Raw genomic sequence first — 276,680 nt, 5'->3', positions numbered from 1 at the left:
GTAGGCTATACAATGTATCTAAAAATCAAAGAATCCTATTTTAGAGGTTGGGTTGGCCTCAGCCGCGTAGAACATCAAAAGTCACGTAGAATTTCCATCCATATTACCAATAATACTCCTGTCCATCCACCCAAAATTCTGTTCAACCAGGACTAGTCCTGGTTAACAGACGAATTCTTTCCAAGGACGAATCTTGGAAAAGAATTCCCTATTGTTCTTCTTGTTGTTGATGTTTAACAAGAACTAGGGAGTAGTTAAGATTATGTGGACAATTTGAGAACTGTTGAGAGCCAAGATTGGGCTCTAGGGTCAATGTCTTTGGAATTGAAGATCAAATTTTAGCAGCTATGGACTAAGGTAAGCTTAGTTTAAATTAAAATATACTGAGATCATTATATTTTCGTGGTATTTGTTTAATTATGATTTAGCTTTCCAAGCCACTTTATTTGTATTAAATCAGCTGAATTATAACTTGAGCTGCTTCAGGAATTTCGTTTTTGGAACCTGTAAAAATAAGCTTTCCAAATATTTACTTTATGAGAGGTGAGACATATTGGCAAAAACGAAAAAATATATTATAAAAAGTACGGCACTATAGACATAAAACAACAGGTAAATACATAATAATCACATGGATATTGAAAAAAATCGAGGTACTTAATTATGCCAAACCTGAGTACCCATATGGGAACCCATAAGATCCCAAACTTTGGCTTGGTCGTCTATTTGGTTGACTCCATGATGAGCTTTGGCCTGGCCTGCGCTGACCAGCCCATTGGTTCCATGAAAAAGGATATCCTTGCTGCCCCATAGGTGTTGATTCTTGGTTCCACCCGTTCATTTGGGGTTGAGAAAAGCTAGGTCGTGAGGGTTGTGATGGTGTTTGACTTGGCTTTTGATTCTCTTGTTCATAGTCTATTTGTTGAGGTCTAAAACTATTCCACCATTGTGGCCTCTGCGAAGGTCTTTGTTGTTGCATGGGAGTAGTGTTAGGCCGTGGTTTAGGTCTAGCCGGCTCTGGCTGTATAATGTAAATAAAATAGTCACATTCATCATCATCTTCTTCGAGATTAGGTCTCTGTGCTCTATAATATCCTTTATCTTTACTATCTTTCTTCCTCCCCGGCTTTTGTTTGCTACCTTTGGGTTTCTTCTTTCCATCATCATCTTCTTCTTTTTCTTCTTCTTCTGGTTCTTCACCTTTTTCATTTTCTTGGTCTTCACCTTCATCTTTCTCTTCTTTTTTCTTAGTCGGTTTCTTTCCACCTTTTCCTTTTCCACCGTCGCCCTCAGGTTCTCCGTCATTTTCCTCTTGAGTATCTTCTCCTTTACCATCTCCCTTTTTTCCCTTGTCGCCTTTCTTTTTTACTGGTTTTTTGTCCCCATCCTGATCATACTCATCTTCATATTTCCTTGATTCACCACTATCAGTTTTGCCCTCTTGACCATCATCAAATTTTTTCCTCTCCTCGAGTTCCTTTTTCTTTTGCTCAATGTCATCCCTCTCTTTTTTGTTTCTATCCTCTTCCTCATGTAGTTTTTCTTTTTGTTTTTCTAGCTCACGTTTTTCATCTTCAACTTTTTTCCTTTCATCTTTAATTTTTTTCTTTTCATCTTCGACTCTCTGTCGGTCTTCATCCAATCTTCTTCCTTCATCTTTATTAGAGTTGCCATCGACTTCATTTTGGTTGGTGCTCTGATCATCTTGCGGGCTTCTTATAAATCTTGCAGTTTTGCTATGTTGCAGTAACCCCAGCATGTCAACGCCATGACTCTCCTCATTATTTAAATATCTTTTTATTTTTGGTGCGCTAGTTCCTTCAATTTTTTTGGATTCAAAATGATAGTTTACTTCCCCTGAAACAGGATTTTCAGGGGAGGGAGTGATTTCTCTATGGATATCCACTTTTTCAGTGCTTGTACTTGTTTGAAAATTAGAGCGTTTATTTTTTAGAGCCTCTCTTTTGCTTTTTGAAGCAGATCTTTTCTTTTTTTGTTGAGGAGGCAGCGTGTTATATGTTTTCTTCACGCCAGGACCTCCAGGAGAAGGGCTGATTCCTCTATAAATAATATTTTTCTCGGTACTGCTACTTTTTTGTTCATCAAACCTTTTGCTCCTCCACCATTCATCAAACCGCTCTGTACTTGTGCTAGTTTGTACATCTGCCCTTCTTTTTTTAAAAGCATACCTTTTTATTTTTGGTGACGCTGTGACAGAAAGCTTTGATGATTCTGAGTGATAATGTTCTTCGCCAGTAATAGGGTTTCCAGGCGACGGGGTAATTGTTCTATGAATGTCTACTCTTTCTGTACTTGTACTCGTTTGGACATCTGCTCTTTTTACAATCGAAATTGCCAACGTTGAAAAAATGTAAATTGACAGTAGGAAGATCACCTTAAAAAGAAATGTAGGCAATCAGTAAAATAATGCTTTAAAATAACTGAGATTTTGATATCTGTCTTTTATTGGGATTAATTTAAAAAAGTTTCCACAAAGCAAGTTTTTCAAAGAAAAGTAACGAGCTCCATTAAGCCAAAAATGAACATAAGTAAATTCAAATGATCTTTCAAGCGTAAAACTACCACATCACCACCAATAAATAAATGAAACCCAAAATGAACATAAATTACAATAAATAACCCAGTCAAACTGAAAACGAACAAAAATTAACGTGAGTAGGGATGACAACCGCCATGCCTTCTCCAGACCCAAACATAATTTGCATTTTTTCTGAAAATAAAATAGATCTCAAATGTTTCACTTTTTTACTTTCATAAATAAAAAATACCTAAACTTTAAGGAATAAACATCAGAATATGTATATTAAACTGACAATCCACGGTCATTTGTTTTTGTTTTTTTCGGTAAAGTGCAAATTATGTTTAATCTGGAGAAGGCACGGGGGTTGTCAGCCCTACTCATGTTGATTTTTACTCGTTTCGAGTTTTAATTTGAAATCATATGAGATCAAATTTGTATCAACGTATAAATGGAAGCAAAAACCAACATAAATTCAAATAAACAATCAGATTAAACACAAAGATAGCAGAATATTGGTATAGATGAATAAATAAATCCTTAAATGAATGAAATAATCAAGTAAAGTTAAAACAAAGCGAAATTACCTCAAAAAAGAGTAGGACTAAAGCCCCCCTCTAAACCTTATAAAGGCTATTGTGTCATTTTCGTTTTATTGAAAACTATACAAGAAAAACGTACTTTCGTTTTGTTTTTTGCAAACTGTGCTTCGGAAAAATTGAGCTTTTTGGGCCAATCTGGCTAAACACGTTTTTTAAATTAGCTTTTTTTGGTCCAGGGACTGAAGACGAGTTTCAAACTGGCCAAGGCCAAAAAAATTCTCTCTGTTTTTGACCAAAAAAACAATAGGCTACATTCAAGTTTCACGCTAATCAGAAAAAAATTGTGCCAGAACCTTGTTTTCAAGCTAAAACTTGTTCTACATATTAGGGTCCGCTTGGTCAGGGCCTTATATATCAAGCTGTCCAGAGGCAAAAACTTTTTTTTATAATATTTTTCAGTGGGATTTCTTTTGCGGGTCCCCTTCAGGTTTGAATCCTTTTGAGGGGCCTATGTGCCTAAATATGTTTCTTTTTATATTAGTCCAGTGACTATTCTTTACAATTTTTAAATTGATCTGGTATACAAAAAAATTGGCCCATTTCTTAGCTTCCTAAAAGTGACCCCTAAATGTTTTGAACCAATCATCCACCCAAGACCAAACATGCCTCCAATTTCCCGCTATAAAACCTATTTGTAAGCATTTTACAATTCGTAGGATATACGACCCTCGTCCCAAGTGCTGTGAGGTCCCTACTATCCTCAGAAACTGAATAGTTGGACTTTTCAACTATTCTGAACAAACAGGCAATCTCGAAATTTCGATCCAATCTTATGAGGCTTGCAGACAGAGGCGGATGACCAAAAAAAAACTCAGATCAATCATTTTAACCAAAACATTAGTTCATATCTTGTATCATGAATCTGTGAAAAATGGTTCTAAAAAAGTCTAGAAAAAAGAAGCTACATTTATTGTGCGCCACAGATTCATGGAATACAATTGCTAGGCTTAAGTTGACTTATGACTCATCATGATTTTCATTATCATTATTCAATGTGTCCTACAAAGTTACATTACTATGTTTTAAAAATGCCTATCGCATAAGAACAATTGTAGGAGGGGAGAACAATTGCCTTTCCCCGCTTTCAAGGACTGGAAATCTACAAGAAGTTGATCTTTCTGTACAAAGGAAGCTTAAGTTTGATAAGTTTGAGACCATGTGGACTAGACATGATAATCGAATAATTAAATAATATGAAAAACAAAAACGGTTATAATTTTCCAAATAGTAAAAAATCAAAAAAGAGGCGCTCTCTGCAGAAAAGGAAAAAGTAGCTCAACTGAAAAAAAAACATAAAACGGACAAACATTTAGTTACGAATAGATTATTTGCATAGTCTTTGACATATCAGGTCGCCTATCTAGCTTTGGTTTGCCTGACCCGTTCAAATCATACCATGACTTGTGAAGTTTCTTTCTGTTTCTGGCTGTTTTGTTTTTCCTTTATATATTTTTTGTCTGTTTTTCATTTTTGTTTTGTTTTGAATTTTTTGTTTTTCCTTTATATATTGATTTGACAGAAACAATTTCGGAAAAAATGATTTTAAAAGAAAAATAAAGAGCCATATCAAACTTAGAACCATCAGAAATAAAATCCTAAAATAATTCAAACTAAAAGAACGATTTGATATTATAATTAAAGATTGAATAAAGCCGAAGACGAACATAATTAACATAAATGATCATACAAAACATAAGGCTAACAGAGAGTGATATAGATAAATAAACAAGTCTTGGAACGAATAGAAACAAAACTGAATATTTCAGTAAAACTTAAACTAACAAAATTATTTCAAGCTCGAGTTTAGCTACTGCCCCCTTAAAGTCTATATTGTGTCATTTTGAAAACTATTGTATTTTGCATAGTTTGCTTTATTTTTCAAAAAATAAACTCGACGACAAATAAAAATAAATGACTATCATTAAAAAGATGATTGGAAAGAACTAATGAAAATAACCTGAATATGTAATGCCATAATTCACTGGAAACTCTGCAATCAAAGACTTTCCAATTTAATTTTTTTCATTTTTCAAAATTAAAAATATAAAAAAGGTATAGTTTGTTAAAAATTGTATAATCTGACTTTAAAAAACTTCTTTTTCGAATTTACATTAATTTCTGTTCGTTTTTGATTGTCAAAGTTTGTTATTGGGTAATATAATTAATATTTCTCCAGTTTTCACGCTTTAGGCTTAAGAATTGAAACATTCGATTCTAATTTGCGCCTTTTGATTTATTTCAACATCCCCGTCAACATTCCGTGGAAGTTCCAACTAAAAGCCATTAGCCGTTGCAGAGATATATACCCCTTTCGACAAAGACGCCACATGTGCCAGCTTCACTATTCATTAGTGAAAGAGGGGTGCTGAGCACATTGGTTTGCTTAGAAATAGATTTTAAAAATGGGTAAAATTCTAGTTAATTGACTTCTTGCTATCTCAGAAAGGGTTTAGGTTAGGAAAATGAAACTTTCAGGGATGGGTCTACAAGCTAAAGTATGTACTGGGAAGGTATTTTAAAGTACCCACCTCCACTCCTTCTTCCTCTAGAGGGCCCTGAAATTTGCCTATATGACAGGTCTATACCTATTGAAATTTTGACAAAACAACATTTTACCTTAATTTTCAGTTACTAATTGCTTTTTCTCTGCCTTTAGTTCTGAGAATGCAATTCCTGTTATTTGAATATAATTTTGAGCCATATCAATGGTTTTTTTTTCAAAATTTAGGAAATGTATTTACATATCTTTAAAACCTTCTAAAATGGAATTGAGCAAAGTTATGAAGCTGAAAACATATTTGTTGTACTTCAATTAAGCAGAATATATATTTTGCAAAGTTTCACTATTATAACACACATATTTTAAAGGTCATCAAGGGTCAGGGCCCTCTAGAGGGAGAAGGAGTGGAGGTAGTTGCTTCAAAATACCTTCTCGGGACATACTTTAGCCGGTAGACCCATCCCTGAAAGTTTCATTTTCCTAACCTAAACCCTTTCTGAAATAGCTAGAAGTCAATTAACTAGAATTTTACCTAAAAATGTTTTTTGAATGATGAAATATAAGTTATTTGAATTTTTTTCTTTTTTTCTTTTGATGAGTATCTCTAAGGTATGATGAGAGAGAACATTTTGATTTTTTAGATGATTGATTAATCGGTCAAGAGTCAAAGGATTGCAGCCGTCTTTTACTAGGTGCTTTTTCGTCTTCCCTTGGCTTTTGTTTGGAATGGTTTTTATTTACAGCAGTTTATACATAAATTAGTAAGTCATTCAAATATCGCTTGGTTTTTAATCAGGGGTTAAAAAGGGGAGGGGTGCTTAAAAGTGTATTTTAGCGCCCAAACTTTTCTACTTTCTTTGTAAGTCACTCGGATTAATTTTTACAACATGCTCTCACAGAGCAGGGGAGGGGGTACCCTCAATGCACATATAATTTATGCAAAATTTCCAAAATCTTCACTACGTATGAATTTGTATACAATCTGCCTGTTCAGAGTCAAATAGGAGTAAGCAAGCATAAATTTCCATTTAGCTATAAGATTGAACTTCTGTTACTAAAAAATTTTTATGAGTGTCATGAAAACAGTCAACAACTGACTGTCGCTTATTGCATGTCGCAAACAACTGTTGCTTATTACAGATATTTTACTTGCCTATTGCCTTTCAGAACATTCTTCCCTTCGTCCACTGCCAAAGAATTTTTTTTAACCACCATTTTCATAGAAATTTAAAACTTTAGCTGAAAGGGCGAGGGTTGAAGAGGGTTAAGCCCCCCCCCTCATATACAGAATCATATGTATTCGTTTCAAGTTATTTTAAGATCGAAAAAAATATTTCATACTTTTAAGAATCTAAATGGAAAATCAATGTGCCAATTATTATGAGTATTACAAAAATCAAGTTGCAGTGGCAGAATTGTGCTGGTAGAAGTGGTAGAAAGTGCTTATCTATATATTAAGGGCAAACATTGTCCGTCCCAAATTAAACAACAGACCACGGGAAAAAGTTTAAACTGTAGCAGTTGGAAATTATTAGGTCGTGTCAATAATTTGGACTTTGCTTTGCAAAAATTGAGTGGGGATGAATTACCTTTAGTCCCATGTTAAATCAATATTCCATCCAAATTGACTGCATAATGTTAAATGGCGGAACTGACTAAATTTTTGAAGTAATCTGGCAGAAAATCTAAACATCCAAGGTCATGGCTTGACCATGATCCCACAAATTATAATAGAAGCGTTCGAAGAAGGGTTGCGTGTTTTGTCCTTGGATTGAAGTAGTAAATAAAGAGGATGTTCAAGTTCAAGCAAGTTCAAAGATTGAAAATTCAATAAACCTGCTATTATTGAATACACAAGGTTATTTTTATAACCAGTCGGATTGTTTTCGAAATATACGTGGTAATGAAATGAGGATTTTTCTCATTTTAGCAGTTTTTGTAAGTCTGTTTTTCTTTTTTTTTTTTTCAAAAGGAACATTGACAAAAACAAATGACAAACTCATTATACAGCTTTAGCTCTTTCAGTCTTTTATTTTTGGAAGGAGGAAGGGCTAATAAGGAGTAAAAACTGGGCTCTACCCTAGCCCTTGTGGCTGTTTTTTTTTAATCCTTTGTTATGCTGTTCATTCAATTTGGGGACATAGAAAAAAATTGTTTCCTAAAGAAAGCAAATTTTGGTTGAACGAAAAAACTTGAATTGAACAGAAATTATACTAACATAAAGAAAATACCCGGTATTCCAACTATCCTCGAATGTCTCGGGGTTTGACAGAAGTTCCTAAAAAGAAAATTGGGTTGTCCAAAACTCTCCCCCCCCCAGCAAAAAAATAGCTCACGAAAATTAATGTAATAGTCCTCTATTAATGAACATCAAGGTTCTGAAATGTTTGGCGCAGTCCAATTTTCTTTTTGGTAAATTTGGGGAAATCCCGATTCAAGTCGAGGATACTGGAGACATTGGGTCTGCCCTCCAGGGCCAGATAAATATCCTTAAATATTCCAGATAATCTTTCTCTCAATTCTACCTTATAAAACAGTAAATAACTTTAGCATAAAGAGGGGGACGTTGAGGAAGGAAAAAACTTGTTTTTTTATTTAATTTCTGAACGTTTTTGAATTAATGCATGTTTGATTTTGGCTCTCCGCAAATGAATAATTAAAACGAAATTTGCGTATTAATTTTTTTTTTTTGCTAAATGGCTTTCTCTTAGTTGCGATCACTACGTAACTTACAAATTAACTTACGTAACGAACTTCTATATTCGTATATTTTTATTATGTATATGAGGTTTTCCCCCTCGTAAATACCTCGCTCTTTACACTAAAGCCTTAATTTTGTCCCAATTCTTTAAGATTGGCCCCTGAATTACAAAGGCTGTAGAATAAATAGTTGAAATTACTAAAAAATACTTTAGCGTAAAGAGCGAGGTATTTAGAAAGAGATTAACACCCCCGTATGCGTAATAATCTCTGTTCATTTTAAGCTTTAATGCTGGTTCTTAGTTTCAGCGGGAAAAACTTTTTCATATTTATTTTTTTCATTTTTTTTAATAATACTAGAAAATCCTGCGCCCCGTTCATGGAATTTCTCTTCCCCTATAACAAATTCATCAAGGGGAAGATCCTCCCACGTGGCCCCCTCATCTTAACCTCCCCCCAACCAAAAAATCCCCCTGAAAAGGTCTCTACACTTCCAAATAGCCATTACTGTATGTAAACGCTGGTCAAAGTTTGTAACTTGCAGCCCCTCCCCATGGGACTGTGGGGGAGTAAGTCAGCCCCAAAGACATAGTTATTATGTTTTTCGACTATGCTTAACAAAATGGCTATCTCAAAGTACTGATCCGTTGACTTTGGGAAAAAAATGACCGTGGGAGGGGGCCTAGGTGCCCTCCAATTTTCGGTCACTTAAAAAGGGCATAAAATAGGGTTTTATGATACTCTGAATGCGATGGTGTGATTTTCGTTAAGATCGTATGGCTTTTGGGGGATGTTTTCTCCTGTTTTCCAAAACAAGGCAAATTTTCTCAGGCTTGTAACTTTTGATGAGTAAGACTAAATTTGATGAAATTTATATATTTAAAATCAGCATAAAAATCCAATTCTTTTGATGCATCTATTAGTATAAAAATTCCGTTTTTTAGAGTTTCGTTTACTATTGAGCCGGGTCGCTCCGTACTACAATTCATTACCACGAACCGTTTGATAAAGATACCTAAATTTTCACGTTTTCCAAGATTTTCGTTTTCCCTCTCCAATTCCCCCCAATGTCACCGGATGTGGTCGGGATTTTGAATAAGGGCTTGAAGCACAATATCCTTCTAACTATCAAATTTCATAAAGATCTGATCACTCGTTCGTAAGTTACAAATACCTTATTTTTTCTAATATTTCCGAATCACCCCTCCCCCAACTCCCCCAAAGAGAGCAGATATGGTCCGGTTATGTCAGCAACATATCTGGGACTTGTGCTTATTCTTCCCACCAAGTTTCATCCTGATCTCTCCACTCTAAGCCTTTTCCAAGATTTCCGGTTTTAATTTTTCCGAATTAACCATCCCCCCACTCCCCCCAATGGTCGAATCTGGGAAAATACTATTTCTATTTTAATCTGTCTAGTCCCTAACACGCCTGCCAAATTTCATCGTCCTAGCTTATCTGGAAGTGCCTAAACTAGCAAAACCGGGACCGACAGACCGACAGAATTTGTGATCGCTATACGTCACTTGGTTAATACCAAGTGCCATAAAAACCACCTGATATCAACAATAATCAAGATGGACTAAAACAATTGTGTTGATTAAAAGTGAAGACACAAGGGAAATAAATATTAAAACCGTTTTAGAAGCATTTACAGGACAAAAGTTTATATGTGCATTCATGTGCCCACATTTGCTGGTGTAAATTTCAAAAGGCTTCTTCATAATATCCAGGCGACACAGAAGCAAATTAAGGTAACCACAAAATGAGCACAAAAAAGAAGAGAAAAGGACAAAACCGTAAGCTCAAAATGAACAAACTGGACCATCAAATGAGACAAGATCCAGAAAAGGACCTGAGAAATGAACATGTACGACGGATCATAATGAACAAACTAGACCTTCAAAAGTGACAAGACCAATCCAAGCAGCTAAGGCAAAAGGCACTGAAAAATATCCGAAACAACGATAAACGAAAATAAAGATCAAAGATTTAGTTAGAATATTAGCGAAACTGACAATTAGAACAAGTCAGAAACGAAATCGAAGAGCATATAAATATGCAGTTAAAAGATAAGTGGCAGCAAGCTTCACAACGACACAAAAACATAAGTGAAGAACAAACAAAATATGCGGTTACAAGACATATGAAAATGAGGATCAGAACAAATCATAACAAAAATGAAAAACAGAGAAGTGTGTGGTTAGAAGATATAGAACCGCGAGAACAAAGAAATTTGCAGTTAGAAGATAATTGGCAGCGAGAATTATAAGCAACAGAACGTGTCAAAAATAAAAGGGAAAAACAAAGAATTGTATGGTTGACACGCTAAAAGAAGTACCATAAAGTGTCAAAATAACAGTGAAGAACAAAGAGCTGTGCTGTTAAATAAAGGCGAGAATCAGAACGAGTCAAAAATGAAAGTGTAGAAGAAAAAAAAAATCATAAGTTAGAAGAACAGCACCATCACACTCATCAATGCTAACTAACTGTGGCGTAAAACTCAGTAAAAATCTATAAAGATCCTGTAAACTACACAAGTTTTATTTATAAGTCATTGGAGCCCTTCAACCTTGTATGGATTCACTGTGGAGGTCCTCCATTACCCCGCAGTAAAAGTAGCCAACGAAGATGAGTTACTTGGGTACTGCTGCCTGCTTAGTTTAATTGAATTACTGCATCAACAATTTCCAAATGAATTTGTTTTGCCTGTTATAAGACATCACTTGCTCTCTAAAGAGCGGGGCATTGAGGAAGGAACAGCCCCTTTTATATACGGAGTAATTTCTGTTCGTTTTAAGTTTTAATATCGCTCCTTACTTTCAGTTAAAAAAAATTTTTTTATTTAATTCTTATAAGCATAAACAATGTCTTCTTAAGAAATAAAAAAAAGTTGAACAAATTTTCATCTCCAGTTCAGAATCACTATAAACTGCAAAATATTAATGGTGCCTGAACAATAATTTTAATGTTTTAATCCAAACTAGAAAAATGCCTGAAAACTTTAAAATTAATTGTTTTTATGGCACTCGATATTAACCAAGTGACATATAGCAATAGTAAATTCTGTCGGTCTGTTTGTCTATTTATCAAGAAGTTACTATTTATCACTATTTATCACTCAAATTTATCAACATGGTTTGATGAAACGAAAGCTTGGCTGCGCAACTTCAGATACTCCTCTCTGACATCTATATATATAATAGGCTATATAACTCCACTTCACTTCGCACGCCATAGGCTCTGGCTCGTGGACAAGCAAAAACCATCCTTTTTGCCCCCAGGCAAGAGTTCTGCGGAGCTTTCCAAAATATAATGTCATATTCATCAATCCGGCTTGAAGTCCACACTTCCCGTAAAAACCGCACACCTTACCAGTTTCCAGGAATAAGCTGAGATCGGCGGCATAGGAAAAAAAAAAACGGGACAAAACCAAAGTGTTGCTCTCGCAACACAAAAAGAAAAGACAGTGTAGTTTTCGTCATTTACCATGCGAAAAAAGTGGTTTTCCTTGTTGTTAAAGCCAAGGGACTAAGTTTCATGTATGGTGTTCACGTTCAGGACCACTCCGATGGTTTACTTTTTATTTTGATCCGATTTCTTTTCAAAATCTTGGTTATTATGGGCTGAGGTCCGTCCTTTACAATTAATCCGCAAAGCATAATCTGTTACCATCAGCTCCCAAAACCGAAGTAATCCTATTAGCCAACAGGCTATACGTAACGTCGTATCTTTCTAATCTCCCCATTGCTAGCATAGGCTGAACAACAGGCTCAGGGGGAGGAATTTTTGTAGCGGATATCTTAGCAAGAATTATATTCTGCATTTCATTGCACGCAGTTGTATGAGTATTATATGCTATCGTTTGTTGATCACTTGTGCTATGAAGGAAGTTGTCACCAGTAAAGACTATTCTTAAGCAGTGCCTCATGTAGATAGGGGTCTCTCCATCAACTGAAAATTTTTCTCGATCTAGAGGGTGAGGTAGATTTTCCATGGTTGGCTCTGAATCTGTCACAATATAATCTCTAAAATATCTGCCCAATTTGCCTTCTGGATCTTCAACATTTTTCTTGAAGTTTTCCAAGTATTCTTTTATGGTCATTTCGTATTCAGTTTCCGTAGCAAGGTTCTCGTCTACTAATTCCACTTCAACCTTCTTGTAAGGAAAACGGTTTTTGTCACCCATTCGAATAGGATTCACTTTTTTAGAGCGAATATAGTACTTTGAGTTAATATTTGTGCTACTTGGATTGAGAGATATATACATTCTATTAATCGATAGTGTAATGTTTCTGGCCAATCTGTCGTTTTTATGAGCATCAGACGCTCGGATTATTCTACTTGCATCAGCAACGAGCAAAGCTGCATAGCGAAAGGCGTGGAAAATAGGATCCCCCCTAGATCCTAACGGGCCATAAAGCATTGAGTGATGGAGCTTTACTTGGATTTTGCAAATTGGTGTGTTAGAACTAAATTTTCCAGGGGCTTCCTTATCAAACCTTTGCCTGCTTTCAGCATCACCAGTGGCATCTTCAGTCATGCCAAAATCAAAATCATTAAGATTGGACTGGCTAATCTGCATGCTAGTGGACTTAGTAATTGCAAGGTCATCAGAGGTGTCATTTCTGTAAACACGGCTATAATAATATGACGGAGTAATGTGAAATTCTTCTTCTTTTAGGTGGATTGACCCCATAATATCGCAGTCTTTACTAACATAGACATTAACCCAATTCGGCATTTGCTCATCCATGACAAATCCCTCATAAAAATTTTCTAGATAATCTGGCTCATATCGTATTTCCTTCTCATGCTTTGTGTCTAAATTGGTTTCAGAGTAAAGCAAAGTCGACCGAAATTTATCATCAAACAGCCGTTTATTTTTACTCAATTGGAGTTTATATTTATTGTTTATGTTGACAGTCACAGATCCATTACCAAAGATGCAATTCACATCTTTTCTTTTCAAAGGTACTGATTCAATTCTACCAAAATCAAAACCGTAGGGATCGCTAACGTTTTGGTAGCGTGGACCATTTCTTACGATTCTATTATATATTTCGGGGTCTATATCAGGTTCGGTCAAATTCACGTATTCAGTTTCATATTCTTTAATTCCGTAGTTACTTTTTGTTTTCAAGATTATATCTGATACACTTACTTTTTGTGAATGTAGTAGTAGATGTACAGCCCACGCTACTAAAGAAATAGCTACTATTGACCAAACTGTATTAAAGGTAATATGTACAATTCGATTTCTCAATAGTCTTCCATTCATGTTATTCAATCGCTAGTCCAATACAAAACAATGACTTTAATGACAGCAACACGACCTTGTTGATTAAAGCACGGATTTATAATTTTATATGTGGCTGAAACTATTATTTGGAAGACGACTATGACTGAGAGGTCTTATTAGTTTTTTTTTCGATTTATAAACTATTTACCGCATGTCTATAAACCACCGATTTTGTATTGCTTCATTTTCGTTCATCAGACATTTACTCCACACGTTTTGCTTTACCTGTTCGGATTCATTCTTCGTCTATGTAATTTTGCATGATGTCATAGATACCAAAAAAAAAAAAAAAAAAATTAGTGTCCAACTTCTTCTCGGTAATTATTTTTTTTTTTTCAATTACGCTGTTATATAATTCCGTAACAACCAGGCATGTTCCATTGTACATACCCTGTGAAATGTCTAAATTACCAATTAGCATAATTATCCTGTTATCTTTAGGTGGCAAATTACGGCAAATTCGTAAGGTGGCAAATCAACGATTTCAATTGAAGTGGAAAATTTTGGCGTCAATTCAATTCCTCCTTCTTGTTTATTCTTCCCATTGGCGAAAATAACCCTTCCCTTCATTTAATTACAATTTTGATTTGTGTTTTAGCCGTATTTTACGGTATGAAACATTTTCCTATGCAATTCAATGTGATTCGTTGTGCTTCATTTTTGTTGTCACTACCTCAGACATTTTTTTTCCATGCCTTTTGCTTTAGCTGTTTTGATTCATTCTTCATCTTAGATACTTGCATATGACGCCATAAACCAAAAAGGCTTCTTTTTAAGTCTTCATCCCTCCAACCTTTTTATCCTTCATAGACACTAAAATAACGTGCTCCTTCATTTCGTCGTAATTATGATTTGTCTTCTAACCGTAAATTTCGCTGTGCAATATTTTAGTGTGCAATTTAATGTGATTATTGCTGTCGTATATTCCATACCTTTTGATTTAGCTCTTTGGAATCACTTCGTTGCGCTTCGTTTTTGTTTCCACTTTAATTTGGTTCTCACTATCGATTGTTCCAAGCATTTTGGTCTTGGTGTTCGGAATCATTGGTCAAAAATCAGAATTCTAGTAACAATGTCATATTCAACCTTCTTTTTTATAAGATTCACCCCAAATCACCAGAGAACTCTACTACAAATTCTAATTTTCGGTTCGATGTCAACGGGTGTTATACCCGATTTTTTTTACAATCTGATCTGTGACTTTCTTTGTCTGTGGTATTGGACATTGGTACTTTTTGTTATAAGGGTTTTGGACAAAGCCCTTACACAAAAAAATTGCCCTTACAACTAGATGTTGGGGTGGCGCTTCGCGCCACCCCAACAGCTAGTATAAAATAACAGAAGTATCTTATGAAGAGCTGTTTCTCTGAGGTATGATTGCATATTTGACTGACCTCACTGCCTGATTTTTTATGGTTCGTCTTTTACTATTTCAGCGTTTTTCCTGTGCGTAGTATAGCCTATATATCGTGTTGTATGGACACAATATGCATAGTAAAATTAAAGATGCCTTTGAAATAGTCAAATTAAAGAAATCGGGTTATCCTATTTTTATCAAGACTCTTTCAAATATTATTTTAGCATCTCGTCATACAGGTAAGAAGATTATCTGAATTTACTAAATATGTTACTTACAAAAGGCACGAGATATACCATTTTCCTTCAAGACACAGTCTTCAAGCGTTTTTATAAAAGAAATAAAAAAGGTAAAAAACTAAAAAGAATAAAGCTAAAAAAAACTAAAAAAGCTACAAAAAAAGAAAACTAAAAAAGAAAAAAAAGAAAAAACTAAAAAACTAAAAAACAAAAAAAAATTAAAAAAAGAAAAAACTAAAAATAGAAAAACCTAAAAAGCAAAAAAAACTAAAAAATAAAAAAAGGTAACAAACTAAAAAGAAAAAAAGTTTAAAAAAAACTAAAAAAGCTACAAAACTAAAAAAGAAAAAACTAAAAAAGAAAAAAATTAAAGCATGTTTGTTTTTTTGTATGTTTGAGGGTTTGCATATGACGTCTGAAAAATAAAGAAGAAAATGAAAGAAAAAAACTAAAAATGAAAAAAACTAAAAAAAGAGAGAAAAACTAAAGAAAAATAAAAATGAAAAATAAAAAAAACAAAAAAAGAAAAAACTAAAAAAGAAAAAAACTAAGAAAAAGAAAAAGAATTAAAAAAGGTAAAAAACTAAAAAGAAAAAGCTAAAAAAAATAAAAAAGCTACAAAACTAAAAAAGAAAAACTAAAAAAGAAAAAAATTAAAAAAGAGGAAAAACTAAAAAACAGAAAAAACTAAAAAAAGAAAAAAACTAAAAAAGAAAAGAACCAAAAAAGAAAAAAACTAAAAAAAAGAAGAAAAAACTAAAAAGAAAACAAATTAATAAAAAGAAGAGGCTAAAAAAAAGAAAAAATAAAACAGAAAAAAACTAAGAAAAGAAAAAACTAAAAAAGGAACTATATCTATATATAAAAATAAGTTGTATGTATGCATGTTTGTTTGTTTGTGGGTTTGCATATGATGTCATTATAAGTATATACGGCTTTGTATATGACGTCATTATAAGATGACGCTACAGACCGGGACACCAAGACACAAATGACGACCGGGACACAGGGAATGTAAATGACGACCGGGACACTCAAAGAGAAATTAAAAGACCGGGACACTGGGACACAAATGACGACCGGGACACAGGGAATATAAATGACGACCGGGACACTCAAAGAGAAATTATAGACTGGGACACCGGGACACAAATGGCGACCGGAACACTGGGAATATAAATGACGACTGGGACACAGGGACAACTACAACGGGAACACCGGGGGCTAAGGGGGGGTTTATAAATGACGACGGGGACACAGGAATATTCGATCAGCAATCACCATCAAAAAAGCTCAAGGGCAATCATTAGAAAAATGGGGGCGCGAAGCGCCCCCACCAACTAGGTGTTGTATAGCACATAAGTTTCTTAGCAGCTTTTATATAATAAAGAACGAACCACAGGGAAATTGGCACAAGTTTTGCTCAAACATGACATCATACCCAATATAACATCATCTTGTATGCGAAGAATCATTTTATTTCAAATATATTATATTTAGTTGATAATAATAGGCACTAGATCATAACTAAGAACAATATTCTTAAAAAAGAATATCATTATACTTGAATTTACGGTCAAGTAGCCAGTGTGCATAAACATGGTATAAACATGGTATCGAACACAATCAGACATGGCGAATCATGATTAAACAAGCTTTTCAACTGAAAGTAGGGATCAATATCAAACCTCAAAACGAACAGAAATTATTACATATATGAAAGGGTTGCCTCCTCCTCAAGACCTCACTCTTTACACTAAATTTTTTTCATGGAATTTTAAAACGAATCTTATTATTCTAATCAAACGGCCATTGTGTTTCAGGAATTATTCTTGAAGAATTAGGACAAAAAGTCAAAACTTTAGCGTAAAGGGGAAACTCCTTTCATATACGTAATAATTTCTGTTCGTTTCAAGTTTTGATTTTGCTCCTTACTTTCTGCTTTACGTTCCTTCAGAAACTTTAATTTAATTTCTTATCGTTATTAAATAATACCGGAAAATCCGCTTCTCTTTGCATAAACAATGCCGGTACTTGTGAATCAAGTTTACAACGTGTACAACTCGAGAACAAACCGGTTCCTTCATTAGTTTCTTCGTCAGTTTAGAAACAAATTTGGGCTGTATATTTGCACATTAGGGGGGGGAGCAAAGTGCAGTGGGTCTGCATGCAAAATATGTTGTTACAATTAGTCTGCATATTATGAAGTAAGAATTGTTTTCTAACTTCAAACTGTTCAAATACTTTAGCCCCCCTCCCTATGTGCAAGTATATGTCCCAAATCGTATATTTCCCATCTATTCTATCACTTGTCTTTCTCTTGTCTTACGCTAAGGTGACAGTTCGATTTCGTATGACATAGAAACAGTAATGGTTAATATTAGCAGTACTTTTTTGTGAATTTCACTTTTTTTACGTAAGAAATAAGATATTGGACTGTAATTGTAATTTTAGGACAAAATTAGAATATTAAAATTTTCTAACAGCAGTAGTATTTTTACAAAAAATGTTCAACAAAAATGATGCAAAACAATTATTGGTAAATGGGCAGATGGATTGTTGTTAATGGGAATAACATGGCCCATGAAAATCCTTGGTGAAAGGTCTGTAAGTCATGAAGTATGTCCATTGTTTACGTATAGCATTTGTTATTGGGAAGTATACAGACACTTTTCCGAGGTGGGGGAGCGAATTTTCAGCTACGGGGATTTTCGACAGGGTGAATTCTCCGTGGGGAGAGAAGTTTCTAGAAGCAGAACTTTCCAGGGTAAATTTTACACTGCGGGGAATTTGCTAGAATTCCTATACGAAACTATTTTTATTTGTCTTACCGACTCAATTTTAGATGTGGAGATGTTGAGGGGAATCGGCCAGGGGAAGTTTTTACTGGGATGGAATTATATAGTGGCTTTCTGTATGTGGGGCGGATTTTTCATGCAATATATTTTCCAGAGGAAACTTTCTGGAGGAGCAACTTTCCGCTAGGAGATGGGTGATGGAGTGTTTTTTTTGCTGGAAAAATTCCAAGGAGGAGGGGATTACCGACATTATTTTTAAAACAATCAGAAATTAAAGTCTGTTTCAAATGACAGTACGCTAAGAAAAATTTCTCACCCGAGATCGTCCACAAAAAATTTTCTTTGTGGAATTTTCAGCTAGAATAGAATTGTTTGAAGCAATTGGAATCTTTTTAATTTAACAAACGTTTTCAGCAAAACAAGTTTGTTAAAGAAAAATAAAGAGCTACGTTAAGCCAAAAATGAGTATAAATAAACTCAAATAATTTTCTAAGCGTAAAACTACCACAAATCACCATGAAAAAATAAATTAAACCCAAAACGAAAAGAAATCACAATAAATAACCGAGTAAAACGCAAAACAAGCAAAAATTAACATGAGTAGGGCTGACAACCCCCACAACTCAAGACTAGAACATAATTTGTACTTGACTGGAAACAAAATAATGTTCTGGTCTTGAAAAGACATGGGGGTTACGAGCCCAATCCTTTTAATTTTTGCACGTTTTGAGTTTGACTAGACTATCTATTGTAATTTCTGTTCATTTTGGGTTTCAATTGTTCATTAATGGTGATTGTGGAAGTTCTACACTTGGAAGATAAGAAAAACTAACTCGTAGAATTTGACAACGCTTTCGTCTGTAAAAACGCAAACAATAATAATATGTTGGTTCTTAAGGGAAAAGGTTCCCAAATGCTTTCAAAAGAAAGCCAAACCTTCTTAAACTTTATGGCACCATATGTTTTTAGCTTAATTTTGATGATTTTTTGCCTACGTTCTTTGTACTTCTTTTTTTTAATTTGACACTTGCTACTGCAAAAAATCGCAGAAATTCATGCGGTATTTCGGTGTTTTTTTATGCGGTGTTTTATTAAAAGAATCTCTCTGTGTTACGTTTCAATACAACCAAAATAGTAAAATGTCGATAGCTACAAAATAGGACGTTACGAACCAATACAACCAGATTGGTTCCTCAGGTTGTTACCACATTAAATAAATGAATAATTTTTCAATATAATTCACATGATCTCCATGTCTCATCAGCCTCCAGTTTAGAATTACGGACAGGGTACTTTGTTTAAGAAAGCTTCTACCCGATTTTGACAGCATACTCAGATTCAGAATACCCCTTTAATTTTTCTAGATACTGTGTTGATTTGCGTAACAAATCTTCCCTTCACTTTAAAAATAGGAGTTTGTATTTGGGGCCTGAGTGACACTAACTGAATTATAAAAAAGTTGTGTGATATTTTTCTTCTTCTTATCTTGTGCATATTTAGGCTGGAAGCAATTATCAAAATATTAATAAATTTCATAAGAATAAATGACAGCCAAAAAAGGAAAATTTTCGCAGAATTTTAATGTTTTGTACTTTTAGGTTTTGAGTATACTCAGTGGCAGTTTGGGACTTCCATGCTTTGATCAGTTCCTCAAGTATCACTCAGTCGGTTGGAGACCAGATTGGAGCCCCCGGTTTCCTGTTCGGGATATTTGGCCTCCACAGAGAGGGCACAGACCTGGTCTCCTGTTTGAAAGGCCAACTCAGCGACCAATGATCCCTAAGCACCCGTTTCCCATGCTATCAGAGTATAAAAGCGAACATAGGGATAGAGTCATTGTGGTTCTCCCGCCATCTATTACAACAACTGTAAGACCGGTTGAAGAAAAACCGAAAATAATCGTTGTCCTCCCACCCGTGGCAAAAATATTGCCTACACCTTTTCCTTCAGTAAAGAGACAAGGAGGGCCTAAACCAAACCTTTCACCTAGAAAAGGGCCGAAAGTTGTCCAAACTTCAAAATCTGTAACTACAAAATCACCATTGCAATATAAATTTAGACAGCCAACAACAATTCAAAAAATATTTTCGTACCAAACCCAGAAACCCCCACCTTCCCCGAAGCCCTTTGACCCTTTTTCACTTTCGCCAAAAACGTTTACTTCCTCACCTCTAGCTCCAGCAACAGCGACTGTAACTCTAACAGATGATCTAACCATACAACCTGCATCAGCTACAGTTGAAACAGGGCTGACTACAACACTAAGTTTAGCTCCATCGTATCCCACATTTACTGAATTAGCCAAGGATGTAGCAGCTACGCCTGAGCCAGTAGAAATAGAACAGAGTGGTAATGGAGAGGACGTTGAAACCACCCTGCCTCCTTACCGTCTAGAATCCGATATTCCTGTCGTGATAATCGGTGGTGCCCCGGAGCCTGTTTTGGAAAATGTGCATCCAGTTTACTCTAACCCCAGTTTACGAGGGGTTAGCCCTGAGGTGCTTTAGACATCAGCGAAAGTTAAGAATCTGCGATACAGACATAACATGTTGATTAATCTACTTTATTTTCTTGGCAGTAAATTTGTGTACTTATCAGTTACATAATAGACACTATACAATTTCGACCGCGAATGATACGAGCATGACACAAGAAACTGGTCATGTATTTTTTTTTTATACCACACAATTAGCTTTAGTTTGGTTGCAAAATAAATCGTAGCTATTTTTTATTTAGGCATTTAGTTTGTATTTTGGTTTGCTTTGGTTTATGCAAACAAATTTGGGCTATATATTCACACTTTAGGGGGAGGTAAAGCATGGCATATATTAAATACAGCAATGCTTAGTTTACGTATTTAATATATACTATGATATACCCCCACCCCTCCTAATGTGCAAATATAGAGCCCAAATTTGTTTCTAAATTATTATATATTCACCAGACTTTGTTTCATTTCATTAGCATCAAATGAACTTCACTTTCTGAGTGTCTATTATATAACCGATAAGTACGAATTAATGTCAATTAATTTTTTTATTTTGAGTGCCTATTTTTACCTTGAGCCCATACGGGATCTTTCTGTTTCTTCTTTTGTTATGCACTAGTTTTGTTTTATTGACAAAGGTGACAGGAATCGATGGACGGTTTTGATACAATTTACTTGAAAAAAGAAGTTTTTCTGATAGAGTGAAACCTAAAGCAAGTAAAAATTATTGCTTTATATCATATTCAATATGTATCTATAAAACTAGTTCAAATAAATCAACTCATGGTATTTCCACATATTGTAGAAATTTGGAAAACTATGCGTTACTGAAAATATAAACTTAAATATAATTTTATAAATCTAATTTTTGTATAGTTGAAATATGAGGCAATTTAGGATGCTCTATGTGATTTGAAGTCAATTAATTGAGCATACGTTATAGATTTTGTTGACGAATCATTTTGTTGGCGAATCTGAATTGAATGTGTCTGGGAAGCATTAAAATTACAGATTAACTAAAAAAATCACATCACAGCTTTAAAATCTTCGCACTATATGCAGTAAGAGTAGGAAATCTGGAGTTTATATTATGGTTTTTTTATGGCACTTGGTATTTACCAAGTGACATATAGCAATCGGAAATTCTGTCGGTCTGTCGGTCCCGGTTTTGCTACTTTAGGCACTTCCAGGTGAGCTAGGACGATGAAATTTGGCAGACGTATCAGGGACCGGACCAGATTAAATTAGAAATAGTCGTTTTCCCGATTTGACCGTCTGGGGGGAGTGGGGGCCCGTTAATTCGGAAAAAAATAGAAAAATTGAAGTATTTTTAACTTACGAACGGTTGATCAGATATCATTGAAGTTTGGTGTTTGGAAGGATATCGTGTCTCAGAGCTGTTAATTTAAATCCCGACCGGATCTGATGACATTGGGGGGGAGTGGGGGGAACCTAAAATCTTGGAAAACACTTAGAGTGGAGGGATCGGGATGACACTTGGTGGGAAAAATAAGCACAAGTCCTAGATATATGATTGACATAACTGGAACGGATTCGCTCTCTTTGGGGTAGTTTGGGGGGGGGCTAATTCTGAAAAATTAGAAAAAATGAGGTTTTTTAAATTAGACATTGGGGGGAGTTGGGAGGGGGAAACCTAAAACTTGGAAAACACTTAGAGTGGAGGGATCGGGATGAAACTTGGTGGGAAAATAAGCACAAGTCCTATATACATGATTGACATAACCGGAACGGATCTGCTCTCTTTCGGGTAGTTGGGGAGAGGGGGGCTAATTCTGAAAAATTAGAAAAAATGAGGCATTTTTAACTTACGAGCGGGTGATCGGATCTCAATGAAATTTGATATTTAGAAGAATATCGTGTCTCAGAGCTCTTATCTTAAATCCCGGCCGGATCTGGTGACATTGGGGGAGGGGGTTTGGGAGGGGGAAACTAAAACTTGGAAAACACTTAGAGTGGAGGGATCGGGATGAAACTTGGTGGGAAAAATGAGCACAAGTACTAGATACATGATTGACATATCCAGAACGGATCCGCTCTCTTTGGGGTAGTTGGGAAGGGGGGGTTAATTCTGAAAAATTAGAAAAAAATGAGGTATTTTTAACTTTCGAACGGGTGATCGAATCTCAATGAAATTTGATATTTAGAAGGATATCGTGTCTCAGAGCTCTTATTTTAAATCCTGAACGGATCTAAGCCTTTTTTTCTTAGTAAGACGTTATATCAAGAACAGATAACTTATTAGTTCGAGCATCAATAACGTTGGTCAAATTACGACTTGTGCTCCGGCCGCCAAAAGCATGTCGACAATCATCCAAACATTGGAAAAATTGATACTAATGAGCCCTCCCAAAATGTGGAGGGTGGGAAGAATGTTTGAATAACACACTTCAGCTTTTTATTAAAAAACAATTAATTGTGTTATTTTTTTAATAAGTCGCAAGTTTTTCGAAATTCTACACATTTAGGGAAATATCATGAATGTTTATTTGAGCTAGTTCTGTAAATATGTGCTATATATGGCGCGAAGAAGTATTTTTTTCGTTTTTAGTTTCAACTTAGCTCTTCACTTCCATCAGAAAATCTTTGTTTTTAGAATTATTTTGGCTCCTTTTTAGCCTTTTTTTTAATATACGAAATAAACGGGAGAAAAAAAACTTTCAAATTTAGATCATCACACTAAAAAGGTCAACGTCAGTTTTTGTTATAAAAGGGTACTGATTATAGGTTTCACGTCCTACCTCCCTAGAACCTCTCAATAAAATATAAGGCATTGTGTCATATAGATCAGTTATAGTCAGAACCTCTGGAAAATCACAACACTTAGTTGGTGGGGGAGTTTCGCGCCCCCCAAGCCCCCCCGGGCGCGTAAGTCACTACGCGCCATTGTAGTTGTGTCTCTGTGTCCCACCTGTGATATATATATATATATATATATATATATATATATATATATATATATATATATATATATATATATATATATATATATATATATATATATATATATATATATATATATATATATATATATATGTTTTAACTACGTAAAACTTGCGAATATACAACATTCTTCGCTGTCCCATTTTCTGTGCATATAAATAGATTGTCAGGTTTACCGACTCTTGAACATGCAACATATAATCGTCCATGGGAAAAACAATCAGTATTCAGATCTATACCGCATTTTTCTAATGATTGCCCTTAAGCTTTGTTGATAGTGATTGCTAATCGAACATTTCCTGTGTCCCCGTCGTTATTTATATATCCCCCCTGTGCCCCCAGGCGTCCCCGTTGTAGTTGTGACCCTGTGTCCCGGTCGTCATTTATATTCCCTGTGTCCTGGTCGTCATTTGTGCCCCGGTGTCCCAGTCTGTAATTTCTCTTTGAGTGTCCCGGTCGTCATTTATATTCCCTGTGTCCCGGTCGTCATTTATATTCCCTGTGTCCCGGTCGTAATTTGTGTCTCTTTTTTTTAGTTTTTTTTTTGTTTTACTTTTTTTAGCTTTTTTTTCTTTTTTAGTTTTTTCTTTTTTTGTTTTTTATTTTGTTTTAGTTTTTCTCTTTTTTTGGTTTTTCTTTTTTAGTTTTTTATTTTTCTATTTTTTTAGTTTTTTCTTTTTTTTAGTTTTTTTAGTTTTTTTAGTTTTTTAGTCTTTTTTAGTTTTTTACCTTTTTTTTCTTTTTTAGTTTTCATTTTCTTCTTTATTTTTCAGACGTCGTATGCAAACCCTGAAACAAGCAAAAAAAATGCAAACCCTCAAATATACAAAAAAACAAACATGCATAATTTTTTTTCTTTTTTAGTTTTTTCTTTTTTAAGTTTTGTAGCTTTTTTAGTTTTTTAGCTTTTTTTTTCTTTTTAGTTTTTTACCTTTTTTAATTTTTTTCTTTTTTTAGTTTTTTAGCTTTTTAGTTTTTTTAGTCTTTTTTTTTAGAATTTTACCTTTTTTTTTAGTTTTCTTTTTCTTCTTTATTTTTCAGACGTCATATGCGGACAAACAACACATATACGCGGACAAACACAAAACATGGACAAACTTACAACTTATTTTTATATATATAGATTTGTGTACTTTACGTCATATTCAAACCTCACATCGGTGGTCAACGCTACGTTGACAAGGTGTATGCAGAGGCAATCTAACTGCCTATAGGCAATTAGCTCACCCAAACAAAGCTCACCACTGTTTTGCTTCAAGTCCGTTATTGTAGGAGTTTTACGGTTAGATGTTTCGCTTTAAATTTGAAGCGTTGGGCGATAATTTGATTAAACGATTTATCGATATTTCAACTTTCTATATCTGCTATATCGATTTCGATATCTCTGATCGTTTTTTTTGCTCAATTTAATTATCTCTTCATTTTACCAAAGCTCAGTAACAAAAATTGGTTTCTTGCTATCTTAACTATTAATTGCATTTATTGTATTAATTATAATTAATTGTAGATAATTTCTTAGACCCTACTGCTTTTCCATTTAGAACTGAAAGAAAAAACGAGTTTAAGTAATCAAGTAGTGAAATATAACGTACTAGAAACCCACAAAAAACAAAAAATAACAAAAAACAATAATTAACAGAAAATTTCAGAATATTGTTTAGAATGTGAATTTCATTTATTTGTTTGTCTTTTTTCTTCTCTTTATTTGTTGTATTGTTGTCTTTAATGATTTAAACTATTTTTGGTTTCTCTTTTTTTCCCGTTGATAAAGGCTCTCGGATGTGGAGCTGCATGTATGTTTTGTATATAATGTTTGTGTGTGTTTTCTTTTTGGTACCTTGTGTTCACTGCTTCATTAATTAAACCCCCTTTTATTTCTAAAATTTATATATTAATTATTTACCGTACTATTTACAGATTCATTTAAGGATCTGATCACGCTTATGTAGTGCAACCGAATTCACAAAAATGTTATGAAAATTGATCAAAAACATAGCAACGACAACAGTCAAACAGTTCGTGAATGTTACTTTTTTTAACTAATAATAACCTTATACTAACCTAAGTTTAATTTTTGGTCCAATTATTTAAAAATGACTAGTTAATCACAAAGGCTGTTTAATTAGAGTATCAAGTTAAAACGAAACTTTGGCGTAAAAGCTAGCCATTGAGGAGAGGTAATCCATCTTATATACGTAATATATCCGGTATAGGCCGTAACAGTTTCTGCGACAAGGATAGGCAATTCAAGCCCCGCCCCTCCCCACCCCAATCCTCCATTCAACAGTCTTCCAGATGCAAGTGACGCAACATTGCGATGTCGCAAAGGTAGGTATTTACGAACCTGGTGGTTATTACACAATATAGTCTAGGCTAGTAAATTTATGAATTTTAATTCTTTTAAAAATATTTCTAAGAGTAGGTCTAGGTTTTTCCAAGCTTCCAATATGGCATAAGTAGTCTGGAGTAAGAAGTAGACATATAAAAATGTATTGTAGAGAATAAAAATATACAAATTAAATAAAATATATACATAAATATAGTTTTCTTGTGAGAAATTTAGGAATACTGGAGGAGAACCCTGTAAAGAAAAAGAATGTTAATGATTTGTACAAATGCAATTAAGAGAGGTATTGCGGAAAAAGGGGGCTACATTCTATTTGGCAATTTTGGTAACTACATTCCAATGGTCGGTAAACAAAGGTGTTATTGAAAGCAGGGTTAGACATGTTTTGCAATTGATGACATTTCAGCATTCCAATAGGCCATTGGATTTTCCAATCAGAATTGTCAAAAGGAGGGCATTTCCCAATATTGCACAAATTTCACAATATTGCATAATCTTGAGCAAAAGCTATAAAAGGCAAGGGTTAAAGATTATAGCATCAGTTACAGTTTTGCTTACGATAAGAGAGTGTTCAGTGATTTATTATGGAAAGTGAAAATTTAAACAGTGGAAGTAGTCAGGGTTCTGGATTTTCATAACCACCAGCGAAAAAGATCAGAGTTTCAATTAATGGTAGTGACACACAAAACAGTGTTGACTCGCTAATCCAAAATTTTTTGGATTCTAACGAAGATGATCTCTTCTTACAAGTAGATTTAGATAAAACGGGTCCTTCTAATCAGTTTGGAAAGGCTCAGTTTGAATTGAATGGTAGCGACACACAAACCAGTGTTGACTCGCTAGTCCAAAATTTTTTAAATGATAACGACGATGATCTCTTCTTACTAGTAGATTTAGATCAACCGGGTCCTTCTAATCAGTTTGGAGGAGCTCAATTTGAATTGAAAGATCATGCCTTTCACAATTACTTAAGATCATATACCTTTAAATCCAATGTCACCTTTAAGACCCAAAGATCTGGCGAACTAGTCAATGTTTTGCGCCAAACTATCGGTGGAATAATACGGCAAATTCAAGAAGAAGAACGCACTAGCGCAAGAGCTCAACTGGCAGTTAATGCAATTTTTAGCCGGGAAGATGAAGAGGATAGGACTGTCCCTTTGCTTTCGTACATGGAACGTTTTAAAAGAGGTGGGGATATAGATACAGAAATTGACAAATGCATCACAAAAATCAATGAATCGGCGGAAAAGTATGCAGAAAATGGGAGTGGATTTTCACTTACAGGAATCCAGATTCTCGATATTCGTATTGCAAAATTTGACGGGGATTTTCCCATTCCCGTCGGCCGGAACGGACCTCCAGTTCCGCAAACCCTTGCTAGCAAAAAAGGAATTTTACAAATGCGGTTCGACCAAGGATTACAATGTTTCAAATGGTCGGTCTTGGCAGCGGGACATCAAGTTTTAAAAGACAATTCTAGTCAGTCTAATTTACTAGAGTTAAATAGGAATGGGCTAGAAGGAAGTCATGGAGAACCCGGTATTTTTCCAACCGTTACATTCAACTGTTTTGAGGGAAAATCGCCAATCAAAATCAACGATATCTCAAAATGGGAGCAAGAAAACGCCTCCGCCTCAGTAGGGATATGCGTATTACATTATAATGAACTAGAGAAAGCAATTTGTCCAATTCGTGCTCCATCTAATTCCAATGTAAAATATTATGCCTATTTACTGTACGGAGAGTTGGATAATGCAGACTACGCTCCTTTTTGGCCTATCGTAAATCTAAGTCGTTTACTATCTTCAAGAAAAACAGCGCGATTCTATTGCCCATACTGCCTGTCACCATCAAGGACTGAGGATAAATTAAAACACCATATCGAAGCCTGCTCTCCTCACGGTTTACAAACAGTATCTATGCCAAAGGGCGAAAAACCAATAATCGAATTTAAGGATTTCTATAATAAAATGCCATTTCAATATAGAATTTTCGCAGATTTCGAGTCAATCATCAAAAAAGTTGACGAACCTATTCGAAAAGGAATAATTTCAGAGCACAGGCCAGCAGCGTACGCACATACCGTCGTCAAATACGGTAAATTACTTGAGCAATACCGAGAAACCTATGTTCCAAATTGCCACATTGACGGCATGATATTACTCATTCAAGACGCACAGAACTGCTTAGACGAAATATATGATACTTGTCACGAGATGATAATTACTGAAAAAGATAGTCATAAATTTCAAGAGACTATTTGCGGTATATGTGAAAAACCCCTGATCGAAAAACCGAAAAAAGTAGGAGATAGAACAGTCAGACACCACTGCCATTATATTTAAGGACCGAATTTTGAATGTTTAGCTCACTCGACATGTAACACCGTTTTAAGACATAAGCGGTATATTCCGGTTGGGTTCCATAATTTAAGTTATGACATAAAACATGTTTTGGAAGCCCTTTCACAAATTGAAGGTTTTAATTTACAATACGAACCATTGGCTAAATCAAGCGAAAAATTTCTCACCTTAAAAATTAGCTGGTCCTGGAGCCTTGAAAATAACCAAGAACGCCGCTATTCAATTCTCTTCTTTGACACTTTTGCATTCCTGCCAAAATCCTTGGAAAATTTGATTGCTGTACAAAAGGCTTAAGATTCACAGTCTTTCCAAATCATACGACAGAAATTTTCAAATGATCATCAATACAATCTACTTAAACAAAAGGGTGTTTTCCCGTATAGTTATATTCCCTTTGTCCCGGTCATCATTTGTGTCCCGGCGCTTTGTTGATGGTGATTACTAATCGAACATTCCTTGTGTCCCGGTCGCTTTCTCTTCGAGTGTCCCGGTCGTCATTTATATTCCCTACTAGCTGTTGGGGTGGCGCTTCGTGCCCCCCCAAGCCCCCCAGCGCTCTTACCGACTCTTGAACATGCAACATATAATGGTCCATGGGAAAACAATCCGTATTCAGATCTATACCTCATGATTATAATGATTGCCCTTGAGCTTTGTTGATGGTGATTGTTAATCGACCATTCCCTGTGTCGCCGTCGTCATTTATATATTCCCCTGTGCCCCCCGGCGTCCCCGTTGTAGTTGTATCCCTGTGTCCAGGTCATCATTTATATTCCCTGTATCCCGGTCGTCATTTGTGTCCTGGTGTCCCAGTCTGTGATTTCTCTTTGAGTGTCCTGGGCGTCATTTATATTCCTTGTGTCCCGGTGTCCCGGTCGTCATTTGTGTCCCGGTGTCCCGGTCTGTATATACATTCGTTTTTGAATTGGTCTTTTTTTTAGTTTTTAGTTTTTTACCTTTTTTTTAGTTTTTTTAGTGATACCTCATGATTCTAATGATTGCCCTTGAGTTTTGTTGATGGTGATTGCTAATCGAACATTCCCTGTGTCCCCTTCGTCATTTATATATCCCCCTGTGCTCCCCGGCGTCCCCGTTGTAGTTGTGTCCCTGTGTCCCGTTCGTCATTTATATTCCCTGTGTCCCGGTCGTCATTTGTATTCCGGTGTCCCGGTTTGTATATGCATTCGTTTTTGAAATGGTATATGATGAAATAAATTTTTGCATTTTTCCCCTTTTTTCTTTTTAGTTTTTTTTTGGTTTTTACTTTTTTAAGTTTTTTTAGTTTTTTTCTTTTTTCTTTTTAGTTTTTTTTATTTTTATTTTTTTAGTTTGGTTTTTCTCGTTTATTTTTCTGTTTTTTTCCTGTTTTTCTTTTTTTTTAGTATTTTTAGTTTTTTAGCTTTTTTAGTTTTTATATTAGTTTTTAGTTTTTTTTCTTTCTAGTCTTTTTATGTAGTTTTTACCTTTTTTTTAGGTATTTTAGTTTTTTTTTTACTTATGTCCTGGTCGTAATTTATACTCCCTGTGTCCCGGTTGTCATTTGTGTCCCGGTGCTTTATTCATGGTGATTGCTAATCGAACATTCCTTGTGTCCCGGTAGCTTTCTCTTTGAGTGTCCCGGTCATCATTTATTTTTCCTATGTGCCGGTGTCCCCGTTGTCATTTGTGTCCCGATGTCTCGGTCTGTAATTTCGTCAGTCGACAAACATGACGTCAGTCGACACACAAACATGACGTCACTCGACAGACACACACAGACAACTTATTTATATATATATATATATATATATATATATATATATATATATATATATATATATATATATATATATATATATATATATATATATATATATATATATATATATATATATATATATATATATAGATAGATATATATAGATGTCCGGTGTCCCGGTCGTCATTTGTGTCCCGATGTCCCGGTCTGTAATTTCGTCAGTTGACAGAAATGACGTCAGTCGAATCACAAACATGACGTCACTCGACACACACACACAGACAACTTATTTTTATATATATAAACTAGCTGTTGGGGTGGCACTTCGCGCCACCCCAACACCTAGTTGGTGGGGACGCTCCGCGCCCCCCCCCCAATACCCCCCGCGCGCGTAAGTCGTTACGTGCCATATTGGTTACGCGCCATTGTAGTTGTGTCCCTGTGTCCCACCTGTGAATATAGATAGATATATAGATTTTTTTTAACTACGTAAAACTTGCGAATATACAACATTCTTGGCTGTCCCATTGTCTGTGCATATAAATAGATTGTCAGGTTTACCGACTCTTGAACATGCAACATATAATTGTCCATGGGAAAAACAATCTGTATTCAGATCTATACCTCATTATTCTAATGATTGCCCTTGAGCTTTGTTGATGGTGATTGCTAATCGAACATTCCCTGTGTCCCCAGCGTCATCTATATATCCCCCTGTGCCCCTCAGCGTCCCCGTTGTTGTTGTTTCCCTTTGTCCCGGTCGTCATTTGTGTCCCGGTGTCCCAGTCTGTAATTTCTCTTTGAGTGTCGCGGTTGTCATTTATATTCCCTGTGTCCCGGTCGTCATTTTTGTCCCGGTCGTCATTTGTGTTCCGGTGTCCCTGTCTGTAATTTCTCTTTGAGTGTCCTGGTCGTCATTTATATTCCCTGTGTCCCGGTCGTCATTTGTGTCCCGGTGCTTTGTTGATGGTGATTGCTAATCGAACATTCCTTGTGTCCCGGTCGCTTTCTCTTTGAGTGTCCCAGTCGTCATTTATATTCCCTATGTCCCGGTGTCCCGGTCGTCATTTGTGTCCCGATGTCCCGGTCTGTAATTTCGTCAGTCGACAAACATGACGTCAGTCGACACACAAACATGACGTCACTCGACACACACACAGACAACTTATTTTTATATATATAGATATCCCGGTGTCCCGGTCGTCATTTGTGTCCCGATGTCCCGATCTGTAATTTTGTCAGTCGACAAACATGACGTCACTCGACAGACAGCTTATTTATATATATATATATATATATATATATATATATATATATATATATATATATATATATATATATATATATATATATATATATATATATATATATATATTATATAATATTATGTTTTTGTATTCATTTTTACAAGTTAGAAAAATATTTCAGGAGAGAATAAAGAAGACCAAATCCAGGAATCAGGATTAAGGAATTAGTCCCCTCCCTCTCCCTCCAAAAATTTCTCCAACACAAAAAGACGTTTAAAGTATAAAACGTGTGAAATCCAACGTTTTATATATAAAAAGTTTTATGGTCAGGGGGAGTGGGATACGTGGGAGGATGTTACTATAGATGAATTTATCACGGGGAAGAGCATTTCCAAGAAGGGGGTGCTGGATTTTACAGCATTATTTAAAAAAAAAAACATTTTTTGTTACTTTTTAAGCAACCAAAAAAAATCGGAGGGAATCTAGGCCACCTCCCCCACCCTTTTGATCAAAATCGTCTGATCAAAAGTTCGAAAAACAAATTAGCCGTTTTATTTTTGAATTATTAATTAAATTATTAATTAGATTTATTTTTAATTATTTTTAAATTAGGTTTTAATTATTCATGGATGATGAGCTAAAATCAAAACCTGCATTAATTCAAATGTGTACAGAAATTAAATAAAAAATTTTTTTTTTTTTCACTGAAAGTAACGAAGGAGTGACATGAAAACTTAAAACTATAACTAAACAGAATTGATTCCGCATATGAAAAGGGCTATCCCCTCCTCAACGCCATGCTCTTTACGCTAAAGTTTCCTACTGTTTTAAATAGTAGAACTGTGACAAAGAGTCAAACTTTAGCGTAAGGAATGGGGGTGTTGAGGAGGGGACAGCCCCTTTCATATACGGAATCCAGAAAGCATGATGAAGGGATTAGACCCCTCCTCCCCCAAAAAACGTTTCTCCAACACGAAGACGTCTTAAAAATGCATAAACGTAGTTTTAATTTGTTTTTTAAGGTTTCTTTTTGCAACCCCTCCCCCCAGCAAGCCTTAAATGGCATGAAAATTAAAATAAACAAGCCCAAGTTTCTTTTTAGGCTATATAGATTACACAGGGACACAATTTTGTTTACCTAAAGCTCATTAACTTAGATAAAGCGCTTCGACTGAAAATTCAATAGACTTTAAATTGTAAATTTGAGATCCAATGACCTATTGGATATTGCATAGATAGATAGATAGATAAGTTTATTTCAAAAGCCCAAGGGCATCCGCTAAATCATAACCTTCTCGTTATCGAATATTTGAACACACTTCAAAACAAGAAAACATAACTTCAAATTCTTCTTTCCGGTCTTATCTTTCTGGTGAAGGGTTTATTATAATTTAAAACGAACATAAATTAGCCTATTACGTGAGGGAGTTTGCTACATATTGCTTTCTTTTTATGAATAGGGTAATAGGCCTAAGCGTTTCTGAAAGCGCTTAAACAGTGTTTCTATTTTTCGTTCGGGGGGGGGGATATTTCCCCCGGAAAATACCCCCATGGCTTAAAAACCGCAACCTTTAAGCTCTCAATAAAATTTTAATAGAGAAAATTTATGTGGGAGAATATTTTCATTGCGGGAGGGGAGGAATTTTCCGAAAATATTTGCTGCGCGTTGGGATCCCTTGTGATCTTAAAAAGGATCACAACTTAAGTGAAAACAGATCTTTCTTCAAATATAAGTATGCTAGAGGAGTCAGCTATTTTTTAGGTGGAATCGTAGCCTATGCAAAAAAATTCTGGAAGGAATCCACAACTAGAATTTTTATTATCTGAATGGTCCAATCAAAATTATGAAATAGCATCCTACTTTCTATGGCTGTAATGAGAGAAAGGTTAAGATGGCTAGGGCACGCTTTGCGGAAGAAGGATGGCAGATTACCGACGATTGTCCTTTTTGGCCAGCCGTCTAGGGCTAAACAGAAAGCTGGTCCTCCACGGTTGGGGTGGGAGGATTTCATAAAGAAAGCTAAATGAAATGGGAATTTTCTGGGAGAGTGTAAAGAGGGAAGCTTTGGATAGATTGGGATGGAAGAGGACTGAGCTTAGCCGTGTTGGCCTCAGGCGGCTTGGTGCTGCGGTAATTTGTTAGTAGTAGAAGTATCATTTTGTTCAGAATAGTTAAAAGGCCGAACAATTATACCTTTCGAGATACCACGATCCTCCTGGGAATAGGTCTAAGTTATAAAATTTACACGTTACTTACGTAGCCTAATGTAGGGAAGTATACATCCATTTTTTGAGTGGGAGAGATTTTCTGATAGTGAAATTCTTTACTGGAAGAATTTACCATGGGAGGTAAGTTTCTAGGGGGGTAAATTTCTTATGAGAAATTTTACACCAGGAGAATTTGCTGGAATTCTTATACGAAGTTTTACCTTAATACCACGATCCTCCTTGGAATAGGTCTAAGTTATAAGATTTGCCCGTTGCTTAAGTAGCCTATTATAGGGAAGTATACACACATTTTTTGAGTGGGGGAGATTTTCTGCTAGTAAAATTTTTCACGGGGAGAATTTCCAATGAGAGGGAAGTTTGTTAGGGGGTAAATTTTTCATGAGAAATTTAACACCAGAGGAATTTGCTAGAATTCTTATACGAAGTTTTACCGTAAAGAGCAAGGCAATGAGGGAGGGACAATCCCTTTCAGAGTTTCAGTTACTATTGACCCTGGTTGCTCATTACTACAGTTTGTTACCACAAACTGTTTGAGAATCTGTGTAAGATTGGGGAGGGGGGGCTCCAATCAATACAGTATGAACTATGATTCAACAAGAATCCAAAATTGTGGTTGGATTCATGAATAAAGCTGTAGGTTTCAGAGTTTACTTAAGATGAACAATTTTAACAAATCATTTTTTGTTTAGTTTTTATGGCACTTGGTATTCACCAAGTGACATATAGCAATCACAAATTCTGTTGGTCTGTCTGTCTGTTGGGTCCCAGTTTTGCTAGTTTAGGCACTTGCAGATAGGTTAGGACAATAAAATTTGGCAGGTATATCAGGGACCAGACCAGATTAAATTAGAAATAGTCATTTTCCCAATTTGACCATCTGGGTGGGGGAGTGGGGGGACGGTTTATTCAGGAAAGGGTATTCAGATCTTAATGAAATTTAATATTTAGAAGGATATCGTGTCGCAGACCTCTTATTTTAAATCCCAACCGGATCTGGTGACATTGGGGGGAGTTGGAGGGGGAAACCTAAAATCTTGGAAAATGCTTAGAGTGGAAGGATCTGGTTGAAACTTGGTGAGAAAAATAAGCACAAGTCCTAGATACGTGATTGACATAACCGGAACGGATCCGCTCTTTTTGGGGGAGTTGGGGGGAGGGTTAATTCTGAAATATTAAAAAAATGAGGTATTTTTAGCTTACAAAGGAGTTATCAGATCTTAATGAAATTTCATATTTAAAAGGACCTCGTAACTCAGATCTCTTATTTTAAATCCTGACCAGATCCAGTGTCATTGGGGTGAGTTGGGGTGAGGGGAACCAGAAATCATGGAAAAGGCTTAGAGTGGAGAGATCAGGATGAAACTTGGTGGGAAGAATAAGCACAAGTCCAAGATACGTGGCTGACATATCCGGACCGGATCCGCTCTCTTTGGGGGGGGGGGGGTAATTTGGAAAAATTAGAAAAATGAGATTTTTGTAACTTATTAACAGGTGATCAGATTTTATTCAAATTTGATATTTAGAAGGATCTTGTATTTCAGAGCTCTTATTCTAAATCCTGACTTAATCCGGTCACATTGGGGGGGAGTTGGAGGGGGAACTGGAAATTGTGAAAATTGAGGCATCTTTATCTTATGAATGGGTGATTGAATCTTGATGAAACTTGATATATAGAAAGATTTTATGTCTTAGATGCTCCATTTCTAATTCAGATCGGATCTGGGGACATTGGGGGTTGGACGGGGGAAAACAGAAATCTTGGAAACCAAAAATCTTGGAAAATGCTTAGAGTGGAGAGATCAAGACGAAAGTTGATGGGAAGAATATGTACAAGTTCTAGATACGTGATTGACATAATTGGAATAGAGCAGCTCTCTTTGGAGGAGTTGGGGGGGTGTGTGTGTTAATTTGGAAAAATTAGAAAATTTGAGGTGTTTTTAATCTAGGAACAGGTGACCGGATCTTAATGAAATTTAGATCCCGGAACATAGGGGTTTGGAGGGGCAAAACAGAAATCTTAGAAACCAGAAATCTTGGAAAATGCTTAGAATGGAGAGATCAGGACAAAACTTGATGGGAAGAATAAGCACAGGTTCTAGACATGTGATTAACGTAATTGAAATGGATCAGCTCTCTTTGGAGGAATTGGGGGAGGGGGGTGTTAATTTGGAAAAATTGGAAAAATTGAGGTATTTTTAACTTAGGAACAGGTGACCAGATCTTATTGAAATTTGATATTTAGAAGGAACTCAAGTTTCAGAGCTGTTGTTTTAAATCCTGACCAATTCTGGTGACATTGGGGGGAGTTGGAGAGGGAAACCAGAAATCTTGGAAAATGCTTAGAGTGGAGAGATTGGGATGGAACTTGGTGGGTAGAATATGCAAATGTCGTAGATATGTGATTGATATAACTGGACTAGATCCGCTGTCTTTGGGGGAGTTAGGGGGGATCCAGTGTTTTTTTTTAGTTTGGTGCTTCTGGATGTGCTAGGATGATAAAAATTTATAGGTGGGTCAGGGACCTGAACAAATTGACTTGATAAAGTCGTTTTCCCCGATTCGACCATCTGGGGGGCTGAAGGGTGAGGAAAATTTAGGAAAAATGAGGTTTTTGTAACTTATTAAGGGGTGATCATTCTAAATCCTGACCAGATCTGGTGACATTAGGGGGAGTTGCAGGGGGAACCGGAAATTATAAAAATTGAGGTATCTTTATCTTATGAATGGGTCATTGAATCTTAATGAAACTTGATATATAGAAAGATTGTATGTCTTAGATGCTGCATTTTCAATTCGAATCGGATCCGGGGACATAGGGCGTTGGAGGGGGGAAACAGAAATCTTGGAAAATGCTTAGAGTAGAGAGATCCAGACGAAACTTGATGGGAAGAATTATCACAAGTTCTAGATACTTGATTGACATAATTGGAATGGATCCGCTCTCTTTGGAGGAGTTGGGGGGATGTTAATTTGGAAAATTTTAGAAAAATTGAGGTATTTCCAACTTAGGAACAGGTGACCAGATCTTAATGAAATTTGATATTTAGAAGGAACTTGTGTCTCAGAGCTCTTATTTTAAATTTCCACCAGATCTGGTGACATTGGGGGGAGTTGGAAGGGAAAACCGGAAATCTTGGAAAATGCTTAGAGTGGAGAGAGTAGGATGAAACTTGGTGGGTAGAATAAGCAAATGTCGTAGATACGTAATTGACGTAACTGGACTGGACCCGCTCTCTTTGGGGGAGTTAGGGGGGACCCAGTGCTTTTTTCGAGTTTGGTGCTTCTGGATGTGCTAGGATGATGAAAATCGATAGGTGTGTCAGGGACCTGCAAAAATTGACTTGATACAGTTGTTTCCCCCGATTCAACCATCTGGGGGGCTGAAGGGGGAGGAAAATTTAGAAAAAATTTATTTTTTTTAACTTACGAGCTGGTGATTGGAATTTAATAAATTTTGATATTTAGAAGGACCTTGTGTTTCATAGCTCTTATTTTAAATCCCAACCGGCTTTAAGCCTCTGATTTTCCTTTAAAATCAATCTATTTAATCTTAGAATTTTGCTAGAGCTCATGCCATATGAGCTCTTGGCTCTTCCAGCCTTGTCACAAGTGCCATATGAGCTCTTAGCTCTTGTTGTATCTTAACTTGTTGAAATAGCAATAAAATCCCTATAAGTGATTAACTGTTCTGCAATGAAAAATAAAAAGTAATAGTCAAAGTTAAAGCAATTACAAATTTTCTAAGCTATGAACAGCTGCATTATATACCAGCTTTTGAAGTGTAATGTACCACTCATTTTGACTCTTTTTTATACCAAATTATTAAGGTTGATTGCTTATCTGAAAAATTTGAATATTCCCTGCACAATGTTTATGGAATTAGTTACTATAAATATCTAAGCTCATGAAAGGTCACTTAGTGTGCTGCTTGATTTTGCATTTTGACTGGGTTTTTTTATACCAAGTTATGAAGGTTGATTGCTTATCTGAAAAAAAAATTGAATATTCCCTACACAATGTTTGTGGAATTAGTTACTATAAACATTTAAGCTCATGAAAGCTCACTTAATGTGCTGCTTTCTTATATTGAATATTTCTTGTATTTTGATGACCAGGTATTGACTACTGCTAAAGATAGACCAACAGACTCTTATAATTACTATAATTTGACACAAACTGTTTAATAAACGTTTAAGCTCGTGAAAGCTCACTTAATGTGCTGCTTGATGCACATAGTATTACATCTGTTATCTTATATTGAATATTTCTTGTATTTTGATGACCAGGTATTGACTACTGCTAAAGATAGACCAACAGACTCTTATAATTACTATAATTTGACACAAACTGTTTAATAAACGTTTAAGCTCGTGAAAGCTCACTTAATGTGCTGCTTGATGCACATAGTATTACATCTGTTATCTTATATTGAATATTTCTTGTATTTTGATGACCAGGTATTGACTACTGCTAAAGATAGACCAACAGACTCTTATAATTACTATAATTTGACACAAACTGTTTAATAAACGTTTAAGCTCATGGAAGCTCACTTATTGTCCTATTTGATGGCTTGTCTGAACAATGTTTCATTGTTGAGTTTCCATATGTCGCAAGTTTAATGAATTTGTCAAGAATATTGTATTTTTTTTTTAGAAAGCCAGCTCTCTCTTCAGTTGTTCAAGCTTGAAAACGAACGTTAATTCCTAGGAATAAAGAGTTCAAGTTTGAAAAAACAGAAACTAAAGTGATTAAATAGTTGAGCTGTAACCTCCCTCAAAGGTTTGAGTGTTATTATTGATTTGCTTGACTCAGTAGGCTGGTGTTTAAAAAGATTATATTTGATCATCATTTTGCATATGTTTGAATGGAATCAATTTCAAAGGAAAAAAATGTCATGAATGTAAATATCCTTCAAAATAGTAAGTGATTTGACTGTCCATCATAAATGTATTTTGTTTTGATTTTTTTTTCTCATTAAGATGGATTTGTATTTTCATTCCTTTTTCAAAATTATAATAACAAGAAAAAAATCTTAATTGTTTTAGTCATAATGGGTGTTTGAGGGGGTAGCTACTCCACTCTTACATGTGGAAATCTCTATTTCTTATCTGTCAATCCACATCTCTGTTCTTTTTTCTATAAATATCAAGGGATTAAGGATCTATCTCAACCCCTCATAGCACCAAGAGCTTATTTCTTTATCTGTTGCTGTGTCTTTGTCATTTTTATTTTTTTTTCATTTTATTGTTTTTTGTTTTGTTTTTTACTTGTTTTTTTTTTTCTTCTTTTTTCCATGGGTTGTCACAGGAAACCCATGGCTATAGAAAATCTGAAGATGGCACACCTGATCAGAAGTTAAAATCTTTATTGCCCTTACTTTCAGTAATTATGGGGATTGTGCTGTAGGGAATTGCTGATTTATATAATTTGGTGCAGCAAAACAAATTTCGGTCCAGCTAGGGTCAAAATACTAAGGATTATACTTTCTGATATAGCCATTCGAATCAGAATGATTGAAAAAGTAAATAAATATCCTGCCAGTTTCACAAGTCATGCTGCTACATGGCGTCTTGTGGTCCTATAGCTGAAAAAATAATACACGATTGAAAGTCAAAATGATTATTCTAATGGAATACAAAAACTAATTTTGGAGCCAAAATCCCTGAGATACCTTCAATTTTGATATTAAAATCGAAGAAAAATGAAATGTAAAAAAAGGGCAAGTTTTCAAATGAAAATAAAGAGCCACATTGAAACTAAAAATTCACAGAAACTATCCAGAATATTAGCCCCCCCCCCCCCTGCTCAGCTCTCAGCATTTACCCTAACATTCGACTTTTAGACTAATGAGGAAGAAGAAATACCCTAATAGAAGAGCAATACAACAAAGATTTCATTTATATGATTTGTGCCTGAAGAATGGAAAAATTTGTTTCGAATAGCTGAGTTTATAGTTTAAGATCTTTGATAGGCAAATAGTAAAGAAAACCCCTGTAATTGTCAACTGCCTATTGTTGCAGTGAAAAATACTACAAGGTAATTATTAGTTGAACCTTAGAATAAAGAGAGCCAAGCCCATATACAGGATAACGTTTTATTAGTTAGACTTTTAATGTCCCCCTTCAATTTCGTTTGGAAAAACTAGCTGTTCTATTTAAAAAGAAATAAAAGCTTTCATAGTTTTTATGCAGGTTCAAAGTGTAAGAAGGAAAAGAACTCACTGGGAGGATCTTTTTGTTCAATTTCCCCTCAGGGGTCCTTTGGCCAGTCTTAGAGGTAGGCGAATATGCAGGACTTTATTATGGAGTTGGGAATAACTTTAGAAGACCCATCAAAAATGGGTAAAACTATGCAGAATATTTAAGAATTTATGGACAAACTGCACAAATATTAAGATTTTATGGTTGGGAGGGTTATGAACCATAATTGCCTTCCCCTCCTTGTGCAGATCCCTGCTTAGAGTAACTCATTATTCCCCTTTGTGTGAGAGTTAGGGTTTAAAAATTGCTAACAATAAAAAATAATTGCAAAACAAGTTGTGTTATTTTTTAATTACTTACATTACAGGTGGTCAGGAAGAACAAATGGAAACAGATGACCCAGTCGGTGGGTTTGGTGGCCTTGGAGAGTTCTCAAGTTTTGCACCTTCCTTTGGCTAGCAGTGTTCGAAACATTTTGTAGGTATGCATAAAACGGCGTAAAACTTAACATGAAAGTTAAAAGAATAAAACAGTTTGAAAACCCACCACAATATTGAGATAGTCTCTCAAATTTAACTAAGTCAGCATAAATAAGTGCTTAAAACCTTTAAGACGAAATAATTTAAGGCTTGAAAGACATCAAAAAGTGTTTTCTTTATATATTTATGATAACATTATGCCTCTTTGCTAAAGGTTTTGTGGGCTGCAAGAAAATATGAAATCAAAGAGAATTGGATTGTTTTTCATTTTAAACTGGGTTTTACTGAAATTAAAGCTGTAAGTGTAATAAATATTATCCTGCTATCCAACACTGTTGCCAGATTTTCTGTAATTGTGCCAGTCCAAATAGAGAAAATCTTGAGGCAAATTAGCTATAATTGGCATACTTTACTGTATTTCTAATTGACAATACTACTAGTTCCGTTGCTGAGGGGGCGCAAGGGGGCAGCCCCCCCCGCAATAACTTAGAAAAAAAACTATAATTTATTGAGTAGCTGTAAAAATGTTGCTCGTTTTAAGTGTAAAATGTGTTGTATACTTTGGACAGACGTTTTTTATGGCACTTGGTATTAACCAAGTGACATATAGCGATCGCAAATTCTGTTGGTCTGTCGGTCCCGGTTTTGCTACTTTAGGCACTTCCAGGTAAGCTAGGACGATGAAATTTGGCAGGCGTATCAGGGACCGGACCAGATGAGATTATAAATAGTTCTTTTTCCGATTTGACCATCTGAGGGGGGGAGTGGGGGGTCGGTTAATTCGGAAAAAAATAGAGAAAATGAAGTATTTTTGACTTACGAACGGGTGATGGGATCTTCATGAACTTTGATGTTTGGAAGGATATCGTGTCTCAAACCTTTTATTTTAAATCTCGACCAGATCCGGTGACATTGGGGAGAGTTGGTAGGGGGAACCTAAAATCTTGGAAAACGCTTAGAGTTGAGGGATCGGGATGAAACTTGGTGGGAAAAATACGCAGGAGTCCTAGATACGTGATTGACATAACCGACACGGATCTGCTCTGTTTGGGGGAGTTGGGGGGGAGGTTAATAATGAAAAATTAGAAAAATGAAGTATTTTTAACTTACGAAGAAGTGATCTGATCTTAATGAAATTTCATATTTAGAAGGACCTCGTAACTTAGATCACATACTTTAAATCCCGACCAGATCCAGAGTCATTAAGGGGGGGGGGGTGAACCAGAAATCTTGGAAAACGCTAAAGCGAGGAGATCAGGATGAAACTTGGTGGGAAAAATAAAAACAAGTCCAAGATACGTGACTGACATAACTGGAACGAGTCCGCTTTGGATCCGGTGACATATGGGGAGTTTGGGGGGACCTAAACTCTTGAAAAACACTTAGAGTGGAGAGATCGGGATGAAACTTGGTGGGGAAAATAAGCAGAAGTCCTAGATACGTGAATGACATAACCAGAACGGATCCGCTCTATTTGGGGGAGTAGGGGGGATTTAATGCCTTACATATTTTTGGAATGCTTGAGTGGACTCGATCATATACCTATCTTTATATAATTTACTTAGAACAATATTATGCAAGTAAGGCCCCAGGTGCTGATAGTATGATTAATGAGTTTCTTAAATATGGTGGCTCTGACGTTAGGAATAAGCTAATGAAGATTATGAACATGATTTTTGAAAAAGGGGAAGTACCCAATGATTTTAGGAAAACCTTAAGGAAACCACTGTATAAGAAAGGTGACAAGAGTGAGTGTCGTAATTATCGAGGCATTAGTCTGGTCTCTGTAGGTAGCAAATTACTGAGTAATATGATTCTTTTTAGACTGAGACGTACTGTAGACAAAGTTTTAAGGGAAGAACAATGCGGTTTTAGAAAAGGTAGAGGATGTGTCGACCATGTTTTCACTCTTAGGTTAATAATTGAGAAGTTCCTTCGTTGTCAAACACCTTTGGTCCTCAGTTTTATCGATTATGAGCAAGCTTTCGATTCTGTTGATAGAACAGCGTTAACAAAGGTCTTATCGTTATATGGTATACCCGAAAAATACATTAAAGTGATTTGCGCTATGTACGAGAATAATACTGCTGCGGTTAAGGTAGGAAATGAGGTTAGCAACTCGTTTTGTATTAAATCAGGAGTTAAGCAGGGTTGTGTTCTATCCTTCTTAATATGTATCATTTTGATGGACTTCGTCTTAAGGAGCACAGGAAAGACAATTGGAGACCATGGAATCAAATGGGGAGGAAGAATGCTCCTGTACTTAGATTATGCTGATGATTTAAGCATATTAGATGAAAGTGTGAGCAAAATGAATGAATTTTTAGAGGTTTTACGAGTTCAAGGTGCTAAAATAGGCTTGAAAATTAATGTTAAGAAGACTAAGTCACCAAGGCTAGGAATAAATGAAGATGAACAGGTGATATTAGGTAACGAAAAGATTGTTCAGGTTGGGAGCTTCAGTTACCTTGGTAGTATTATTAGTAAAGATGGTGGGAGCAGTGAAGATGTTAAAAGTAGAATAGCTAAGACTCAGGGTGTTTTTTCACAGTTAAAAAAAGTTTGGAAGAATATAAAGATAAGTCTACAAACCAAGATTAGAATATTGGAAGCTACAGTGATGACAGTGGTCAAATATGGCTCTGAAGCATGGGCAGTCCGAAAAGCAGATGAAAATTTACAAGATGTTTTCCAGAGAAAATGCCTACGGATTGTTCTGGGTACCCAGCTGACTGACCGTATTTCAAACAGTAGGTTGTACAAAAAGTGTGGTTCAATCCCGCTTTCTGGGGCTATAATGAAAGAAAGATTGAGATGGCTAGGCCACGTTCTACGGATGAAGGATGACAGATTAAAGAAGATTGTCCTTTTTCGCCAACCGTCTGGGGCTACACGGAAAGCAGGTCGTCCTTGTCTGGGTTGGGAGGATGTCATAAATAAAGATTTAAAGGAAATGGGAACTTCCTGGGAGGGTGTAAAGAGGGAGGCTTTAAATAGATTAGGTTGGAGGAGGAGCGTGCGTAGCTGTGTTGGCCTCAGGCGACTTGGTGCTACAATGAGTTATTAGTAGTAGTGGTATTAAAAGAATTGAACTTTGCCTGTGATTAAGTACTGAAAAGGAAATTCTCGTTAATTGGAAAAAAGTTAATCTTTGTACCTTTTGTACCTAGCTAAAATCTCTTAATAAGCTTGTTTTTCGCAGGGGATGTATACCTACACTTTTAGAAGAAATGTGGATAGAGAAAAATTGAACTAACATAAATAGTCAGTAGAAAACCTAGCAAAAATCCTAAGTGCGAATCATTTCTTTTCCTCGAGAAATTCAGATTTCTATTAGCCAGATCATCCCCTCATTTTCGACTCATTGCTTATCTCAGTTAAAATCATAGACGTACGTGTACAGGAATAATTGCGATCGGCCTAGTTACTTTTTCTTCGGGTTCTTCGGTTGATGGTAGCCTGTCGGATGGCACACTGGATACACAAGATAAAATGTGCATTACGGTTAAGTACAGACACACTTCGCGTGACAAGCTATGCATTGGAAATCTTAAAGGTTTATTGACCAATATTGAATCCAGTGAATAGAATTTTCGAAAAAAGCTAGTTTTAAACATTTGCGAATATTCAATGTACCAAAAATTGATGATTTTAGTGAAGAGTATTTAAACAAGTACAATATAAACAGGGGTTCGTTGTAGACCGATAAATTCAAAAACATTTTGAGGGAAGTCCAAAGTTTTTGCATGTCGATTGAATAGTACCCTACACTTTTCTCTTTGCCCAACAAATAATCTAAAAAAAAATATTAGATTACTCCTCCCAGAATTAAAATACCACCTACCCATAACGGATACAACAAGCAAATGTTCTTCTTCTCTATGTAGAATACCTCCTATTTCCTAAGGCAAATTCCCTTAAACTTTTTAATTGAACAGGCAGTGTTGAAAACTATATACAGATACTATCCCTATCGCCTATGAGAAGAAATCAGTCAAACTTTAAGTATAGCGGTTTGTTTTACTTATGGATTAAAATGACTATTTTACAGCTGCTACACAAGGTTGCCATCTATAGCACGAAAGTATTGTGACCAAATTGTGGCACTTTCGTGCAACATTTTTTTTTCTTTTTGTCTTGGACCAAATAATAAGGAGTTTGATAAAAGGTGAAGAGTAATTAAAAAGAAAGCACGGCCAACCTTTTTCCATGTGTGTTTAAAAAAATTGCTGCGAAGTTTGATATCACCAGACGTGGATGCTAAAAAGAAAAATCACTGGTTCTGCTAGAGGAAGATATTAGTCGTCAATGTGGGCGAAAACTAACGCCCCTGGAAAGAAAGTGCAAGTACTATAAGGTGTTGATCTGTGAGTTTCAATAGAAATCATTTTTGGTTTTGAGTTATAAGAGGTCTACACAGCACTACACATGTTTGTATATTGATACACATTTATAGGTTTAGGCTACTTTTCGAAATCTTTGGATAGTAAAAGAAATGAAAATGGGATTGCAACGAAGCTACTTGGATCTCTAGCAGCGGGAGCACAACATTCTTTCTATTTTCAAAAATATTACAGAGTTTTCATTTAACCTGGCGGGAATTCAAAATGAATTGTCACAAAGTCAAGCAAGATTATGATTTTAATCTCTATCCTTTAAAAGAAGTTAGTTAGCTAGAGCATTAAGTTGAAACTTTCAGGACATGCTAAGGGGGATTTTGAACCAATGAAAAAGTTTTTTCAAAGTCGCAGTTCAAAAGCTTGGTTTTCACGCATCGAGAAATCCGAGCTTTTGTTCGCTGCAAGCTCCTCAAATAATCAAAAACAAGTTGAGAAACGAGAAACCAGCAAAACCGCAGCTAATCCTTGCTATCACATTTGGCTATTCCTCTAGAACCTGTCGAAATGAATTTCTTAAAACAGCGCGTCCTAACGATTCGCTTTCTGGAAAAACAGGACAGAAAATTGGGAACTGAGATTACTACTACCGTGTCATCTTTCCGTTTCTGGGTCCAGAAAATCAGCAGATAAGAAAATGAAAAAATAGGATGGAAAACGGTAGTGCGGACTGCTTCTCTGGAAAAGTTGAGAGTTTGATCCCCCCCCCACTCGAAATTTTGTTCGAATCGTAAAACACAACAAATATGAATATAAACAAAAATTTTGATGCGTTTTGTCTGTAGCACCAAAAATTTCTATGTAGCAAGCAGATCTGGCCAAGTGTAGAGCACTCTATCAACTGTCATGAAGATTCATAGTATTTCAGACTTTATTTAACTTTATCGATTTGATGGCAGTATCAAGTGAATCCCTGCAGCTACGTGGCATGCTCAGAGGCCATTTTTTGGAGTTTATCAGGGGGAGGAGGGAGATGTTTGGTGAAATAAGTTATACATGCCAACATTTTGTTTAGGTTTTGATAACCTTAAAAATCTTATCTAAAAAATGGTTACTCTGTCCTAACTGTCTAGGTTGTCCACCTTCAAAAATCGCGTACACCATTTTGGGCAGTATGGTTTTTCTTGCCAATATTCGATAAATGACCAGAAATTGTTTTTTTTTTTTTTTTTTTTTTTTTTTTGTCAACTGGAAGTAAGGAGCGACATTAAGACTTACAACGAATAGAAATTATTACGAATATGAGGGGACTACCCACTGAAAAAAAATAAATAAAAAATCATTGCAGTGTTGCTTCTGCATTAAATTTAAATTAAAAACGGGCAAAGATCTATTTCATAAAACAAGGTTTTTTTGAGGGAAATAAAGAGTGAAGTTAAAACTTAAAATGGACAAAAATTATTGATGCTAAGTCTGTCTAACATATATAAATAAAACTAGAACAAATAAACCAAATAATCATATTTCCCTATGTTTGTAGGCCTATAGAAAATTAGTGCTTTATTGAAAACACAAAGAAATATAGGAGTTTTTGTACAGTAAAAGCAAACCGATTAAGGACACTTTTTACGGGTATTTTATACACACTAAAGTATTTTAGGATTGTTGCTTAATTTTTCCTTTTGTTTAATTTGGTATCACTTCTACACGATGGTTTAGTCCAATGATTGGCTCTCGTTTTTGTTCTGAAAAGGACATGTCATGATTAGTTTATTGTCAAGTTCAAAGTGAAACCATCTTGATAGTATTATGACTATAGAATAGCTTTAAAATTTGTATCATCTTTAAATATTCTGTTGTATTGAGAGAAATTACCAGACTTCCAGAGTTCATGTTAGGGCTTATTTGTTCTTCATTTTGAGTAATACTAAAGCGTATTTCTTACAATTTAAGATTGTTTATAACTCACTATTGGTATTATAGATGGTGAGACCAAAATGTTATCTGATAAATCAATGCAATATTTCTGTATGCTGTTCAGTGACTTTACTGTTATAAAAAAAGTATTTATTTTTATGCTTATGTTTTTAAGATGATTTTAATTGTATACTGAAAGTTACTGATGTCACAGCTGGTGTAAGACAATGAAAACCTTTATATGTTAGTTTGTTGTTGTCAGGCTACGTACTATTTTTTGACTAATAAATCAACATTCTTGTTATTAATGCTTGGTTTTGTATTTTCAGTAAAGCGTTAGTTTTCTATAATCCTACAAACATAGGGAATAACCAAATATGATTATTTGGCTTATTTCTACTAGTTTTATTGATATGTGTTGGACGGTGCATCAATTATGTTTGTTCGTTTAAGTTCACCTTCAATCTTTACCTCCCTCAAAAATCCTTGTTTTTTAAATTAAGATACTTCAGAAGTGACTCTTTGCTCTTCTTATTCTCTTCTTTCTGTGCCATTCCAGGCAATCCAAATATCCCTCTAGTTACACTACTGATACTAGTTACGCTACGGCCATGGAGGCTTTTGAGGGAGAATAAAGTATTGTAGTTCCATTTTGTAATTATTGGTGAATAAAACTCTGAACTCTGAATATTACCTGAATATTGATATTACCATTCAGATCGACTCCAGGTTTTCCCTTTCTTCTCTATCATCACTATTAAAACAGGTTTTATGAGGCTTATTTTTAATAGAGGGTATTGATAGAGGGTATTTGACTGAAGTAAGAAGAGTTGGGTGCATAGGCAGGGAGTATGACTCATGATGAGTAAGGAAGCTGTCAAGTCTTGTTTAGGCTGGGAAGGTATCATTAATAGAATTTTAGTCACGCATTTTATTATAAAAAATGCAGGGTATCAGTCATAGTCCTTTGTGCCCTTTTAGAACCTACTGATGGAGATAGTAGTGACTCAGATGAATTTTATTATGTATTTTACTGCCCAGGTCGCTAGAATTAGGGCTTGATTGCATCCTAGCCAAGATAAATTTAGTTTAGGAAAAGAAAGCAGTAATGGTTTCAGTCTGCTCCAATCATGTGGGTGCAACAATCTAATTATAAGCAATACAGTATTTGGTCATCAAATGGCTCATAAGTTAAAATGGCATTCATGTGATGGTAAGACAGTTGAACTTATTGATTTTGCTATTTTAAACCGAAGATTGGCAGGCTCGACATAGGGCATTTAGGAGTGCTGTTATTGATGTCAACAGTAAAGATCACCATCTAGTAGCGTCTAGGGCTAATTTAAAGCTTAAATTTCGGAAGGATAACTACCATCTTGGAAGTTATGACGTTTTTAGACTCCAGGAAGAGAATTTGATAAATGCTTTCCAGGAATAGTAGAATACTGGGTTGGGGAGTTTAAGATTTCGCAATGTAGAAGATGGATGGAACATATAAGGAGAATAGTTTGTGAAGTCACTGATTGTAACTAAGGGAAGAAGGTTTGAAACACCGTTAGAAATATAAAGAAAAAGCCTTATGTGTAATAAAGAGGGGGAAGGGTATTTTCAAGAATCATTTCACTGATAGATCCTTTGAAAATAATAGGAATGTAAAGAAAGTGGGGAAAGGATTAATATGTGAATTACGTAGATGTGAAGTGTTGGTCATGGATAAAATTGCCGAAAATCTGGATGACGCAGGTAGATCGTATAGATAGATAGATAGATAAGTGTATTTTAAAGCCAAATATACAGCCATGAACACAGTACAATAACGTAAACGAACGACACAAATAACATAAACTTTGATCAGTGATAATCATAAAACGCTTAAATGAAACACTGCATTAACCTAATATTAGTATTTAATACTTGAAAAAAAGATCATTGAAAAGAACGCTTAACACTCGGAAAAAGACATAAATAAAACATTACATTTACTTTATACTGAGATTTTTTTTATTTATTTGTTATTATTTTTTTTTATTTAATAAAATTTCCAGATGCCTTGCTACTCTACAAATAAACTGAGGCAACGTACTATTTGAGACACCAGCATGTATCAATTTCTTATTTCCAAATATATAATAATTCAACATTTTACCTGGTATATTAATAAATTGAGAGGGAATTGTCAATCTGGACTTGTTCCAGTTAAAGATAAAAACGGGAGCAAAATTAGTGAGAAGGCAAGAGTTGTAGATGATTGACAGAACATTTTAAGAATTTGCTAAGCCTTGATATAGTTACAGGAAAAGATATAGAAAAGAATGAAAAAATTTGTGATACTTTGGATGTGAAGGAAGATCTAATTTGTGAGGAAAATTGCTGACAGTAAATGAATTAAAAGAATTAAAAAACAATAGGGCCCCTGGGGTCGATTGTGTTGTAAGTGATTTTTTTTTAATGGTGGTTGTGAGGCTAGAGATTATTTATTGAAGATTATGAGTAGGATTTTGAAAAAAGGGGAGTACCCAGTGATTTTAGGAAAACTCTAGTTAAACCCCTCTGTAAGAAAGGTGACAAGGGTGAGTGCAATAATTAAAGAGGCATTAGCCTGGTTTCTCTAGGAAGCAAATTACTCAGTACGATGATAATTTTCAGACTTAAAGATGCTGTAAATAAAGTTTTAAGAGAAGAACAGGATGGCTTAGGAAGAACAGAGGATCCGTCGACCGAATTTTCACTCTTAGATTAATAATTGAGAAGTGCTTGGGTAATCAAACGCCTTCAGTCCTCAGTTTTACAGCTTTTGAGTACTTATTTGATTCAGCTGACAGAAGAGCTTCATCAAAGGCCTTTTACATGATATACCAGATAAATACAATAAAGTGATTAGTGTTATGCAAGAGATCAAAATTACTGCGGTTAAATTAGGAATTGAGGTTGTTTGCTGGTTTTGTATTAGATCAGCAGTTAAGCTGGGTTGCGTTCTATCCCTGATTATATGGACCAATGGACGGACTTTGGCCTAAGAAGCATAGCGAAGTCAATGGGAGAACACGGAATCAAATGGGGAAGTAATACTCTCGTACACTTAGATGATGTTGATGATTTAAGCATCCCATAGGAAAGTATTGCCAAAATGAGTGATCTCTTAGACGTTTTGTGAGTTCAGGATGAAAGAGTAGGTTCGAAAATTAATGTCAACAAGACTAAGTTGCTAAGACTAGGTATATGGAAATCTGAAGAGGTGATGTTCGTAATCGAGAATATTGAAAAAGTAGACAGCTTCACTTACCTAGGTGGTGCTATTAGTAAAGGCGGTGGATGCAGTGAAGATATTAAAAGTCGAATTGCCAAGGCCCAGGATGTTTTTTCACAGTTGAAAAAGTTAGGAAGAGTTAGAAGATTCTTACACCCGCTGGCAAGTTAAAAATTCCCTCCGCTTTCTTCCGTTTCGCAAAATACCTACTGAGGTATCAAATTTGAACACGCAGTTCAAAAATCATCAATAGTCTTCATATAGCAGATCCTACTATAGCTGCTGCTAAAATTATAGAAAAACACAACCATAAGATTTCAAAACATGCTTGGAACTAATTCCTTTTACACTGACATTAACATAGTTGTTATTTATTTTTTATGTGTTGGGCTCCGTCGTTTTATTTTTGTATGAAGAAGGTTTTCAATTAGTAATGATAAAAAGTCTGCGAAACTAGACTAGAATATTGGAAGCTACAGTGATGACAGTGGTCAAATGGTTTGGAAGCAGGGGTGCTCCAAGAAACGGAGGCAGATTTGCGAAATATGTTTTTCACTGTATACGGATTGTTTGGGTATCCAAATGACTGACTGTATCTCAAACAGTAAAATGTTCGAAAAGTGTCCTTTCTACGGCCAAAATCTAGGGCTTTAATAAGAGATAAAGTGAGACGGCTAAGAAAAGCTCTGTGGATGAATGAAGACAGATGCTAAGGTTTGTCTTTGTCGGCCAACGTCTAGTGCCAAGTGAAAAGAGGTCATTCCTGAATGGGTTGGGAAGATGTCGTGACGAAAGATTTAAAAGAAACGGAAACTTCTTGGGAGGGTGTAAATAGGGAGGCTTTGAATATATTGATATGCAGGAGAAACATGTGTAGCTGTGTTGGCCTCAGGCGGCGTGTTGCTGCTGTGGGTTATTAGTAGTATTGTACAATGTTTTTTAAGGAATACAATAATAGACGTTGCTAAAAAATAGTATCACTAAAAAAATGGGAATGCTTTCATGGCAATGCATTGTTATCCTCTTATTTAAAGGACAAAAAAGCGGGTGATTTTGAGCCAAGTCGGGTTACTCTTAGGATCGATCCAGAGTCGGACCGTTAATATTCTGACTTGAACTAAAGAAGTATTGCTTCGCTTTCATTAATACCTTCTTTTCATCTCTTCAAGAGTAAAAGTATTAAGGATTTGATAAACTTCAAACTTTTTATCCAAGCTAATCGGCCCAATGGCAGCACCAAGTGAATCACTCCAGCTGCGTGGCATGCTCAAAGGACACAATGGTTGGGTCACACAAATTGCCACTAACCCAAAGTTTCCTGACATGGTATTGTCTGCATCAAGAGGTAAGAGCTGAGGTCACTTCAGAATATGGTTGTTTTTGGGGTTATTTTGGTAGTAGTTTACCATCTATGACTTTGCCTTGACCTTTACCACAAATGTAGTGTAAAGAAAGAGTTTTAAGGGGTAAAATCCTGGTTAATCACAAAATGTTATTTCAGGTTGCCTGGCTGTGTTAAGTCCTTTTCTAGTTACTAAGAAATTTTTGAAATTCGTTTGGGAGCAGTAAAAAATAGTCTATTGCTTTAAATTCTCTTCAAAATACTTGGTCATGTTTTAGGCCTACTGGAGTTGTAGGCTAGCCTGTGAGTAAAATGTGATAAAGGTAAAGAAATAGTTAATGAAAATCAAATTTGTTTTCTTTTTTGGTAAAATTCTAGTTTAGTGACTTTTCTATCTTGTAAAGGGTTTGGGTTAGGAAAATGAAGCTTTCAAGGATAAGTCTACAGACTAAAGTATATCTTGGGAAGTTATTATAAAGTCCCCATCTTTACTCCTTCCTTTAGAGGGCCTTGAAATTTACCTACATAATTGTAGTGTTGTAATTGTAGAATTATAATAATTGTAGAATTGTAGTGTTACCTACATAAGCAGCTTGGAGCGATAATCCTTATATCGCTCCAAGCTGCAATTTAAGGTAAGGTAATGACAGGTCTATACCTATTGAAATTTTGACAAAACATTTTACCTTAATTTTCAGTTACCAGTTGCTTTTTCTATGCCTTTAGTTCTGAAAATGCAATTCCTGTTATTTGAGTTGAATTTTGAGCCATATCAATGTTTCTTCTTTAAAATTTAGGAAATGTATTTGCATATGTTTAAAACCTTATAAAATGGAATTGAGCAAAGTTATAAAGTTGAAAACAACTTTGTTGTACTTCATTCAAGCAGAAGATCTATTTTGCAAGGTTTTACTTTTGTAACATACATATTTTTAAAGTTTATCAAATTATTGATTAAATACATTTTGACCCATTAAAGGGTTCAAAACAGCACATAGTAGCCAAAGTTTAAAAACACATTCCTGAAAAGAACTGGCTTGTGAGAAATAATTATCATTTGCAGCTGATTCAGGAATGGTAATTATTATTTTCCTCAGTCTTATTGGTAAAATATTATCTTCAAAATACAGTTTTAGAATTTTTAGAGAAACCTCTCTATTTTAAGCTGGTTTTACTTTGACATCATTTTTAAGGGGTTTATTTTAATATAATTTGTTTTTCAGTAAACTGCAAATGATGCAGTAAGCTTTAGCCTTACAGTTAAGGGAGGGGGAAGGAGCAGGGTAAAATTCTAATTGAGTGGCTTCTTGCTATCTCAGAAAAGGGTTAGGCTAAGAAAATGAAACTTTCAGGGACAGGTCTACAGGCTAAAGTATATCCCAAGAAGGTATTATAAAGTAGGCTACTCACCTCCACTCCTCTCTCTAAAGAGCCCTGAAATTTGCCTACATGACAGGTCACCTATTAAAGTTTTGACAAAACATTTTACCTTGATTTTCAGTTACCAGTTGCTTTGTCTCTGCCTTTAGTTCTGAAAATGCAATTCCTGTTATTTGAGTAGTATTCTGAGCCATATCAATGCTTTTTTTTTCAAAATTTAGGAAATGTACTTGCATGTCTTTAAAACCTTATAAATTAGGATTGAGCAAAGTTGTGAAGCTGAAAACAGTTTTGTTGTACTTAATTTAAGCAGAATATCTATTTTCCAGGATTTCACTTTTATAACACACATATTTTGAAGGTCATCAAAGGTCAGGGCCCTCTAGAGGGAGAAGGAGTGGAGGTGGGTACTTTAATACCTTCCCAGGATATACTTTAGCCTGTAGACCCATCCCCAAAAGTTTCATTTTCCTAGCTTAACCCCTTTCTGAGATAGCAATAAGTCACTCAACTAGAATTTTACCTAAGATTTATTTATTCATTTATGTTATGATCTGTTGTATATTTATTTGATATGGTTGTTTATTTGATTTATATTTAACTTATTTGGTACTTATGCCTAATAGCCACCACACTCAAGTTCTGTTGAGAAGTGAAGTTAGGTTACTGCTAATGAAGTAAAACAAAATCTTATGAAAATATAATACTTTATCAACAAAATTATGAAAACTACAAATTCAAAATCAAAGCTACAAGTTGTCAAAGTTGGAAGTATTGCACTTGCAGGTGCTATCAGTCTCATTTGCTGCTGCAATAGTAGCAGCCATGAAAGTATTGCAGATGCACCTTTTTGAGAACTTTTATACCTATAGTTTCTGTTGATGTAGCTTATCCTGAAATCATTCCTCAAAATTCCCACACTTTTTAGATACACTCAGGATCAAATATTACCCCCTTTCCCAATAATAAATCCTGTATGTAAATACACAAACTGCATAATTTACATTCCTTTGCCCTGGGAGTTGTGAAGACATTGCATTTCCAGCAATATAGCTATATGACTTTGTGACTATTTCAAAGAACATGGCTTTTTACAATCATTATGTGTGTTAAGGGAAGCATCCAAAGGGCAAGAAGTTGGGTGCCCTTTGTTTCTTTTTCAATGTACCTATAAGTTTCAACTTGCTACCCTTAGCTGTTCCTTAATTAAAAATTTACCCTAAAATTCTTGGCCTTTTGGAGACTCAAGATCAAACATATCCCCTTTTTCCCAATAACCAACCTTGTATATAAACAATGGGCAACTTATTTAACTTACAACATGTGCCCCAGGGATTGTTGGGGACAATGTCATCCCTGGAGGTATAGTTATTTGACTTTTGGAGTATTTTGAACAAGATGGCTTCCAAAATTTTATCAGATAGCTTTGTAGGGTGGGCAGCTAAAAAGGGAAGGCAGCTAATCCTCAATGATATTACTGATACATCTTTTTGATAAGCAGGATGTATATAGCATATTCAGATTTAGTTTAACATGCCCTTCAGCATCCCCTGAAGTTTGTTCCTAATACCCTTAGCCTTTTCAGACACACCCAGAATATACATCCCTTTTCAATTTGCACTTCTTGTCCTGGAGGCTGTAGGGGGGTATTGCATTTCTTGAGGCATAAGTTACTTGAGCTCTGGACTGTTTTGAACAAAATCGTTTTTTCAAAATCTTGATCATTGATTAGGGAAGGGAGCACTTAAAAAGGGTAAGCTTCATTAGCTTTTCAACACCTCCTGAAATTTTCAACATAATTCATCAGCCATTCCTTAGAATTTGATGGTATGTGCCTCTGACAACTAGCATTCACTTTGGACTTTATTTTGTTTGGCTTTCTTCTTGAAAGCTGTGAAGGGTTATGTCATCCCTGTAGGTATAGTTTTTGGAGCTTTTGACTATTTTGAACATAATGTCCATTTCTAAATTTTATTCAAATGTTTTTGAGGGAGGGGTTGGTGGCCATCCAACCCCTTCAACATCCCCCTCAACATGTAATGAAAGTTTCAACTTACCCTCAGCCATCCTTAAAATACTGCAGATTCTCCTGGTAAATATGGATGCATGTAGTGCCTTTTGATTTGGCATAAAATACCCATCAACAGTCTCCAAACTTTCACCTTTATACCCTTAGCCTTTTTGGATGCACACAGAATCAGATATTTCCCCTTTTCTTTACAATAAATCCTGCATGTAAACAATGGTTAAATTGCATAATTTACAATCCTCACCTGGGGATATAGGGGGATTAGACCTTCTGACTAGTTAGAATAAAATGACAATTACAGAATTTCAATCAGTGAAATAAGGACAAGGAGACTGGTTGCCCTCCAATCTCTCTTAAAGATCTCCTTTCTTACCTTGAACGTTTCATCTTAATACCCTCAGTTGTTCCTTAGATTTTGCTGATACTCTCTTTTTCACAACCAGCAAGTACATTGTATATTTTTGTTGGGTTCGGTATTCCCTCTCAGCATTTCCCTAATACCCTAAGGAACTCAGGAGACCTGAGATGAAACCTCTCCTCTTTTCCCAATAAAATTATTGTATGTTAACAAAAGGCAACTTGCATAATTAATAGTCAATTGCCCTGGAGGTTTGAGGGGATTTCAATCCTTGAGGCATAGTTATTTGGCCCTTCTGCTTTTTTGAACAAAATGGCTACCTCAAAATTTTGATCTGATGCATTTGGTGGAAATGGGTAGGGTAAGAGGGAGGTGTTTGCCCTTCAATCACTTTTGACTCTGCAAAAGTGTTAAAACTTTGGCTCTCTGATTGAATGAGCTCCAATCCTCTTGCAACCACCTCTTTCCTATAGACCTTACATGTTAATAGGAAAATACTCTTTCCTATAGACCTTACAATAAGCAACTTGCATAACTTAGAGCCCTTGTTTTGGGGATTGGAGGGTATTTCAAATCTGAAAGCACAGTTATTTGATCTTCAGACCATTTTAAACAAAATGGCTACTGCAAAATTTTGATCAGATGCATTTGGGGGGAAAAGGCATGGGACTGGTTGACCTCCAATCACCTTTCACTCTTAAATTAAAGAGCCAGAACTTGATTTCTAATCAAATGAGCTGCCTCCAAAGTTTATAAGACCACATCTTCCATAGAAAACCTTATATGTTATCAATGGACTGCTTGCATAACTTCTGCCCTTCTGGCTTGAGGAGGGGGGGGGAACTCGGGAGTATATCTATTTGACTGTTGGAATGTTTTGGACAAAATAGTTATCTAAAAATTTTATCTGATGCATTTGGGGAAATTGGCATGGGAGGGGGGGGGCTGTTGCCCTTCGGTCAATTTTGACTGCAAATGGGTTGCACTCAAATCTCCTTTCACTCTTAAATTAGGGAACTAGAACTTAGATATCCAATCAAAGGAGCTGCCTCCAAAGTTTATAAGACCACACCTTCCATAAAAACCTTATATGTTAACAGTGGGCAGCTTGCATAACTTCGGCTCTGCAGGATTGGGGGGGGGCAAACTCAGGAGAATAGTTATTTGACCGCTCAACTGTTTAGGACAAAATAGCTATCTCAAAATTTTGATTGGTTGCACTTGGCGAGATAGGGTGCATGGGGGCGGGGCTGGTTGCCAAAAGGAACTAGAACTTTTGACTTCCAATTGAATGAGCTCCCTCCAGAGGTTATTCTACCACCCCTTCCATAAAAACTGTATCTGTTAACCATGAGCAACTTGCATAATTTTCAGCCCTTGTTGGGTGGGGTTTTGTTAACCCATGAGGCATAGTGATTTTCTCATTTGGTAACTTTAGACAAAATATCCATCTTAAAATTTTGATCAGATGTATTGGGGGGGGGGAGGACAGATTGAAAATCTTTTTTTGAAATAGACTAAAAAGTAGAAAACGGCATTCTTAAGAAACTATTAATATAAGTGAAAGCAACAGATGCCAAGTGGATTGGGCTTCAGACAGCATGTATATCAAATTAATGTAAGCTGTAAATGCATTAATGAAAAAGCTCGTGAGTAGAAAGAACAAGCTAAAAAGATTACATATTTGAGAAGGTTGTTTGCTTTCTCTTGATAGTGAAATAAACAGTCTAATTTTTAATATACACCTTAATAGTCATGAGAGAGACTTTTAGACAGCTCTACAATTCCATTTTGAAGCAAGTCTAGAATTACTGTGCCATCTCTGCTGATTAACATTTTTGCAGTTTGATATACACCTTATTGGTTAAGGGAGAGACTTGTAAACTGCTATGGCAATTTTGTTTTTTGAATCGAGTCTAGAGTTACTATGCCATCTCTACTGGTGACATGGTGCTATCAGCCTCGGAGATTATAAGATGTAGCCATTTACCCTGTTTTCCCCTGAGAGTGAGCAAAGCAGTCACCAGGCTTCAAACAATAAATTCTTTGACATTTCAGCATCTAATTCTTAATATGCACCTTATCAAACAGTTCGTGGTAACGAACTGTAGTAAGGAGCGATCCGGCTCAATAGTAACCAAAACTCTAAAAAATTGAATTTTGATATAAATAGCTACATCAAAAGAATCGCATTTTAATGCTGATTTTAAATATATAAGTTTCATCAAGTTTAGTCTTAGCCATCAAAAGTTGCGAGCCTGAGAAAATTTGCCTTATTTAGGAAAATAGGGGGAAACACCCCCTAAAAGTCGTAGGATCTTAACGAAAATGACACCATCAGATTCAGCATATCAGAGAACCCTACTGTAGAAGTTTCAAGCTCCTATCTACAAAAATGTGGAATTTTGCATTTTTTGCCAGAAGACAAATCACGGGTGCGTGTTTATTTGTTTGTTTGTTGTTTTTTTCAGGGGTCATCGTATCGACCAAGTGGTCCTAGAATGTCGCAAGAGGGCTCATTCTAACGGAAATGAAAAGTTCTAGTGCCCTTTTTAAGTGACCAAAAAAATTGGAGGGCATCTAGGCCCCCTCCCACGCTCATTTTTTTCCCAAAGTCAACGGATCAAAATTTTGAGATAGCCATTTTGTTTGGCATAGTCGAAAATCTTAATAACTATGTTTTTGGGGATGACTTACTCCCCCACAGTCCCTGGGGGAGGGGTTGCAAGTTACAAACTTCAACCAGTGTTTACATATAATAATGGTTATTGGGAAGTGTACAGACGTTGTCAGGGGGATTTTTTTGGTTTTGGGGTTAGGGTTGAGGGAGGGGGCTATGTGGGAGGATCTTTCCTTGGATAAATATGCCATGGGGGAAAAAATTCAATGAAAAGGGCGCAGGATTTTCTAGCATTACTGTAAAAAAAAAAAAAACAATGAAAAAATAAACATGAAAACGTTTTTTCAAATGAAAGTAAGGAATAGCATTGAAATTTAAAACAAAAAGAGATTATTACGCATATGAAGGGTTCTAAAAATACTTTAGCATAAAGAGCGAGGTATTTAGGAGGAGATAAATACCTCGCTCTTTATGCTAAAATATTTTTAGTGATTTCAACTATTTATTCTACGGCCTATTTGATTCAGGGGTCATTCTTAAAGAATTGGAACAAAACATACGATTTAGTGTAAAGAGCGAGGTATTAACGAGGGTACAAACCCCCTCGTACACATAAAAATATAAGAATATAAAAGTTTGTTACGTAAGTTAATTCTTAAGTTACGTATATTTTTTACTAATAAAAACGTTCGTTGAATATTAAAAGTTCTAGTAGCCTTTTTAAGTAACCGAAAAATTGGAGGGCAGCTAGGCCTCCTTCCCCACCCCTTATTTCTCAATATCGTCTGATCAAAACTAAGAGAAAGCCATTTAGCCAAAAAAAAATTAATATACTAATTTCATTTCAATAATTTATGTGCGGAGAGCCAAAATCAAACATGCATTAATTCAAAAACGTTCAGAAATTAAATTAAAAAAACTAGTTTTTTTAACTGAAAGTAAGGAGCGACATTAAAACTTAAAACGAACAGAAATTACTCCGTATACGAAATGGGTTGTCCCCTCCGCAGTCCCACGCTCTTTACGCTAAAGTTTTTAGTTGTTTTAAAAAGTAGAATTGTGGCAAAGAGTCAAACTTTAGCGTAAAGAGCGAGGGACTGCGGAGGGGACAACCCATTTCATATACGGAGTAATTTCTGTTCGTTTTAAGTTTTAATGTCGCTCCTTACTTTCAGTTAAAAAAACTAGTTTTTTTTATTTAATTGGTGAATTGAGAGACTTGTAGACTGTACTAGTAATTTTATTTTTGAAGCTAGTTTGGAGTTACTATGCCACCTCTGCTGATGACATAGTGCAACCAGCCTTGGGGATTATAAGATGTAGTCATTTATGCTGCTTTATCCTGATAAAGCAATAAGCAGTCACAAGGCTTCAAACAATACATTTATTTGACATTTCTGTGATTTTTTATGTACACCTTATTGGTTAAGGGGGAGACTTGTAGACTGCACCAGCAATTTCGTTCTGAAACGAGTCTAGAGTTACTATGCCATCTCTACTGATGACATGGTGCTATCAGCCTCGGAGATTATAAGATGTAGCCATATACCCTGCTTTCTCCTGAAAGTGAGCAAAGCAGTCACCAGGCTTCAAACAATAAACTCTGACATTTCAGCAGTCTAACTTTTTAATATGCACCTTATAGGTTAATGGAGAGACTTGTAGACCTCACTAGTAATTCCATTTTGAAGCTAGGTTGGAGTTACTATGCCATCTCTGCTGATGACATAGTGCAACCAGCCTTGGGGATTAGAAGATGTAGTCATTTACACTGCTTTCACCTGATACAGCGATAAGTAGTCATCAGGCTTCAAACAATAAATTTTTTGACATTTCTGCAATTTTTGATATATACCTTATTGGTTAAGGGAGAGACCTGTACACTGCACTAGCAATTTAGTTTTTGAATCGAATCTATAATTACTACGTCATTTCTACTGATGATATAGTGCTATCAGCCTCAGGGATTTACCCTTCTTTGTCCTGATAAGTGAGATTAGCAATCACCAGGCTTCAAATGATAAATTTTTTGACGTTTCAGCAGTTTTAATTGTTAATCTACACCTTATTGGTTAAGGGAGAGACTTGTATGCACTTGCAATTCGATTTTTTAAGCAAGACCCTAGTTACTATGTCATCGCTTCTGAAGGCATAGTGCTATCAGCCTCGGAAATAGTAAGATGTTGACATTTACACTTCTTTTTCCTAGTTATGAGATGGTTTAAACAATAAATTCTTTGACATTTCAGTAACCTAATTTTTTATATACAACTTATTGGTTAAGGGAAAGACTTTTAGGCTGCACTAGCAATTCCATTTTTGGAGCGTCTAGAGTTACTATGTCATCTCTGCTGATGACATACGGCTACCAGCCTCAGAGACTTCAAGGTGTAGGCATTTACACTGCTTTCTCTTGATAGCAAGATAAGTGATCACCAAGCTTCAAGCAGTGAGATAAGTGATCACCAGACTTCAAGCAAGTTTTCTATAATATCTCTGTTTACTATATTAACGTGCACTTTTTTAGGTAGGCAGAGGCTTAAAGACTGCATTAGGAATTCCGCTTTTGAAGCGAGTCTTGAGTTACTGTTCCATCTCTACTGATGACATAGTGCTATTAGCATTGGAGATTATAAAATGTAGCCATTTACCCTGCTTTCTCCTGATAGTGAGTGAAGCAGTCACCAGGCTTCTAACAATAAATTCTTTGACGTTTCAGCAGTGTAATCTTAGTATGCACCTTATTCGTTAATCGAGAGATTTCTAGACTGCACTTCTTTTCTACAGCAATTCCATTTTTGAAGCCAGTCTGGAATTACTATGTCATCTTACTGATGATATAGTGCTATCAGTCCTGGAGATTACAAAACAAGACGTATCCATTTACACTGTTTTCTTTTGATAGTGAGATAAGTGGTCACCAGGCTTCAAACAAGTTTCCTATAATATTTCAATTTATCATATTATATCATGCACTTAATAGGTAAGTTGAGACTTATAGACTGGACTAGGAATTCCACCTTTGAAACGAGTCTTGAGTTACTGTGCCATCTCTACTGATGACTTAGTGCTATCAGCCTCGGAGATTATAAGATGTAGCCATTTACCCTGCTTTCTCCTGATAATGAGATAAGCAGTCACCAGGCTTCAAACAATAAATTCTTTGACATTTCAGCAGTCTTAATTTTTAATATGCACCGTTTTTGAAGTGAGTTTTAAGTTACTATTCCGTCTCTAGTGGTGACAGTGCTATCTGCCTCGGAGATTACAAGGTGTAGTCGTTTACACTGCTTTCTCTTGATAATGAGATAACTGGTCACCATGCTTCGAACAATAAATTATTTGACATTTCACCAGGCTAATTTTTAATGTATGCTTTAATGGTTAAGGGAGAGACTGGTAGAATGCATTAGCAATTCCATTTTGAAGCGAGTGCAGAGTTACTATGCCGTCTCTACTGATGGCATAGTGCTATCAGCCTCGGAGATTAAAAGGTGTAGCCATTTACACTGCTTTCTCTTGATATTGAGATTAGTGGTCACCAGGCTTCAAACAATAAAGGCTTTAGTATTTCAGCAGTCTAGTTTTTAATATACACGTTAATGGCTAAGAGAAAGAGTTGTAGAGTGCACTAGCAATTCCAGTTTTGAAGCGAGTCTAGAATTACTATTCCATATCTGCTGACGACACAGAGCTATCAGCTTAAGATTACAAGAACATGAATAAAGTTTTTTACTCCTGTAGTGGACTTTTTTTGTACACAAACCCATTCTCAATATTACATATTGCCCTTTAAAAAAAAATAGAAAAAAGATAAAACATGGTTTTTGTTCAGGCTCTGAAAATATCTTGTGAAATTTTATATGTATAATATATATATATATATATATATATATATATATGCTTATTATTATTTTTTTTGCAGACAAGACCCTTATAGTGTGGAAGCTAACTCGTGACGAACAAAGCTATGGCGTTGCTCAGAAGCGTCTCTATGGTCATGGTCACTTTGTATCTGATGTTACTCTTTCATCAGATGGACATTTTGCTTTATCAGGGTCATGGGACAAAACCCTGAGGCTTTGGGACTTGTCCACTGGAAAATCAACAAGAACTTTTGAAGATCACACTAAGGTTTACTTTTTGAAAAGAGTTGCAAGCTTTTTTTTTTATATTTTTTTATTATCCATGAAGATAAGGATTATTATTATTCTTTTAAATGAGAAATTCGGGTAAGTAAAAACCTGATTTTCCTAGTTGTTATTATTTATTAATAGTTTGAAGCTGCCCTATCAAATGCTGCAGTAATTTGTTGGAAGGATGGGGGTAAATACGCCATCTCATCTAAACCAAATGATTTTGGACAAATGAGACTAATTACGATTTCAATAGTCATATTTCTATAAATCGAAAATAACGATAGTTATAATTTTATGAAGAGAGCTGAGAGCCCCCCTCTTCTTTTAGGAAAGATCTTGTGGTTGAAATTTACCCTTCTCCGCGGCCCTTACACACACTGTGTGCAGCTGCGATTGTAATTTCCGTTTATTACTGTCATACTGTTCCCATATCTCCTTTGTGCTTTAAATAATTGATTATTAATGTCTTCTTTCTATGTATTCTATGTATGTATGTATTTCTATGTATGTATGTGTGTGTGTGTCCATGGTTGGGCTCTTCTCAAGTATTTCCTCTTTTTTTAGAAATATATATATATATATTGCTTTTTAGAGGGAGGGGGGGGGTTGCAGGGACTATGTGTGGACCAACCAATGAATATTTCTTTAAGTTCTTAACTTCATTGATTTGTTTTTTGTTTTTTTCTGTGTTGTAGATAGCATACTTTCTGGCTAAGCAAATACCACCCCCCCCCCTTATAAACCTTAAATTTAACTGAAGTTTTTGTATGGAACCTGTGTGACATGTATCACCTGTTTTCTGGAAATGAGTGCTTTTTAACTGGTAATTTCGTTTGTAATCAGAAACTTTTAGGTATATTTACAATCGAGCCCAGGGGCTAAGGCTTTCCGTTACATTTCTGGTTGAATAATTTAATCATTTTTTCTGTTAGTGCTTGTATTTTGAATCTATCTTTGAGATGAATTATAGTCTAGTACTACAAATTATATCGTTTCTTTCTTTGAAAAACAACAAACTATCCATAATTGGCCAGTAAGTGTTAGGGTCGTTATTAATTAATTTCTTCAGTTCCCTTCTATTGTTTATAGAATATTAGGTGAAATGGGTTAAACAGGTTCTGTATCATTTTAGGATGTGTTGAGTGTAGCCTTCTCTGTTGACAATCGTCAGATCATTTCTGGGAGTCGTGACAAGACCATCAAACTTTGGAACACCCTAGCTCATTGCAAATATACTATTCAAGAAGATGGTCACTCCGACTGGGTCTCTTGTGTCAGATTTTCACCAAATAACAATAACCCCATCATTGTTTCCTGTGGCTGGGACAAAATGGTTAAGGTAAAACAACAACTCCTTTTTTTCTATTAGATTCACTTTAATGATCAATTTTGGGTCTTTTTAGTTTAGATTTAATTCATAATGTCAAAACACTGTGTCCTTCTCTGTAATACTTTTTTGTTCTGGGGAATTTTCTTTGAAAATGCATGATTAAAAGTGAATCAGAGTGTTCTGGTATTAAAATCTAAAAAGTTGAACTAAACCTAACCAAATTTTGATTCTGATAGGTTCAAATTGAACAATTAAGAGCAGCTTATTTTGTTTTTTTCTTTGCAGATACTGCTGACAAACAGAAATAACAAAAACAAATTATACCTGCATACACATTGTTTTATATTTATTGTGCTTTGTTTAACTAGGCAAGGATATGGTTTATGTAAAGACTTAGGATCTTTGATCATACAATTTGTGTATTTGAATTATCTGTGTTGAATGTATTGATCGATATTAAGGTACAACACTCCTTTGACGTGTTTGCTCTACTAGGCACATACACAATCTTGGGGGGGGGTACTCATCAATATTGAAATGGTCTATTTTCTATGAAAATCATTAGGATTTGGAAGAAAACTGTAAAAATCATGAGGTCTTAGGTGGTGGAGTTGGGGGTCTTAAATACACTGCTTACTTTTAAACAAACTTACTTCTTCTTTTTTCTAATTCATCCGAATAGATTGTACTTTCTTATGGAATAAATTTAGAGTAATGAAATTGGGGAGGGAGGAGGAAAAATCCCACCATGTGTGCTTTTTTACATCTTTTATATCTTTTACCTTCGTAAAGCTATACAAATCTTTGCATAATTCTACCTTCATTTTGATATGATGATACGAAAGATAGGGACATATGATATCTGATTATTTATCTTTTCTGATTCATTGGAATTAATTGCACTAAAGAAAGCCTATCTTTATCATACCTAATACGAATGTTTTTTTTAGGTATGGAATCTGACCAACTGCAAGCTGAAGAAAAATCATGATGACCATACTGGCTACTTGAACACCGTCACTGTATCACCTGATGGTTCCCTCTGTGCTTCCGGTGGCAAGGTTAGACCCTGACTTGTTTTGTTCTAACAATAGATGACATAGTTCTTTACGAGAAGGGCTTGATTCCTTAAAAGGAACTGAACACTGAGCCAAAGGACCCTCTGATATCTGGACCTAAGTGCACTTCACGAATTTTTAAGAAATCATGGCATTGAATTGTTAATAAGGAGTGATTCCTGCTATTGATAGCCGAAACTCTAAATAGTTGAAATTTAAAAACACTGTATACATTAAAATTATTGTCTCCTTACGGTTAAAAATAAACATAATCATTCAATTGCAAAATTACAACAATTTTGGCCCTTACTAAGCCAAAATAGAATCGAGTGAAAATTCGAAATAACCAATTGGTTTAGAGCTAATAAGAGTTCGTTGATTTCAAATAATCAAGTTTAATTATGATGCTGCATGTTCTATATCCAATTCTACACAGAACAAGTGGTTAACATAGACAGATATTGAGGAGAAAATTCAGTCGATCTTTCCGTTATATAAGGAGTTATATGCTCTCCTTTAAAAAAGCAGAGGGGGGGGGGTCCTTTTTAAGAAAGATCTGTTTTAAAAATTTCTCTTGAAAACCGTAGAAATTATGACCCAAAATTCTGTCCTGTTATTGCTGACACCTCCCCACCCTATCCCAGTTTTGAGATTTACTATGAGGTGCGCTTTTTGGGTGATAGTGGAAGTATTGTCATGTGAATATAAAAAATGAATTTATAGGATCAATTTTGGAGGGAAGGGGGAGTTGCTGCCTCCCTCATATTCACGATGTATTAAGAGCTAATAAAGGCATCAAACAGTTCCTAGTAACAAACAATAGTTAAAAAGTGACCTCAGTAAATAGACACCAAACCTGGAACACGTAAAACGAAGTTATTTGCAATATTTGCCATCAGCAAAATTTACTATTTGTGCTTATTTTTAATTTATAACATCCATTATTTTTAAGTACTAGCACATGGAAATTCATATTATTGTAGAAAACGGAGTACATAACCATCACCACCCCCAGTGTGTCAGTGCGATCTTGATGAAAGCTATATAATGAAATTCAAAATTTATGAATGCCGTACAGCTACTGAAAGGATACTCAGCCTGTCAATCTCGAGTTCACACTGGCTCCTGGCATAATACTCGTTCCTAAACATGCATGCAGTTCACAATTTTTATGACTTTATAGACCCTTTTCCAATGAAACTAACCGTTGTAAGAGTATCATAATGCACACCATCTATTAGGGCGGAGGCAAGCGAATTCTTTTATAGAGAGGGGGATGCCTAACGCTAAAAAAAATAAATTAATTCTACATTTTGAAGCTACTGTGAGAGGTGCTTTGGATCAAGAACAAGATGACTATATAAGTTTATTTGAATATTGCCAATGATATATCACTTGGAAGAATGTATATATACTATATGAGCAAATATAGTATGCAATATGGTTGCTGTAGGGATGAAAATACATCGCTAATTATGGAAATGGTAATTTATTCAGAATAATTCTACTTTATTTTTAAAAGAAAATGTAGTAAATCGGACCTTTTTATCTCGAAGCGTCTTTATGCAAAAGATAAATTTTAATGTGAGAAGTAGGGGTTAAGTAAGAGGTGGTTTACCTCGTTAGAATGATCCTGGATGATATTAAAAACGAACATATGTAATTATGAAAAAACAAGTTTAATGACAAATAAATTAAAATATGGCATTGAAATTTCAAATTACAACAATTATTTTGTATATAAGGGTGCTGGCAGATTTGACAACGGCACTGTGCTTTACTCAATTTTTGGTGCACAAGACGTTTGTGACAAGTTTACAGTTTTAACACTTAATGGCACCAAGTTTAACATTCATATTTCAAATGAAAATTTTGATCCGTTTGCTGGGTTTCAAACGCTCTACTACGTCATTAGAACAAAAAATGTCTAATCATGTGTTATGCTGACCAGATTTATATTGTTATTTTTTAAATAAAAGCGATTAAACAACTATCCTTACTCCCAGGAATTAGCTGTGTTACAAACTGGCTGCTCACCGATTTTCCTGAATTGAACTTTTTTTTAGAACTTAGTATGTTAAGGGATATTTTTATAAAAGAATCTGGCGTAGTATTTTGGTCAAGCCTTTGCCATAATATTAAAATAGGGTTTTCTCATTTTTGTTCATGTCTTTGCAAAAATATTTCGAACTTTTTCGTCCTTTTAGTGCCATTAAGACATATATGCTTTTATTTATCTTAAAATTTTTGTAAAGGTGATGTTGACTGATCATTGCATCTTTAGGCTACAATTATCTTTTCTTTATAGGACGCTAAGGCTATGCTTTGGGACTTGAATGATGATAAGAGGCTTTACACCTTGGACCACACTGACATTATCAATTCCCTAACATTCTCTCCAAACAGATATTGGTTGTGTGCTGCTACGGGACCTGCCATCAAAATCTGGGTATGTCCATTGTTAATTTTAAGAGGCTGTGGAGATAAAAGCTGGTAACACCAGAGGGTAGTAAATCAGCGACTATCAAGCCAATTTTTTTTGGAATCTCAACTGCTGTGCTAGTGCTATAAAACTACCACAATGCGTCAAAATAACAATGTAAGCATTAGTTTCAAGTATGTGCAAAAGTCTACCCGATTTGCTACAGGCAAACCTATAACCCATACTATTCAGTTTTGATATGTAAAAATCTACCCAATTTGCTCCGGGCAAATCTATAACCCATACTATTCAGTTTTGATGTATAAAAATCAACCCAATGTGCTCTGGGCAAATCTATAATCCATACTATTCAGTTTTGATATGTAAAAATTTACCTAATTTGTTCCGGGCAGATCTATAACCCATACTATTCAGTTTTGATATGTAAGAATCTACCTGATTTGCTCCAGACAAATAAGAAACCCATACTTTTCAGTTGTGATGTGCTGGCTGTTCCTCGCTCTTTTAAATTTGTGAGAGACCTCTTTATCTTCGGTACTTTTTAAAGCAGAAGAAAATGAATTCAGCTAATGTTTTACTTATCTTAAAATGAACCGAAGAATTTATAACTAATTCTATTGTTTAACTGGATATTGCTAGATGGCGTTGTTTTTTTTTTTTTTAAGCTTGAGTTTCCTTTCTTATCAGTATTCCATGCTCTTTGAATAGCGAGGAAACATTTCTTATAAATTGCAAAACAATTGTATTGGGGTCTTGTGATACTGAAAGCCTATAAATATAGAATTTCAAACCTGATAAAATCAGAAATCATTCTTACTAGGGTTGCATCGCCGAGTAGGTGTGTACTTTTTAATATAGATCAGTGACTATTTACAAATGTTGTATCAATATTAGTAAATTTCAGTCAGTTCTAAGTTACTCACTAACTATTATTTATCATCATTAAAAGTACCAAGGAGACTAAAAATGAAATTTGATTATATAAACCGGTTAAGCGGAAGTTGACACAACCACATACGTCTTAAAAAATTAGGAAAACTCAGGAACTCAATCTTCAATGGGAAAAACCTCTATATACAGTTAAATAGTTTTATACTTAGCGGATACCAAGCTTGGAAATAAGGAACATGTGTGAAAAATCATAATAAAATGAGTGTAAGAAACATATCATCATGGAGCTCAAGCGTAACTTTCCTAATTGCTAGAGCAAAGGAAAAACCCAGCCATTAATCTAGTATTAGCATGTATTAATATGGCTATTATTAAATCATTAGTTAATGACTTACCTACTAAATCATATCTTTTAGAAAGACCAGTTAGACTGTCATATTCAGTTTTATTTATTCCTTTAGTCCATAATTGGTGTATTAACAGAATCCTTAATTTTCTTGTGATTCCGATAATATCACTTTTATTATTTGTTATATATTCCCAGTAGACCCCTATTGACCTTCGAAATACTTTAAAACAGTTCGTGGTAACGAACTGCAGTAAGGAGCGATCCGGCTCAATAGTAAACGAAACTTAAAAAACGGAATTTTGATACTAAGAGATACATTAAAAGAATGTATGAAAAAAATATTTTTTTCTTCCATGGGTAATTGTATCGACCAAGTGGTCCTAGAACGTCGCAAGAGGGCTCATTCTAACGGAAATTAAAAGTTCTAGTGCCCATTTTAAGCGACCAAAAAATTGGAGGGCTCCTAGACCTCATCCCACGCTCATTTTTCTCCCAAAGTCGATGGATCAAAATTTTGAGATAGCCATTTTGTTCAACATAGTCGAAAAACATAATAACTATATGTTTGGGGATGACTTGCATCCCCACAGTCCCCGGGGGAGGGGGGCTGCAAGTTACAAACCTTGACCAGTGTTTACATACAGTAAGGATTATTGGGAAATGTATAGACGTTTTCAGGGGGATTTTTTGGTTGGGGTGTGAGGGGAGGGGGCTACGTGGGAGGATCTTTCCTTGGAGGAATTCGTCATGGGGGAAGAGAAATTCAATGAAGGAGGTGCAGGATTTTCTAGCGTTATTATAAAAAAAACTGAAAGTAAGGAGCAGCACTAAACTTAAAACGAACAGGGATTATTACGCATATGAGGGGTTACTCTCCCAAATACCTCGCTCTTTACGCTAAAGTATTTTTAGTAATTTCAACTATTTATTCTACGGTCTTTGTGATTCAGGGGTTATTCTCAAAGAATTGAGACAAAATTTAAGATTTAGTGTAAAGAGCGAGGTATTAACAAGGGGACCTACCCCTTTATGTACATAATAAAAATATACGAACACAGAAGTTCGTTACGTAAGTTAATTCTTCAGTTACGTATATTTTTTACTAATTAAAAACGTTCGTTAAAAATTAACAGTTCTAGTTGCCTTTTCAAGTAACCGAAAAATTGGAGGGCAACTAGGCCTCCTCCCTAACCCCTTTTTTCTTGAAATCGTCTGATCAAAACTAAGAGAAAGCCATTTAGCCAAAAAAAGAAGTAAAATGCAAATTTCATTTTAATTATTTATATGCGCCCACCCCTTTTTTCTCAATATCGTCTTGATCAAAACTAAGAGAAAGTCATTTAGCAAAAAAAGAACTAATATGCAAATTTTTATTTTAATTATTTATATGCGGAGAGCCAAAATCAGTCATGCATTAATTCAAAAATGTTCAGAAATTAAATATCAGAAAACTAGTTTTTTTTTTAGCTCAAAGCAAGGAGCGACATTAAAACTTAAAACGATCAGAAATTACTCCATGTAGGAAAGGGAATAGCCCATGTTGAGAAAAAAGAAGATATAGTGGAAACAATTTCAGCTACATTACTGATTCACTCCATTGAAATGGTGAACTTCCGTTTTCGTCATGGATATTAAAATGAGTTTACTTAATGGTTTTTTTCTCATTATGAATTAATTTGTAATCAGTTGTGCTTGATATGATAGTATGACTGCAATGAAACAGCTGCGTTTCGAACCGAGTCACTGTGTCGCCTCTATGGTGATCTGGTGCTATATGTTCCGAAGAACAAAAAGAGTACCATTTGCACTGCTTGCTCCTGATAGTGGAGTTCGGAGTCACCTCGGTCTCCAACAACTGGCCGTGTGTATCTCAATATGTTATTTTGAAAAGAAGGTCGATAGTTGCAGCCGAAGGATAAGCTGACATTTTTTTGAAAAAATACTATATATCTGCTAAAGTTAGTAACGCTGATATATCAACTAAAATGCCCATCATTAGTTTATTCAATTGGTTTTCTTTTTTTCCCTGCTTAGAATGGTGAATATATACCTCATATGGACCTAGTTCTATTCTTTAAAGAAAAAACTCCCAAATTTTCTGAGATCAGTGTAGGCTATACAAGTACAATGAAATATCGGCTTGCCGAGCCTAGAGTCACCGTATTGCCTCTCTATGGCGATCTGGTGCTATAGGTCTCGAAGAACGAAAAGGGTGCCATTTGCACTGCTTTCTCCTGATAGTGGAGTTCGGAGTCACCTCGGCCTCCAACAACTGGCCGTATTTATCTTTATATGTTATCTTATTATGAAAAGAACGATGGTAGCGGCCGAAGGATAGGCTGACATTTTGTTGAGAAAATACTACATACCTGCTAAAGTTAAGAACGATGACATATCAACTTAACTGCCCATTATTAGTTAATTCAGTTGGTTTTCTCTTTTCCCTGCTCAGAATAGTAAATATTATCCCTCAAATGGACCCTTTTCTATTTAAAGAAAAGACTCCCAAATTTTCTGAGACCAGTGTAGGCTATACAAGTACAATGAAATATCGGCTTGCCGAGCCTAGAGTCACCGTATCGCCTCTCTATGGCGATCTGGTGCTATAGGTCTCGAAGAACAAAAGGGTGCCATTTGCACTGCTTTCTCCTGATAGTGGAGTTCGGAGTCACCTCGGCCTCCAACAACTGGCCGTATTTATCTTTATATTTTATCTTATTATGAAAAGAACGATGGTAGCGGCCGAAGGTTAGGCTGACATTTTGTTGAAAATACTACATACCTGCTAAAGTTAAGAACGATGACATATCAACTTAACTGCCCATTATTAGTTAATTCAGTTAGTTTTCTTTTTTCCCTGCTCAGAATAGTAAATATTATCCCTCAAATGGACCCTTTTCTATTTAAAGAAAAGACTCCCAAATTTTCTGAGACCAGTGTAGGCTATACTAGTACAATGAAATATCGGCTTGCCGAGCCTAGAGTCACCGTATTGCCTCTCTATGGCGATCTGGTGCTATAGGTCTCGAAGAACAAAAAGGGTGCCATTTGCACTGCTTTCTCCTGATAGTGGAGTTCGGAGTCACCTCGGCCTCCAACAACTGGCCGTAATGTTATCTTATTTTGAAAAGAACGATGGTAGCAGCCGAAGGATAGGCTGACATTTTGTTGAGAAAATACTACATACATGCTAAAGTTAAGAACGATGATATGCCAATTGAAATACCCTTCATTAGCTTATTCAATTGGTTTTCTTTTTTCCCTCCTCAGAATAGTGAATATTATCCCTCAAATGGATCTAGTTCTATTTTTTAAAGAAAAGATTCCAAATTTTCTGAGATAAGAGTAGGCTATACGAGTACAATGAAATATCGGCTTACCGAACCTAGAGTCACCGTATCACCTCTCTATGGCGGTTTGGTGCTATAGGTCTCGGAGAACAAAAAGGGTGCCATTTGCACTGCTTTCTCCTGATAGTGGAGATCGGGAGTCACCTCGGCCTCCTACAACTGGCCGTATTTATCTTAATATGTTAAAATACTGCATACATACTTAAGTTGAGAACGATGATATATCGAGTGATATGCCCATAATCAGTTTATTCAATTGGTTTTCTTTTTTCTCTGCTCAGAATAGTAAATATTATCACTCAAATGGACCTAGTTGTATTTTTTAAAGAAAAGACTCCAAGTTTTGAGATAAGAATAGGCTATACGAATAGAATGGGAGACTATGTAGGCTATACATAGAAGAATAAAAAGTGTCATTTGTGCTGCTTTCTCCTGATAGTGGAGTTTGGGATCACCTTAGCCCTCAACAATTGGTCATCTCCTTAGATTAAGACAGGTAAAAAGGCCATGATGTCACCAAAGTTCCTTAGCTTACTTTCCAACTCTTTTTTTATTATGTCCATTTTTTTTATTTTCAATGTTTTTTTATTGAATATCCGTAATTATTCGTAAGAGGAAATCTAGTTATTGAGATTTTACATCCATACAGCTGATCTAGTCAAATAACAATACAACTTATACACCCATAGCTAAAGGTTGAGCTAAATTACCGTTGCTAATTATATCTTAAACTGTCTTGGGTAATTTGTATGAAATTGTACTTTATTATTATATGATTTTGTGTTTAGTCTATTTGGAGAAACGTGTTTGGCTGATAAAATAACACTGACTGAATAAAAAAGCAGTTCTAAAACAAAAATAATTACAGTTAGGTTTTATTGTTTGGAAAACACCACATTGGTTTGTTGAAGTAAGGAAAGGCATTTCAGTTATTATTATGTAATAAGCAATTCAAGTCGTCTCCACCGGATCCAGCGTCATTGACGTAACCGTACTGGATTCGCTCTTTTTGGGGGAGTTGGGGGGAGGGGTTGAGTGATTTGGCGAGTTTGGTGCTTCTGGACGTGCTAGGACGATGAAAACTGGTAGGCGTGTCACGGAGCTGCGCAAATTGACTTGATAATGTCGTTTTCCCAGATTCGACCATCTGGGGGGCTAAAGAGAGAGGAAAAATTAGAAAAAAAATGAGGTATTTATATAACTTGCGAGTGGGTGATCGGATCTTAATGAATTTTGATATTTAGAAGGATATCGTGACTCAGAGCTCTTATTTTAAATCCTGACCGGCATTAAGCCTCTGATTTTCCTTTTAAATCAATCTATTGATTCTTAAAATTTTCTTAGAGCTCATACCATATGAGCTCTTAGCTCTTCTTGCCTCGTCACAAGTGTCATATGAGCTACTAGCTCTTGTTTTATAATATGTTTAAAGTAAATATATCGTTTTGCCGGATTTCTGTCAGTTAAATAACTGACTGTGGCATTGGAGGTTCTGACCTCTCTTGTATCCGGGGGAAAATCTTGTTTAGCCCCCCCCCCTCCCTATATTTCCAAAAAATTTCAAACTAAATTGTAATAAAAATTTCATTTATTAGCAAAATTTTTCGTTTATTTAAGTTTGAATTTTCTTACTTTAGACTTACTTATCTCATCCTAATTGCTTGCTTCTAGTTCATCGTATTTTATGCTCATTAATGCTAAATCATTTAGTCATTATTATTATATGATTTTGTGTTTAGTCTATTTGGAGAAACGTGTTTGGCTGATAAAATAACACTGACTGAATAAAAAAGCAGTTCTAAAACAAAAATAATTACGGTTAGGTTTTATTGTTTGGAAAACACCACATTGGTTTGTTGAAGTAAGGAAAGGCATTTCAGTTGTTATTGTGTAATAAGCAATTCAAGTAGCAATTCAAGCAATTCCCCCTTTATCACAGACGATCTGTGGTATGTTTATATAAATTTAATTTCACAAAACGACCTGTCAGTACTTGCCACCGACACTGCAATTGCTAATAATATTTGATAGGCAGCTCTTTTGTTTGCAAAGACCCTTTCACTTTGTATTCCACAATAAATTCTGACACACCTATAGGTTTCTTCAAGAAAATGTGTCGGTGTTAAAAAATTTTTTCATATAATGGCATTGGTGGAACAAGGGAATGGGATTTAAATCGTCGCAATATTTTTATCATCAACATTTGTGACATCTTGAAGTAACTCTTTGGTATTAAGCAACTTTTGGATTCATTTTGCTTTTCCTTACTGCCAACAGCGACCTTTACTTTCTTTTAATAAAAATAAAATCTGTAAGTTACAAAATGATTATAGCCGTTTTTTGGGCCCCTTAAATTTCAGCACCCGGGGCAAGTGCCCCCTCTAAAACCGCCTCTGTGAAGTTGATGCATAATGGACTGACATTTTTGTGGGAGTTCGTATGTTACAACGACCTTCGTCGAAATGTACTCGACAACTACAATAATTTCCAAAGCAGTCAGGTAGCTTACTATTCATATATAAAAAAGAATTGGAATACCCCTTTGATAATCTTCAATTGGTGTCATTGAAGCGATTTTACGCCGTTATAATTTGTTGTTTGGTTAAAATAAGCAGCCCTCTGCAAAAGGTGTGTTATAATAAAGATAAAAAACCTGATTAGGCTTATTTTTCATGGGTTTTTTATTCAAGAATTAAAGTTAAACATAAACTACATTTCTGATCTTATATCCGTTTCTCTTATTCTTTTAGTCAAAGAGTTCGGACGTGTAATACGACTGTAAGTCAGGTTCTTTTGTATTCTTAGTGTAATTGTTATATATGAGGCTATTGGTTCAATTCCTGCTGATATTCTTTTCTTTAATTTTAAATTTATTTTTCTTTTAGGATCTTGAAGGGAAAAATATGGTTGATGAATTGAAGCCAGAAGTGATCACTCCAAACGCCAAGGCTGAACCTCCTCAGTGCTTGTCCATGGCATGGTCTGCTGATGGTCAGACGCTTTTTGCTGGCTATTCAGACAATATGATTCGTGTATGGCAAGTGACAGTGCGATAAACTGCCAACATGTTTTGTTGAAGAAAAAAAAAGGTTGGAAATAAAAGCTTTCTCCACCCTATTTTGTTTTTGTTGGAAATGCTCTTTTCTTACGATAGGAAAACGTAGTGAATAATGAAAATGTATTTTTAGATAAGGAGTCTTTGTATAAGAGGAGACAATTCAAGTGGATAACAGGTATATATATTTTACCCAGCACTTTGCCAAATTGAACATGGATTTCAAACTGTTTTCGTATCTGAAGTTTCGAAACTCTTAAAATCCATATCTTTCTAATAAATAAGTTCATTACAGAATATTTTTGTTTATTTTTCATTAAAAAACGTATTTTAAGTTTACAGTGGTGTAGGTTTATTACTTTTCTTTATTGTAACTGATCCCATACGAGCTCCATGGTAACACTCAGAGGCTCAGGTACCTAGACACTCTCAGGCCTCCCTTGGGATAGGTCTGTGCCTTGTTTTTATTAAAATTGTCTTTTTCTTTTCGTTTAAATTACTTGCTCTATGGTCCAGAAATTCTTATCACTGCAGAAGGAGAAAGAAATTGTCAATTTGTAATTTTAAAGCATTTATTCATTGTCTGTTGGTCCTGTCTCTCATTTTAGTTTCTTTTCTTCATCAAAAAGTTTTTCAAACTCCTGTCTTCAGAATGCTCCGGAGGGGGGGGGGCGGCTTCATTAGAAGTTTTCGTATCGAATTGAACCAAATACTATTTGATTACAAAAGCTTGTCGGGTAATAACCATTGTTGAGCTCAGTAGAAAACCAAATATCCGAGGTGAAACTTTTGGTACGGTCTACAGTGGTTATAGTTATCAGGCGTTGTTTAGGACATGGGCTCCGTTCTTAAAAGGGTTCCGTTCTTCGTCTGAAGTGGGTACTTAACTTAACAAAAATGCAATTCCCTGTTAATTCGGTTGGTCATCAATAACCCTACCAATGAACTCGTCAAATTATACTAGATAAGATGGACGGTGCATGGAATATATTATTTAAACTACTTTGCCTATTGGTTGTAACCCATTTTCGGATTGACGTATTCTGAAGTAAATACAGAAAACTTTGTCCGACAAACAACGCACATTTGTTGCTCTTTTCAAAGAAGTATTTTTATTATTATTTTTCATCAAGCTGAATAAAATCGAAATGAGTAGTACGTTTTCAGTTCGTTGATATATCAGTAGTAGTTTCCAAAATAGTGAAATCTTAAAATAAACGATGTAAACATGATCTTTCAGCACGTGCCAAAAAACGGGTTGTCAAAGGCAATGCCAGCACTTTCGTGGCAAAACGAATATATAAAAGAGCCTATTGACAAAACCGTTATTTCAAGAACAGCAGCAATATTTTTCTTGTTGAAAAATTAGTGACCGATGCGTGATTATCGGAAATTATAAGTTTTAAGTAGGGTTTGAAGAAATCCGTTTTTATTAGTTTTAGAAAAGGGACAAAAATGAAAACATTTATTGTTGCTTCACGTCTGTAGAGATAAGACAATGAAAACCGGAGAAACTTCATCCACCAACTTTGAAAGGAAGGAGAGGGGGTAAAATGTAAATACATTTCGCCTTCAAATCAGTTGACAAGCGAAATCAAAATTGGTTCCGTTGTCCTCCTTCCCAAGATGGTGAAACAAATTTTCCTTTTTTGTAATTTGAATTCAGGATATGGTTTCAAAATTTAATTGAAGTTTTTTACCTCAACGTTAGGTCGCTGCAAAATTTTCAGTTTATAAGTTTTGGCATTTCGCAAATTGTATTGTATTCACACTCTTAATCACTTGTAAGTTACCAATACTCTTTGATCTAGACCTAAAACCATATTGGGAGTTTAGAAATGAAATTTTGCGGATTCAAGAAAATCGTAAAACCTTTGTAATTGCTATTTGAAAATTTTAGGAACTAATGATAAATCGAATTTCATTATACTCCCCTTTATGAAGTAGAATTATCCTGGTTTCATGAAAAGCAAAAAAAACCTTAGTGGCAGGTTTATTGTGTGACCTAAAGAAAAAATTGTTGGACAAAACAATTTTATTCAAGAACGTATGTCCTGTCGGAATTTACTGGATTTAAATCAGAAACTTTCCTTATAATTCCTGACTAATCTATCAGCCTAAGAAAGTAGAACAACGTTGAGGAGGTGGAAGTTTAGGCAGAAAATCCGTTTACTGTTGGTACCAAATAGGCTCACCGCCGATGCTACATTCTCCCGAATATTAGCAAAAAAGTAATTAAAATATCACCAACTTCTTTGGGTTTAGGAATTGAATTATCCTCCAAACGCACAATTTTTCGTGATATGACAAGGATGTGAAAGTAGTCTGCGAGATATGCAGAACTCGTTTAAATTCATGTCGGTATTCGACAAGGAGGTACCAAATAGGCAGAAAGACAAGTAGAAATTAAATCTATTTTGGTATACTCGTTTTAGCTTGAAGCCTGTTTTAATGACAAAACATTCTAATTCTAAGAGAAAATTTATTTGCAATTTCGACAAGGTCAAAATTGACATCTCAGGAGGATGAATTTTTGTTTTGAAAATACAGCTGTTAGAAAGAGTTGTGAAATTAAAGAGGAACGACTTAACAAGAATAGAAAAAAACGGTCGGTATATTACGCTGAAAACCATATCTATTTCAAAACTAATTTCTGTCACCATCGCCTTAAAGATATTTTTTAGTGGAGCTCCTCCAATTCACCACAGGGTGAAAAGAAATGCATTCTTTTACTAGATTTACTGAGTCATCTTGATGCTTGTCAATCGATTTAAACGCAAATTGATGTACAGAAAGAAACCAGAACCTTTTATGCGACAAATTTTTCCTATAACGACATCAAAGAACTCCTGCAATAAATCGAAAATTTTCAAAATTCCAAAAGATGATAAATATATTTACAAAAGCTAGTCAGGTCGCCCACAAAAAGACGCCTGTGCTTATAATTTTGTAAGTTACTGTAAAATCGTTTCCAAGATCTGCCTCTCAGTTTCCTGTTTATCTCAATGTGAAACTAAGGAAACGTATGCCCTATTTTTCATATGCTCGTTGCTTTTCTTATGCTCGTGAACATATACCGAAAATATTCTTTTGACAGCTATCGACAACATGTGCATAAATTTTGTTACCAATTCCTTAGATTCTCATTTCCCTTGATATCTGCTCTGATAAGGGATGCAAGGCTTTATAGTATCCAGAGAGGCTCTGCAAAATTGCTCGAAGTAAGCAGTTTCTACAATTTCTCCCAAAGAAAATTGCATGGTGGTTAATTATTACCTTTGTGGTCGGGCTTCTACGATCTATTCCTTATGGCAATTGGTATTAACCAAGTGACATAAAGCGATCGCAAATTCTGTCGGTCTGTCTGTCCCGGTTTTGCTACTTTAGGCACTTCCAGGTAAGCTAGAACGATGAAATTTGGCAGGCTTATCAGGGACCGGACCAGATTAAATAGAAATAGTCATTTTCACGATTTAACCATCTGGGGGAGGGAGTGGGGGGTCGGTTAATTCGGAAAAAAATAGAAAAAATGAAGTATTTTTAACTTATAAAAGGGTGATGGGATATTAATGAAATGTTATGTTTGGAAGGATATCGTGTCTCAGAGCTCTTATTTTAAATCCCGACCAGATCCGGTGATACTGGGAGGAGTTGGGGGGGACCTAAAATCTTGGAAAACGCTTAGAATGGAGGGATCGGGATGAAACTTGGTGGGAAAAATAAGCAGAAGTCATAGATACGTGATTGACATAACCAGAATGGATCTGGTTTGGGGGGGGGGGGGGTTAATTCTGAAAATTAGAAAAAAATGAGGTATTTTTAACTCGCGAAGGAGTGATCGGATCTTAATGAAATTTGAAGTTTGGGAGAATGTCGTGTCTCAGAGCTCTTATTTTAAATCCCAACTGGATCCGATGACATTGGGAGGAATCGAGTGGGGAACCTAAAATCTCGGAAAACGCTTAGAGTTGAGGGATCAGGATGAAACTTGGTGGGAAAAATAAGCACAAGTCCTAGATACGTGATTGACATAAAACGCTTAGAGTGGAGGGATCGGGATAAAACTTGGTGGTAAAAATAATCATAAGCCCTAGATACGTGATTGAAATAACCGGAACGGATCCGTTCTCTTTGGGGGAGGAGGGTTAATACTGAAAAATTAAAAAATGAGGTATTTTTAACTTATAAAGGAGTGATCGGATCTTATTGAAATTTGATGTTTAGAAGGATATCGTGTCTCAGAGCTCTTATCCTAAATCCCGACCGGATCCAGTGAAGGGGAAGTTGAGGGGGGACCTAAAATCTTGGAAAATGCTTAGAGTGGAGGGATTGGGATGAAACTTGGTGGGAAAAATAAGCACACGTCCTAGATACGGGATTGCCATGGCCCGAACGGATCTGCTCGCTTTGGGGGAAGGGTTAATTCTAAAAAATTAGAAAAAATGAGGTATTTTTAACTTATGAAAGAGTAATCGTATCTTAATGAAATTTCATATTTAGAAGGACCTCGAAACTCAGATCTCTTATTTAAAATCCCGACCGGATCTAGTGTCATTAGGGGGGGGGGGGGAATTTTGGAAAACGCTTAAAGCGGAGAGATCAGGATGAAACTTGTTGGAAAGAATAAACACAAGTCCAAGATAGGTGACTGACATAACCGGACCGGATCCGCTCTCTTTGGTGGAGTTGGGGGGGGGGGAGGGTAATTCGGAAAAATTAGAAAAAATTAGGTATTTGTAACTTACGAACGGGTGATCAGATCTTCATGAAATTTGATATCTAGAAGGATCTTGTGCTTTATAAATCTCGACCAGATCCGGTGACATTGAAGGGAGTTGGAGGGGGAAACCGGAATTCTTGGAAAACGTGAAAATCGAGGTATATTACAAATGGGTGATCGGATCTTAATGAAACTTGATATATAGAAGAATCTTATGTCTCAGATGCTTCATTTTCAATTCAAATCTGATCCGGGGACATAGAGGGTTGGAGGGGGGGAACAGAAATCTTGGAAAACCCTTGGAGTGGAGAGATCGGGATGACAGTTGATGGGACTAATAAGCACAAGTTATAGATACGAGATTGATATAATTGTTACGGATCCATTCTCTTTGAGGGAGCTGGGGGGTTAATTTGGAAAAATCAGAAAAATTGAGGTATTTTTAACTTAAGAATGGTTAACCGGATCTTAATGAAATTTGACATTTAGAATGAACTCAAGTCTCAGAGCTCTTATTTCAAATCCCGACCAGATCTTTTGACATTGGGGGTAGTTGGAGGGGGAAACCGGAAATCTTGGAAAACGCTTATAAATGTCGTAGAGACGTGATTGACGTAACCGGACTGGATCTGCTCTCTTTGGTAGAGTTAGGTGGTTGGGGTTCAGTGCTTTGGCGAGTTTGGTGCTTCTGGACGTGCTAGGACGATGAAAATTTAGGAGTGTCAGGGAGCTGCACAAATTGACTTGATAAAGTAGTTTTCCCCGATTCGACCATCTGGAGGGCTGAAGGGAGAGGAAAAATTGAGGTATTTTTAACTTACGATGTGGGTGACTCGAGATCATTTTAAATCCCGACGAAATTTTAATATTTCGAAGGACCTCGTGACTCAGAGCTCTTATTTTAAATCCCGACCGGCATTAAGCCTCTGATTTTCCTTTTAAAGCAATCTATTGATTCTTAGAATTTTGCTTGAGCTCATACCATATGAGCTCTTGGCTCTTCCGACCTCGTCACAAGTGCCATATGAGTTCTTAGCTCTTGTTTTTTTAACAAAGGTTTTAAGTTTTATTATACCAAAATAAAAAAGCAGGTAATCTTACTGACTCGGCTGTAACTATCCTGACTTGGGAATTATGGTTGTTCGTCGCTTAACTAATTAATACATCTTGCTGGTTCTCTATTGGGTAAAGTAGAGAGAAGGGCTTTTCCTAATTTGAAAACTTGTCATGCTAAGTGAATGAAATTTATCAGGACATCCATAACTAGGGAATGTAGTATTGAGCACCTATACCCGGCCTTTCCTCATTTGTAATGCCCCAGTCAATTAAAGATCTGTCAATTAAAAAACACGAACAGTTTTCCTGAATGACATGGTATTTTTCTTGATTTTAGCGTCACGCATGCATTTAAAAAGCCGAAAATTAAAATTGCAAAAAATTAGTTTAAAGAGTTTGTACCAACACTAATTTGCTTCCCACTGTTTTCTACTAATATGACATGTTCTTAATTTTTGTCATATTCCTCTCACAGATAGAAGAACTAGTGTTCTAAGTTCCCATCTTTTCTAGTTTGAAAAATTATAGCTTAAACCGTGACTGATTGGTCAGTCTAGAAATTTATGCTTGAAAGTAGAAAAATGTTCAACTCGAGGAATTACGAACGATGAACATGACTGGCCCTATGGTCGTCCGTAGTGCTGCTTTTATTAACAGATGAGACTATGATGTGGCTCAAGCATAAGACTTCTAGATTGTATAAAAAATGAACGTGCTGTGACAACCCAGGACAGTCCCAAACATAGGGTCCTGTTCCGATAGACATCAAAGCTACCATAATATTTCTTATATCTACGACCTACAGAGAAACAAAATGAGACAGTTACAAGCTTAATATTTCAAAGAGTAGTCTTTGATGCTGGAGTTTGAATCTGTGACTTGAGAAAGGCCAATTTTAAGGAGGGTTCTTCGGCAAAGTTTACGGATATTAGGATTGCTCACGCTTCGCTTCTACTTCCCGTTTCCTCTTGTTCATTCTTCGAAATCTGCACATTGTTTGCGCGTGAAGTGGAGGCTATGAATAAAATTGCTGTAGATCTAGAAGATTCAACCAGACAGTATAGTAGTAAAATATCGGCATGTACAACAACTGAGAGGGAATAGTCAATTTGGACTTTCCCGATTTTAGGAAATAGTCTGAGAAATCCGATTAGGATTTTAGAAAATTGTCATGCTAGGTTAATGAAATTTGTCAGGACATCCAAAAATAAGGAAATGTAGTATTGAGGACCTATAACCGGCCATTCCTCATTTGCAACGCCCCAGTCACATCTGTCAATAAAAATAGAATAATTTTCCTGAATGACATGGCCGTCTGTAAGAATGGTTATAAGAGTGTGATAATTATAGAGGCATTAGCTTCGTTTCTATAGGAAGCAAATTACTTAGCATGATGATTCTTTTTAGACTTGGAGATGCTCTAGATAAAGGTTCAAGAGAAGAGCAGTATGGTTTTAAGAAAGGGAGAGGATGCGGCGACCAATTGTTTACTCTTAGATAAATAATTGATAAGTGCCTAAGTCATCAGACCTCTTTAGTGCTTAGCTTTGTAGGTAATGAGCAAGCGTTTGATTCAGCTGATAGAAGAGCTTTAGCAAAGGTCCCATGTTTATATAGTATACCAGATAAATACATTAAAGGGATTTGTAATCTGTACAAGAATAATATTGCCGCGGTTAGGGTTGGAAATGAGGTTAGTAGCTGATTTCATATTGAATCAGGGGCTAAGCAGGGTTGTGTTCTATGCCCAATTATATGGACGATTTTGATGGACGTTGTCCCAAGGAACACAGATAAAGCTATGGGAGAGCGATCACGGGAAAGTAAAATTCTGTTAGAAGACTAATCACTGGGAATAAGTTAAGGTGAAGAGGAGATCTTGGGTAACGAGAAGATCAATCAAGCGGATAGCTTCACTTAAATAAGTAGTATTATTAGTAAATATGGTGGACGCAGCGAAAATGTTAAAAGTAGTATAGCGATGGCCCAGGATGTTTTTTCATTGTTGATTTTTTTTTTTTTTTTTTTTTTTTTTTTTTTTTTTTTTTTTTTTTTAATAGGAAGATATGTCTGCTAACCAAGATTAGAACATTTGAAGCTAGTGATGACAGTTGTTAATAAGGGTACTGAAAAGTGGGCACTCCGACAGACAGAGGAGAAGTTTTTTGATAATTTCCAGAGGGAGTGTTTCGGATACCCATCTAACTGACCGAGACAGTAAGCTGTACGAAAAATATGCTTCTATCCCGCATTCTAGGGCTGTAATGAGAGAAAGATAGAGGTGGCTATGACACCTTCTGTGGATGAAGGATGACAAATTGTCAAAGATCCTCCTTTTAGGCCATACAAAAATCAGGCTGTCTCCGAATTGGATGGTAAAATGTTGTAAAGAAGGATTAAAGTTTCGTATAATACTTATGTCTGTTTCACGATCGAAATTTTGTTCAGTTTTTTATAATAGGGTCATGTTTCAGGTCGCGGGGCGTGGTTCACTCTTTAATATAGTGTAACCACTGCTAAAGCCATGATTATGGGATTCAACAGCACTTGACATAGAAAAAATTGGAATTAGTGGCAATTTTTTTTACAAGATTTTAAATAAACATATTTGGAAGATCCCTTCCCGACTCCGGAATTAATACTTCCTACATATTACAAGTTTCTTTGAAGTTTAAGCACTCCTCACTCAATGTCGTACTAACTTGAAAAAAGAAAAAAAATTGAACTTAAAATCAAAAATGGAATTAATAAAATACTAGCCTACTAATTTGACAACTTTTCTCGGAGAGGCACACTAATTTGATAATTATCAAAACTAGATTATTCCGATATAAACGTGCTCCTGATTAACAAATGTGGTTAAATTCGAATAGTGAGAAAGGTTAGCTTTGAACTTTTTTTTCAAGTTGATAGAGCTGATGATGTCATGGAATAATTTGTGCTGGTCATGAATGTACAATACTTCTTTAGGGGGATGGGGGGAGGGGAGGATCAAATAATAAAACAAACAATACTTCATACGCTGGATGAAAAGTGCCCAGAGATTCGAAAAAATTAAGATTTCGGAGGGGGGGATCTTCTTCAGTCCACCAAATTAGTCTTTAGTAGCTCTCCTGCAAACCTGATGGAGCCCATTTCGAGAAAATAAGGAAAATGGAAAAGGGAAGCTATATACAAAAAAATGTTGGGAAAATCCCGACATTTCGAGGGACAAAGATCTAACCCCCCCCCCCCCTCCCAAAAAAATTCACAATTCCTCCCAAGATTATTGTACCATATCCCGTTGAGAATAAGGAAGGTGTCTTATGCTGGCATTGTTATGCTACTGATAATGACTTTGACATTGTAAAAATGTTCCAGTTAACTTTTCTATTCTTGTTTCTTTTCAACAGCACTTAGAGTGGAATTCCGGCATATCTTTTCCAGAATCAACTTTGGGATAATAAATTTCAAAGTTTCTAATTGGTAGTGCATCATTCCATTGAATGCCTTTGGGATCTTACCGTCATCTTAAACTTCTATCTAAATAGCTCACAATTTTTCCATCCGAATAAATCACTCTTTCTTCCGCTAATTGAACCCAGCTCATCTGTCCCGTCCCAATCTTCTCGTTATCAAAAATACTATTTCCAGCTCTAAGAAGCGAAAGCGATTTATCCTGGAAACCACGTGCTTTTCGTGGGGACACAGAATCACGTCTGGTTAGGTCTATTCAGAAATTCAAAAATAAACAAGTATTAGCCAGGCAGTCTGTGATGGGCAAACGGTGATGGATCATAGACAGAGAAGAAGAAATTCCGTTTTAGGCTATTGAGAGCTTAATGTAAACATTTCTTTCAGCAAAGCTTTCTAAAGCCTTTTTCAGACCTGCACTTAATAAGTGGAAGAAAAATACACCTGCAAATCCAGCGGTTTTCATACATGACAACAGCAAAATATTCAAAAGCTATCAAAACACGTTATGTACATTCTTTCTCGTAAATAACTTCTTATCCAACTTTCTTCGTACTTATAATTGAAATGAGATGACAATAAATAGTAGCGGATACAAATTAAGACAGTATATACATGTGTTATATAAAGCATAAAAACCCGAATACACTATCTTTACGCTCGGAAGCCTTTATCAATAGAAAAAAACTAAAATGAACACTTAGCAGATACAAGAAAATAACATAGAAAACAACAATAACAAATAACAAGAAAATAACAAAAAACCTTTGCAATGAAAGGAGGAAAAGAAAGAAACATAGTTGATAAATTATAGAGAGAGAGACACTTTTATTATGCATATCACCAATATACAAAAGAAGCACATCAGCCACTTTAGAAAGTCAAAGACTTGTTAGTAGTGGCTGATAAACATTCAATGAACAACATTAATAAAAAAATGAAATGAGACAAAAAGTGGGAAAAGAAAACTGGCCAACATTTTCTTATAACCTTATATAGTTGTTGTTTAGAACAAGTTCTAAATAGAATCCAATATGGTAACGAAAACACTACATCAATCTAGAAAAAATGTGATACAAGAGCCTATAAATACAGGTACTTGGTCTGAAAAAATATTACTGGTTGTTTTTTCCTTTAAGTAAAAAGAAGTCTAGCTTATCCTTTTTTTTCATATTGTACGCGGATGTCATTCCGATTTCAGATTCATCAATCATTATAGTGGGAGCTCCGCACCGTTTTTTATTCTTTTTTACCACTGTCTTTGAAAAACTGTTTCCAACTGAAATCGGGCTATACCCCACACAGGCATTCCTAAAATCCTGATGCCCCTCATCTTAATATTAGAATTTTTTGTTCAAAACTTTACGTGTATTTTCCTGAAAGAAGCTCAAAATGTCATTAAACTGTTTTTTGGGGTTGTCTTCTAGGCATTTTTTATGCTAATGAAGATTATTGTGTGTATAAAACATCGTTTATGCAATGCATAACGTTATTGTAATGCTATCATGTATGTTTTTGCTCTTTGAATGCAGATGAATGTGAAGTCATTTACATGATTTTTTTTCAAAATTCAGGCTCTAAACTATAGTCAGCCAAAGAGTACACGTCCTGTCCATTACCCACCAAGATATTGCCATGCCTCATCGGAGGGGGAAGGCGTTCACCCCACGTTGGGAATCACTGGTTTACGTCCAAGCTTGCCATTAGAAACATTGAAGGCTAATTTCATTGATCATGGGATAACTTCGAAGACCATACTGCCTTTCCATGACGAAAATATAATAGTTCAAAATAGGGATAAAACCTTTCAATCGACAAATATAAAAACAGATATAAATTTTTAACTGAATATTTTGGACATATATACAGTGTCCATCATCAGCAGCAATTTTACTCCTGTTGATTGACACTGTATATGTGTCTGAAATATTCAGTTAAAAATTTTATATTAAATTTAATATGTGTCCGAAATATTCAGTTAAAAATTTTATATTTATTTCACTGTCGATTGAAAGGTTTCATCCCTATTTAGAAGTGTTATATTTTCGTTATGGGATGCTCATTAAATACAATAAATAAAAAATGGAATTGGGAGGAAAAAGAAGAGAACAATCTATTCGGAAATATGGAATTAAAACAAACAGAACACAAAGTGAAAGTTTAACAGAAAAAGAGGGTTTCGCACCTTAGACACAAGACGTCTTATGATATTTTGTATAATAACAGAAAAATTGCTGCGATTAGTCAACTTCGAATAATTCGCTAGGAATCTATATGCTGACTACTTCTATTTTTTTTTTTTACTTGTAATCTTATCTACGGGACAGATATACGGTTACTAATTTAATAAGGGTAAGGAATATTAGTAGGGGGCTGTGCCCCCTCCACCCCAAAACCGCTAAATTTCTCCGTATTCTCCTTTTGTTTGATGTAAATACCTGTATTTTGCTATTTTGATCTATTCTTCCTCATCTGCCCCCCAAATTTATCCCTCCAGAAAAAAGAAATCTGCGTTTTCCTGGTTTGTAATTAAAGAACAAACTTCAGTGAGAGAAATAATTAAAGACTCTCAAATGGTTGATAAAAACATAGCTTTTTTATTACGATTACTAGTTAAGTTCGTCAAATATGCACTTTTTGTAACTTTTCTGAATGTAACCTAAAAAATATTCCTAATTTGAGACTAATTAATGAAAATATAACTAGCCTGACTGACTTAACCTAAAAAAAAATTTGACATATAGAAACGGAAACGTATACAATTACATTAAAAAATCGTTTTACGGAAAAGTAAAAATCTGCAAATAGAGTCAAGATCCCAAAAGTTAAAATGTGAATAACAATAAGAAGTTTATTCACGAATATTTTCCCTCGAATCTTATGATTGTTTATAAGACCGTTGTATTCAGCTCTTCGCAATGAACGCTGCCACTCCAAAGACTCCCGCGCCTTTTCCATAAAACACCTCATTTTCAACGAATATTTTTCGGTTTCGAAAACGGAACTGTAAAGAGTAATCTAATTAATTTATAGAGATTGTTATTGCTATAAACAATAATAATTTTTCTTTTCTTTAAACACTCGTCCTACAGAAAAAAAAAACAGAAACAGAGGGCAAGTAAAAACGTGCAGGAAAAATGTTTGTCTATTGGGTCCACCCCTCCCCTCAACTGCTTGTGCGTAAATAAATGAGTAGAGCTTTCAAGTTTTCCTTCCGTCCAGGCAGCAGTGCTGTTATCCCTTCTTATGACGACAGTGAGTGTAAGGAGTGTCCTCTTGTCTCGGAATCCGTTCCCAAATTCGACCACTGTTCCTTCAAAAATAAATTCACAGCCTACTCCAAAAACAGTCTACATTGATGGATCTTGATATATTCATCAAGCCATCCTTACTTTTTTCGGAAGATCTGATTCAGAAATTCAAAATACTTCCGAATGCCTTTTCTGCTATAACGTTTAGTCATGTCTGTTAAACCCTAAGTGTTTTTTTGTTTTACCCTTTTAAAGCAGCATATGCCCCTTCTGTTTAAAAGCAGTCTCAACATGGATATCCGCTGGGGAAGGTGACAGGCTAGGTATTTTCTCTCCTGAAAAGACCAAAAATTTGCAAAAATGCAAAATGTTGAAATATTTGAAACAAAAATGACACTTTTCTGGAATATAATAAATTTCATAACATCTTCCCCATCTGATTTGAAAGAATATTTGCAGGCTTCCCCTCTCCCAAAGGATATTGTATTCGACAATCAATCGTAAGACTTAATTTGTTCAAATCTGGTATTTGTACTTAAGACGATTTAATTTTTTATTACATAACTGAAATATCGAAAGCGTAGAAGTGCAGTTGGATTTTGTAGCAACAATCCTAAAACATTACAAGAAATGTGCTTTTGTTATCTTCAAAATTGTTGCTTGATAAAAGCTACCTCGAACTACGTCGTTATTTTGAGCGATATAATGTTCCTACTAGCACACTAAGGTAATGAAATGTCACTTGGAGGGCACACCTTCATGTCATGTGAACCGACCTCAAAAGCCCATGAAGCGGGATTTTCGTCAGCAAAAGGATCATCCAAATAAAGTCTTTTGAACAATCTTATTTCGTGAGTGAGTGAGGCGGGTACGTGTGCAAAGGGGTATGGTCCACCCTGCCAAAGTATTAAGTTCGGTTTTGGGTATTCTTAGATTGCAACGTTTTCCTGGGTTTTATATTTAATCCCTTTATTTTTTTATATCTGACACTCCCCCGCCTGAAACTTCTGGCCTCTAAATATGACAATCTGAGTGTTTGACGCCAGAGGGTTGTTAATTAAATCAAAGTTTAGACAATCGCTATTCATTTACCCAATTTTTGCCATTTTCGTGCACACACACGTCTACAATTATATGGCTAATCGAGGTAATCTAATATCCTCGAATAAATAAATAATAATCACTCAGTATTTGACTTTCCTGCTGCTAGACATTTCCTTCTAAGTTAATATTTACACATTTGTGTAGATATATTGTTTTCCCCGGTTAGCCAAACAGCTGCTCTTTGCGTTGCCAAATGGGATTAAAACTATCATTGCAAGTTATGAAAAGACATGATTTTATTTCTAAAAAAATAAACCCCTGGTTCAAAACAGATAATCCAAAGCAGATGGTACTGCAGCTACTGATCTTAAATTATAATCCATATTTTTTTCCCTCTCTGATGTCAGCATTAAAATTGAATTCAAACAAAGGGCAGCCACCCCACCTTCTTCCTCCACCAACGAAAGGATTCGAGAAAATAATTATTAAATCCTGATCTGACTGAGCAACACAGTGGATTCAATAATTGATTAAAAGTCACAATCTCCCTCATTTTTCGCGCAATAACTTTAAAAAAGTCGCTTGGTTTTTTATTTATATTTTTTACTATAATGCTTGAAAAAATCCAATCATTTAGTATAATTTTTGGTTAGCACTTCTTGTTAGGCTTAGTATTTAATGAAACCTTTTCCAACGCCCATAATTTTGTGCAAATAATTCTAAGATGTTTTTTCTGTTAGAGAAAGTAAAAAAACTAATTGCCTAAGACTAATGGCAATGAAACATGCTTGTATGAAAAATCGCTACTTGCTCGGGATTTGAACCGAAGATTCCCCGGTGAAAGACTACCAAACCTGGACTTAGTCATGGCCTTTGTAGCTATATACAGCCAGTTTCTATGTATCTGTGTGTTTATTTCTTAAAGTCTAAACCATATCTTGCGCTTAATTCTTATTCGAACTTATTTGAAAACTTTGAGGTTCAAAAAAACTTGATTACGTTCTTGAATCAATGATAACTGAAAATTTCTATTATTTTTGGTTCAAAATTCCTAATTCACCTCCTCATCTCAAAAGATGTATTTTTTGAAGATTTTTTAAGAAAAAGAATTATTCTGCAAAAATTACAGTAAATAATTTTTCAAATTTTTTATGAAAGTCAGAAATTCCTTTTTCTCTGCTTGGATTCAATAGCTTTGCGAGTCAGCTTTTTCAGTCTTATGCAAGCTATGATAGTAGAAGTTGAGGTCAGGTATGATTAGGTTAGTTTAGGTTAGGCTAGATTAGGTTAGGTTACGTTAAATATGGTTATAAATATCAGAAATGGGTTAAAAATCTAAGCTAACAAAACATAACCCAAATTAAACTAAGATGTCATCATCAAACCTTGCATTAAATTGAAAAAGTTGACTGGAAACACTGACTAAATCCAAGGAGAAGAAAAGGTATTCCGGACATTCACCTGTGAATGTCGACATTCACAAATCTCGGACAGTCACGGTATGTATATACATATATATATATATATATATATATATATATATATATATATATATATATATATATATATATATATATATATATATATATATATATATATATATATATATATATATAAATAAAGTAAAGGCATCATTGAAAATTAAAAAGAATAATCAAGACAAGCTTAAAACAAGCGTAAGCTACCAGAAACATGAAAGGGACGACCCCCTCTCAACCTTTTAAAGGCGTTACTTCACTTTATTGAAAACGATGTGTACTTCGACTAGCGATTTTTCTATTCATCAACAGAAACATGACGACAATTAACATCACAAAGCTAATAAAGGTCTACAATGCTGCCTCCCGCTCCTTTTCAAACACTCTAAACAGCTTGAGTGCCGTTTGTGTTTAATGATAACAATGTGTGATTTAAAAGTATGGCTTTTTAGTATGTCAAACATCAACAATAAAAGGAAATCACCATAATGATCAAGGTTACTGGAAATATTTAATAAAAGTAGACTTATTGTCTAATATATAGTAGAATTAATTCCTGGAAATATCAGCAATGTTTTATCTTTCATTGCTAAAATTATCTTTCACTGCTATAATACAGAAAATATTCAAAATTGAGTTTTCAGTAAAACCCAGACGACGTCCTTTAGAAGGTTTAGACGACAGTAAACTACTCCTGTTCGTGGTAATTTATGTTTGGTTCAATTTTAAGCTGACCATTCGGTTTAATTTTTCTTTGTTTTAGGATTCAAATGGATTTCGTTAAGAAACCCTTAAGAACTCACAGGATTTTGCACTCTTTTTTTCCGATTGATATTTTGTCAAAGAAATTTCCTTCGGTTTAGATCTAAGACCGGAGTAAAAAGAAACCCTTGTAATCTTTACATTAAGTAGTTGATTCGTTTTTTGTTTTGTTTTTTTGCTATCTTGTGAAATTTGCTCAAGTATGAATGCAATCCGTATAATTTCCGTCTGAGAGCATGTTTCCTTTAACCTTTTTCATACAGAAATTCCTTGGCGTCCAGTGACGTCAAAAACATTTTTCGTTTGTCGCAAACTTGTTTTTTTTTTCAATGAAAATTCCATAAACTAACATCTTTAAATGAAAATTAAATAAAAAAAACAAGTTTTTTGAAATGAAAGTAAGGAGCGACATTAAAACTTAAAACGAACAGAAATTACTCCGTATATGAAAGGGGCTTTTCCTCCTCGACACCCTGCTCCTTACGCTAAAGTTTTTTATTGTTTTAAAAAGTAGAGTTGCGAGTAAGAATCAAACTTTAGCGCAAGGAGCGGGGTGTCGAGGAGGAAAAGCCCCTTTCATATACGGAGTAATTTCTGTTCGTTTTAAGTTTTAATGTCGCTCCTTACTTTCATTTCAAAAAACTTGTTTTTTTTATTTAATTTCTGAAAGTTTTTGAATTAATGCATGTCTGATTTTGGCTCTCCGTACATAAATTATTAAAATGAAATTTGCATTTTAATTCTTTTTTTGGCTAAATGGCTTTCTCTTAGTTTTGATCAGACAATTTTGAGAAATAAGGGGTGGGGAAGGAGGCCTAGTTGCCCTCCAATTTTTCGGTTACTTAAAAAGGCAACTAGATCTTTTAATTTTTAACGAACGTTTTTATTAGTAAACAAAATACGTAACTTAAGAATTAACTTACGTAACAAACTTTTATATTCTTATATTTTTGATTATATATATGAGAGGGTTGGTCCCCTCGTTAATACCTTGCTCTTCACACTAAATCTTGTTTTGTCCCAATTCTTTAAGAATGACCCCTGAATCAGAAAGGCCGTAGAATAAATAGCTGAAATTACTTAAAATTTTTTTAGCATAAACAGCGAAGTATTTATTTCCTCCTAAATACCTCGCTCTTTATGCTAAAGTATTTCTAGAACCCCTCATATGCGTAATAATCTCTGTTTATTTTAAGTTTTAATGCTTCTCCTTACTTTCAATTGAAAAAACTTTTTCATGTTTATATTTTCATTGTTTTTTTTATAATAATGCTAGAAAGTCCTGCGCCCTTTTCATTGAATTTCTCTTCCCCCATGAAATATTCCTACAAGGAAAGATCCTCCCATATAGCCCCCTCCCCTGAACCCCACACCCAAACCAAAAAAATCCCCTTGATAACGTCGGTACACTTCCCAGTAACTATTACTGTATGTAAACATTGGTCAAAGTTTGCAACTTGCAGCCCATCCCCCAGGGACTGTGGGGGGTAAGTCATCCCCAAAGACATAGTTATTATGGTTTTCGACTATGCGGAACAAAATGGCTATCTCAAAATTTTGATCCGTTGAATTTGGGAAAAAATGAGCGTGGGAGGGGGCCTAGGTGCCCTCCAGTTTTTTTGGTCACTTAAAAAGGGCACTAGAACTTTTTCTTTCCGTTAGAATGAGCCCTCTTGCAACACTCTAGGACCACTTGGTCGATACGATGACCCCTGGGGAAAAAAAAACACAAATAAACACGCACCCGTGATTTGTCTTCTGGCAAATAATACGAAATTCCACATTTTTGTAGATTGGACCTTGAAATTTTTTCTATAGGGTTCTCTGATACGCTGAATGCGATGGTGCGATTTTCGTTAAGATCCTATGACTTTTAGGGGGTGTTACCCCCTATTTTCCAAAATAAGGCAAATTTTCTCAGGCTCGTAAATTTTGATGACAAAGACTGAATTTGATGAAACGTATATATTTAAAATCAGCATAAAAATCCGATTCTTTTGATATATCTTTTAGCATCGAAATTCCGTTTTTTAGAGTTTCGTTTACTATTGAGCCGGGTAGCTCCTTACTACAGTTCGTTACCACGAACTGTTTGATTCCCATATTCGGTTAAGTTTCACTCTAATTGTTATGGGAATATTCCAACCCGCTTGGAAGTGCGTCAAGGTGGTGTTCTTTCACCGTATCTTTTCAGTATTTGGATCCGCAGTGTGTTATACAAAATTATGCCCTTTCTTTTTTGTAATTTGGTAAATGTCTCTTGTATTGCATATGCGGATGATATACTTCTAGATATAGCCGTTCTAGATCTAGCCTCTCGAATTCCGTATCATCTATTTCAAAACATTTCAAAACTGTTGGTCTGTCATTGAATATTGATAAGTGTGAGTACCGAGTCTTTAATGCAAAGTCTATGCCCATTTGAAATCCGCGTTCTAACTTCTCCATCCATTGTGTCTCTGATTTGCGGCGGTCAAGCATTCATATTTATTGGAATCTACTAGCTTTTAGGATCAATATTGTACTGCATATTAAAGAAAACTTAAAGCGGGTTATGGTAAAATAGTAGCTAATCGTGGTCATTATTATCGAAAAGCGCTTGCATTGCTATAGGCTACACTAGTTTTTGCGACCATTCAATACTTTTCCTATGTGGTATTTCACCTATCCTGAAAAAAAGATAAGATCTGGCTGAATTGTGTATATTATATTTCCGCTATTGTAAGTTTCTGTTTCATGTACCCCGGTCTTATAGGAAAAAGAAAATAATTCGGTATTTCGGGGCTTCTGACATTATTACTCCTTTGCGGAAGTTAGGCTCAAAATTGGAAAAGGATTATATTTTTTCTCTGGGCCCCTTCCACCTCTTAGTTCGTTTATTCTCCCGTTAGTTTTCACCTTTTTTCGCTTTATAGTTGTGTTATCTCTTAGCAGTTCTTTCGTTAATTGAGTTATGGTTGTGGTATATATGTTTTATCGCTCGTATAGTTGTGTTATTTTCAAATTATACTCCATAATAGAGAGGCTCCGAACACCCAGCATTGTATATTAAGCTCTGAATTTGACGTTTTTTTCTAACGTGACCAGATTCGTCCTGCACCCTGCGCCCTTTTCATTGAACTTTTCTTCCCCCATGACATATTTCTAAAAGGAAAGATCCTCCCATATAGCCCCCTCCCCTCAACCCTACCCCCAAAACCAAAAAAATCCCCTTGAAAACGTCTGTACACTTCCCAATAACCATTATTATATGTAAACACTGGTCGAAGTTTGTAACTTGCAGTCCCTCCCCCAGGGACTGTGGGGGAGTAAGTCATCCCCAAAGACATAGTTATAACGGTTTTTGACTATCCTGAACAAAATGGCTATCTCAAAATTTTAATCCGTTGACTTTGGGAAAAAAATGGACGTGGGAGGGGGTCTAGATGCCCTCCAATTTTTTTGGTCACTTAAAAAGGGCACTAGAACTTTTCATTTCCGTTAGAATGAGCCCTCTTGCGACATTCTAGGACCACTTGGTCGATACGATGACCCCTGGGAAAAAAAAAAAAAAAAAAAAAAACAAACAAATAAACACGCACTCGTGATTTGCCTTCTGGCAAAAAATACAAAATTCCACATTTTTGTAGATAGGAGCTTGAAACTTCTACAGTAGGGTTCTCTGATACGCTGAATCTGATGGTGTCATTTTCGTTAAGATACTACGACTTTTAGGGGGTGTTTCCCCCTATTTTCCTAAATAAGGCAAATTTTCTCAGGCTCGTAACTTTTGATGGGTAAGACTAAACTTGATGAAACTTATATATTTAAAATCAGCATTAAAATGCGATTCTTTTGATATAGCTATTGATATCAAAATTCCATTTTTTAGAGTTTTGGTTACTATTGAGCCGGATCGCTCCTTACTACAGTTCGTTACCACGAACTGTTTGATACTCCTAAAAAGGTGTTTTGAAAATCTAAGGGAGCTAGTCCAGGAGACAGAGGGCGCATATCCACTTATCCCTCCCCCCATTGACGCAGTTGTCGGGTGTTTGAATTACACTTTATATTGGTCTTCATCTACGTTAAAATTAACGCATATATTATGAGATAAAGCTGGGCTTAAAAACCAAGAAAGTAAAAGAACGGAAACAAAGTTGATTATACTTATCATTTAAAAGAAAAGTTTTGTCTTAATTTTAAACCATACCCATTTTTCCAATAACGAGTGTCGTGCGAATAAACATCAAAGTGCAGTAAATAAACTAATAAAAATTTGCTTTTGTATCTGTATAACAATGCAAGCGCTTTCACAATAGAATTAAACTGTCCCCTCTCAATCAGAACGCAGTCTAATCGTATAAAGCCCTCTTTCAACCCTTGATAATCCCTACAAATTGCAAAGTCACACACTAGAAGACAGAGACACGTGTGAAGCACACTTTGAATATCGGGTCTGTTAAACTCACGATTCTGAGAGGCTCGTGGATTGTTGCAATTAAAAATGTGTCTCTCCTCTTTTGACAATAAAGAGGTTTCCAAAATAGGGAATAGGGACCTTATTTCTGATTCCGAGATGGTGTGGAAAACATAACAATCCCATCCATCTCAGAGATGTGATATATATGAAAAATATTTGATCATGGTAAGAATTTGATTTTTTTTAGGGGGGGATAGGTCTAATTGATCACCTTTCATAAGTGCCTCTTAAAAAAAATTTGGGGTTATTTTTGGGGTTAGATAGGTCTAAGTGATCACCTTTCATAAGTGCCTCTTAAAAATTTTTTGGGGTTAATTTATCTCATGCATTTGAAACCAAATTTCCCTCAAAGGAGAAATAAAAAACAAAACTGACAATATTTAGTGTTAATTTGGATGATTATAAAATTAATAACGAAATATTGAATGAATGAATGAATTTATTGAGAAACTGTCGAGTTAAAAAAAAAATGACGGAGCAAAAAAAGAAACACTGATGAAAAATCGTAAGACAAAACAAAGAAGTCGACAAATAAACCAAACATTGCATACAAATAAACGATTCAAGTGATGAAGCAAATCACCTGATAACCGTAAAAGCAAATTCTGCCACTGATGGTTATGAGCTTTTGAATTGTACGAGCTTTACGCCAATTATGACGAAGTAAACAAAAAGACACTCAACAGACACATGTCACTGATCTCCACAAAGGCTATGTGGCCTGTAAAAGACGAGGAAAATACACGAATTATTCAAACCCTAAATCGTAAGGCATTAAAACAAAAGAGAGAGGGAGAGGCAGGGAGCAGTCGCGTATTTTGTCAAAATCCTGGAGGGGGCAAAGTTGGGGCCAGCTCTCTTCAATCAAGCGAAAATGATGGTAAAAACAAAAAATTAAGTCATGTGGTACCATAAAGGTACTATAAAGTTTTTTTTAGTACCTTTTTAGTTTTTTTTATAGAGCAGTGGCATTTTTTTGTCAAAATCCTGTGGGGGGGGGGGGGTAAAGTTAGAGCCAATTTTTCAAAATCAAGTGGAAATGACAGTTGAAACTAAAAAATAGGCCAATTGGTACCATAAAGGTACTATAAAAGTACCATAAAGTCTATTTTTATAAAACTATAAAGGTAAATTTGTACTAAAAAACTTAAAGTCTGGGAGGGGCAGTTGCCCCCTGCCCTGTAGCAAATGACGCCCCTGGCAGGGAGGGGTGAGAAAAAAGAGAGTGGAAAGAATTTTGGCCATTTATAAGAATTTATCTGATTGCTAAACCGGCTCCAATGGAACCCAAACAATTGATAATTGAGAATAACTTAAAAAAAATATAAACGCGGATCCTACGGAAACAATTTTTTTTTTAATCGTTTGAAGGTGCCAAACGAGGTGACATTCTCGAGCAGAATCAGGAAAAATATTCCATAAAATATGACACTCAGCTAAAGGCTTGAAATCATATCGGAATTTGAAAATTTTGAAGGCTACGGAGCTGACAATTTGACTGATCCAATGCAAAGGATGAATTAAAACTATGTGACCCGGGAAGATCTTCGTGGAGTTAAAGAAAAAAGTAAAAAATACAAGGAAAGAATATGAAGCTTTTTAACGTTGAGTAGCAGTTTAGTCGCTGAACTAGTTGTTGCCTAGATGAAATTTCTAGCTTTATTGTAAGTACTAAAGGGAGGTTTAAGAAAAGAAGAAAAAGTAGACATTCAGATAACTGGGCAATAAGAAACAGACGAGTGACTTAAACTGTGGAATAGGGTCCTCAGAGTTAGCCCAGGAAAAATAGGTTTGAGCCTTCTTATGAATGCCAAGGCTTCTGCATACCATCATATTAATCAAATCAATATGATGCTTAAAATATCGATTTTAACCAAGTAGGATGCCTAGGTTGCTGGTTGGACAAGTTGTTGGTTGGAGAGAAGATATCGGATATGCCCAGACCTTACTTTAGTCTTACAATGATAAATACTTAAAGTTCTTGCTGGATTCCAGTTCAAACAATGTGCAATAGGCCTATATTACTGCTAAAAAGTTGACGGTATGGTGGGGGGTCAGAAATGGATTTGGAGGCAGTAATGTCTCCCTTTCTTCCTCCAGCTAAAAATACTGGAAATCTTTGCTTGATTCTGGTTCAAACAAAGCCTCCTTCTAAAAGCTTCCTTCTAAGAAATTGGTGTTGGGAATACAGACTCAAAACCATTCCGCGATCTTCTGCCAACAAGGTAAAAACATGGTTTTCTTATTGCTAAAATATCGGCGATGGGAAGGGGAGGTACAGTATGTTACAGGAGTCACGGGTCTAACTTGTCTCTCCAATCATACGGGTTGCAAACCACTTGATTTTTTCGATTCAAATAAGGTAGGTTACGACCTGCCTTCATTTCTGCAAAAATAATCAGTAGTAATGTAAGACTAATGTAATTTTGGGTTTTTTACTACAAATAAGCTTATGTTTTGAACCAAGGTTTCATGGCCCACATTTTCCCCCATTAATCATACTGACAAATAAACCTTTTGTGATCCCAGCTTGAATAAGGTGACAATGCTACATTTCTGCTTAACAGTTGATAGTGCAGTGGGAGGGGCTTATTCGAGGGACCACAAGCCTAACGTGTGCCTCGAATCACAAAGACTTAGTTCATTCGTCATTCTAGTTTTAACAAGATGCAAAATATAATAACAGAATAATCCAAAATGTATAATATATTTTTCTACTAAAATATATCTGCGAAAATTGGACTATTTCGGGACCATTACTCTTGGTGCTAGGAAGTTTATGTTCCCCTTAGTGGGATAATTGATTGGACCTTTCTTTGGATCATTCTATGCGAAATGGCATTCTCAAAAATGTTCTCGAATTATATTTTCAAAATTCTCATTATATTCTCAAAAATTCTCATGAACCGATCCACTGGAGTGTCAGTAACTAAAAATAAGGCTGAAGAAAGCTGTATGTTCCCCTCCAATATGTTTGATCATTAAAAAGAGCACTAGAGCTTGAACTTTACGACAAAACGAGTCCTTACCGAAAATTCTACTACTATTTGATGATCCAGTGGTAAATACTAATAGTGATAATACTATTAGGAGGACTCAACATTCTTTATTAAGTCAGCGCTATTCTTTGACTGTGATAAATTAACCTAATTAAGCTTCTTAAATCTTTCTAGCTTTTAAATGTTCCTTTGAGAGCATTTTTTCACCGCCTCATTCACTGTGCCATGAAAACATGTATATACAATACAAGGAAGGCTGTAATGCATTTATTAACATAATCATTAATCATTTTTGGGAAACAAAAACCCATCAGACCCTGCAGGGGCATAATTCTGTTAAAATCCCAGGGTGGGGGGGGGGGGCAAAGTAGAAGCCGATTTTCCCAAGTCAAGCGAAAATGAACAACGAGTCATATAGTATCATAAAGGCAAAGATATACTAAAGAAAATTGATCTGTTTCTGTGGATGCTTGAGTAGTATCCCCTCTCTGCTTTTAACAACAGCCCTATCCCTCCATTCTGATGACACACCTATCCCACCATTCCCGTGACATCCTTATACCTGCTTTTTCCAACATTCCTATCCCACCCTTCCATGGCAGCCAGCAGGTTATATTACGTCATAGGGCATGTTTTTTAAAAGACGCATATGTCTGTTTTGTAAGTGGGAACATTTTCTAAGAGATGCAGGTGCATGTTACCTAATAGAGAGTGTTCTTTTTCTTTGGTTGCTATGTAATAGGCATTAGGTGTTACCTAATAGGACTTGTTAGAGTCCGTTAGGCAAGCGGGAAGGTCCCAGTTTTAACTAAGGGGAACAGGCACAGGGTTGTTACGTAAGAACGGTGCACACCTGGGATATGAAGTAATATTGCGTGACTTGATAGATTTATTCCGAACTAGCTGTTGGGGTGGCGCTTCGAGCCACCCAAACACCTAGTTAGTGGGGGCGCTTCGCCCCCCAAGCCCCCCCCGCGTGCGTAAGTCGTTACGCGCCATATTAGTTACGCGCCATTGTAGTTGTGTCCCTGTGTCCCACCTGTGAATATATATATATATATATATATATATATATATATATATATATATATATATATATATATATATATATATATATATATATATATATACAACATTAATAGCGAATAATAGCATTTTCTTCGCTGTCATTGTCTGTGCATATAAATAGATTGTCATGTTTACTGACTCTTGAACATGCAACATATAATTGTCCATGGGAAAAACAATCCGTATTCAGATCTATACCTCATTATTCTAATGATGTGTCCCTGTGTCCCGGTCGTCATTTATATTCCCTGTGTCCCGGTCGTCATTTGTGTCCCAGTGTCCCAGTTTGTAGTTTCTCTTTGAGTGTCCCGGTCGTCATTTATATTCCCTGTGTCCCGGTGTCCCGGTCGTCATTTGAGTCCCGGTGTCCCGGTCTGTAATTTCTCTTCGAACAATCCCTGTGTCCCGGTCGTCATTTATATATCTTCCCTGTGCCCCCGGCGTCCCCGTGGTAGTTGTGTCCCTGTGTCTCGGTCGTCATTTATATTCCCTGTGTCCCGGTCGTGATTTGTGTCCCGGTGTCCCAGTCTGTAATTTCTCTTTGAGGTTCCCAGTCGTCATTTTTATTCCCTGTGTCCCGGTCGTCATTTGTGTCCCGGTCTGTAATTTCATCAGTTGACAAACATGACGTCAGTCGACAAACAACTTCATGACGCATAAAGCTCAATCCTTATAATGACGTCAGTCGACAAACATGACGTCAGTCGACACACAAACATGACGTCACTCGACAGACATAACACACAGACAACTTATTTTTATATATACTGACTCTTGAACATGCAACATATAATTGTCCATGGGAAAAAACAATCCGTATTCAGATCTATACCTCATTATTCTAATGATGTGTCCCTGTGTCCCGGTCGTCATTTGTGTCCCGGTGTCCCAGTTTGTAATTTCTCTTTGAGTGTCCCGGTCGTCATTTATATTCCCTGTGTCCTGGTGTCCCAGTCGTCATTTGTGTCCCGGTGTCCCGGTCTGTAATTTCTCTTCGAACAGTCCCTATGTCCCGGTCGTCATTTATATATCTTCCCTGTGCCCCCGGCGTCCCCGTTGTAGTTGTGTCCCTGTGTCCCGGTCGTCATTTATATTCCCTGTGTCCCGGTCGTTATTTGTGTCCCGGTGTCCCAGTCTGTAATTTCTCTTTGAGGTTCCTGGTCGTCATTTATATTCCCTGTGTCCCGGTCGTCATTTGTGTCCCGGTCTGTAATTTCATCAGTTGACAAACATGACGTCAGTCGACAAACAACTTCATGACGCATACAGCTCAATCCTTATAATGACGTCAGTTGACAAACATGACGTTAGTCGACGCACAAACATGACGTGACTCGACACACAGACAACTTACTTTTATATATATAGATGACGTAATGGTAGCGCAAACGTGGGATGCTACGCAATGGTAGTGCTCATGTAGGATGTTACTTAGTGACAGTGCGCACATGGGGTGTTACGTAATCGCGACTCAGAAGTGGGGTGTTACGTAATGACCGTACACGAATCGGTATTACATATTACTTTAAGCAAATTATTCTTCGGGATTTCTTTCGTTTTTTCAAGAAGTTTTTTTTGTTCAGGATTTCATTTTCTGTCAAGGTTTTTTCTTTCAAGGCGTTGAGAATGCCTGAAAATTGACATAGAACATTGCAATCTAACAATGAAATTGCAAGTTTCTGCTGTTCAAGTAAAGACAATGGTCATTTTTAGCTTACAAAGTTATTTTTGTGGGGGAAAGGTTGCAAAAACCCTTAGGCTTAACATTGTGTGCCAGAGGGCTAGTCATTGTGTGGCACAGTAACGTAAATTGACATTGTGTATCACGTTTAGGACGGCTTGCAAAAACATAAACCAACAGATATAAAGCATGATTTTTAACAACAAAATGTCTGCAAAATGTCTTAGGGATGACGAGTTGGATGCCAGAGAGTGTCATGTGTCATCCATAATTTTCCATGGTGGTGTGAATTGACATGGTGAATCATGAAGGGTTGGCTTGCGAAAACATAAACAAATAGATTTAATGCACGATTTTCAACAACAAGTAAATATCCGGACAGTATCTTAGGAATGATAAGGGGGTGTTAGAGGGTACCAGAGGGCCATTCATAATGTGACATGGTGGGGTGAATCGATTGGTTTATCACAGAGGGTCGGCTTGCAAAAACATGGACGAATGGATGTAAAGCATAATTTTTAACAAGAAAATATCTAGAAAATTTCTGAGAAATGATGAGGGGGTGCTACAGGGTACTTTGTGTCATCCATAATGTGACACAATGACGTGAATTGCTTGGATTAATATGTTCTACAGCTTAAAGTTAAGGTGGGAGAAGTTAAAGGAATTTTTCGGCGGAGGGGGACTGAAATCTAACACCCAGTGAAAGAAACAAAGCATTTTTGTTAAAACTTTTCAGAAATAATTGAATGCAAAAATCTATCTTTTTTTGTTGGTTTGCATGTTTCATTTTTCAGAATATGATTTTGCTACTGTCAAGGTTTAAATTAATGGAATATAACAGGCAGGTGCATCCGATAGAGCAATAGAGTCGAGACATTTTCATTAAAACCTCTCAGAAATACCTCTTAATAATGGTTAAATTTACCCCCTAATAACAAACCTACACTCCACCCTGGAATTGGTTGCTAGGGGTTCCCACCTTTCTTTAACTCATGTTTTATTTTCTAATGTTTTTATCCTTTATAATATTTTTTAGGCTTTGTTTATCCATTCTTGAGTTTTAATTGTTTTTTTCCGTGTTCTTGAAAATTTGTTTTTAGGAATAAAACTTGTATGTACAAAAGCCTTCCCTCTTTAGATTTCTTGTTCCATGAAGAATCTCTAATACGTAATTATATACGCAATTTAAGCGTCTTGTAGCCTATGTACATAGGTATGCTCGTTCAAGAATGCCTCTAATATAAGTGTAAAATTATGTGTAGTGAAGATGAAAAGAAAAACTTTTGAACATATATAAAGGTGTATCATATTCTAGCCATAATGATACTCTCGCTTTTATTTCATCTCTGATAGCATATTCAGGCTCCAATAGAGTAAAATACTCTATTGAAAAAAAACATGCTAAGAACAGACACATGCGTCTTTTAAAAAACACACCCTATGACATAACATGCAACTACTTGCTGTCATGGGATGGTGGGATAGGGACGTCACAGCAATGGTGGGATAGGTGCTTCGTCAGAATGGAGGGATGGGGCTGTTGTGGAATGGAAGGATAGGGTTTTTGTTAAAAGCAGAGGGGGATACTACTTGCTTGAATTGTGTAGGCTTATCTTAGTTTTGACAAGATTTTTGAAGACACAGGTGGATCAAAACTGGGGTCCGGGGGGACAGTTGCCGCCCTTTCTCTATAACAAAATACACCCCTGAATCCCTGATGATCAGGGGAAAACCGAAAATCCCTCCTTTGAAATCAAATGTGCGTTGGGCTCACAATTATTAGAACCAGCAGTAATCTACTTTGTCACTTATCTACGCTGTTTTAATGGCCTTAATTTATTTGACGACTGAACCACTCAAACAGGACCCTAACTCTCACTCATAAAAGGACTGCGACTCCATTTTGATGTGGCTTCAATTGAAACCAAAGAACAGATCTAGATAGTACGCGGATCGAAAGGGCTTTGGTCTTGGCCACCGAAAACTTATAATTTTGGCACTCTTCCACAAAATTTCTGCGTGCAATTCATATTCTCCGCGTTTCTTTTACGTTCATTAAATCTCCTAAAAATTTACCCCCTTTAAATCAATTCGTGTCCCTGGAGATATTCCTCTTCTTTAGGGCCCGAAGCTTTACATAGCCATCGCAGGACTTAAACTATTTATTTGTGCACTTTTACTCATATTTTTGAAAAAGGGCTCGATCCCCCTGCGGCTGTTATAAAGATATCTGTTCTGTATATTCCCAAAACACTGAAGAACAAAATTTAACTTTTTTGGCTTGATAGAAATTTCAAGAAATGTTTACGCAAAATTGAAAATACTGTCAGAATTTGTCTATAATCCATCGTTTTTAAGCAGAATATAAGAGGCTTTAGAAAAACTCAAATACTTTTGGAATTTCAGTACCCGAAATAGTTTGCTGTGTAATCAAATTTTCCCTGTGTTATTTTCAATCCAAACTTGAACAATCTAGAATTTATAGGTAGTTAGACATGAGCTTAATCAATATGAGAAATCAAATCAAAGTTTCCTGCCTTAAAAATCAATGTATTGATGCATGGGCGTGCAAAAATTATAGGTGCAACTATCTTACATCAAAAATTTCCAGGGAAATATTTAACAGGCAATGAAACTCCGCAATGAATTTTTTCCCTAACTTTTTATTACACATCTAATTTGTGTCTAAAAACTTAACAAACAGTTCGTTGTAACGAACTGTAATAAGGAGCGACCCGTCTCAATAGTAACCGAAACTCTAAAAAACGGAATTTTGATACCAATAGTTACATCAAAAGAATCCCGAATTTAATTCTGATTTTAAATGTATAAATATCATCAACTTTCAAGCTACGAGCCTGAAAAAATTTGCCTTATTTTAGAAAATAGGGGGAAATGCAAAAATGTGGAATTTGCATTTTTTGCCAGAAGACCGATCACGGAGGCGTGTTTATTTATTTTTTTTTGTTTGTTTGTTGTTTTTTTTCCCCAGGGGTGATCGTATCGACTCAGTGGTCCTAGAATATGGCGAGGGGGTTAATTCTAATGGGAATTAAAAGTTCTAGTGCCCTTTTTAAGTGACCAAAATTGGAGGGCACCTAGGCCCCCTACCACGCACATTTTTCCCCAAAGTCACCGGATCAAAGTTCTGAGATAGCCATTTTGATCACCATAGTCGAAAAACCTAATAACTATGTCTTTGGGGACGACTTACACCCCCACAGTCCCCGTGGGAGGGGCTGCAAGTTACAAACTTTGATGTTTACATATAAAAATGGCTATTGGGAAGTGTACAGACGTTTTCAGGGGGATTTTTTTGGGAGGGGGGGTAACGTAGGAGGATCTTTCCATGAAGGAATTTGTATGAGGGAAGAGAATTTCAATAAAGGGGGCACAGGACTTTCCAGTATTATTTAAAAAAAGCAATAAAAAAATAAACATGAAAAGTTTTTTCAACCGAAAGTAAGGAGCAGCATTAAAACTTAAAACGAACAGAAATTATTCCGCCTATGAGGGGTTCACCTCCTTGTAATACCTTGCCCTTTACGCTAAAGTATTGTTAGTAATTTCAACTATTTATTCTACGGCCTTTGTGATTCAGGGGTCATCCTTAAGGAATTGGGACAAAATTCGAGTTTTAGTGTAAAGAGCGAGGTATTGACGAGGGGGTGAACCCCCTCATATACGTAATATAGAAGTTCGTTACGTAAGTTAATTCGTAAATTACGTATGTTTTTTACTAATGAAAACGTTCGTAAAAAACTAAAAGTTCTAGTTGCCTTTTTAAGTAATCAAAAAATCGGAGGGCAACTAGGCCTCCCCTGCTACTTTTTTTCTCAAAATCTTCCGATTAAAACTATGAGAAAGCCATTTAGCCAAAAAAAAATTAATATACAAATTTCGTTTTAATTATTTATGTGCGGAGAGCCAAAATCAAAACATGCATTAATTCAAAAACGTTCAGAAATTAAATAGAAAAAAAAACATGTTTTTTAACTGAAAGTAAGGAGCGACATTAAAACTTAAAACGAATAGAAATTACTCCGTATATGGAAGGGGATTTTCCTCCTCAACGCCTCGCTCTTTACGCTAACGTTTTTTCTTATTGTTTTAAAAAGTAGAGTTAAGAGAAAGAGTTAAACTTTAGCGTAAAGAGCGGGCCGTTGAGGAGGAAAATCCCCTTCCATATACGGAGTAATTTCTGTTCGTTTTAAGTTTTAATGTCGCTCCTTGCTTTCAGTTAAAAAACTTATTTTTTCTATTTTTGCTAATTATATGATTATATTAATTATCTAAAAAAAGCTATCAGTCGAGAAAATGTGTTATCCTTGTTGATTCAAAGCACGCATCATTTTTGAATTTTTCGGAAATTGCAAAAAATAGATATGTAGCAAGTATCTAGAGACTCGGAACCCAAAGACAAACAATCACTTTCCAGACAGACTTCCTTTAATACTTTATAGAGCAGAGTTTAGCTTGGAATGTGCGTGTTTATCTCAACCTCGTTCAACCTAATAAATTTTGCTTAGCCTTCGTTCATTTCAGCCCCGGTTCGGCTTAACCCCCATTTAACTGTACCCTTGTCTGACTCAACCCCTGTTTTACTCAACCCATATTCAAATCATCCCCAAGCAACTCAACCCCCTTCGATCTCGACCCATTTAACACATTCCTATATAACTGAACCCCCAATTGATTTGGCCCTTTTCAACTTGAACCCGCAAAGCTCAACCCCTGCTTAACTCAACCCCCATGCTTATCCACTCCCATTCAACTTAACCTAGCCTGTTGTAATGTTTGTATTGAATGGGGATTAAGTACACGGGGGTTGAATTAAATGAGATTGGAATACACAGGAGTTAGGTTGCATGGGAAGTGAGTCAAACTGGGATTGAATTGAATGGGGTTAAGTTGAATGGGGGATGAGTTACAGGAAAACTTTGGCTTGTTGAATGAAAATACGAATTGTTTTCAGGAATTTCTGACTGAAAATTTTAGTTCACCTGGCTCTACTACTTTCTTTAAAACATCAAAGAAGATCTACCCGGAAAGCAATTGCTTGACCTTCTGCATTGGTGTAGCAAGGGTATGTGCAAGGGTCACTTCTTTGGCAGAATAAATTTCAAGATTTATTTTTGAATGGAAGCTTAGCATGCATAAAAAGTAGGCTGTAGGTCTTACGAAACCTTCCCTTCCCCTCTCACATCTACGATTTTAGTCAAAGCACCCGTTTTTCAAAACCTGAGTTTAATTATGAAATCGAAACAGTGCCTTTTAATAAATTTCAAGATACTACTCTGCAAATAAAGAAATAAATAGCAAGACCTTTATCACCCAATGAAGAGGAAATACTTGAAAAAATGCCACCTATTCTATCTGTTACAGATTATAAACGATTGACAGACGGAAGTTTATCCTTCGCCAGCATTTATAGTTTAGGTTGCATTGAAAGCTTTTTGGAGGACTTAATGGTTTGGGCGCCATATTATGGGTCTGGTCAAATATCAAAGCCGAGATATCATAAATCCAGTATTTAAGCATGTTCATCGAAGAGGGTATCTTTGTAACTTGTCAAAGCTAAAGTAGGGTTGGAGTTCGAATTGACATATGACTCTATTCACAAGCTAAATAAAATCTTCAAGAGGACTAGAGATGGGTTAATCTGTCCTGTTGCGTCTCGAGAATTCTCAACCTTTTGATAATGAAAAGGACCAAAGAGAGTGGGACGAGGCCCAAAAGCTGAATATTTTCAAATCGCTCTAATATTCAAATGCATGTACTTAACGGCATCAGCAAAAATTCTTATTATTCGGGTTCTTTAGCCATCCGAGCCCCAGTCCACCTGCTCCTTCTACTTTGCTCTGTCGTCAGCCTTAACAATTACCAATTTAGCGATGATATTATCGATATTTTAAGGATTAAAGTAAAACAGTTCAAAATAGGGATGATATCTTTTTATTAACAGTGAATAGATATAAAATTATTTAACTGGATATTTCGAACACATATACGGTGCTCATCATCAGCAGTAAACCAGTTTTACTGCTGATGATGAACACTGTGTATGTGTTCGAAATTTTCCAGTTAAATAATTTTATATCTATTCACTGTCAATAAAAAGGTATCATCCCTATTTTGAACTGTTTTACTTTCGTCATGGAAAGGCAGTGTGGTCTTCGAAGTTATCTAAATTTTAAGGATTAGTTTTCAGCATCAAAAAAATTCGAGAGCACGAGTGTTGACGTTTCTTTTTTTAGAAATTATAATGCTTGGTTTATAGGAAATTATTGGTTTGAAGAAATTTGTTAGGAAATTAAAAAGGAGGATAAATGTAAAGGCATTAGACTTTACAGTCCGTACCGGCGGTGCTGATCTCCGTTTCTTAGCCCTTCAGTCAGGAAGTGCAATGGGGGGTTTGGGTGCCAACCATCCTGTACTTTCGCACACCCTTCCTGTTTACCTTCCCCAGATTTCTTCAGGTACCCATTTAGAGCTGGGTCGACTTAGGAAAAAGACATTTAGAGCTAGGAAATTATCTAAGTGGAAAGGCCAGAAAGGCATCGGAAAAAAGAAAAAGAAGAATACCAGGAGATACACCTTTTGGGGGTTTTTGTTAAATATCCTGACCGCACTCAAGAAGTTTTATCTGTTTGATCTGTTTAAAACCGGGTTCTCTGTTTGTATTCGGAGATAATTAGCTCCGGCTCTGTATATTTTTATTAGATATTTAATATGTAGAACAGGTATCTTGGTTAGGTTAGATATTTAATATAATGCGTTCTAGGTGGCCGGCTTTCCCTAAATCTACGTTGTAGTTTTCATGATTTGTTTCTAAATTATTATATTTTTATCATATTTTGGTATATTTCATTATCAAACAGTTCGTGGTAACGAACTGTAGTAAGGAGCGACCCGGCTCAATAGTAACCGAAACTCTAAAAAAACGGAATTTTGATACCAATAGACATCAAAAGAATTGAATTTTAATGCCGATTTGAAATATACAAGTTTCATCAAGTTTACTCATACCCATCAAAAGTTACGAGCTGAGAAAATTTGCCTTATTTCAGAAAATAGGGGAAACACCCCCTAAAAGTAATAGAATCTTAACGAAAATCACACCATAAGAGTCAGCGTATCGAAGAACCCTACTATAGAAGTTTCAAGCTCCTATCTACAAAAATGTGGAATTGTGTATTTTTTGCCAGATATCATATCACGGATGCCTGTTTATTTGTTTGTTTTCTTTGTTTTGTTTTTTTTCCAGGGGTGATTGTATCGACCCAGTGGTTCGAGAATGTCGCAAGGGGGTTCATTCTAACGGGAATTAAAAGTTTTAGTGCCCTTTTTAAGTGATCAAAAAATTGGAGGGCACCTAGGCCCCCTCCAACGCACACTTTCCCCAAAGTCGCCAGTTCAAAATTTTGAGATAGACATTCTGTTTAGCTTAGTCGAAAACCTAATAACTATGTCTTTGGGGCCGACTTAATCCCCCACACTCCCCGGAGGAGGGGCTGCAAGTTACAAACTTTGACCATGGTTCACATATAGTAATGGTTATTATGAAGTGTACAGACGTTTTCAAGGGGGACTTTTTCGCGTTGGGGTGGGGTTGGGTCGGAGGGAGGGGGTTACGTGGGAGTATCTTTCCATGGAGTAAAATTATCGCGAGGGAAGAGAGAATTTCCATGAATGGAGCGCAGGATTTTCTAGCGTTATTTAAAAAAAAAAAAAACAATGAGAAAATAAACATTTTTTTTCAACTAGAAGTAATGAGCAGCATTAAACCTAAAACGAACATAAGATATTATGTATATAACGGGATTCGTCTCCTCTACAATACCTTGCTCTTTACGCTAAAGTATTTTTAGTAAATTCAACTATTTATTCAACAGCCTTTGTGATTCAGGGGTCATTCTTAAAGATTTAAGACACAATTCAAACTTTAATGTAAAGAGCGGGGTATTGACAAGGGGGCAAACCCCCTTATATACGTAGTAAAAATACACATAAAATATAGAAGTTTGTTACGTAAGTTATTTCGAAAGGTACGTTTGTTTATTACCAATAAAAACTTTCGTAAAAAAATTAAAAAATCTAGTTACGTTTTTAAGTAACCAAAAATTGGAGGGCAACTAGGCCTCCTCCCCCACCGTTTTTTTAACAAAATCGTCCAATCAAAACTATGAGAAAGTCATTTAGCAAAACAAAATTAATATGCAAATTTCTATTTAATTATTCATGTGCGGTGAGCCAAAATCAAAATATCCATTAATTCAAAAACGTTCAGAAATTAAATGAAAAAAACAAGTCTTTTTAACTGCAAGTAAGGAGCGACATTAAAACTTAAAACGAAATTATTCCGTATATTAAAGGGGTAGTCTCCACCTCAACACCTCGCTCCTTACACTAAAGCTTCTTTTTATTGTTTTAAAAAGGAGAGTTGTGACAAAGAGTCAAACTTTAGCGTAAAGAGTGGAGTGTTGAGGAGGGGACAACCCCTTTAATATACGGAATAATTTCTGTTCGTTTTAAGTTTTAATGTCGCTCCTTACTTGCAGTTAAAAAAACTTGTTTTGTTCATTTAATGATTAACCTAACTTTACTTTTTAAGTATGGTCGGGATATTTAACAAATCCGAAAAAGACGTAGTCCTGGGATGGATCTAAAGGGGGCAAGGGGGTAAACTGCCTCGGATGCTGGTTGATGCGGGGAACCAGCTCATAAGCAGCTTTCTGATCAGATTAAATAAAACTTGATACCCAATTTTTCAGCTCTGCAACGCGCCAACATTTGCTTTGAAGATGTATTTAATTATGCTTGTGTTAGTTCCCTTTAATTAAATTAAATTAAAAAAAAAGTTTTTTAGCTGAAAGTAAGGAGCGACATTAAAACTTAAAACGTACAGAAATTTATCCGTATATGAAAGAAGCTGTCCCCTCCTCAACGCCCATGTCTTTACGCTAAAGTTTGACTCTTTCTCACAACTCTACTCTTTAAAACAACAAAAAAAATTAGCGTAAGGAGCAGGGTGCTGAGGAGAGGACAGCTTCTTTCATATACGGAATAATTTCTATTCGTTTTTAATTTTAATGTTGCTCCTTACTTTCAGTTATAAAAAACTCGTTTTTTAAATATGATTTTGAAAGTTTAGAATTAATGCAGGTTTTGAAGACTGGTCAGCGTATATGAATAACTACAACGAAGTTCGCATATCAATTTTACTTTCTTTTAACTATTAATATCCTTATAATAACCTGAGTTTGATTTTCGTTCCAGTTATTTAAGAATGGCTCCTGAATCACAAAGGCTGTTTAGTTACAACAATAACCTCTTTAGAAGCTAAAAAAAAGTTTTAGCGTAAGAGTGAGCTATTGAAGAGAGGCAACCCCCTTCATATAGGTAATATTTTCTGTTCGTTTAAGTTTTAATGTTGCTCCTTACTTTTAGCTGAAAAAGTAGCTTTTTTTATTTTTAATCTCTGATCGTTTGACTGATGCTGTGAAATTCAGCGCCCCCTTAATGTAAAATTCCCTTCCCCCATGAAAAATTCCTCCACGGAAAGAACCTCCCACGTAACCTTCTCCCCCTTCCCACAACCAGAAAAAAACACCCTGAAAACGTCTATATACTTCCTGATAATCAATGCTGTGTGTAAGCAATGGGCAAAGTTCACAACTTGCAGCCCTTCCCCCGGGAACTGTGGGGATTTAAGTTATCCTCAAAGACGTTTTCGACTATGCGGAACAAAATGGTTATCTAAAAATCTTGATTGGGTGACTTAGGAAAAAAGAGGGTGGTAGGACTAGATTCACTCCATAATTTTTGGTCACTTTAAAAAGGCACTAAAACTTTTAATAGTTCTAGAACCTTTGAATGAACCCTCGTGCGATATTCTTGGACCACTGGGTTGATACGATCACCCCTGAGAAAAAAAAACATCCGCGACCTTCCTTCTGGCCAAAAAAAAACAAAATTCCTCGTTTTTGGAGATAGGAGCTTGAAACTTCTGCAGTAGGGTTCTCTGATACGCTAAATCTGATGGTTTTAATTTTAATAAGATTCTATGACTTTTAGGGGATGTTTCCCCTTTTTCGAAATAAGCCAAATATTCTCAAGTTTTGATGGGTAAGATTAAACTTGATGAATATATTTGTAATCAGCATAAAAATCCCATTCTTTGATGTATCTGTGGTTTTCTATTTTTGATACAACTATTGGTATATATTACATTTTTAGAGTTTCGGTTACTATTGAGTAACGAAAACCGCCGATTACCGATTACCAGCTCGCTCCTTAATTACAGTTCGTTACCACGAACTGTTTGAAATAAAATTTGACAGTTGAGAAGAAAAGAAATGGGGAATTTTGCAAATGTGGAATTGCAAAATCTAACAGATCTAAGTAAGTCCCTAGTCTAGCCCCTCCAAAGGGTTATACTTTAAATATAAACCCACTGTCTGGGTGATATGTTAGAAGTCATTAAAATTTAAAGTCGTTCAAAATTTGACAGTTGAGAAGAAAAGAAATGGGGAATTTTGCAAATGTGGAATTGCAAAATCTTACAATTTATAATACGTTCAAACATTTTACAGCACACTTTGCTATATTTGCATACTATCGTTTCCCCTCCTCTCAAATTGCGACCCGTTGCGCATATGTGCCTGTATGTTCTGTAAAATGCATATATATATATATATATATATATATATATATATATATATATATATATATATATATATATATATATATATATATATATATATATATATATATATATATATACCTTCTTCAAATCCCGGTCCAGACACTTTTCTTAAAAACTTCTTCAAGAAGCAGGTGTTATTAATATTATTCAAAACGCAGGTGCTTGTTATGTAATAGGGAACTGTTTTCTAAAAGATGCAGGTGCTTGTTACGTAATATGGGTTTTTTCCTTCAGGGCACAGGTGTCTGTTATGTTAATTACTTAAAAACCTAAGGATGTAGGGAAAAACCTTCAGGGCCCGCTAGAGGGGCCCCTTCAAAACGCCGAGCCCTAGCGAGCAATTCCATCGTGGCCCCTACTAACCAATTACAAAGTGAGCCCTAGCAGTGAATTCAAACGGGGGGCCCTAACTGTTAGTTCCAGTGGTGGTTCTAGCACTCAATTCCAGCGGGGGCGACATTTTTCTTCAAGACGTTTTTCATGAGGTTTATTGACTTTTCAAGACGCTTTTAAGACATTTTCTTCAAGATTTCTCTGGTTGTTGCATAATAGAGAATGTTTACTTATGTTAAAAATGACGCAATCTTGCGTAAATTGGTAGATGTATTGGGGGTAACATAATCTTAAGTGACTTGGTAAATTTATTGGGAATGACGTAATCTCGCGTGACTTGTTAGAGGCTAGGGCCCTGTTGGGGATACCCACTTGTAACTGAATACAGCACACACGTAAGTGATACGTAATGACGGCGCACACGTGGGGTGCTACGTAACGACGTTGCAGACGTGGGTGTTACTTATTGGCGGTACACAACTGAGATATTACGTAATGACTGCACACATGTAGAATGTTGTGTAATGGAAGCGCATTTGAGGGTGTAACGTGATGACGATACACACAGGGGTATCATATAATACTTCAAGAGATTTTTTGTCTTTCAAGGCGTTTTTCTTCAGTATTTCATTTTTCTTTCAAGTTGTTTTTTTCTTTCAATGTGTTTTTTTCAAGATTTGATTTTCTGTCAAGACGTTTAATCTCAGGGGACTTTTATATCCCAAGTATTTTTTTTCCGCATTAAGATTCAAAAGAGATGTACCCTCAACTGAATGGAGCGCTATACAGCTGGACTATGAAAGCTTTTCTAATATTCTTATTTGAGGAATACTTTATACGTAACAATCACGGAGAATTCCCTCCCCCGCTCTCTGAAATAATTAAATGGATCGCATGTTTCCAATCCTTTCCATATGAGAGCACGCAAGCATCCTAATGCTATTTATTTTTGATCTGTTAGACACAACTACCTTTTAAATTCTATTAATTTAAATCCTGATATTAGTAAAACCACAATTTGAATGAGCCTCATTACTTACATTAACAATAATAAAAAAAATGTCAACTTAACAATGCGTTAGGGGTAAATTCAAGCCACATTAAGAGATATTTCTCAGAGGTATTAATGGAAATGCATTGTTTCTATTGCTCTGTTTTACGCAAACGAAGAAAAAGTGACACATTTTCGCATATGTTTATTTCTGAGAGGTTTTTAATGAAATTCCCATGGTTCACAACGCAGGTTTTAATGAGAATCCATCCAGACACAAACACACGCGCAAACATTTAAATTCAGCTTACTTTTTATATCTTCTTCCTCAACATCTAGTCAAATGCTATAGTGTCACTCAATCTCTTTAGCCAATAAAAGGGCTCTTGGGTAATTGTTTTCCCTGGGGTGAAGTTTAGATTCACTTAAGCCACTGCTTCATTTTCAGTCTTTTTTGGTAGAAGGAGCCAAATTTGAGTCTTCGGATATCTGATGCATTTTTCTTTATTTGTTATCTTCTCAGACACCCATTGCGCAAAATATCGATCTTCATATTCGGGGTTATGGATTGAACGAGGATTTTTCTCACATCTGAAGTCTTCTAAGTTGAATAATGGAATGTTTGTTAGATGGAGCAGAGCACCATCTAACCTAACCTAGCCTATTGTGTGTAGGTTAGGTTAACTTAACCTAGTAGCACGTAAGAAAAAGGCTGAATACTTAAAAACGGTGTGAGTTTGCATCAAATAGCCATATGAACTACAGTGTTTTTCTAGATGTTAAAAAAATCTGTTGCAGGTACCCGGGGTGCGACGTGTTGGTTTTTGGTACAGCTGAAAAAAACATAGGAATCATGTTGTTTTTCTTGATGTTAAAAGAGGTTTTTGAAGGTTGACGACACATAACTTAATAGATGTTACAAGCTCTGGTTGTAAAAAAAAAAATCTTGGTCAAATATTTACATTTCAAGATGACTCAATCTCACGTTACTTGTTTTAATTCTGGGGGGCCTTAATAATCCAACATAAGCAGGTTTTGAAGGTCAATGATGCGTGATTAGATAGATCTTGCGATTCCTTTGCCTCAACATTTAAAAAGAATTCAGTATGTCAACATTTTTTTAACACTTTTTATTTTTGGTTTTATGATTTTCGGTGTGATTTACTCAGAATATATCGGACTGAAACATTCCTTGTGCGGTGTCATATTTGTGGCATAATTCTTATTGCTATATGAAGAAAGTAGCTATAAATGGAATCTCAAACACATTATGTTTTAGTATAATAAAAAGTGTTGGTATTCTACATTAAATTTTATAAACCGTAAAGGTTCTTATGATAAAATCATAAGACCAAGCAATGAAAATGGTCAAGAACTAAAAATAAATATAAGAAAAAAGTGCTTGTGTGTGTGTGTATGTGTGTGTGAGAGTGTCTGTGTTTGTGTGTGTGTATGTGTGCGTGTGTGTATGTATGTGTGTGTGTTTGTGTGCGTGTGTGTGTGCATGTGTGTGTTTTTTCTTATGTGTATTTGTTTTTAATGGTTTTGGTCTAATTTATTGGGTGTTCCCATTGAAAGCTCTCAAAATATCTCTTAATGATGCTTAAATTTATTTCTAACAAGATTACGCAAAATACCAAAAAATTAAAATATATGCTTGCCAACCAGGAATGGCTAGTCTTGGCTCAAAAAGAAGTATTTTCGTTAAAACGTCTCAAAAATATTTTTTAGTATGACTTAAATTTTCCTCTAACAATAACCCTCCCCTGGAATGAAGTCACGTGTCTTGTGACCCTCCCCCTTGAATTTGTCCCTAATGAGTCCCCCCTAGGGGGTTCCTATTAAAAGCTCTAAGAAATAACTCTTAATATTGGTTTTATTTACATCTAATAACAACCATCCCCCTGGAAATACTTGCTAGAGTGGGCCAGCCACATATTGTCTTGGTGTCGTGAATGTGCAGTCTTGGCTCAAAGAAACATGGCATTTTTATTGAAACATCTTAGAGATAACCAAATGCAAGAATGTCTCTTTTTTCTTCGTTTGCGTCTTGTAGAGAAATAGAAAAGATATATTTTCATTAAGACCTCTAACAAATAATCGAAAGCAAAAATAGTTTTCTTTTTTTCTTCTTTTGCGTCTAATAGAGCAATAGAAACGAAGGATTTTCATTAAGACCTCTCAGAAATGTTTCTTAATATGACTTAAATTTTGATCTAATGGACAATCCTCCCATGAAATTAAGTCACTTGTCTTGTGCCCTCCTTGAAGTTATCTCTAGTAAGTCACCCCTTGGGCGTTCCTATAAAAATATCTCAAAAATATCTCTTAATGTGGGCTAAATTTACCTCTAATAGCAACTCTTCCCCTGGAATTGTTTCTTAGAGTGGGTCAGCCACATATTGTCACAGTGGCGTGAATATGCATAGCATTATCTCAAAGAAACAAGGCACTTTCATTAAAACTTCCCAGAAATAACCGAATACAAAAAAAGTGTTTTTCTTCCTTTGCGTCGAATAGAACAATAGAAACGGTGCATTTTAATTAAGACCTCCCAGAAATAACCGGATGCAAAAATGTGTCTATTTTTTCTTCGTTTGCGTCCAATAGAGCAATAGAAACGATGCATTTTCGTTAAGTCCTCTCTGAAATGTTTCCTGTGGCCTAAATTTACCTCTAATGTATTGTGAAGTTGACGTTTTTTATTATTACTAATGTAAGTAATGAGGCTTCTGCTGCATAAAGCGTAATACTTACGGCTCATTCAAAATGTGATTTTATTAATACCGAGATTTAAATTAATAGAAAGTAAAAAACAGGTACGGCTAACAGAGGCGCCGTTTGGACCAAATCTTGGGGTGGGCATAAACTCCATCTTGCCCCCCCCACCCGACTCACTTCGTGTCGTGTAATCATCTAGGAAATGGACATTTGACAGAACTCGAAAATTTTATTATGTATCTTACCTACTTTCAAAGTTTACAATAATTAATAGCAAATAGCGTAATTACCCCAAGGGTCGTCAAGTAATTACGCTCTTTGGTTAATAGGCGTGCAGCAATTTCAGATCAATTGGACAGAATGGATTATGTTGGACATAATGGATTATTATGGCCGGCAAAGGGCCCTTTGTGGTGGAAGCTTGGGCCCCCTGGAAAATCTGGGGTGGGCCTTTGCCCACCCCTGACCCCCCCCCCCCCAAATGGCGCCTCTGACGGCTAATACATCAAAAATCAAAAGCATTGGGATTGTTGTGCGCTCTCATATGGAAAGGGTTGGAAAAATGTGATCTATTTAATCGTTGTAGAAATCGGGAGAAAAAATTTTCCCTGAGTAGAATAATTTATTATATAGAAAGTATTCCCCGAATAAAAATGTTAGAAAAGCTTTCATAGTCCAGCTGTCTAGCTCTCTATTCAGTTAGGGGGAATCTTTCGAATCCTAATGCGGACAATAATCTTCGGAGCATAAAGGTTTCCTGAGAAAAACGTCTTGAAAGATAATGAAATCCTAAAACAATCTCCTAAAGTAGTATGTAACACCCATGTGTGCACCGGCATTGCGTAACATCGACGTATGCGCTGCAATTACAAAACGTCTCACGTGTGCCTTCACTACGTAACATCTCACTTCTGCACCACCATTACGTAACACCCAAGTTTGCACCGTCAATATGTAACATCCCTCGTGTTCACCGTCATTACATAGCACCCAGGTGTGCACCGTCATTACGCAACACCCACGTTTGTGCTGTGATCAGGTACAAGCGGGGTTCCCCCACGGGACCCTGACCTCTAACAAGTAAAGCGAGATTACGTCATTCTCAATAAACATACCAAGTCACGTAAGATTACGTCACCCCCAATAAATCTATCAAGTCGCTAAGAAAATACTTAGCGACTGCATCATTTTTAAGATAACTAAACATTCCATATTATGTAACAACCAAAGAAATCTTGAAGAAAAACATCGTAAGAAAAATATCGTGAAAAACGTCTTGAAATGTCTCAAGAAAAGACTTGAAGAAAAATGTCTTAGAAACGTCTTGAAAAATGTCTTGTCGGTGAAATTGGATGCTAGAACCCCGGTTGAGATGGATGCTAGGGCCCCATTGAAATTAAATGATAGGAGCCCCGCTGGAATTGCTAGATAGGGCCTGGTTGAATTCGTTTCTAGCCCCCCCTCCCTGATGGAAAAGGTTGATAGGGGCCTGGTAGAATTTCTAGCTAGGGCCCCGGTTGAACTGAGTGCTAGGACCCCGGTTGAATTCAATACTAGAACCCGTTAGGATTGAGTACTAGAGCTCCCCGCTAGGATTGCCCACTAGGGCCCCGCTGGAATTGACTTCTAAAGGCCCTGTTGGAATTGACTGCTAGGGCCCCCAGTTGGAATTGGTCGCCAGGGCCCCCGATTGAATTTGTTGCTAGAGGCCCAGTGGAATTGCTCGATAGGGCTTTGTGTCTTGAAGCTCCCTCACTATTGGCCACTGAAGGTTTTTCCCTGCACCCTTAAGTTTTTATGTTATTAGCATAACAAATACCTGCATCCAGAATTAAACATACCCTATTACGTATCTCGCACCTAAATCTCTTCGAAAACATTCCCTACTATATAACAAGCATCTGAGTCTTGGAAAAAATTAATAACACCTGCTTCTTAAAGAAGTTTCTAAAAAAAAGTCTCTGGACTGGGATTCGAAGGGAGTACTGTGGATATAAACCTGACGAAACCTCAATACTAGTACAGGCGTCCAGGCTAACTATAACTACAAGCTTGATAAAAAAAATAGACAAACAAAACAAAAAGTATGCTTTAATTTGAACTGGGCCAAATCCCTAATGAACTGGAATATTCAAACAAGCAAAAATGAAGTCCCGGAACCTTACTTCTTAAGGGAACTCAATATTTGGAAAAATATCCGAACTGTTTCTTTAGTATAAGGGGGAGACTGGCAGTATAGATGACTCTTGGTTATGCAAGCCAATGTAAATGAAAAAAGCTAACGTAAGTAAAAGATTGTTTGAAGATTCAACTGCGTACTTCTTTAAGATTATAATGGATTTCATACGAATAATCAGGCAAATTTCTCAGACTCGTTTTTGTTATGGGTAATAATAAGCTTGATGAATCTTATATATCTGTAATCAGCAAAATAAGCTAATTCTTTTAATCAGCTTCTTAGAGCTTTCTTTTCCGTTTTAAGAGTTTCAGTTACTATTGAGCCGAGTTGCTCCTTACTTACAGTTCATTGCCACGAACTGTATGTCTAGCACATCCAAATAGCACGTCCATGGGGATTAAAAACGGACACACGATTCACAGCATTGAATTGCAAGAACCGCACGACCGAGGTGAATACGATGCAACGATGGGTGAATACGATGGAAGGGGCGCATAAGTTCATTTTAGTGGGAGGAAAGATTGAAAAAAGTAAAATAAAACAGGCATTTTTGTGAGAAAAATAGAGGAAAAATATATGCAAAATTATTAAACCCAAAAGGTTAAATAGCTTCACCCAAAAGCTTCACCCAAATTACGCACCCACAATCTTATGTTTAATCTATGCTACTATAGAGAAAAACTAACTATTTAAAAGTTTTGTTCGAAAAAGTGACAATCAAATGTCTCTGTAGGATTGTTAGACTTGTTAGATTGTTAGACTAAATGTTTCTGTAGGATTGTCAGTTTTTTCTGTCATTGACTAAACGATGATTGTTCAAAAGCTAATAAATGTCTGAAATTTCTAAGACTCCGCCGAAAATAAAAGACACAATTATATTTGAAACAAAATCTTAGCAGTCGACCCGTTCTTCAAATACAAATGAGCGGGGAGTTTATTCGTAGGCCTATCAGGTTACAATAACAGTCATATGCCTGCAACAGATGGCTAACAGAGTTTCCAATGTCGTAATTTGATCAAAAATCTCGAAAACAGACCCAGAATAACTGAAACTACCATACAATGAAAAACTAAATTCGCCCTTCAGGTATTAGCTGATTAAAACTGGTGCTTGGCACCGTACTACGGATTCCATCGTACAAAAATGTAAGCGGTGACTATGGTGCAAGCCTAATATACTTCTTTCTTAGACGACCCTATTTCTTATTATACCATCTAATTTTTCAAGGACTTTGTGCAGTTCTCCAGAACTAGGGGAGGATTAGGGATGGTGACCCGGACCTAAGGGTCTGCATTTCTACTTTTTTTTTTACCAGCATAAAGAATTAATGATTGCACACTAATTTTGTGCCTTAAATGTTAATATGCTTAATGGATGATTTGTCAGATTGCATAATGCACAGTAATTTCTGTTTAGTAGGCCCTTTTAATGGATAGAAAGGTATTCTATTTAGCCTGTTATTAATTGCAGTTCGGGATGGCAAAAGGACCGATCGAGTAGAGGGAGGCTACGAAAAGCCAGCGACAATTTTTTGTTTTTTTTTTTTACAAATTTTGGTTGGTACTTTTGCTATTTCACAGGTACCAAAGAGCTTGGCCATTTCAAGAGGAAGTGTACGGTTTTGACCCCACCCCCTACACCCCAAATTTTCTCCAAACCGTAAAATGTAACAAAAGTACATATAAACAAATTTTTGATGCATTAAACAAATTTTACCTGAAACAAAAGATCCGTTTCATTGGAATAAGAAACTTTTTTAAGATACTACAAAATCTTTTGCGTAAAGAGCGAAATATTGAGGAGGGTGAATCCCCCCTCATATATAGAATAATTTCTATTCGTTTCAAGTTTTAGTGTTGCTCCTTACATTCAGTTGAAAAAATTGTTATTGTTTTTTTTTATTTGATATCCTATAAGCACAGTTGAGGCATTTGTTTCATAACTGATAATTGTTTTAAACAATTAAATGCTTTTAATTGTTTTAAAAAGTAGAATTGTGGTAAAGAGTCAAACTTTAGCGTAAAGAGCGAGGGATTGCGGAGGGGACAACCCATTTCATATACGGAGTAATTTCTGTTCGTTTTAAGTTTTAATGTCGCTCCTTACTTTCAGCTAAAAAAATTAGTTTTTTTTTTATTTAATACCATGTAAAAACCATGTAACCTGCCTGGAGAGTGTACAATCTCCGTCTTCTGAAGCATCAGATAACCACAACACATTCAATTGTGTTTTATCTTCTGCATCAAAGACTGTAACCGCCTTTGCCAGGTTGGCTTTCACATAAAGAAATATCCTTGAGAGGGCGGGGTTCGAGGACAAGGAATTATAAAAATAAAATAATTGAACTATACTTACTTAGAATAAGCAAAAAATTCTTATATTAACTTAAAATTTAGCTACTTAAGCATGATACACAACTTCTGGAATTAAGAATGGACAACAATATAGACCGCAGGACAGAATATTTCTCTTTGAACTACCTAATATTTTAAAAGGGAGAGTTCATGGTTAGTAAATTTAGCTCTTTTGAAAACAAAAGCAAAAGCTAAAACTTGATTGGGATACTTTAGCTATTCTTTAAAACATGTCATTGGTGATTTGAACACCATCAAACATAGCTGAGAGCAAAGAAACAACTGTTGAGCCCCCCCCCTCGTTCATACAAAATGTTCTCCTATTGTATTTTCTTTATCGTCTCGAGGAGTAATATACCTATGATTCTACATTTATCGTGTGTCAAAGCTTTTCTCCGGGGTAGCTGATTTATTTAAAAAGGATGTATGTAGGCCGCTTTTTTGAAAAATTCAGACTGATTTTGAAAAATAAAGCCTGAATTTTCTCTCCTTCCCCTTTTTACATCGCTTCACCCTTTAAGTAGGGGAATTGTCTGGGCAATTTGCATACTATACCAACACAGAATTTAGAATATGTAGTATTTAAAATTGTCAACTTCCTTTCACTCATGGGGGCTCATAAGAGGGAAGGGGACGCACATGCCTCCCCCTCGCTGAATGACACTGCCTTATATTTATATTAACTAAACAAACTTTTTCCACAAAATAAGTTTTGCAAAGAAAAGTAAAGAGCTCCATTAAGCCAAAAATGGGCAGAAATAAAGTAAATTAATCGTTCAAGCTTAAAACTACCCCAAATCACTACCGACAAAAAATGAAACTCAAAACGAACAGAAATTAGAATAAATAGCCGAGTAAAACTCAAAACGAGCGAAACTAACATTACTATGGCTGACAACCCCCGTGCCTTAACAAGACCAGAACATAATTTAGACTTAAAAAAAAAAAAAGACCGTGGATTGTCAGTTTAATAAACCTGTACTGACTATTTATTCCTTAAAGTCTAAATTTTTTGAATTTATTTAAATAAAAGAAAGTTAAAACATTTAAACATATTTTGTTTTCATTTAAGAGAAAATTATGCTCTGGTCTTGAGAAGGCATGGGGGTTATCAGCCGTACTAGTGTCGAATTTTGCTCGTTTCGAGTATGACTCGGCTTTTTATTCTAATTTCTGTTGGTTTTGACTTTTGAGTTTCATTTGTTTATTGATAGTGAATTGTGGTAGTTTTACGCTTGGACGATTACTTGACTTCATTTCTGCCCATTTTTGGCTTAATTGATCTCTTTACTTTTCTTTAAAAAACTTGCTTCGTGGAAAAAGTTTTTTTAAATTAATTTATGTTTGTTTTTTACTAACATAGTCATTTTCATTTATCTCTTTTTGTTTTTTTTTCTATAAGAATCCATAGTTTGGTTTGCTATTTGTATGTTGGGAGAAACTTTTCCAGCAATTTTTAATCCTGACACAAATAGTATTTTTAAATTTAATTTTATGCCTCCTCAATTTGACCGGAAGAAATAAAACTTAATATTATTCCCAAAAGATTCTGTCTATGCTTTTTGGCAACCCGGATACACCTACCCTCTATTTATTTATTTAAATTGTAAGAGCAGTAGTAGCAATATCAGTAGCCCCAAAAGCTTCAACTTAATATCCCAAGTCGTTCTCGTATGGCTGAAGTGTCTTATTGGCAACCATAAACACGATGCGTTTTGATTTAGTTTAAAGCAAAATTCATCTTTAAAGCATAATGGGCCAATTGTATAATTATGGGGGGTTTAGATGCCCAATATCCCTAAGGACATAGGTGATGAACGGTTATACTATGCTGAACAAAATAGTTGTCTAAAAATTTTGACTGGATGTGTTTGGGAAATGAATCGGCTTGAGAGACGGGCTGATTGCCCTACAGTGTCTTTTTACTCTTAGAAAGGACACTAGAACTTTTAATTTTAAATCGAATTAGCTTTTTTAAATGTTTCAATGATATTTCTAGCTATTATAGAGTGATTCTGCCTATGATATTTCTTATATGCCTTTTTGAAAATCTGTATGAATACAGTTTTTTCGTTTAATCATAACTCCCCCTAAACGCTTTCTAAAAGTTTCACCTAAATACTCTTAGCGTCATTAGTTACAGTAATGTAGTGGTATTATTAGAAGCATACACATAGTGCCTTCTGGCTAGTTCAAAATCCCCCATGACTTACTCTTAAATGTCTAACTTAATAATATAAGTTGCTCTTGTGAAATTGCTTTGTCATCTTTTTGAAAGTCCACGTGCTCATAGTTTGTTTTGATTTAGTTCAACATTTTCCTAAATATTTCTCATATTTGATTACTGGAGGCATTGTTATATTTTCTTTGGTCTATTGGTTACAAAATGGCTATCTCACGATTTCGACCGATTGTATTTGGGGAAAAGAGGATATCAGGGATGGGGCTATTTTTTCTCCATCACGGTTGACTCTTAAAATGGAGATAGAACCATACATTTCTAATCCAACGAGCCTCCTCTATAGTTCACAACACCACCCCTTCATAAAAACCTTACATACGCCTGGGAAATAACTTACAACCCTTACCCCCATACTATGGGGGACTGTGTCAGCCCCAAAGGTCGTGTTTTGAGATCTTTGGACTACTTTTGAACAAAGAACTATCTCAAAATTTCTGTCGGATGCATTTGGGAAAAATATGATGTTGGGGTGGTATAGCTGCCCTCCAACAACTTTGACTCTTTAAAATGGCACTTAAACTTCCTATTTCCAATCCAATGAGACTCCTCCAAATTTTATACGAGCACCGTCTCCATAAAAACCTTATATACCCTTGGAGCATAGCTTACAGCCCTTGCCCTGAGGACTCTGGAGGAGTCCTCATCCTTAATGACTTAATTTCTGGACTTTTAAACTACGTCAAACAAGATTACTATATAGAAATTTTGATTGGAAGTGTTTGGATAAATGATGGGCGTTGGGAGGATGGTAGCCCTCCAATCATTTTGACTATTAAAGAGGGATTAGCCCTTTCAATTTTCAACCAAATGAGCCCATTTCCAACCGAAGATGACAACAAATGGTCATCTTAAAATTTCCACAAAATCCGTTTCAGGAAAATACGACGTAAGTGAGTGTGTGTGTGGGGGGTATTTGCCCTCTGATCACTTTGAATCTTATGAATACCAATCCAATGAACCCTTTCCGAAGTCTATACGACCATTATTTCTATAAAAACCTTATATGACCCCAGGATGTAACTTACATTCCTTGGCCTTTGGGCTATGGGAGGGGTCATCCTCAAAGACATAATTTCTTGACCTTTCAACTACGCTAAACAAAATGGCTATCCCAAAAATCCGATTGTATGTGTTTGAGGAAATGATTGGTATGGGGGGTCGGGCTCGTTGACCTCCAATCACTTTTGATTGTTAAAAAGGCCAGTAGAAACTCTGATTACCTACCAATCAAATGAGCCCCCCTCCGAGGTATATACGACTACACTTTCTATAAAAGAAACTTCTATCCCCCATGGTATAATTTGCAACCCTTGCCCTGAGGGTTGTGGGGAGGGGTTTGTCATCCTCAAAGTCATACTGTCCGGACCGTTAAACTACGCTGAACAAAATGGCTATCTCAAAATCTTGATTAGATATGTTTTGAGAATTGAAGGGTGCGGGGTGGGGGCTGGTTGCCCTCCATGGGATCTTTTGAAAGTTCTCAAACAAACTGTCCAGCCATGACAACAAACAACAGAGAAGGATAAAACTCGATGAAAAGACATCAAACAAGATTGCGGCCAGTAGAGAGAAAAGATGAAAAACTAAAACAATGCGGACATTTTGCCTGTATGCTAACTAGGCGTCCTCAGAACAAGATATACAAAGATAAAAAGAAAAAAACATTGAACTAAAAACAAATGAAACCACCACAAATATTAATAGATACAATTGTTGCAACCAATCCACGTAGGGAAAAGAAGCTATTAGGATTACTTCAATGAGAACATCAAAGCAACTGAGGAAAAAATTATAAAAATTGAAACTAAATTAACTATTCTTTTGCAAAATAATCCTCTTGTTAGCTAATATTGAAGCAACTCTTTTTTGTCCGGCTGGTAATTTAAGAAATCTAGATTATAAATCTAGAAGATAATCTAAGATTATGAAAAATCTTAAGGCCGTGATTCAGTGAACCTTAAAATATCGAGCTTCAAAATTGAAGTTAGGGTGGCCTTCTGTCTCTCAATTCTCTAGAGACCGTCGATTGTCAAAAACCCTTCAAATAGAACAAATTCATTGGCGAAAATAGCAGGTTAATTATACCAACTTGTCAATTTGGTCTCTAGGGGGATCTGAAACTATTCTTTCTGGCAAAAAACTCGTAAAAATTTTAGGTAGCTGAAAATATTCTATGGGACTATTCGAAAAATGGTTGCAATCATTTTACAGGTTATTGTCTTCTGCTCATGATAGTACCGATTTTGTTCTAAAAGTAATATCCTTCATAGAGTACACTTGTAAAAAAGAGCTATACATTTTCTAAGATTTCTAAGCAATTCGAGGAAATAGAGTAAAATCCTAGCAAATGTTTTGTAGCGTCTTCAAGAAGCTACGGTATGATATTAAAAGCAGTATCTTCCGCCAATGAATACTTGATCTCTTTTTAAATATAATTTTCAATTTTAACATGGGATTTTCGAGTTCCATCAGTTTACTTAATCACGGCCTTAATTCCCTTATTGACTATTGGATAATTTTTCAAAAGGCAATCATAAATTGGGTCAATATTTCAATTCCCCGTGTCCTTATTTATTGAAAGATTAGCAAACACAAGTTTTTTAGTTTCTATAGGCTCCCTCGCCCACTGAGAAAAACCCTTAGCGTTAGAAATAGCCCTGGACTGATCAAATTATACAAAATTTTCAGGCTTAAATAATGTATGTTCAGGCAGAGCCGAAACAAAAGTTTCAGTAGGCTCCCTTAATTGTAGGGTTTTTTTTCTATTGATTTGCGATGCTCAATAAATCTTTCATTAAATTGTCGGTGAGTTCTGCCAATAAAAAATTTTCCACAATAACAAGGAATTTTATACACCCCACTGACTAAATCTCTCCGAGTGAATTCCTTCCCAGAATTAAGGAAACTACCTAAGGGTCTCACCGATTGGAAACATGTATCAATGTTATGGTTACGCAAAATTCGTTTAAGCATCTCCCCTAAAATAGGTATATAAGGCAAAGGAATGAAACTTTTAGAAATACTTAATTCTGAACACTGCGAAACTCCAATAACCCTATTGTTATGTTTAATGCGTATATTTTTTATTATTTTATCAATGAATTTAATCGGGTTTAATTTGATTTAATTAAAAAATTAAATATCCCTCAAATACAACAATTCAGAATCTAAAAAATCCTGGGAACAAAGTCGGAAAGGTTTATCCACCAGTGCAATCACAACTCCTCGTTTCACTGGAATAGGTTGGCACGAATGAAAGTTCAAATACCTACCACTGGGTGTAGGCTTTCTATATATTGAGAACAGTAAACGAAAGTCACTTTTAATCAATAGGATATCAAGAAAAGGTAGTTTCTCATTTTTTTTCAAACTCCACAGTAAATTTACATTTTTATCAAAACTATTTAAATGTTTATGGAAAAGATCTAAGGTCCCTAAACCGTGTTTCCAAATGCAAACCACTTCGTCCATGAATCTGCCCCAGGATCAAGGGGAGAACCTAAAACATGGTATAGCGGAGGTTTCAGTAGAGTCCATGAAGAGATTTGCCAACAAAGGAGGGAGAGAAGCCCCCATAACCAAACCAAACACTTGTTTGTAGAATCCACATCTAAACCAAAATAAAGAGATTATTCATTTACAAGGATTACCAACTTCATAGTGACATCAATCTCCAAACTAGCCATGTTCACATCTTGTATCAAATCAAAGTGCTTTTGTAATTTAATCCTTAATATATCTCCGTATATCCGAATTCCCCCATTATTTTCGAATCCCCCCTGCCTGAATTTCCGTCTATGGGTGAACATGCTTCCACTGATATTGATATCGGCATTGAAAGGGGGGGGGGAATTGGTTGAATTACTTTAGATCAGTCTGAATAATCAAAACATAAAGTTTGCATAACGGGCAAAATAACTGTTATCCGAAAAATTTGAAGGAAGAAAGAAAAAGCCCTGTGCAACCTTTTCTTGAGCTCAATTTTCTTGAGGTATATTTTGACTTTCAGGCGGGTAATTTTCAATACATCCTTCTTTCTTTTTAACCTTCTCACTGGAATGTCCTTGTGGTATACTCAACTCTATTTATCGACTGAATGGTATTTGTTTGGATACACTTTCAACCTGTTTACTCGTTCATTGTCCTGAGTTATAAGCAAGTTGATAGATGTCGTGTTTTAGAATATTGTAGATTATCCTTTGTAAATTTACACTACAATTCATAAACACAACCACTGGCCCTGGGGTTTTGCTGTGGGAAATTACTGAAACTGGAATTTAAGTAACTTCAGCCGTTGTCTTAAACACGCAAAAATGGATGTGTGATGAGAAAGTTTCCAATGTTATAGTATGTCCCTATTTACAATTTCAAAGTTGGCCTATGTGTGCTGACTGCATTTTGCATGCAGCCAGAGAAACAGTTCAAAAAGTTGTAAGGGAGTGGACAAAGATTGTTATTCAATCTCCCTATAATGGAGACACAAGAAAATCCAATTGGGGGGCAATTTATTATTCTTTGATTTTCAAGACACAAGAAAAGGTATTTGATTCAGCACAAAGTGCGGGGAAAGAGCAAAAGAGTAGGCATTGAAGCTCAGATACCTTGGAAGTACGGTCCTTCGAACAGGATCCAGCAAATTGGAGCTGTCTAGGATTAAACAGCACACTGGAGCTTCTAACCGACCAAAGCCAGTCCGGCAATCGAAATGAAACTGAAAATGTGGTTCCTCAGCAGTAAGGTCCTTCCAAAAATTTATGAGAGATATGAAAATTTTGCTCGTTACGCGCCATATTGGTTACGCGCCATTGTAGTTGTGTCCCTGTGTCCCACCTATGAATATAGATAGATATAAATATATTTTTAACTACGTAAAACTTGCGAATATAAAACATTCTTGGCTGTCCCATTGTCTGCGCATATAAATAGATTGTCAGGTTTACCGACTCTTGAACATGCAACATATAATTGTCCATGGGAAAAACAATCTGTATTCAGATCTATACCTTATTATTCTAATGATTGCCCTTGAGCTTTGTTGATGATGATTGCTAATCGAACATTCCCTGTGTCCCCGTCATCATTTATATATCCCCCTGTGCCCCCCGGCGTCCCCGTTGTTGTTGTTTCCCTGTGTCCCTGATTGCTAATCGAACATTCCTTGTGTCCCGGTCGCTTTCTCTTTGAGTGTCCCGGTCGTCATTTATATTCCCTATTGTGTCCCTGTGTCCCACCTGTAAATATAGATAGATATATATATATATATATATATATTTTTTTAACTACGTAAAACTTGCGAATATACAACATTCTTGGCTGGCGTCCCTGTTGTTGTTGTTTCCCTGTGTCCCGGTATTCATTTGTGTCCCGGTGTCCCAGTCTGTAATTTCTCTTTGAGTGTCGCGGTCGTCATTTATATTCCCTGTGTCCCGGTGTCCCGGTCGTCATTTGTGTTCCGGTGTCCCGGTCTGTAATTTCTCTTTGAGTGTCCTGGTCGTCATTTATACTTCCTGTGTCCCGGTCGTCATTTGTGTCCCGGTGCTTTGTTGATGGTGATTGCTAATCGAACATTCCTTGTGTCCCGGTCGCTTTCCCTTTGAGTGTCCCGACCGTCATTTATATTCCCTATGTCCCGGTGTCCCGGTCGTCATTTGTGTCCCGATGTCCCGGTGTGTAATTTCGTAAATCAACAAACATGACGTCAGTCGACACACAAACATGACGTCACTCGACACACACACACACAGACAACTTATTTTTATATATATAGATATATCTATATATATAGAAATAAGTTGTCTGTGTGTGTGTCGAGTGACGTCATGTTTGTGTGTCGACTGACGAAATTACAGACCAGGACATCGGGACACAAATGACGACCGGGACACCGGGACATAGGGAAAATAAATGACGACCGGGACACTCAAAGAGAAAGCGACCGGGACACAAGGAATGTTCGATTAGCAATCAGGGACACAGGGAAACAACAACAACGGGGACGCCGGGGGCACAGGGGGTCTTCTATATATATATATATATATATATATATATATATATATATATATATATATATATATAGTCATTAGTCGTCATATATATATAGTCATATATAGTCATAGTCGTCATTTGTATCCCGGTGTCCCGGTCTGTATATACATTCGTTTTTTAGTTTTGTTTTTCTCCTTTATTTTTTTCCCTTTTTATTCTTTATTAGTTTATTTAGATTTTTAGATTTTTTAGTTTTTTTATTAGTTTTTAGTTTTTTTTTCTTTTTTTGTAGTTTTTACCTTCTTTTTAGTTTTGTTAGTTTTTTTTTTACTTATGTCCTGGTCGTCATTTATACTCCCTGTGTCCCGGTGCTTTGTTGATTGCTAATCGAACATTCCTTTTGTCCTGGTCGCTTTCTCTTTGAGTGTCGTCATTTATTTTTTTCTTTTTTAGTTCTTTTAGTTTTTACCTTTTTTAGTTTTTTTTTAGTTTTTTGGATGAAAATTTTTTTTAGTTTTTTCCTTTTTTTCTTTTTAGTTTTTTATTGGTTTTTACCTTTATTTTAGCTTATTTTTCAGTTTTTTCCTTTTTTTTAGTTTTTCTTTATTTTTTATTTTTTTACCTTTTTTTAGTTTTTTTAGTTTTTTTAGTTTTTTAGCTTTTTTACTTTTTTTATTAGTTTTTAGTTTTTTTTTGTAGTTTTTGCCTTTTTTTAGTTTTTTCAGTTTCTTTTTTAGTTTTTTATTGGTTTTTACCTTTATTTTAGCTTATTTTTCAGTTTTTTCCTTTTTTTTAGTTTTTTTTAGTTTTTAGTTTTTTTAGTTTTTTACCTTTTTTTAGTTTTTTTAGTTTTTTTAGTTTTTTAGCTTTTTTATTTTTTTATTAGTTTTTAGTTTTTTTTGTAGTTTTTGCCTTTTTTTAGTTTTTTAGTTTTTTAGCTTTTTTATTAGTTTTTAGTTTTTTTTGTAGTTTTTGCCTTTTTTTAGTTTTTTCTTTTTAGTTTTTTTGTAGTTTTTACCTTCTTTTTAGTTTTGTAAGTTTTTTTTTTTACTTATGTCCTGGTCGTCATTTATACTCCCTGTGTCCCGGTGCTTTGTTGATTGCTAATCGAACATTCCTTTTGTCCTGGTCGCTTTCTCTTTGAGTGTCGTCATTTATTTTTTTCTTTTTTAGTTCTTTTAGTTTTTACCTTTTTTAGTTTTTTTTAGTTTTTTAGATGAAAATTTTTTTTAGTTTTTTCCTTTTTTTCTTTTTAGTTTTTTATTGGTTTTTACCTTTATTTTAGCTTATTTTTCAGTTTTTTCATTTTTTTATTTTTTTTTTATTTTTTATTTTTTTTAGTTTTTTACCTTTTTTTAGTTTTTTTAGTTTTTTACTTTTTTTATTAGTTTTTAGTTTTTTTTGTAGTTTTTGCCTTTTTTATTTTTTTCAGTTTTTTTTTAGTTTTTTATTGGTTTTTACCTTTATTTTAGCTTATTTTTCAGTTTTTTCCTTTTTTTTAGTTTTTTTAGTTTTTAGTTTTTTTAGTTTTTTACCTTTTTTTAGTTTTTTTAGTTTTTTTTAGTTTTCTAGCTTTTTTATTTTTTTTTATTAGTTTTTAGTTTTTTTTGTAGTTTTTGCCTTTTTTTAGTTTTTTTAGTTTTTTAGCTTTTTTATTAGTTTTTAGTTTTTTTGTAGTTTTTGCCTTTTTTTAGTTTTTTTAGTTTTTTAGCTTTTTTATTTTTTTTATTAGTTTTTAGTTTTTTTGTAGTTTTTGTCTTTTTTTAGTTTTTTTCAGTTTTCAGTTTTGTCACCTGATCCAGTTTTTTCAGGTGACGTCACCTGATCCATCCACAGATCCACACACAGACAACTTGTGTGTTGTGTGTATTTTTATATATATAGATATAAATTATTATATATATATATATATATAGATATATATATATATATATATATATATATATATATATATATATATATATATATTCACAGGTGGGACACAGGGACACAACTACAATGCCGCGTAACGACTTACGCGCGGGGGGGGGGGCGGGCTGGGGGGGGGTTTGCGAAGCGCCCCACCAACTAGGTGTTGGGGTGGCGCGAATACTTGATTAAAATGTAAAAGGGCATAAAACCAAAAATGTAAAAAAAACACGTAAAATTCGTATTTGGCATTCGAGGTCTACTTTTCCAGATATCTAGAAGAGATGCGGAATTTTGCTCTGTTCTTTTTGTTTTAGCAACCGGTTCTCAGAGAGATATTTTGCTGTTCTATATCAGGACAACATAAAACTGTTTTGAAAAGTTTACTTTCCCGGCTAGGATAGTTTGTTTTGGTACATTGTGCAAAAAAAGGATTTTTTTTGGGGGGGGGGGAACTCCAGTAAATTTTGCAAACTCCACTGGAAATTTTCGGTCCCTTCTCATGATAACTAAACAAAGTCGGAGGTTGAATCTCTTTCCACTTCGGAGCTACAGACTTTTAGCCACAAGAAAAAAAGAAGAAAAAAAACAGCTGCGAAAGCAGTAGTGTTGTCCCGAAACACAAGTAAGAAATAAGTTGATATTAGTCGGTCTTTAATAACAAAGACCCGAGCCAAAAGACCCAGGTGTATTTTTTTTGCTTTATTTAGGGCCGCGTCCAGGACTTTTTTAGGGGGGGGGGTAGAAAAAAACTTTAAAAACGCATCAAAATTTGTTTGCATTCATTTTTTTACGTTTTTACGAGTCAGAAAAACATTTCGCGGCAGGGGGTTCAAACCCCTAAACTCCCCCTGGATACGGCCTTGGTTTTTTTACCTCCCCCTCCGGCGAAATTTTGTAGCGCAGCATAGGTCAAATGGCTTTGGAATTGCCGTACTTAGAATACCCATTTGTATGTGGCGTCTCAGACCAAAAAATTTGGTTTGAAATATTGTTTTATTTTACAAATGTCGGCTACTATAAGAACAGTTGCGGGTAATAGTTTCCTAGCCGTGAATTAATAATTTGCTTAACTTTCTCACCAAAAAACAGACAGGTCAAATAGTTAAGAAGTATCTCACGCTATGCGTTAGTTTCGAGGAAGTACCAAAAATATTATGGTTAAACTCTGACATCCGTATTGCGGTAATTTCGGATGCTATCCGCTTATGATAGTCATGGTAAAAGCAAGACGCTGAAGATTGTTCACAAATGCAATCTCCTAATGTAGCTTAAATCAATCTGAAGAGCTTTTCTTGTGTTTGTTATTTGCATATTAAACTCTTTTTAACGTCAATAACGACGTAGATTTAATTTGTTTGCTTTTGAAATTCTACGTTTTATATCTTTGACAGACTGATTCTGAAACAATTAAAGTGTTTACGTCCCTTTAGCTCGCCTCCTATTCAATTTGCTGAAATGGATTGCAAGACGGGTCAAAAATTGAACCGTTAAATTGAAAACACTCTCGAGTCATATTGCTATATTTTCCATTATACTTATTGGTAATTATTGAGCTGAAACAAACATGGTATGTGAGCGTAGGTTCTCATCTGAGCGTCAACCTATGCGAGGACGTGGGGAATCGGAACTTTTTTAATTTTTTTAGTTATTCTTGCGATTAGGCATAAAAGAACATTCAAATAGTTTGAAATTCAAGGTTAACGAAAGCGACCAGATAAAGTATTCTCTGATGAACCGAATATTTGCAAAAAATTCAAAACTAGTGGTGAATGCATGTTTTGTCTATCTACTACACATTCTGATACAGGACATAAAATCTATGCAAAAAGGAGTTTCGCCGTTTTTCCACAGCCGAAACCTAGGAAGATCATACTAAAATTACAAATCTAGTACCTACGTCCAGCAAAAAACTTAGCGGCAAAAAACGAAAAGATAGCGGCATTTAGAAAACCTATTGACGAAATTCTAGATGTTCCGATCTTCTATAAATTATTTCCCCGCCTTCTAGAGATGATTCCTGACCTTCTATAGATGGTTTCCTACTTTCTATAAATGAAATAAATCACTAATATGCGATTTTATAGATAAACTGAAAAATGCAGATAGGCCTACTAGATTTTGGCAGTGGAAAACCGAGGTAAGATGGCTAAATCTCCGAATTATATCAGTTTGATTCCTTGATATGCATAATTACGCATTTAATAACACGTTCGTCTAAAATTGGGATAATCAAACAAACGGCATTTACGCCCCCCCCCCCAAAAAAAAAACAAATCTGCCAATATTGAGAATTTAAAAACCTTTTGAGGGTTTCAAAAATGGAAAAGTGTTTTTGAAGGGCCCTCATGAAGAGTCTATAAATACCGTTTTTCAATATTTAAAACTAATTTTCTTTCGTTCCTAAGTGCATGTCTGTAGTTTTGAAAACAAAACATTATAAGAAGGAAGCTTGCATACAGTAGGAGACTTTGGACCTCACTCCCCCAGACCTGATGTTTTTTTACGGTGATGTCTATAATATATAAAAACCGCCTGTTTTGATACTTAAGCGGAGCTCCCCCCTTCAGGAAATTGCTGCTTACTTACTGGACGAGTAGTTTGTCTTGATGGCACATGAAGTCAAATTATGTTTAGTTGTCTATACAACGTACGCCATGATATCAAATAATTCGTGGTAACGAACTGTAAATAAGGAGCGACCTGGCTCAATAGTAACTGAAACTCTAAAAACCGAAATTTTGATACAAACAGATGCATCAAAAGAATTGGATTTTTATGTTGACTTCAAATATATCAGTTTAATCAAGTTTAGTCCTACCCATCAAAAGTTAAAAGCCTGAGAATATTTGCCTTATTTTCGAAAAATGGAGGAACATCCCCCAAAAACTCATAGAATATTAATTTAAATTATCGTATCAGACTTAGCGTATCAGAAAACCCTACTGTTGAGGTTTCAAGCTCCTATCTATAAAAATGTGGAATTTCGTATTTTTTGCCAGAAGAAAGAACACGGATGCTTTTTTATTTGTTTTTTCCCAGGGTGATCGTATTAACCCAGTGGTCCTAGAATATCACAAGAGGGCTCACTTGAACGGAGATTAAAATTTCTAGTGCCATTTTAAAGTGATCAAAAAATTGGAAGGCAACTAGGCCCCCTCCCACGCTCCCCACACATCCCCCACAACCCCCGTTGGAAGGGCTGCAAGTTGTGAACTTTGCCCATTGTTTACTTATAGTATTAGTTATTGGGAAGCATATAGACGTTTTCAGGAGGGATTTTTCCTGGTGGGGGGTTAGGGAGAGAAGGTTAGATGGGCAGATCTTTCCATGGAGGAATTTTTCACGGGTGCTGTATTTTCCAAAATTATTTAAAAAACGATCCGAAATTAAATATAAAAAAGAAGTTTCTGATTCAGGGGCCATTCTTTAAGAATTGGAAAAATTCCTTAAACGCAACTTTTACAAAATTCGAACTTTTGCGTAAAAAGCGAGGCATTGACGGGGGGCGAACCTCCTCAAATACGTACTAATTTCTGTTCGTTTTAAGTTTTGATGTTACTCCTTAATTTCAGTTGAAAAATCTCGTCTTTTTTATTTAATCACGATCAAGGGGTAATGAGAATGGTCAGAGGTGTCCCTGGAAATAGCAGTTTTAGATTTATCTCCTAGTTCATTTGATTGTCAAATAAGTGTCCTGTGTTTCGCTGCTTTGACTAAGAAGTTTTGAAGGAAGGTCGCCAGCAACTAATCCTTTTCAGCAGGAGTTTTAATGCTGCTGCTTGCTATAACTGACATCTAGCTTATTGTTAGCCAAACCACCTGAGGCCAAAAAGCTGTGCACGCTCCTCCTCCACTTCATTCTGTTCGAAGCTTCATTGAGATTTGGGATGATGTGCGCTAGAATCGAATGCACCGATCTGCTTATTCTATTTAATCTGACTGATTTGTTTATTCTAGAGTGATTTCTCGAAAAATAGCTAGACTTTGCAAAAGTTCTAGAAACTTTCTTTTCCGTTTTACGATTTCAGTATGGTAAATCGGATGCACCAGCGAAAATCGAATGCACCGACCTGTTTATTCTATTTAATCTGACTGATTTATTTATTCTAGAGTGATTTCTCGAAAAATAGCTAGATTTTGCAAAAGTTCTAGAAACTTTCTTTTCCGTTTTACGATTTCAGTATGGTAAATCGGATGCACCAGCTAGAATCGAATGCATCGACCGGTTTATTCTATTTAATCTGACTGATTTATTTATTCTAGAGTGATTTCTCGAAAAATAGCTAGATTTTGCAAAAGTTTTAGAAACTTTCTTTTCCGTTTTACGATTTCAGTATGGTAAATCGGATGCACCAGCTAGAATCGAATGCATCGACCGGTTTATTCTATTTAATCTGACTGATTTATTTATTCTAGAGTGATTTCTCGAAAAATAGCTAGACTTTGCAAAAGTTCTAGAAACTTTCTTTTCCGTTTTACGATTTCAATATGGTAAATCGGATGCACCAGCGAGAATTGAATGCACAGACCTATTTATTCTATTTAATCTGACTGATTTATTTATTCTAGAGTGATTTCTCGAAAAATAGCTAGATTTTGCAAAAGTTTTAGAAACTTTCTTTTCCGTTTTACGATTTCAGTATGGTAAATCGGATGCACCAGCGAAAATCGAATGCACCGACCTGTTTATTCTATTTAATCTGACTGATTTATTTATTCTAGAGTGATTTCTTGAAAAATAGCTAGATTTTGCAAAAGTTTTAGAAACTTTCTTTTCCGTTTTACGATTTCAGTATGGTAAATCGGATGCACCAGCGAGAATTGAATGCACCGACCTATTTATTCTATTTAATCTGACTGATTTATTTATTCTAGAGTGATTTATCGGAAAATAACTAGAGATTTTGCATACGTTTCGGAAACTTTCTTTTCCGTTTTACGATTTCAGTATGGTAAATCGGATGCATCAGCTAGTGTCGAATACACCGACCTGTTTATTCTATTTAATCTGACTGATTTATTTATTCTAGAGTGATTTCTCGAAAAATAGCTAGATTATGCAAAAGTTTTAGAAACTTTCTTTTCCGTTTTACGATTTCAGTATGGTAAATCGGATGCACCAGCGAGAATTGAATGTACCGACCTGTTTATTCTGTTTAATCTGACTGATTTATTTATTCTAGAGTGATTTTTTGGAAAATAACTAGAGATTTTGCATACGTTTTGGAAACTTTCTTTTCCGTTTTACGATTTCAGTATCGTAAATCGGATGCATCAGCTAGTGTCGAATACACCGACCTGTTTATTCTATTTAATCTGAATGATTTATTAATTCTAGAGGGATTTCTCGAAGAATAGCTAGATTTTGCAAAAGTTTTAGAAACTTTGTTTTCCGTTTTACGATTTCAGTATGGTAAATCGGATGCACCAGCTAGAATCGAATGCATCGACCGGTTTATTCTATTTAATCTGACTGATTTATTTATTCTAGAGTGATTTCTCGAAAAATAGCTAGATTTTGCAAAAGTTTTAGAAACTTTCTTTTCCGTTTTACGATTTCAGTATGGTAAATCGGATGCACCAGCGAGAATCGAATGCACCGACCTGTTTATTCTATTTAATCTGACAGATTTATTTATTCTAGAGTGATTTTTTGGAAAATAGCTAGAGATTTTGCAAACGTTTTAGAAACTTTCTTTTCCGTTTTACGATTTCAGTATGGTAAATCGGATGCACCAGCTAGAATCGAATGCATCGACCGGTTTATTCTATTTAATCTGACTGATTTATTTATTCTAGAGTGATTTCTCGAAAAATAGCTAGATTTTGCAAAAGTTTTAGAAACTTTCTTTTCCGTTTTACGACTTCAGTATGGTAAATCGGATGCACCAGCGAGAATTGAATGCACCGACCTGTTTATTCTATTTAATCTGACTGATTTATTTATTCTAGAGTGATTTTTTGGAAAATAGCTAGAGATTTTGCAAACGTTTTAGAAACTCTCTTTTCTGTTTTACGATTTCAGTATGGTAAATCGGATGCACCAGCTAGAATCGAATGCATCGACCGGTTTATTCTATTTAATCTGAATGATTTATTAATTTTAGAGTGATTTCTCGAAAAATAAATAGATTTTACAAAAGTTTTAGAAACTTTCTTTTCCGTTTTACGATTTCAGTATGGTAAATCGGATGCATCAGCTAGTGTCGAATAAACCGACCTGTTTATTCTATTTAATCTGACTGATTTATTTGTTCTAGAGTGATTTCTCGAAAAATAGCTAGACTTTGCAAAAGCTCTAGAAACTTTCTTTTCCGTTTTACGATTTCAGTATGGTAAATCGGATGCACCAGCGAAAATCGAATGCACCGACCTGTTTATTCTATTTAATCTGACTGATTTATTTATTCTAGAGTGATTTCTCGAAAAATAGCTAGATTTTGCAAAAGTTCTAGAAACTTTCTTTTCCGTTTTACGATTTCAGTATGGTAAATCGGATGCACCAGCTAGAATCCAATGCATCGACCGGTTTATTCTATTTAATCTGACTGATTTATTTATTCTAGAGTGATTTCTCGAAAAATAGCTAGATTTTGCAAAAGTTTTAGAAACTTTCTTTTCCGTTTTACGATTTCAGTATGGTAAATCGGATGCACCAGCTAGAATCGAATGCATCGACCGGTTTATTCTATTTAATCTGACTGATTTATTTATTCTAGAGTGATTTCTCGAAAAATAGATAGACTTTGCAAAAGTTCTAGAAACTTTCTTTTCCGTTTTACGATTTCAGTATGGTAAATCGGATGCACCAGCGAAAATCGAATGCACCGACCTGTTTATTCTATTTAATCTGACTGATTTATTTATTCTAGAGTGATTTCTTCAAAAATAGCTAGATTTTGCAAAAGTTTTAGAAACTTTCTTTTCCGTTTTACGATTTCAGTATGGTAAATCGGATGCACCAGCGAGAATTGAATGCACCGACCTATTTATTCTATTTAATCTGACTGATTTATTTATTCTAGAGTGATTTATCGGAAAATAACTAGAGATTTTGCATACGTTTCGGAAACTTTCTTTTCCGTTTTACGATTTCAGTATGGTAAATCGGATGCATCAGCTAGTGTCGAATACACCGACCTGTTTATTTCTATTTAATCTGACTGATTTATTTATTCTAGAGTGATTTCTCGAAAAATAGCTAGATTATGCAAAAGTTTTAGAAACTTTCTTTTCCGTTTTACGATTTCAGTATGGTAAATCGGATGCACCAGCGAGAATCGAATGTACCGACCTGTTTATTCTATTTAATCTGACTGATTTATTAATTCTAGAGTGATTTTTTGGAAAATAACTAGAGATTTTGCATACGTTTTGGAAACTTTCTTTTCCGTTTTACGATTTCAGTATGGTAAATCGGATGCATCAGCTAGTGTCGAATACACCGACCTGTTTATTCTATTTAACCTGAATGATTTATTAATTCTAGAGGGATTTCTCGAAGAATAGCTAGATTTTGCAAAAGTTTTAGAAACTTTGTTTTCCGTTTTACGATTTCAGTATGGTAAATCGGATGCACCAGCTAGAATCGAATGCATCGACCGGTTTATTCTATTTAATCTGACTGATTTATTTATTCTAGAGTGATTTCTCGAAAAATAGCTAGATTTTGCAAAAGTTTTAGAAACTTTCTTTTCCGTTTTACGATTTCAGTATGGTAAATCGGATGCACCAGCGAGAATCGAATGCACCGACCTGTTTATTCTATTTAATCTGACAGATTTATTTATTCTAGAGTGATTTTTTGGAAAATAGCTACAGATTTTGCAAACGTTTTAGAAACTTTCTTTTCCGTTTTACGATTTCAGTATGGTAAATCGGATGCACCAGCTAGAATCGAATGCATCGACCGGTTTATTCTATTTAATCTGACTGATTTATTTATTCTAGAGTGATTTCTCGAAAAATAGCTAGATTTTGCAAAAGTTTTAGAAACTTTCTTTTCCGTTTTACGATTTCAGTATGGTAAATCGGATGCACCAGCGAGAATTGAATGCACCGACCTGTTTATTCTATTTAATCTGACTGATTTATTTATTCTAGAGTGATTTTTTGGAAAATAGCTAGAGATTTTGCAAACGTTTTAGAAACTTTCTTTTCCGTTTTACGATTTCAGTATGGTAAATCGGATGCACCAGCTAGAATCGAATGCATCGACCGGTTTATTCTATTTAATTTGAATGATTTATTAATTCTAGAGTGATTTCTCGAAAAATAGCTAGATTTTGCAAAAGTTTTAAAAACTTTCTTTTCCGTTTTACGATTTCAGTATGGTAAATCGGATGCACCAGCTAGAATCGAATGCATCGACCGGTTTATTCTATTTAATCTGACTGATTTACTAATTCTAGAGTGATTTCTCGAAAAATAGCTAGATTTTGCAAAAGTTTTAGAAACTTTCTTTTCCGTTTTACGATTTCAGTATGGTAAATCGGATGCATCAGCTAGAATCGAATGCACCGACCTATTTATTCTATTTAATCTGACTGATTTATTTATTCTAGAGTGATTTCTCGGAAAATAGCTAGACTTTGCAAACGTTTTAGAAACTTTCTTTTCCGTTTGACCATCTTAGTATGGTAAATCTGATGCACCAGCTAGAATCGAATGCAACGACCTGTTTATTGTATTTAATCTGACTGTTTATTTTTATTCTATAGTGATTTCTAGGAAAATAACTAGAGATTTTGCAAACGTTTTTGGAACTTTGTTTTCCATTTTACCATTCTAGCATTGGAAAATATTTAATTTTCATATCTTCTTATCACTGAAATACAATCCACTAATAAAAAAAAAAAAAGTTGCTTAGCAGCGCAAAAAACTGCATTTAAAATTTTTATTCTCGTATGGCAGTGCCACAAAAACAAGGTGAAGTTTAAAAGCTTGTGAGTTAGCCTTAATGTAGAAATAAAATAATGATTGTACTTTATTTGTTTGACTTAGTTACCTTTGGAATCTGATAGGTTCAGCCAGACCTACAAGTACATAATTATCACAGTAAACTCTGCCCTCCCTCCCTGACATCCATCGTCAAATTGAAAAAAAAAGGTTTAAAAAAAGATATTTATATTATCGGTCTGGGTATCAGACAAGATTTAGCCAAGGCGTTCTTTACTAGTCAAAGTCACGAGAAATATTAATGCCTTATTAAAAGGGACTACAAATTTACAACAAAGTTACAGTTTTTCACAACCTTCTTGGATTAATTTGCAAACCAAATTAACAACCAAACCCATGGCCACCTGTCGTCAAAAGTGATAAACGGTATCAAATAAAGAAAAGGTCCAACCCGAAATCAAAACATCATCATTCGATTCGGGCCATTTACATTTCAAATTGAAACAATCAATTTCAGTCCTTTCGGAAGAAGGTTTTGCATAAACTAGGGCGTTTTCAACTGTTTTCTGCGGAGACTATCTCTTGGGGTTCAATTCTTGCGCTCCAAGAAGCTTTAAAGAGACTATTAAGGATACTTATGAAATTGGGGTTTGTTGTTATTGGATGAATAAACTTATACATGCATATATATATATATATATATATATATATATATATATATATATATATATATATATATATACTAGCTGTTGGGGTGGCGCTTCGCGCCTCCCCAACACCTAGTTGGTGGGGGCGCTTCGCGCCCCCCCCAAGCCCCCCCGCGCGCGTAAGTCGTTACGCGCCATATTAGTTACGCGCCATTGTAGTTGTGTCCCTATGTCCCACCTGTGAATATAGATATATATATATATATATATATATGTTTTTAACTACGTAAAACTTGCGAATATACAACATTCTTTGCTGTCCCATTGTCTGTGCATATAAATAGATTGTTTACCGACTCTTGAAAATGCAACATATAATGGTCCATGAGAAAACAATCCGTATTCAGATCTATACCTCATGATTCTAATGATTGCCCTTGAGCTTTGTTGATGGTGATTGCTAATCTACCATTCCCTGTGTCGCCATCGTCATTTATATATCCCCTTGTGCCCCCCGGCATCCCCTTTGTAGTTTTGTCCCTGTGTCCAGGTCGTCATTTGTGTCCCGGTGTCCCAGTCTGTGATTTCTCTTTGAGTGTCCCGGGCGTCATTTATATTCCATGTGTCCCGGTCGTCATTTATATCCCCCTGTGCCCCCCGGCGTCCCCGTTGTAGTTGTGTCCCTGTGTCCCGGTCGTCATTTATATTCCCTGTGTCCCGGTCGTCATTTGTATCCCGGTGTCCCGGTCTGTATATACATTCGTTTTTTAGTTTTGTTTTTCTCCTTTATTTTTTTCCTTTTTTATTTTTTTTTCTTTTTTAGTTTATTTAGATTTTTAGATTTTTTAGTTTTTTTATTAGTTTTTATTTTTTTTTATTTTTAGTTTTTTTGTAGTTTTTACCTTTTTTTAGTTTTTTTTAGTTTTTTTTACTTATATCCTGGTCGTCATTTATACTCCCTGTGTCCCGGTCGTCATTTGTGTCCCGGTGCTTTGTTGATTGCTAATCGAACATTCCTTTTGTCCCGGTCGCTTTCTCTTTGAGTGTCGTCATTCATATTCCCTATGTGCCGGTGTCCCGGTCGTCATTTGTGTCCCGATGTCCCGGTCTGTAATTTCGTCAGTTGAAAACTTATGATGAAATAAATTTTTTATTTTTTCCCTTTTTTTGTTTTTAGTTTTTTTTATTGGTTTTTACCTTTTTTAGGTTTTTTAGTTTTTTTCTTTTTTCTTTTTAGTTTTTTTTGAAGTTTTTATCTTTTTAGTTTTTTTATTTTTATTTATATTTTTTTAGTTTTCTTTTTCTCCTTTATTTTTCAGTTTTTTCCTTTTTTTAGTTTTTTTTTCTTTTTTAGTTCTTTTAGTTTTTACCTTTTTTAGTTTTTTTTAGTTTTTTTAGTTTTTTAGCTTTTTTTATTTTTTTTTATTAGTTTTTAGTTTATTTTATGGTTTTTTCCTTTTTTTAGTTTTTTTTTTAGTTTTTTATCTTTTTTTAGTTTTTTTTTAGTTTTTAAGCTTTTTTAGATTTTTTTATTTTGTTTTCTTTTTTTTGTAGTTTTTACCTTCTTTAGATTTTTGCTTCTTTTATTTTTTTAGCTTTTTTAGTTTTTTTCGTTTTTTCTTTTTAGTTTTTTTGTAGTTTTTATCTTTTTTATTTTTTTATATTTTTATTCATATTTTTTTAGTTTTCTTTTTCTCTTTTATTTTTCAGTCTTTTCCTTTTTTTAGTTTTTTTCTTTTTTAGTTTTTAGTTTTTTTTTTAGTTTTTTACCTTTTTTTAGTTTTTTTAGTTTTTTAGATTTTTTAGTTTTTTTAATTAGTTTTTAGTTTTTTTTGTAGTTTTTGCCTTTTTTTAGTTTTTTCAGTTTTTTTTAGTTTTTAGTTTTTTACCTTTTTTTAGTTTTTTTTAGTTTTTTAGCTTTTTTAGTTTTTTTTTCTTTTTAGTTTTTTTTGTAGTTTTTACCTTTTTTAGTTTTATTTTCTTATTTTGTATTAGTGTGAAATAATTCAGACGTCATATGCGGACAAACATGACGTCACCTGATCCACAGATCCACACACAGACAACTTATTTTTATATATATAGATATATATATATATATATATATATAACGAGCAATAACTGAATATTTATGTATGCATTTTTTCTCGAAAACAGCTCCATATTTCTTGGGAAAATTGGAATCTTGGGATATTCTCGCATAAAAAAAAACGATCTAGATAAGTCAAAAGTCTGGGAAAATTCGTTAAGAGCCTTAATTTTGGGTTTTGCAAGTGAGGTCATGTACTATGTTAGTACATCTTATAATCATTTCGTATGGCATAATGTAAACATTCTCTTATATGATTAAATAAAAAAACAAAACAGTTTTTTTAATTGAAAGTAAGGAGCGATATTAAAACTTAAAACAAACAGAAATTACTCCGTATATGCAAGGGACTGTCATCTCCTCAACACCCCGCTCTTTACGCTAAAGTTTGACTCTTTCTCTCAACTCTACTTTATAAAACAGTAAAACATTTAGGGTAAAGAGCGGGGCGTTGAGGACCATGAGAACTTGTTGGGTGCCATGTGCCATTTTATGATAAAAATTAGTTTATAAATGAGGCCATCATTAGCTCTCTATGATGTTCATGTGTCCGGCTCAGCCTTTCCATTCCAAAAATGTCACCCAAATTGCGCTTTTAGTGTACCATGTGACACTTTATGAAAGCTTTATCGAGTCTTGGCATTTTAAATAAAAACGACAAGATATAAGAATTACCTTTTATGAGTCCTTTAACAGCTCTCTAAGATGTTTCAGTGCCTCAGTAGCGACGAAGAAAGACAAGAGAACATATCACTACTGCTCATGTAAAAAAGTGATTTTTTCTTGTGGTTTAATGAGGGGGGTTACAATTTTTCTTTACAAGGTTTCAGCAATAGTAATTTAAAGGGTGTACATTTTGATTTGCTATGATGTCATTTTCAAATCACATGAAACTGAATGACGTGATGTGCGGGGCTGTTGGAATAGTGCGTAGTTCATCTGCAAGATTTTGTCTCCTATGATGGGCGCAAGAGTTGAAGGAAGTGCAAGGGGGATATGCACTTTAATATTAACAGTAAAGCTGGCAAAGAATCCGAACTTATTAATCTCACCATCACCCACCCAAAAGCGTTTACAGTACACTTCTGCACCAACTCATTGCTGACAGCCTTTGTAAAAGCTGAGTCCACTACTTAATTTATGTTTTGTTTAATGCGTGTGCATAGTTTATTTAAGTATTCTTTAATTGTTTTTTAATTAAACCAAGTAATGTCTTTGCTAAATAGTAACTTCGTCGTTATAGCTTGACAAAACTGTCCTATTGAAGACTTAGGAAAGGAACGGGCTGTTTTTACTTTTTACTGCTTGACACATCCTCCCATCAGGGGGATGAGCGCATGCACACCAGGACAGCTGAGCTGCCACATATTTTGTGAATTATTAATTCAGAATAAGCGTGTTCGTAGGCTTAGCGGTGTAAGATGGCCAAACTTTCGGTTCCTTGACCAGTTTTGTCTAGCACTCAACTTTGACGTATAACTTTATTGAAAATATAATTTGTATCAACTTTAATTGCTTATAACAGGCTAATAAAACCAATAAAGGGCAGAGCTCCTTACTTTCTTTCTTTGGCTCAGAACAACTTTATAAAGAAACGGGAAGCGGAAGAAGAAGAAGGCATTGAAAAGGGATTTAATTCCCATCTATGTTTCATTATAGCAACACACGTGAAAACACTCTTAACAGTGAAAATAGCTCAACTTTTTACCAAATTAATTAACAAACATGATCCAGTTAATGGTCTAACCTCAGCGTTGTCTCGTATTTGTGATGGCCCCTTTCAACAAAGTAACTTGATTTTCCGGAACAGAATCATCAGAATTTATAGACATCTTTATAACATATTTAGGCTTGTGTTTTTCACAAGTTTTCTAACACCCCTTTCCCCACACGTCGTTTTAGAAGAAAGGGGTTAAAGGGCACTCGTCCCATGTTTAGAAATTTTAGGGGCGCAAATTTGAAATAAATAATGTAACATATATATATATATATATATATCTATATATATAAAAATAAGTTGTCTGTCTGTCTGTGGATCTGTGGATCAGGTGACGTCATGTTTCTGTGTCGACTGACGTCATGTTTTCGACTGACGAAATTACGAAATTACATTGGGACACAAATGACGACCAGGACACCGGCACATAGGGAATATAAATGACGACCGGGACACTCAAAGAGAAAGCGACCGGGACACAAGGAATGTTCAATTAGCAATCACCATCAACAAAACACCGTCAACAAACCATCACAAATGACGACCGGGACACAGGGAGTATAAATGACGACCAGGACATAAGTAAAAAAAAAAACTAAAAAAAAGGTAAAAACTACAAAAAAACTAAAAAGAAAAAAACAAACTAAAAACTAATAAAAAAACTAAAAAAGCTAAAAAACTAAAAAACCTAAAAAATAAAAAAACTAAAAAAAGGAAACAAAAAGAAAAATAAAGGAGAAAAACAAAACTAAAAAAATAAAAATAAAAAAAAACTAAAAAGAAAAAAGAAAAAAAACTAAAAAAACTAAAAAAATGTAAAAACCAAAAAAACTAAAAAGAAAAAAAGGGGAAAAATACAAAAATTTATTTCATCATTTATCATTTCAAAAACGAATGTATATACAGACTGGGACACCGGAATACAAATGACGACCGGGACACAGGGAATATAAATGACGACCGGGACACACGGACACAACTACAACGGGGGCGCCGGGGGGCACAGGGGGATATATAAATGACGATGGGGACACAGAGAATGTTCGATTAGCAATCACCATCAACAAAGCTCAAGGGCAATCATTAGAATCATGAGGTATAACTAAAAAAAACTAAAAAAAAGGCAGAAAACTAAAACCTAAAAAAAATACCAATTCAAAAACGAATGTATATACAGACTGGGACACCGGGACACGAATGACGACCGGGACACCGGGACACAAGGAATATCAATGGCGCCCGGGACCCTCAAAGAGAATTCACAGACTGGGACACCGGGACATAAATGACGACCGGAATACATGGAATATAAATGACGACCGGGACACCGGGGGGCACACGGGGATATATAAATGACGACGGCGACACAGGGAATCGTCGATTAGCAATCACCATCAACAAAGCTCAAGGAAATCATTAGAATCATGAGGTATAGATCTGAATACGGATTGTTTTCCCATGGACCATTATATGTTGCATGTTCAAGAGTCGGTAAACCTGAAAATCTATTTATATGCACAGACAATGGGACAGCAAAGAATGTTGTATATTCGCAAGTTTTACGTAGTTAAAATATATATATATATATATATATATATATATATATATATATATATATATATATATATATATATATATATATATATATATATATATATATATATATATATATATATATATATTCACAGGTGGGACATAGGGACACAACTACAATGGCGCGTAACTAACATGGCGCGTAACGACTTACGCGCGCAGGGGGGCTTGGGGGGGCGCGAAGCGCCCCCACCAACTAGGTGTTGGGGTGGCGCGAAGCGCCACCCCAACAGCTAGTATATATATATATATATATATATATATATATATATATAGTGTGAGCTATGGGCTAAATTTGCAGAGCGACAAATGTGACTGTCCTTCACGGGGGAAAACTTGTTGTATACTCATGAATTATACAGCTCAAGTAATTAGATTTACCTTTGGCAATGTTCCAGTGTTTCCTTGGTAAAGAGCTGTACTTCTTAAGGAACAAACTAATATAAAAAAAAAATCTGAAGATTTAATTTCCAAGAAAGCCCTAACTCTTTATCCAAGTCCGCGACTGCTTGGACAGTAAAAGTCTTATAGCAACAAAGACATAGTTCATTTCCAATTTATTATTTATAAATAATAGAACTATAAAATACAACATTGAAAAAATTTAATACAAGTTTATGTATTTACATTTATAATATAACAATCATGACAAATACTAAAGCGCGTCACATTATAATATAAAATTGAAGTACTTAAGCGACTATAAAACTTATAGCATAATACAGAAATATATATAAAATAATATAGTAAATAATATAAGAAAATAATATAATATAATAAATAATAATATAATAACAATAATAGTAACAATAATAATAATAATAATAATAATTATAATAATAATAAAAACGATAATAATAATAATATAGAAAATAAAATAAGAAATAGTATAAAAAGTGCATTCTATATGCTATAACTTATAACATAATGCATATATAGAATGCACTTTCTGCAAAATGTTCTGCAATTCCACCTTCAAAATTATCCTTATGCCCAAAACAAAAGCTAATATCTTACATTTTGTAAATTTATGAATTACTGAAACAGTATTTCATCTTAGCGAAAACTTTTCTTTTTAGAATTTTTGAGAAAAGTAAGAGATACACATTTTGTTTTGTGCACGATAAAGGGGGAATTAAGTTTCTTCTTACGCACAAAAAATTAATTTGTTTCCATTCATAGTGCCGGCGGAGTATGTCTAAAAGGGTAAGACATTGCAATATTACGATTAGGTATTATGCAATATCCCCTATGTTTGCTAGGAATTAAAATAGAAATTTTACCCAATATCACAAGACTTTTACTCACTAAATATCGAAAGTAAAAAATAAATGTCAAGAGATAGTTTTTACTGTTAGTTTTCCCTTGTAAGTTTTGGGATTTTTGTGTATACAGGAGATTTACGAAAATGTAGTTACTTAACCATTTAATACAAACAGTATTCACCGCTATATCTATAAATTTAAGGTTTATACACACGTATAAAATAATAAACCGTCTTAAACGTGAACACTGGTCGTCAAACTATTTCTCCCGGCCAGGCTTAAAATGCTATTTCCCATGTAAAAATAAATGTCTAAACAACAAACGCTAAAACATTTATAAAGGCACAGAGAATATCGTAACATAAGCATGAACATTAGTAAAACAAAAGTAAATCAGGTACTACTTAAAGTGGCAACACAAGATTTTTATTCAATTCCCTTGAAATATGGACGGGAAGGGTCAAATTACATAGAGAGAGACACTTTTATTATACATATCATCAATATACAAAACAAACCACATCAGCCACTTTAGAAAGTCAGAGACTTGTTAGTAGTGGCTGATAAACATTAATGAGCACCAATACCAACAACATTAACAAAAAAAAAAAAAAAAAAAAATAAACAAAATGAAACAAAAAAATTGGGAACAAGAAAACAACAGGAAAACAAAGAATAAGAAAAAAAAAAAAAAAAAAAAAAAAAAAAAAAAAAAAAAAAAAAAAAAAAATCAATAAGCCATCCAATTTAAATTATTTATTTATTTTCTACTCAGAAGGTGATTCTTCAGTCTACTCTTAAACTGGCTAATATTTTCAGATAACCTTATACTCATTGGTAAAGAATTCCACACTACTGGTCCAGTAAACCTGGGACTAAAACTTCCCCTCTCAGAGCTCGACACTCGTATACCAAATCATCCATATTTCTAGTCTCATAACAGTGGTATGAAGAATTCCTTATAAACATTTGACGAAAAATTTCAGGGGACAAACCATAAATACTCTGAAATACAAATATAGCAAGTTGATAATCATGAAGTTGGCTAACATTAAAGATCATAAGTTTCCTATAGCAATTAACTGTATCATTTTCACCATGGACATAATTTCCTAGTAGTCTAATAACTTTATTTTGTAAAACCTGAACACGTTTAAAATTTGTATAAAATCCACCAGCCCATATCACACAACCATAAGAAATATAAGGCATGACAATAGAATGATAAAGAGTTAAAAGGGCAGAATGAGGTAACTGATTTCTCAGACGCCGAATCAATCCAAGCCCTCTAGATACCCTAGCTGCCACCTGATCACCATGTGCTTTCCAATTCAGATTTTGATCAAGCTGGAAACCAAGGTATCTCACCACAGCTACTTGTTTCAATGGCCTATTACAAAGAAATATTTTTCCATTTAAATCAACTGGACTTCCTTTCCTACTAAATAATATAAAATGAGTTTTTAAAACATTCACTGATAAACGGCTAATCTTTGTAAAAATTAAAAGATGACTTAAAGCTTGATTAATTTTCTCCACAAGATCATCAGCATTTCTTGCAGCAGCTGAAAATACCGTGTCATCAGCGAAAGAAGTATTAACAACACCCGGAACATAAAACCGCATAGTATCTACATATACAAGATATAGTAAGGGACCCAAAACAGAACCTTGCGGAACACCACAACTTATAAAAAATTTATTAGATATAACATCATCAAAACATACACGTATCGACCTCCCTATCAAATAAGATTCAAACCACTTTAAAATACTACCTGTGACTCCAAGTGACCTTAGCCTATCAATTAAAATTTTAAAATCAACCGTGTCAAACGCTTTTTTAAAATCTATAAAAACCGATAAAGTCATTTCACCATTCTCCATTGATGTATTCAGAAAATCAAGAAAATGCTGCATAGCATGAACAGTAGAATGTCCTTTCCTGAATCCGAACTGACTATCACTTAAAAAACCATGTTTTGTTAAATGTGCATAAAGCTTTTTATGCATAACTTTTTCATACATTTTCGAGAACACCGACAGTAGAGAAATCGGTCTCCAGTTAGTCAGATCAGTCTTTGAGCCACTTTTGTGAAGAGGAATCACTCGCGCCTCTTTAAGCTTTTGCGGGAATTCTCCCGATTTCAGTGATAAATTAATCATGTAAACAAGGCATGGTAGGAGATAAACCATAATAAGCTTGAATGTCTTAAGGCTTATACCGTCACTACCTGAAGAGTTGGACTTAATACTATTTACAATTTCTTTCAACTCCTGCATATTCGTTTCTTCAGCCTCCATTATTAGTCCCAGGCCTCTATCATCAATGAAAGCTTCCTCACTTGTTCCTTGACTCAGTGGCTGGTCTTGCTTTTGAACCACTTCACCAATCGTCGAGAAGTAGGCACCAAAGTGATTCACAATGCTCTGCTTGCCTTCATAGACTTTTCCATCCACAATTAGTGAAGTTGGTGTATTTTTCTTCTTGTCACTACCCAACACTTCTCTCAAAACCTTCCATGTTCCCCTTGAGTCCCCCTTTGTTTCCCCAAGTTTCAATTCATAATAACTCTTGACACAAGATCTTCGTAATGTATTCACTTGATTTCTTATTTTTTTGAACTCTTCAAACATATCAGCACTTTGGCAATCTAAAAATGACTGATACAGTAGATTCCTCTTCTTAATCATCTGAATAAGTTCTGATGTAACCCACGGCTTTCTCGGTGATTCCCTTGTATTTCTCAACACTTTTAGTGGACATGTTTTATCATATATCGGCTGGAGAATATTCATAAAAATATCAAATGCATGGGATGCATCTTCTGTCTCATCAAAAACTGGTTTCCATGAAACCTTACTAAGTTCCTCAGCAAGGTTTTCCATATTCTGCTTCCTTAATTGCCGCATTTGCTTTTTTTCTGCCTTTTTCTCTTTGGCAATTACTAGTGGCACAGAAGCTACAACTGGGAGATGATCCGAACATGGGAATACCAGAACATCAGCAGCACTAGATTTCAGGTACTTCGAACTAACAAAAATGTTATCTATTATAGTTGCTGAATGACTAGTTATACGTGTCGGGACCCCAACAAGGGGAAATAAATCATTTGAAACCATCAAATTTAAAAAATCAAGATTAATAGCATGTAAATCATACAAATCAAAATTAAAATCTCCCATACAAATAAAATCTAACTTGCTAGATACCGCAGCTCTCATTAATATCTCAAATCCTTCCGTGAAATCCTCCAAACGAGCACTTGGTGGTTTATAAACCTCACTTACAATAAGTTTTTTTGAATCAATAGCCAGTTCAAGAGTAAACGATTCAACCTTACCCTCTATCCAAACATCGACATCCCCCCTTTGACGGCAAAATATCCCATTTTTTACAAGGAATGCTAGACCTCCCCTTGCCATCAGCTCACGGTTTTTCACAAATAATTGGTAACCTGGAAATTGAAATGAAGGCAGAAAATGCTCAGAAGTCAAAAAAGTCTCGCAAAAACCAATAACATCAAAATAGCTATTAGACAGATCTAGCAAATGCAAGATATCATTATAACTTGTAGTTAGATGACAATTCCAATGGCATACACTAAGAAAATTCTCACTTTTTTCCCATGACGACGACGTAACTGGAATATATTTACTCAATCTTTGGCAATCAAAATCAATTGCAAAATTATCATTTGCTATTCCATCGCGAAGTATATCATTCAGTCGAAAAGGGTCAGATTCAAATTTTCGCAACCGATTCATGCCATTCAACTGATCAGACATATAGTACGTAAATAATCAGTTTGCGAATCATTATAAACGCATAGTTAACCTATATGAATAATTTTTTTTTTTGCAATACGGGGACAGGTGGAATAATAATGAAAAAAAAAAAAAAAAAAAAAAAAAAAAAAAAAAAAAAAAAAATGTGTTCTCCATAGGGGGGGGGGGGGGAGAGTGGCCAACAAGACGAATCATAAGCAAAACAATGGTAAAAGAAGATAAGCAAGATAACGCACAAAAAAGAAAAGATCAAACAAACGAAGACAAAACAATAAACAAATAAATACTACAAACGAGAAATAAAATAAGATATTAATCTAGAAGGTGTCTTCAACCTTCCTAAGCCTCCTAGAAGAAGCTTCACCTGGTAGGCGAGCAAAAATACGGCCTTGGTCCGACCAAACGTTCTTTGCTCCGAACTTATCTCTAGCACTGTCCAGGATAATCTTGCGCTGCTTCGTGAGATATTCATTCACAAAAACACCAGATTTCGCTAGCTTAGACTTCGCTTTAAAGACAGTATGCGCAACATCTTTATTAGAAAATTTGACAATCACAGGGGCAACTCGACTTTCATCACTAATCTGAGCTGTAGGGTTGGGTAAGCGAAAACGTTGCATAGAAAGAATTTGATCACTCATAAGAGCACTCAAGCCCATTTTGTCCTTTATTATATTGTGCATTGTTACTTTTAGGTCAACACCAGGGGCCTGTTTGACCCCTACGAATACAAGGGAATCAAGCTGAGCTTCTTGTTGATACTCGTCAAGTCTATCTTCCATTTTTGCAATACGATTTTCCAGCAACTCTATTTGAGCTCTTAACCCCTTAAGTACTTTGCCAATTTTATCAAATTTACCATTATATTCGACTGATAATCCATCATAAACTTGGGATATTATCTGTTCAGCAGTAACTGGGTTGATACTATTTTTTTGTGCTACCTTTTCTGTGACCAATTTCCCGATATCCTTGAGCATATTTTGCTTTGTTTGTGCTAACTCTTGTTCCGTAGAAACTAACTTTTCAACAAGAACAGCTACCGATGATTTTTCAGAATTTGAGCCAGTTTGAGCGGAGGGAGCTTTTTTTAAATACTGTAAGTAGATATCCGGGAAAATCTCCAGCTCCTGAAATGCCTTATTCACGCTCCGTTCAGTTTTATGTGATGCTTCTTTAGACTTTTCCGCATAGAGAACTAAATTTACTTCTAAGACTGTCTGAAGATCATGGGATCCATAACAGAAAACTAGAAACTTTAATGCTTTTTCTGATTGGGTGTTAACGTCTACAATTCTTACTGGCCAAAGCTTGAATTTGAAACGATTACTCCAAGCAAGAAAAAGAAAAATGCAGCATCTGGGAAAAATTAAACATAGAAGTTTCATAGAAACTAGAAAAGATGCTGGAATATGAATTGGACCAACTGATCCAGCGTGAATGATTTCAAGTGATAAGGTAAAGATAAAAGCTGCCACTTGAGTCTTTTCGATTCCAAACCGATATGGATGTAATAAAATCAAGGCAAAACTTGTAAAATCTTTTTAACGAAATTAGTAAAAGGGCATTTTACAGCACAGCATTACAGCCCTACTAAGCCCAAGAGACATGATCATTTCTTTTCCAAACTGAAAATGATGTGAAATTAGTCGACCTTATCCCTTGGTAAAAAATTTACTCATCATTTAGAAATGATCTCCAACATTTCTGCATCCTTAACAAGGAATCCTTATTAACTTCTTCCGAGGAACTGGACGTTATATCAATTTCGCTCAAAAGTGTTAGGTTATAGAGCAAGATTCTCCTAAGAAAAATTCCTTAGAATACGGAACATTGATGGGTTCAATATATTATTGATAAGCAAGATGGAAGTTCCTCGAGATTACCTTCTATGATTAAGAATGGGCACATATTCAAAGGGTTCTGAACTTCGGGTTTAAACCCGTGAAACTCCATGATTTATAAAATAAGCAGGATTCATATGATTTATAGCATTATGTATGTTCCATTTAATCCATCATTTTATTTTTAACTCCCATCCCCAACTCCCCCCAGATGTGGGAGGCCTTCGAGTGTATTTCCGCATATGCGTTTGAATAGGATGATAAAGTGGGTAAGGGTGCTAGGCATATCAGAAAAAGAGCTGACAAAGGCATTTCTTTGCCTTTGTTATTATTAATAAATTAGCCAATGAAACGTGAATGCAAGGGCGTATCCAGCAATTTTTCAGGGTGGGGGTCAGGGGGGGGAAGGTACAAAACTTAAAAAGCACATAACAAATTTATTTTATATGCCTTTTGTTATGTTTTTACGAGTCGTACAAACATCTTGGGGGAAAGGTTCAAAACTCCTAACCCCCCTGGATCACGCCTTACGTGAATGTTAATTTGCAAAAAAACTGCCAAGGGACGAATTTTACTATTAGAGCATATCTTAATAATAAACTATATAAATTTCAGAGGGGGGGGGGGGTTAGTGATGGAATTTTTTCGGGGTGGGGTGGAAAAATCTTTAAAACGTATAACAAGTTTGTTTATATTCATTTTCCTACGTTTTTACGAGTGATACAACATCTTGGGGAGAGTTCAAACCCCCTACCCCTGGGTAAAGTTTCACGTGGCTTTTAGTTTGTAAAAACCTGCCGAGGGACAAACTCTTGGATTGAATCGTATCTCAATAATAAACTATCTTCGATACTCCTAAACAAAGAAAATATATCAAAAATCACCTTAATTAAAAAAGACGAAAAACCGGAATCAGTGTCCTTTGTCGCCACTTTTAAACACAAAAAAAATCAACTCCCTCTTTAAAATACGAATTTTAAAACCTATAATCTATCAGTAATGCACAACAAACTTGAAACACAACGTGTGCACACAAAAACATCATAAATATCATAATACTGTTTCATAAGTTCTAGAAAAAGTACGATTTTCAGTCAAACATCAGGTTCTGTCAGCACCAGGGCCCGGCAACTTGCTCTAGAATGGCTACGGCATCTTCCCTATGCATCAGTCTTAGGACGTTGATCAGCCCCACAATGGCATTAACATCTTTGTTTTTTGCCTCCCACAAATCGAGAATATGCTCCGTTGGACTCGGCTTTGTCGCAAAGAAGTTAATGTATCTGTTGGGAAAACTTAATTACACGCCATGTCATTTTTTCTGAATTTTTTCTAATTTATTATATGGTTTTTGTAGACTATTCGCCGCACTACAAGATTTACTTTAGTCGGCTATGATACATGTCTGTGGGTTTTATGTGTCATTGACTTCAATTTTTGATGTCGCAATTTAAATGTCAGGGAAAATTGGTGGGCGGGAGTGTGAGAGAAAACAGTTCTGAAAGACACATTTTCTCTACAATAAATCTGTTCGGTACACATCTTTCTCTATACCAGTAAATATTGTGAAAACCACACTGCATTTCCACCATAAGTGTGAAGAATTAGAAGCAAAGGTAGAAGTGGGAAGTTAAAATAGCAAATATTTGTATGTTCTAATAGTACGCCCGATAATCGTCATCAATAGAAGCAATCTTAAGTCACCAAAGGATTAGAAATTCTGAAATAAGAGACATACAATTGTAAGGCCGGCAATCGTTATTTTGGAAACAAGGTCAGGATCTATGTCGCACCTTGGCTTCGTCACGGTAAAGGTCTGACCAACAATTAATTATTATATTTCTTAAAATTTTAATTTTATGTAGTTTTGTAATTGTGTCCGCAGACGAGGATTGTCGAGTGTGTACTCGACATGTGCGGAAATTGAAAATATTGAAACATTGAAAGTATTGAAAAATTGAAAATACTTTTTCTCTTTTTCTTCCACTGTCTGGAAAAAATCGGCCCCCTTTCTTGTTTTGTCTATATTTTATATAGGCCTACATAAAAATGTTTTCAAACTCGTCCACCGTAGCGGGCATAAATTTATTTGAAAATTGCTATAACAATTTAAGCAATTTTGAATACAACATCTTGTTTTGATACATGAAATAAATGACAAAAACAAACAAAATACGTATTTTTTTTTGTTTTAATATATCATTCATAAAAATAAAAAAAACGTCATATAATCTTAAGAATGAATAACATTTTCATTCCTGTTTGGATATTACTGTTCAATCGTTTTGAAATTGTCCTTTTTTTCAACTTGGATTTTCTCCTTATTTATGTTATCATTAGATAATCAATCGTTAAATACATCTGAAACCCCACCTCTCTACAGTCAGAAATACAATATGGCTTGTCTCAAAAAAACGAAAATACTATTTCCTCCTTGACTTTCCCACGTTGAACAAACTAACAGAAAACTTTATTTCCAATGCAAGACACGCTTTGCCACAGGCAACTTCCCATTGAAGTGTTCTTGAACGTGACCAGGAAAAAAAATTCCAACTGGAAAAGGAATAAAAAACTAGGATTGACTTAATTTGAAATAATTAAACTAAAAAAGCGTATCACTTTTCCACCATAAGTTTATTGATTAGATGCATGTTTGAAATGTAATGCTTACACCTATGATCTCATCAAGGAGCTAGAGATTAGGTAGCTTCTTATATACAAGAGGCGAGATCAAGGCACGGATGAAGAATTGAAAGGTGTCCAGTGACAGTCTTAAGGTATGGGAGGTACAGCCAGAAGCGTGACCGGGGGCACAATGCCATATATACCGTCAACAGTCAACGCACAACCTCTTTGATTGCATTCGTGCTTAGATATAATTTTGCACAGTTACTTGGCTCTCGGAATTAGACGGAAAGAACCGATACTCTGACAGACAAAAAATCATGGTAATATAATTGGACAGAAATTAGATATAATCACTCCAAATACAAGAAAACCCAATGACTAGACAATGATTTCCTAATAAACTTAAGAGAGCAAACTATCACGGTTTGTGGTAGAAGAATCGTGAGAAAGATATCTTCTTGTACATCAAAAGGAAGTAAAAACACAAAGCTGTGGTACATCTGGGAGTGGGGGAGGGGGGTAAAACATAGAGGATATATCTTTTAGAGTGGTTTATTGACTGCCCCCAAAAAATTTTTGCTACAAGCTGGGAGTGGGGGAGGGGGGTAAACATGGACGATATATCTTTTAGAGCGGTATATTGGCTGCCCCAAAAAAATTTTGCTACAACTTACTCGAATTTAACTCTAAAGTTTCTCGACTACTGAGACAAATCAAAGTACGAACGGTACATCGTAGTTCATTGTGCTCCTAACATAATCTTGTTTTAGAAAATTCTCTAAGTTATTCAAAAATTCGTTCTAACATTCTTGTTTCCTTCCCACATTTTAGTTGATCCCTATCAAAATAGCATTTTAGTAATAGTTGATCCCTAATTTATTAGCATTTTAGTTTATTTATCACGCGGTTATTGTGACCTCCTGAGGAAGTACTAAGGGCTTATTACTAGTTTCGATAATCGGATAAGTGACCGAAACACGATTGCTTCGAAAACATGGCAATGCACCCGGTAGGAAGATAATACTGAATTAAAATTTACCTCTGAAACTTGAGTTCTTCTGCCAGTAGCCGCCAATCACTGCCTCTGGCGTTCGGCGGGTCAAGGGATAAACTCAACTGTCTTTTCACACTTATTGGTAACCTGAAAAAAGAAAAAAAATTGCCAAAACAATTGTTGAAGGTTTCAAATTATTGGCTTTTCTTGCTACTTTTCCTTGGTTCTTCATCTTTATTGACAGTCAGTGGCCTAATTTCGTCAAAATTCTGGGGGGGGGAGCTGAAACCAATTTTCACAAATCAAGTGAAAATGACAGTGAAAATAGGAAAACAAGCCATATAGTAACATAAAAGCAAAGATATACTAAAGAAAACCGACCTGTTTCTAAGGATGCTTGAATTATCCAGACTTATCTTATTTTTGATAAAATATTTGAATAAGCTAGACTTCATCTTGGGTGGGCAAACTGGGGTCCGGGAGGAGCAAAATAGGGTCTGGGGCAGTTCACCTTTGCCTCATAGCAAATTACGCCCCTTTTAACAATGGCAACTTGATGTTCAATTAACAGAAGAACCATCAGCTCTGAACCTTTTTCTGCTACATGACACACTATATTTAATCTTTGCATTATAACATCTCCATGTTTATCACTTAATTGAACTTTAAAATAGAATTAAACAAAAAAGGAGACCTCCTGTCCCCTAAGATTCTCGTTCTTTACGTTACAGTTTTAACAAATTATAGAGTAGTGTCTAGACCTTCAGCAATTCATAAGATAAGCTCAAGCGCAGAGAATAGGGGCCAAAGGAAGTAACGATCAACTTCTCTTATAGAATAGTGTCTGTTGGTTTTAAGTTTTGTTTTCACTCTACTTTCAACAGAACTTTATTTTTTTCGTTTAATTCCAGTCCGTGTTCAATATAATATTCAGGATTACTATAAATGCGAAAGTAGAAATATGAAACACCCAATCCCATCCTCTCTACGCTAAAGACCCACATTTTCATAACAGTTTACTTGATGCGGCCACATCTTGTATGCAATTATTTCAAAACTTTTCAAGGGAAGGGGGGTCATTGGGCAAATTTTACCCCCGGTTTAGTTCTACATAGACAGTGCACGTGTTTAGGGACATATACAGCAGTATGGCTTCTGATATTGGAAGGCCGTTTAAATAGAGTATATTGATAGTTCTAAGCACTATAGCTATCTCAGAATTCATGCACAGCAGTGTTTGGCCTTCTACGGCCGCAAATGTTGTCTTGTGACTTAAATTGGTAGAAATCAACATTTTGCAGATGTACGCTTTCTTTTGTTACTCAAACTGGCGTTAGAACATCAAAATTATATTTGAACGAACCGCCTTCCCATATTTTACGATTACTCATTCGATACAAAGAAGATTGAGATTTCCATTTTTTATTGGGGGAAAGGGTGTTCCACCCTTTTTCTGGATTAATGCAAATTTTATGATGCCAAGCACTTTCGATGGGTAACAGTAAACTCAATTAATTTTACAAGTTTGGAAATACCATTGAAGACAAGTTTTTTTATGTATATATTTCTGTCAAAATCCTTTTTACCAGAGTTTCAAAATCCTTTGAAACATTGCACAAAATGCTCCTTATCCCATTCCCAATTGTCCATGTGTTATTATAGCATTCGTTCTTAAAGTTTAGAGAGAGAAGTCAAAATTTAGCATAGAAAGCGGACCTTGGGACTTTTATATTCTAGTAAGAAAATACTGTCAAAAGTAATTGTATTAGCTTATTCTTCAGCAATATACTAAATATTGTTTTTTCATCTCATCCAATCCTGAACCCCCCCCCCTCTCCCGGCCCAAGTAAAGTGTCTAGTTACAACTATCAAGCAACGCAAAAACGCGCCGTGATGCACAGGTTCCTAACCTCTGCCTAATTTATACTTAAAGCCCTATCACTCCGAAAGACATTAGCTTTATTGTAAGGAGCTCTCAACACACAACAAATGGAAAATGACAAAGATAAAAATCAAAATGCGTTATTAAACAATATTACAAAAGCATCACTCTGTTAATATAATGACAATTTGATTCAAATCTGATATTTGAATACTTTTAGTCCATTTTTTATTCACATACACCTAAAATTCCTAAGGTCATGACCTTTTCAAATCTTTTGAATCATTTTTTGAAATTAATAGCTTAACAAAGTGTGATAAATTTAGTGATGATCGATAATAAATTCTACTAATGACTTATGCCACACAGCTAATCATAACTCACATGGTTGCAACAAGCTCAAAAGCACTACGGACAAATCTAAACATTATGGAAATATAAGTACTGTCAGTTAAATTAAATCTAATGCTATAAGAAAATAGCTTGCTTATTATAACTGAAGATATAGTTTGCAATTTTCCATTTTCCGAAGTATAATGCAGCTTCCCCACCCACATGTGGCGCTTAGAACAGGGGATAAACCCATGTAGTTGCAGATAACCAAGTTTTGTTTACGAGAGTCTTGCAACTTTTTTCAATTTATCAACGATGCTTGAAAAAAAAAACTTGATTCTGGAATTTGTCACAGAAAAAGGAAAGTTGAGAGAGAAAAATCTGCTGAGAGGAATAACATAATGTAAGAAGGATAAGTAAGGAGAGAAAATGAGAAAGAGAAAGCTACTGAGTTTTCCTCTTTTCCCATCAGCCTTTGTTATTTTTCATTGTTAACTTTTTTGTCTTTTATTTACATTTTCCTTTTTAAGTCTATTTATATTTTGCTTATCAGGGTTTGTTATTTTGGCAAGGAATACACATATAAAATAAAACCATCAGTTCAGAGATGCATCAGGGACTACTCGAGATTTACGAAGTGGCTAGGAAAGCCATCACAGTAAGGGGGGGGTGAGAATTCCATTACGTACTTGTAACTTGTAGGTCTTATATGAAGGACTGACAGTTATAATGAACAAATTTGTGGTGCCATGATTTTTTTTTTCTTCTGACAAATATACAAATTTCTTTTGATACAGAAATATTCCAACCAGCATAATTATTTTGATATTGCCTTGAAATTCTGAAGCCTTTTGACAGTCTAATGTTCATCAATATATTTTTCATCAATTAAACGACAAATCAAATCAGAAATATGTATATACTTCTATGTACGTAGCCATCAATGTAGTGGAACGTCAAAAGTGCGACCATATCCTTCGCTATGCCCTATTATTCATTAAAAATTGATTTTACGTACCTGAAGACAAGGGTTTATCCAAAATTTGGGTTCGTAGCTCTGTATTTTTGGAGGGGGTTTACAACAAAAACTTAAGAAAACACGTCAAAAATTTGTCTTTATGCATTTTTGTCACGTTTTTACCAATCGGACATAAATTTCGGTAGGAGGGGGTGTCAAACCCAGTATCTCCCTGGATACAGCCCTGCCTAAAGAGATTCAGGGTTCAATTCCTCTCCAGATTCCATGTTCCTGTATTGCTGATCAAGTGTCACCTGAAGGTTAACAGCAAATGACTCCCCCAACGTTATTTATTCCACCACATTTAAATCACTTACTCAAAATCTTTTGATAATAAACTTTTTTTTTCAGGAAGCATAATTATGAGTACGAGGATAAGCCGGTGTGGCAATAATGAGCAGCGACACCTGGAGAATATGTTTATTAATTACGGCAAGCGTAACTAATTGCCTCTTGCATATAAACCATAAAACAAACATACCTATCAAAATAAGAAAAAAGGCTATAAAAAAGGACATGGGACATTGGACCTTCAATTAGAACAAAGATTAGTAAGACAAGTATTGAGACAATTAAAAAGGCAAGCCTTGCTTTAAAATTAATCCCATGGTGAAATATTAAATTGATAAGTTTGAAATATAGCAAATAAAAGTTGAGTTTTAACTTCACGGAAGGGGCACCAGAGGAGATAGCAACGGAGCAGATGATCCTTGGGCGAAACCCTAAAATGTACTAAGAGATGTGTTATTTTTTAAATATTCAGGAAATAAATATTAAAGGTTTCCTAACCCCACGCCCTCCAGGCTTATTGATTCAGAAGCCTGTTATCTCATAGTGCGTATTGATCCATATTTTCCAAAAAAACTAACTGATTGATAATTCCATATATTTTTTTTTATTTTAATGAGAGATTCTTTTCTTCCTCTGTTATCTCTTTTACATTTTCTTTTGTCAAATCTTGGGAATTTCTTTCTAATAAGGCTCATATGCTCATATTATATGAGGAATAAAGAATAATTTCAAACCCTTTAAATTCACGTTATGTCTATTTTAAGGAAGTAATGCTTACTTGTACTCTTCCGCGTACATTTTGCATATCTTCTGGGACTGTGTATCCTTGACAAATTTAAGATTATGGGCAAAATTGGTCAAAATGTCAGTTTAAATTTTTTTTTTTCAATTTGGCCCCCAAAAATAACAAACTTAACACATTTCAAGTAAATTAACAATTTAGCAACCTAGAACTTTTGCTTATCTAGTGATTTAGCAAATGTGCACAAATATATCTCCGGAGTGAGAAGGGAGAGTCCGCAAAATAGCCAAAAAAGAAGAGCTTTATGACTCAGAGCCCACCCCCGCTTCCCCCACCTGTCTACATGAACATAATCTATCAAACTGAAATAGTGGGAAAGATAAATAGTAAGTTTTGATTTTTGAATGCCGGATTATGAACAAGCAAATATAGATCCAACACATCGATAAGTTAGAATTGGATTGAGCCACTTGTACCATTTCTGTCAAATAGTTTGGCTCTAATGATTGGCAGCACTTATGTTCGGACTGCTCTAGATTTTCACACTTGGAAATTGTGTAAACCTAGCGGGTTTTACTTAGTCACCAATGCGCTTCTGGGGGGCTTTACTCTGTTTTATTTTATTAAGGTACAGATTTGATGTTTACTATTGACCGTGCGCCCTCCCGACCATAATTCGTTGTTTTATTTTTCATAATTTTGTCAATAAAGAATTGTAGTTTCATCATATTTTGGTATATTCCCTTATGAGTAACCTAACTTCACTTCTCGAGTGTGTATTACATAATACACAAGTAAAAGCTACGGTTTTAAGGTGTATCATGGTTCTAGGTACAGATTTAATATCTACGTTGTAGGTTTAAAAAATGTTAATAAAAAATTGTGAAGCCCTTTCAATATTTATTTGATTAATGAGCAATGCACTTCGAACACAGAGATAAATATTGCAAAAATCATTACCTGAATGGTTGATTGTAGTTTTCTTGAATAACAGTCGAAATTTGATTTCTAGATGAGTTCACTACTGAATTCAGCCACCGCTTCGGGACTGGACTTTGTGTCGCGATCTTTCTAAGATCTGACCTCGAGATTCGTATTAGGGTCTGGCATTGCAATGACTGTTTGGCAGAAATTGTACAAGAAAGCTCTGATGTTTGGGAAGATCGTTTTATGATGGCGAATGTCGAATAAACTGTTTGCTGAGAGCACCAGATTAATTCAAATGGAATTTCCTGCAACAATAATTTTTTTCTTATCAATGTTAATACAGGGTGTTATCTTAAACATCAAAGTTTGTCCCATCCCCTAAGAAGACAGTAAAAACAGCGACCAAGACCACACTGCATAGGGCCACAGCCACACTGCACATAGGGCCGAAATATTCATTCTAATTTGTTTCCTACTGTCTTGAGAAATTCCCTATTGTTCTTCTTGTTTTTGGTGTATTTGAAGACAGTATAGTATAGTATATTTGATATATAAGAAAAGCGCAGGGTCACGGCCACAAACACATACATATACAATTAACAACATATACAGAAGAAAACTAAATTTAAACAATCCAATTTAGTCATAAGTCTGAATGTCCAGAACTTCTAATTGACGAAGTTTATTGGTAAAAGAAGAAGAAGAAAAATGAATCAGACAAAACTTGCTTATTTTTTCGTCTGGATTAAAAGTATAGAATACCAAATAAGAGGATGTTAAACAAAGTTTAGAAGTAAGCACCTGGTCTCCCCTGAAACCAAATGCATAACTCCAAAATTCATGCAGATATCTTCGCTCCAAACCTAGATGAACTTAAAGGGAAATGTTTTAGGGGATCTAGACATATCTTCTGAGATGTTTTCTTGTTACATTCAGTTAATTTTACGTTAGTGTTTCATTCAGTTGACGGAACATTCAATTCAGGGGGAGGGGAGGATTTTTTTAAACTAAAGAGGGGCAAATTTGTCGCTTCTCAAATTTTTCAATAAAAATACCAAAGAAGGGTACTTTCCAATAAAAACAACCCCTCTCCCAAAAACGTTAAACTATAGGGAGCATATGTCCACCATTTGATAACCTTCCTCCGCAATTGGCCCCACTGGTTGCACTTGACTTGAGATATCCTGTATAAACCTAGCAAGTGCATTTATATACAGATTATATTTTCCTTTTGAAGTACCGTTGTGGATTAAGATTACCAAGCACCAAGTCCCGGGAATTTGGTGCTTTTGAGGCAATTTTTTTATAGAAACTAAGCACCTTACTTCCCTTTAACTACGACATTCACATATTTTACGAAAGTAATATCAGAGTAATCTAAGTAGTGTAAAGCCATAAGCTGAACTAAGTTGGACTATGATAATTAAAAGCCAAACAAAAAAAAAGTGGAAACGAGAGATTTACCTGACTGAAAGAGGACGATTTTGTGGACCAGCCTTCACTAAGGTCTGAAATTTCCAGCCGGAGAGACTGTCCGTCGTCTTTAAAGCCAGTTGTCTTCTTTAGGTCCAATGGACGGCCCCCATGTCGTGCTTCTTTCTGACATACTTTCTAATGAGAAAAGAAAAATTATATTTGAATTTACTGCAAGAATAGTTTTTAAGAATTTAGATTTTAGACTACTTTATATGCTCTAATCGAGTGTTGTATCATTTTTCAAAGTTTCCCAAATTATAGGGTGTTGTTGACAGGCTCACTAACATTTTCTTTAGGTTTTTGACTTTCTATAGAGCCAGTGGCATCACATTGGGAGGATCGAGGAGGGAATTGGTTCCCTTTACTTTTGTCCCTTCGCCTAGATTTCAAAAAATACCCTTTTTTACGTATTTTTGCTAAAAAATGCCTTTTTCCGAATTATCATTGAAAAAAATGAAAATAAAACAACAAATATCACCCCTATATTTCGGAAGTATATTTGCCCCCCCCCCCCTCCAATTTTCATGAATTGACGCCACTGCATAGAATTATTCTTTAGAAAGCACAATTTGATGCGATCATCTTACATCGCTATTGAGAGATGGATTGAGAACTTAAGCCTCCAGCAAATATTTAATCTTAGTATAAGATTTTGTAAAATGGTACACACATTATGTGCCCATAACGATATAGTATTGAGATGATGATGATACTTATGAGCTGTCAAGACATGCAGATCTTAGAACATCTTGCCAATATTTTGCGGAAGAGCTTTCCAGAGGAGTATTACCTATATCCTACCCTCAGCGGGATCATTAGCCTTAGATCAGCTAAATAAGTACCATCTCAATACTATATCGTTATGGACACATAATGTATGTATGATTTAACAAAATCTTATACTAAGATTACATTTCAAACCAAGGCCGTATCCACGATATTTGTTGGGGGTATTTTCGGGGAGGGGGAGGAAAAACCTTAAAAAAAACATTAAAAACTTGATATTTGAAAAAATTTTTGGAGGAAAAAATGCCGTATCCAGGGGGTTGACACTGTCGGACCCCTCCCCCCTGGATATGACCTTATTTCAAACAAAATCGTTATAGCTTTATTATACAAGTAGGAATTTGCATCATTAAGGCTGGCAGTGGCGACATACTTGTCCCAAACCCAAAAACTCTGCAAATACTCCAAATACACTTGTCACAGGCGCACACTGGCAGCTGTAACAAGCTATGCTACCATTGTAGGCAAGCAACAGGCTGACTGAGTTTGTCTTTGCCACGGTTTGAAGAAAGCCGAGAAATCCTGATCAAGAGACTACTTTGATAATTCAAATTTAAAAAAAGGTACAGTAGCCTAACCAGTTGGAAGACTATTAAATATAGTGCTAAAATATTTATAACGATCATTAATGCTGTTATAATGGACAGTGATTTAGATTGTAATTGGACGTAACTAAAATCTAGCACTTTGCGTGTCTATCATACACTTTCTTTTGCACAAGTTGCAGAAGAATAAGGTTTAATAAATAAGTGTCTAGTTCAATGAAGCTACTATAATATAGTAATTATACTAACACAATGATTTGTGTCTAACTCTAATGGGAAAAGTAGACAACATCAATTTACATACTAATTTAAACATGTCATCGTTTTATTTAAGAGTACGTGAGGATCCGTGCTGAGATATGTTGAGTAACATTGGCAAATTTGACGGTTTTGTAACTAGTATTTTATTCCAAATCTTCACAAAAAAGCAGACTTGTTCATATGAATTTACATTAAGGTAGGGGGACGGGTGGAAATCACGTAAAAGAGGGGATTTCAAATCTAGTTAAATGCGCTAGCGTAATTTGCTATGGGACTGGGGGCAACTACCCCTCCCAAACCTCGGTTTGCCCCCCCCTAGACCCGAGTTCGCCCCCCAGATGAAATTTGTTTTCTTCGAAAAACCATTGTCAACACTAAGATAATCCCGCATAATTCAAGCATCAACAGAAACAGGCCAGTTTTTTAAGAACATATTTACCTTTTTAGTATTATAAAGTACCTTTATAGCACTTTTATAAACTAAAGTTACCTTTATGGTACCAAATGGCTTTTTTTTTGCTTTTTACAGTCATTTTCACTTGATTTGGGAAAATTGGCTCCAACTGTGCCCTATCCAAGGATTTTGACAAAATTAGTCCACTTGTTATATGACTGATCTAGAGCAGGGTCTGGTGAAAATTTTATAAGTAAAACGTTTTCTTATTTTCAAAACTTACTTCATTATCCAGATAAAGTGTTACAAGAAAACAAAACATACACATCAAAGTATTTTCCTTACTCCATACATTTTGACAAAACAAAATCCTACTAAACAAACAAACCAAATGAAATGCTCTTAAACATCTGGAAGAAGCCATTCACCATCTTCGAACAAACAAACTCTAACCCCCAACAGGCCGACACTGACTCAGAGAATGTTCGTGATTATCCTTGCCAGAGCTATACAAAGTGCGACAGCCAACCTGCCATCATCCGAGAGACCCCTCCCTTTTATACAAACCTTTAACCTTGAACACAAAGGGTAGCTACGGAATAGCAGCTGCATAAGAGCACGCAGTAATTAATATACTTAGACGGTTTAGCCAACTAAAGAAAAAGGATCCCTGAATAACCCTAAGTCGAAAATGGTGCAATGTGTATATAATGGTAGAATCCCGTAATTTGTACAAGTTTGAGGGGGAGTAGGGGCCCGCAATTCATAGTTAGTCCTTCAATTTTATAGTTTATAAATCTTTGCAGCCTTCCAATTCCAGCAAGCTTTAACATTCCAACTGGCTGCATGCAGGATGTGGTTTCATTAATGCCTGTATGGTATTATGTTCTGTGGGTTAAATGTGTTGTGTAAGGTTAGCATGCCTACAGAATGTAACCTGAGTAATTGAAAAACAATTTTTGTAGCTTGTAATTTATATTTTATGTTTTGGATACATTTGGTAAAACTGGAATTTCTCAAATTTCAAAATGCAGCTTATAATTACTAGACAAATAATGTTTTAGGATATGATACAAATATATTTTTCTTTTGGTAATTTTGTTCGGTACCAAGTGGGACTCCAACGTCATGATTGATATTTGTTAACTTAAGTCTTTGTATTAACACAAAATTTTACTAATTCCACCATTTTGGATCCTTCCAAGAAGACAATACTTGATTAAACCTGAGTTAAAAGAGATGGATCGTCTCGTATAATACGTGACGCTGGGTATAGTGAGGCCAAAAGACTTTCTAATGGACAACCTAAAATTTGATACTATGTGAATTCAAGGGCTGCAAACTGATCTATTTTGCTGCTTAGAAAGGCCACTAGATTTCTGAATTTATTGTCATTGAGCCTTCTCTCTGAAATTCATGTAGGGCGTCCATACCTTGCAGAGCAGGCTTGGAACGTAATGGAATTGGGTGTAGGGCTCTGGAATCATGGTGAAAGGCTGACACTTGGGGGGGGGGTACGGCATAAAATGGGCGGCCCATTGATACATAACAACATGGATGAATATAGGCCCGATCTTTAATGGACGATAAAAATACGTTCCAAGGAGGAAGAGTCTGATGCCCATAAAAAATCGTCTTTGATTTACCCCAAATAACTTCAAGCTTCAATTATTCCAGCTTGAATTTGTACTTAATGTGTTTTGATTCTTGACGGCACTCACAGTAAAGCACTCACAGCGGGCAAAGAAGAACTAAATTTTACTAGTCATTGATCAAAGGTTCATGAATTTGACATTTTTTCCCCATCAGAAGTCGCATTGAATATAAGAAAAATGATGACATATAATTAAAGTCATCATTTTTCCATGTATATTCTCAGGCAAATGTACACAAATGAATCTTGATGTGAATGACGAATCCAGCTGCATATTCAATGAGATTATGGCAAAAAACACACGGCTATCTTACTGTCTTTGTGTCTTTAACTGTGCATACAAAAAAAGGCTACATGATTTCATGGAAGACAGAACATGTACAAGTTTAGGACATTAAGCTGCTGGAAGGACGATTTCAAAGTGTGTGAAAAAGATTTATAATTGACATTAATGACAGCTAGTATGAGCTATGTAATCGAGAAAATCGCTTTGTACCAATCCTTACAATTAAACGCTTCTTTTTTTGCAAGATGAGAAGTTAATAATCCTACTGGGCTAATCTGTTTGAGACTCGTAGCTCAGCTGTTATAAAAATGACATTGTTACCCATAATTTTTATAACAGATCGGGGGCATCAGTTGAGGGGACAGAAAATAACCCCTAGTTTTTAAAAAATGGTAATATACCTAAGGTATACCCGCTTCAAACAGAAATGGGGGATTTGAAGCTATAATATTGGTCCTTACTCTTATCCAATATGCGCCGCTTGTATTAATGAAATCTTCCTTCTTTCTTTCTTTTCTTTTTGAATGCCCATTAAATCCAGGAGTGGATTTAAGCAAAATTTTTTAGGAGCAAGAGTGGGAATGTTTAGAGTATGGTTTATTGCATTGTTGGAGCAAATTTTTACAAACGATGAATTTAAATGCAAGTTAGAATAGGATGAGTTTTCACCTCTCCAAGCAAGTCTACGAACGTTTTGTAGTGGCTTGTATTGTTTCTGCGGCAGGGGAGATTTTAATAGTTTTTATTTCCCACAAAATTGCCAGCTTTTCAATGTTGAAAGATATTGCACTTTTGTGACACGTTCTAAGGTTTCCTAATTAAAAGTCTAAACTGTACTTTGAGACCAGAGAACTATTTAGTAATGTAGCAATAGGAGTGATTTCGAGTTAAGTCGAGGTCTTCAGTTGAATTCAAGTTGAGCCAAGCAAGGCTCAAACTAAGAGAAGATAAGATTTATTCATTATGAAATACTCATACAATATTACATTTTACTATTCCTCCAAAGGCTCTTTGGCCTGTTAAGAAGGGGGAAGACATACGAGTCAATCAGAGAAGAAAAGAACAAAAAATTAAAATTATCACTTAATCACAGAGGGAAGAGCAAAAAAGAGAAGAGAAGAAAATATAACTGACCTTACACAAGGAGTAAAAGGCACTTGAATAAGATTTTTGGTATAGCGAAGACTATAATTATTCTGATCCGAGGAAAAAGATGGCGGAACAATTAGGGGATGGGGGAGGTCACTATGAAGCTTAGAAAAAGAAAACATGCACACGAAAGAATATACAGTGACTCGAGATCAAGTAATGGTATAACTCCTGGACTATTAGTTTCCTTAATGAGATTTCTAGCTTTATTGTAAACCTTAGAAAGTGGTTTTAACAGTGAAAAAAAGGTGGATATCTATAACCTTTAATATATCACTGTTTTTCATCTGAATCTACGTGATGAATATTACATTAGCTTATGTCGCTCTTTCCCAATGAGGCTCCGAGCAATTTGTAGGGTCTACAGAGCCCCATTCGAGAAACCTAGCTATAGATGCTCTAATATCGATGACAGACTCGGATTTGAGTCAGATTTTGACCCATGAACAGAGTCAATTTGAGAGTAATTTCTACTAATCGAACATTCAAAGTGTATCTATCAATAACATGAGTGCGATTTACATTAATTTTTCGTTTTGAATTTTCGTATTCAGTGTGGCAAATCCTCTAACTCACTTATTTTTCGATTATAAACTGGCAATGGTCTTCTGTTTTGCAAGACAGCTGCCGTGAAAAAGCTCGGCTTTGACTGCATGCAGAAACTAGAACGTGAATTTCACAAAGATGTTCGTATTTTGCACTTATAAGAATACTACGTTTGATTTAGGATCTTGAATCCCGGAAAAAAACAAGCATAAGAAATGAGCTAGCTGATTTTTGTGCGAGTATATAGAATAGTAGTTTGGCTTTTCTCGATAAAGCGACTTTTGGAATGCCCTCAATAACTAGTCACTAGTTCAGATAAATACTTCCCTTAGAGAGCGATTCCTGTGTGATATCCTGCTGTACTTCCAGATACACGAAAATACGGGTTTTAAATCCAATCTGTTTTATGAACGTGTTTTCTTCCCATTCTGGAAACAAACTTGGCTTCTAATATGATTGGTTGGCAGTTCAAGTTTTTCTAGCCAGTTCAGTTTCGAATCGCAAATTTTCTTTGAAACTAAATTCATTCTAGTTGTTGTTTCTTTTAGAACTTGAAGTCCAATGCTGTATGGTGATTAGCTCAAATTTTTTGAATTTTTAAGTGAATGTCAAGAAGATTATTTAAAAAACAAAGAATTAAAATTGAAAGTTTCCTAGGCCAATCAAATAGTTTTTTTTTTTTTTTTTTTTTTTTTTTTTTTTTTTTTTTTTTTTTTTTTTTTTTTTTTTTAATCGGTGCTAAATTCGTGTGATTTTTTTGCAGATGAAAATTCATCAATTCCAGTCTAACCTTATCCTACTTAACTCGATAAGATTTTACTAGAAAAGTTCGTAACAACTAGAATGTCAAGTAATAACTAACGCTCGTCGTTTTCTGAATGGATTCCTATAATTAAGAAAACATCCAATAAAAAAGACTGCTACCCCATCGATTAGCGCAATTTCATATATAACCAATCCTTTATAAACTATCCAAAAGCCAATTCATTTGTCTCCCAGCTTATAAGGCCGTATTGCCACACAGCGACGCATTCTTCATATGCATATGCATATGAAATCCATAAAAAATAAACATTGTGAAAATTATTTTTAAGCGTCATTTGAAAGAATATTAGTGACTTAGTTGGTTCGTTTGATGCTAGGTTAATCTATTCATGATAATGTATAGTTGCGCACCAACTGTTACATGGGAGTTTACTGGATCTTTCTCTGGGTTGAGGGAGCGGGAGGTGGAATCACTGAAGCCTCAAGTGTTTTCTAGCCAAGCTTCCCTCTGTTCCGTGAAAGGTCCTTCAATTCGATATTGAAAGTAGTTTGCCCCCTATCGTCCCTTTAACTTCCAAACATCAGCACAGGAGGGAGAGGATGGGTGGTTATCCCCTAAGAATAAGATTTTAAAGAGTTATTTTTGATGAGATTAGTTGCGACATTAAAACATAAAACGAACATAAATTGATAATTTGTGCTCGCTCCAGTAACCAGCTATCCTATTTGTATGGGGGACTAACAAATGAACCTTCTGCTTATGCTTTGTGAAGGGTATAATTAATATATATCAAAAATGTTTATTATGATCAAAAAAATAAAAGTCACATACATTAAGACAAATTCTGAAACTAAATTTAAAAGAATAATGCGAAAAAAGCAAGCGATTTTGAATGACAGTAACGAGAACCATTACAACTTAAAACGGGTATGAAGTACACGAGGAGGACTAACCCCTTCCCCCTTCGTTCTCCACTCTTTACGCTACGATTCGACTAAAAACTACCTATAATAACTTTACAGCGACGACAACATAGCCGATTGTTAACTGTGATTTTTTTTTTTATCAATTTGGAAATAAATATGCATTTTCAGTCCAGAAGCATTACGATATGAAAACTAAACTTGTTGTCACGTCCCTCTTGTTTTAGACCATTAATTCGGAAGCACTGTGGCAAAAGTCCAACTTTAGCACAAAAAGCGGAGGGTTGAGGGCTATATATATATATATATATATATATATATATATATATATATATATATATATATATATATATATATATATATGAAACAACTTGTTTTTCTTTTAATATGTATCTAGCGACGCCAACACATAGGACTAAGGCCTATGAAATTGAAGTTCCACTTGAATGATCCCTCTACAGATACTTCAAAGATCCCTGATTCAATATGGCACTTCCTAGTGCAAAAAACGCAGTCATAATGATAATTCACGAGAAAAAGACTTTTGTAACTTTGGGTATAGAGGCATGAAAATTCTGGTATGGGGTTCTCTGACATGTCGTATGTTATGGTGAAATTTTCATCAATGTGTTTTTTTTTCTTCTTGTTTAATTATTTACATTTCCTAACGCTATGACTTCGATGACAACTTTACACATAAAAAACTTATACATTTGTAATCACCATGGAAATTAGATTCTTTAAAGTATATATTATTATTAAACTACCAGGGTTTTCAGTTTCTCTTAAGACAGATCGCTCCTTGCTTCAATGTTTATTACCAAGAATGGTTGTATTCTTGAGCGAACAATATAGTTAGCCTATAGAAGAGCACAGCCTGCCTAGAATGAGAAAAATTTCAATGAACACAACAACTTATTTTGTATTTTCTTGGGGTATTCTACCTAATAATAGGACCAGAAGGATAAACTTAAATTCGAATGAACCCTCTCTTCTCATTCTAAAATCATACCTTTTGAAAAAAATAAGCAAACACATATCCATGATCATAATTATCGAGATGCTTTTGCAGTTCTGGATATAGAGGATAAAACTGCTGGAACGAAGTGCTTTGACATGCTGTATTTTAGGGTTCAACAGTAATCAACACAGGGCGTCTTCCTTCTTTTAAAATTATACAAATTTTCTGACGCTATTAACTTTGATAGGCAACTTTAAAATTGTCGAAATTTTATATTTGTCATCACCATGAAACTTAGGCTCTTTGAAGCATATAAGAAACTACCCTGGGTCTCGATTTCTCTAGAAATAGATCTCTCCTGACTTTTATGTTTATTACCATCGCCAGCTATATTACTGGGCGATTTACGGGAAATATAGTTAATACGTACAAGAACATACCTTTTAGACGAAAATATTTCAATAAACACAACAACATACTTTGTTTGTTTTTTTATTGAAAAATCTAATAACCTCTCTAAGAGCAACGTTTCAACAAACTAAATGCTGTTTTTAAACACTAAACACACGGTTATGCGCCATGTTAGAACATAACCATGTCAAGCAGAGAATGCCGTTTATTTTCTGTTTTCACCGCCCACCCATAGAAACGATATTATACATCACTTGAAGCCCAAGAATGCCATAAAAAAAAAACAATAGGCTTGGCCAAAGCAATAATGTTTCAATTCAAACTATCTTCAAACATAAAACAGTATAATTAACAGCCGACCCAATTTAAGTTCGATTTTTGTTAAACCTTATTTTGGTACTTGTCGGTTATTGGAAACACACCCAAAAAGTGAAGTTAGGTTAATCCTAATGAAATACGACAAAACATAATGATAAGGTAATACTTCAGAACCAAAATTATGGACACCTAAACTAGCCTCCACCCCCCCCCTAGCCACCCCTAATGTGCAAATGTATAAGTATGTGTAAAATATAGAATTCCAAAGCATTATATCATCCGTCACTTGTTTTTGTATTTATGAAACCGGTTTTCTGAGATGTAACCTAGGCGTAATTCTTGAATGTGTTTCGAATAACCGACAAGAACCCCTATTTTTACACTGAACTACGCATGCTGTATACATAAAAATCGTTAAAGCACATATGAAATAGCTTGACACTCTTATGTTAAAACCACGCAAGTCTAAGATTTCAGAACATCAGATATAACAGCGTTTTGTAATCATATTTAAGGAAAGTTGGTGAAAAAGCAGTTTTCTAGTTCGCTTCATTAGGGTTACATTCAGGCAAGGTTGTTAAAAAGACACCGTGGTGAGCGAGGCAAGGACATACAGTTGATTAAGGGTTTATAACAACAGGGAGCAGAGATAGCGATTCTACGCCGTGTATACCTAATAACAATACCCCTTGGTAAAGGAGCGGCTTTAGTAGTTATACTTCGGTAAGTAAAACACTTTTTTTTTCCTTTACTTTTTTAGGGTAGGACCAAGTTCAGTTGGTATACCTCCCGTCTCCATGCTGATACACTTAAATGCTTACCTGTAAGACAGAGACAACATCTTCTAGGACGTAAACTTTTATCTGATACTCCATAGGATGAATCTGGGAGAGAAAAGTTGCTAGTCGAAGTTGTTTGATTGCTCGACAACCAGGAAGACTTTCTCCAATAAGGGCAAAATAGTTTAAACTGTCAGACACAATATGACATTCCTGGGAATCCAAGTGAACATAAACGGGAGTATTAACCGTCTCTTCACCCAGGCTTACGACTTTCTGGAAAGATAGAGGAGGGATAATGAGATGCGACAGGTTGGAGTTAAATCATAAATCATTGACTTCCCTCACGTTCTTATTTTGTGAACACTTTCAGATAAATTACAAATAATGGCACGAGAAATTTTAGTCTGGGATGTAATTTATAGGGTACTTCCCTCAAAAAAGAGCAGCGATAAGGGGTTTAACTAGGCCCTCCCTTGTTTTATTGCAATCTGAAATGTCTTGCAGGAAACTATCAATGATCGTAAGAACATTGTTCCAAAGAAATGTGAGACAATAGGAACATGCTAAAATCAGTTTCATTGTGTTCTTCACATTTTTGCAACGTTATTCTTTTGGTGTAAAGATAAGGGAAAGTTAATGAGCAAACCTTCGGAAAAAAAAAATCAGATATCAGTTATCTATGACAGATAAGAAAGAATGATCTAACTTACATTAACTTTTTGGATTTTAAGGGAGCAGGATGAAAATTAGTAGATATAATATATATATATATATATATATATATATATATATATATATATATATATATATATATATATATATATATATATATATATATATATATATATATATATACTAGCTGTTGGGGTGGCGCTTCGCGCCACCCCAACACCTAGTTGGTGGGGGCACTTCGCGCCCCCCCCAAGCCCCCCCGCGCGCGTAAGTCGTTACGCGCCATATTAGTTACGCGCCATTGTAGTTGTGTCCCTATGTCCCACCTGTGAATATAGATAGATAGATATATATATATATATATATATATATATATATATATATATATATATATATATATATATATATATATATATATACATATATATATATATATATATATATATATATATATATTTTTAACTACGTAAAACTTGCGAATATACAACATTCTTTGCTGTCCCATTGTCTGTGCATATAAATAGATTGTCAGGTTTACCGACTCTTGAACATGCAACATATAATGGTCCATGGGAAAACAATCCGTATTCAGATCTATACCTCATGATTCTAATGATTGCCCTTGAGCTTTGTTGATGGTGATTGCTAATCGACCATTCCCTGAGTCGCCATCGTCATTTATATATCCCCCTGTGCACCCCGGCGTCCCCTTTGTAGTTATGTCCCTGTGTCCCGGTCGTCATTTATATTCCCTGTGTCCCGGTCGTCATTTGTATCCCGGTGTCCCGGTCTGTATATACATTCGTTTTTTAGTTTTGTTTTTCTCCTTTATTTTTTTCCTTTTTTCTTTTTTTTCTTTTTTAGTTTATTTAGATTTTTAGATTTTTTAGTTTTTTTTATTAGTTTTTAGTTTTTTTGTAGTTTTTACCATTTTTTTACTTTTTTATATTTATTAATATTTTTTTAGTTTTCTTTTTCTCTTATTTTTCAGTTTTTTCCTTTTTTTTAGTTTTTTCTTTTTTAGTTTTTAGTTTTTTTTTTGTTTTTTACCTTTTTTTAGTTTTTTTAGTTTTTTTAGTTTTTTAGCTTTTTTAGTTTTTTTATTAGTTTTTAGTTTTTTTTTAGTTTTTGCCTTTTTTTAGTTTTTTTAGTTTTTAGTTTTTTACCTTTTTTTAGTTTTTTTTAGTTTTTTAGCTTTTTTAGTTTTTTTTCTTTTTAGTTTTTTTTTGTAGTTTTTACCTTTTTTAGTTTTTTTTCTTCTTTTGTATTAGTGTGAAATAATTCAGACGTCATATGCGGACAAACACGACGTCACTCGACAGACAGACAGACAGACATAACCCACAAACAACTTATTTTTATATATATTTATTCATATTTTTTTAGTTTTCTTTTTCTCTTTTATTTTTCAGTTTTTTCCTTTTTTTTAGTTTTTTTCTTTTTTAGTTTTTAGTTTTTTTTAGTTTTTTACCTTTTTTTAGTTTTTTTTTAGTTTTTTTAGTTTTTTAGCCTTTTTAGTTTTTTTATTAGTTTTTATTTTTTTTGTAGTTTTTGCCTTTTTTTATTTTTTTCAGTTTTTTTTTTAGTTATTAGATTTTTACCTTTTTTTAGTTTTTTTTAGTTGTTTAGCTTTTTTAGTTTTTTTTTCTTTTTAGTTTTTTTTGTAGTTTTTACCTTTTTTAGTTTTTTTCTTCTTTTGTATTAGTGTGAAATAATTCAGACGTCATATGCGGACAAGCATGACGTCACCTGATCCACAGATCCACAGATCCACAGATCCACAGACAACTTATTTTTATATATATAGAAGATATATAATTGAGCAAAAATTGTGCATCTATTTATTTTTTCTCGAAAACCGCTCCGTATTTTTTCGGGAAAACTGGCATCCTGAGATATTAACGATATATAACGATATTGAGATAAACGATATAAATAGGTTATATAAGTTTGAAAAAATTTGTTAAGAGCCTTGGTTTTGGAAAAAAAAATTATGCAATGACGTTGTCACACTTGCCAGGCTTATGTGGAAAAACTGAAGATTTTCATGTATGGAGAAGTCTATTCAAAGATATTTGATTTTTACCAAAAGTCCGATTTCTAACAACGACTTCTACTAAGCTTCGAACTTCTTGCTTTCTTTTTTAAGATTTTTGAATTGTTGTAACCACTTGTCAGAACATATGCAAATATTTTTGAAATTTTGGAATATTTCGGAGAAAAATAATTTGGAATTTAGAAAAAAAAATTTGGAATAAGTATTGTGAAAATGGGTAGTAAATCTTCTAATCTAAAAACAAAAGGGCAAATTGCCAGAATAGGAGTAAATCCAAGGACGTATCTAGGATTTTCCCTGAAAGGGAGGGGGGAAACTTCAAAAAACGCATCAAAATTTGTTTTTATTCAATTTTGTTACATTTTTACGAGTCGAATAAAAGTTTCGAGGGGAGGGGTTTCAAACCCCTTCTGGATACGCCCTTGAGTGAAACATGAACTAAAGCACTGACAACTTACTGCAATCGGAGTATCGATCTTCCTGGCCATATTGTAACCAGATATTGGTGGCGATATTGACCGCTTTAAACTACGTATTCAATCGCAACTTTTGGCGCAAGCCTAAACTGAGACAAGACTTGATAATACTAATAGATTACTGTAAACTGATGATGCTTACCTCCCACACAGGACTTTCGTTCGGTCCTCTAGGACTGCTTAGCAATGTCAGGGACCAGCTACCGCTGTTATCTATAATTGCACTATGTTGAAACGTTATTACAACAGGCTTCTTCAGTTTCATGCCACCTGGGCCGCATGAAATCAGCGGACTTAGTAATGTTTGTTTCCCTGGAAGAAAATCGCCAATTAAAAAAAAAAGTATGATTCAAGGAGGTGGTGGGGGTGTCAAAGATCAATAGTCAGGTATGGCATTACTCATTGTTTTTTGTTTTTTTTTTATGTAGCAGTTTGCATTTAAATCATTTGAAATTTATCTGATTAGATCTTTATTTGAACAAACCATTTTAATTTATTGTTTAAGATTCACTTGACGAATGGCTTTTCCACATAGCTGCATTCAATTCTTTTACGTGTAATTAACAAAAAAAAAATAACAGAGGAGCCTAAAATAGAAATATATTTTGGTGGAGGGGAGGGTCTCTGTTAATTCCCTAGTTCAACATAATACTGTGTGAAGAGAAACGCCTTCCACCCAAAAAATGGCTACTTACACAAAAGCAAAAAACTTGCCATAGTGTAAAGTAAAAGCTCCTTTTCCATTTCAGAGGAATGGTTCCTTTCATTCACAGATGCTGCTGAAGGCTCCCGACGTTAGCAAATGACCCTAGGTAGCATTTGAGATCCTTCTAGGGGGAAACCAAATCTTCACGGTAGATAATAGATCTTATCAAGAATATGAATATGTTATTGCATATTTTAGAAAACTCGAGATTACACAGGGACGGTGGCCAAATTTTGTTCCAGGAAGACAAACAAGTATACAACAAAAGAGAAAAAGGTTGTACAAATATAGAACATGGGTAAATGATTATGTCAATGGCTCCTCTGATAAAGCCCGTCTTTTTAACGTTGTTAAAAAGTCCTGGCTAAGTGTTTGGCACGCTGGTTTGAGAATTATTTTTCCAAGGGGCACGGGTTCGTCCCTGGCCTAGCCAGTTATTTGGCTTGGGAAGGGGACCTGTGGCGTGACTCTGTAAGCTCAGCCAGAGTCGACCCAGCTTTAAATGGGTACCTGGAGAAATCTGGGGAAGGTAAGCAGGAAGGGTGGACGAAAGTACAGGATGGCTAATCCCCAGCCCCACCCCCCTCCCATTGCACTTCCTGGCTGAGGGACTAAGAAACGGAGATCAGCACCGCCGGTTTGGACCTTAAGGGTCTAGTGCCGTCGTACTTACTTACTTAATTGAAGTTTTAGGATTAAAGAATTCCACTGACTCTTTGCTTTATACAATCACAAGAATGCTCTCTAAAAATAACAACTAAGACTAATTAAATGACAAACCCTTTGTACTCACTCAGTACTAAATAATGTGTGTAACAGACAATTTGAATAAGGCGATTCTAAAATACGCTCAAGACTGTTCTCTATAATTTATCCATAAGCAATTAACTATAGCTTCTGGAGCACTTCTTAGTAGAATCTCCTTGTTTCCCCTTTTCAGAGGAAACGAGAAATCAAAACCAGCTACGAATCTTCTTGTTGAATTTCATTTATTTCTTACTGGTAAGATCTCGATTAGGGGCTACTGAGAACGGTACCTGTTAAGAAAATAATTCTTGCTTCATAATATACAGAATAATTATAGCTAACACATTTTGAGCGCAGCTCCACTGTACTTTGCCCCAACCCCTCCTAAGGCATAAAAATATATCCCAGATTATATATTTTCTATGCATACTGCCAATGCCGAGTTCCCATAAATTGAATCAATCATGACGAAACAAGAACCGGAAAAACAAAAGCGTCGGGTGGTTAAATGCATGAGAACACATAGTTGGGGCTAAATATTTACACATCATGGGGGAGGGGTAAAGTATAATGGAGCTGTAGTCAAATTGTGTTATCTACAATTATTTTTGTATATTATTAAGTAAGAATTTTCTTAACATGTTTCCTTCTCAATAGCCCCTAATCTTAGACTTTTACCTTGTTACTTGGTCAAATTGTCCTCTGAACGGATCAGATGTGCAACAACTAAAAACAAGGACTAATAAGAATAACGGGTATCAAAAGAAGGTAGAGTAATTTTAGGTTCAAAGAATGTACTCACTATCTAATCTTGGTCTATCTCGATCATCTGCTAATAAAGCTAAATACATGTCCTCCGTTCTGTTATTTGATAAAGCACCTTCTGGTATAGTTAGGGCTATCCCATAATCATGTAACTCAATACGGGCACCCGCAGATGTCACACTGCCCCATGCACACACACTTTGAACATCTTTGATGCCCGAGATTCCGGTGTCTGTGTCGTAAGGACTTGTAGAGCCAGCTAGGGGATAAAAAGTAAGAATAATTTTTGTCAAAAACCTAAAACTAATTATGTATTTACACTAAACAATTACAAACAATTATTTGAAACGTAAGGTGAGAGGACACAATTCGAGGCACCAAGAAAACAAAAACAAGGGAGCTGTTAAGAAAAAACGAACAAGGATAGATAACAATAAGAATGAGGTAATGGCACAAAGTAAGACCCTAACTGTAAACATATCTTAATCAAAATCAACTAAAAACGTAGCTTAATAAAAATATACATTTTGAGCTATTCTTAGGAAGTTAAATTTCTCTGGAAATGGTATTCAAATTTCTGGTACAAAACTGAGGCAGGGATTTAGCTCAGAAATACTCATTTTCATTCCTGTTCCACAAAAAAATACATTCTCTCTCGTTGTTTGGCTATTTCTGGCATTACAATTAATGCTACAATTGGTAAACTTAATCGCAACTGAGAATTGCATAATGATAGCTTTGTTCCACCTATCCACAATTTGATATTATTGTGGTTCCTTTTTTAATGCTACAATTGAGCAGCGGCGTAGTAAGGGGAAGGGACAGGGGTTTAGCTTCAGCATTTTTATTGGCAAAGGGGGAGGCAAAAGGGGTCTATATCCAAATAGTCAAGGGCATGGGCTATATAATAATTTTTTCTCCCAATTATTGGGGGGCATTTGTCCCCTTGCCCTCCCCCGAAACGACGTCCATGGGAAGGAGCATACTTGTCCGTGGATTCAGCTCCTGTTGGGTTACCACTCAGATAATATAAACTTAATATTTCACGAAATATAGGCCCAATTATGTTGTTAAGGGGCGGGGAGGAAAGAGGCGGGGCAAAAATTGCATTGCTTTTTTGATGCTAAAATTTTTCAAAATTAATACTACAATTGGTAAACTTAATCGCAGCTGAGAATTGCACAATGATAGCTTTGTTATACCTATCCACAGTTCGATATTAATGTTGTCCCTTTTTTGACACCAAAAAAATTAAAACTACTGAGATAAATCATACATTTGTGAAAATTTAATAGGAAGCTCTGATCCTCTACGTTTTATAATAAGATGATTATAAAAACCTAAAGAAGATAGGACATTACATAATAGCTATATACGAAACATTTTCCAGAGAATGCAGCAGGAAGTTATGTCGCTACTGCGATAAACTTACAAAAAATATCAGTCCCAAGATTTTCACTGTTCCCTAAAGAAGTTACAAAGATAAACTGTTTTCTGTTTCAAACAATAAAGCGAATCTGCCGAAAAAAAAACTAATTTTAACCTATGGAGAAAACTTGCTTCTAGTTTTTCTCATTTTAAGTATTCCGTAAGTTGCAATATATTCTCGAAGTTTTACAACTATTATTACTATTAAAAACTTTAATCTTTTGATTTTCTCTGTGAGGAAAAGCTCACATTTTTCATCCCTAAGAGAAGTAAAACTTTTTCTTAATATTAATTTCTGGAATAACACAAGCCATAACCCCTCTACTAAATACAATATTTTATCAATTTGGTTATAAGAACAATTATCATCTAAAATCACCAGTAGATTTTATGATAAGAAACTTTTCTACTTAACAAAAGAAGAGGAAATTACACCGGCCTAGACTATTGCATATTAGATTCGAAAAAAAAGAACTAGCAATAGATATACCTCAACTTTTATAGCTTAAACTAAACTAATACAACGAAGCATTATTTTGCGCATATTTATTAGAGAGATGAGGTTCCCCACAGAAGGTTCTTAATCTTGAGGCTCCTTTCTACCTTACCTCAACAGCGTCAGCTCATAGAAATGTGAGCGGGTTATATATATCTTTCAGACTCTAAGGGGGGGGGGACAAATTTGTTGTATTTTTTCAATGGATCTACCAAAAAAGGGTATTTTTCAAAATCTATGAGTGGGGGGGGGCAAACAAGTCTGGGAGACGAATGCTAACTGCCCTTCTCCTTAAAATCCAAGATCTTTGGTTTTATATATTAACCGAGTGCAAAAATATGGCCCAATTTTCAGAATTCGGGAGAAACTACATTCAGCGGGTTACCATGTCTGAATCCCCTCTTCCCTCAAACAAAACTTTCGACTCGTGAAAGCGTAACAAAAATGCATATACAAAATTCTTCATGCGTTTTTTAAATATTTAAGAACAGTTCGATAGTAAACTTGATTTTAAAAATGAAATTTTGATTTTTAATTGTTATCTGAATTTCTAAGTTATTAGCGAGTAACATTTTCAAATTGGATCGTCGGATCATTTCTGCATGAAGGAAAGTAAAACATTTTTTTTTCTGCAAAATGGAAACTGATTTCAGAAGAATTTTGTGCATTTGGTTTTACTTCAGTGTTTTAGAAAACCATGAGCCCAATAAAACACACATGGATAAGTTAAAAAATATATTCTTCCACTTTAAAAAAAAATTGCCCTTCCACCTAAATGATACACGCGTCTATGATAGACTTCTGCCGAAAATCAAAATTTGCCAAGCTAAGTCTTGTAAAGTATGGGAGAGAGTTTTTTTTTCAATTATGGAGTTTCGGTAACCCCAAGATTAGTGATGCCAGTAGAATAACATTTTGGATGGGCAAAATATGTTTTTCATTCCTAAGAGGGGGGAGGGGGGCAAATTAGTCATGTCTTCAATTTTTTAATGAAACTACCAATAACAGACATTGTTCGATGAAAATACAACCAGAAAAGGTAACTTAACCTAGGGTGCACATGCCTGACCATTGATTATTAAAACAATTGAAACAATTTTTGAAGGAGCTACTCAGATCATCCTTCGCAAAGTTTCCTATTTCTAGAATGTAAAAAAGGGACTCAGACATAAGACCAGTAAAACTGAAAGAGCCCCAATTCTTAGACCATGGGCATAGTTGCAAGAGGCACACTGCAATTGTAACCAACAGGCGACAGTTGCTTCTCACGGAGCCTCGGAGGCAAATGTCTTTGTTATAATAAGCCATGTAAACCTCCACGATTAATACATTTATTACTGCTTTCTCCGCAGAAGAAGGCGAGAATTATAGTAAAGTGTTTTTCATAACTTGGCAATAGCAAATCTGATAGAAAATAAGCCTTCTTCCCAGGCGAGGGAATTACTAGGGAAAAGAACAGACTCTCATACCTTCTTTTGCCAGAATAAGGCAAAATAAAAGGATAAGGAAAGGTCAATTTTATACATTTAATCTGATTTTTCCTAGCACCGATAGTTTTCACGCAGCACCCGCATTGAGGTTTTTTTTCTGTGGTGTTTCAGATAGAAAATAGGGATTTGTTGATATAGTTAAAAAAAAAATTAGAAAACAGTATGTTTAGCCGAGGCATGATGTAACTACCGAGCCTGTGTGTCTTAAACTCATTTTATTTCATTTCCATGTAAATAATGCGACCAAATAATCAGAATTAGAGCTCGTGGTTATAACATTGTGGTATTATCAGAGTTTATATTAGTTTATTCTAACAAAAATAATCAGGAAACGTCTTATACTCATTCAGTTTTTATTTATGTTTTAGACGAGAAATCTGGTACAGGGAAACTCGCTTCTGAAATAAACTCCTCCCCAATGAAAACTTGCTCCCAAAGATATACTTTTAGCTAATGTCCGCGGACCTCATCAAAATTGGCTAGCTTCTCCAGTTTGAACACGTTGGACTCGTACAACACGTAAGCAATAGAAAACCTTGGGCTGCATCTTTCAATTCAGCATAAATGATTTTAATTTACACTGTCTTTAAATATATAATTATATACCAACTATAATCAATTATGAAATAAACAGTATGGTTTAAATCAAGGCTGGTTGAACACTACCTGAAGAAGAAAAATAGACAATCAAAGCTTAGGGTATATTTTGGGCAAGAGATATACATCAATTTTATTCTTCAGTTCTATGAAAAAGGGTCTTCGGCTGTTTGAACCTGGTCCATCAGTGGAAAACTGCATTCATTAAAAAACATATCTAGCTTTTGACCTACAAGAGAGTAAAGGAGGGCATGGAAACCCCAAGTCAAGCTAGGATGAGACTATAAAAACAACTTTAAGCTTTTGGGATTTCTTTGGAGGTAGCCAAGGCATTTAAGGAAGGTTGGTTCTGCTATGAGTTGCAAGTAGTCGGCAAAAGGATATGCCTGTCGGTGAAAAACATTTTTTTTTTATTTTACAACAAAAAGATGAAAATTGTGACACAAAATTAAAATTTGGAAGACGTAATCTTTTTGTATTTCTGTCCCTGGAAAAAGCATAGGTGGATAAATTCAGAAAGATAGTAATAGGATCATAGTCACTGCCAAAAAAGATAGGTCTCTGGTTGTTAAAAGCTTTCGTCTTCATCGGAAATGTAACTTACTCGAAATATTGTTTGTACTGCTGAGACTTCCATCTGATAAAGACGACTTTGGCTTATTGCCTGAATTTGTCGAACTTGTCAAAAATGAACTCTGACCAGCTTGGTGACTAGAGCAGGAATGTGGAGTAGGCATTTGTGGGAGTTCATAAAGATGTTCAGATATAGAGGTGGGCGCACATTTAGCAGATGACAATCTGAATAAGAAAGGTTAAACGAAATTAGAAGCTTATTAAACAGAATCTCGATACACAAAACATAACGGTAAAATAAACTATGCACAAAAGATTTCATGTCCAAGACATTATTAGCGTAACGGAATTTCAAAAACAACTACATGGCAATGAAGATGGGCACCCATAAGCTGAATTTTAGGGATGGGGCTTACCTGGTCAAATTGGCACTTCCAATGCTGTATAATAGAAATCTCAAAACAAAAATATAAAAATACAAGGCAGCATCATTCAGCCAGGGGAGGGGGATGGCACCCCCTTTCCCCCTTATGGACACCCAGGGCAATGAACATTATATTAACGCCACCTACCATATTAATTAAAATCTTACTTAATTTGTTAAGCAATTCTAGGTAATATCTGAGCGAGTTTATGGCTTCCCATCTGATGTATAAGCGCCATTGACTTTTTGCAATTTTTTTACGACAACCGAAAAAAGTAGTAAAATTATGATACGTTTTATGTACTTAACACGACAGAGACGTAAAGCGGTATTCTTGACCTCTGAAGCTACTCATTATTTTGATACCATGTTTTATTTCTAAGTATTTTTTTGGGGGGAGGAGGCGTAGAAGAAAATTGCCCCTTATACTTTTTTGCCCCATAGATCGTGGCGTTTTCATTGAAAGATATCCTTTTTTGGCGTTAATCGAAAAAAAAATTGTCCCCTCTCGATTTTGAAAAATGTATTTTACCTCCCCTCCCAACATTTTCGTAAACAGACATTCCTGCTTGCGTTACACTAATATGTAGCAAACATATAAGAAGCCGTATCGGAAGCACCATGAATTGTTGGTACTTGCCTGTTAAGCGGAACGCACTCAACAAGTAAAGTTGGGTTAATTATAATGAATTATACCAAAACATGATGATATTGATACTTTAGAAACAAAATTATGGAAACAACGACAAAGATTTGTGGTAAGCAGGCCACACAGAATGCATTATAATAAATACCTAACCAAACCTAACTTAAACTAACCCCTAACCACTTCTATATGTTAAATATTTGATAAAAATATATATACATCGTAGTTTTCCTACTCAAAATAAGCATATCATAGCCGATCTAGGAAGAGAATCCGTTTCTGTTAGCTCTTACACAGCATAATTCTTGAATGCGTTCCGTTTAACAGACAAGTAACGAATTATTTGTTTTTACTCTATTTTCAGGAGATGGCCCCTTTCGGCTGATGCCCTATCAATTTTGAGTCCTTGGGGAAAGTGGTCCCACTGAGCCTTCCCCAGACGATGTCTTTATATATTTTTCACCAGATTGATTCAGAGAGGCAAGCGTTCTCAAATTTGCAGTTGTCCCAGTCGGTTTTTAGTCCTTGAACCAACATTTTGATTTGTGTTTTCCCAAGATTATATTATAAATTAATAGAAATCATAATTCTTTCGTCTTTTTTGCCTGAATTGGCATCAATCATAAAGAAGGAATAACGTTTGTAACAATAAGAAACCTATTCCATATTCATAACCAGCAATAAACAATAAAAATCATACAAGAAAAAAATAAATATAAAAAATTGTTGGACAAGATCCAGCCATGAATCGCATAACTGAATCACAGAAGTACCAGAATAAGTGTTCTTTTAAAATCTCTTCTGACATTAATTACTCACAAATCATATTGAAGAAGAGCAGAGAGTAAGGGGGTAAACACTGTCTGTCAAAGGTGTTTTCAACGTTATGCCTTCTAACCGCTAGACATATTCCTCGCTTTTCCAACTTGTACCTGGGCCTCCAAGCCTAAATCTAGTTTTACCCCTAGCATGGCTCAAACCCCAGACCAGACTTGGATGTAAATGAAAGAATTTAGTGCGCAACTCCTTAGTAAAAGGCAGCGAATGTATATAATCCAACAGTAATTAGGTGGCTAGTCAAACATGGTTACTATCTATTGTCAAGATTTCAATATGACAATTTTCAAAAGACTTACAAATCAGTTATTATTTATTTTTCTTATTCATTATGTGTAGAAAATTAAAGCTGACACTAGCATAAAAGATGTTAGAAATTTATTGGAGGTAGGCAGGGCTGAAGGCTAAATTTTGTCACTACAAGACGGTGCTAAGACGAGGATACTACTCTTTTCTTTATTTGCCAATTACAATCAAAACATATGATGATGCTTAGCGTATGGCATTATTTTATACGAAAATCAAACAGTCTACGCGATTTTAAGTGAAGACCCGGCCTTATATTGGCACAAGATCCCTTCATAATTGGCAGCAGTCAAATTCTAATTTTTGGCTGAAATGACTGCAACAGCTTTGGTACTTAGGAAGCTTCTGTATATGTATATGGGCTTTATTGTACACTAAGTTTTTTGCCTCACGGAAGTCATTTTACACCATTTTCTTAGAGAATTGGCAGCAAAAATCAAATTCCTCATGAATTGTTACATGTGTTTCCCTTTAGAAAGAAAGACAAATGATTTGAATTAAATATATCACTAATTTGCTAGTTTTTTTTTTAAGTCCTGACATCCCCCTGCGCCCAATACTAGTGATGAAATTTTGCAGACAAGCCTCTCATAGAAAAATGTATTTCCTGGTGTCCTCTAACAGGACCCTTGTCCTCTAACAAAACCTTGTCCTTATCCAAACTGTTCTGACGACTTCCATAAAGTTGCAGTTTTGTATATTAATGTGTATGTCTGTTACACACGAACGCTTGTAAATAAAAGTATTGCTTTTGCGAATTTGGTTCCTTTCTAATTAGTCTCCAAAGATATATGATATTGAAATTGAAATAATTTGTAGTCATATAATAGCCTCTGTCATAAGTTTTTTTGATGGTAAAAACAAACTCCAAATTTGATTCTCAACCTTATATTTTCATCTGGTCAAGCTTCTTGCCGAGAGTATACCTATCTTTTGCTATTTCATTTTTTAAGTTTTATATTTGATCCTCAGACGGAGTGAAACCTCCAACTTGGTCGTCTCCAGTTTTTTATAGATTGGCGATACTCTGACTCTACCTCCTTCCATCCTTACCCCGCAAAAAAGAAGAGAAATTGACCAGCTCCAGTAACGTATGACCTGAGACCAGGATAGATCCATATCTTGCATTAAATAAAAACAAGTCTTTTTCAATTGAAAATAAGGAACAATATTAAACTTATAATAAACAGAGATATTACCTATCTGAAGGAGATTGCCCCCACCTCAATACCTCGCTCTTTACGCCAAAGTTTTTTTTAATACTTTTAGAAAAGCTTTTTATTGTTCTAGTTAAGCGGTGTTTCATGAGTCTTTATTAAAGAATTGGGACAAAATTAAAACTTTAGAGCAAAGAGTGGTATGTTGAGGAGAGGGCAATCCCTTTCATGCACGTAATAATTTCTGTTCGTTTTATGTTTTAATGTTGCTCCTTACTTTAAATTAAAAAAAAAAATAATTTAATCTCTGATTGTTTTAAAATAATGTTAGGAAATCTGGCCCCACCTCCAAGGAGAAATCCCCCTCCCCAGGGAAATATCCTCTAGAAAATTCAATCGCAATGGAAATTTACCTCGGACAATTACCCTCAACAACTAAACGCGTAAAATTGAGACGGAAAAGAGAAAGCAAGACACATAAGAAGAATTCTGTATATGAATTCTGGCAAATTTACCCAGTGCATAATTTCTCCTAAGAATTTCACCTCCTGGACACTTCCCTCCTCATGGAAAATTCCCTCGTGGAAAAATCACCGGCAGAAAAGTCACCCCCCCCCCAAAAAAAAAAAAATATATACATATTTCCCAATAAAAAAATACTATGCACAATCGATGAGCAAACATTATAACTTAAAGACTTTCCCCTGGGGCTGCGGGGGAGGTGGTCATGCCATGTCCAAAAGTACAGTTATTGGGCCTTTATACTATGATGAACAAAATGACTATCTCAAAATTTTGATCGGACGATTTTGGGGGAAAATGAGCGGTTGAGGGAGCCTAGTTGCCCTCCAATCTTTTTGGTCACTTAAAAAGGACACTAGAATTTTTGTTTTCCGTTAAAATGAGTCATTTCACGATATTCTAGGACCACTGGATCGATAAGATCAACCCTGGTAAAAAAAAAACAACAAACAAGCACACAAATAAACACGCATTCGTGATCTTTTCTTCTGGCAAAAAATACAAAATTCCACATTTTTGCAGATATGAGCTTGAAACCTCTACAGTAGGGTTTTCTGATACGCTGAATCTGATGATGTCATTTTGTTAAGCTTCTATGACTTTTATTCTTCTATGATATGTTTGAAACCAGCACAATAAGCCGATTCTTGATATATTTGTTGGTATCAAAATTCCTTTTTTTTAAGTTTCGGTTACTACTGAGCCAGGTTGCTTCGTACTTACAGTTCCTTACCACTAACTGTTTGATTATACAAATTAGAGTTTTGGTAAGAATCCGTAAGTCAATAGCCAATAAGATAAAAGATAAAGATAAGATAAGATTTATTCATCACGAATCACACATACAATATTACATCTGAAAACTATGAAGTGGTGCTGTAAATGCTATCCTGAGACCAGATCAGTCAATTGGTTATGGATTCTCACAAGAGAGTATTCATTTCTTTTCAAAAAGTGAGCGACACTATTTCATTAGAGATTGCATTGATTGAATTGTTTTCATGAAGGGCGATGATTTTTATACCTAGTTTGATAAGTATATCCTACCCTGTTTTGTCTACGACTTGGGGACCGAATTAAGGTTTCGGGAACGGTTTTTCCGTTTTTGAGGGGGGGGGGTAAGTGACTTCAAATATTAAGGGAAGGAGGCAAGCTACTTTTTTCAATCCTTTCAAATCACTAAATGCTACGTTTTTTACGCCTGACTTGGGTCACGATCAATCTCTCGGCAACGTAATGTAAAACTTCAGACATAATGAAAGGAAATTGATGGGAATTAAAGATCATGTAACATTCAATAGCGAAAATATGTGTTTTTGAATATAAAAGGCATACTTGGCTTCTTAACTTGATGAGAAACAACTCTGGAAAAAAAATAATAATAACAAAACAACAAACTTACAATGCACTAGAAGGCTCAGAATAGTTGTAGTCACAGCATTGGATTCCAGAACCTTTTCCAAGAAGATTTACTGTTTGCATTAAATCAGGCTGCATTTCATGACCTTTTCCATTTGCAAAGTAACAAGTACCATGATAGCCTACAAATTATGAAGAAAACACATATTTTACTGAATTTTCCACAAATGCGTAAAGTCACTTTCCCTAAATCCCATACCCAATGCATTAAAATAAGATAATAATTTATTGAAAAACGAATATCAGAATATAATAAAGCAGAATTTGCGTCCCAGGTGAAACAATAACACACAAAAAAAAAAAACGTGAACCATAAGGTTATAGTGACTCAAAAAGAAACAACACTAAAAGAAGCAAGTGACAACACAAGAAGCATAAAGAAAGAGCTTGAGGTGCATAAAAAAAGAAAATAAATTTAATAAGTGAAAATACCAGAAAACCAAATACGAGAAGGAGGAACAATATAGAATTCAGGAAAACATTATTTTTCTTATTTTTTTTTAGTTTATTTTCTTTTCTTCACATACAATTCCAAAACACATCTTTTACAAAATGCTGCCGCACCAAGACAAACTTTACAGTTTTGTAGACGTATGGCAATGACAAGTAAAAATATATATTCCATTAAAAATCACAACATAACAATAATCAACTCAAACTTCAAATCAATCTCTCATATTGTTGCTATTTCTTAAGATTTTCCTTTATAGACTGAGTTAAATTTCTTCAATACCTGTCGGTAACGGCGCAGATCGATGAGTAAGTTGGGGCAGCAGTGGAGATAAAGCAGAGTAACCAGGATAAGGCGTGGTTGTGAAAATGTGGGAAGATTCACTCGATACGGGTGACTGTAGTGAAGCACAGGGCAAAGCGCAAGCAAATACTGTCCTATCAGCGTTTCCTTGGTAGAGAGAAATGTTTCCCATGTTTTTTCCCCAAGTGTCGCCATATAGAAAAGATCTTCATAGAAAGCTGTCTAAGGAATCGTTCGATCATAAATTCTGAGCTCCCATGCACAGTACCATATTTCACAGCACATATTTCAAAAAGGGGTTTAATATCCACCGATATCTTCATTCTGTGACTATTCCCACCACAACTTACCAACCCGTTTCTGCAGTCCATTAACAAAGCTTGTATCATTAGTAAGACCAGAATTACTGCTGTCAATATATACATAACCGTATATATTAATAAAAGAAAACCTAGGTATAAATAAAAAATTGTCCCTGAGAAGTGGTGAACAAATCTAAAATGGAGGAATAGCAGAAATTAGCTGTAAGACATCAAACCAAAAACGATTAGAAATTCCTAATAATAAGATATCAAACTCAAAACAATCGGAATTGCCAGTGAGCTGTTTAGAGACAAGCAGGATTGTCATATTACAGAAAAAACAAAACAAAATAGCCGAGAAAAACCTTCTGAAGTAACTCTTAACAGAGCGGAAGAAAGACTGGATCAAAGAAACCAAGCCAGAATAAATGAAAAAGTATTCAACAATTAGATTGACCAAAAATTCTCTGCTTTGTGATTGACTTGGCTTTTCTACTGACCTAATTTTAATTAAAAGAGTGGTCAGATGATCTTAATTTAGATTGAAGAAAATATGTTATTAGAATCCTTTAATTTTAAGTTATTCTAATTTGGGTTTATAAGAGTATCTCCGGTATCTCTATTTAAAGCAAGTTTTGTGTTTATAGATCCTTTAAATTTCAATTGCCTTCTTAAATCCCCCCCCTCTCCCCCTACATGACTACAGATCTTCATTAGAAGGAAAATTGAAATTTCTGCTCTCCTGTTTAAGTCAGTCAATTGTATAACATTGCTTAGAGTAAAGACCTACAAGGGTTCAAATATTAATATTTGTTCATTTATTTTTTCCCAGAGGCACTTCATGTGGAAGGGATGGGCAAATACATTTGAAGGGGGTCAGTTAATTGGGTATCGAAAGTTCCAGTGCCCCTTTCTAAGATTTAGCCTGCTTTTCAACCAATTGCTACCAAAGGAGTTGTTTTGTCAAAATGATAAACCAAACTTTTGAAATACAATCATCCAAGCAATGTAGAATGGCAAATTGGAAAACCACAAGTTTTGGTTGTCAACTTTCAGCAACTCAATATAATAAAAAAAAGTTCAACTTGGGATTTCGAAAATTTTGTTAAATATGATATTCGCTGATTATAGTATAGGTTAACTGGGTTTATAAGAGACAAGTTTGTCCCACTACTACTAGTCCGTACTACTACTAATAGATATTTAAAATCCAAGCAAAATTTCACTTCAAACAAGATGCAACGTGTCTAAATTTGTGCTAAAAATTGATGGGAGGAGAGGCCAGGGGCCCGATTAGGTTCCCCACCAAAGCAATTAAAAATCCATGTTTGATATGGGTCATTATCACATTTTTATGTTGCTGCTACAATGTCGAAAGCTGGATTATCAACTGCAAATCTAAAATTTTCATTAAAAATTGAATTATTACTAGACATCCGTCAATTGTAATAAGAAATTCGGATTATAATTGAAAAAGCCATAAAATGACATCTTATTCCACCCAATCAACTACACTATTTGTAAATAACAGTCAAAAGGTTGGAACATAAGCTTTTCTAAATATCATTAGCTCTGACAGCTTTTTTTTGTGAGCGGGACTTGTCTTTCTTCCTTTTTTATTTTATTTTTATCAGATTGTCCAGTTTGGTATTTTTTGGCCGTGAGAAAGCACACGCCAGACGGATGGACACCTGTTGGGTTAGTGGACAAGTAAAATTACTGAGTACGAAATGAATTAAATTGTGTTTCCCATTGTTTTCGAATAACGCAATTAAGACCATATTTCCATGTTTGGACGGCACCAACTGTGTCGGTGTTAAATAGGATCTGGTGTAATATTTCCGATCAGATAAGAACCCTCTGGTTCTTATAAGCATTTGTAGAATAGTTGCACTGTATGAGGTATAAACTTAAAAAACAGCATTTGCATATTTATTAGGCTATTCTCTTGACAAAGTTACAGTGAAAAATTGGGAATTATTTGATATAAGCGGATGTAGTATTTTTTATGACTTTTTAGGTTCTATTCTTCTTTCTTTTAAGATAACTTGAATTTGAAAAAGAAAAATTAGTATGAAAACATCTTCTAACAGAAGATGTTTTGGGAAACATCGGGATGTAACAGATTGGTGGGAGGGGAGGGGCATGGTTCTATCCAGTATTTCGGTTAAAGGGAAATGAATTAATCTATTTTTGAGGGGAGACTGTAAAGAAGGCTTTTTTGGCCATTTCGTAAGCTGAAAGTCAGAATTTGAAAATAATTTCCATATTTAAATAGATCAAATTCAGAATCCCTTTTAGTATTTGGCCTTGGAGGATGTAGAGTGTAAACTTATCACTAAAATAATCACATTTTTGGTTAGAAAAAGTCTCATTTTTCTTAGCGGGGGGTCTTACCTTTTTTTACTCATGAACACTTGCCCAGCTCCAAAATAACTTACCCTGATTGAAGTCTTACAGTCAAACTCTTAAGATGATAAGCAGATTTTTCTCCAGATAGTCACAGGCACATTCCATTTCTTTTTTATTCTAAAGCTATCACAAAACACTAAGTTATTGTAACACATGAGGCGGTCGAAGTTGAAGTTACTATCTACATTTTTTAATAACATAAAATCACACCAGCTTTTGATTCCAGAAGTCATAACACAAATATGGGGGGGGGACTTTATATCTTAGTTTTTGGTGATTTTTCATATGGAATCCGAATATACGAATCTTGTTAGGAGGTTAACATTCGAAATTTTGAAGACACCCCAAACCACTCCCCCCTCCTTAAAGGTATAGTAGTGTCCCTTACATATAATATTTTGTTAGCCTATTTGCTATTAATAGTCATTTAGTGTCAAAAGTATTTGCCAGGGCATTTGTAGAAAGAAATTCGGGAAGAATCAACATTATTTTTCGAAATGGAAACATAGAAATGTCCATAGAGTTGTTTCACAGCAACCCCACAAAGCGGGTGTCAGTTCCCTTTAAAGTGTATACCGTTAAATATTCCCCAAAGTTTAGCGGTTAAACCTATGTAAAAAAAAAAACAACAAAAAAATTGATTTCTAGAATTTAGGAACTTCAAAATAAAGAAACACATCAAATAGATATATGTAAATATAAGCTATGCAATAGGGCACACAAGTTCGTACCCAGGACTTTTGTTCGGGGGGGGGGACTTAAAAACTTAAAAAACATGAAAACGAGTTTTTATGCATTTTTGTTACGTTTATACGAGTCGGGAATACATTTCGGGGGGGGGGGGGTTAGAACCGTTAAACTCCCATGGATACAGTCTAGAAGTCACACACAAGTGAATTTATTTTGAAGGGATGGGCATATTTACCAAAAAATTAAAAATATTGGTAACTTCAATGATCCTTATGGGAAATTATGAGGGAAATCACAATATTTATCCATTTGTAGAGCCTCGCTGCTATATATGTGCCTGATACTAACGTATATTTAGTTACGACAAAGTATAAATAATCATACGGAGAGTTTTACCTGAATTCTTTGACGGATAACCACTATTCCTGTGAGCTTTGTTTTGAATTAACCTCAAAGTTAGAACAACTAGGATAATGAGGGCAACAACCACAATGGCAACCGCAACGCCAACATAGAGGGCAATATCTGAGTCGTCACCAATGGAAGAAACTAAAAAAAAGATTAAGTAAAATCGTGAAGCAAATATTAAATTTCAAATTCGGCTTATTTTATGGTTTATACTATCAAATAGCCCGTATATACACCAGTCCTGATGGGACAATGACCCTTTGTCGATGGATCATATGCAGCCCACAACTGCCTTTTTTCACTCCTGTTCTTTATAATGGGGATTACCAGAAAAAAAAATGTTCCAAAAATCTTTCCTCAGACTTCGGTCTGATTAAAGACCTTGTTACAACCATTTTGAATTAATAAGACAATACCTACAGGGATAAAATGAGGGCTAATTTACACACAACCCAACCCCAACCCTAATGTACGAATATATAGCGCAAATTATATATTTTCAATCTATTCTCTCACTTCTATTTGTCTTATCTCACGCGAAGCTGAAAGAAACCAACGACAAAAAGGTTCTATAATGCGTCAATGAATTAACAACTTGAGTGGCAGGGCGTATATCATACATGTACCCTAACTAGATATCATCTTAATTTCCCAAACGTAAATAAATTGGTTAAAGAAAGAGTTAAACTGCGATATGAAGGAGAGCTACAATTCCTAGTCAAAGCAGGCAAGTTATGGTTGAACAGTATTAGTTTCGGAGTTATTTGATTACCAGTTTAAGTCTTTATAAAATCGTCTTTCATTAAACGGCATTTTTCGAGCCCAAAATAGACTTGCTAACTCTTTGTTTTTATTGGTGAGGTTATTTACAAAAGCTGATTTCTATTTCAGAGGCATTGGCTGGCTTTTGAATCAAGCTAATGGTGTTGCGGAGCAACACTACTGCTTTCGTAGTTTTTTTTTTTTTTTTTTTTTTTTCACCGTGATCAGCGACCTGTAGCTCCGAAGTGGTAAGAGTTAAAAATTTGAGATTTTTCAGAGGGAAGGGAAACGTGAAACAGAGTAAAAAAGTTCCGGGGAAGTTCCTAAAATTTCTAACAGTTTTCCATAAAAAAAAATAAAACGGTTTTTTTCTTAGAAACTGTGCGTTCGATGTTTGGCGTCAAGTTAAGACGACCCTAGCTTCGGAAATAAACTTGTTAGAAATACAGTTATGCTGAACTCATGTAGAACTTTCATTTGTCTCTTCGAGAACCGGAGCACAAAATTCCGTAGCTCTTACAGATTTCCCGGAAATAATTCCGGAAAAGTCCATCTCGTTCCGATTTTTTTTTTGGAATTTTCTCAAATTTTCAATTTTGATGTTTCTTATATTTTTATCGAGTAGTGCTATGAAAAGTATGCAAGAAGAAGTGAAGTGTTCTATATACCAAGTTGCTTCGTTCTCTAAGAAATAATTTCCAAAGTTTCGACGTTCTAGAGGTAACTTCTGTTCTGGACCAGCTAGAATTTTTTTTCCAACGTGGTTCGACAGGTCTCGATCTCCTAACAACTGGAGCTTACAATAGTTTCTCCGAAATAAAATTCCTTCTTTGGGTTTTTCTATTTGGAAGTTTTGCCATGCCCTCGGGGCAATTTAAATTTTTCGGTGAATTTGGTTTGTTTTATATTTTCCTAGTTTAGACCATCAAAAGTTAAGCAGAAAACTATAAGACGTTATTTCCGCATCTCTTTCAGATTTCCCGGAAATAGCAACTGTGTCCCGTAGGGCACAGTTGCACGTGCTGCTCCGCAACTGTGGAACAGGAACAGGGCACAGTTGCTGCAACACTTCCCGTTGCACAGGCTACGGAGGTCTAGTTGCTATTAATTGCAGCCATCAGCGATTGTTTACAACAACACTTTGCTAGAACAGGAGGCGATCCACTATGCTGTGCTTTTAAATTTGTTTAGAATTAACTAACATTAACTTCATTTATTTACATTAATTACTCAATAATATTAATCATTATATCAAATTAATTGATTATTACAATTGATTAAGTTTTATATTAGTTTCATCTTTATTTCTGACTAAAAAGGAAAAACAAATCTTTGACGTCTTTAGAACCTATTGCAGCTCCGTAAGGAATGCAACTAATCTGTAAATAGATCTGACGGACTACTCTAGCCTGCCTAAAAATATGTTAAGCTTTAGAAGTATTAAGCTGGCCTTGCATCTAATTAGTAGTAGCTTTAAATCAGGGCTTATCATACCGATCTCCAAAATACGATAAGTAAGAAATATAAAAATTAACAAGAAATACGCCCAATTCTCGTTTCGAATCTTAATAAATTTACACGGAGCGATAAATATTCACCCTGACTATCCTTTAAGATTTACACGAACGGACAAAAATTAATTCGTCAGAAACATGGATAAACAGTCGTTGAAACTAGCCACTGCTAAAGCCATCAATATTTTCTTCTGGCCTTGATTTATCTGCTGATAGACTGTGGGATCTTTTCAGCTGCAATAATGACCCTGCTATTTATGCAGCCTCATAGTAAAGGGTTAATGTGACACTAGAAAAGGCCTCAGCTTTAACAACAATAAATAGTCTTTGATGATATTGGCGTCCTAGATTGCTAATGAACAACAATCAGAATAAAATAGAAGTCGTGTTATAATCGAGGAATCGAATTCCATGAAAGCATCAACTTTAGTAAAAGGGCTATCCAGTATTCAAATAGACCAGGTTTTTTCTTAACTTACCCTACGTCCTATGTTCCAAAGAGTTTATTGCAATTGATTACAATCAATTATAGTAAATTATTGAATAAGTGTAATTAATGTGCGCTACTGAGCGCGGTTTAAAGATGAATTTTCTTCTTTTTTTACTAAAGGATTTGTTTTGTTGTTTTTTAGGTGGGGGGAGGGTACAAAAAACCTTCAAAAACATATCAAAAATTTGTTTAAATTAATTTTTGTTACGTTTTTACGAGTCGGACAAACATATCGATGGAGACTCAAACCCCCTAGCCCCCCATGGATACGGCCTTGGTTCCAAGAGTTTTCTATCTGTAAAATGACGAATTGGAGCTTATTGAACTATGAATAACAATAAGCGAATAATTAATAGCAATTAATTGCAATAATTGCTCTTGGACGCAATTCAATGGCTGCAATGGCTATTGAACGCTAAAAGTTACACAAATGGATCGCGACAAGCTTATTGAACGCAGGGTCAAACAAAGTACGGGTTGGCCAACTTGCCACTTAGCTCAAACTCGCTATTTTTGCTATCTTCATTAGCTACGTTCGAATTTTCTACATTTCCCAAGATACTTTTTGAAGCGCTGAAAAAACGGAATGACTTCCTAACATAGGAGTACACTGTTCAAACTTTCCATAGCATAGAAAAATGTTCATTCTTACCATAGCAAACTAGTCTCACGCTTGCTTTACTGGTTTTACAAAACTATAAAGAAGCATAAGGGATTCTATCTTAGTCGTAACTCTGGGCAATGCCGTATCCAGGGGGGTAGGGGGTTTGAACCCCCCGCCTCCAAATGTTTTTTTGACTCGTAAAAATGTAGAAAAAATGGATTTACACAATTTTTTATGTGTTTTTTAGGTTTTTTGGGTACCCCCCCAAAAAAAGTTTTCTTTTACATGGGGTGGAGGGGATTTAGAATTATGAGGATGGGGCAAAATATTTCTCTCTGGTCTCCAGAAAGAAACATACGTCACGGTTTCTATTTCTATTTATGCTAGTCGTGCAACAGGCTCTTTGGCTTGTTATTTACAAAACACCGAAATTAGGATGTCACCTATTCTGCTTGCGCAGCTAAATAGAACTTCAGTATAAAAAAGTGAAAGAGCCCTCAAATAAGGAAGTGTTTGTATCGAGTTGATAACAGTGATTATAATCTCAATAAGCCAACGCTCCATGATGTCCACTTTCCATGCCAAAATAAAGAAATAGATACATTTAACTTAGTGGGAGTTCCTAATAACATAAAATGGCGGAGGTACCACCTGACATAAAGCAAATTGTAATTATTATTAGAAGCACTTTTGTTTTCGAAAATATTACTAACATGCGCTGACATAAACGTCCTTGACTGGAAATCTTCTGAAAGGGAAAATTAATCCCCAGTGTAAAGTTTACACATTTACAAGGCAATCAGAGTAGCAGGAAATTTCGTTTTCAGCAAAAAAAGATTTACAACAAGCCAATCTTCCGATTTTAAAATCTATAGTCTTAAAAGACCAAGAATAACAATTTTCACCCTATTAATCCTTGCGAAAATCTTAAGATGAATTACGTGTCTCAACGAATCCTTCCTTATTCTGGCTGAGAAGCGCCGAACTAAATTAAAAATAGGTCACTGACATAACCCCTTATTCGAGCAGCATTTTTTTTTTCTACGTTCAATTTGCTTGTTAGAGTAATACTAAAAACCCTATCTAGACTGCTTTTATCCTTTTTTTTTACGAAAAGTTCTCAGAAATGGGCCATTTATGGCAACTTTAAAGGAGTATTTAGCATAGCGGAAAGCCAAAGAGTATTTTGATGGAGGCTATTAGTTTTCTTTTTGCTTAACAGCTGATTAATGCTTTCTTTTTCAAAAGGTTATTGGGTTGCGTTATAATTGACCTCTAAAGGTGAATATTTCAACTAAAAGGATTAGCCACAAAAGAATTTTCATTACATTCATTGAAAGTAGGTAGGCCTACTACTTTAGCGAGATACAGTATATCCGAAGGAATATGGGGCATTCTATCCAGTATGTAACTGTCAGAACAACCAGCAGTATAAATTGTTCTGGTAATAAAACTTATTTCCTACTTTCTGATGATTCAGTGACTATTTTACATTCTTTTGCTAAAGCATATTTTTTATTGATGTAGTGACAGAAAAAGGATTAGAAAGTACCGCATCAAGATGAGTCAGCATATCAATAAACAAGAAAATGTTGACCCTCTCCGGAAGAAGCTGTGAATAGGCCCTTTGCCACGCTTCAGAAGCTCCCCCCGTCTTTAGTACTTATACAAATCACAAGGACTTTTTAACTGTCTGTAGGTCTTTTATCCGATGCTAGGGGAGTCGACTCCATGACAAATTGATGGATATTAGTGACTTGGGTAAAGGAAGACAGCGAATATGAATGACCTTGTCTATATTTTGGCAGCTCAGGCAAAGCCTTACTTTGTTAGAAGGTCAGGATGGTGGAAGCTGACGAAAAAAGAATTATATACATTGCTGTACCACACGTTGCATAAAAAAAGAAAAAAAAGAAATAGCAAGAGAAACAAATTAAGGGAAGAGATTGCAAGGGCTCAATAAAAAAAAATGTTATAATAAAGTAAACAAACTGAGTTGGGCCATAGAAAGAAGTTTAAAAGAAATTTATTTTCAAGTCGAGGCGTTTTTTTAAACCAATTTATTAAATTTTAAAATAAACTGCACCGGTGCAAGCTTAATTCGGGAACGTGGACATTTTGAAACGTCTTTTTAAAATTTGCCTTAAATCAGGGCCCAGCAAAGAAGAGCATACATGGATTCTTATAACTACTTTCCCAGAACTTACACCATTTCAGTTTTTTTGAAAAATTTCCAGAAGTTTAATATAATTCTCCTATTTGGCTTTTTTCAACTTCACTCCCATTCTCACCTCGGTAATAAACCCCATCCTGAAATATATTTGCATAAGTGCATGCGGTAAAACCACACTTTCTGCGTATCATGCATCACCTTTTAACTCATAGAAATAATGGATGTACGTATGTCCAGTACCCCCTCCTCCGTGGTAGTCATGTCAACTCTTGACTTTCATTTTGTCCGTATGTAGATAAATATGTTACAAATCCCACAAATTAAGATCCCTTACATAAGATAGGATATAAAATACAATCGAATTGCAAAACCCAGTTTAGAAACCACAATTCGACTAGATAGTTCCCTTAGAAGCTAAAAGCAAATTCATGTATTCTTATACACTACAAGCAATGGATCCACTTATAGAGATCTCTAAGGCGGAAGTAACATGATTCGAGACAAATCGGGGAATAGAGATACTTGTTCCATTCCAACTTCCCTGTTAAAGATATTCTTTAAGTTAGCCCGATAATGATTCGTTTTAAGCACTTGAATATCTAAATGCTTATGCAGAAATAATAATAATTTATTTATAACTTGCTAATAATAGAGGAGAAAAGCAAAGTACAAAGAAAAAAGAAAGGAAAAAACAAAAAAACAACACAAATACAAAAACTCTATAAATGAACAAAGATTAATAGCAACTAAACGGGAAGTAACTCAAGCTTATTTGAGTTACTTCACGTTTAGCACAAAGCACAAAGAAAAAAGAAAGGAAAAAAACAAAAAACAACACACATACAAAACTCTACAAATGAAAAAAAAGATAAGTCCATGGTGCGGCCCGAGCCTGTCAGGGGCTGATTTATAGCAACTAAATGTGAAGTAATTCAAGCTTAGTTCTCACATCAGATGCGCTATAATTATGAATAAGCGTGCGGTTCCGAGTTCTTGAAGGCAAATAAAGAAGGAACTTGAGATACTGAAAGTAATACGTGCGCAGTAAAATGCTAATGCAGAGATGATAAGACTGAACAAGAGCTAATAGCTCATATGGCACTTGTGACGAGGCGAGAAGAGCTAAGAGCCAAGAGATCATATGGTATGAGCTCTAACAAAATTCTATGAATCAATAGATTGATTTAAAAAGGAAAATATGAGGCTTAATGCCGGTCAGGATTTAAAATAAGAGCTCTGAGTCACGATGTCCTTCTAAATATCAAAATTCATTAGGATCCGATCACCCACTCGTAAGTTATAAATACCTAATTTTTCTAATTTTTCCTCTCCCTTTAGCCCCCCAGATGGTCGAATCTATGAAAACGACTTTATCAAGTCAAATTGTGCAGCTCTCTGACACGCCTATCAATTTTCATCGTCCTAGCACGTCCAGAAGCACCAAACTCGCCAAATCACTGAACCCCTCCCCCCCAACTCCCCCAAAGAGAGCAAATCCAGTAAGATTCTGTCAATCACGTATCAAGGACATTTGTTTATTCTATCCACGAAGCTTCATTCCGATTCCTACACTCCAAGTGTTTTCCAAGATTTCCCCCTCCAACTCCCCCCAATTTCAAACGATCTGGTCGGGATTTGAAATAAGAGCTCTGAGACATGAATTCTTTCTAAAAATCAAATTTCATTAAGATCCGATCATCTATTCGTAAGATAAAAATACCCCAATTTTCACATTTTCCAAGAATTCCGGTTCCCCCCTACAACTCCCCCCAACGTCACAGGATCTGGTCGGAAGTTAAAACAAGAACTTTAAAGCACAAGATCCTTTTAAATATCAAATTTCATTAAGATCTGGTCACCCTTTCGTAAGTTACAAATACCTCAATTTTCAAAATTACCCCCCTCCAATTCCACCAAAGAGAGCAGATTCGGTCCGGTTATGTCAGTCACGTATCTTAGACAAGTTTTTATTCTTCCCATCCAGTTTCATCCTGATCTCACCGCTTTAAGTATTTTCTAAGATTTCCGGTCCCTCCCCCCAACTGCCCCCCCCAATTACGCTTGATCCGGTTGAGATTTAAAATAAGAGATCTGAGTTACGAGGTCCTTCTAAATATAAAGTTTCTTGAAGATCCGATCACTCCTTCGTAAGTTAAAAATACGTCATTTTTTCTTATTTTTCAAAATTAACCCCCCCCCCAATAGATCGGATCCGTTCCAATTATGTAAATCACGTATGTAAGACTTCTGCTTATTTTTTCCACCAAGTTTCATCCCGATCCCTCCAATCTAAGCGTTTTCCATGATTTTAGGTTCCCCCACCCCAAACTTCCCCCAACGTCACCAAATCCAGTCTGGATCTAAAATAAGAGCTTTGAGACACGATATCCTTCTAAATATCAAATTTCATTGAGATCCGATAACCCGTTCGTAAGTTAAAAATACCTCATTTTTTCTAATTTTTCAGAATTAACCCCTCCCCCAACTACCCCAAAGAGAGCGGATCCGTTCCGGCTATGTCAATCATGTATCTAGGACTCGTGATTATTTTTTCCACCAAGTTTCATCCCGATCCCTCCACTCTAAGTGTTTTTCAAGTTTTAGGTTTCCCCCTCCCAACTCCCCCCCCCTCCTATGTCACCAGATCTGGTCGAGTTTAAAATAAGAGCTCTGAGCCACGATATCCTTCTAAATATCAAATTTCATTGAGATCCGATCACCCGTTCGTAAGTTAAAAATACCTCATTTTTTCAGAAATGACCCCTCCCCCCCAACTATCCCAAAGAGAGCGGATCCGTTCCGTTTATGTCAATCATGTATCTAGCACTTGTGTTAATTTTTCCCACCAAGTTTCATCCCGATCCCTCCACTCTAAGTGTTTTCCAAGTTTTAGGTTTTCCCCTCCCAACCCCCCCAATGTCCTCTGATCCGGTCGGGATTTAAAGTAAGAGCTCTAAGACACGATATCCTCCTAAACATCAAATTTCATTGAGATCCGATAACCCGTTCGTAAGTTAAAAATACCTCATTTTTTCTAATTTTTCAGAATTACTCCCCCCCAACTACCCCTAAGAGAGCGGATCCGTTCCGCTTATGTCAATCATGTACCTGGGACTTATGCTTATTTTTCCCATCAAGTTTCATCCCAATCCCTCCACTCTAAGTGTTTTCCAAGATTTTAGGTTTCCCCCCTCCAACTCCCCCCAATGTCATCAGATCCGGTCGGGACTTAAAATAAGACCTCTGAGACACAATGTCCTTCCAAACATCAAATTTCATTAAGATCCCATCACCCATTCATAAGTTAAAAATACTTCATTTTTTCTATTTTTTCCGAATTAACCGGCCCCCCACTCCCCCCAGATGGTCAAATTAAGAAACGACTATTTCTAATTTAAGCTGGTTCCGTCCCTGATACGCCTGCCAAATTTCATCGTCCTAGTTTACCTGGAAGTGCCTAAAGTAGCAAAACCGGGACCGACAGACCGACAGACAGACAGACCGACAGAATTGGCGATTGCTATATGTCACTTGGTTAATACCAAGTGCCATAAAAACATGCTAGATTTTCTCAACTTCATAATACATATATTTTTTAGAGAAAAGTATTCAAATTTTGGATTTCTAGATTCATGGAATTAGTTAATAACTTGAGGTAATTCGAACCCTATCTTGCAGAAATAGTCTGTCTTCAGTGAGCGTGGTTAAATTAAAGATAAAAATGAAAAATTACTTTCCTACAATTCCGTGGTAAAAACAATATTTTAATTTTATTTGTTTACGTTTATGACGTATGTTCGTAAGTTAAGTACATTATTTCTTATATGTACAGCCTACCAGAAAGGGCCTTTTAAAAACGTGACTGATTCCTCTGTCATGTGTTTTTGCAACAAACTTTTGCCAGTAAGATTAACCAAAATAATAGTTAAAATTCCGGAATGAAGCTAAATCAGCTTCAATTAGCTGATCAATATGATCAGCTAAATCAGCATTTGAAGCTAAATCAGCTTCAAATGGCGATTCTTCCTCATTCGCCAGTTTTTAGGGTTTTTTTTTCAAAATACGTTTCTAAATTTTCGGTTACTGTGGGCTAGAGTTTGTTTTTTACTAGGTAGAGTCTGAAGCTTTTTCTAAGCTGGAATCGGGTAAAGACCGAAGCACAAGGAATCAGGCAGTCGAGTCAATATAATATTACATCATACCCCCGATAAGCAACTTTTCAAAATATACTCGAGTTACGTCATCTCTTGTCAAAAGATACGTATGTTTCATCATTTTGCATATCAAGATACAGTTTTTGTCAAAAATTGCATTTTATTTTAATATTATCTATTGTTGCCTGCACATAGACATAAAAAATAACTTTCAAATGAGCCCTTCAACATCTTACTATGATATTTCAGTGCCCCACAAGCGGTAAAAGAGAAAAAAAAGAAGGGAAATAACTGCTTCCCATGCGAATTCAAAGCGCGTTTCTAAATTTTCGGTTACTATAGGCTAGGGGCTCGTTCTTTACTAGGCTACGACTGACGCTTCAACCATAATTTTAAGTCAGTAAAAAAAATGCAATTTTTGAGTCTCGTGATTTTTTTTACAAGTAAATTCTTTGGTTCAGTGTGGTTAAATGTTTTCTATAAAAGTTGAATGTTTCCTAAGATAGTGAATAATGGAAAACCAGAAAAAAAGGATATAAATTTTGCGAGGTAAACATACAAAGGTAAAGAAAAGATATGATATGACCTGATGATGTTACAAATTGCACATGAAAAGACGAAACGGTATAAAAAACACATACCGATTTCTTACCGACAAAACTAATGAGAAAGGCCACAACCAAAAATTGGTTGCATTGGCGCCAAAGTGTAGAAAATGATTTTTCAAAATGACAACTAAATGCCATCAAGGATGATGATCATGATGTAGCGCGGCTCAAATACGTGGAATTTCAGATATAATGCCCCGAAGAAAAGACCACTTGTGAAATCCATGGACAAACATAATGACCTATCAAAATTATGAAAACAAGCAGGTAATTATCATGCAATTATTAACTTTTTTCGCAGGTAAAACAACTTGCTTAAATCGTCGGATAATTCTTCAACGCCCATCAGTGACAAGTCCAATGACTGTCTAGAGTTAGTAACAAGGAGTTGCGTATAAGTCAAAAATATACATGGCTTTATTCCGACAGTTTTGTTAAAATGATTTTCAGTCTAAATAACACAACAAAATCTATGAAATACCTGAAGTTAAATATGATCCAGTATGAAGCGAAAATGAATGGATTTATCAATATATTAATGTCGGCTATTTAACATTAAACTATGTTATGGATACTTTTCTCGCAAGAGCACAACCAAAAGGGAGGCCCTTGCCCCCTAGAATACCACTACTTTATACGATTTCATCCGCGTTTATGATGTTTTCTGCATAAATGCCCCTACCGTGAATAGAATAATATATGTAATAAAACGGATATCGTCGTTAATGATAGCGATTGAACTGGAAACGAATATGTTCTAACCTCCCCCCCCCAGTCAAATCCTGGCTAGAGCTCTTTAGTATCCACACAAAAGATGCTATGATACGAGTTCCTCATATTTGATTAAAAAATTGTATATATATGATCTTTTTTCTTCCTACCTTCCTCACCAGTATCGTAATCACCGTCCGGAAATAGGGCTTCTTGTCCAACTGAAAAAAAGAACGCTTTAAGGGTTTCATTTACTTCTTCAAGAAAGGTTTCTCAGAAGACATAGTCTAATGGTGGGATTAATATGCATGAAAAAGTTAATCTTTGAAGGGCTTTTTCGATAACTTAATAGACGAAGCTCGACAAGAGAAGAAAAAATTACAAAATTTGAAACTTGAGAAGGAACCAACTCCTTTTTATTGGACATTTCTATATTAAATGAATATAAGAAATATGAGACCTTTTCCTGCCAGGCGTCAAGAAATTTAAAGGTTATTAAAGCAATAATTATAAAAAAGAAATAGTATTTAAAATAACAGGGCTTCCACTAAAAAAGCTTTGATGAGAGTTGTACGGAGGATATTACAAACATTCACACAGGGAAGACGGCATAAATTAATTAAGGAACGGGGCTGGTAAATTGTCAACACCGAAAAAATTTGATGAGAGTTGTACGGAGGATATTACAAACATTCACACAGGGAGGACGGCATAAATTAATTAAGGAACGGGGCTGGTAAATAGTCAACACTGAAAAAATTTGATGAGAGTTGTACGGAGGATATTACAAACATTCACACAGGGAAGACGGCATAAATTAATTAAGGAACGGGGCTGGTAAATTGTCAACACTGAAAAAAATTGATGAGAGTTGTACGGAGGATATTACAAACATTCACACAGGGAGGACGGCATAAATTAATTAAGGAACGGGGCTGGTAAATAGTCAACACTGAAAAAATTTGATGAGAGTTGTACGGAGGATATTACAAACATTCACACAGGGAGGACGGCATAAATTAATTAAGGAACGGGACTGGTAAATAGTCAACACTGAAAAAATTTGATGAGAGTTGTACGGAGGATATTACAAACATTCACACAGGGAGGACGGCATAAATTAATTAAGGAACGGGGCTGGTAAATTGTCAACACTGAAGAAATTTGATGAGAGTTGTACGGAGGATATTACAAACATTCACACAGGGAGGACGGCATAAATTAATTAAGGAACGGGGCTGGTAAATAGTCAACACTGAAAAAATTTGATGAGAGTTGTACGGAGGATATTACAAACATTCACACAGGGAGGACGGCATAAATTAATTAAGGAACGGGGCTGGTAAATTGTCAACACTAAAAAAATTTGATGAGAGTTGTACGGAGGATATTACAAACATTCACACAGGGAGGACGGCATAAATTAATTAAGGAACGGGGCTGGTAAATTGTCAACACTGAAAAAATTGATTACATGAACAAAACTGAGGGTTCCAGATTAGTTTTAAAAGTGCTGAAATTTAGAGGATATCTAGTTTCCCAGCTTCAATGCTAATAAATCCTAAATTGAATCCCGGGACAATCTCGGACCAAAAAGGGTTAAAAGCAGTGTCCTTTCAGCTTAAACTAGGCGTAGTTTATCAATATAGTCGTACTTACGTCATCAACTGGCCTCTGTTAAAGCCTGCATTTAGAGGTAAGCCCTATGAGGTACACACGTCCTACAAGGTACATATACCCTATGAGGCACATACACCCTATTGGAACAAATGTCCTATGAAGTACATACGCCCTATGAGGTACATATGCCCTATGTTTTAACCTTGAGGTCTGACTCAGCAAGACCTACAAATTTTTAGCTGCTAATATGTTCAATTGCTTATTAAAATGGTTTTACACTCATCCATTCCCATTTGAATTTCTTGATCCAGAGTTATGTAGATAAAGCGTCTTCTTATGTGATATTTAATTGATAAATATAAATAGAAGACATTTTTCTAACAAATTGAATTTAGAAAATGTATGGAAATGGCATATACAAATTTATCTAGAAATTGTAAAAAATGAAAAAAAAAAACGCAAAAGCTCTGGGTGGTCTTGGCATAAAAAAGTAGCTTATGTGTGATGCCGTTTTGTAATAATAAGAAACGTTCTCTTGGACTTCAGGTTTAGAATAGGTCAAAACAAGAGGAACCATTCAGTATATAATTTTATCGATTGACGTCTAATTTTTAAGGGAGAGTTTATATGGGTATCCCTAGACATTTTTTTTATTAGCCAACATCAATTAAAACTCTGCCGTTTACCTGGGTGGTTCCATTGAGCCACTCAACAGTTTGAACATAGGCGATGCATCACTGTCAAAAAAATGGTTAACAACAATTCGGAATAATATACAACCATGCTGATTTTTTATTAATGATTCTTTCAGCCCGCATAGACCGAAAAGAAATGACCTCGTAAAAACAAACTGAATTAAAGATCTGGATTCAACTTCCTGCTGCTTGAAGTATTACAATTCTTAAACCTTTGCTGATTTAGGCCATATGTTTTATGGGTTATTTTGCCCTCTCTTTTTAAATTTTAATACTTGAACGTTATGCTTCTTAATGATTAAGATAGGAGAAGCAACAAGTGGTAGCATATTGGCCTCAAAACGAAAGGGCGCACCTTAGATTTTTTCTACATATGGAATATTATACTCCTAAGAGTCCATTCATCAGTTACTGTGCAATATATTTCGTATTTTTAAAGGTATCTTTAGGTACTTGAATGTTAAAGGGTGCATACAGAAGCTAAGTAGAACAGGTTTCTTCGTTTGTTTCTTTCAGCTTAGCGTGAGACAAGTGACAAAATAGATGGGAAATATATAATTCGAGCTATATATTTGCACATTAGGGGGGTGGGGGTTAAACTATTTGGACAGTGTGAAGTTAGAAAACAATTCTTACTAAATAACATGCAGAATAATTGTACCTAACACATTTGCATGCAGACCCGTTATACTTTACCCCTTTGCCCTAATGTTCAAATATATAGCCCAAACCTGTTTCTAAAGTATTACATTCACTATATTATAAATTTCATTCAATACAGATCGCAAACTCAATGAAAACCGGTTCTACTTAGCTTCTAATAGACGCTACAACAGACAAGTACCTATTTTTAACTCATAACAGGTTAGGACTGCCATGACCGTAGGCAGGAAGTGGAGGTGATTGGTGCCCACTCCAATGTCATTATTATTACTATTTGCACTAGAACTTTTTTACTTGTTCATTATGAATCATTCATTTTCTGAAGCACCCCTCGCCCCCCTGAAACAATTCCTGTGCATGTGCTTTGCATAGCTGGGTAAATGTCTGAAACTTCAAACTAATCACTAACCTGAAGACAATCGCGCTACTTCTTTCAATGGGTACCTGAAGCGACCGAGTCCCTATTATACAATCAGATTCAGTAGACTTTCGATCCTTACAAGTGAGTATACGTTTTTCTATTTTATGCCTGTCATCTGAGGGGTTTTGCGACTAGTCCTGCTATAAATTGGAATTTTTTGTAGTTAAAAATCATCATAAGAAAGCTGTTACAGTGAAAAGCTTCAGAAGCTTGTTTTTACTCTGCTGCTGATGATGTTGAAAACTGTCAGATATATCCTTCGTCTTCGGGTACAACGAAACGGTATAGGTTTGACAAATATGGCCTTTCAAAATGTAAACGGTGACCGCCAAGACAAGAATTTTTGCCTTCATTATATTGAGCCTTCTTGTGGCTTAATTTTACTATTCTTTATTTATTTTTCCATCATCTTATAACAAAAAAGACAAGAAACTGGCTGAAATGTACAATACTCCTGAAATCCAGCCAAAATGTTATTTTACCAGGATAAATTTGAAGTCAAAATTTTCTTACGAAACCTAGCAACTGAGCACAATATTACAAAAAAGGTACAATATAAATAGCTAGCATTATCCAATCATGACCAAAGCTATTTCTGGGGAGGGATGGGTGTAATTACGGTAAGAAAGCATGTCTAATACCAGTTATACAGCAACTTTGCACAAGATATAGACATCAGAATAGAACAGTCCTCCTTGTTTTAAGGCTATGTGGTGCACCCAGGGCCGTATCCTGGATTTTCTTTTTTTCTGGGGGGGGGCAAAGGATTTTTTTTGTGGGGTGGTCTACAAAACTTTAAAAACGCATAAATTTTTTTAAGCATTTTTGTTACGTTTTTACGAGTTGAACAAACATTTCGGGGGGAGGGGATTCAAACCCCTTAGCCCCCCTGGATACAGCCTTGGGTGCAACCATGACTGCTCTTTCATGTATTAAAAGGAACCATCAATAAATTATAGTTAACCCTGATTCAGGTAGCAAAAAGCAGAAGAAAGTGGTGCCATTTTCTAAAAACAACTTCTAACACTTTGTTCCGTCAAGCTTATACATTTACCCTAGAATTAGGGCTGAATTACCCTTAAAATTATTTTCCAGTTTGGATTACCTTTTTCAGTTAATTGCTATTTTGTGACATGAATAAAGAAGTCCAAAACAATTTTCTTGAAGTAAGAAGGAAGAACCTTTGGAAATTAACGAACACAGGCCAAGTTTTCTCTCGTGATGTTTGACGGAATTACAGAGCCTAATCAACACTAATTGGAAACACAACCGCCCTTAGTCTATGATTTAATGGGAGGTAATTGGGGAATAAGTTGATGGAGGACTAACATTTAGAAGCCCTGCCTCCTTTTAATGAATTTGGTTTACCTCTCACATGCTAAAAATAAATTATCTAATTTGAGTCCCGTTAAAATGACCACCCGCATTGAAAAGATGACATAAATGAAAAAAAATGTGCTTATTTTTAAGTGTTACATTTTAGATTGTTCATGTTTACTAACTTTGCCCTTAATCATTTTTACTTGATTTACTTTAGGGGTATTTTACTGTAGTTAAGAGATACACGATGTGGTAATGCTGACAACGCAATTTTTTAGATGGCTTATTTTTCCTAAAACTGAAGTTCAAAGACACAAAGCTAATTAAACAAAAAGAATAAAAAAAATTAACGCAACATAGATCTTAAACCTCTAGTTGTTGTGTAATTTATACAACGACTAGTCAAAAATATAAAAATTTAAAATAAATACAAGACTGGATCTTACTTTCTTTTTTTTGCATAAAAATAATATTTGAAATTGCTTTTACATTTCAACAAAAGATTGTTAACACAGTGAACTTCCGCCAGTTTCCTTTTTTCTTTACGGCATATGCGCCAATATGGTGTTATAATATTTTCCTTGGGGGGGGGGGTAATTTATTTTACAAAAACACGTTCTTTGGCCATAATTTTTCCACGAGGAGGAGGCGGCCCTAAGGATAACCTTCAGTAGGAACTTCGCCTAACCACGCATATAGACTATTTTCGAGTGGGCTATTAACAAAAATTAAAAACAATCGCAAATTTATGGAATATCCAAGATTTCTGGAGGGGGCAGCCCTTGCCCAGTACAATTCTTGATTTCCCCCTATGCGCTCATTTTTATCCAGACATAATACCAAACCTATATTTAAACACTCGTACGTACCAGGTTTACGACTCCCTAACAAATTTTCAATGATCAACAAGGATTGATGATTGCAGTGGCTATTTCATTTTTGACTACACTAGTTTTCTTTTAAATTAAGATTTAACACATAAAAATAAACAAAAATTAACCAGTTTCAATAGGCACTATTCCATTCGGTACTTTTCGGTTATTCGAAACACCCAAGAATCTAAGTTAGGTTAATCCTAATGAAATGTAAAATAAAATAATACTTTAGAAATAAAATTATGAAAATCTAACCTAGCCTAACCCAACCTAATCTAACTTAGCCCAATCTAACGTAACTTTACCTAAGCCCCCCTCCCCCTAATGTGCAAACATATAGCCCAAATTATACAAGTCAAATGGAATCTAGTAAAGTCCAATGCATTGTATCATCCGTGACTTGTTTTTGAAGCTATGAAACTGGTTTTCTGAGATGTAACCTAAGCGTAACTCTTGAATGTGTTTCGAATAACCGACAAGCACCTTCCATTCGATGCTACACAACGTGCTCAATCACAACTATTATAAATCAGATTTACACCGTAGAATGTATGTTAAGCCTGCGTGGCCTACGCTTTCCTTTGAGCAAGTACAGTACTTTGGAAGTTAAATTCGTCTACATCGCCGGTATGTAATAATACGGAATTCTACATCAATGACCTGGATTTTTGGTTTAAGTTACAGGTCGGCTTGTCCAATTAAACCGAACCTTTGACTTAAACATCATGGGTAGCAAGGCATATCAATTTCCCCATGCAATCAGAGCATGGAAAAACAAGACTCATTTCTACTTGCTTGACCTGTGAGGAATGGAATGACTCGAGTGACAACTAGTTACCCTATTTAGGATCTTTAGTTGTTGTATTCATCCTTTTAATGTCTTTTGAAAATTCTAAGAGCGAAGCCTATATGACTCCATTAAAATTGTCCTTTATAGAAATTCAGATTATTTTTATAGATTCGTCATTAAGCGTATGACCAGAATTCCAAGAGAAAAAACATATTCTTTTAAACCATAATATCCATTTCCCAACAATTTACAAAGCGTCTTTGAACAATCCAGTACATACAAATGATTAAAAGGTTATCTTAAGTCATGAGGATAGTGATGGTAAGGCTGTCGAATAGTTTTAGGTGGATGGTAAGACCGTACCTTTGCACATTCCTCCGGTACAATTTGCAAAAACCAGATCCTTTCCTATACAATACCTCCCTGAACCGGAGGGTGGAGGGCTGGTGCATGTTCTTTTCTTTTGTTGTTTGCAATCAGGACCACAAATTGACCACGCAGACCAAGACGTCCATTTACCATCAACGGCTGAAATAAAAATAAAGGAAAATAGTGTCGCTTTAAAGGATCTTTTATGTAATGAAATACATCGAAACATTTTAAGGGATGTAATTAATCACGATTCTAAATATCAGGGTCTTGTGTGGCAGTGTGAAATCCAAATGTAGATCATAGCACTTGCATAAGCGTCGTTCACACTAGATACGTATTTTCCAATGCCAAGTAGTTAAGTCACGTTACTTTAAGCGTAATTTTCCACACTTGAACAAGCCCTTTCAGACTGGGCTAGCGTGAAATCCATAAAACCAACATAATCATCATCTAAAATCATCGCAATCTTCTTAAGCAAACTATTCAAAAATTTAAAATGTGGAATAGGGTTGAAGAATCAAGCTCTGATCAAGCTCTGAAAGGCTTTCTAAGGAAAGTTCATTAATTTGCTTTCGAAATTTATGAATTGTTTATCCAGAAATTCCATTTTGTCTCTGCTATATTGCCTTTTCCATGACATAACGTAAACTTACATTACGTAAAACTCTTAATAGATATCGAGTCTACTTAGCACTGTCTATGCTACGGACAGACCTTGGTCCGTAAAATTGCATAACGTGAAGTATTAAGTTATGCTAGTGTGAGAGATTCCTCCTAACCATTGCATCTGAGACTGGGATAAAGACTTTAAGCAGGTAAAATTATCTTGTGTGTATGATTGAATCTATAGAATGTTTTTCAGTAGGAAAAACCTTCTGTCGTCTTTGGAAATCCTTCTTTTTTTTTTTTTTTTTTTTTTAGAGGAAAGGTTCCGGAGGAATTTTTTTTTTTTTTTTTTTTAGAGGAAATTTTCGGGTAAAATTTTACACGGGAGTTGAGGAGGGGGGATTTCGAGGGATCATTTGAAAAACGGCCAGAACTTAAAAAACACACATTTTTCCACTCAAGGTAAGGAGAGATATCAGAACTTAAAACGAACAGAAATTATTTCGTATATAAGGGGGACTGCCCCTTCCTCAATCCTCACTTCTTACACTAAAGTTCTCTATTGTCGCAATTCTTGAAGAAAGACTGCTCAAACACAAAGGCTGCTTAATTTGAAAAAAGAGTATTTCTAAAGAAACTTTGAGACTTTAACTTTCGATCAATACAAGCTTTCAATTCTGTTCGAATCAACTCTTTTCCAAAATTCTACTGCAACTATTTCGATACGATCAGTTGGTGAAAAACATAAACAGGATATTTTTTTTTACGGAAAGTAGAAAATTCAGTATTTTTGGAGGGTAGGACCTGAAGTTCTCTATGAAGAAAGCCTCCGATTTTGGGGGTTCTCAGATTATGTAGAATTTCAAGATATAATTTTCTTCAAGATCACACCTTCTTTGGGAATATTTTACCTTTTACTAAAATTGTACAAACATTGTTGGGCTAATAATTTTTAACGATTACATTCAGAACTGATGAACTTTACTTTTTGGTGTCGGCATAAAAAGTGGAATTTCTGCAAAAATATACCTAACCTCTCTTAACAAAAAGATATTGGTTAATAAAGCTCTATTAATTTAAAATATTAAAAGCTTATTAAAACATAATTATAAATATGGAATTATAATTACAATTATAATTATATAATTATAATTATAAATATATACAATTATTAAAATATCAAAAGATATTAAAAGCTCTTCAATTAGTGTTTCACTGCAGATGGGACACTGGCTGAGAGACGGGCACTACGAAACAGTAGATTTAAGGGATCTGCCTTACAGTAAATCTCGTAGAGATCCTGTAAGTAATGACGGGGGCAACACTCCAGAGGTTACGACTTAATTGCAATTCGGTATCACAAACAGTTTGATATTGCAAGAAAAGCTTCAACTGTGTTTCAAATTTGAAGTCATGCTTGCAAGAGGCCAGCCGATTTCAAACTTTTCAACTAGTCAAAATAGAGTTGGCATTTTTCTGTCTGGATTCAGTGGCGTCAACATATGGACATTTAGAGGGGGGGCTGGAAATGTATTTTTCAAAATCTAAGGGGGGCAAATCTATAATTTTGTAATGGAAATACCGAAAAATTACATTTTCGATGAAAATACCCCCAAAAGGCGTTTTTCGAAATCTAGTGGGGAATGGAAAACTCTACGACTGAACACGTACCCCCACCTTGAATTAGCACCATTGCATGGGTTTCTCAGTGAAACGGGCATTGTATATTTGTAAAACAAACTATGTATCAACTACAGGGGACTTGCAGTATAGAAAAAAGTATTGTTCAAGAGCACTTCTATGAAATTGCTTTCAAATATGAAAATAAAATTCAATTATATATACTTTCCATACTTCATAGATAGAAAATAGTGGCATCAAAGCTGTGGGGCTGTGCCCACTGGATTTTTTTGCCCACCTAGATTTTGAAAAATACCTGTTTGGAGTACTTCCATTGAAAAATGGCTTTTTATCGTGTTTTCGTTGAATGTTTTTTTAAATGACAAATTTTGCCCCCGTCTGGATTTTAAAAATATGTCTTGCCCCCCGCCATCCCCTGAATTTTATAAATTGATACCACTGATAGTAAATATTCCTCTTACCAGGACAGGGGATGCTACAGTCTTGCTTCATCACTCCTAATCCTGGACAAAGTTTTCCTCCATTTAATGGAGCTGGGGCATTGCAAAATCGGCTACGTTTTTTAAGGCCAACTCCACAAGTTCCCTGAACAGGGGTACATTCACCCCATGACGACCACGATGACCATCCACCGTTGACTAAAAAAAAAATGCTGTGTTAATAAATGAATAATGGAGTAAATACTTGTTAATAACAGTGGCGGCTTAGAGAGACAGAGGGGACAGTTGCCCCGGGTGCAGAAATTTAAGGGGCGCAAAATTTTCAAGTAACTAGTCGAACGGTTACAATCATTTTGTAATTTTGAAATTGTATTTATAATAAAATAAAGTAGAGGGCACAGTTGGCAGTATGTGCAAGTAGATTCAATCCAAAATTTTCATTTTTCCCACATCTTCATTGTCATTCCTTGAAAATAAAGGTAAGAAGACATAATTTGATTAACTTTAATGTTTTTGTGTGACATTTTGTAATCAGATTTTGTTAATAAATGAAAACTTTGTTAAAATTTGACCTTTGAATTCTTGGAAAACGGGGGGGGGGAGAACTAATAAATATTTTACTCCGGGCGCAAGAGAGGCCAGAACCGCCAGTGGTTACTAAATAAATAACGCGTGAATGCATTGAAAATAATACATACAACTTAACATACTACTTTTATGTGGATAGGTATCATACTTCAACAATTAGACCCAATTCTATAGATTAAACTGATAAGTAAAGACAAGAAAAGAACGACCTTTGTCACAAGAACCCGAAACCCTAAAGTTTCGTAACAAAAAATAACGTAAGAAAAGACTCTACTTTTACTGCTGCTGATGATTCCAAACATGCAAAATTCTAAGTCTACAGCTGCCCATCGACAGTCGTTCATATAGGAAAATTTATATTGTCTTAGAAAAAGGGGCTGAACATGTCCGTAAAGTGGGGATGGTATTCTTGATGAAAATTAAACGTTCAAATAACAAAAAAGGAGTTGGGAAATCAGCGCAAATGATTTCAGTGATGTTGTTTATTAATTCATGGAGTAGATTGTACATGATCTTACCGGTAACGGTGTATCCAGGATTTTGTCCGGGAGAGTTATTTTTTCGGGGGGGGGGGATAAAATGAAAACTTAAAAAAATGGACAACAATTTGTCTATATGCTGTTTTGTTACGTTTTTACGATTCAAATAAAATTTGGGGGAGGTTTCAAACCCAGAATATCCCCCCTCGATATAGCCTTGCTTACCGGCTTAGAGTGAATTAATATTTTTCTTTGCGCAATAGATAATGTCCAGACAGCTTTATATGATAGTTAAAACAGTAAATTGACGATGATAATTCGTACATTTTTCACAACGCAGCTATAAATGACTAAAATAAAAAGCACTAGGTCTCTGTAAATCATTTGTTGAAGTAAATCAATAGTTATCAGATAAATGATGATTTCTCATGTCTAATGCTGCGAAGTATCCTCAGAATCAAGTGAAGAAGACGAAATATGCTGCACTTCCAAAGAACCCTTGACTCGGAGGGAGGGAAACTTCCCTGACAAATGAATATAACAAATGGAATGAAAAGTGGAGAAATTAAAGTCTGAGGAATGAGATCTGGAGAAATGAAAATCGCCAAAGTAATGCCATCCGACCTTAATTGACCCGATACCACCCACGAGGATGGATTCAGTTGGTAAGTAAATGGAGTTCGATGGACATGTCTAGCAAGCCTTGTATGCCTAAACATGTGTCTGGTTAGATCTTTCTGTCCAGATGGCTACCGTTCACACGTGAAATTATGTGCCGAATTGAAACGACTTTCAGCCAAACTTTAAAATACTGGAATTCAAACTGTCAATTAGAAAGCTTCATTATTCAGATACTTGTTCTGTTTTGTTTTCTAGATTATTCTTTTTTCTTTTGGCCAATCAGCGTCCCAGTGTGTGTCTGACCCACCTCTAATCAAATGGCTCCCGACCTTCTTCTTTGGGGGGGGGGGGGGGTTCATTAAGCTACTTCATTTTCGTGAAAAATCTTACATAAGAATGCTTAATATTATTATATATTATTTATATAATATTATATTTATATTATTATATATTTATTATATATATTATATATATTAAGAGTATATTTGTTTATATTAAGAGTTTATAATTTATAAAGTATGCTAAAGTAGGTGAAGGAACGCAATATTATGGTACAAAAACAAAAGTGACCGTCAATTGTGTAATTTTACTACCTATGCTGTTATAGTGAACCAGTTTGCATTGCTTTAATTCTTAAAGTTTGTTCACGTGTCCTAACGAAACTTAACCATTAAACCAAGCATTATAAATTATAATTAACTTATATACACGATATCTCGCACCTATCGCATACAAGTTATTGCAAACCTTCGAGAGTGGTGTTTTCAAAGACTTGCTTATTACTCATATTACAATGTATATTATTTCTGTCAAATGACATCTTATCGCGGCCCACCAGGGTGCTTGCCACGGCACAATGGCTAGGAACCAGCTCTATATAAACCTTACCTGGCAATCATATTGCTAGGCACGAAATCTTACGTAGACATACGTGTGAGCAGGCTCAAGTAGCGGCCGCTCAGCAAAGGTAAAATGACAGAAATATATTGTTAGATCATCAGTCGTGCCATGAGTATACGTCTATAGTATCGGTACGAAAAATGATCCGTTTGAGCAACAACTGACGGAACAAAAACTAATCGTCGGACACGCCTGTTGCCAAGCTCATTTGAATTTTCTGTCAGAGTAAGGGGTATGAAAATAATAATAAATTCCTCTGTAACACGCGCCAGAGAAATATAGGCAGTACACGAATAGAAAATTAGCATATTTTGATGGATGGTACAAAATATGGGCTACTTGTATTTAACAAATAATAGGGTAAATTGACAGATGAGAGCGGGCTGAACTCAACAAATTACTTTAGTTAACAAGGTGTTTTGCTTGCATTAACTAAATAACAGAAACACATAAAAAGTATATTCAACGGAGGACACTCGAAGCACCTTGAGGTTTTACGAGAACTGCATTTTAAAGTTGGCTACTGCCGGTAAAATAATCCTTCATTCATTCTCTTCCCTCACATGAGCGCTTAGTTTTCCTTCTTCTAGATGAAGACATGGCTAATTATCTGGATGATGGTTATTGGACATTTTTGTCTGTGTAGGGGGGGGGGGGTTTCAGTGAGAAGTGAAACTAGGTAAAGAGAAAATCCACCATTGCAGCTTAGTGCAAAAAAGATGGAATTAGTATTGATTCGTGATAATTTTATTAACAGGAAGGATATTTTTGACCACTTTTACAAAGTATCTGCAACTCACATACTTACGCAGGAGGAGCCTTTAGGCGAAGATCCCTCCCCTGAAATTTCCAAATTGTCGTGATTTCTCCAAATACTTAAATTGGTACTTAGTATTATACGAGAAACAGTCGAGAAGTGAATTTTGATTAATGCTAATTAAATATACCTAAGTAAGATAAAAATAGAGATTAATAGCTTAGAAACAAATTTGGGCTATATATTTATACATTAGAGGGTGGGGATGAAGCATAGCATATATTAAATATGTAACCTAAACAAACCTATTCTAACCTATTCTATTGAATTGAAATTTAGCTATAGATGGTCAAAGACTATATTCTATCACTATACATTGCAAACTAACCGAGATGAAAACCGGAATGTCTAGAGTGTTTCTCGTATAATACTTAATTATCCTTAAATTTCCCATATAATTTATCTATTTTTGTGTTTATTTCGAATCTACGAGCAGAAATCTGAGTAGTGTGTATCGAGAGAAAGATATTTTCGTTCCTAGCAATCCCAAAAAACAACTTACAAATTGTTCGCCCGGTTTCAAGCTATGGTACCGTACCATCAAATTTAATTACATAAGTAAGTTTGGCGCGCCTCATGAAATGAGGGAGCCCAAAATGGTGTAATGTCGAGAGAAAACTACACGCTGGAATTTCAATGGCCAAAAATCAGCATGTGGGGATTTAGTGCCTCCCTTCTCAAAAACAAGACGAAACCATGCTTTAATTAGGAACACTATTTTAGCTTTTTTCAGGATTAGAGGCTTATTGGATGGTCGTGGGATGATAATTAGAGCTCTTTTTACAGATAAGGTTTTTAAACTAGATTATTTTTATAATACTATGCTGACTTATCAAGAACACGATCGGCTACCTAGGCCTTATGCCAGAGTTTACACTGTCATGCGGCGCGAAGGCGGTTTATGGGCTTAATCTTCTAGGTATTTTCATCATTTCTAATAGGTATTATCTCCTAATTATCTGTAGTTATACTAATTATCTGTAGCCTATGGGACAGGTAAAGGTTACTTTGGATTGCCATAAAATGGTTTTAGACATGCTGGTCTTCAGCTCTGAGACCCTCCAATGTTGGTTTAGCTAGGGCCTTCGACAGAGACCCTGGTCAAGACAATATCATCCTTGGTGATATCTTCTGGTCCGAGCCTCGAAGAGGCCAAGTTTAAGACAGTCCCTTTTTCGTCCTTTCCAGATTCCATTTTTTAAATTTTCAATTTACAATCGAATAGTTTTTATTTCATAACTTTTTCAGACCTCTTTTTTCTTTGGATTCAAAATTAGAAATCCATTGGAATCCATTGTCAAAGCGCTCGAGAAAAATTAACATAATAGAATTAAACCCCAAAATACGATTGCAGGAAGGATCTAGGAATGTGGTGTAATTCTATACTTCCAAATACCCATAGCCACTGCTATGAAAAGTGCTTCATTTCCATTGGTACGGTATTGCTATAGAAAAAAAAAATTGTCATCGAGTCCCAGTCTTGGCTCTAGATGGTTCTTTATATGGCTCACACATTTCTTGAGATCTTGTCCCTGCTCTTCGAAGAGCCAGTGTTGAATTGACTGACTAACATAACAGCTAAATTATACAGTACAATTAATCAGGTAAATCCACAAGAATTTACTTAGGAAGGGGTAAGTTTTTCTTAAAACCACCAAAAACAGGGAAAATATACAAGAAAACGAGGGAAGAACTGGCAGGTATAAATGTTAATTTGTGGGGTCATCTCCTGAATAAGTGGAGTTAGGAAGCTGACCAGACGCTCTTTAGACTCAGTTCTTCCCTACTCGAGACTATTTAACACTAATAGCTAACAACCAAAATATATGACAATTGCCCATGTAAGTATAGAGGAGGAAATTTTGGAGGCCTGAATTTTGAAGACCCATGCTGGTCAAAACTTCCCAAAACCAGGCAAATGATTTATAATAAAAATCAAAAATGTTAGAAATATTGTAATAACATTGACCCTTTGAAGGTGGCCAGGCATTAAAGGACCCTCCCTCCCGCGTAGACACATATCTTTAGAGATAGTCAAAAATAATTTTTATTCTGATAGGTTTTACGATGTGGCAACATTAAATAGCGCTATATGAAGCAAATTCATTAAAACGTACTGCAATACCACATAGGACTAGTTGGTATTTTACACATACTATATCAATTTTCAAAACCATATAAGTGATTTTTTTTTCAAAATAATTTTAAACATGAGCTAAGAGCTGGCACTTGTGACGAGATCGGATGAGCCACGAGTCAAAAGCTCATATGGTATGAGCTCTAAAAAAATTATAAGAATAAAAAGATTGATTTAAAAGGAAATCAGAGGCTTAATGCCGGTCGGTATTTAAAATAAGAGCTCTGAGTCACGAGATCCTTCAAAATATCAAAATTCATTAAGATCCGATCACCCACTCATAAGTTAAAAATCTCTCAATTTTTCTAATTTTTTCCTCTCCCTTCAGCCACCCAGATGGTCGAATCGGGAAAAACGACTTTATCAAGTCAATTTGTGCAGGTCCCTGACACGCCTACTAATGTTCATCGTCCTAGCACGTCCAGAAGCACCAAAATCACCAAAGCATTAAGCCAATTTCATTAGGATCTGATTACCCGTTCGTAAGTTACAAGTACCTCATTTTTTCTATTTTTTTTTTAATTAACCCCTCCCCTCTCCCAACTCAACCAAAGGGAACAGATCTAGTCCGGTTAGGTCAGTCACGTATCTTGGACTTGTGCTTATTCTTCCCACCAAGTTTCATCCTGATCTCTCCGCTTTAAGCGTTTTCCAAGATTTCCGGTTCTTCCCCCCCTCCCAATGACACTGGATCCAGTCAGGATTTAAAATAAGAGAGCCGAGTTACGAACACCCAAGAACACATTAAAATCCGAACACTCTTTCGTAAGTTAAAAATACCTAATTTTTTCTAATTTTTAAGAATTGACCCTCCCCCCTACTCCCCAAAGAGAGCAGATCCGTTCCGGTTATGTCAATCACGTATCTAGGACTTGTCCTTATTTTCCCCAACAGGTTTCATCCCGATCCCTCCACTCTAAGCGTTTTCGAAGATTTTGAGTTCCCCTCAACTCCCCCAATGTCCACGGATCTAGTCGGGATTTAAAATAAGAGCTCTGAGACACGATATCCTTCCAAAAATCAAACTTCGTTAAGATCTGATTACCCGTTCGTAAGTTAAAAAATACCTCATTTTTCTAATTTTTCCGATTTAACTGTCCCCCCACTCCCTCAGATGATTGAATCGGGATAATGACAATTTCTAATTTAGTCTGGTTTGGTTCCTGATGCGCCTGCCAAATTCCATAGTCCTAGCTTACCTGGAAGTGCCAAAACTAGCAAAACCGGAACAGACAGACCGACAGACAGACCGACCAACCGACTGAATTTGCGATTGCTATATGTCACTTGGTAGATACCAAGTGCCATAAAAATCAGTGACTATTAGTAAAAGGAAACCAACAATTTAATACTGCGTTGGGGTGATTTGTGTCTATCTTAAGTTTCAAGTTCGTGTTTTGCTTCAAAAGTTAGGTTAATTAAAATGTTTTTTCAGGGTATGCAAATTGGGAGGGAGCTTAGGCCCAGGTACTCCAAAATTATCGTGTTAGTTATAATTTTTCCATTATTTCTTGAAATTTTCATAGGATATACCTATTTATGAGAAACAAGTTCTTGCGTATGTGGCTACTTTTTTTCGACATACACTTTGAAGCTTAGTAACCGCAGTAGACGTTAAAGCACAGGGAAGCAAGCCACAATAATTAAATGTTGTCCACTGCGTCACTGTGGTCAAATAAAAATAAATTATAGAAAATAATATACATAGAAACCATAAAAGTTGAATGCAGCCAACAGTTAATTTGCAATTTAAGCGTATCGGTCGTTCAAAATCACAACAAATTATATACATTTTTCATGCTTTTGAATTGTGTGTAGCAAAAGATGATTTCAACCCCACTGTATCGATTATTAATCGATTATTAATACCTGATTATCGATATCGACTGTATCGATTATCGATATCGATTATTAATACCTGAAAAACCATATACAACATATGCTAAATTTTACCGCATAATAAACTGGGTTTTAACTGCAAATCCGTGCTATTGTCGATAAAGGTTGCGAGTCCATTTTCTCAAGTTTTAAATAAGGAGAGCAAAAAAATAGAAATATATTCAGGTGTGTGTATAATTCAACCCCGTTGAACACAACTTAAACCACATTCTACTCAATCCCAATTGACTTCAACCCTAGACAGCTCAACCCAGTTTAACTCTCCCCTTCCCATTCAACTTATACTTACTCAGCGTAGCCTAACGAGTTGAAGGAGATCGAATTGAGGTTGAATTGCATGGGGATTTAGTAAATATGGGTTGAATTACACGGGAGGGAGAGGGCACGGGAGGGTTAACGGGGATGACTTGAATACGATTGAATTTAATGAAGGATGAATTGAACTGGGTTGAGCTACATGAGAACTAAATTCCAAGCATTTTATGAGATGAGCAATTTTTCTTCTGTGGACTTGAGTAAGAAGAAATAAGAAGAATTTACCATGTGTAGTGAAATATCGTGGTTTCATTTTAGTATACAGCACATGCAATGCATCGTGCTCTTTGAGCTGAAGGTACTCAGACATTTGTTTTCACCCTGGTTGGTCTCCCTTACTCATTGTTAACTAAATAAAGCCATACGATTTCGACGTTGAGACTTATTCTTGCCATTTCCCGCAAAACTGGATTGAACACCTTTATGTATAACGGAAAAGAATAACTCAAAACTTGTCATACAATTAATCTCTTTTGATTTTGGATGGATAATATTTTTCAAACCTGAAACGATTGAATGTCACACTGTTTGCTTTCATAATGGTAATCGATCATTAGCAATCATCAAATTTGGCGTTAGAAGCCGTATTCTAACCTCATCCATCATTAAAGTAGATAACAATGCTTATCTGTGTCTAATTGTTATCACATTTCCAGCGCTTGACTTTGAATGTCGCCAATTCTCCTAGACTGCCAAAATAATGCCGGGCTAATCTTGTGCTGAGCACCATTCCGAAGGCGCCCTTATTTCCCGTTCAGTCGGTATCTCGATACACCCTTTAATGACAGTTTACCTAAATGGTACCAGTTTATCTTGGGCGACATAACCTAGACAAGTCATCGAAGGTCCTTTCTCTTAAATATGCAGTTAGCCGCTTTATTGCTCACTACTGAGTATTAGCCGCTTTATTGCTCACTACTGAGTAGTGTGTATCGAGAGAAAGATATTTTCGTTCCTAGCAATCCCAAAAAACAACTTATAAATTATTCGCCCGGTTTCAAGCTATGGTACCGTACCATCAAATTTAATTTGCAGAAGTAAGTTTGGCGCGCCTCATGAAATCTGGGAACCCAAAAAGATTGGTCGGGTATCGATACAAATCACGAATGTGATATCAGCATATTTGAGAGCCTAAATGTTTGACTTTTTTTTTACACCTTCTCTAAAATAAAGAAAAACTAAACATTTCTTTTTCTTTCCTTTTTTTTTGGGGGGGGGGGGGGTTTACTTGAACTAAGCCGAGCCCTCGCATTGACATATGTTAGAGGAAAGGAGATAGAGAATAAACCCTTTCTGAGTGGTTCCAAAACCGTTCTTATATTATATATATATATATATATATATATATATATATATATATATATATATATATATATATATATATATATATATATATATATATATATATATATATATATATATATATATATATATATTAGGGTATTATCTAAAAACGGGAGATCCCATATCCCATCAGTTTATAATTAAGCAAAGTAGGCTCACACAGGGAAGCAAGCAGAGGGGAGGCTGTATTCCCCCATCAATCAATCAATCAATATTTATTAATTCAAATTAAAAATATACAAAAACAATATTATGCCCCAACAGAGAGCAGAATAAAACCTTAAATGTTCCCCATAAAACCTTAAATGTTCTTGAATTTCTTTGTACTTCTTATTCAAATTATTAAACAAAATTGTCTTTCATTATTGATCCCACAGAATTTTTTCTTATTATGACCTCACCCCCCAAAGGAAATTCCTGTGTACGTGCCTGGTCTGATATAAGAGTTGTATAGCTGATGCATTTTCCATTACTCTGCAATTAATTCGTCTCAAATTCTATGACTGCAACGAAAATTATCAAAAGAAAATTCCTTAGCGCGCCGCTTTTGTGGTAGCTAGAGTCGTTCAAAGGGAGGGGGTGACTGGTTCAACTGCTCCGGGCACCAAAGCTGGGAGGAAGCCGCAACTGGGAGGCTACCCATCAAATTCCTTAGCGCACCACTTTTGTGGTAGCTAGAGCCGTTCAAAGGGAGGGGGTGACTGGGTCAACTGCTCCGGGCACCACAGCTGGGAGGAAGCCGCGACTGGGGGGTTGCCCATCAAATTTTCACTTTGATTCAGCTTTTTTGCTTATTTGAGTCGAGAGGGGGACACTGTAATTAATTTGTCCCTGGGCATCACTAATCCTAGAAATAGCTTTGGTGGTAGCCGTAGTATATTATCACATATTAAAAATCAAGGGCACAGCCGTGTGCGACTTGATTTTTATTATGCGAGTTACTTTAGCTATGAACAGAACAAGTGTGTTTAATGCTATTGTTTGAGAGTTCAGTTGCGGTACGGCGGTTGTCTCATCAAAAAGAAACAAAATAAACCAACTGTTGTTATACAAAAAATTAAGTCTCAAAAGAATCCCACGGTCTTGTGTCGCATGCAAATTTTATTGTTTATTAGATACATTCTATTTGGTCTTATGAAACGGAGCAAATTATAAGTACATGAAAACTCGTTAAAGTAAATTATAAGGCATTAAATAAACATGTAATAAGCATCAAGGCTACAGAAAGGTATATCCTGCTTTAAATAAAATGTTGCAGCTCAATTTTTTTTTAGATTAACACAAATTTATAATTTCTTTTGCGTTTAATATAGCGGAAATGTTTCTTTGTGGGCGTTGCAAACATTATAGGGTACTTGTGTATTATTCAGCACACAATCAAAAAGTGAAGTTAGGTTCTTTCGTGAAACAAACTACGATGCAGGTACATTTTAAATAAATATTTTATATATAGAGGTGGTTAGGTTAGGTTAACTTAGGCATCTGATATAATGCACCCCACCCCAACCCCCCTAATGTGCAAATATATAGCCCAAACTGTTGATAAAGCTAATGAAATAAAAAAATATGATGAAAATATAATGCTTTATTACGAATATTGTAAAATTACAACTTAGAACTCTAACCTAACCTTTTGTCTTTGAGTTTTGGCTTTGTGGCTATGGAACCGGATTTTCTCATAAAATGTACCTGCATCGTAGTTTGTTTGACGAAAGAACCTAACTTCACTTATTGAGTGTGTTCTGAATAATACACAAATACCCATTATATTTTAGAATATACTGAAGGTTGGCGCTCGAATTTTGTATTCTTATAATTCAACTATTCAATCTTGTTTCTTAAAAACAATACATAAAATGTGAATGATTTTTGTATACAAAAATTCACCGAGCCATAGTTAATAGTTGTATTTGCTGCTAGTTCTCTTTTTTCATATCTTGTGAATGCAACTCCTCTTAGAGGACTGTTGGACGCCTCTTGGGCAGCCTTTAGCTGGACTGGCAGGGACAGTATTAAAAATAACTTCCGAAGAGTATTACACATAATTGTTGAATATTGATATAGATGCCATCTAAAAGCACTGCTCAATAGACCGGGGGGTTACGGGACTATCACCAGGAGTTGTGCCCTTTCGGCTCAATTTACAAGGGCGTGAGTTGACCTATTTGAGTCTTAATTTTTCCAGCAAATATAGTGCAACATTAATCAATCAAAGGCAAGGTAATTTTACAACTGTTATAATCTGGCACTTATGATGTCAGAATAAAAGCTTAGGTTGGGTTTAAAAAAAATATGTAGACATAACTAAAACATATATACCTCCTGGATTTAAAATAGAATTTGAAAAACACAAAGAATAAAGATCCTATTGAGCCATTACTGGCGCATAGGGCGTCAAATAGCCGTTTCAGTTGCTGGGTCTTTTTTTACAGGGACTAGTAGCAAGCTTGTTCCTAACCTTGCTGGCAACGGAGATCGAACCCCGTGCCACTATTGCCAAGCAGATCATCAATCCACTGTGCTATAACAAAGTTTTGAAAAAACGTGCCAAAATTTAGACACTTTTTTCATGCCTTTCCTGAAAAATAAGAAAGTGTGTGCTTAGGTAAATATACGCACATATAGCCATGCAGCACAGAGAGAGATTTTTGGAGGGTGGACGATAGGCGGGACAAGAAAAGTATGTTGAAAGTTTAAAATATATTAGGTCACATTTAAAATATATTGATCATGTGTGTGACATTTTGTGTAATTATATGAGTTTTATGGTATTATGTGCCTTTTTGTTTTTGTTTTCTTTTTGCAGTTGTTCTGCTTTTTCATAGTTATTATTATGTTCCCTGTTATATGAGTTAGTATCATGTGGTATTATTTTGTATTATTTGTTGTTGTTTTTTCCATGGCCCCTAGGTGGTTTTTGTTGCAACAGATATCTATCTATATCAAGGACTCAATATCAAAAGGCCCAAATAGTAGCCTACTCTCCTTAGTAGATTTGCACAAATATAAAAAAAAAGATATAAATATTACCAAGAACTGTGAGGACTGCAACTTCGCTAAGTCTTCTTCCCGCAATCGACTCGGCCACGCATGTATAATTGCCAATATCTGCTAAGCTTGCTTGAACTATCAGAAGATGTCCTTCATTTGATATTAAATAGTTTGGTTCCACGGCCGGGTCAATCGGCATGCCGTTTTTGAGCCAAGATATATCAGGTGGGGGAACGCCGTCCGGCGGAAGACAACGAAGCTCAACTTGCTGCTCAACCTGAACGCTAGTTGAATACGGATTTTCGATGAAGTACTTTTTCAAAGCTGCAATATAGATTTGCTATTACTAAAACAAAATACTTCACAGTTTAGATTGAACAAGCTGTAAGTTTTGAAGTTTTACTTTCTTACTTCGCTCAAATAATCTTTGCTTTTGTTCTTCCCAAAAATAAGCTTGAAAGTCGGTATTTAATATCCTCGTCATTCAGTGGCGTCAATTAACGATTAAATAAAAAAGACAAGTTTTTTTAACTGAAAGTAAGGATCGACATTAAAACTTAAAACGAACAGAAATTACTTCATATATGAAAGGGGCAGCTTCCTCATCAACGCCCCGCTCTTTACGCTAAAGTTTGACTCTTTCTCTTAACTCTACTCTTTAAAACAGTAAAAAACTTTAGCATAAAGAGCGGGGCGTTGATGAGGAAGCAGCCCCTTTCATATATGAATTAATTTCTGTTCGTTTTAAGTTTTAATGTCGCTCCTTACTTTCAGTTTAAAAAAACTTGTTTTTGTATTTAATTTCTGAACGTTTTTGAATCAATGCATGTTTTGATTTTGGCTCTCCACAGAGGAATAATTAAAACGAAATTTGCTTTTTTTGTGGGGGGGGGGGCTAAATGGCTTTCTCATAATTTTGATCGAATGATTTTGAGAAAAAAAGAGCGGAGGAGTAAGCCTAGTTGCCCTCCGTTTTTTTGGTTAATTAAAAAGGCAGCTAGAACTTTTAATTTTTTACGAATCTTTTTATTAGTAAAAGATATGCGTAACTTATAAATTAGCTTACGAAAGGAACTTTTGTATTCTCATGTTTTTAATACATATGTGAGGGGGTTCGTCCCCTCGTCAGTACCTCGCTTTTTACACTAAAGCTTAAATTTTGTCCCAATTCATTAAGAACGACCCCTGAATCACAAAAACCGTAGAATAAATAGTTGAAATTACTAAAAATACTTTAGCGTAAAGAGCGACGTATTAGGAGGAGGTGAGCCCCTCATATGGGTAATAATTTCTGTTCGTTTTAAGTATTAATGCTGCTCCTTACTTCTAGCTGAAAAAACTTTTTCATATTTATTTTTTCATTGTTTTTTTTTTAAATAATGCTAGTAAATCCTGCGCTCCCTTCATGGAAATTTTCTTCCCCCATGGTAAATTCCTCGATGGAAAGTTCCACCAGCATATCCCCCTCTTCTCAACCCCTTCCCCAACCAAAAAATCCTCCTGAAAACGCCTGTACACTTCCCAATAACCATTACTATATGTAAGCACTGGTCAAAGTTTGTAACTTGTAAACCCTCCAACGGGGACTGTGGGGGAGTAAGTCGTGCCCAAAGACATAGTTACAAGGTTTTTCGACTACGCTGAATAAAATGGCTATCTCAGAATTTTGATCTGGTGCCTTCGGGAAAATAATTAGCTTGGGAGAGGGCCTAGGTGCCCTCCAATTTTTTTGGTCACTTAAAAAGGGCACTAGAACTTTTCATTTCCGTTCGAATGAGCCCTCTCGCAAAATTCTAGGACAACTGGGTCGACAAGATCACCCCTGGGAAAAAAACAAAAAACACAAAAACAAACAAACAAATAAACACGCATCCGTGATCTGCCTTCTGGCAAAAAATACAAAATTCCACATTTTTGTAGATAGGAGCTTGAAACTTCTATAGTAGGGTTCGCTGAATCTGATGGTGTGATTTTCGTTAAGATTCTATGACTTTTAGGCGGCGTTTCCCCCTATTTTCTAAAAGAACGCAAATTTTCTCAGGCTCGTAACTTTTGATGGGTAAGACTAAACTTGATGAAACTTATATATATTTAAAATCAGCATTAAAATGCGATTCTTTTGATGTAGCTATTGATATCCAAATTCCATTCTTTAGAGTTTTGGTTACTATTGAGCCGGGTCGCTCCTTACTACAGTTCGTTACCACGAACTGTTTGAAAAGCTAGTGGGGCAAAATTTATTCAGGATCTAGGGAGGGGGGGCAAATATGTCCTTTTCTCAGTGAAAATCTTGAAGACATTTTTAACGAAAATATCCCAAAAAACACATTCTTACAAATCTTGGGAGAGAGAAAATATAGGGGGATATACCCCTCCCCTGATTTAGACTACTATTAAATAAAAAAAACAAGTTTTTTGAAATGAAAGTAAGGAGCGACATTAAAACTTAAAACGAACAGAAATTACTCCGTATATGAAAGGGGCTTTTCCTCCTCGACACGACGCTCCTTACGCTAAAGTTTTTTATTGTTTTAAAAAGTAACGTTGCGAGAAAGAATCAAACTTTAGCGCAAGGAGCGGGGTGTCGAGGAGGAAAAGCCCCTTTCATATACGGAGTAATTTCTGTTCGTTTTAAGTTTTAATGTCGCTCCTTACTTTCATTTCAAAAAACTTGTTTTTTTTATTTAATTTCTGAAAGTTTTTGAATTAATGCATGTCTGATTTTGGCTCTCCGTACATAAATTATTAAAATGAAATTTGCATATTAATTCTTTTTTTGGCTAAATGGCTTTCTCTTAGTTTTGATCAGACGATTTTGAGAAATAAGGGGTGGGGAAGGAGGCCTAGTTACCCTCCAATTTTTCGGTTACTTAAAAAGGCAACTAGATCTTTTAATTTTTAACGAACGTTTTTATTGGTAAACAAAATACGTAACTTAAGAATTAACTTACGTAACAACTTTTATATTCTTATATTTTTGATTATATATATGAGAGGGTTGGTCCCCTCGTTAATACCTTGCTCTTCAAACTAAATCTTGTTTTGTCCCAATTCTTTAAGAATGACCCCTGAATCAGAAAGGCCGTAGAATAAATAGTTGAAATTACTTAAAAATTTTTTAGGATAAAGAGCGAAGTATTTATCTCCTCCTAAATACCTCGCTCTTTATGCTAAAGTATTTTTAGAACCCCTCATATGAGTAATAATCTCTGTTTGTTTTAAGTTTTAATGCTTCTCCTTACTTTCAATTGAAAAAACTTTTTCATGTTTATATTTTCATTGTTTTTATTATAGTAATGCTAGAAAGTCCTGCGCCCTTTTCATTGAATTTCTCTTCCCCCATGAAATATTCCTCCAAGGAAAGATCCTCCCATATAGCCCTCTCCCCTGAACCCCACACCCAAACCAAAAAAATCCCCTTGATAACGTCGGTACACTTCCCAGTAACTATTACTGTATGTAAACATTGGTCAAAGTTTGTAACTTGCAGCCCCTCTCCCAGGGACTTTGGGGGGTAAGTCATCCCCAAAGACATAGTTATTATGGTTTTCGACTATGCAGAACAAAATGGATATATCAAAATTTTGATCCGTTGACTTTGGGGAAAAAATGAGCGTGTGAGGGGGCCTAGGTGCCCTCCAATTTTTTGGTCACTTAAAAAGGGCACTAGAACTTTTTATTTCCGTTAGAATGAGCTCTCTTGCAACACTCTAGGACCACTTGGTCGATACGATGACCCCTGGGGAAAAAAAAAATAAACACGCACCCGTGATTTGTCTTCTGGCAAAAAATACGAAATTCCACATTTTTGTAGATTGGACCTTGAAATTTTTTCTATAAGGTTCTCTGATACGCTGAATGCGATGGTGCGATTTTCGTTAAGGTCCTATGACTTTTAGGGGGTGTTACCCCCTATTTTCCAAAATAAGGCAATTTTTCTCAGGCTCGTAACTTTTGATGACAAAGACTAAATTTGATGAAACGTATATATTTAAAATCAGCATAAAAATCCAATTCTTTTTATATATCTTTTAGCATCGAAATTCCGTTTTTTAGAGTTTCGTTTACTATTGAGCCGGGTCGCTACCACGAACTGTTTGATTCCCATATTCGGTTAAGTTTCACTCTAATTGTTATGGGAATATTCCAACCCGCTTGGAAGTGCGTCAAGGTGGTGTTCTTTCACCGTATCTTTTCAGTATTTGGATCCGCAGTGTGTTATACAAAATTATGCCCTTTCTTTTTTGTAATTTGGTAAATGTCTCTTGTATTGCATATGCGGATGATATACTTCTAGATCTAGCAGTTCTAGATCTAGCCTCTCGAATTCCGTATCATCTATTTCAAAACATTTCAAAACTGTTGGTCTGGCATTGAATATTGATAAGTGTGAGTACCTAGTCTTTAATGCAAAGTCTATGCCCATTTGAAATCCGCTTTCTAACTTCTCCATCCATTGTGTCTCTGATTTGCGACGGTCAAGCATTCATATTTATTGGAATCTACTAGCTTTTAGGATCAATATTGTACGGCATATTAAAGAAAACTTAAAGCGGGTTATGGTAAAATAGTAGCTAATCGTGGTCATTATTATCGAAAAGCGCTTGCATTGCTATACACTAGTTTTTGCGACCATTCAATACTTTTCCTAGCTGGTATTTCACCTATCCTGAAAAAAAGACAAGATCTGGCTGAATTGTGTATATTATATTTCCACTATTGTAAGTTTCTGTTTCATTTACCCCGGTCTTATAGGAAAAAGAAAATAATTCGGTATTTCGGGGCTTCTGACATTATTACTCCTTTGCGGAAGTTAGGCTCAAAATTGGAAAAGGATTATATTTTTTCTCTGAGCCCCTTCCACCTCTTAGTTCGTTTATTTTCCCGTTAGTTTTCACCTTTTTTCGCTTTATAGTTGTGTTATCTCTTAGCAGTTCTTTCGTTAGTTGAGTTATGGTTGTGGTATATATGTTTTATCGCTCGTATAGTTGTGTTATTTTCAAATTATACTCCATAATAGAGAGGCTCCGAACACCCAGCATTGTATATTAAGCTCTGAATTTGACGTTTTTTTTCTAACGTGACCAGATTCGTCCTGCGCCCTGCGCCCTTTTCATTGAATTTTTCTTCCCCCATGACATATTTCTCCAAGGAAAGATCCTCCCACATAGCCCCCTCCCCTCAACCCTACCCCCAAAACCAAAAAAATCCCCCTGAAAACGTCTGTACACTTCCCAATAACCATTATTATATGTAAACACTGGTCGAAGTTTGTAACTTGCAGCCCCTCCCCCAGGGACTGTGGGGGAGTAAGTCATCCCTAAAGACATAGTTATTATGGTTTTCGACTATGCTGAACAAAATGGCTATCTCAAAATTTTGATCCGTTGACTTGGGAAAAAAATAAGCGTGGGAGGGGGCCTAGATGCCCTCCAATTTTTTTGGCCACTTAAAAAGGGCACTAGAACTTTTCATTTCCGTTAGAATGAGCCCTCTTGCGACATTCTAGGACCACTTGGTCGATACGATGAACCCTGGAAAAAAAAAAAAACAAATAAACACGCACCCGTGATTTGTCTTCTGGCAAAAAATACAAAATTCCACATTTTTGTAGATAGGAGCTTGAAACTTCTACAGTAGGGTTCTCTGATACGCTGAATCTGATGGTATCATTTTCGTTAAGATCCTACGACCTTTACGGGGTGTTCCCCCCTATTTTCCTAAATAAGGCAAATTTTCTCAGGCTCGTAACTTTTGATGGGTAGGACTAAACTTGATGAAACTTATATATTTAAAATCACCATTAAAATGCGATTCTTTTGATGTAGCTATTGATATCAAAATTCAATTTTTTAGAGTTTTGGTTACTATTGAGCCGGATCGCTCCTTACTACAGTTCGTTACCACGAACTGTTTGATTATTATTACCGTATTGCTATACTGCTGATAAGCCTTTACTTAAAAAATAAGTTGGAAACATTTGAAAACGAGAAATACAAGCCACCCGTGCATCCACTAAATCTTTCAACTGAAACCTCGTTGGAAGACAACAGAAGAAATGATTACTCTTATCCGCAAAGTTTGTAAAGGTGAGTAAGGGATATTTCTTTGTATCTAGCTATATAACATAGTTCTGATGTCATTGGGCGGGTTAGCAGCAGCAAAGAATTAGAACACTCTTTTAGAAACACAATATAGTCCAAAACTTCGGAAGAGGCTGAAATAACCCACTCTCTGCATATACTGTTGTTTCGAGTCTTTCGACATGCCTTTTTTTGTAAATCTGAAAATGAAGGTTTCTTCGTGGATAGTCTAAGAATATCGACACGATTTAAAGATTGAAAAAGTTATCACTATTTGAACGTGACTGAAAGAAATACTGGTAATCGCTTGCAGCTTAAAATAATTGTTGAGAAGATTACTTGCTCAAGATTGAACATTGAACACGGCACAGGTATAAGATATGCTTGTACTTTCTTTTTAACGCTGTTGCAGATAATTACGGTTATTACCTGATTCAACTTGCCAATACGTTTTTCATGTCTGTGGTTATGTTAATGGAAAATACATAGTGATTTATATTAATCTCCTTTGATCAAATGATTTTAATCTCAGTTCCTTAAATCTTCTTAGTATGATCAGATAAAACCGTTTAATAATACAAACCAGGATAAGAAAAAAAAATAGAAATCCGACATGCTCTTTATGTTGGTGTATTTTAACCCTCCCTCTTCGCTCCCGTTAAATTACTTGGAGCACGATTTCCTAAAAATATGTGAATTAAATGGAAATTGCAAGAAATTATAGGAAACACTGTAAAAATCTTGTGGCTTTCGTGGGCATTCTGGCGCACCACCCATACCCTCCCCCCTAAGCGTATAAATGTTTTCTCATAATACCTTCTTTAGATTCCTAAAACAAGAAGGGATTATATTAAAGTAGCTAGTACTATTTGTACTTATCGGCTATATAATACACAATCGGGAAGTGAAGTTTGATTAATGCTAATGAAACCAAACAAAATATGATGAAAATGTAATAGTTTAGAAAAAAATTTGGGCTATATATTTGCTCATCAGGGGTCGAGGGAGGGGGGTAAAGCTTAGAATATATTAAATACGTAACTTAACCAAACAAAACCAAAATACCAACTGAATACTTAAATAAAATATAGCTACAAATAATTTTCCAACCAAGCCAATGCTAATTGTGTGGTATAAAGAAGTTGCTTGACCAGTTTCTTAAAACCAAATAAAAAAAAAAACAAGTTTTTTTAACTGAAAGTAAGGAGCGACATTAAAACTTAAAACGCACAGAAATTACTTCGTATATGAAAGAGGCTGCTTCCTCATCAGCGCCCCGTTCTTTACGCTAAAGTTTGACTCTTTCTCTCAATTCTTCTTTTTAAAACAGTAAAAAACTTTAGCGTAAAGAGCGGGGCGTTGATGAGGAAGCAGCCTCTTTCATATACGAAGTAATTTCTGTGCGTTTGAAGTTTTAATGTCGCTCCTTACTTTCAGTTAAAAAAACTTGTTTTTTTTATTTAATTTCTGAACGTTTTTGAATCAATGCATGTTTTGATTTTGGCTCTCCGCAGAGGAATAATTAAAACGAAATTTGCATTTTTTTTTTTTTTTTGGCTAAATGGCTTTCTCATGATTTTAATCGAATGATTTTGAGAAAAAAAGAGCGGGGGACAAAGCCTAGTTGCCCTCCGATTTTTTGGTTAATTAAAAAGGCAACTAGAACTTTTAATTTTTTACGAATCTTTTTATTGGTAAAAGATTTACGTAACTTATAAATTAGCTTACGTAAAGAACTTTTGTATTCTCATGTTTTTATTACATATATGAGGGGATTCGCCCCATCGTCAGTACCTCGCTCTTTACACTAAAGCTTAAATTTTATCCCAATTCATTAAGAATGACCCCTGAATCACAAAAGCCGTAGAATAAATAGTTGAAATTACTAAAAATACTTTAGCGTAAAGAGCGAGGTATTAGAAGGAGGTGAGCCCCTCATATGGGTAATAATTTCTGTTTGTTTTAAGTTTTATTGCTGTTCCTTACTTCCAGCTGAAAAAGCTTTTTCACATTTATTTTTAAATTGTTTCTTTTTTAAATAATGCTAGTAAATCCTGCTCTCCCTTCATAGAAATTTTCTTCTCCCATGACAAATTCTCGATGGAAAGTTCCCCCAGCATATCCCCCTCTTCTCAACCCCTCCCCCCAACCAAAAAAATCCTCCTGAAAACGCCTGTATACTTCCCAATAACCATTACTATATGTAAGCACAGGTCAAAGTTTGTAACTTGTTGCCCCTCCCACGGGGACTCTGGGGGAGTAAGTCGTCCCCAAAGACATAGTTATAAGGTTTTTCGACTACGCTGAATAAAATGGCTATCTCAAAATTTTGATCCGTTGAATTTGGGAAAATAATTAGCGTGGGAGGGGGCCTAGGTGCCCTCCAATTTTTTTGGTCACTTAAAAAGGGCACTAGAACTTTTCATTTCCGTTAGAATGAGCCCTCTTAAAACATTCTAGGACAACTGGGTCGATACGATCACCCCTGGGAAAAAAACAAAAAAAAACAAAAAAACAAATAAACAAATAAACACGCATCCGTGATCTGCCTTCTGGCAAAAAATGCAAAATTCCACATTTTTGTAGATAGGATATCGAAACTTCTACAGTAGGGTTCTCTGATACGCTGAATCTGATGGTGTGATTTTCGTTAAGATTCTATGACTTTTAGGGGGTGTTTCCCCCTATTTTCTAAAATAACGCAAATTTTCTCAGGCTCATAACTTTTGATGGGTAACACTAAACTTGATGAAACTTATATATTTAAAACCAGCATTAAAATGCGATTCTTTTGATGTAGCTATTGGTATCCAATTCCATTTTTTAGAGTTTTGGTTACTATTGAGCCGGGTCGCTCCTTACTACAGTTCGTTACCACGAACTGTTTGATGACTGATTTCTAAACCCGATCTCACATAAAAATTGCAAATAAACAAATAAATTACTCACTAGAAGTCCTTACAAAACAAAAACAAAAAAAAGCTAGCAGAAATATCTTAATATGATATTGGTCTTAACAGTAAAGGTAAATAAGGCAAATAATACGGCATTAGATTTACAGTCCCTACCGGCGGTGCTGATCTCCTTTCTTGGCCCTTCAGCCAAGAAGTGCAATGGGGCGTTGGGGGTCAACCATCCTGTGCTTTCGCACACCCTTCCTGTTAACCTTCCCCAGATCTCTCCAGGTACCCATTTAGAGCTGGGTCTGAATGAATAAAAAACGGAAACTATTTTTGTAGTTTATTTTCTTGATAGAGAGAGCTAATAGCCGCTACTCCCCCCCCCCCCCCCCCATTGAGTGCTTTTAGTTATAGGGTTTTGCAAAAATATCTTGCAATTAATGGAAAAATCGGCTTGCAAGCAAATATACATTTCAGTCTACAGTTTCGGAATTTTAATTTCTTGGATTAATTCAAAGAAACCGAAAAACCCAAGGTACGAAATACACAAAAAAAGGTTAAAACCGACCGGATGGAGGAATATCAGACAAACAAACGGCATAATTGAGGGGTATACAGGAGCAGTTGACTCTGGTCTGGACACGCAACTTGCACATTAGTATCATCGAAGACAATCAGGCTTAGCTATTGTTCAAGGAGAGAGGCAAACATTAATGCAGGCCTGTGATTAACAGTATTTAAATCGTTGGGATATCCATACATGCGAAATAAGCCTCCCAAGAATTGTTGTCTTCAAAGACGCCAAACCTATTTAGGAGATTTTTGCATTAATTTTAAGTTTTCTTTTTATTTGTCATACTAAGACGGGTACGACAGATCGAGAGGACAAGCCCCCCCCCCCAAATATGTGAGAAAAGGTAAAGTCAATTGTACACGAATAATTGAAAATAATAAAAAAAATGGTAAAAAGGACTTAGTGTTCTATCTTGCTTTTATTATACCAAAAATTATAGTTAAAAATGAAAAAAAACTTATTTTTCATTAAGATTCTTGCGTCTCCATAGCACCTTCTAAGAAACGCGCTAACAGAGAAAATTTTGTTTATCCTGATAATGGATCAAGAATTTTCTATCTAGAAAAAATGAATTGCCACTTATTCAGGTCTGATGCAGAATAAGCAAATGATTAATCTAATAGATTTCAATAAACACTTCGAACATAATTTTAATAATTGCAATTACAGCAAAAATTGAGAATTGAAATATTGAACGCCAGAAATCATGAAAATCAGTCGCAAGAAGCTTATTAGACACAGGAGAGGTCTACTAAACGAGTAGAGTGAGAAGAGACAAGTGATGCAGAGATTCCAAGCATTATATCTTTTATTTTTATTCCGCTTTCTTCTTCTTTTCTTTTTTTTGCAAAAAAGGCTTTTAACTTGCCATTTTTGTTTCTTAGAAAATAAATATTCCAGTTTTTAGAGAAAAAACATGAAACTGTGAAGCCTTTTAACAAAAATCGATTGCTGGAAAAGATAAAAAAAAAGGGTTGGTAAGATTTAACGATTATGAAAAAGAAGACAATTTCCGATGTTCATTTTTTAATAAGCAAAAACAAAAGTTGCAGATAGTTATCAACAACTGAAATGGAAGTTGTGTTTGCATCAAAGATTCACTTCCGTCTGATATATCTTTTTGAAATAAATCAATTTCTAAGTTTCTAGGTCTTTATATAAGCTGGTTATAACAAAAAACCTCATCCTGAAGCAAATTGTCGAGAATCTCCTCTTTGTGATCTCAAAATATTCCTACCTTAGATGAATGCCGTAGACCCTATCAAAGAGATAAATAGATAGGCTTCGATCCAAATCTTTAAAACAGTCAATATGCCAGAGATGGGCCATAAAGACCGGCATATAGGTCTATTTTCCCTTCTAAATGCCCGGAAGAAAGATGATCTTAAAACATGTTTTGGTTCAATGGTGCAGCACACAAACCAGACATGGGCTGACAGTAGTATATCCAAGATCTTAAGTGGACGCATATAAGTCTAAAGAATTTGAAAATCAGCTAATAGGGGCCAGGCGTTTTCTGTCAAAACTTTAAAAACAAAAGGGGAAATGTCACTGATGTGCTTAGGAACATCGGATGTACAATTTACAATGTCGGAAGTTGATTCTTAATTGGGGTGGATTTAAGATGTGAACAACATTTTGAATAACAATCTTTAGAATGCAGTAGTTTTCCCGGTCGTAGAAACAGGTAAGACGAAACAATATTTATCTATAAAAAGAAGTATAAAAACTAAAATTGTAGATTGGAGGCCAACGGAGGGCTATGCTCTTATAGAAGGCATTCTGAATGTAATACAACCAATAAAAATTGAGCTCTAAATTGGAGGAAATGGTTTTAAGTCACTAGCAGCAGTTAAATGTACAAATTGCAATTTTTTTTTTTGGGGGGGGGGGGAGTTGGAGGATATCTCTGGGGTGGTATGACATTATATCTTGCCATCATGTATGATAGACTGAATGAATATAAACTAACGGGAGAACATTCAAAAGACTTACTTTCACTTAAAAAAGGGAGGAAGATTGCAGCTTGCACAAAAGCTCATTCCTGGTGAGGGATGATCCTAGGGACATCCCTAGTTATTTATTACTATTTCTAGTTATTTTTATATTGCCAAAAAAACTAAATCAGCACATAAATCACTAGATTACTGAATAAAACCACTAAATAACAAAAAATTTCGCTGGGCGGCAGCCCTGCCTATGAGCATTCGGGAAAGGCTTCCGGTTATAAAAGGATTGTCTTGGTCTGCAACAACACTTTTTTTTGTGCAGAAGTAGGAATAGAATGTAGACTGAGCAAGACAACGATGTGAAGCATAAATTGAAAAAAGTGAGCGATGGCACATCTTACTAACAAGGAGTAAATCAGTAGTTCACATTGTATATTTGTGGTAATGGAGGTTCTCATGAAACCACCAGGACTGGGGTCTCAGTTTTTAGTTTCTTCGAATGTGGGGCCTGTCTGATTGGAGATAAGCAAAATATTAAAAGAAAGATAAGCAAATTTTGGAAAAAGGGGTCTTTAATCGTTGTGTAGGTTACATGAAATTGGTCAGGAAAATATTCGTTAAATTGCAATTCCTGGAAAGCACTTAGGAGATCTATTTTGTGTTTTCTTTTCAAAGCACAATTAGAAATATTGGATAAAATAGCATATCCGTAAATAATTAAGCAGAAAAATAACATACTCGCAGTAATACCCACCAAGGTTCCGATTGGGGGAAGATACTTTTGGATATTCAGGATAAAAACGCTATTCTCCAAGATTTTGACAAATACTATTTTTGTGTTTCTTCATTTAAAAAGTCGACAAATTACACATGTGTTATTTAAACACTAACTCAATAATAAAAAAAAAAATACAATAATAATAACACACAGATAAAAAAGTGTAGGAAAGTCCTTTTTCGGCTATTGTCATGTAACAATATGACATATTACCTGAAAATATAATTTCTAGAAGGCCAACACTTCACAGAACCCTAAAAGAAATTGTGTTATATTCGTTCCCTCTTGTGAGCTGGAAGACACTCAATAAGACTTACATCTTAACTTGATTACCAGTTTCTTTTTTTTTGTATAATAAGACAAAAAGCCGTGTTTTCCGTTTGTGCCCACTGATAGTTCGAACAGTATTAGTCCTTTTTTAGCTTGTTTTTTTTAAGCGGAAGGAACATGATGGGGAGTGCTTGCAACTATTTGGCAATGTAAACGCTACGTTGGACTTGCCTAACTCCAGATTGGCTCAGCCTAATTTGCTTCTCTACCCTCGGGTCGCAAGGGCTTGAAAAAAAAAATGGGGCAAAAAAGAACTTTAGGATAGACAGCTTTGATACAACACTTACAGGGGAGTCCAGACACATAGAGGGTGCAGCAAGTGGTGCAGGAGAACTGGTGCAGGTATATATTGAAGTACAAGGATTTTATTTCTTAAATCCGTACCTGGATTCAAGGGAATGTTACAGATGTACTGACACTTATTTCTTGATACACAAAAATGTTATATATTGTTAAAAAAAAATTCAATGGTTCTTTCTAAGATTTTACATTAGTTACGTAATCTTACGGAGCAAATTCTATCAGTAATGGAGGCAGCGCCAAGTAGACTCGAACTCTGCGTAGAATTTTACGTCATCTAAGTTTATGTTACGAGAAAAGTCAATATAGCAGCAACAAAATCTAATTTCCAGATAAGCAATTAATAAATTTCAAAAACAAATTATAAAATTTTTCTAAAAAGTGTTTCACGCTCGATTTTTGATTTTTAATTTCTGAATAGATTGCTTATGATGATTTTAGACGAGAATTATAAATTTTTTTTCGATTTTTTTTTACGTTCGACTAGTATGAATTGTTTTGTTTAAATTGGTTAGATTATACTTAATGTAATTTAATCAATTAGCATATAAAATTACGCTCGTAGCGTTTTGCTCGGTATGCGTAATGTACATTTGCATTAATGTTTTTCCTACGGTCAGTGGTGGTTCTGGCATCTCTTGATCCCCGGACAATGTCTCGATTAGCGTCCCCTCCCGTCTCCTAAAAAATATCAGGCCAAATTTTGAAAAGTATTCATCAATAACCATATTTTCAATTATAAATTTTTTTTATCTGTTTAAATCTGACTTTTCTTACTTTATATAGGAAAAGATAAGAAAAACATGAAAATTTTGGATTCAAATTGCTTATACTTACTGCCAACTGCAGTCTCTGCTTTATTTTAATTAAAATAAATTTCAAAATATAAAAAATTGATTATAAATGTTATATTAATTATTTGAAATTTTGCACCTCTAAAATTCCTGCGACCGGGGCAAGCCCCCCCCCCCCTAGAACTGTCTGCCTACGATGTACCCAGACGGTTTTGGACAAACATTGTATAGTATCACTACAGACTTATCCATCAACTTATTATTTGTGACACTATAGATAACCCTTAGTCTGCGAAGAGCATAGCAAGTCCCGTCAGGTGTGTAATTATGCTAGTAACAAGTTATAATTATACATGGGAATTTAACTGTTCATAATTTAGAATGATTGTTTTTTTGCATGCTTCTAACGTAGTCTGAGGCGATTAACTCAAATGTAAACGAATTAGTGGAAAATATGTGTTTTAGTGAGCGTTTCCACTAATTTTCGTAAGAAAGTAAAGCGTATAGAAAATGAAGTGCTAATTTTATGTTTTTAAGAAGCAAAGCTCAATTCTAAAGTGGAAGCTATAGCCTTGGAAAAATTGATTGTCTAAAGTTTGACAATACTATTTAAAAACGTCTTATAATTGTAATCATTGGGGGTCATGCATTACTGTAAGTAGCCAACTGTATATGACAGAACCGACATTGCCAATAGAGAGGTATATAAAGATGAAAGATTCAAGCGAACGTCAGATATTTATTTCAAAAAATTACTATCATAATGCGAAGGGTCAAATTCGAATTTTGGAGTCGATAAACCATAAATACGAAAACTGAAAAACCGACAAAGAAAGCCAAAACAAAAACGAAAAACAAATAGAATGAAGCAGGGCCGTATCCAGGATTTCTTTTAGGGGGGAGGTTACAAAAGAATATTTTTTCAAGAGGGGGGGTTTACAAAACAAAACTTCAAAAAACGCATAAAAAATTTGTTTACATTCATTTTTGTCGCGTTTTCACTAGTCGGACAAACACTTCTGAGGGGGGAGGGGTTCAAACCCTCTAAAATCCCCTCGATATGGCCATGGAATGAAGAATCATTCCTTAGTCAATAATTAAACTTGAATATGTCAATTAAATCTGGTGAAACTAAAAACAATAATAAAAATACTTCCAGGAAAGTAGGCAATTAGCACTTTTTTTAATTGAAAACTTGCCATAATTTTTATTATGCATGATTTGTACCATCTATAGCATCACACATTACCATCATTTTTTTTAACATAAAGATAGACTTGGTTTCGTTTTTATCGATCAGTTTTAAAATTTGTGGGACACGTAGCTTGGGCCAATGGCATAATTGGGCAAATGGGCAAATGGCACAATTGGGCAAATGACACGCATTGACACACAAACAACGCCCATGTCTTTGGGAAGGTGAGTTTTTGATGGAAGTGAAAGCCTCGATTTTAATTTTGTTTTAATTCATAATAATTCGTGTGCGACTTAATATCTGAAATCATTTTTTAACTTTTTTTTTCAATTTTTTTTACACAGTTTTTAACTTTTCTTAGAGAAATACCTTTCTTAACTAACTGAAAAGGGCATCGTTAAAGGAAACAAACTAATTCACTGCATCATCCTTGCTGTTAAGAAAAAAAAAAGAGAATAAAATCTTATTGATCTTCTAGCCCCTTTTGTGTGAAAAAGCTTGATTCCCTCATGTTTTAAACTAATAATAACAATAATTTATTTCTTACCCACTTACAAAAGGGAAAAAGTGGAGTACAAGGAGAAAAAACAAAGAACTACAAATAACACAAAAAACAAATTCAAGAAACAGAAATAACAATTTAGCAGAAGAGGCAGATAAGATTATTGTTAGGACCAAGACGGATTGACGCTTCATCAATTAATTTGGAATTTAGTATGTGGAAAGGGCAACATGCAATGTGGATAGGGTAAAATATTTTTGTATGCAACTTGAGACAACAAAGCGAATTAATGGAGGGTTATCACCATACTCCCATCTTCGAGGCGTAATACATCGATCTGAAGTCTTAGAGGATTTTAATTGATTCAAGAATGGTTACAAAGCACACACACTTCGCTTTTTTTCGTACATGGTCATAGATTAAGGAAAAGTCGCAACGAGTCAGAAATCGGCTACAGAACCCTGATTGTATTTTTTGCTATCTTATTAATTAAAATTCATTACTGAGTTTCTGACCATAGCTGTATGACAGGTATTATTTGACAATTAGCTATGCATCAAATCATTAGTGTGTAATGAAATAACTACAAAAACTGATAATGGAGGTTGCTTAAATAATGCCCATAAAAGGCTATTTTAAAGGTAATTTAGGTTAATGTACCAGGACAAGAAAATCAGAATTAGAAAATTAATATATCAAATGGGTAATCTCAAATTTAGGAGACGCATGTTCGGATTCATTGTATATTATTTGTGTATATGAACTTTAGTATTCTTCTTCTTCTTCTGAAGAGTTGTGACAGCTTTATTCAAATTTAGCCAAGTTTAGAATTAATTAAACTTAGGATTAATTTAGAATTTGGAGGCAAGGTCGTATCCAGGGTGGAAATTACGGGGTTTTACCCTCCCCCTGAAATTTTTGTCGGACTCGTAAAAACGTAAAAAAAAAGTTCCATATAACCGAATTTCTGACGCGTTTTTTTAGAGTTTTTGTAGTAGCCTACCCATTTATCCTCAATCCCCCGACCAAGTTACCCTAGATATACCCTTGTCTGGTGGGAATATATCTAAAGCTTTTAGTTAATGACTATTGCACAAGCTTTTATTTGATAAATAATATCTATAATAAATGGCGTCTAAAATTGAGAAGATTTTATTCGAGAAAATTTTGTTGGAAGATAATTGTCCGTAGTGCGCGAAAGTTTTTTTTTTCCCGCACTTGACGAAAGAAGAAGAAAGGATTGTCCTATGAAGTAATATACTTCATATAAGCCTATGAAGTAATCATGAAGTTTGTTTATTTTTTTTAAAGCTGCACTTTTTAGTGAGATGCTTTCTATTTATAGGGAAATCACTGATATAAATATCTTTCAATATCAAATTAGTGACAAAGTATAGCCAACATAATGATAATTTTTTAAGGTGTTAAAATACGAGGTTGAGAAACAGCCTCTGTCCTAAAAATCAATAAATGTTGAATTAACGGGGGCTAGAATGTAGTAGACAGTTCCGAAGACTCGGGAAACGATGAGAATCGGAACCCAGCAGGTCTTCAAAACAAAAAAAAGGCAAAAGGGAAATATCAATGCCTGGTAAAATGTCAGCCAAAATTTCTAGAGGTGTCTTAACTTTCTAGTTTTTCTTGGTATCGTCATACTGTTTGAGGGGCCAGGATTTCTGGCATTTGTACTTTTTGAATAGAACTCCCTACAGCGTTACAATACAAACAATAGCAATGTATCGTATCACAATCAAATATTAAACGTGAGAATTTTGTCACTTTTTGTTAAATCAGAGTAGCTGATGATTGTCCCCAAGTACGCCTACATTATGCTGTCAATATATTTTCAAAGAAAAGGGAGCTTATACCCCTTAAGAAAACATAGCGCTCACCGAAGTTGTCAACACTGTAATTTAGCTCAAGAGTTTCGGTGAATAGTGATGAAGAAAGCCTCGACTTAATAACCCTTCATCTATCATACTAATATAAATAGACATGTTGATCTAATGTCAAGCTGACAGTTATGCCTATTATGAAGATTGGACAAAGGATCTATTGAAGATAGCATGGAAAATCTTTTTCAAGCTATCAAGAGTCTGGGAAGCTGTAAATGATGAGGAGGAGGGGAAAAATATTCCAGTGATTGAGAAATAAATTTATTTGACTTAAGCGACTTTTACAAACGTAATAGCTATGCCAATAACAACTTGACATTGCTATAAACTACTAATACTATTGCAAATATTTCGGTCAAAATGTGGCCTATGCATTGGTGACATATCCAAGTTCCACTTCTTTACGATTTTGGACCTTAAATGTATATATATATATATATATATATATATATATATATAAAATATCGTACTTACGCGTTATAGCGACCACACCAAAGGAGTAAGTTAGGTTAATCATACTGAAGTATACTAAAATCCGGTGAAAATATAATACTTTATTAACAAAATTATGGAGAATACAACAGAGAACTATTGAAAGCAGGCCACCCAGAACACATTAGATTAAATACCTAACCACCACTATATATTAAATATGTAATTAAAATAAACCTGCATAGATACCGTTTATCTCATTCATGCTAAGCTGATTATCTCCGAATGGACACAGAAAACCGGTTTCATTACAGATCAAGAACATGTGATCGCTATAACACGTAAGTACCAAAATTATTTCAACAATATATGACAAAACCCTTTTCTGTAACACGTTTGTTAATGAGACCACAAGTATGCTTAGTTATAGCATTAATAAGCAAAATTATGGATAATAACTGTGGTATTATAAGCAGTCGTATTCAAAAGGACGAAGGGAAACCATTTGCGTCCCCCCTCTGGAAAACACAAGAATTTAGAGCTGCAATACTTTTTCATATTCAGGGAAGGGGAAAAATTCTGGAAAAAATTGCAAAGCTTCGATCTCCCCTCCTAGAGAATTTATTGTAAGCTTTCTCACTCTTGAAATATGTGGGTGCTCATGATTATGGGGTCGCTTTAAGTTCATATATTAATTCGAACTAGCTCTGAAAAAGAAAATATTCAGGCATTTTCAAACTCGAAGAAGAAAATAAGTGTGTTGGGGGTAAGGTGGGCTATATAGAAACAGCATTTTGTCAAAAGACCACAAGTCGCCATTTGGGGATATATGTGATTCCAATCATTTTGAATTTGCCTCAAAGCTGTTGAATGTCCCACAAACTCGTAAGAATGGTTTAAACAGTGCCGTATAACCTCTATTTCATCATTTGAAATATTATAGTAAACCGTTTGTCAATGATTTGTCTATGAATTCATGGATTATAGGCTCGATAGATATATGATAACATTCAATAATATAATATAATGTTAATACACGTAAGATAAGATAAGAGATAAGATAAGATATTTATTTCAAAAGATCACTATCACAAGCCCTTAAAGGGCGGAATTCAGACTTCGGAGTCGACTAACAAAGCAAACAAAGCAAAAAACACTAATAATAATGAATAATCAAATTATGAGTCAAAAAAAAAAATCTGTCAAACTAAACTTGAACAAATACAAGTCAGAAAAAAAGGGAAGGGGACAAAAAAATTTAATAATACAGAAAAGAACAAGAAATAAACATATATATCTACAAATTAAAAGGGACACTAAAAAAAGTCCAAAAACTCACAAAAAAAAGAACGAAACAAAAGGGAGGTACTTACTTGCAACATTGATTTTCGCCCTTCTGCTCCTTTGCTGTCCAACCGATGACCAAGCTACACACTCACAAGTAAAATCACCAAAATATTCATCTACAGCGTTTCTAGTAATGTCTGCCTTTATTTCAACTTGGCGTATGCCAGTCATTGGATCAACATATTCGTGCAGACTATGTTGTTTACCTCTCAGGGCTTCACCGTTACAAGTAAAATATAATTGAAGAGCATTTGCTGCGCGACAAGAAAGTTGTGCAGCCTTATTTTTGATAACAAAGCTATCTTCAGGTTCTTCTAAGAACACAGGCATGGAACTACTTGGTTTTCCAGTTCCTACCAGAGGGTCTAGAAGCAGATTTAAAGCTGAAAAAGAAACAAATTGATTTAAAAAAGCATTATCCCCACAGGAGCGGAATCAAAATTGAGGAATGAGTTATAAATAACGGTGAAGACCACACTGCCTTTCCATCACAAACACCAAAAACAAGAAGAACAATAGGGAATTTTTTAAGACAGTGGGAAAGAAATTAGAATGAATATTTCGGCCCTGTGTCCAAGGGCCGTCCTCAGCAATACAAATAAGAAAAAACAACTTACGAGAGGATAAAATCAATAGAACTAAAATGAACAGTTTTTCAAAACAGTCCCAGCATCCTTACCTCAGCGAAATTCAACCAGGACTGAAAAATAAATTGTTATGAAACGAGGCAATTCAATGAAATGAAAGAAAATGATTTAAAAACAGGTTTTTAATGCCAGCCTAGCTTTTTCAAACAGTTCGTGGTAGCGAGTTCGTGGTAACGTGGTAAAGTTTCTTACTGTTTTGAAAATAGAGCTAAGAGAAAGATTCAAACTTCAGCGTAAAGAGCGGGGCGTTGAGGAGGAAAAGCCCCTTTCATATACGGAGTAATTTTTGTTCGTTTTAAGTTTTAATGTTGCTTCTTACTTTCATTTAAAAAAACTTGTTTTTTTTATTTAATTCGCTGCTAAGGAATGAGTTGTTTTACACTTGGCATGTATAACACTTGGCATGTATATCGAAAGTTGGAGAGCCAATTCCCAATGCACAAATCCTTTTTTTTGGGGGGGGGGTGGAAAAACAGTCGAAGTACATAAAAAAATATTTGAAACTATAGAATCACTAATATTTGATAGGGGGCAGACTAATAAAGCAATGTGAATGAACTTATTTAGCAACTAAACACATAAAAGTAGTATTTCGCTAAAATAAACAACCATGAGCAATTTTCAGAGACCAAAACAGGATTTTCTTACAAAGGCCATGGATTCGAACAACCATTTTTTTAAAGTGTTTTAACTTTTTCAATGTGTAATTGTTAGCGAAACTAAATACGTGTTCCATGTAATGCACCGTTCCCTTTGCAAGGATTTTATATGTTTAGGACGAATTCTGATGCAGTATAGCATCAGAAACTGGGAGGCTATGTGCATAAACCTTGGATATTTCTAAGCCAACCTCTCAGAGTTTTCACTCGATAGCAATTTGTACCTTTCTGGGATAAAATAATTATGTAACAGTACGATGAGCAATCTCTTTTATTACGTAAAAAGCAATAGCACTTCAAATTTCTATGTTAACAAGCCCTCTCCTGATATTCAAGGAAAACTGATTTGGTAGGGTCCCTGGGGAAAGTAATGAAGAAATAAACAGGCGTCCATGACACAGCCCTCTCAGAAAGACTTTGTGTTTTTAGAAATAAGAGCGTAATATCTGAATTTGGAGAGGTGAATTTTCTCCAAGATTACCCCTCCCCTTCTTGGGTTTTATAGATAATTTAAACTCTGTGAATTCGTAATTTTGCAATCTCAAAGAAAAACAGATTTTTTTTTATTTATATTTTGTTATTAAAGCTACTTTTGTTTCAGAGCTTCAGTTACCATTGACACTGGTCACTCTTTACTTATAGTTCGTTACCACTAGCGGCTCGCACTTGGCAACTGATGTAACGAATTCCTAGCTTAGGCCATCTCCAAACAGACACGTATGTAGGAATTTCCTTTGAAGGCAGGGTGTAAATCTAAAATTAAAGCCAGAAAAAGTCTTGAAATAAAAAATACAATAACTTATAAGGAAATCACAAAACTTAGAGACTTCAAGACAGGGCCATATCCAAAAAAAATTTTGGGAGGGGAGGGGCATTACAAAAAATGCATCCAAAATTTGTTTATGTTCACTTTTTTTGCGTTTTTGCGAGTCGTAAAAACATTTCGGGGAGGGTTCTAATCCCCCTGACTCCCTTGGATACGGGTTTGTTTCAAGGGAAGGTCTTTCCCTATAGACACATCCTTAAAACACCTCAAAAGTTGTTTCCGCCATTTTACACGGAAGTATTTTCAACACTAGCAGCCCATTATCAAACAGCTCATGGTGCTACGGATACTGCTATAAAAAAGATATATCTGCCTCAAAACCGAAAGAGATATACATGATTTTCGATAATCGGGGTCACGAAAACCGTTTATAGTTGTCAAGGTTGGAAATCTGTGTATCTTTCCAAAAAAAGAAGTAATTAAACCGGATTGTGGTTGCCTTGGTTACGTCTTCTTAATCTCCAGAGTAAGCTTTCTTTTTTACAAACCATTTCAAATAATCTACGGTTCATTAACTTCTATAGAAACGCAATATATCTTTTTTTTTCCCGGACAAATCCTACTAAGGATTTTGTTTTAAACGGTGTATATCGCACACTGGAATTTTTCATCAAGGCTAAGAAGGATACAGGTTCAATATAGGGCCTGTCAAAAGCAGCCAACATCCAAGAAAGTGTTTCTAAAGTATTTGTTTATTGCTCTGGGAGGGATGGACATGAGGAAGAATGCTGAAATTACTTCTCAGAAGTGTGAGGGGTCTTGTATTTCAACAAAGTAAAAAGTAGGTCTATAACTTTGCAGTTGTCCTTATCCAGCGGCCTTTTTGGTACTTAGAAGGGGTCCAACCAACTGTAGGGCCAAGTCAGCCCTGAAAGCCTTTGCACTTCAATTGGACAGAGTGTCACAACAGAATGAGAAAATTTTGTTTTCAGTACTTGTATTTAAAGTTACGAGGTGAAATGCGGAATGATTAAACATACCAGAAAAAAAGGTTCAAATCTAGTCGTTCTATGGCGTTTCAAGAAGATACACTCGTAATAATGACGCTATCAGGAGAATTGAACTCAAAATTGTGAAAAAAATGTAAAGAATTTGGGCCTAATAGCATATTGACCTGCTTATTTGCTTTAACCACCATTTCTACGTCCCTTCAAGAAACACTATGGTGTGGTAATCCAGAAGGTGGTATGTTACAAGATATTCATTTAACAGAAGTGTGAAAACTGAGAAATGCCTTTCACATTTTTTCAATTTTTTTTTTTTTTAGATCTTCAACATTTCTTAAAAGCTAGTCAGGGGATCAAATGAAAGAAATTTCTAGCATCGAAGACGCTAATAGAAATAAGCATGGTCCATGCAATACTTCACTTTCGAACTTCCTCTGTGACTGAGAAAAAGATAGGGTACTTTTTGAACAAATCAAAACCCTATATAAATATATATATATATATATATATATATATATATATATATATATATATTTGTTTTCAAGTCAAATGAAAAGTAGAAAACCATTTTTGTCGATAATCTATGAATATTAGTGAAAACAAGGGGCTTAACACGGATTGGGATTTACATAGCAGAGATATTAAATTGACCTAACTTAGAATTCCATAAACGAAAAAAGTCAGTAAGTTGAGGAAAACAAGTGAAAAAGATAGCCAATCGTTCTAATGTGTATTTTGGCTTGCCAAAAGTGTCGCAAACCGCCTTATAAGTTTGCACAACCAATTTCTGTCCCCATTCAAAATGCACTTTATGATCTGCTTCTGATTTGATCTTCTTCTATGAATTTGTTTAAAACCGTGTCCGCCATTTTTTCTGCTTCAAAAGGAGTCTGAATTTGCCAAAAATTAATTGCTGCAGTATTCACTAAACACTAGAGCAGGGAACGTTCCATGGCCATTTACGACAATGTCAACTTGACGTGGAATCAGATTATCTCCGCAAGATCTTCACTACACAGGAGGGAATATTCAACAGTCAAATAATTATGCTTTGTCGGAATTGTGACATTTTTCACCTGGTCATGTTGATCTATTTTTAAAAGTTTATCTAGTCTGTCATCGATGAACGTGAAAAGACAGAGACTAAGTATGACACTTTAAGGGGCTTTGGTTTTCCTATATTTTTAAACGGACGAAAAAATCAATCGTGTCTAGTCTAAAATCTGACACTAAATGATATACACTAACAATTTTTTTTACCTCCATTCTATTATGTTGTTGGAGTAAATAACATATATTGAATAGCGTTTTAATGCATTAGAAGATAAAAAAAAAACTATATACAAGTCAAATTCGTCCGAAGAAAAAAAACATCACAGGGCAAATCCAGTTCTGATAATTAATTTATTCCTACTATTATAAAAGTATACTTGTTCTCTTAGCCTTCCCCCTTTAATTCAATTTCATTCAATATTTAAAAAAAAAACTGATAGCTTACCATAGCTTTTAAAAAAACAGTTGACGATTTTTGAGAGATCTGTTTAGTTTTCAGTAAAGAACAAACGACACTCATTGGACTTAGGGAGTTCAAGAAAGGTGACAGCCCAACCAAATTAAGGTGATTTCTGTTCGCTTTAAATTTTACTTTATCGTTTCTTTTAGTTTGTGTCCATTTCATATTTTGCTTATTTATAGGTATATGTTCATTGTTAATTCTACTTTTCATTTGATTTTATCTCTGTTTTTTTTTTTTTTTTAATATTAACTTAAACAGAACTTTTCAAAAAAAGTTTTCAAACAATGCTTCGTTATAACGAAAACGAGCAGATATAAAGTCAAGTAACAACTCGAACTTAAAATGGACAGAAATCAAAATCAACGGATAAATGAGATTCAAAAGGAACAAAAATTTTAGTGATTAATCAAGCCAACCCAAACACTAACGGAAATTACAGCAAATAGGAGTAAGGCTAACGTCATCTAGTTTTTCTAAAGGCCAGAGCGTCTTATTGCTCTTTACTTTAAATTCTTTCAAACAGTTCGTGGTAACGAACTGTAGTAAGGAGCGACCCGGCTCAATAGTAACCAAAACTCTAAAAAATTGAATTTTGATATCAATAGCTACATCAAAAGAATCGCATTTTAATGCTGATTTTAAATATATAAGTTTCATCAAGTTTAGTCTTACCCATCAAAAGTTACGAGCCTGAGAAAATTTGCCTTATTTAAGAAAATAGGGAGAAACACCCCCTAAAAGTCGTAGGATCTTAACGAAAATGACACCATCAGATTCAGCGTATCAAAGAACCCTACTATTGAAGTTTCAAGCTCCTATCTACAAAAATGTGGAATTTTGTATTTTTTGCCAGCAGACAAATCACGGGTGCGTGTTTATTTGTTTGTTTTTCCCAGGGGTCATCGTATCGACCAAGTGGTCCTAGAATGTCGCAAGAGGGCTCATTCTAACGGAAATGAAAAGTTCTAGTGCCCTTTTTAAGTGACCAAAAAAATTGGAGGACATCTAGGCCCCCTCCCACGCTCATTTTTTCCCAAAGTCAACGGATCAAAATTTTGAGATAGCCAGTTTGTTCGGCATAGTCGAAAACCATTATAACTATGTCTTTGGGGATGACTTACTCCCCCACAATCCCTGGGGGAGGGACTGCAAGTTACAAACTTTGACCAGTGTTTACATATAGTAATGGTTATTGGGAAGTGTACAGACGTTTTCAGGGGGATTTTATTTTGTTTGGGGGTGGGGCTGAGGAGAGGGGGCTATGTTGGATGATCTTTCCTTGGAGGAATCTGTTATGGGGGAAGAAAAATTCAATGAAAAGGGCGCAGGGTTCTCTAGCATTACTATAAGAAAACAATGAAAAATAAACATGAAAACGTTTTTTCAAATGAAAGGAAGAAGTAGCATTGAAACTTAAAACGAACAGTGATAATTACGCATATGAGGGGTTCTAAAAATACTTTAGCATAAAGAGCGAGGTATTTAGGAGGAGATAAATACCTTGCTCTTTATGCTAAAGTATTTTTAGTAATTTCAACTATTTATTCTACGACCTTTCTGATTCAGGGGTCATTCTTAAAGAATTGGGACAAAACTTACGATTTAGTGTAAAGAGCGAGGTATTAACGAGGGTAAAAACCCCCTCGTATACATAATAAAAATATAAGGTTATGAAAGTTTGTTACGTAAGTTAATTCTTAGGTTACGTGTATTTTTTACTAATAAAAACGTTCATTAAAAATTAAAAGTTCTAGTTGCCTTTTTAAGTAACCGAAAAATTGCAGGGCAACTAGGCCTCCTTCTCCACCCCTTATTTCTCAAAATCGTCAGATCAAAACTAAGAGAAAGCCATTTAGCCAAAAAAAGAATTAATATACAAGTTTCATTTTAATAATTTATGTGCAGAGAGCCAAAACCAAACATGCATTAATTCAAAAACGTTCAGAAATTAAATAAAAAAAAAAACTAATTTTTTTAGCTGAAAGTAAGGAGCGACATTAAAACTTAAAACGAACAGAAATTACTCCGTATATGAAATGGGTTGTCCCCTCCGCAATCCCTCGCTCTTTACGCTGAAGTTTGACTCTTTGCCACAATTCTACTTTTTAAAACAATTAAAAGCTTTAGCGTAAAGAGCGAGGGATTGCGGAGGGGACAACCCATTTCATATACGGAGTAATTTCTGTTCGTTTTAAGTTTTAATGTCGCTCCTTACTTTCAGCTAAAAAAATTAGTTTTTTTTTTATTTAATACTATCTAGAAGCAAAGATTTTTTTTTAAATTAGCATCAGTTCGGGTTTCATGCACAGCATTCAAGGAACATGCATGCAATAGACTTCTTCAATTTATACGATAATCTCTAGATTTTTGTATTATCTATGCAGCAATGTTTCTTGATGTAAAGACAGGTTTCGACAGTCTTACACACAAGATCCAAGTTCCACGTGGACTTGGAATCACCCAAAACTGAAACGAGTATTTCCCTTTTCTATATTCCATCTTTATACTTCTCTCGTATTTATCCTTATCCGCATTACATTTCGTCTATGTGGATATCTAAATTTCCATCTCCAGCCACCTTCAAGCGACTCGAGTCCTACAATGCACTACTAGTACTCCTATCGATCTCCTTTGAAGGATATTTATATTTTATCCTTATCTTTACTGGCATAGCCTACCAGTACTTTCACGGAGAGCTCCTATCGTTTTTTATTGACTGCTTCAAATAGTGACAACAGTCAATCCGTACGCAGTTCGTAACCAGGATGGTGTAATGGTCCTGGCCACTCCCTTGGTTTATTCAGACTTTGGGCTGGCCACGATTCTGGGACGTGCTCGGAACTCATTCCTGCTGAGATCCGGAAGTCCCAAACGCTTGTTTCCTTTAAGAAATACATAAAAAAAAAATTTGTTAGTTTAGATGTTAATTTTCGTAGAGTGGTAAGCGTGTTTTACCAAATTCATATCAGGATTATCCACAATTTCTGGTCTACGTGATTGCAGGACCATGGATTCTAAGCCCTCCCCCAATTTTATACAATTAGGGATAGTCACACATCTTTCGACCCCTTAGCGTTCAGGGAATCGTTTCGCAATTAAGCTATATTTCTTAGATGATCAGATGAGGGCAGTATTTCGAAAATATGGTAACTTGGTAACTGCATACTTTTTTACATATGACCTTCAAGTAAATAATTGAAGGATTCTATAGTCTATATAATTAGAGTGCCAAAAAATCAGGGACCAGGTAATTTCTCTCTCCAGCTTTCATAAATATATGGGTATTATGCCCCTTTTGACTGGTAGATTATTCAAGAAACAAATAATAGCCATTATTGAAGGCCAAAAGCAGGGGCCTGGACCCAAACTCCACCTCCAATTTCAAGAATATTTAGAAAGACAGCGATTTTTGAAGCGTGTTCGCCAGTCATTGGTAAATCGTTTTACCTAAAATTTGTCAACCACATAAGCAGGGGTTATCTCTCTGCAATGTCTTTTGAAAAATATAAATCCTCTTGACCCAAGTACGAGAAAGATCCTGAGGTCAACAATGTAGGCCAAGCCTATGTTTCTTCGAAAATTTGTCTTATTCACACTTCTATATAAAGCCAGCAATTCTTCATAAGTTTTAGTCCCATGCCCCTGACAAAATACTGGTCACGCTACTTTCGGTGACATATTCTTTTATACTTGAACCTTTCTGATTGAAACAAGCGTTTTGAAATTTTGAAGCGAGGCCCAGTTTGGCCGCAATGGAAAAAATTAAAATAAACACGTGCTCATGACATAAACAATACAAAAGTTTGCACACCTAGCATTTAAGGGATTGAAAATGGTACTTTTAGACCCAAAAAACTTTACATATTTGAAATACACATAACAGTTCGAGAATAAATCCTTCTATTTGAGAGTGAAACATTCAAAACAACTCAGAATATTTCGGTCACGTATGCAGTGGCCGTCTTCAGCAGACTGAATTCAGTTTATCTACTGAAGACGGCCACTACATATGTGATCGAAATATCCAGAGGTCTTTTGCCTGTTTCACTGTCAAATAAAAGGATTTTTCCTTATTGAACTGTCATTTGTACGTCATGGAAAGGCAGTGTGGTCTTCAAAAATGCACAAAAAATGGAAATTCTTTTGATACACACCGTATACTGTATTCAAATTCCAGTTTTGGCTACTATTGACGCATATAACTCGTTCCTTACAGTTCATCACCATAAACTGCCTGATTATATAACATTCATATCAAGATTGACAAAGAGTAGATTATTTGGGAATTTTTATAAATAATTCTTTTGCTCAGTATGTGTTCTCAGACACTTTAAAACATTTAAACCAAGTATTAACCTATCAGGATATGACATCAATCTTTATTTTCAGGAAATAGGGTTTGAAAAAAATAAGTTAAGGAGTTCATTAAACGCTTTGAAACTGATTTTTTCTTTTCTAAAAGTAAAAAGTGAACTTTGTTTATTTGCCAACTAAGAGGCTAAATTACGCATGACATATAAATATAAATTTTATCGAGTTTGAGCCAAAGGTTACTGCTTCTAATAGGTTTCCAGCATGCACTATTATTCAAGGAAGAATTAGGAACGTGAGAACATTTTAAAATTTATCCTAGAAAGTTCTTCCATAGCATGCAATTACGCAAAGACAACAGCCATTAACAGACTATGCCAGAAGCCCTACCACTCTAGATCACTAATCGTTTTGTTTTGAAATACGAAACTTGAAGCTAATTCCACAAGTTGCCTGGTTCACTTTGGAGTTTCACTTAATCTCAGAGATGCAGGGGTGTGTTTGCAACATATAAGCAGATTCGAACTATCATTTCAATGATCACTGGTACTGATTCGGTCATTTGAACTAATGATATAGTTCGCATGAAGGGTATATTAGAGGGAGAAATAGACATCTGTTTCTGGCGTCACTCAAATTCAAACCACATGGTTGAAAAATAGCAGCTTTGCAGACTTAGCAAAGAAAGCTAGCAGAAACATCCACAGGGGGAAGGGGCTTCTGGATCAAGGCCTTATTTTAAAATCCAGATATTATTACGATGTTACCTATATTTTCCAATATGGTTTGTATAATACCTCGATTTCTAGTGGTCTTTTGAAGTTGTCCCTCTCCCACCAATGTTCTACACCCTCCAAAATAGAAATATATTTACGTGTGTAAAAGCAAACATCAACTTGACTCTGGGGCCCCATGATGCGATCCCAAAAAACATAAAACCTTGAAATGATGATATTACGATCATGTCATAGTTTTTGGTTCTTGCATGACCTGGTAAGATCTTATATCAGTGCTTGAGAGGCTTAAGTTCTAAAAATAATTTTATTTTACAGAAAAATTAAAAATTTAGTACAATGCATTCGCGACAAGAACTGCAAATAGGTAATAGTGGTCACCTAGTCTGTTCAGTCTACATTAGGGTTGTTAGGTTTGCACTGTACTTATAGCTGGTTAGCCAATTCATGTTAGAATCAGCCTATGTTTAATCAAAAATGTCAAAAAACTGAAGCAAACAAGTTCGGCTTCAGTCTGCTTCAAAAATAATATTTACGGTTTTATTACCAAGAAAAAAAATCCAGCATTAGCTCTAATTGAACCAACGATTCGAAGATGATAAGAAAAGCAATTTTGCATTACGAATAACCGATTTGGGCTAGGTCTCACCCAAAAATTTTCTACAAACCAAAATTTTACAGCCAAGATTAAAAACCACATTTTTAACAAAAAAAGGGAAGACGGTTATCATTTTTTGCTTCTTTTTTCATTCTTTAATAAGTCAACTAAGGCGCTTAATAGGAGCGTAGTTGTTTTCTTTGGAGGGGTGTTCCAAAGTGAGGGCAGTTATTTACTTTTGGCATGGTGTCAGAACAGAAAAACATGCGAATTACATGCAAGTTATATAAGCATAAATTATTTTTTTAATACAAGTCATCAGGGGGGCCAGCCCCAGTCCGGTCCCCTGGGATAAGATCCTGAGTCAGAACAATTTTTAGATTTATTAAATAAACTCGCTTTCGCACTTTAAGCCATACATACTGTAATCTGTTTAGTCCTATTCCGAAATTTTTATTACTGTGCTACGTATAAGCTAAGTAAAAACTTTTTTAAATAAAGTATTCGCAACTTCCGAGGCTATTTTTAGCGGCGTAATGAATTAATTATCATGTTATGTCCTATAACGTTAGCGTTAGTTTATGAGTGCAAATTGTATTGTTTTTCTAATTTTAAAGAATGAAGATTTTTCTGTTACTAAGACTACTGGTGGATTTAATTATGAGCAAAAAATATCAAAAGCGATTTGAGACTTGTTAGGCTTCAACTTTAGGCCGTCAAAATCCCGAAAAAAGGCTAAACCTCGGCTCTTGAGCAACAAACTTGTTTTTGGCGCCAGAACAATCAGAAAAAAAAAATGCTTAATAACATATCCAAAATCCGCTAAAATCCGTCGTGCAGAAATACCCCTTTTTCCGGAAAAAGAGGGGGAAAGGGGAATTGGAATTCCAAATTTAGGTTTTTGCAATATTTTCTGGATTGAAAGGTCGTTTCCTATTAATTCAAATCCCAGAGGAGAACAGAAAGTACACCAGAATTGAGAAAATATTTGGGGAAATGGTGGGCGTGGTACGGGGTTAGTTGCCCTCCAATCACTTTCGACTATTAAAAAGGGCACTAACCTTTTATTTTTCAATCAAATGAGCTCTTTTCAAAGTTTCTACGACAACAAAATGTCATCTCAAAGTTCCATCAGATGCATTTCATGAAAATCCGGGGTGTGTGGGGAGAGGGTGGGGGGGGGGTAATCCGCCCTCCGATCACTTCGAAACTAAAAAGTACACTAGAACTTCTGATTACCAATGAGCCCCCTCGAAGTTCCTATGACCATTCTTTCTATAAAAACCTCATATGTCCCCAGGGCACAAACTAAAACTCACACCTGAGGACTGTGGGGAGGTGTGTCATCCTCAAAGACATAACTTCTGGACCTTTTAATTTTCCTTTTATACGAATTGACTTGGTCTAAGAACCCCCCCCCCCAAAAAAAAAAAAATGGTACATTGTGCCCACTTCGCTCTTTACTTTAGCAATGGTATTGCGCTGCCTGATATTACTTAAGATAAGACAATAATTCAGTTAAAATAGGAATCTAGTTATTGATTTGATAGCCATAAGTTAAATACGATTGTTCAGCTTATTTATACTGAACATGATACTAACTGAACATTTATGCTGAATATAATAAATGAAAAAGACTGTTCAGTTTATTATACTAAACCCATTCAAATGTTTCTAAATGTCTTTCAGTTTTGTTTTTTGTCGATTTTTCTTCTGCTCATTTTATTTTGGTCGAACTAAGACACGGGCAAAAATGATATAGAAAATAGTGGTTTACTACAATTTAATTAGAAAAATGGCAAACAATAACAAAACAATTTTTACTACCTTCATCCGATGAGTCCTGGGCGTTGAGAAACTGAACTGCTGCGACCCAAAAAATTGAACGAAATAACAGCATCCTGTGATTAATTCACTTCCCATTCAAACCTAAAAGAATATATCATTCAGTAATCAAGTCGGGGGTAGTAACCCGGTAATCTATCATCACAAAGGGTTTTATTCTTTCTTCCTACCCCGTAATCACGAGCTTCTCTGTTGCGTCCCTGGGTGTACCCCAAAATCATTCCACCTGATTTATCCAGGTAAAAGGGCTCCGACTGGCTTAGCAGCATGCCATTATGGCAAACTGGCCAGTGTCAAAAGACCCCTTGCTGGTTGTTGGTTCTAAGTGGGGGTAATCGAAATACCAACAAAAACTATGGGGTTTCTGTCAAGACTCTTGAGGTTATATTTAGATATGAATTGAAACATTGTAGATACATTAGGAAACTGTTTAGCGTGAGTTTATACGAAATATTTAGACATCAGAAATGCGTTTAAATTTTAAATTTTGATCGCTGTCTCCTTTCAAATCAATAAACTGATGTTTCAAAATAAAAACAGCTAAAATTTTACTTTCTCGACCATTTCAAATGGTAGAAAGTATAGATAGATGGATAAGTGTATTTTAAAGCCAAATATACAGCCATGAATACAGTACAATAACATAAACAAAAGACACAAATAACATAAACTTTGATCAGCAATCATCATAAAACGCTTAAATGAAACACTGCATTAACCTATTGTTAGTACTTAATACTTGAAAAAAAATGTCATCGAAAAGAACGCTTAACACTCGGAAAAAGACATAAATAAAACATTACATTTACTTTATACTGAGATTTTTGTTTTATTTATTTATAATTATTATTATTATATAATTAAACAGAATAAAAAGAGCTAATATTTTACTTTCTCGACCATTTCAAATGGCAGAAAGTATAATTAAACAGACTTAGCTCGGATCATTATAATACTGGCAGCACAAATTTTACAAAAGGAAAAAAAAGTACGCTATTGCCATTTGCGTCTAATATTTAGAGTACAGTGTATAGTATATAGTGTAAAATCTGGTTTTGCTTTGAAGTTAAAAAGTGGCCGTTCTTTATGGAATTCACTTCCTGTGAGTGTTAAGGAGGCTGAGCACCTCCCACAGTTTAAAAAAGATTAAAAGAGTATTTGTTTGGGAATAATTTTTTATTTGGGGGTTGGAGTGAATTATGGGGCTGGAGGGAGGAGCAGATTGAAGGTGCTGGATGAAGGGAGTTGTATTTGGATCAGGGTTGTTACCCTGGGGGTGTTTGAGAGAAGGTGATTGTCTTTTTTTCCTTTCATTATTACTTTAATTAGTGTAGGATGCTTCTTGAAACATTTATGTAGGTATTTTTTATTACTATTTTTAATTTAGGATGGCTTTTAGGAATGTTTGTGTAGTTAATCGCTACGCGTTAGCAAAATTTAAATTTGTCCCTAGCCTAGTGATTTATATCTGTAATAGTTTATATTTTTGTAAATAAAAGTAAAAAAAAAGTTAAAAGAACCATTGAATGACGCCATACAAATGAACCTTATTGACACCGCAATTCTTGCAAAAAAAGTCTTTTTTGTCACGAGGTAGGTTTGCTATTGCCATGTGTGTTATCGAAGCTATAATCAGGAGGACATGACGCATTGCCCTTTTCCCTGCAAGAACGAGATTACATCCTTAGAATAAGCATTAACTAGATCGCTACGTGAACACTGACCACCTAGAAGAGCCCCTTTCTTGACTCTTACCCCTTCACTTGGCATTTGCTAGCTAAACTCAAAGTATCTACACTGTTATCACAAACTGAAAAAAAAAACAGTCTACGTCAGATTCATCCCAAAATTTTATGGGGGAGACATACAGTTACAAATACGGGGAGGGAGGTGCAGAGTGTGAGCCTAGCTTCTCTCTCTACTTAAAAAAAACAAAAAACATCATATTGATTATAAACTTTAGTCCTTGTCTTTGACATTCAGATGCCTCCCCCTGAAAAATTAATTTCTTTGTACGTGCTCAAAGCTACATTTATCTCACTGTTTCCCCTGTTTCACGAGATTTTACCCTTTTTCACACATACTCTTGGATTTTCAACCACTAGGGAACGCAGCAATAATCATTTTACATGCCGCGTATCATTGAAATATAAAACTCAAGTATAGGTAACGAGCGAAACAAAGACTAAAATTGGACAGAAACTATCTTGTATATGAGGTGGATGTGAAATTCTGTATTTTTTGCCAGAAAAAAGATCACGGATGCGTGTTTATTTGTTTTTTTTTCCAGGGCAAAAACTGAATAAATTGCTCTTTTTCTAAATGAAAATAAGGAGAAACATTAAAAATTAAAACAAACAAAAATTATTACGCATAAGAGAGGGTTTGCCCCCTCATTAATACCTCGCTCTTTACGCTAAAGTTTTTTTTAAGTACTTTCAAAAGAGCTATTTAGGTACTTACGTATTATACGAGACATACCCGAGACATTGCCTGGTTTTCATCTCGGTTAGTTTGCAATATATAGTGTCTAACCATGGATACCTATATTTTAATCAAGGAGGCACACTCGTGCCTCTTTAAAGAGGCGAACCACGACAATGTTAAGCGATCTTCGGTTCCAGTGGTCACAGAGGGATGGGAGGGATGCATTTCGTAGCCCGAGCTCCAACTAAGAAACCTGCCAAATTTCATCCCCCTCCGACTTTTCCTTCATGGGGAAAATCTGGCCGAAAGTTTCTACCCCCCCTTTAACGTCGGGCTGAAATTCACAAGTTAAGGTCCCCTAGGGCCCAGGAGCATATCCGCGAAATTTCAGCTCGATCCGATAACTCCTTCCCTGTTTTCCAGAAACCACGCATAGCCACTTAATGTTCATGTTCTCCTTTTGTTTTTGTTTTTTTTTCGCCATGCCTACAGGTCACAGCCGACATCGGATCTGGGTGTACGAAGACTCATTCGACGCGGAATTCTCCGAGTAATTTTGCTCGAAAGTTTCGTCGGAAAATCTTAACCCCCCGATTTTCTAGCTTAGAAAAACCCCATTTCCCCATAAGAGCCCATGTTAAGTTTTTTGTTGTTAAAAGTTACGAATTTCAATATTCAAGTACATCAAAATGATCAGCTCGACATGGTGAGACTGACTGAAAGCTTCAAAAAATTCTATCTTAATCCGTAAAATTTTTATTTGAGAAAAATGACAGAAACCCTTTTTTTTCTGCCACGCCTACAGGTCACAGCCGACATCGGATCTGGGTGTATGAAGGCTCATTCGACGCGGAATTCTCCGAGTAATTTTCCAGGAAAGTTTCGTCGGAAAATCTTAACCCCCCGATTTTCTAGCTTAGAAAAACCCATTTCCCCATAAGAGCCCATGTTAATTTTTGAAATTCTTAAAAGTTATTTAAAAGTTATATTTATACACATGCAGGTATTTCGACTTCAAACGTGCCCGGTTAGCTCAGTCGGTAGAGCGTTCAAGGGTTCAAGTCCCTTATCGGGCGTTTTTTTTTCACAAAATATGAAAAAAAAAACTTCGTTTTCTTAGAGAGTTAAAGAGGCTGCGTCCCAAAGTCGAACCTTAAAACGTACAGGAATTAGGAGAGGCAGTCCTAATTCCTGTACGAGGAGTACAGGAATTATTAAATTACATCCACCATGGATTGTAGGAAAACGTACAGAAATAATATGAAAAAAACTTCGTTTTCTTAAAGAGTTAAAGAGGCTGCGTCCCAAAGTCGAACCTTAAAACGTACAGGAATTAGGAGAGGCAGTTGGGGGGCTGCCGCCCCCCAAACCCCCCGCTTTTAAAGACTCTTTTGTACAGGTTTTTTGTTTTGTTAATTAAAAGAGGGCCTTTCCGAAGCCAAGAGCCGGGGGCTAGGGGGGCGGCAGCCCCCCACAACAAAAAACCTGTACAAAAGAGTCTTTAAAAGCGGGGGGTTTTCAGCGTAAATTCGAACTTTAGCGTAAAGGGCAAAATATTAACGAGGGGGCGAACCCCCTCATATATTCAACAATTTCTGATCGTTTTAAGTTTTTATATTGCTCCTTACTTTCAGTTGAAATTTTTTTTTTTATATATATACGCTAAAGTGTCAACATATTATAAGAATCCCTCATGCTTTCAGCGAATTTAAACTTTATTTAAACTTAAAATTTATTTGAAGTTAAACTTTAAACTTTATTTTTGTAAATAAAAGTTATGTTAAAGTTAAGTTTTTTAGCGTAAACAGTGGGAGATTGCGGAGGCGATAACTCCCCTCATGTATAAAAAATATTTGTCGTTTTCAGTTTCAGTGTCGCTCTTTACCTTCATTTGAAAAAGAATTAGTTTTATATTTGCTTTTTTTGTTTAATATATGTTCTTTTTAAATATCATAACCAAAGCTCTCTTTAATGTGACAGTGGATGTCATCCCTCAATCTCTATTGTTCGATTTAAGTTTAATTTTCGTATAACAATGCTTCGAGGATAATAGTCATCCCTGGCGGGTCTGAGGCTGGGGGATGGGTCCGAGCTGCCAAAATGAATTTTCGTATCATAATTTTCACGGTTTTCAATTTCACGGTTCTGCATACGTATCTTGTTCTTAGGTGATACCTTCCACTTTCTGACCTATTCTGTGATGACAAGCGTTTCAAAATAATAGTTTATGTCCCATTCAAAATACTTCCACAATGAAAGGACAGCCATCACCCCATAGCACCTATGTTGTGCACTGAATGCAAATATATTCTTTCAAATGATGGTAGGGGTAAATTCCCTCCCCCTTCCATATTTACTGAAGAACATCCCTATGAAATTTAGGAAATTCGTGCCTAAAAAAGCACTTTTAAGGCTCCGGACAACCCCACATATTCATTGACCTCCTCCGTAATATATGGTGCTTAACTTTGCATTATTGTGCACAAATTAATAAAGTTTCAAATGAATCAACTCAATCAAACGAAGCTAACGAATAATTGTCTTAGAGCATAACCGTTTATTGTGCATTGATTGCGTGTATCCTATATTTAGGGAGGAATGCGCGCCACCTCTCGGCATTGTGGCCTCTTGTAACTGCGAGGCTACATAAATAATTTTTCGACATAACAGTATTGGGTTCTGAAATTAAAGATTATAGTTCACAAAAGAAAGTTGGTTTATATTACGTTTTAAGAAAAATGCCCTTGTATTACTCGCTTTTACTTTTATTTTAAAAGAAAAATTCTGGTTTAAAATATACCTTATTTGATCACTTTCTAGGTCAGCATTGCGCTTTCGCTGTCTCTGGAAGTCTTCGTAAATCAATCTACTATCTATAAATTAACCTAGAAAAGGGTATTCAACTACTTACCTCCACTTTCCTGCGAAGGGGCAGGGGGAGGGGCAACTTCTACTCAGACCCAAGTTTACCCTCCTCCCAGCTGAAACTTAGTGCCTTCAAAAATATTGTCAAAACTAAGACAGGCCTAATTAATTAAAGCATCCACAGAAATAGATCAGTTTTCTTTAGCATACCTTTGTCTTTATGGTACTGTATGACTCGTTTTTAATTTCTCAATGTCATTTTCACTGAACTTGGGAAATTCAGCTCCAATTTCCCCCCCCCCCAGATTTTAACAAACTAACGCCGCTGCCCCACTTACCCCTGACTTGAAAGATTTGAGACCTGTCTTCACTGAATTTTTAATGCCTAAAAAGTGTGAAGGGTGGAGAGAGGAGCTTAGTAACATATTTGTGAGCCCTTGTTTATCCCAACAAACTATTATTTCTAATGGTTTACTGTAAATATAATTTGACTGGGAACATACTTTAAAGCTAAAATGTTGTCACAGATGAAGTCTTAGGAAAAAGGTAAAGTAAACCGTATATATTTTAAGCCCAAAAGTTACATTCTATTGGAGAGACTTTTAAAAAGGATAGTACTTTCATTCATTTATAAATTTGAAGGGAGGGGGACCACATTAGTTGCCGACAATATAGAAAATAATGATAGAAAAAACAATAATATTTTGCGCCAGGTATGTGCGGAGGGGAAAGAGCTTTAGGGCCCACACGCCTTTTTAGAATGTTAAGATTGCTTTCACGTTCTTATACATTTCCTAGTGTTTTTGTGTCAAACCCAAAATTCCCTCCATATGTTTTTTTTTTTAATTTGTCTCTTTTAGCATTTTTCCTACGAGTTTGCGCCCGACACCTCGAAATGAATCCATGCATGAGTATCTACCTCAGCATTTGAAAAAATTAAACTATATTTTTCCGTACATTTGTTTAGTCTGCCCTCAAACTCAGTCAAAATTTGGGCTACATAAGCTCAGGTGCTTGTGAAACATTTAGCAGCAATAATTGAGATGTTAGACAAAATGAATTCCATCTTTTTACTTACGTTCCAATTTTAAAAATTGTATTAGGCGTAATCACGCTTCTTCACAATTTCAAATTATGATTTAAAACTCTATTTTATAAGTTCAAAGTTCCCAAATATCTCATTTCCATCAGGTTTCCGGTAAATATTTCACAGTTCATATGATTGACTTACTAATAAAGTGAACATACCACTTGATGCCCTTTTTTATGTTCTTTACGAATATAATAATTGCTTCTATCGCAATTTCAAATTTAAACAATTTGTGAGCTCTTAAAAATAAAGAATTTTCAATCAAATTATGAGTTATCGGTCGTTTTCAACAAAATAATGCAACGCTTTCTCAGCGCCGTTTTCTCGGTCGTTTTCGGCAAAATAATACTACGTTTTCTCAGTGCTACAATTATTTATAGCTATTTTAGGTTAGGTTAAAAAGTCCTTAAAATTGAATTTGCGATAAAAGCAATTATTATATTCGTAAAGAGCATGAAAAAAGGCATCGAGTGGTATGTTCGCTCTTTTGATAAGTCAATTATATGATTTGTGATATATTTACCAAGTTCCCAAATATCTCATTCTTGTATCACTAAAATAAACCGGAAACAGAAAAAAAAACCGTAAAAAAAAACGGAAACAGGACGAACTAGATATCATAAAAACAGAAACAGAACAGGTAAATAAAAAACAGGTCATCTGTTTCTGTTCTGTTTTTTTTCTTGTATTAACAGAATGGAAGCAGTTACTTTTAAAGCAGACCGGAAACAGAAAACAGAAACAGTGCCTACAATTTCGCTTTTTACTTAACTATGTTTTTAATGAATCGGTCTTAGTTTTCTTAACATAGGACCCCCCCCCCCCCCCTATCACTTAACTTTTTCTCCGAAATATATCTTTTCATCGGTGTGTTTAGCTTAGATTCGATAGTAGTAGCCTTATCCGGAATTTTATCCGGCTTCGGGTCCGTGTCACTTACGAAATCTAAAGATCGTTCCTGTTATTTCTATATGTAACTCATATGTTCACTCAAATAAAGCCTCCCTTCTCCCAACAAAAAAAAAAAATAAAAACAATGTCCATTATCCAGAACTCGACATTTTATTTCAAATCCTGCAAAGAATCAAACAGATGCTTAGCTAAAGAAAACATTATCATTATATATCCATTATACTATATTGTGGAAAACTTACAAAAAATTAACACTATATCAAATTTGTTTATCCAACCAAGTTCATTATCCTAACAAACGACATAACTCATTCAATTTCCACCAGACTTATGCGTTAGCAAGCTGATGGACAACTGTTTCAAAAATTCTCTTCACCTCAACTCAATTTTACCTGAGAGAGCTAAGATGCTCCGTTTTGTGCAACCTCGGAAAAGCGGTTTAATCCCTTGGGGAAATTAAATTGAACCTGTTGCTCAGGACTTGTCGCATTAAAGAAACGTTAATCACTGTGAAGGGGCAGAAATAAATTCATATTAAAAAGTAACTTAATTTCAGAGCTTTTAAAATTAAGATATTATTGACTGTAAGAAATATGCCCAGTTGGAAAATTGTAAGTGGTGTGGATTAGGAATCTTCCAGGGAGAAAGTATTTAAGAGCTTTTTGAATGGGGGGAGGGGCCAGAAGGTTCAAAACAGATCATTTGAGGATCAAAGAAGGACCCATCACCGCTAAACCTTGCAAAAGGAAAATTCCTTGCTTTTCGAGATGATGGACTTAAAACCAATAAACAAAGGTTTTCGACCAGGGTAATTCTAATGGTGAATCTTCCATTTCGATCCGCTGTCATTTTTGAGAAATTCCAAGTAAGCATGGGCACTGTTTCTGTTTCCGTTCTCTTTTCAAAGTAACTGTTTCTGTTTTATTAATACAAAAAAAGGAGAAACTGAACAGAAACAGATGATCTGTTTTTATGGCATTTGGTATGAATTAAGTGACATATAGCAATCGCAAATTCTGTCGGTCTGTCTGTCGGTCCCGGTTTTGCTACTTCAGGCACTTCCAGGTAAGCTAGGACGAGGAAATTTGGCATTCGTATCAGCGGCCGGACCAGATTAAATTAGAAATAGTCGTCTTCCCGATTTGACCATCTGGGGGAGCGGGGGGCCCGTTAATTCGGAAAAAATAGAAAAATTGAAGTATTTTTAACTTACAAACGGTTGATCAGATCTTAATGAAATTTGATGTTTGGAAGGATATCGTGTCTCAGAGCTGTTATTTTAAATCCCGACCGGATCTGGTGACATTGGGGGTGGGGAGTTGGGACGGGAAACCTAAAATCTTGGAAAATACTTAGAGTGGAGGGATCTGGATGAAACTTGGTGGGAAAAATAAGCACAAGTCCTAGATACATGATTGACATAACCGGAACGGATCCGCTCTCTTTGGGGTAGTTGGGGGGGGGGTTAATTCTGAAAAATTAGAAAAAACGAGGTATTTTTAACTTACGAACAGGTGATCAGATCTCAATGAAATTTTATTTTTAGAAGGATATCGTAGAATTTTGTTAGAGCTCATACCATATGAGCTCTTGGCTCTTAGCTCTTCTTGCCTCGTCACAAGTGCCATGTGAGCTCTTAGCTGTTGTTTATTTACCTGTTCTGTTCTGTTTCCGTTTTATAATATCTAATTCGTCCTGTTTCTGTTTTTTTTACCGTTTTTTTTTCTGTTTCCGGTATATTTTAGCGATACAAGAATGAGATATTTGGGAACTTTGAACTTACAAAATAGTGTTTTAAATCATAATTCGAAATTGTGAAGAACCGTGATTGTGCCTAATACAATTATTAGAATTGGAACGTAAGTAAAATGATGGAATTCAGTTTGTGTAACATCTCAATTTGTACTGCTAGATGTTTTCAGTTATGTATACTTGGGGCCGAGGGGCCAAATCAGATTAGGTATGTGTGTAAATATTAGGACGGTAAAGGTGTACTTTAGTTCCACTAAAATAAATTTTTCTTACTGTACATTATTGAGTCAGTTGAGAAGCGAAGTTGCACAGATACTGTCCAGGAGAAGCAGGATACAAACAAATCACTTGTTGCTGTTATCCTGATTTTATTGGTAGAGTCCCTGCATCCTATATTACATGAGAAGTAATCTGCACTTTTAACCGGGAGAACTTTAATTTAAGTGTTATGGAATCGATGCTGCTAGATAACATTGACTTGCTATGATTACTCAACAAGCCTATACAAGATAAACAGTAACTATTAATTGCTAATTTTCTTAAAAGCTTAGTCAGAGAGGAATGTAAATGCATTGAAGTCTTGCCTTGTAGAAATATATATTTTTCCTGGCAAATCTTTATTGTAACAATAACACAAAATATCCAAATATACTTTTTTTCTCATGTTACTGAAACCATCTCTAAATAAAATCAATAGAAACCCTTTCAAGAAAAACCCTAGAGTTGAAACAGTGGCCTAACTAGATGATTTTCCAGAAGGTCCAAAGTCTTATAAAATGCTAACATACTTTTCCCATTCAGTTGGATACCGATCTTCCGATGAACAAGATATTTTTTTGCCATACAGCAAAAGAAATATAAAAAAAACTAAGCTGTATATTATTTCTTGTTTCTGTCTCTTAAATACCCTTTATAGACAAGAAAATTCCAGTAAAAATCAATATTGTGCTGCAAATGGTTTTTAAGTTCTTACGAAACCATAATTGGTAACTGTCATTTTGCTTTTATTTGCCAACAGATTTTCTTGGCTTATTACACCAATGAAACTGTTCAGGAGGCAATTGACACCTTTTCCTCTAGTTATGCCATTGAGGCGAAAGAGGTTAGATATTTGGGTGGAGGTGTAATTTTCAAAATGGTAGGCTACTGGAAGGTGCTTCTAATTTTGTGAAAAACCACAAGTTCAACCTTTGTTGTTAGAAAAGCATGGTAACATCTTCTGATGGCACCTTGGATGTTCCAAGTAAGACTTCGAAGCAATCTATCTGGGTATCCTACAGGAAAAAAAGAAGTAAAGAAAGTATCAGCTGTAGCTTCTGCAAAGCGTCTCTAAAGGCTAAGGGGGTCTCTGCCGCGACATTTATGTGCCATTTTAAAAAGCATACAATTGATATGCATAGAAATGAAGTATATGCGGCTTCTGCCGCAAATAAGAAATCCAAACCAACTAAAAGAAAACAGATCAAGACAGGCTGTTTCCCTACAGAAAGCTTCCGACAGCAAAGCAAGTGACACAAAGGGCAATACAATCTTGAACAGCAAGAACCAACATATGACCATTCGTTATTTCTAATCGATAAAAACAGGCTGCTCTGCTGCAAAACATTGTTTAAGGACAAATTTCCACTTTCTACGTTTGATAAACCAGGCATGAAACAGATTATTTAAAAAACAACAGAGGGCTTGAAAGTACCGTCAATCGTCATATAAATGCTGCTATCAGAAGAAAAAAGTTAAACAGAAGGCTGGTGAAAATGATTCAGACGGCCTTACTGTTCCTTGTCCTGAAAACTCCGGAAGTGAAGATACTTTTGCTGAAGATTCTGATGAAAATGGTGTAGTGTCTACCGAAGAAGGTGTCAAAAGTAATTGAGAATAACAGTGGAGAATTGGGAGTCTGTCAGAAAAGGAGGTTGCACCACAAGCTATCCGATGACACGTTACACTTGCTCAAAAAGTGATAAAACTGGGAAAATGATTTAAAAAGCAAAAGTTTCTACTGTCCAGCATGGTAACTTTCGAGGATGTTGTAAAGAGAATGGCCTTTGATTTTATATCTTTCTTGACGTGAAAGTGTGATGGAATAGCACATTGGAAATGATTGAGTCTACAAAAACTTAGGGAGCCTGGAGTTTTTTGTTTTGTTTTTTTTCATTCGGCGACTGCAACGATTCTATTATAAGTCTCTAGCTTGTGCCTAATGGTTGGACTGTACTAAAAGCTGTTATTCCCGTACTTCCCACCACGTACAATACCACTGTAATGGCAAGTGGTTCTTCATATCCAACTGGCAGTTGAGCATACACAGTCTTAGAAGGACTTGATCTCTTTTGTAATGCTAGAGCCGGTGATAACTCACAGGCGGATGTGAATGAATTTTTAGAGGTTTTGCGAGTAAGATAAGATAAGATAATATTTATTTCAACAAAGCGACTATCACAAGCCCAAAAGGGCCTTGATGAAGCCCAAACGAGGGGAAAAGCACAATTTTTAAATGATTAGCTTTAAGGCTTGAACAACTGATGCTATAATTAACTTTTTGATTATAAGCCACAACTTATCATTTCGATTTTTTTTCTTTAACCTTTAAGCATTCGGAAAAACTATGTCTAAACAGTGGTTTTTTGAACAAAAACAGTAGTTTTCATCAAAAACAGAACAGAGACTGAAACAGGTCTTTTTTGTTGTTGACCTGTTTTGTTTCTGTTATGTGTCATTCAAGCCCTGTTTATTCCAAGCGCTTTTTTGAATTCTTGAAAACAAATCTATGTGAAAGTTATTATTCATGCATCACATTTAATGATTAACTGAAAAAAAAACTATTTTTTTCACCTGAAAGTAAGGAGAAACACTAAAACCTAAAACAAACAGAAATTATTTCGTATATGAAGGGGGGGAGGCTGCCCCCTTCTTAACGCCTCACTCTTGACACTGAAGTTTTTAAGCGCTTTTTAAAAAGTGTCTTTTTGTTCTAATTAAGTGACACTTGTGTTTCAAGAGTCGTTCTAAAGGAACTGGGAGAAAAAGTGATACCTTAGTGTAAAGAACAAGGTATAAGGGAGAGGGTAATCCCCTCGTATAGGTAATAATTTCTGTTCTTTTTAAGTTTTAATGTTGCTCCTTAATTTAAGTTGAAAAAAATAGTTTTTATTTAAATTTCTGACTATTTTTTTAATACTACCGGCAAGTTCGGTTCCCCTTCACAAAAAGATCATCTAGAAAATTCAATCCCGATGAAAGTTTTCCCATTTCTATACGACAAATTCTACTACAACAGTTTTGTAAGTTCTGTAAGTATGTTATAACAGTAACCAGTTTGTATAACAAGTATAACAGTAAGCATAACAATAAAACAGTTTTGCCAAGCAGTTGTTTCTTTTCACAACTTCACTATACTAAGTCAGAGGCACATGGTCAAAAATAGTAGGTATATGCGGTTCTAAGATAAATGCCCTAGAAAAGTAAGCTTCCCCTTCACAGAAAATTACCCCTTCACAGAAAATTACCCCCCACTCCCTCCTAGAAAATACCTTCATCATGTGGAAAATTCTCCAACAGACAATGCTCCCTGCAAAAATTCACCCCACAAGTGAACTTAAGAAGCCAAACTGAGAGTGTGAAAAATAAAAAGAATGAAAAAGAAAAGGGATTTTGGAATATTCTTCCTATTTTCTAAAATATAGGTAGAAGAATATCCTATAGCATTTGTCCAACTGGCAGTATTTGTTTTTATACGATGAAATTAGATAAATGAATGTATAATACAATTCAAATGAGTAAAAATATATTTGGACGGATTTTAAAATCAAATTGTATCTTCCTTATTTATTTATTCAACATTTTTGTATATACATCGCAGCAACTTACCCTACTTTCCTTTGTTTACATTGTCTAGCTGTTAATATTTTTGGCTATAACTTATTTTATTTACCATTTTGCTCTGTTTATTCTAAACCTAAAATGAATGATCGTCACTGTTAAAAGCGTCATAATTGTTTCTTTTGCTGCTACTTTAATAGTAACTAAGCTAGAGGAAAGTTTCAAGAGACATGTTATCAGAAGCCCCCTTGTGTGCGCACTAAGTTAGTTTTGAGACTTACTTCCTTTTGGATATATCACAACATTGGTAATTTCCAACGGTATCAAAATAAAGAACACAACTTAAAACCTGTGGCATGATCTTGGACTTTAGTTTCTCCTGTGTTGCTAGAGTTACCTAGTACATCGAGGAAGAGCCGCTGGTCTCCCTTGTCGTGCTGCTGTCTAGACGACTTCTCGCTGGGATTTTACTATCGTGTAGATGCGCTACAGATCCCTCTTCTAGAAGCAACAATGCACGTTTTTCAGCTCCCTCTTCTCTGGGCTCCCCCAGGTTACCATTCCAGTACCGTTCTGGGGAACAATTACAAGATCGTAAAATCTAAAATCTCTAAGATTGAAAACACAACAAAATGTTTTATTAGTTTTTGCCAATTTTCGGAAAAAATAGAATTGCCGTGAATTTCCTTAATGGAACTGCATCATTGATGGGCGAAGAAAGGATCAACTGGAAAAACTTTTCGCTCTTTGTCTCGAAGGAAATAAATGGGAAAATCGAGGATTGAATACCAGTTGTTTTTAAAATCATTTCGAAATCTTTCACAGAAAGAATTTCTTGGAGTTTCGAGAAGGAGAGTAATACATAATTGGCACACCAATGACGACCGAAATAACACCAAACAGAATTTTGTATAAAAAAAACTTTTCTTCATCAAGGAAGAACTTTTCGCTTGTAAAATTAGTTGGATAATATTTTGATTCAAAAAAAAAATCATGAAATTATAGGCGATTCTAGAAAATATTTTGGCACATCAACCTTTAGCTAATCAGTTGAAAATTCCTGAAAAAAAATTTATCATACGACTCGGCTGCCCAAAACAAAAAGATACTACTAGCCAAACAATGTCTTTTGCGATTCCTAATTTAGTTTTTAGGCAGTTAGATTTTACTTCATAGTTTTTTCTTCATTATTGAGAACGAGAAATAAGCCGAAAATAATAATGTAAGAACTTTAAAAGTAAATAATATTTTTTTTACATTTCATCATGCCCCATACAAAAGAGTGAATCAATCCTCCTTTTAACAAAATGAGTTGGAAAAAGAAAAGCAAAGGAGCATTTTAGTGTATAGAGAAGTTTACTAGTCGCCTTACAGGGATATATTTACTGTATGAAAGGTGGACAAGACCAGCCTTAACCGTAACAAAAAGAGTTCAAAGACTATCTGATACAAGTTTAATTAATCTATATACCGAAGGATGTCGTATTATTCAGCTATAAACTGTAATATTATATATATTCGTCTCATATTCCCCTCCCCCCCATACTTTTTAAATTATTAAAAGTATGGACGGCGGCCAAAGATGCCTGGAATTGAAAATACTTGAAAAAAAAAACAAAAAAAAAAACTGGTGATGGAAGGATTACAGATTTAAACACTTTGGACCTTTTAATCAACTGATTGAAAATCCTTCATTTCTGGTTCCCAAGGTGTAACATATCCACCTTTGTAGATAAAACGTGTCAATGATGAATCGGTCTAATATACGTCATCTACATAATTCGAGGCCAATCTCCCAGAGGCTGTTTCTTTTTTTTTTCTTTCAAGACGAGACACAGGCAAACAAGTCCAACTCGGCATCAAGAAGATGCTGGACCAAATGCTTCCATTGGGTTCTATATTCTGTGAGTGGTCAAATAAACTCAAGCCACGCCTTGTCCCACTTCTGACCATGCTTTTGGAATCCCCCAAAGGGTTCGACAAACCTTTCTAACGACGTTATGCCAATATTTTATCTGGCCTCCTGTTTTTTTTTTCCACGAGGAGGTGGGGCTGCTAGTAGTAATTGGCGCGTCAGGGTGTCTTCCGGGCGCCTCAACACGTGACCTAGACCCTCGAGACGTCCCAGAGGCTAATCACCGCTAGAGGAACATTTGTTGGTTGTTTAAAGAAGTTGGATGTTCATCAAAAGGACGGCATTGAAATATTGATTTGATATCATTTGTGGTTGTAGTGGCATACGGAGAACATGGGATATCGTGGAGAAGGGGGGGGGGGAAGCTTGGATTGTCCTCTGATCGGGTTTGGCTCTTAATATTATTACAGTCAGAAATTTGTTATAAAATGAACCCTTCCACAACTGTCTTCCGCAATCCAGTCTTTACGATAACCAATGAAAACAAAATATACTTTGGAGATATATTTTTTTCTTCACCAAATATGTATCACGGTATTAACATGATTAATCAAAAAAACCTTCCTAAAAAAGATGTTTCTCAAAGAAAAGTAAAGGCCATTTTAAACTTAAACTGATACAAATACTTATTCAAATTCAAACTCCAAACGACCAAAGATTACTAATAAAGAATAAATGAAAATCAAAACGAACATAAATTGAATAAACAATCATAGTAAAAAAAAATCACACAACAAGTAGAAACATAAATGAATAAATAAATCTTAAAGTGATTAATGCTTAAATTGACTAAGCAAATTAAGCTACTGTATATGTGTTCGAAATATCCAGTTAAATTTTTTTTATATCTGTTCACTGTCAATTAAAAGGTTTCATCCCTATTTTGAACTGTTATACTTTCGTCATGGAAAGGCAGTGTGGTCTTCGAAGTTATCGACCCTGAAAAAGTGAACTAGAACTTCTAATTCCCAGTCAAATAAGGCCTCTCTGAAGCTTGGACAAGTATTCCTTCTATTAGAACCATATATGCCTCCAGGGCATAATTTACAGCAATTGCCCCCGGGCCCTGGGGATTGTGTCGACACCTGAGTTTTGCTATGTAATCTTTGAACTATATTTAACAAAATGGCTACATCGAAAATTTTAACGGATGTATTTGGGGAAAAAGAGCGTGTGAGAGGGGGGGGGTAACTACCCTCTGTCACTTTTGAATCTTAAAAATTGAACTAGAAATTTCGATTTCCAATAAAAAGAGCCCTTTCTGAAGTTCATACGAGCATCCCTTCCATAAGAAGCTTATATGCCCCAAGGGCATAACTTACAACGCCTGTCCTCGGGCTGTGGGTAGTTGAGTCGACATTGGAGTTTTTGTATCTGAGCTATTTTTTAGAAATATCTGTCTCAAAATTTTTATCTGATGCATCCCTATGAGTTTGTGTCGACACGTTATCTGACCCCTTGAAGAAGCTTATATGCCCCAAGGGCATAACTTACAACGCCTGCCCTCGGGCTCTGGGTGGTTGAGTCGACATTGGAGTTTTTGTATCTGAACTATTTCTTAGAAATATCTATCTCAAAATTTTTATCTGACGCATTTTGGGAAACAGAGCGTGGAAGGGGGGAGTGGTTGCGCTCTGATCTCTTTAGACTCTGAAAAAGTGAACTAAAACGTTTAATTTCAAATCAAATGAGCCCTCTCTGAAGTTTATACAAGGACCCCTTCTATAAGAACCATATTTGCACCTGGGGCATAACTTATAACGCATGTCCCTGGGCCCTGGGGGCTGTTTCAACCCCGAAGTTTTTGTTATAAGATGTTTGTACTATTTTTAACAAAATGACTACCTAAAAAATTTTATCGGATGTGTTTGGGAAAAAGGGTGTGGGGGACTAGTTGCCCTCCGATCACTTTTGAATCTTAAAAAGGACACTTGAACTCTCGATTTCCAGTCGAAAGAATCAACTTTGAAGTTAATACGACGACCCCTTTCATATGACTTGCCTCTAGGAAAAAAATAATAATAATAAAACATTGGAGCTGTATGACCTCTAATAAAAGCAACGCTATAGCGTTGCCTCTGATAACAGCCGAATAATCGTCACCTTAAATTGGAGGAGAGTAACAGTAATGAAAAAGGTACTCAAGTATTATACGAGACAGGGGTGGATCTAGAGTAGAATCTTGGGGGACCCAATGTGACAAGAGTGTTAATGAGCAAAATATGGGGGGGGGGCAATGTGACAAAGGTGCCAATAATTGACCAAGTTGACAAATTTATTCTAAAACAGAGTGAAAAGAAGAAAAGAACAGGGAAAGAGGGTGCGTTACAGAAAGGCAAAGAAGGGCGCTTTACAAAGGTTTGAAAAAATCTTTTTTCGCCAATACTGTATCATCACCCTTTTGGCAGGCTATTAGCCTATACATTTTTTTTTTTTTTGTCTACCAAGGTATAAGGAAGGGATAAATAGTTATGAGTCTACTCCCCCTTAAAACTTCTCATATAACTTGTTTTATTGGAGCACTTTGTAGAAAAAAATATTGGGAGCGCTGTTTGGGCAAATCTTCGAACCAAAGGTCTTGCTGAAGTAATGCTACTACTTACTGCATCATCTATTTTGTTTCGTGTCAAGGAAACACCGTTTCAGTTTTATGATACATTTATATGGCGATCTAATCAGTGCTGAAAAATCTGCAGATCAGATCATTTGTTCAATGACTTATACTGAATTACCTGTCTAGCCAATGCTTTTAGCGCCTCAAATTTGAGGAGATAAACATCGAAGAAGCAATAAAGTAATTTAGGGGACAATCAGCTCGAGTCGCAAAGCCGGAATTGATGCTCACAGGAAGTTATTAACCATTTTCTGTCTCCCATTCCTTTCACTGGGGATTGTCAAGATAATTCGATAATTGGAGGAAAATCTTGGCCTGAGCCCTTCCAGAAGTTGAATACCTTAAAAAAAAGAAAAGGAGGTGGAAGAGACTTGAAGCTTGTGTTCAAGAAATAATATGCTTTACGGTTAACAAAAAGAAAAAAAAATTGAATAGAAAAATGTCCCTTAAAAATAGAGGGTTTCACTTTTATTGACATGAGCGAGGGGGGGGGGTATAGGAGAGAACACAAGCCGATAAACTTAAAATTTTTGTCCTCCAGTCATAAAGTCCATGTGTAAATCATGTATGCCTGTATTTCAGTTTTAATCTCAGATTTGTGATTAGCACGCTCTCTCTCTCTCTCTCTCTCTCCCTCTCTCTCTCTCTCTCTCTCTCTCTCTGTGTGTGTGTGTGTGTGTGTGTGTGTGTGTGTGTGTGTGTGTGTGTGTGTGTGTGTGTGTGTGTGTGTGTGTGTGTGTGTGTGTGTGTGTGTATGTGTGTGTGTGTGTGTGTGTGTGTGTGTGTGTGTGTGTGTGTGTGTGTGTGTGTGTGTGTGTGTGTGTGTGTGTGTGTGTGTGTGTGTGTGTGTGTGTGTGTGTGTGTGTGTGTGTGTGTGTGTGTGTGTGTGTGTGTGTGTGTGTGTGTGTGTGTGTGTGTGTGTGTGTGTGTGTGTGTGTGTGTGTGTGTGTGTGTGTGTGTGTGTGTGTGTGTGTGTGTGTGTGTGTGTGTGTGTGTGTGTGTGTGTGTGTGTGTGTGTGTGTGTGTGTGTGTGTGTGTGTGTGTGTGTGTGTGTGTGTGTGTGTGTGTGTGTGTGTGTGTGTGTGTGTGTGTGTGTGTGTGTGTGTGTGTGTGTGTGTGTGGTGTGTGTGTGTGTGTGTGTGTGGTGTGTGTGGTGTGTGTGGTGTGTGTGGTGTGTGTGGTGTGTGTGGTGTGTGTGGTGTGTGTGGTGTGTGTGTGTGTGTATGTGTGTTTGGGTTAAGACAGCTGTCCACCAATCTGAGCACAGATTTGGCCTCCTGTGTGTATGCCTGTATTTCAGTTTTAATCTCAGATTTGTGATTAGCACGCTCTCTCTCTCTCTCTCTCTCTCTCTCTCTCTCTCTCTCTCTCTCTCTCTCTCTCTCTCTCTCTCTCTCTCTCTCTCTCTCTCTCTCTCTCTCTCTCTCTCTCTCTGTGTGTGTGTGTGTGTGTGTGTGTGTGTATGTGTGTGTGTGTGTGTGTGTGTGTGTGTGTGTGTGTGTGTGTGTGTGTGTGTGTGTGTGTGTGTGTGTGTGTGTGTGTGTGTGTGTGTGTGTGTGTGTGTGTGTGTGTGTGTGTGTGTGTGTGTGTGTGTGTGTGTGTGTGTGTGTGTGTGTTTGGGTTAAGACAGCTGTCCACCAATCTGAGCACAGATTTGGCCTCCTGTGTGTCTGAGTTGACATCTGGATTTGCTTCAGAGCCTCTGGTCATGCATTACTTGCAGAAAAAGGACATAATTCCTTGGTTATGATTTCTTTTTTTTATTTTTGCTCACTAGAATAATCATTAAAATCATTGGGAGCTGTCTATCCTGGGTGTGAACTACTTTGTGACATCAGCCGTACCTTCGTTGGCCATACAGCTTATCCCACTCCGCGTATCCTCAGGTGCACCTATTATTGCTTTCATATCTCCAGTGTAGCTGAAGAGAGGCTTCTGGGCCCATCCCTTTTCCCTCAGAGAAATACCTAGATTTTTTAAGGTTTCGAAATACTTTTTTAAGTACTTCACGTTTTTTGAGGGGATTTTTACATTTGGTCTTCTGCTAAAATGCAGCCGTCCACATATATAAATTCCTACAAATTTGCTTAAGCTCATATCACGTAAAAAAGTATCCAACGTCTAAACTTACTTACTCTTTAGAAAAGCAACCAAAGCCACAGAAAAAGCATTCATTTTTGTTATATATTGAGTAACTTGGTTTTATCAACTTTTTCTATTAGCTTAATCTTTGGGGAAATGAAAGACAATGTTCGATTTCTATTTCACTTGTAGACGGATTAGTTTTCGTGACCGGATAAAATCGAAGAAAATAGGAAATCTCTGTTCCAAATCCAATTAGGAAGAAACTTGATATTCGGACAAGGAAACGAAGCAAAGAGGGAAATTATTACCCTTTAGCCTATAATTGGGAACTGTCCAAGTATGTCCTTGCTGGTCTTTTACCCTGCTAATACAGGACATGTAATTTCAGGGGAAAAAAGACATCACTTGACTTGTAGAATAAGTGACAATTAGTCGTTTCACTGAAGATTTATTTAGACAGATTTTCCTTTATAGTTTTATTCAATAGTAGTTTTCTTTTATAAAACACTTCCTTGTACCCAAGTCTGAAGGATGTATCTCACACTTTTAATGGAAAAGGAGTTAGTGATAATGAGAAAGATTCCAACAGCAGGTATTAATCCACTGTTCTCACATTTACAGAGGTGTATTGAGTCTTAGGAGGCGAAAGCAGATCAGGATTTATCAATAGGCCCATTAGGCCCGGGTCTAGGGGTGCTTAATGTCAGGGGGCGCAATAACTTATCACTGATTGATTTTTTTTCTTAACAAAACTTAACTTTTTTTCCTGATTTTTTTGTGGACTCGTATGATTTTCCGTCAAAGTGCCAGGTGCACCCCGCCGCCCCGCAGCCTATTAAGAGAAAATTGATTTTAAAAAAAAGTAAGAATTCCGTGGCCACTTAAAAACTGCCAGATGTCTCTCAAGAATGGTAGCTGAGAGTTTGGTACCAACTCTCTCTTTCAGTACTTTTGAATCATTAGTTGTGTTTTGTTCAGTGCGTCCACTATCCTTAAATTTTTGAGGATTTCCCCAAAAATCTCGCAAAAGCGTGCGCCAAAAATGCTTGGGCCTAGATGTAACAAAGCTTTAAATTCGCCCCTAGGCTGTAGGCTAGATGAATTATGGCTAAACGTATAAGCTGGAGCATTTCCACCGTTGCGCCACCCCTGCTCCTTGAATAATAATTATTTAACTCACTACCACTAACGTTCTATTTCTGGGTATAGTTTACTTAAGTAAAATAGATGTAAACACAAAAACCTAAACATATCTGACAAATATATAATTCAAAAGATAGTAGGGGTATCTAGCTGCTCGATTGATCTCATTGGGCACGATGGGTCACTGACTTCCCGTCACCTGGCGTTCATTTCGGAAGGCCAAATGTGCCACACAATTCCGTTGCGACTGGTACAGTCCTCAAAATGTTGCTTATGTCTTATAGCCACCATACTCAAGAAGTAGAGTTAGTTTAAACCCAATGAAACATATCTAAACATGATGAAAATATAATACTTTAGTAACAAGATTGTGGAAACTACAACAGACAATTATGAAAATCAGGCCGACAGAACGCATTATATTAAATAGTTTCTAGCCTAAGATTGCCAAAGTACCAACTCCGTATATAAAATATTTAATTAAAATATATCTAAAAGGTAGTTCATCTCTCGCACGCTAAGCTGATTATCACCGACTACATACGGAAATACAGAAAAAAAAATTAGTTCTATTCAGCCCGAGAACTTCAGTGTGGTGGCTATAAGACATGAGTTCCCCCAAAAACGCTTGATATGTTTGAATGCGTTGAACGGTTCCGCCATGTTTGGCACTTGCCGCCTGGTGTACATGATTTCTGACAGAGAGCGACCTCGCGATGTTACAGAAACGTTATGGTGTATTTGTGAGGTTATCTGAGTTTATGCTTCAGTGTATTTCTGAGTTTATACCACCAAAGTAAATCAGGGACTTTAGGTCAGTAACCAAAGTCAATATTTTGTACTAAATTACATCGAGTTTTTTATTTTTATTAATTAAATAAACTATTTTCAAAACTAGAAGTGGTTAGTGGAGTGGGTTAGCGGGATTACAGGTAACAAAAATTGCAGTCAACTAACGGGCAAATTCCAAAAAGTTTCCGTACTCCCTGCAGAAAGACAGACCATTTTATTTCATGTGATATCCATAAAACTAAAGATGGTTATTCAGTAACGCATAAGTCTTATTTTTATTCCTTTGTCAATTAGGAACATGGAAAATTTGCCCTTTGATTTTTTATCACGACGCAAGGCTATATTCGCGATTTTAGTTAAGGAAGGGGGGGGGGGAGTGTTGCAAAAAACTTTAGAAGGCTCATCAAGAACCTG

General features: G+C 35.5%; 4 protein-coding genes across 5 annotated transcripts; 2 read left to right on the top strand and 2 right to left on the bottom strand.

Annotated features, from left to right (window-relative positions):
* Positions 1-553: 553 nt before the first annotated feature.
* On the bottom strand, positions 554-7,379 carry LOC136036144 (myb-like protein X). The gene is made up of 2 exons (XM_065718178.1): positions 7,231-7,379; positions 554-2,395 (listed from the first exon to the last, which is right to left on the bottom strand). Exons 1-2 carry the CDS (start codon positions 7,240-7,242, stop codon positions 662-664), a joined length of 1,746 nt encoding a protein of 581 aa, XP_065574250.1. The 5' UTR covers positions 7,243-7,379; the 3' UTR covers positions 554-661.
* A 70-nt stretch (positions 7,380-7,449) lies between these two features.
* Positions 7,450-20,917, top strand: LOC136036145 (uncharacterized). Its single transcript, XM_065718179.1, has 2 exons — positions 7,450-7,579; positions 19,636-20,917. Exons 1-2 carry the CDS (start codon positions 7,550-7,552, stop codon positions 20,542-20,544), a joined length of 939 nt encoding a protein of 312 aa, XP_065574251.1. The 5' UTR covers positions 7,450-7,549; the 3' UTR covers positions 20,545-20,917.
* A 29,793-nt stretch (positions 20,918-50,710) lies between these two features.
* Positions 50,711-74,002, top strand: LOC136036142 (small ribosomal subunit protein RACK1-like). The gene is made up of 6 exons (XM_065718175.1): positions 50,711-50,941; positions 61,251-61,459; positions 62,597-62,803; positions 63,745-63,855; positions 66,161-66,301; positions 73,771-74,002. Exons 1-6 carry the CDS (start codon positions 50,824-50,826, stop codon positions 73,939-73,941), a joined length of 957 nt encoding a protein of 318 aa, XP_065574247.1. The 5' UTR covers positions 50,711-50,823; the 3' UTR covers positions 73,942-74,002.
* A 76,644-nt stretch (positions 74,003-150,646) lies between these two features.
* On the bottom strand, positions 150,647-262,522 carry LOC136036141 (netrin receptor UNC5C-like). Of its 2 annotated transcripts, XM_065718173.1 has the most exons (17): positions 262,389-262,522; positions 254,835-254,936; positions 242,796-243,152; positions 223,730-224,014; positions 211,621-211,797; positions 208,904-209,068; positions 202,327-202,377; positions 191,129-191,281; positions 186,558-186,696; positions 181,295-181,488; positions 176,717-176,938; positions 174,604-174,773; positions 171,297-171,530; positions 161,464-161,610; positions 160,033-160,304; positions 154,852-154,953; positions 150,647-152,467 (listed from the first exon to the last, which is right to left on the bottom strand). In XM_065718173.1, exons 2-17 carry the CDS (start codon positions 254,905-254,907, stop codon positions 152,296-152,298), a joined length of 2,913 nt encoding a protein of 970 aa, XP_065574245.1. In that variant the 5' UTR covers positions 254,908-254,936; positions 262,389-262,522; the 3' UTR covers positions 150,647-152,295. The 2 variants fall into 2 exon arrangements, with proteins under 2 accessions (XP_065574245.1, XP_065574246.1); XM_065718174.1 differs by lacking the exon at positions 202,327-202,377 and having other exon boundaries at positions 152,078-152,467.
* Positions 262,523-276,680: the final 14,158 nt, after the last annotated feature.

Source organism: Artemia franciscana, chromosome 15 (genome assembly GCF_032884065.1).
Source record: "Artemia franciscana chromosome 15, ASM3288406v1, whole genome shotgun sequence".
In the NCBI taxonomy this organism is placed as follows: domain Eukaryota; kingdom Metazoa; phylum Arthropoda; class Branchiopoda; order Anostraca; family Artemiidae; genus Artemia; species Artemia franciscana.
This window is presented reverse-complemented; position numbering and strand designations above follow the sequence as displayed.

Excerpts from the sequence above, each read along its gene's own strand:
- LOC136036145 (XM_065718179.1), top strand. The coding sequence starts at position 7,550 with ATGAGGATTTTTCTCATTTTAGCAGTTTTT. Across the intron at positions 7,580-19,635 it reads TTCTCATTTTAGCAGTTTTT|GTTTTGAGTATACTCAGTGG; the intron begins GTAAGTCTGTTT and ends TTGTACTTTTAG.
- LOC136036142 (XM_065718175.1), top strand. The coding sequence starts at position 50,824 with ATGGCAGCACCAAGTGAATCACTCCAGCTGCGTGGCATGCTCAAAGGA. Across the intron at positions 61,460-62,596 it reads CTTTTGAAGATCACACTAAG|GATGTGTTGAGTGTAGCCTT; the intron begins GTTTACTTTTTG and ends GTATCATTTTAG. Across the intron at positions 62,804-63,744 it reads GCTGGGACAAAATGGTTAAG|GTATGGAATCTGACCAACTG; the intron begins GTAAAACAACAA and ends TGTTTTTTTTAG.
- LOC136036141 (XM_065718173.1), bottom strand. The coding sequence starts at position 254,907 with ATGCTGTTATTTCGTTCAATTTTTTGGGTCGCAGCAGTTCAGTTTCTC. Across the intron at positions 224,015-242,795 it reads GGCGAAAATCAATGTTGCAA|CTTTGAAAAAGTACTTCATC; the intron begins GTAAGTACCTCC and ends TCTATATTGCAG. Across the intron at positions 160,305-161,463 it reads AATCGTCCTCTTTCAGTCAG|GAAATTCCATTTGAATTAAT; the intron begins GTAAATCTCTCG and ends TTATTGTTGCAG.